General features: G+C 44.6%; 1 protein-coding gene and 1 pseudogene across 4 annotated transcripts; both read right to left on the bottom strand.

Moving 5' to 3' along the window:
• Positions 1-47824: 47824 nt before the first annotated feature.
• ETV6 (ETS variant transcription factor 6) lies at positions 47825-219179 on the bottom strand. 4 transcript variants are annotated; one of them, XM_044998536.1, is made up of 9 exons: positions 202108-202206; positions 198568-198621; positions 162450-162579; positions 88952-89116; positions 85146-85280; positions 76685-77230; positions 55732-55874; positions 53640-53740; positions 47825-51906 (listed from the first exon to the last, which is right to left on the bottom strand). In XM_044998536.1, the coding sequence occupies exons 1-9, from the start codon at positions 202168-202170 to the stop codon at positions 51801-51803; spliced, it is 1443 nt and encodes a 480-aa protein (XP_044854471.1). In that variant the 5' UTR covers positions 202171-202206; the 3' UTR covers positions 47825-51800. The 4 variants fall into 4 exon arrangements, with proteins under 4 accessions (XP_044854471.1, XP_044854490.1, XP_044854498.1 ...); XM_044998555.1 differs by lacking the exons at positions 198568-198621; positions 202108-202206 and adding an exon at positions 218741-219179; XM_044998563.1 differs by lacking the exons at positions 198568-198621; positions 202108-202206 and adding an exon at positions 218741-219179 and having other exon boundaries at positions 162450-162576.
• A 45077-nt stretch (positions 219180-264256) lies between these two features.
• On the bottom strand, positions 264257-268851 carry LOC123357167 (annotated as a pseudogene).
• Positions 268852-270909: the final 2058 nt, after the last annotated feature.

The following is a 270909-nucleotide window of genomic DNA, read 5'->3' as shown; positions in this document are numbered from 1 at the left end:
GCGCCAAGGAAACAACTCTACGCGCTCGTGCTCCATACCGTTCACTTCCTCACCCTCGTGTCCCGCCCCGACACCAAGTGGCAGGACCTCTTGCCATCTGTGGAGGGTGAGGAGCCCCGGTGGGCCAGCCTGTACTCCACCCTGGTCCCGAGGCCCGTCGGGGATATCAGCTGGCGGCTCCTTCACGGGGCCGTGAGCACGGGCGTGTACTTGGCGCGGTTCACCCCTGTCCCGGACACCTGCCCCTTCTGCGGCGTGAGGGAGACCCTGGCGCATGTTTACCTGGAGTGCGCCAGGTTGCAGCCCCTATACCGGCTCCTCACCGACATTCTGTTACGTTTCTGGCTGCACTTTTCCCCTCACCTCCTTATCCATGCACTCCCTATCCGTGGCCCCACAAAGTCGCGGGACCTCCTGGTCAACCTCCTCCTCGCCCTGGCTAAAAAGGCCATCCACGCGACCAGGGAGAGGAGGTTGGCCGACGGAGACTCCTGCGACTGTGGGGCTTGTTTCCGGTCCCTCGTCCACTCATGTCTCTGGGCGGAGTTCCTCTGGGCGGCGTCCGCTGGCTCCCTTGACGCCTTCGAGGAGCAGTGGGCGCTGTCCGGGGTTCTCTGCTCGGTGTCCCCATCAGGCTCCCTCCTTATGACCCTTTGACCTCACTCCTGTCCCTGTTCTTTTATTAGTTGTCCCCCGCACTTAGTGGGTTTCCGTGGCCCTGTGGATCCTCCCCTTAGGCTGGGGGGGGATCCGTTAGCATGGGGCGGGCTTCCGCCCGCCCCCTCTCCCGGATAACCCAATAGTACCCCCCACCCCCCCCCCCCCAAAAATCTCCTGGTTTTAAGTCAAATGTATGATTTGGGGGGAGGAGGAGCTGACTCATGACTTTTGATGCTTGGGGTTTGCAATACAGCCAAAAGTTTAACTCTCAGAGTACTAAAGGCAACTGTGCTCTTCTGAGGTGTTTTGTAATGAAGAATGGTGTGCTTGTTCAACTTAGCAGGAGACCCATGTCTCTCCCAGAGACTGCATTTTCCCGGGAGAATAAACTATCGAACTCCCACTTTGCCAGCCCTTCCATAACACCTCAAGCAGGCTAGCTACTTCATGGTCCACTCACCCACTTTGTCTCCAGACACTCCACCCTGCTGTGACACACTGATACCACCTCCGCATCCTGGGCCCCAGCGGTATACCTCCATCTTGCTGGGTCCCATGCTGGTGGTGACAGGAATTGGGTAACAGGAGGAAAGAGAGGTGGGTTGAGTCAGGAGTACGATTCAGGTTTCCTGACTCCCATTCATTCTTGCACTAACTGCTAGGTGACACTAGAGAACCTGGCTGCGTTACAAGTTCTACCAGTCAGCCAGATGGAAGGTTGTTTTCGTCTCCAGAGAGGTTGTACCATGTCAGTCTTTTACCCGTCTGTCCCCTGTCTGACCGGGAAGCAGCTCCTTAGTGTGCAATTTTAAAAAAGGAAAGCGAGTCCAGGGCAGCGAATGAAGAGCTATTTCTGAGGGGTTCCACTATTTTGATCAATGGGAGAGGTGAGCCAGAGTGTGTTCCTGTGACCTCCTGCCGTATAAAAGCTTGGGCTGGGTGACAGAACTTCTGGCTGCTGAGTGGCTCTGAGTCACAGCCTTTACTGCTCAGATTTGATGTGGATTTTTACATCAGATGCTGGGGAAGCAAGGTGGCCTCTCAAATATTTGCATTGCTTGGCAAGCCTGGGCAGACGGGGGTGGATTCAGGAAGTTCTGGCAAGGGCAAGCACAGCTGGCATGAACGGCTTTGCTGGGCTCCTTTGTGGAGGGGAAAGTAGGGAGGCCTCTTGATTTTTCCAAGCAGGATTCCTGGGAAAGGATGAGTGTCTTGGAGGTTTGCTGTGTGAGTTTTGCAGTTAGGGGGCTCACTGGCTTTTTGAGGGAATCCTTTTGGATCCATCCTTTTTTTCCCCACCACCTGCTCTCGAAGGCAGAGCAGTTCTTCATGCTGAGCAGAACTGGAGGGATCTGCCTTTGGAGCCTGTCAGTGATGCTGCGGGCGCTACTGGAGAGCAACAAGAGATGTGCTGCCTGTGTGCCACTGCCTGTTCTTATTTGCCTAGGAAGTTTTGGATCTTAATTCCAGTGGTCTCACTGTGTGTGTGATAGGGAGGTAGGGGCTGGAGGAAGCTGGCACTGCAGGTCAAGTTGTGCATCACACTTACATCTGCAAAGGCAGGCAGTGTTTCATGTCACATCAGAGGTGCACAAGCCCTTTGGCAGACACTGTGTTTTTGTTCTGTGTTGGTACAGCACCGAGCACACTGGGATCTGGCTTCGTGATGGGGCTCCTGGGCACTACAACAATATAAAATAATAATGATAATTGTCAGAGATGGGGAGGTTGTCTGTCGGCTGGGCATGAAAGGGGCACTTCATTTAAAGTCTGAGACTAAGACTATTTACTTGTATTGCAGTAGTGCCTAGAGGTGACCGTCAGGGATCAGGGCCCCATTGTGCTAGGCAAAGACTGGCCCGGCCCCAAAACATTTACATTCTAAGCATGAGCTGTATTGTCAGAGCTCTGACTCAGATCCTCCCACTGAAATCGATGGGAGTTAGGCGCCTAAATGCTTTTGAAAATCTGGGTCTTTTTGTATAGGGTGCTGAAGGGGATGCAGAGAGCTGAAGGCTGAGGAGGCGGGAGTTATTGCAATTCAAAGCTGTGTCTGGGGCAGCGTGGACATCAACTCCCTGCACAATGTAGCTGGCTATGGTCAATATTATTGGATCCTCACTGTCCTGGGTATTTAAATATACCAACAAAGCTTAAAAGCAACTGTTATCTCTGTACTCTAGTCACAACTATTTGGCCATTGTTTTCAGATCTTGAAGCATGTCTACTGGAATAATAGCACATTTTATGTTCTGAGTGCTATACAAATATTATGTAATTAGGAAAACAACTCTCTCTAGCTGGGCAGGCAGTTGCACAAACAATTACAGCCAAATACAAATGTGTAACGCATTCTTTGAAAATGTAGCCCTGGTTGGCTCTTCTTTATCTGCGCATAACTCTGCTGTCCCCCAAATGATTTTTGATCACAGGAAACCCCTCTCACTTCCTTCCCCACAAAAGTGACAATGACAATAACAATAATAATAAACCTGATACCGCCTGGAGAGATGAATTGCTCTGGCTCCTCAGTGGAAAATAAATCAGAAGTAAAGGCTGATAGGGAATATAAGCCCGGTTTCTGGATTCCAGTGTCACTCTGTTTTCTAAAGATCAGAGCTTTTAATGCAGGGAAACAGATACAAAAGAAACAGCCCTGACTCCCACGGTCTGATTTCCAAGTGTCGATAAAGCAGAGGGCTAACAAATAACCTATATAGTTATTTATTATACTACCCCACTTCCCTCCCTGCATTGTAACAAAAAGGGACCAGGGGAGGAATTATCCTTGCGGCTTCCTGTACAAGGTGTGAGCATTTGGCACAAATCCTGTGACTCACTTCCCTATCCAAATCCAGACTTTACATTTTATTTATTTTAGTTTGCAAAGGTTAAATGGTTCCCACAGGGTGCAAGAAAGGGTTATTGAAAGCAGCAGGTCCTCTTTTGAGTACTGCACTTCTGGTAAATCTCTGATCCAGCATCCAGTGGTTAACCACTGATACAGGAAATGACATTTAACATTTTATCTCTAAGCCAGAAGTGGAAGAACAAGGCGAGTCGCTATGTAGAGGGGATGGATCATTGCCTACCTTCCTCTTAAAGGTATATCTCTCCATTTTAAACAAATTTTTCTCTCCTTGTGTACTTTTCTGCTTAAAACTTAAGTCATGAAAAACTCATGCCCTTTTTTCTCCATGGTTTTGCCTATTGCAATGGGGCAAACTGCACTTTTAGTGATTTAAAGGCTTTGTTAAAAAGGCAAACACTCTTTCTTCATCTTTCGGTGTCCTTTGGAAGTGTAACTCCTATCCCTGACGGAACTGGTCCTGGAAAATCAGGGTGTCAGTAGGTGTCACTCTTCACTCTGAATCACTGCTAAACTAGTGCCCTGGCATGAACCATTGAGCTGCTGGAGGTTCCTTCTTTTGCATCAGAGTCAAAGTTGAAAGATAACCACAGAATTCCCCAGAATCCACGGAGAGAGATTATACATTAAATGTGGGGGAAAAAAGAACAAATTAAAATTGGCATCAAAATACAGGGCCAGCTCATTGGCTGGTGTAAATTGGCCTGGCTTATTGATTTACGTCAACTGAGCATCTGGCCCACAGAAATTACACACTAACCACAACAAAAATACTAGGTTTGATCCACTAAAAACTCTTATGCTGATAACAAAGAACTTACTCAAAGAGAAGGCAAGTGAGACCCAAAATCAAATTATATCTCAACATCCAGGTAAATCTGCAAAGACCACCAGATCAGCCTATCTAAATCCTAACAATTTCAGATGTTTTCAGCATATGTACTGAAAAATATGAGACCAAAGGGACAGGGCAGTTTTCTTTTGCTAACAGGCTACATAGGCAAATGGATTTCTTTTTTTTTAAACTGTTTTCAGGCAAACGACGCAGTACAAGGCATGTTTCCAAAGAGTTTTGAAGGCATCCAAAATTTTAAGAAGAATGAGGGTATAATAAGTAGGGGGGCGATATATGGTCTGAATTGGAGGTGAAGGTGGGGAGACAAAACTGACCTTTAGTTAAAAGGGACTTTAGACTTGTGCTTAGATTGCAGGGTGATTTGGACCTTAGAGAGTTGGGGTGAACTGGAAGTTGGATAGCCAGGGTCCTGTGATAATATAAAGTTAGGCACTAAGAGAGGGGCATAAAGAAAATGAGTGTTACAATTTAGGGAGTTCCGCTCGCCAGCTCAGGCATGAAGCTAGTACAATTGTTGGTTCTTTTGCCTGCTACCAATTTTCCTTTTTGGCTTTGGAGATTTGTTTGAATGTAGATGGCAAAAAGAAAGAAAGAAAGAAAGAAAGAAAGAAAGAAAGAAAGCCCATTAGAAGCTGCTTGCGTGGTGCAAGTGAGAGCACCGCTGGAAAGAGAAGCACGTACGTTAATGCACGAAGCGGCAGGGATGAGTGTGCATTTGTGGACCAAAAACTTTTGGCTCTAACTTATTATTTTGATAACCTGATGACATAATGTTCATGTGCAAATGTCCACCTAGGTAAGGCACACAGATGGACATATACAATCCTGGATATTCAGTCTCCCTGAGCACTTAGGGCCGGGGAGTTAGGTGCCTAAACACTTTTTAAAAATCTGGACCTTTCCCAGCAGTCCTGCAAGCTGCTCTGCACAGGCAGACCCCTGTATGTGTGTGGGACCCCACTGATTTAACCAGGGCCTCACACCCTGTCTCAGGTTTTGCCTGTGGAGAGTAGCTGGCATGATCAGAGTATTAGACTTCACATAGGGAAACAATACTATGTACCCATGCACTTGATTGCACCCAATCACACACTTGAAACGTATTCTTTGAAAATGTAGCTCAAACCAGATCTTCTTTCTTTCATTGTGACTCTGCCACCAGCTGTCCTCCAAACTGTTTTTAATCAGAATAGCTTCCCCCATCCCTGCCAACAAACCCCACAATCACAATTATAATAAAATAAAGGGAGCCTACATAAGTGGATTCTGAATCAGCAGCAAAGGGAGTATCAGTCCTGCACTGTTAGCTCACTCGCTGTCTTACATTATCCATAGCCTTGGTATCCTGGTTACTGAGTTTGTGCCTGGTCCCTTCACTTTGTCGCATTGAGTGTCTGTGCCTCCTGTCACAGGTAAAGTGGCAGATGGGCACAAGTATCTCAGCACAGCATGTTGCTTTGATACAGCTCTTTGTGGATGTGATGTGAGTACGAATTATCATGCCTATGTGCCCTCATCCGTCACTGCTAGGTTCATTAATTCAGGGAACTGTAGATTAAAAGAAATTTCATCCAAACTAGCTGGGGGCGCGGACCGTGGTGTTAGGCTAGTTCTCAGCATTTTCAGGTGGGAGGCTCTGGTGTGATTATTTGCCTATAGGCATGTCTTCCTGTGCTGTGATCCTGTCTGAAGCTAAGCGATGTTGGGGTGGATGAATGCTTGGACTGGAGTCATGCAAGGAAAATCTGCAAAAGACGCTACAGTTAGTGGGCTTGTTGATCTGTTTGGTGGCACTTTTCACTGAGCCAATGAACGGTTTTGGGGACACTGCTGTTGTTTTCAGGCTTGTCTACACTGGATGTTACTGTGCGGCAAGCCAGGATGTGAATCTACAGTGCACCAGTGTAGTAAGTCAAAGTGCACAACTGAACTTTAAGTGCACTGTAGCAGCGTTCACATGGAAAATTACTGGTGTGCTGTAGTTACACACCTTGGCTTCCTGCACAGTAACATCCCACGTGGACAAGTCCTTTGTCATTTGGGTAAGACCTATTATCAAGGTTCATCTGACCATATGTGGTAATTAAAGATTTCATGGGAAGTTTAATAAAAATAAAGGTGTGTCCTGGGTTAATGTCCTGGCCAAATTCCAGGATGGGTAATTACATTCTGCTTACTTAAGCTACCTCCTGCCCTTTCCAATGGAGGACATGTTCCTCTTCTCATTTGGTCCTAAACTGATAGATAGTGTGGCTGTTAGACTGTAGTTATGCTTCACCCCAGAACTGGGTGCATTTCAGTGGCGCTGTATATGCATCATTCTAAAAGATTTGGGAGGAAAGGTACAGTGTATGTCAAATATTGAGTATCATTGTTATAGGGTAAAATCTTAACCCTGATGTGAAGTCATCAGTGTTTGCTAGGATTTCACCCCGAGTCTCTAGCTTCTTGGAATGACAGTGTCTGTAAATAGCACACTCAACTCCTGAGGAGAAAATGACCCAAGTGAGTCAAACCAAATCTCCTTGCGCCCCATTGATGAGAAGATCAGGGGGAAATCTCATCCTGGGCTCCCTGGCTGGAAGGACAGTGGTGCTGATGAAGGCAAGTGAATGGAGAGGGTATAAAGCAGGATGAGTATGGAAGGATATGGAGAGCTTGGGCAATCCCAAGGGAAGCAGTGGAAGGAGACAGTTGGCTCCTATTTTGCTCAGCCCCACGTTCTGAAATTTCACATGCTCAGAATCCCCTTCTCGGTCTGGATGTGATTTGTGAAATCAATCTGAAAGTGATGTTATTTCTGAATTTTCTGCTTGCTGAGAAAAGCTGCTACCCTGGCAGTAAGAAAGCATAACGTGAGATTCTAAATCCCAGCCAGCCTCCTCCAGGCTCTAATATCTGTGCAGATCAGGTCCATTTTGTTTGGATTGTCATTTTTTATTTAAATGCTGGCCCAGAGGTGTGGAACACCCTCCCCCCCAAAAAATCCATAAAGGCAATACTTTGAGACCCCTCCTTCAGACTAATTTCTAAGGTGATGCTTACAGAACCCTACCAGCTGATCAAGTCAAGCTGAGAGTAATGCTACTGATTGGTTTGCATGTCTCCATTAAACAAGCAAGCAAAACCACCTCAGTTCCTACAAATTAGGGACAACAGCTCGTCTATGAAAATATGTGCACCTATTACTATTAATGTCTTTCTTCCTTTACTTCCCACCCAGTCTGTACTATGTATGTGTATGGTGTGTTGAGGAATGGGCCCCTAGTCTGGTTGTGTTCTCTTGGTCCATACGGTAGGTAGCACAAGTAATAATAAGCATTGAAAGTTCTGCAGAATTCAGGCAAGATGGAAATTGATTTGCAGTTAGTCACAAAGAGTTTCTATGTAGTTGGAATTCTGCTTTGGCATGATTGCTGCTGTAGCTAATAGGTCACAAAATACTAATTTAAATTACAATTGGGTAAGGATGAGTTCGCTTATTTGTAACAGAATCAATGCAAACATTTTCCACAGCTAAGGGCTGGTCTACACTAAGGGGAAAAATCGATATAAGATACGCAACTTCAGCTACGTGAATAACGTAGCTGAAGTCGAAGTATCTTATATCGATAACTTACCCGTCCTCACGGCACGGGATCGATCTCCGGGGCTCTCCATATCGACGCCGCCACCGCCGTTCGCGGTGGTGGAGTTCCGGAATCGATATAAGCGCGTTCGGGGATCGATATATCGCGTCTAGATGAGACGCGATATATCGATCCCTGAAAAATCGATCGCTACCCGCCGATACGGCGGGTAGTGTAGACGTAGCCTAACTCTACCCGATTTGAGCATCAGGTTGCTTTTTGGTGCTTACAGGAAATGAGCTGAGCCCTCACCTTGCAAGCAGCTCTGAACGTGTGGCTATATCCACCTATGCAAAACCCTGCTGAAGTCACTGAGGGTTCTGGGCAGGTGCAGGGATCCACTTTCAGGATCTGGGCTTTGTTGGTGTCAGTCCAGTTCCTAGTGGACAGGTGTCAATATCCCAACAACCACCTGCAGAATTAAAACCTTTACTGGTGATTTCAGCAGCGAGGCCAAGGACAGAACGGGGGACACAAAACCAGAACTACTGCAAATAACTGGATTCTGGTTATGTAGTCAGCCCTTGGGAACATCACATTTGATTGCTACTGAAATCATTTTGATGTTGAAAGGAGTAATTCAAACCAGCTTAGATAAGAACGCTCACATGTGGACCGAAATTGCCTGAATGACAATAGACCAGGAGTGATGATAAATGGCAATATATTGCTGGGGGGGGGCCTAGAGAGGTACCAAAAATTTTCAATAATAGATTTAGTCTGATTTAACTTTCTTCGGGCTTCTCTATACGCAGTTTTTGTGTGAAATTTTGTGGTGTAAATAAGCTACATTGATATAAGCCCTTTTAGTCAATATTGCTGAGTCGGCACTAGGAGGTGGCAATGATTTAACTATCCAGGTTTCTAAGCAGATCTATGTAAATTGTTACAAAAACTGTTTGTTTTTGTCACGCTGGCTGGAGTGGCTCATGACCGACACCCAAACTGGGGGTGTGTTCTGTAATTAGATTTCACCAAATGTGACCTCCTGAGTCACTATAACAGCCTTACCATGCAGTCACAGGCAGTTCTCTTAGATTAGACTCTCCAGTCCATGCTGCCACCCAGACAAACTGGACTTCATGAAAAATGGTCACTTACACCAAAAAGATCACACCCCGTTCAGGTTGCTTCCAGAGCCCAGTCCCTTACCCCAGATCAATTGATACCCTAGATCTTACACCAAAGACAATGCCCATAGCCAACCCTATAATAAACTATCTAAAGGTTTATTAACTAGGAAAAAGAAATCAGAGAGAGATTTACAGGTTAAAGCAAGCGAACATATACACACAAATGAGTTACCATCTAAATCCTAAGTGACAGAGTTGCAGTGATCTGTCAATTCAAAATGTCTGTCAGGGCAGCCCCTAGGGATCTCTGGCTTCAGTTCAGAGTCTCTGGCCCTGTCAGAGTTCAAACAGCCAAAAAGAAGGAACATTTTTCTGTGGCTTTGTTTTATTTCCTTCATTCAGATTCCAAATTCACAGGACGAGCTTCCTTTGCACGGAGCATTTACCAGGTGTGACAAAGCCATTAACCAATCCTTTCTATTGCAATGTTCCTTGATGGCCCATCTCATTTTGATAGTTCTTCTGGATGGGGGAAGGGACAATTCCCATGCCCAAGCTCACAAGTTCAGAGCAAACATATTCAAAGTTATGAAGTAATATTTACATAGTTTCAGACATTACAAGTGAGATTAATGCATGGAGCAATTTACAACCATTTCATCGAATCTGTGCATTCTTCTAAGATTAATTCCTATTTTGAGCAAAACTAACATACAGCTGAACTGGTTTGGTCACCAGCTATAAGTTTGTCAGTTTTTAGCTATTGCCTGCAGCCTGGGCAAGACTGGCACCTGGCTAGCCAGCATCACGGTTTTCACAATGTTCTGCTCCTAAACAATCAGTCTTTAAAGACTTGGAAAACAGAGTAAACAGCATATTAGCGAAATGCATGGATGATACGTCTATGTATGCAAATTGAGTAGTATCCCTTTAAATAGTTTGACAGAGCAGTAGTGTGTCTATGTCACTAAGCCTTGCATGCTATGTATATTTCGTAAACACAGTTATTTGGACCCCACTGTGCTCATGTGGTTTCTACATATTATTTTGTTGTGTAAAGAACAAAAAGCAGAATATTACATTAGGAGGAGTTGTGAACACCCGTGAGGACTGGAAAGTGATACAAAGGGCTTAAAGAGAGGTGAAAAAGTGGGAGGAAGAAAACAACATGAATTTCAACTTGGAAAAATGCAGAAAAATAAATAATCCAAAACACAAATATATAATGTGGGAATAAGTGATGTTGAAAGAAGTGTATGGGTGATTGTGGACCGCAAAATAGAAATGAGTGTTCAATAGGATATAACCGGGAAAATGGCCAGGGCAGATTCAGACTACAAGTGTAAAGGCACACCACCACGAATGGGATTCTAGTGCCAGATCACCTGGCATATTGCATTCAGTGCTGGGCACTGCATTACTAGGAAGGAGTTCAGAAGAGAACAACCGAAGTGAAGAGGGGATTGATTTATGAATTGAGATTAAGAGCTATAGTCTCCATAATGTGGCTAAATGATGGGAATGTGATAGCAGCTTCTAACATCTTCAGGGTGCAAATATTGGACAGAATAACTTGGACTGGGGCAAGGAGGTATAATTAGGAGGAATGGGATTTCTCTGAGAAAGGTAACATTTAACTGACTCTCAGGAAATGCTTCCCAATGGTGAGATGTGAAATGGCATCACAAGGGAAGTGGTGGCAGCTCTATCACTTGGCACATTTAAACCTGTCTGCACAAAACCCCAGAAAGTGTAGTATAGGGAACTACCCTTCCTAGAACGAGAGATGGGATGGAGGCTGACCTAACCAATCTTTTACATCCCTAATTTGTCTGATACTAAGGAGAAAACGAGATGTTTGAGACTTTCACATATAGTATATAGAAGTCTTAGGCAGGGTGGGTTAATTTAAATCACCAAGTGGAAAGTCTTGCTTTAAATAATTGATTTCAATCAACTTTTCCATATGTACTTCAGTTATTTTCTAAAGAAAGATGCATTCTCATTGGTTGACATAATCATTGCTTCCATGGTGAGTGAGTCATAAATATTCATAATTTGAGAACTGGGCCAATCAGAGTTCAGGTAGGGAGAAACTATAAAATAGTAATATGAGACCACCCAGGTGGCTCAGTGGATGATGAGATACATGATGGTGTCTCCTGATGTCAGAGGCTGCGTCTCAGCACCTGGGATAATTTTGCCAGTCTATTGCACACAGTAGCACAGCTCCTGGGTCACTGACAGGTTCAGGCCCTTAATACAGTGTGTGATGCTGTACATAAATGACTAATTACACTAACATGGTAACCACTGATACGAAGTTGCAATAAATCTTGTACAAAGTACAGTATCAATGGAAGGTATCAATGGAAAAGTCACAATCTGTCAAGTATGATTATCCTGGTTAAATCCATGTATCATCACTGTATCTGAAGTTATGAATATTGGCTATGTATCTGTATCTCAAACATGTGTTGTGTGCCTGGGTGACACCCCCCTGATAGATTTACATCAGGGCTAGTGGCCCATTAAGTACACTCAGCTCTCACAATGGGCCATTGAAGAATCTCATCCTGCCCCATATAGAATCATAGAATCAGAATTGTAGGACCTCAGTCCCCGGCCCTCATGGCAGGACTAAGACCACCTCTGACAGGTGTTTGTCTAACCTGCTCTTAAAAAGCTCCAATGATAGAAATTCCACACCTTCCCTAGCCAATTTATTCCAGTGCTTAATCACTCTGACAGTTAGGAAGTTTTTCCTAATGTCCAACCTAAATCTCCCTTGCTGCAATTTAAGCCCATTGCTTCTTGTCCTATCCTCAGAGGTTTAGGAGAACAATTTTTATCCCTCCTCCTTCTAACAGACTTTTCTGTACTTGAAAACTGTTATCATGTCTCCTCTCAGTCTTCTCTTCTCTTCTCCAGACTAAAAAACCCCATTTTTTTTCAATCTTCCCTCATAGGCCATGTTGTGTAGACCTTTATCATTTTTGTTGCTCTTCACCAGATTTTCTCCAATTCACCCACATCTTTCCTGAAATGTGGTGCCCAGAACTGGACACAATACTCCAGTTGAAGCCTAATCAGAGTGGAGTAGAGCAGAAGAATTACTTCTCATGTCTTGTTTACAAAACTCCTGCTAATACATCCCAGAATGATGTTTGCTTTTCTTGCAACAGTGTTACACTGTTGACTCATGTTTAGCTTGTGATCCTCTATAACTCCCAGATCCCTTTCCGCAGTTCTCCTTCCTAGGCAGTCATTTCCCATGTTGTATGTGTACAACTGATTGTTCCTTCCTAAGTGGAGTACTTTTCATTTGTCCTTATTGAATTTCATCCTATTCACACCATTTCTCCAGTTTGTTCAGATCATTTTGAATTTTAATCCTATCCTCCAAAGCACTTGCAACCCCTCCCAACTTGGTATCATCCACAAACTTTATAAGTGTACTCTCTCTGCCATTATCTAAATCAGTGACAAAGATATTGAATAGAAGCAGACTCAGAACTGAGTCAGTGGCTTCCTCAGGCAGCAAAAAGCCAATGGCCACCCCCTGTGATGCAGCAAAACATATAGGGGCATGTGATATGCTCATGTGATCCTGGACTCCATCTTGGGCCAGTAACATTCCATACACAGGGGCTGTGGGCTTTGTTTGGGACAGTAACTTTCCATGATCATGGCAGAGGATATAAAAGGCACCTGAGACAATTCCATTTTGCCTCTTTCCTGCTCCAAATTATCTGGATTTACAGCTAAAAGGAGTCTACCTACCTTGAGCTATGGGCTGAGGCCCTTACAATCTTTTGGAAGTTACCAGAGAGACTTTTGCAAGCCAGCAGTCTATTCCATGACTGCTGCAAACCTGATAAAAGGACTTTGCAATCATTTGTATGTACATGGTCTATTAACCATTTTAACTCTTTTCTTTTCTTAATAAATCTTTAATTGGTTTACGACGGATTGGCTGACAATGTGAGATTTGGGTAAGATCTGACATACATATTGACCTGGAGGTAAGTGTCTGATCCTTTGGGATTAGTAAGAACTTCACATGTGGTGAATTGGGTTTTCAGTGACCTCTCACTGTATTAAACCTGTTTATCTTGATGGGAGCCAAGGGCTGGAATGCCTAACGGGGACTGTTTGACTTCTGTTTACCCAGGGCGGTATTGCAGAAACTCTTTTTGTTAGTGGCTTGGTGAATCTAACAGGGCTGCCCATAGGATTCAGGGGGCCTGGGGCAAAGCAATTTCGGGGGCCCCTTCCATAAAAAAAAGTTGCAATATTACAGAATACTATATTCTCGTGGGGGCCCCTGCGGGGCCTGGGGCAAATTGCCCCATTTGCACCCCCCTCTCCCGGGCGGCCCTGGAATCTAATTCTAAAATGAATCAACAGTTTTTGGGGATTGTCTGCCCTGTCTTCCCTGAGTGTGGCCTTCTCAGAGTGGTCCATCCCAGGCACCCTGTCACACAGTACATGACTATTGTTCCATATTTATCAAGCTTGACCTCAAAAGCTAGATATTTTCCCCCAGATTCTTTCTTTATATAGAAAAGCAACTTTGAATTCAAAGTTTTTGAGAGAAGCTCCTGGATTCAGCATATTTATTTTTTATTTACATGTTTGAAGAGATTATGATGAGTTTTGGCCTTAATGTATTTTGTGTTAAATTCAGATTTCATTTTAAACAGGCTTATTCTTAAAAAGAAAAACGTATTATAATTTAAATAATACAATAAAAACAGATTTATTAATTTCTTTTTTTTAAAAATAATTGATTTTTTTCCACCCTGGCCTGAGGTCATCTTTCACATGTGGTGGTGATAGAATGAGTTGTTTCCAGCTTGATTTTTATCTCATACTAACAAATGTGCCTTGCCTAACATGAGCTTCAAAACTGCGACTCATAGAGCATCAGGAATGGAACATTATGTCTGTTACCAATCTTATCAATCAGGATTTTGGTAAAACTTCCAGCTTTCTGGATAGAAAATGTGAAAACTTCAGACCATGTGAAAAAATAATCATGGGAAAGCAGAACCGAATGGTTTCCTCTTGCATTTATTGGGACTGCAGCTAGCCTATCAATGAGACAATCCATTTCTATGGATCTGCAGTCCTGTGAGGGCCCAGGCATGCCTTCTCAGAACATTAGAGGTACTTGGCTTTGTGGTTCTCACGTGGTTTATGCCAGTTGCCCATATTCACAATTCTAGTTGGCTACCAAAATGACCACAGTGATTTAAATGCTGCCAGTGTGCTCGGTTCTTTGTAAGACCCAAACAAGAAGACAGTCCCAGTGTCAAAGGGTTTACAACCAGAATGTTTTAAATGCATGCCTCTCTGGTCTGACAGTGGATCAACCCCCCCGGCAGTGGTTTCCCCAGGAATTGAAATTAGGGGGGGTGTTTGAATTTACGGGGGGGGGGGGAGGTCAGGGCTGATGAGGGGTGAGACTGTGAGAGTGAAGGTGGGCTGTATGGCACCATAGTAAAAATTGAAAAATGTTTCATGACCATTTTATTAACTTTGACTCATGTTTTAAAATCATCACACAAATTAAAGTTGGCTACTCAAGCCTTCTATGAAGCACTACGTCTACATCCTTCTTGGTTTCTTGTTATAATTTTGCACAACTCTGTTAATGAACTTCTTGAATGTAATGCGTTCATCTTTGGTGGCTTTTCATGTGTCCAGTACTTCCATTCCTTCAATTGATATGCTCATTAGTTGATTCACATGATTAGGCAGAAGGCGACTTCTTTCAGAACACAAAATTCTATTCAATGATGAAAAAGAATGCTCAACTGTAGCTGTTGTGACTGGGAATAGCAAGAGATGAATTCCTACTTCTTTCATCCCAGGAAACAAAGCACAAAGATTGGGTCAAGCCACGAGTGATGATAAAAAAGAAGTTGAAATCAAATCTTCATTCATTCGTCATATGATATTCCACTCTGTGTTCGAATTCTCTATTCTGTCCTGATCACATGGCAGCCCCATTGCTGGTAGTGCCTCACTCCACTCAACTATTGGTGTTTTATAGGACAGGCATCTGTAAAAGCTACGTAGAGGTTGAGTAGAATCTAGAAATTGCTGCTGTAGATTTTTAAGAATCAATTCTGTGTACTTTTTCAGTTGTCTTAACAAACACTTCTTGTCTTCTTCACTTAAGGGTTCAATATAAATGCCTTCGTTAGTCAACTTCTGGACTGAAGTCTTTGCTTCTTCCAATACTTTTTCAATGGATAGCTCGCAGATTGATCCAAATGTAGCTTCTATTGCTGGACAAAGATCCATTACTGTTGTAGCAGATGCCTGGATGGCATTGTTTAATGACCCAAGTGGTTTCAACAGTAGACTTACGAGAGAGAGAATGGCAATAGTCTTCTCTGAATGTAGTAGCAAAGTAATCCACCAGCCTCACTACTTAGATCCATCCCATCTTGGTAGATACTTTCCAAAGCCAGTAATAACAGCTGGAGTAATTTTAAGACAACAGCCAAGGATCGCTCATGAGAAAGCCAAAAGGTTTTCCCAGGTTGGACTAATTTGAACTTCAGTCCCAGGGTATCTTCTATATTTTTTCCAAAATATTTAGTCATTTTGAACTCTTGTTGAAAAAAGAATATAATGAAGACATTAAATGTATAGCTTTTTAAATATCTTTTGAAGATTCTGCAACTCGTACTAGTGCTAGTTGGAGTAGATGGCCTTTGCAGTGTGTATAGGAGAGATTAGGGTTTACACTTTTTTCTGAACAAAGCTTGTACTCCACCATGTCTTCCAGAGAAGTTTGCAGCTCCATCAAATGCACAAGCAGCCATCTGTTTGGGGTCCAATTGACAAGAATTTAACTCTTCTAAGATGTGGATTGTCACAGATGCAGCCGATGTGTCTTCTATAACTTGAACATCTAGAAATGCATCTACTGGCCTACCCCTGACATCAGGATAACATATACAATGACTTAATATTTGATGCCCATTTGCATCGGTGCATTCATCAGCCATGTATGCAATTTTTTTGAATGTGGTGAGAGAGTTCTTCACTTTTTCAACTGTTGAGTCTTTCACTGTTGCACCGCATGCTTCTAGCCAAGGGGTTCTCAAACTGGGGAGTGGGACCCCTCAGGGGGTTGCAAGGCTATTACCTGGGGGGTCGTGAGCTGTCAATTTCCACCCCAAACCCCACTTTGCCTCCAGCATTTATAATGGTGTTAAATATATAAAAAAGTGTTGTTTTTAATTTATAAGGGGAGGGGGTCGCACTCAGAGACTTGCCATGTGAAAGGGGTCACCATTTTAAAAAGTTTGAGGGCCACTTTTCTAGCCAGTCAATTGAGTTTCTTGCAGTAAGATAGTGAGCATTTGCTGGTCTTGTTCGGAACCAGTGTTCAACTTCAGGATGAACAAGTGACAAAGCACTTAACATTGGCCTCCAGTTTGTAGTGTGTGGTATCTCTTGCTTAAATAGAAAGTAGGATGCCACAGCCATGTTTGTTCGCATGAACTGTGTTGTGTCTCCAGCATTCTTAACAGCCTCATTAAGTACTTCTAAAACTGGCTTTGAAAGTGGGCTTATAAGGCTTTCCGCATGTTGATGCACTCCAGAGGCCTGGTGTTTTGCAGCCTTTTCACATAGTTTGTCAGCATTGGCTTTTCTGATCGATTTGACAAACCAAGCTCCTCCACTTTTACCAATTATAGCATTGGGAAGCTTTCCTTCTTCGTAAGCTTTTTTGCAAGATGTGCACCAGTAGCCATCTTTTGTAACTTCAGTAAATGGGAACACTTTGTTTGACAAACATCGGGAACTGCCTTTAGGTTTTGGAGACACTGTTTCTTCAGTAGGTAGCTGTATTTGTGCTGCCAGCTGGTTGGATGTAGATATACCACTTGAATCTTCACATGACATGTTGATATATTCTTGGTTCTTGATGTGTTCTTCACGTTGGTTAGTTTTTGAGGCCTTTGAGTGGAAAAATTGTTGTATTGTATTGTTTTTTGTCTTTTCATTTTCATTTTGACCTGTAACATACAAAAGAGATATGAATAAAGTAAATGTTTTGTTAGGATAATGCAAATTTAACATAAGGATAATGCAAGTGACACCAAAACACATAACAGATTTCTAGATTTAAAAAAATATATATATATATTTTTTAAAAGTATTTAATTTAAATTGACTTTTGAAAAGTAAGCCATCATGGGATAAGAGGGAAGTCCTCTCATGGATCAGTGTCATGGGTCTACCCTCACTTGAAACTGGGGGGTTTCAAAGTGAGGACCCGCATGCCACCATGTCAAAGGTCTCACCCCCACTTGGAACTGTTGGGCTCCAATGTGGGGACCTGACTTGGTTTCCCTCTAAACTACCATGTCCTGGTCTGCACCCTCACTTGAAACTGGGGGGTTTCAAAGTGAGGACCAGCATGTATTCCCCCCACCCTAAAATCCTAGGGTAGGTCTCCTTTGCTGCCACCACCGCGGTCAATACGTGGGCCGGGACACCCCTGTTTCCCCCCTGTCTCCCTTCAAAGACACTCCCTGGGAACACAGATCATTCACAGAGGAGGAACCTTCCCCCTCCCCTCTCTCCCTCTCTCCAGCCTGCTCCAGAGAGAGAGATACCTTGATTCAAACTCCTTGAATCAAACCCAAGAGGAACTGTCTCTTCCCCCCTCACCTTCCCTGAATTTCCACAGAAGAAGGAATTAACCAAGTCCAAAGAAAAGAAAAGAATTTATTAAGAGAACAAAAAGACAATACAGAATCTCTATGAGCCCAAGCTGGACACTCATAGGGGATAACTATCAATCTCTGGAGAGAATTCCCCCTCCCCCTTTCTCAGTAAAAGCAATATCAGCAAACAGGAATAAAGCATTTCCTTTAGCAAACACACAATTGCAAATATAGAAATCAAATCATAAGACTAATTTGCCTTTCTAATTAATACTCACTATTAATTAGTAGAAACTACTATCAGTAACTGGTTAAAAGATGGGAAACAAAGGGTAGGAATAAATTATCAGTTTTCAGAATGGAGAGAGATAAATAGTGGTATCCCTGAGAGGTCAGTACTGGGACCAGTACTGTTCAACATATTCATAAATGATCTGGAAAAATGGATAAACAGTGAGGTGGCAAAATTTGCAGATGATACAAAACTATTCAAGATAGTTAAGTCCCAGACAGACTGCGAAGAGTTACAAAGGGATTTCACAAAACTGGGTGACTGGGCAACAAAATGGCAGATGAAATTCAATGTTAATAAATGTAAAGTAATGCACATTGGAAAACAATCTCAACTATACATACAAAATGATGGAGTCTGAAATAGCTGTTAACACTCAAGAAAGAGATCTTGGAGTCATTGTGGATAGTTCTCTGAAAACAACCACTCGATATGCAGCGGCAGTCAAAAAAGCAAACAATGTTGGGAATCATTAAGAAAGGGATAGATAATAAGACAGAAAATATCATATTGCCTTTATATAAATCCATGGTATGTGCACACCTTGAATACTGTGTGCAGATCTGGTCACCCCATCCCAAAAAAGATATATTGGAATTGGAAAAGGTAAAGAGATGGGCAACTAAAATGATGAGGGGTATGAAACAGGAGGAGAGATTAAAATGACTGGGAATTTTCAGCTTAGAAAAGAGATGACTAAGGGGGATATGATAGAGGTCTATAAAATCTTGACTGGTGTGAAGAAAATGAATAAGGAAATGTTATTTAGGTTAATCTTTCACATAACACAAGAACTAGCAGTCACCCAATAAAATTAATAGGGAGCAGGCTTTAAAAAAAAACCCCAAAAGGAAGTACTTCTTCACACAATATAAAGTCAACGCAGGGAACTCTTTGCCAGGGGATGCTGTGAAGACCAAAACTATAACAGGACTAAAAAAACAACTAGATAAATTCTTGGAGAATAGGTCCATCAGTGGCTATTAGCCAGGATGGGGAGGGATGCAACACCATGCTCTGAGTGTCCCTAGTCTGTTTGCCAGAAGCTGGGACTGGGCAACAGGGGATGGATTATTTGATGATTTCCTGTTCTGTTCATTCTCTCTGAAGCACCTTGCCTTGGCCACTGTTGGAAGACAGGATACTGGGCTATATGGACCATTGGTCTGACCCAGTATGACCGTTCTTATGTAAAAATTAATAATAATCATAAAATGTTTAGTACAGAAACTCCCCAACATAATGACCTCTCAAGATAGCAACGATGTGAGATAACAACCTTGGCAAATAATGCATTTTAAAAATCTTGGCCTACTAGGAAACATATTTATATAAGTTTCCATTCCCAGTCACAAATCTAGTATTCTGGAGCAAAGTCACTAAAATATAGTCCAACAAACAAATGTTTATTTCAAGTGCCCCTCACTTTTCCCTCCACCACACCCCCCTCACCGATGTTGTCCTTGGTCAGTGGAGACTCAGAGTTCAGAGGTGCTTTCACGTGAGTACACCTCCCAGGTGGGGGGCAAGAAGGCACCTTGCTTGTTCTCCAGCTGCTCACTGTTCGCTCTGGCCACTGCTGTTTGTTGTGCCACCGTTCACTCCACCACTCTGCTGCCAATGGCCCTGCACAGTGACCTTCTGCTGCCACCTGCCACTGTGACCTCTGTGAGTTGGTCTCTTGAGGTTCCATCTAGCTCTCAGTGATTTCAGCTGAACTCTCAGTGGGGGAACCCCGCTGCTAGTGCTGTCTGGGCTGTCTCTTCCACAGAAACACTGTCCCCACAGCAGGACTAAGCACTTAGACCTGATTATCAGTGATTTCAGCTGCAGTGGTCACTTAACAGAACAAAAAACTATCTATGGATCCTAATCAGCTGTGTCTTTAAACAGTGGAGAGGGACAGGTCCTCACCCTCTCTCTTGATGCCTTCAAATCATCACAGGCTAAGTACAGTTCTACTGCCCTTTACTCATACAATAAGAACAACATTTCATCCCCCCTTCCCCCACATTCAAGTGGTTTGTAACCCAACCCCAGCCAAAATCTATCACTTGGACAACACAGCTCTGTTTGCTGGATACCTAGGTAGATTAGGTGTGACTGTAAATACAATCTGGTCCTGAAGCCTTTCCCCCCAGCCCCAGCTCATCACTAGCTGTCAGGGAGAGCTCATTTAAACTTTGCTTACAAATCATCATTTGAAATTATTAGGTTGGCCAACATCACCGAAATGAATGCACTGACACTGTCATAAAAAAACAACAGCTGTATAAGGAAGCTAGTCTATGTTCATACTTTTTCAAATCTATTATACTTTTCCAGATACACGTATTTTATCATACACTGTAAATGCTTTTAAAGTGTGTATTAATGTTTCAATTTCAATTCAAATCTCCAAACAGTCACTAAATTGGTAAGTAACTAGTTCACAAAACTGGGGTGTGCATGTGTGTAGGGAAATCACTGCCCCCGGCCTCTCCTCTGCATGAGTGTGGTAGACTGTTCAGTCCATTGAGCAATGCAGTGAGCACCACATTCCAGGTGGCTTTAAATATTCTTATTGTTGTCTAGATATTCAGAGATCAGGTGGTCAAGGTGTAATTTCAGAGCAACAGGAACTAACCAGTGGCAGTGGAGAGGGAGAAGGAAAACAATATGTGTAGACATCGGCTGTGTGTGTACTGAATGCTTCACCTCATTGCAGAACATTTCCTTGAGGTGCGTCCCATTGCTGCATCATTGGTTTAACCCCACACTCTTTAGCCTTGACATTCTCTCTTGACAGTGTGCCCTCTGTATACTCTAAGGCTGTTCTTGGAAGATAAGGGCTTTGTGTACTGGTTATAAACAAAGAATCGGTGGTAGAAATTCACAAGGAGCACAGTTAGCAAGAAGCATCTGTTATATTGAGAGAGCCTTATAATGAGTGAGATCTCTATTTATTTAAAGCCACTTGTTTCCTCCAAATTCCTACAGGGTGATAATGCCTTTACGTCTCCCCTCTGCAGTCTTTGTGCTGAAAGCCTGTGTCATCTTATTCTAAAGCAATATAAAAATAATTCAAGCGCTATTCTCTGCTCCCCCACCCCTCCCAACCAACACTGAATACTTTTGGCTAAGACTTTCAAAAGTGACTAGTGATTCTGGAGGCATCAGTTTTCTGGGTGCTCAATTTAAGACTCCTTAAAATGTCCTGTTTTAGCAAGGACAAGTGCTCAGCATTTTCTTAAATGCTCTAAGGCCCTTTTAAGGTGTTCCACCATTGCTTATAACCACCTAATGCATCCTAAAATCTTGGGAACACCAAATTTCAGGGAGGGGGGATATGTTTTTTTTTTTCATTTTAAAAAAAGAAAGAAAGAAAAGAAAAACAATTATTATGGGGTTATGCCCAAAATAGCTGAAATTAAAAAGCTTGCAATGGAAATAGTTCTAGTTACTATGGTCAATTGGGAAAGGATTGGTTCATATTTAACAAAATTAGGATTATTTGGAAACTGCATGTTAAGGATGCACTTCATGAGGAATAGACTGTATGTATGCACAGCTTGAAAGCATGTGCCTTTCTAAACAAGCTGAGAGTCAGCAATCTTTGTCTGACCTTTCTAAACTCCTGTCCAGCCCTCCAATCTTCACTACTTCCCATATTTTTCAGCATGTGATTGTTAAACCACACATTCAATTCAAATTTCCCAGGCTCTCAGGTTTTGCATCTTGCACTGGGGCTTCTCAAGTCAGAACATTTGAAAAGGATGATTTGGGACTGGGTTTCCACTTGGTGCCCTGTTTGGAGAGAATGCCCTGTGTGACTTGGAAGTAGAGGCAGTGTCTCACTTCATTCAGCAATAATCTCAAGGGATACGTAATGGAGTATTCCAATCAGTGAACCAAATGTTCTGTCATTGCAAGTGGCCAGACTTTCATGAGCTGCTCTGATGTGGGTCTTGCACAGGAGTTATGATGGGGAAATAATGGAGAGATATTTAGGGCTACAGCAAGGATGTGGGGGACCCTTCGGTGAAGGAGTTAAAATAGAAACTAATCTTTGATTAAGCATGGTTTCTAGACCAGGACAGCTAGGCTGTGTCAAAATCTTGCAGCTTCTCCCTAAGGTCTCATTCAGGCCCTCATCATCTCATCTCTTACTCATTGCAGCTTCTTGTTCTCTAGCCCTGATGCTGACAACTTTACCCCTTCAAGTCCTCTCAAAATGTTGCTGCTAAGGCTGCATTCCTGCTTCATTGCTTTGACCCACCTCTTTGCTTCCCTGTACCGGTTTCCTCTTGCCAACTGCATCAAGCCCAAACTTCTTGTTGTTACCTTTTAGGTCCTTTATGAGTTAGTCCCACCCTACCTTTCTGAATCAAAGATTCCAAGGCCAGAATGGAATATTACGATCAACTAGTCTGACCTCCTGCGTAACACAGGCCATAGAACTTCCACAAGCTAACGCCCAGAGCAGATCTTTAGAAAAATATCCAATCTTGACTACAAATTGTCCTTGAAGGAGACTCCACCACGACCCTTGGTAACAAGCTCTAACATTGATCTCTGCCTTTGCTCTGCCAAAGTTCCTAGCCATCACTGTCTGCTAGCTCGCACGTGTGCAGATACCACACTTTCTCCCAATTCTCCCCTCATGAATGGGAATGGTTTCCTGCAACGATCTACAAAACTGCTACCATGGAGTCATGTCTGATATGATACCTACAAACCACAGTCACCTGACAATGGTTAGGCAGGAGAGGAGCTGAGACCTCCTGATTATTGCAAAGAGACTTGCTTGCTTTATTTTTACCTTGTCTTTCCCCCTTTCCCTCTCCCCTCCATCTTTCTTTGTCTCCTCCATGTTGCTATCTTGTCACAATTTAAACTGAGCTTTTTGGAGTAGGAAACTGCACATCTGTACAGTGTTTAACACAATGGGGCTTTGATCCTTAGTTGGTGCTCCTAGTCTTTATTGCAATCAAACTAATTAATTTATAATAAAGGAATGGTGCTGTGTTTGTAGGGACAAAGAGGCTTCCTTTTAAGGGATGGGGGGGGCTTGTGGGACTTCTGAGAGGGTAGAGTAGAAGTTCGTGCTATCTTAGATGGTTCTTTTGCTGCAGGTCTAGAAGGGCACCTGACACCCGCACCAGCAGGGCCTGAAAAAAGTGAGCCTTTAATGCTTTAAGATCCATAAAGACCTCCAGCTCTTCTCTGCAAGGCAGAGTGTGCAATAAAGAGAGAGGCCAGCAGGGGGTGTGAAGAGAAGAGAGTATGAGAGACTGTCAGGAGGTGTGAAGGAGGAAACTGAAGAGGATGCAGGTGGGGAACAGGAAACAGGGGGATGAGAGACCATGGTGGGAAGGCTGGAGTTCCTGAGGTAGAAACGAACTGAAAATATGGGGGAACAAAGCTCTAAATACAGAAGGACAAGGAGGTGGTGGGGAAAAGAGGGAATATGGGAAGAAGGGGGAAAGAGATTTAATGGAAAGAGGAGAGATTAAGAATGGGCAGAGAGGTGAAGGGATAAAAATATATCTGAAATAATACCAAATAGGAGAAAGGGAGAGACCGAGCATGAAAAATACCAGAAGGAAATAAAAGAAGCTTGAGAGAGAGGCAGGATCCAAAAAGAGTGACAAATACGGGAAAGAAAGGAGACAGGGTTGAGTGAAAAACATTATTGACATTTTGCAAATGATTAAAGTTCAGAGGAAAATTTTGCCTGGGCCTAACAACAAAAATTTTCAGAAGAAAAAAATGCACCAAGAAACCTGTGTGCAGTCAAAAGGGTGGGAAAATGAATGTAGCAAAGAGAGAGACAGAAGAGCAGAAGCAACCAGCGAGCTAGGGCCCAGTCCTCATCCCTCTGAAATAAGTGGAAGAATATTCAATGACTTCAACAGGAGCAGGTTTGGCCCAGAGTTTTTAATATCATGATTACACAGGATATTAGCCCAGACTAGTGTCCATAATGTTCATGTGCAATTATACTGTATATTTTTAAAACCATTCTAGAAATCTGCATATACAGCTCCACATAAGATTCTAATGCCTCCAGACCTGTATTGTAAAATCTATCTGTTACTGCTCTCATTAGGCCTGCCTCGGTTTCTTGCTGACTGATCCCGTAAACACTTAGTACCTGTGGCAGTGCTGACTACTGCGAATAGCTCCATTGACTTAACAGCACTGCATGCCTCAACTCCCACTGAAATCTATTGGAGCTGAGGGCAGCATCTCACAGGATTGAGTATATAGAGCTCCTTGTATGTTTTACACAGAGTATCCAAGAAGTAGCAGTTTCCAGGAGGAAGGGCATAGTGCTTTTGCATTAATGAGTTTTGAATGTTATTTCCTGCCAAACTGTTAACATCCTTTCTCTTCTCTCTTTTTTTCTTCCCCCTCCCCTAGGATGACCAGATGTCCCGATTTTATAGGGACAGTCCCGATTTTTGGGTCTTTTTCTTATATAGGCTCCTATTACCCCCCATCCCCTGTCCTGATTTTTCACATTTGCTGTCTGGCCCCCTATTGACCTCCCCTCTTCTCCATCTAAATAGCCCTGCTTCTTCCTAAAGAATGGGTGGGGTGCCTCTGAAAGCAAACAAAGCATAGGACAGGTTTGGCAGGACCTTGCAAAAGAAAAATATTCTCTCTCCATCGGAGCAGTTCTGAATAACGATCTCTGTGGCACACTTGGTTCAGACTTCAGTCTTTGTACTGGAGGTTGTTTCAAAGGTGATTTGAAACACAGAGTGACACAAGTGAAGGGGCTAGTAGGAAACTAAATACTGGCTCTGAACAGATTGCCTGTGGTACCTAAAGCTGTCCCGGGTTGCACTGCTTTTTAAAAATTATTAGAGAGATTTCTCTCCTTATCCTGCAGAATTAAAAACAACACCGCTGATAGGATGTGGGAGGAGTGGGAGATGAATGCTTCCCTCAGCACTGTGCTGCAGATCCACTGCAAGAATGGACCCATCCCCCACAGACACACAGACCGCATCCTTCCCAATGGAACACTACCTTGGCCAGCGGCACCTTCTGTTACTCCAGGCTTGGGCCCACAAACAACCCAGCTGGTGCACTTCAGTACTGACTCTGCCATTCCAGCTCCCAGGCCTGAGCAGAGAGACTGCCTGTTATGCCAGGGGTCCCCAACGCGGTGCCCGCAGGTGCCATGGCACCCGTGGGGGCATCTAAATGTGCCCGTGTCCTGCCTGGTGGTGGCGCATCCACCGAAATGCCGCCGAATTTCTGCGGCATTTTGGCGGCGATGCCTCTCGATGACGTCGCTTGTCAGCGGCAAGTGGAGTCATCAAGAGGCATCACCGCTGAAACGTCACAGAAATTTGGCAGCAACGCCTCTCGATGACGCCACTTGCCGCTGACAAGCGACGTCATCGAGAGGCGTTGCCACCGAAACGCTGCAGAAATTCAGCGGCAATTCGGCAGATGCCCCACCGCTGCCACGGTCCTTCATCTGGCGCCCGCCAGACGAAAAGGTTGGGGACCACTGTGTTATGCTGTGTTTGGGTGATGTGGAGAAGAGTGTAAAGCAAACTAGATGGAAACCACCAAACTCATTTCTCCACTTCCCACCTAAGCCAAAATCACTCCTGAGGCATCCAAGGAGAGGGGCTGTTGTGGTTACATCTAGCAAGATGGGACCCAAACCATAGTCTTTTACCCAATACGTTTCTCTTGGTTTTCTTCTTGCTTTCTCCGTTGCTTTCAGATGCACAAAATTCCACCCGTGCCCAGCCCCTGTGTTTGCAATAAGTTGCTAGGGAAACCCCTTGGCCTGTATGGCTTGGCTGCTGATCAGCCTTGTATGTGGCCTAGAGCCTTGGGAGGTGGCTTGCATTATCCCCACCTATCTTACTCCATGAAGGAGCTTAATTAGCCTATGTCTACACGGCAGACCTGACAGCCGCACAGCTGTACCACTGCAGCTGTGCCACTGTAAGGTCTCTGTGCCGGCGGGATAGAGCTCTCCCATTGGCAGAATTAAACTATCACCAGTAAATGGTGGTAGCAGCTCTGTCAGCAGGAAAGCATCTCCAACCACCATAGCCCTGTCCACACCAGCGCTTTCCTCTGTGAAACTGATGTTGGTCAGGGGTGTGGTTTTTTTCCCCCACATCTCTGACCAATAAAAGTCTTAGACAAAAGTGCTACTGTAGACCTAGCCTTACTTCTGCCCTTAGCCTGAATGAAGGGTGGCTAGCAGATCCATCAGCGTAAATGAGGTCTGTGATTGCCTTCAGAGCAAGGACACACTTGATGGCAGCTGTTAACACCTTCCAGAATAACAACACCCCCGCCCCACCCCACCCCGCCTCAGCTCTGCCCATTGTCTCTATGGAGTTTAAAATGGTGACATTCTGAAAGAGAACCCATCCCATCAGCATAGGTAGTGTCTAAAGAGGGCAAAATGTTCAGTCACCTTCCGGTTACTCCATTAATCAAATCATTGGGAACACATGGAGGCTGAATTTGCACAGCCAGAGAGTAGGACTATTAGAGGGGTCCAGCACAGGGCTGCAAGAATTAGGGATGCCTTGAGGGAGCAATTTGAGGCTGAAAACCAGCAGTAATGTCTGGTGCCCTGCACGGGAGTGAAGTGCAGTGGTTCCAATGTTAGTAGGAATCTGTGTTTGCTAAGCTGATTTGCAGTGCATGTTTCTTTCCTGGGCTAAGGTATCTTTACTTTATGCAATAATAAAGAATGTTTTCAAAGCCAAAAAATCCATTTATTGAAAAGAAACACAACTGCTTGGGAATCAGAAAGGGCACGGGGTTGGGGGTGGGGAATGGTACAATCACAGATTTGCGTATGTCCTGTCTGGAGTGCTGTGTAGTGAGTGCTGCACTTCAGGATGGCTATACTGCATGGTGATGGGGGTTGAGTGCAGTGGGTAGGGGTCATAGTTTTCAGGGCTGGGTGGTGAAGATACAGGTGTTAGAGGCAGCTGGTGGTGATAAGAACCCATATGTTGGGGAAAGTGGGTTGGAGGTGACATGGGGGCACAAGGGAAAGAGTTTTGGGACAAGGGCTGCAGGGGTGTAGGGGGGTGGGGGTGCGGTAGTGCTCTGCCTGCATGGCTACATGTACCTGGATAGAGTCCGCTTGGTGCTCCATGATGCTTATCAGCTGATCTGTGCTTTGCTGCTGGTGCTCCATGCTTTGCCGCCGGTGCGCTGTGTTTTCCTGGGAGATCTTGCTTTTGCTCTCCCTCCATTCCTGTGCTTTTTGATTCTCCTTAAGAGATTGTTGCATCCCTTCTTGCAGCATGTCATCTTTGCTTTTTCGTGGTCTCTTCCAGAGTCTTTACAGTCTCTCAGTTGGTGATAACATGAACGACTGAGATCTCAAGGTTGCATCTGTAAAGGCAAAACGCAACACTTAACAGAGGCAGCATTGTTTATACCAGACAGAGTAATGATTCCCCCGCACTTAAGGAGGGCACACACAGTCTACACAATAGCATAATTTTCCCGTCCCAAAGAGAGTGCACATAACCCACGGGAGCTCCAAAATGGTGAGTAAGGGGGACTGATTGTTTCATGGCTGTACTGTCCTCTGGGTTTCTGTGCCTTGGGGAGAGCCAACAGCTGCAGGGGGCACCTACACTGAACACTGTCCCAACATTTTCCACAGGAGTTCGTCCTGGAAGATATCTCGCTGCTGAGGGTGACCTGGGAAGCAAGGGAGGGTCTTCTACTGCAATGCGGCTTTCACCCTGGCCCATATGCAGCTTCTCTGTGTACAGCAATGGTCCGCCTGCCCCTCGCGACACAGTGGCGCGGACACGTTAGCCTGACTGGGACAAGGACCACTGTGGCTCTTCCAAGAAACCTGCGCAAGCGCATTGCCCACGTTCTGGATGAGACTTTCAAAGAGATTACCGAGGCCGATTACTGTGATGTGATAGACCACATCAATGCGCTATTCCGCATGTAGGCATGCATGCAGCCCTAACCCTCCTCTCCCAAAGAGCCTACACCGAAAAAATTGCTTCCCAAAAAAAAAGCCGCTCACCGGAAACCTGCTCTTCTGTTTTGTCCTCCACCAAGTACCGGCCACTGCGACTGGCTACCTTCCTCCTGGCTTGAGAACAGCTACTGGCTGCATGCATCTAGGGATTCTGGGGTGTCTTCCTCCCTCCCCCCGCCCCAGCACCCTCACTCCCACTTTCCTACTCCTCCTCCCACTCTGAAGTGTCCATGGTAGTGCTCGGAGTGGAGGTGGGGTCACCCCCAAGTATCGCGTCCAGCTCTCTGTAGAATCGGCAGGTTGCGGGGGGAGCACCCGAGCAGTCATTTGCCTCGCGGGCTTTGCAGTAGGCACTCCACAGCTCCTTCACTTTAATCCTGCACTGCAGTGCGTCCTGGTCATGGCCTCTTTCCATCCTGTCCCTTGATATCTGCCCGAAGGTATTGTAATTCCTACGGCTGGTGTGCAGCTGGGACGGGACAGCTTCCTCTCCCCAAACACTGATGAGGGGGGAGGGATAGCTCAGTGGTTTGCACATTGGCCTGCTAAACTCAGGGTTGTGAGCTCAATCCTTGAGGGGGCCACTTAGGGATCTGGGGCAAAAATCTGTCTGGGATTTGGTCCTGCTTTGAGCGAGGGGGTTGGACTAGATGACCTCCTGAGGTCCCTTCCAACCCTGATATTCTATGAACTTGTTCATTCTGACAGGTGGATCTGTCCAGCTCAGGACTGAGGCATATTGATGGGTCAGTGGCTTACATCTTAACTGTCTTCTGGACAAACAAAAAAATGTCAGCATCCCCCCTGTGTGTTAGCCCAGCACCTTCAACAGTACTAAATTCTCTGTTGGGAAACAGTGGCTGAGTTCATCACCTCCTTGTTGCAATGAAGCTGGATTCCCTCTTCTGGGGATGTGGGGTTTTCTCTCTTGAAACCTATCTGTCCCCACACAGCTTTCCCACGCTCATGTGGATGGCTCATTCCCTTCACTAAGCAAGTTAGGTGCTCAGATTGGATGCCATGGTGAGGCGCATGAGATTAAATACCTAGAGAAAAGTGAAAGGAATTTGAAAGCAGCCACCCAGGAACTTTGGCACAGGTAGACGGAATTCAGACCATGCTGGACAAATTAAAAGTCCATTATGTTTCTTTTTCCAAATGCTGTGAAATGTATTTTATTCAGATACCCATTTAAAAAGCCCTGAGACTGAAGCTGGAACTATACTGAGGAACAGCACACTTGAATAAAGCAGCACAGGTGAACTTTCCAAATGACCAGTTCAGGACACTCTGGAATCCAAGCTTGCAGATTTATCCAAGATAAGCAAGAACAGTTGAATTGTCCTTTATTTTCCCAACAGCTAGTGACACCTCATCTACCCTTACCTCTGTTTGTATTGGCAATTTAACTGAGTGATGTCAAGCATACAAAGATTGAGAACACCTTGATCCTGCTGTTCCAACAACGTGCCAGTTTGGCTGGAGCCCTGGTGAGCGGTGACAGAAAACACACAAGGGCCACCCATAGATGGGGCTGTTGACAACCACGAAGTTACAATATTTACCAAATCCTACCCATGGAAAATACAGGCCTCTTCAACTTCTTTACATTTCTGCTCCACAGCAAAGCCTCACAATGTCTGCTCTAAGATGATATTTAAAAAATCTATGGCTCGCCTCATGAGTCAAACAAACAGCCTATTGATTCTGGAGGTGCAAGTTTAACTATGCTTTGACCATTGCTGAAAGGAACAAGGGTCCATAGATAACATGGGTTTATTGTAGGAAGTGCTTCTGCTGTGTTTTCAGACTCTGCGTGAACTTCACGGAGTCAGTGTGATACAGAGTAACAAGCAAGAAACAAAGGATCAGAGGCTGCTCCCAGTGAAGTTTGAAGGGCATTTTGCTGTCGACTTCAATAGGAGTTGGATTGGATCCTGTCACGAATGTCTGAGCTCTAACTTTCAGTCTGCTACAGGCCTCGAGTCATGCTAGAGTGCCCCAGAACACCGTTCTGTCACTTTTCTGTAGAGCTGTAACAGCATTCCGGCATTTACAGGAAGTACCAGAAGCACATTCTGGAGGCACTTCTTCTTCTTCTTCTTCTTTTGATGGCGTGCATGCCAGCACTATGTTTTTTAGGACTGGAGCACAGTTCTGCCACTAACTTGCTGTGTAGCCCGCACCCTTTTTTTTTTTAAATGGACTCGGTTTGTGTGCCTCAATTTTTGGCTGCCCACCTGTAAACACCTCAAAATTGATTTTCAGAGGTACTTAGCCCCAGCTATGTTTTGACTTCAGCAAGAGTTTTGGGTGTGCAGCACTCCTGCCAATCAGCCTGCAGGTATCTAATGCTGAGCATCCAAAATGACAGACCTGATGAAAACCTAGTACTGAACATCTCGGCACTGAGGTTTTGCCTGTCTATAATATTGGGATAATGATATGTTCCCCACAAGGACATGGGGAAGATTAATTAGTAGAGTAATTAATTAGCAAGATGCTAAAAAAAATTCTAAATGCTATTTGACATTGTAGCAAGAGTGTGTGTGTGTCAGGAGACCCAAATTCTATTCCTGGCTCTGCTGGCTAGGTGTGTGCCCAAAGGCAAGTCACCTCTCTGCCCATTTGTGAAATGGGGAAGATAACAATAACCCTCCTCTTTTGCAGCGGTGTGGTGAACGTCAGTTAGTATTTGTAAAGCCCCTCAGCTGGAAGGTGCTACACACATGCAATAATCATCATTCAATTGTAAACCGAACAGCAGCTTGGATGCAAGTAGCTGGGTTGCCTAATTGTTTATTATTAGTTATTATTGCAGCAGTCTCTAGAGGTCCCCCATCAGGGATCAGGGCCCCATTGTACACCAAGTAAAACCAAGGCAGTCTCAGTTGCAGAGAGAATGTACTACAGCCTCCAGGGTGATTATTACTGAAACCAGAGGTAATGAAAAGGCAGTGAATGGTGGGGTCATGAGGATGATCTGAAGAAGGTGTGGGGTACAGGTCAAGTGGACAGGAAAGATTTGCTTAAAAGGTACAAAGAGATCATGTGCGTAATTCAAAGCCATTAGCGTATTTGGGAGCCTCTTCATTGGGTTCCGTGGGCTTCGGATCAGACACTTGATGTGCTGGCCCAGCAGTTAGAATGGTCGGCAGGGTAAGAGACCAGAATTTGATGCTAAATGTGAGACTAACTCTTCACAAAAGAGGACAAGAAAAACTGCAAAGGTGCCATGCTCAACAGCCCGTGTGGGGACAGGAAATGCTTTCCTAGTGAGGAGTCCCCCCCGTTCTGTCACTGGAGTGGAACTAAAGGATCGCTGTACAGTTCCTTGGCTAGAAGTCTGGGGCTGGTGATTTAAAGGCCCAGGAGCTGGACCAGGCCTACTTAACTTTCAGCTTCTGGACATGAGACTTCTGGACATAAGACCCTGAGGGTTAACAAAATCTGCATTGTCTAGGGCTGGGTAGGAAATGGAATTTCTGTCCTTGGGGAACTTTGCAATTCCCCCCAGAAAAGTAGTGCCAGATTGGAATGAAAAGTTTTAAAATGTGAAATTTCCCACCGAAAAGAAATGGTTGAAAAATTCTGTTTTACAAAACCCCAGACGGAATTTTTGAACATTTCAAGCTGGCCAGGAAGCCAGGCAGCTGCACAGCTCAGGGAGCCAGACAGCCACAGAACTGGGTAGGCCCAGTTGCCCAAGCTAGCCAACCATTGAGCCAAGCTTTCCAAGTAGCTCAGGGAGCTGGGGAGCTGATTGCTTGGGAATCCAACCAGCCCACCCCCCCTCACCACCCGCACCTACCCGCACGGTGGACAGCTCAGGGAGCCAGACAGATTTCCATTGGGAACCAGTCTGGTTTTGTCTAAAGTTTCAGCCAAATTGACATATTCCTGCAGAATATTTTGATTTGGATGGATCAGCATTTTCTGTTGGGAAAATGTTCTGTCAGAACATAAGAACGGCCATACTGGGTCAGACCAAAGGTCCATCTAGCCCAGTATCCTGTCTTCCAACAGTGGCCAGTGCCAGGTGCCTCAAACGGAATGAACAGAACAGGTACTCATCAATCCCCAATCATCCCCTATCACCCATTCCCAGCTTCTGGCAACAGAGGCTAGGGATAACATCCCTGCCCATCCTGGCTAATAGCTATTGATGGACCTATCCTCCATGAACTTATCTAGTTTTTTGGGGTTTTTTTTTTAACCCTGTTATAGTCTTGGCCTTCACAACATCCTCTGTCAAGGAGTTCCACAGGTTGACTGTGCATGGTGTGAAAAAATACTTGCTTTTGTTTGTTTTAAACCTGCTGCCTATTAAGAACCTTTCCATTCAGCTCCAGTGGTGCCCATGGGTGCTGTGTACGTGCACACACCACTGCCCCAGTTTCAGCAACTGTGAAAGTGACATTCAGTGGAAGAGAGAAGTAACAGAGAGCTGGTGTCTACCCCGGCAGGGCTCAGTGGGTATGTCCACACTGCAGCTGGGACTGTGCCTCCCAGCCCAGGTAGACAGAAGCGCTAGTTCTGCTCAAGCTAATATGCTAAAAATAGCAATGGACGTGGTGGCATGGGCACACTGCCTGTATACAAACACACATGACACTCTTGGTCTATACGCAGGCAGCGAGCCCATGCCAACACCCATGCTGCAATGTCCACATAGCTATTTTTAGTGTGCTAGCTTGAGCAGCCCTAGCTCATGTCTCTCTGCTTAGGCTGAGAGGCACGCTCCCACCGGCAGTGAAGGCAAACCCTAAGAAGACAATGCTTGAGAGTGCTTCAGCTTCACTGCTGTTCTTGTTCACCAAGGATGAGCTTCCTTCTTGTACAGAGGGCCAGCACTTAGATCCTCAGAACATGGCTTAAATGGGACCTCTGTGTTGCATAGGCCTGATGTTAATCCTCTGCACAGGCATGAATTCCGCTCTTTAAATAGGCCCCGATTCAGCAAAGCGTAAAGTTAAAAGTTAAGCAAGGGCTTCAGTGCTTTGCTGAATCAGAGCCTATTTTAAGAGTGGAATTCATGCCTGTGCAGAGGGTGAATTCAAAAACCTGGTGAAGAGGGTGGAGGGAAGCAGAAGGGATCAGAGCAGAGAAAAATCTCAGGCATTTAATTTCCCATGGATCACCATGGAGGGTATAAAGTTGTGTATGTGTGTGTGGGATCCTCAGTGAGCAGGGGCGGCTCTAGGAATTCCGCCGCCCCAAGCAGGGCGGCACGCCGCAGGGGGTGCGCTGCCGGTCGCTGTTCCCGCGGCTCCGGGGGACCTCTTGCAGACGTGCCTGCGGAGGGCGCGCTGGTCCCGCGGCTCCGGTGGAGCATCCGTAGTCATGCCTGCGGGAGGTCCACCCGAGCCGCGGGACCAGCGCACCCTCCGCAGTCATGCCTGCGGGAGGTCCGCTGGTCCCACGGCTCCGATGGACCTCCTGCAGGCATGACTGCGGGAGGTCCGCTGGTCCCACGGCTCCGATGGACCTCCCGCAAGCATGACTGCGGAAGGTCTGCCGGAGCCGCCTGCCACCCTACCAGCAAAATGCCACCCCAAGCGTGTGCTTGGCGTGCTGGGGTCTGGAGCCGGCCCTGTCAGTGAGAAAGAATCCCCCTAGGGAAGAAGAATAACTAAATGCAGCTTACACAAATGGGTAAGATTGCTGCTAGCAATCACTTTTTTAGCCTGGAATCACTAACCTGGACAATGAGGAAACTCAGGCCCAGGAGGCTGCCTGTTTGCCTCCAGGCACTGTGTGAAAAAGAAAGTGCATAGTTAATTGCTGTGATGACATCACATCCAGATGTTTTGAATACTTATGCAGATTCCTCCTTGTCTGTGATGTGGTTAGGTGTGCTGGCAGAGAGGTACAGAATGCTTTCCCATGTATCGGAATAGAAAGAGCAATAAGCCAATGGTCTGCCATGGCCAGAGTGACCTCTGTGGCTGACAGGAACGTTGGGTTGGGTAGGGTTGGAAGGGTGTGAAAATAGAGCATAGTATGGCAGAGGGGTTCTAAGTCTAGCTTCTTCTCTCCATTAGGCTGCTGGCAGCATGATGTGGGGTGTTAGAAACTTTCCTGGTGCACTCACTTCCCTCCATCAGGCTGGTGCAGATGCAAATGGAAATGCAGTGCTGGGGACTGTGGGATGACTCTGCTGTCTACACCCATCAGGCTAGTGCAAATTCAGGAGGAAGCACAGTGTTGGGGATTGAGGAACACCTCCTATGGGCTCCCCCAGGGATCTCACAAATATTAAATTTCAGGCAGAAACTGACCTAGATTCAGAACACTAGCTCTGAATCTCCTCAAACTTTGGGCAAGTTTGGCTCCAGCTGTGGGTCTGATCTGTGCACCTCAGGCCTATCTCCAAATCCACTCAATATTCAGGGCACAAAGCAATCATTGTGCTTTGGGCCCATCAGAGCATGTCCTGTTAAGTGCACTGAGTTTGACTTCAACGGAGCTATACCAGCTTACACCAGCTGAGGCTCTTGCCTGTTTTATTTGCAAGGTGCTTTGGGGAACAAGAAGATGCCTAGTCAAGGAATCACAGGCTGTTCTAGAACTACACTGTCTCATTCAGAATCCCCTTCTCAGGTGAGCGCATGCACCGGTAGCTTCTATAAAGTGCTTCTTCCTTGCGTCTTCAGCTCCTGCATTTTATAGCTGGCTTCTGAACACCCTTTTCCACCTCCACCAAGGCTGGGAGAACAGCATGCATCAGTGACGCTAGCTATCCCATTGTTGTTAGGGCCCCTTGCCTGCAGAGCATAGCCAGTTCTGTTGCTGCCCTGAAAGCCAATTCAAAGGTCACATCTGACTCTCTTTTGTTTCTGAAAACGAAGCACTTGGTTGCTGCATTTTTATAGATACATGCCTTGTTGTTTAGGTTACTTCTCTAGGGTCCTGAACTCTATTAAAATTGCTCCTGACATAGTGGCTTTGGCGGAGAGACAAAATATGCAGGTTGGATAAGAGAGAGAAATATGTGGGAGGGGAGAACGCCAGCCACCTATTGCAATAAACGTCTTGCCTAGCAAATTGTTTTCGTAAGGGAAGAAGGAGAATCTAAGGAAGGGACTTTGTTTTTGACACATGCCTGTGTTTTTTTGTGGGGCTCACTGAGCAGGAAACTGAAGCTTCTGAAGGTTTATGCAAGCAAAGATCTGTATGTATAGACCGTGGTGCAAAAATATAAGCAGAAAACAATATTAGAAGAATGAATGCACATGGTATGTTTAAATGAGGGAATACGGTAGCTGGAGTATGGGACTGGGAGCCCTTGCTTGCATTCTTGGCTGAGTCACTGAGTCAGAGTGTAATCTCAAGTAAGTCAGATGTACGGCAATTTTCAAAGATCGTGCATAACAGAGAATTGGAGTATTCAGTGTGGAATTTTCAGAATGGTGGGTGGACTGGCCAGAAGTTCTTAAAATTTGGTCCCTACTCTGAATGCCCCAGCTGCATGGGTGCTCTGAAATGGAGCCTTAGACATTTCAAAATGCAGCTATTTCATTAGTTTATGGTACCAAATGTTGTGCTTACCCGTTGCCAAAATGTCCCTGCGCTGCTCTTGGATCCCAATACTGATCAAGAGGCCAAGCAAGATTTATGTGGTGACTGCTAGGAAGAATACGCATAGACACAGGAAACGAAAGTCATCAGAAATGTGTCTACCACTTGAATGACTATGGACAGCTTATCACATCATTCACACTATGCCTGTGAAAGGGGACTGTTGGCCCCTTACTAAAACTCAGTGGTTTTTTTTCGGTTGGTTAGCTCCCAGTACCAAAAGAATGGGGAAGGGTCAATGGGAAACCAGGACCCTGAGACTGACAGTCCCCAGGAACAATGGGGAGAGGCCATGTGAGCTGGAATTGTCTGGGTCAGACAGAGTGGGGCCGAGCTAAGGAGAGAGCAGGGGCCCAAGCTGAGCTGGAAGCAGAGTCACAGAAGCAGCCCAGAGAGCAGACCTGTGCTGGGAGGAGAGTTGTAGCAACCAGAGCCAGAGGGGCCAGAGAAGCAGCCCAGGGAGCTGGAAGCAGAGCAGCAGCAGCAGCAAAGCTGAGGCAGAGTGGAGCTGGAGCTGGGGCTGGAGCAGTCTGGAGCCAGGTGCAGTGAGCAGCTGGGGAGAGCTAGGGGGACCCCAGGCAGCAGGCCCTGCGCAGGGAGATGCCCCCAGCCAAGAGGCCCTGCAGGCCAGACTTGGAGGGGGATCATAACCCCGATGGGGTGAGGGCAACGCTGGGGAAAGGGTCCTGCCACCTAGAGCCTGAGAGTGTGTGGCCACTGCCAGAGCAAGTGTCCAACCCGCAGCCTCCCTGCAGCACAGCCAGGCGTTGAGGAGGAGGCCTGGGACTTGTGAGGAACAGCCTGAACTTCCCTTACATTCCAGAGACGTTGGTTGTGATGTCCCCGGGCCACAGAGCGGGGTGACGTGTTTCCCTTTAACCTTGCCCATTTCTTCCTTATTTTATTAAATTTGTTTTGAATCAGTGGGTCAAGGAAGCATCCAGTGCAGAGTGAGCACCCCGGAGTGGGGACACCCTAGCCCCTGCCCAGCCTTGTTGGGGTTACGAGTAGGGTGACCAGACAGCAAGTGTGAAAAATCGGGACAGGGGGTGGGGGGGTAATAGGAGCCTATAGAAGAAAAAGCCCCAAATATCGGGACTGTCCCTATAAAATTGGGACATCTGGTCACCCTAGTTACGAGGACTCTGCCACACAGGAGAGTGGAAGGGGAGTCCTCAAGGTCAGGCAGACCTCTGGTAAAGGAAGTGGGAGCGAGGACTCAGATCCTTTCGCTAGCCCACTTCACTGGGGTAATGTATAAGCCAGGAAAGTTCCCCACAATAGCGGGACCTTTCCCCCGCTTACACCTGCTCAGACTTGATGTGCTGCCCCAGCCTAAATAGTAGAGAAGGCTGGCAGCCGCAATAGGAGCTTTTAGATACAGTGAGTGAAAGCAGCCTGGTCTGATTGTGACAAAAGGATTGATCCCTGTGGCCAGGTTCTCATCCAGGAAGAAAGAGCAGAGTTTCTGAGTGATCTGAAAGAGAAAGACAAAGTCCTCAGGAAAGCAAAGTGGAGTCTAGCACGTGTTTGGAGAAATCAGACAGACCCTGTATTGTAATGAACGGTCTTCTCCAAAGACTTTATCCTGTAATGGAAGTCTCTGAGGCTGGGTTTGGGGCTGGCCTATCTCAGGAGAACAATAGTAGAGCACACCCCATTGCTTATTTGAGAAGAAATCTCTTTCTCTAGGGAAAAGGTGTCTGTGATAGAAAAGAAGCAGCTAGTTGTAAATGGGCAATACAGTCCCTGTGCTATTCGTCACTTTCTCAGAACTCCCATTAGTCATGTCCCTCTTGCATGGTTGCAGGCCATGAAAGATACCAACTCCAGTATCATGAGTGACTTCACTAAAGTAGAGACAGGGCTACTAGGTGTTGGCTACTAACCTGTTTGCTAAGCATGATTGTCATCCCCTCAAAGGGAAGTAACTAACCATCAGAGAGAAAATAATGGTTAAGTCTGCAGTCAAAAGCCATGGAGTGTTTTGCAAAAATGATTGTTCAGAATGGAGTTCTTTTGAAGGACATCAGCCAGCTGTCCACATCCATTTAGATGGCAGGGCAGCTGTTTAGTTTATTATTCTGTGATTTGAAAGCAGTGTTCCAAGGCCTTGGAATTCAGTTATCCAGGCAGGCTTGCTCTGAGATGAGGTGCCTTGAACTGGAATTACAATGTGAGCAGGCATCACACAGTTAGAACAGATCCATTCAAGGAAAGTTGGGGGGGGGGGGGAGTTGGCAGCATAAGGGGGAGGTAACCCACCAGAACTGCACGAGAGCACGAAATTCACAATGCACTAGAGGAACTAGGGCAGCGTTTTAGGATTACCATAATGACACGACGCTAAAGGCATTGGAAAGATGCTACTAGCAGTCAGTCAAGATAAGACTGAGGTTAGTTGAGGGAATTAGTCACAGGACTTGGCAGAGATGGAAAACCAGCTGCCTCCAGCTACCTACTGTTTTTAATCCGGTTTGCAACTTTGGGTCCCTGTTGGATCTGCAGCTGCTCCTGGCGGTAGCAGCTGTGGCCAAAATGGCATTTAACAACTGCTTAGCCAACAGGCTGCATCATCTTCTTTCAGGTGCCGACCTGGCCACAATGACCAATTTCTTGGTCACCTCAGGACGGAATTACTGTAACATGCTGTATATGGGGCTGTGCCTTAACACCTCCTTGTAACTTCTGCTGGTGCAAAAGATTTATAGGGAGTACGTCAGTGCTCCATGACTTCTACTGGCTACCATTTTGTTTCTGTGGCAATTTAAGATTTAACTTGTAATGACTCAAAGTAGTTTGGTTAACCCACAGATCACCTCTCTCCCCAGGTCCTATCATGGCAGTGGAGACCAGACAAGAAGCTTGAGTTAACACCCTCTTGTTAGAATTGTAATGGAGGTGAGGGGCAGATGTTTCCCACTGCAGGATTCTCAGCTAGCTCCCTGCCTCCGTTTGCCAGAGCCCAAATCCACTGACCTTCAGGTCACACTGCAAGGCCTATGTATTCTGCTGTGCGTCATTATTATTTTATGGCTTCAGTGGTAATTATTTATTGGATATTTGCAAATGTGGCCAGGACAGAGGATGGTCACACACCTTAAAAGAAAACAAACTGATCAGAATTGAAATAAATACATAACAGTGAAGTAGAAAGAGCAGATTATCTCAAAACTTCTTAAATCAAAACCACAGGAGTGGCTCTTTAAGAAATGAACCAATAGCCATTCCCTACCCAGGACTATCAGTCTTCGGCTCTAACCAGCTCCCCACACTTAAGGTACGTCTACACTTACCTGCTGGTTCGACGCGGAGAGTTCGACTTTTTGGAGTTTGAACTATCGCGTCTGATCTAGACGCGATAGTTCGAACTCCGGAAGCGCCGCGGTCGACTCCGGTACTCCACCTCGGCAGAAGGAGTTGGCGGAGTCGACGGGGGAGCCGCGGAGTTCGACCCCGCTGCGTGTGGACGGGTGAGTTGTTCGAATTAGGGTACTTCAAATTCAGCTACGCTATTCACGTAGCTGAATTTGCATACCCTAATTCGAACCCCCTTCTTAGTGTAGACCAGGCCTTAGTGATGTGTAGGTCCCTACAGGCTCAGAGGTTCAAGAGATTTTGCTGTCCTTTCCAATCTTCCCCCAGAACAGGCTGGTCGAACATTTTTCTTTTCAACTTTCTTTTCTTTTTTTCTCTTTCTGAAAAATAGCTTTTTGACCAAAATGAAAATGTTGGGTTTGGGTGACTTTTTTGTGTGGAGAAAAAAATGACTGTTATTTTTGTTTTTTCAGTTTTTGAAAACCAAAACCTGAAAATATTTTGTTTAATTGAAAAACTGAAAAATTTAGTGAAAATTTTTGAACGACGTGAAATTTTTTTTGTTTCGTTACCACCTTCACCTCCAGATTTCTCCATCCTTCCAATGACATCAGAGGTCCATGGTTCAGCCCCATGCCTAATGCCTATGGTGTTCTGCTCTGGGTGAGGGCCTCCCTCCTGACTCTTTGCTGATCAGCTGATGACCTGGAGCATGATATTTGGGCTAATTCCAGACTGGTTCACCATTTCCTATTCCTAATGTCACCTTAAAATGTCTGCATCACATAGCATCTGTCATGAGGATAAAAAAGTAGTGTTTGCATTGATTGTTGCTTTGCCTTTAGCCATCTGAGCATCTCAAACCCAGCAAAGACATTTAGGAACCAAAGGAAAATCTCTTTATATTATCAGCATTCTCCCTGCTTGAAACAGCTGCTGTACCATAGTATTGGCTGGAGCACTTTCTTGTGTGTGTGCTTCAACTGTAATAAAGATTTCAATTATTCATCAGTACAGAAGCTGTTAGACAAATGCCCAGTTATTATTCATCTATAGCTAATTAGCCTCCTGGTTCCGTTTTAGGTATTACAAGCCTCTTTGTGTGCCAGAGAACCTGTGCATGGTACAGATCAAAGCAAGATTTGGTGTCCTGCACTTACTATTAAAAAGTTTGCAGCATTTTTTCTGGAAATTGTGCTTCTAGACTGAGAGAACAGAATGGTTTCCCCACACAGGAACAGCCCTATTGCTAGAGAATACCAGAGGGTAATTATACGATAGCTGTGCAGAGATGGAAAAGCTTATACATCCATAAGTGGCTTTTTCCTGTTTCCTTTCCGGCAGTTCTTCATGTCCTTAGATGGAATATCGGGGACAACTTGTGACAGGCAAAGGATCCCCCCACTCCTCGCTCAATCCCAAACAGACTCCAGTAATGGCCTCTTCTCCATAGTCACCCATAAAGTTACAGTGGAAGAATACAGCAGGAATAAATAGTTGCGGCTGATTTCCATATGGTCAGCCAGGCGCCACCCTGTGTTCACTTCCTAAAACCAAGCCACTCCAACCTCAAAATTTCCTTGATACTCCTAGAACACAGACAAGGAAATTACCAATCCCAAACATTCAGGATTTAGTCTTTTTCCCTAGACTAACGAGCCTTTAGTAACCAGTGAAGGTACTTAGTCACTGTAATCAAGTCACCTCTCAACCTTCTTTTTGATAAGCTAAATGGATTGAGCTCTGTAAGTCTCTCACTGTAAGACATTTTCTCCAGCTCTCAAGTCATTTGTGTGACTTTTTTTCTGCAACTTCTCCAATATTTCAACATCCTTTTTAAAAGGAGGGAATTGAGTCTCCATTACTGTAACAACAATGCTCAGTGTGTCATGAGTCTTCTGAAGACACCCAATATGACAAACTTTGCATTACAAGGATGAACATGGGGGTGCTGGGTGTTCCCCCGAGGTACAGAATGTCACACTATGATATCCAGGAGGCCTAGACTAGAGGATTTAATAGTCCCGTCTGGTCTTAAATTCTGTGAATCTATTAAATGATCCTGTAATGAGGTGTTCCTGGCCCTTCTTGGCTCCCTACTGGAGGCCCTGTGGTCCTACTACACCCTGCCCTAGTAAGGAGCAGGAGAGGTGGGTCTTCCAATTCTGCCTAGAGAGATTGCATGGAAACAGCCAATCAGAGCCAGCAGACTCAGATAAAAGGAGCTGCGGGGGCTTTGCTTGGGTGGGATTAGAGGGGCAAGGAAGGGGACTCTGCTCTGTCCAAAGGAGTGTAATGGGCTGTGTTTACTGGACCTGGGAGTGAGAGAGGACCTAAGAACTGTAGCCCTAAGGTAAGGAAGGGGTAGAGGCAAAGACAATGCAGCAGTGATGAATTAAAGGCAATACATGGAGGCTGTTTGTAGTAGTGAGTGGGCCTGGGCCCTCACTAATGAAGTGGTTTTGCTACCCTGGAAGGTTTTTGTTGTTGTTGTTTTTTTGCCTGTGTGACTTGGCTGGAGGGCTGAGCCACAGAAGACCTGTCTATTAAGGTCAGCAACCTACAGGGGGTGCCAGGAGAAAGGAAAAAAAATTGCAGCACCACACCTAGCTAATAGGAGGCTCTCTGGAGGTGAGTGTCCCCTGTCATAGAGCCTCTCTGTAACTCCCCCAATTCCTTTGTACCAACTTAGCTTCTTTGTCTCACTTTAGACTTAGGGCATGTGAATCCCCTGTTCCTCTGAAATCACAATGAACAATACCTGCCTTGTTAGAGCTGCCTTCCTTTCAGTTACCTGCCTTTGCCATGATGAACGTTGAGAAGGGATAATCTGAAAACATTACCCATTGAGCAGAGTTTGGCTTCAAATCAATGACCTCAGGCTAATACTGTTCATCAGTCAGTGTTAGATCAATTATAATTCCTGAACTTTTATCATTCTTCCTGTTTCAGCCATTCTTCCAACACTTCTAGATGCTGGAAAACTTTACACACAGATGTCTGCAGGGGGCAGAAAGACTGATTTGTTCCTGCAGGTTTTGTAACTGATCATATCAAGCATAATGACCTCTATTGTCTTACACGAGGCACTGTGCTTTGTTCTCTTTCAAATGTCGCTTGTAGCTCTTCAGCACTAGAACAGCTGAGTGAGATGAGAACTATGCCTGGTCAGTAAGTGTCTTTATATTCAATACGTCTTGGGTCGGCTCTCACCTGGTGTAAATTGGCTTTGCTCCATTGCAATTGATGATGCTTTGCTGATTCACCCGTGCTGAGGATCAGGGCCAATGTTTTTAAAATAAATATGTCAAACTGAAATTTAGGTGGAGATTAAATAAATGTGGAGATGCCCAAAATTTGACCTAACATTGTTTGCACAGTTCTTTCATTCGTTATATATATTTGACAATTAAATTAATGCCTAGCAGAGCAGCCCCATGATAACAAGCCACTGTGTGTAACCCAGTGCTCATGAATAACCTCTCGATAAGAATGAGCTGTGTGTGTGTGGAGGGAGAACCAGTCTGTAAATAAACAGACTGTAGATCCAGCTTCCAATGGCTTATCAATTGTGGAAAGCTATTTTTAAAATCTATTGACAGTGTTCATTTAAAGTAAACAAGGGATGTTGCAGCAAGGACAAAAAACATTGTGGCAACAAGGAAAAAAAAATACTTTCCTCTTAAGTTCACTGATTACTTTCACTCAGCTAGATCCGGGCTTGTGGCAAGCTAAAGAAATTGGCAGGTTCCCCAACTCACTCAGCATTAGCACGTGCATGGTTATGCATACTTGCACACAAACATTTCAGTGGGCATTTGGCAGCTTGTCATTTAGTATCCAGATGTCTCTTTTTTGGGGGATGTGGAGAGGGGGAATAACCAACATGTCCTGCACATAGACGATGGAAGGAAGAAAGTAACGATTTGGAGAAGTTCTATGCTGGGGTAGGCAACCTATGGCGCGCGTGCCGAAGTCGGCACACAACCTCTTTTTCAGCGGCACTCACACTGCCCAGGTCCTGGCCACCGGTCCGGGGAACTCTGCATTTTAATTTAATTTTAAATTAAGCTTCTTAAACATTTAAAAACCTTATTTACTTTACATACAACAATAGTTTAGTTATATATTATAGACTTGTAGAAAGAGACCTTCTAAAGCATTAAAATGTATTACTAGCATGCGAAACCTGAAATTAGAGTGAATAAATGAAGACTCGGCACAGTGTGTGAGTTGTGAGTTCAATCCTTGAGGGGGCCACTTAGGGATCTGGGGCAAAAATTGGTCCTGCTAGTGAAGGCAGGGGGCTGGACTCGATGACCTTTCAAGGTCCCTTCCAGTTCTAGGAGATTGGTATATCTCCAATTATTATTATATTATAGCACTTCTGAAAGGTTGCTGACCCCTGTTCTATGCTCTGTGTTCTACAGGAGGTCACACTAGATCAGTGGTTCCCAAACTGGGGTTCGTGAACCCCTGGGGGTTTTCAAAATGTTACAGGGTGTTCGTGGGAAAAAAATTCCCTAATGGTGGACAGAGCTGTCCCTAGGGACCCCGGGCACCACAGGGCCAGCAGCCCGGAGCCCCTGGACTTCCAAGAGCTAAGCAGATCAAAGCAAGCATATCTATCACACTGAGGAGATTTAAACTTCAACACTTCTTATAAGAAATGGAAAGGGAGGTGGATACTTTTTGCTGTTTTTAAAATTAAATAGGCAGCTAGTATTGTTTTTAAAATTATTATGAAGAACAAGTTTAAGCTTTGTTGTTATGTGTGTTGTTTGCCTGGACTGCTCAAGACCTGAATGCTTGTGCAGGAGGAACTCTTTGAGTTGGCTTCTTAAATATCTTCATGCTGTTTCACATCTGATACTCCTTGATGAAACATGGGAGCCTTGTCTTATAACAGGCTTGTTCAAAATGATACAAGCTACAAAAGTGAGATCTTGGAAGAGCATTGCCGTTTTCATCATGTAATAAAAATATTGTAATAATAATTAATAATATTAATAGTGTGTAATAAGCATGTCATAAAAACAATTTTTATATTTTCAAGGTCACTGCTTTTATAATTTATACTCCGGTAAAGGAGCAAATCCCTGGAAATATTCATTTTTAGGAGGGGGTTCACGAGACTTGACATTTTAGTGAATGGGGTTCACAGGTTGTTAACGTTTGGGAACCACTGCACTAGATGATCACAATGGTCCCTTCTGGCTTTAGAACTGATTAATGTTTGTGCCTTCTCAGCTTTTGTTTCAATGTAAGAACTTGACTAAAGCTGTAGAAAGACAGGAAATCTGGAAAGAACATAATGTGTTCTCCTCACTGAATATTGTTTCTTGCCCTGGGCTCAGATGTTTCAAGTTGGATCCTCAGCTGTGTTGGTCCAGTATTCAGTGCCTCTGGGCATAGGCAATGCTGGCTCCCTGGAATGCTTCTGTCTCCTTCCTCCCTGGTGATGCTCCAGGGCCTCCGGTGCTGCTCTAAACTCCTCCTGACTTCAGCAGTCCGTAAGAAGCCAGTCCACAGCTGGGGATAGCTGGAGCACAGTGTGATCAGGCCTCTTCCCTCCCCCCCTCTCTCTGCTCCCTGACACGCTCCTTATGCTGGGCCTAGGGCTGATAGTTGAACACATTCCACTATGTCTTTTGGAGGTAGGCGTTCATGGAATATGCTTAACTTTTTGACCAGCTGTAATTCTGCATTGTTCTGTGTATTGCTGCACCACGGTAATGTAATAAATCAATATGAAAAGGTGCATATTAGATATCCAAATAAAACCTTAGTTAGGCTCAGTGCTGGGAATGCTGCTCTTGTCCTTATGCCCCAGTACCTGCTTTCTATTTAACTTTCAACAACGAAAGACATTTGTTTGGGCTAGAACTTGACACATCGTGGTAATGCAGGGATGATCTGCATTTAAACAACTCTTAGATCTAAAGTGAAAATGGCTGTGTTGGTTCAGCCCCACCATTAGTGAATGTTTGTTTATCTGATGAACTTTAACCACCAAATTTGGTATGATTTCCAATTTGTGCACAAGTGGACTACATTGGGGGGGGGGGGTTGTTACTGCTGACTAGGATAGAAGCAGGCTGGCAGAGCTGTGAGGGTAGTTATGAAGCTGAAATAGCACACAGTGTGGTACATTAGGATTTAGGCATACAGGTAGATGAGTGGGAATACAGGACTGGGATACTAAATGGTGCTACAGCATAGGAATGGGATAGCTTTACCAAGGTCTGGAGCATTTTAGTACTGGACTGTTTATACACCTCACTGGAGAACAGTCATTCACTGGAGTGAGTAACACTGTCTCGTTCTGTGGCTTCCAGCACCTGGGAAAATGTGAGTTCTCTTCTGATTCAATCACACACTTCCTAGGTGGTTTCTTTTTGGGGTCGCTGAGAAGAGCTTTGGGTTTAAAGCTGAAATAAACATGACCTGAATCTATATAAATCTCCAAGGAAATAGTTTGCTTGGAAGCTGCTGGCTTGGCTTGTATGCCAAGTCCCCGTTTTAAAGCATGTTGGAAAAAATCCCAGTAAGAAATACTTGTGTCCACATCATAAAAAGCACCCTTATAATTGACAATCTTTCTGGCAGGCTGAATGGAGACACCACAGTTTGGTGGGCATGGAGCCTGACCACCCTTCTCGAGCCTACATGTGTTACCTGCAGTCAGACCTGGGCAAATGGGGGTAGGAGAGCTTAGTGGTTTGAGCATTGGCCTGCTAAACCCAGGGTTGTGAGTTCAATCCCTGAGAGAGTCACCAAGGGATCTGGGGTAAAAATCAGTGCTGGGTCCTACTAGTGGAGGCAGGGGGCTGGACTCAATGACCTTTCAAGGTTCCTTCCAGTTCTAGGAGATAGGATATCTCCATTAATTTAAATTCTTAAATTTTTTTTTTAAATGTTGGGGGAGGGAGGGTGGAGCTTCCACAGCAGCTGACCGTGTGATTTGTGTTCTGTGAATAAGCAGATGACTTCATAGCCCCAACTCTCAGGCTGGTACCTTCCAGTAGCAGTTTATAAAAGCAAAATAAAGATGCTGAGTGTGTACTCCTTCCCTGGGCTGGGATGCTCAACGGGAGGTGCACTGAGACCTAGATCCTCAGCGGTAGATAGGTGCCTAGTTCCCATTGAAATCAGTGGGAACTGGGCACCTAATTCTCTGAGAGGCTCTGGGCCTGAGCTCCCTGAGTAAGTGAGAGGGTTTGGTTCTTAAACTATTCCTGACCCCAAATCATTGACTCGCCTTCCCATTCCAAAACTTAATCATAATCCCCAAATTGCTGCTCCTGCCACTGTTCCAAATGCCTTCAAACAACAGCCCAAAGGCTGTGTAAATGTGTCGATTAAATTGGCTTCTTGGCTAAAAAGCAAGAAAACACCTCTGAGGCCAGAAGCATGGCACAGCCTAGGGAATCTCCTTTTAGCAGGGGCCCTAGCTACACAGGTGCATTTCCCTCCCGCCCCCCTCAAACTTTTTATAACCATGTATGAACAGTCTATGTACATCGTTTATATGTTGGCGGTCACGCCACACCAGATTATAATTGTTGTATGTGGGTAACTCTCAGTCTTGAGCTACTTCACAACACAAATTAATCTTAACATCTGCCAGCCACCCCAGAAAGCACCACGCACAGCTGGCCGAATGAACCTGCTGTGATATCAAAGGTAGCAGCTAGCCAGAGGAGCGCTTTAAGGACATTCATGAATTACCCATCAACAGGCATGCCAGCACTCCGAGCCCCATTTTACAGATGGTAATTTGCGCTTAGGTCACATGGGCAGTTTGGGGTTGTATCAGAAGGCTACCCCTTCAAGGCATCAGATGCCTAGCCTGTGACTGGCACCACTGAAGGGAATCTAGAGACCTTTTGTTTTGGGACTTTTAAGTTTTATCTGAACTCTGAGCTAAGGGCCTTGAAGTCCTTGTACAAGTGCCCCTTTCAGACAGCTTTACCGAAGGGCGGTAGCTGACTAAAGAGTAGTGTTTGGCTTCTCTTTTACTGGGCTAAGTGACCTCATTGTTACTCCATTAAGGAAGAGAATCTGAGGCAGGCTACAGCAGAGTCTCACTGATCTGCAAGGGGATGCTTGTGAGGAAACAGTGCCCAGAACCCACATCTCCTGACTCCCAGTGAGCAGAGTGGCAGCACAGTGAGAGGAGGGTGACCACCTGCCCTATAGGGCTGAACTTTGCCTTCATAGTACCCCAGCCCTGACGGAGCCAGGGACCAAGAGACTGGATTTGGGAATGGGCTTGCCATGTGGTAAAAGTGTAGAATATTAGCTGCTATGGTCCTAGGTCAGCTGGCTGCTGTTTTTTGTGGACATCAACAATCTATAAGAGAAATCCTAGTCCCCAGACTGCTTCATTTTCTGTATGACTGTTGAGATGTTTGACAGAAAAAAGCTGCAACGCTGGTTCCTCATGTTACTTCAGCCTTTTCCTTCTCTAGCCCTTCTCCAAAGCAGCTTGTACTGCAGCAAAGGGAAACTGGGGTATATACTTTGTTTGATCTGTGAACAAGTGGGGTGGGATCCATTAGTAAGTAAGAGAACAGAGAGAATGCTCTGAGGGATTGGATTCAAATTACAAACCAAAGGAAGCATGAAAGATCAGACTCTGCCCACGTAGGTTTGGCAATGGCAATGGCAAGCCTGCTGGTTTCTTTTTGTGACTGAAAACTGCTGCTGCATTCTGTGTGTATTCCCTTGGTGGAAAAGCAGTTGCAACACACCGGAACCGTAATAGCTTAAAATTGCATCTTGCAATGATCAGATCAACAGAAACGTGGCATTCCCATTTTTATATTAAACATTTTTTTTATTGAGATGATGTAATTACAGACACTTTTAAAAATTATTTGCAACTCACTGGCCCTGAGAATAGGCTTTTTTTTTTTTTTACATTCATTTGATTCAGTCCCTTAACCCCACACCTTATTTTTTTTTTTTAAAAAGCCATCAATAAAAACAGACTAGAATTCATTTAAAAAAATGCATTCTGGATTTGCACATGGTTGCAGTCATATAAAGAGAAATCATGAAGAATGCATGCTCAGTATTTATCGGAGATCGCGAGTGGTTGCGGTTACTTAGTGTTTATGCAGGTGACCCTAATAGTGTTTTCTCAATGGGTAGTCCTCACAAGGTTTGAGACTTTAACTGCAAAAAGGCTTCCTTATTGGCTTACAGATCTGCCATCTGTCCTGCCCAAGCAGCATTGTCCCCCTTGTGTTTGCAGAAGGATCTGGCTTGTACAGATTTGTAGCAAGTTGATGGCAGGGGAGGGCCCTGTCTAGCCACACTATTTCAAGAAAAGGCCCATCACCCAGTGGTTAAGGGGTTCCTTAAAACCTTTCTCCCTTTTCCAGTTTCCTCTGAGGGAGTGGGCAGAAAGTAGGGCTACGTGGCAGTTGGCAAATCCTACACTGGGTATTCAGGGGCAAAATTCTCCTTGATAACCACACTTCCAAAAATGGAGGCCCTATGGAGTGTAGGTAAAACATGACTGAACTATCAGTATAGGTGAGAAATGGATCTCTCTGCAAGACAGGAGGGAATCCATTTCCTACAGTTTCTGTGGAAGTCTTTTTCTAACAAACTGGCCCCCAGGATACTAAGGACACCTCAAATTCAGATATTGCAAGTCCCTTCAGCCTGGCTGGCTGCTCGGTCATACACTCCAGCTCTTGGCACTTGCTCTACCACTCCATAAGCCATTTAGATCTTGACAGAAAGATGGCAACCTCACTTATCTGTAAAATTCACTATGCTAAGGGCCTGCTGTGCATCCAAAGACTATGTTCATTCTTACTGGTGCATCTGTATGGGTCTTCCTTGGCAAAGCTCGTCTTCATTAAGGATGTGATGGAGGAAGTGGACTCTAAAAGGGGATGGGGGTCACATGCCATAGTTCTGTGGTGAAAGAAAATTCCCAACATTCATAACACCAGAAAGGAAACATAGCTCAAATATTTTGCAATCTGGATTATTTCTTGGTTTCTGCAGGTGTCAGTTACCAATTATTGTCAAAGGCAAAAACTTCTCTGTGAAATTTCACCCTGGGGCAAATAGGTGTGAGTTCAGGATTCCTTACCTTCCACCCCTTTACCATCCCCATGATGACGTTTCACCATGTTTGCCACCACAAATGGCAAGGGTGTGTAGACCAAATTGGCAAACTCCTCAGCACACAAATACCAACACAGCAAAAAAACATAGCTTAGAGCCCTTAAATACAAGAGTTCTCCTCCTCCTTCCAACCATGTAGTTGGAGCAGAGGAAATGAATGATGATCACCTATTGGTCCTGGCCAGAGTACCAAGGGATACAAATGGCAAACTCTTGTTTTCTTTCTATTTTCAGATGGTAGAAAGGAAGTGAAGAGTAAGGAACTTCCTTTAAATCTGATGCCTTTTTGATGTTTCCCTCTCCATTTCTCAGTTGAAGTCTCCCCGTTTTTTTTTTTGGCTTGAGTTTTCTTGGTTAGATGTTTGCCAGCTCTGTGTGCTATGGCTAAAGCCAGAGGGTATTTTCCCTCATCATCTAAGCCTCCGCTCCTGAGAAGGGACTGCCACTTGTCTCCTTGAACAAGGTCACTTTCTTTAGCTAAAACCAAACAAAAACAGCTTCCTCTCCCTTCAGTTTCAGGTCCATGGCCACAGAGCCAGAATTCCTCAGCACCTCTCCCACTGACCCTTTTTGTACTCAAGGGTTTCAGAGCCACCTCAAGGACTGATGGGGGGTGGTGATCTTCTCTTTTGCTGATATTTGCTGCTGCTGTTCTTTGATGCAGGAAAAAGTCAAATACACAGTGTGTTGCAATCTGTAAGCACATCCACTCAGAGCATGGAAAAAAAACAGTTCGTTATGTGGCTGGATAAAGCTTGAAGGAAGATGTATTCCCAGTCTTTCTTCATGTGAGGCCAACTGGGAAGGGTTTGTTCTCATTCCAGGGTGTGGCACTCTATGCCCATTAAAAACCCCTTCCCTCTGCCATATGTGACTCAGTGCACCTTGCAGTGAAATTAGACTACAGTTACTTAAATATACAGGGTACCATGCCTAACCAAATGGAAAGTTTTCTGGATAGCAACATTCCTGTTCAATATTTGGTTAAGATCAGGTTTTGTATCTGGGCTTTTTGGTAAGATAGATTTAATGATCTCTTGACGTCTTCCATTTCATACTCCTATGATCTACAAAAGAGATTTTATTAATGAACAGACACAGGCTTCCTTTCCTTTGGACATCCCATGATGCCTGTGCAGAGAAACTCCAATCTCCTTGTTGAAAAATTACATGATCTCCTCCTTTCCCAAATGCATATTTTGCAGCTAGATTTTTCCTTGACTAACAAGAGATGGCTGATGGGTTCATCACTTGTCCTGAAACCACCAATTCTCATCTCTACGGGGACCAACCAAAGTACAATTACAAAAGGAAATAGTTTTCCCAGTCTCTGACATAAAAGTCCATATGGATGAAAGGACCATTGCTCCTGCTGACAGCAATCTAGGCAAGGTTCTTTCTTCCACCAGTAGCAGGCAGCAGCCAAAGCTGCTCTTGCCCTAAAGGCTGCACACCAAACTGGGGCTGCCAAAACAAGAATATCTTAAAAGGACAAGAATGCAATGGGGTGGATTTTTTTTAAAATAAACAGTGCTAAAAATGGGTAAGCTGAGAAGTGATCTCTGGCTGGTAGAGTTGCCTTTGGGAGGGGTGGGGCAGGAAGTGGGAGGCATCAAATAACCAGTTTCGGGATACCAGTATAGCTATTTGGTCTCTGGTTGTCTACCACATCTTCATGCTTCTGATTTCACTTTCTCTCCAGCAGTGCCGGCTGATCCTGGGGAGGCTTCTGAGTATTATAAGCAATTGTATCTTCCTCCTTTTTCCTTCCCCTTAAGTTGTAAAAGCAGCCCTTCACCTCTACCTCAAAAACTGCTAGCTGCTGTGGAAATTGCAACTACTTGTAATCACAAATACTTCAGCCCTTGCTTTTTGATAGAAGACTTGAACCAGAAAGTCCACCTTGTTTGTCACTTCTATTCAAAATCTTCTTTGCTAGAGAAAGGGCAAAAGCCAGCATCAGTCTATTGTGTTCTGTCTGAGGTTTTTCTTGTTTTCCCGCCCCCCGGCTCCTCAGAGCACTTAGATGATTTGGTCCATGTGCCAGCAGTTAACAGGAGCCCATTGCCAGCCCAACATACGCTGGGTCCCAAGCTTGTAGCAAAATATATTCTCCCCCTCCCCCTTTCAATTAGTAGGTGGGTGTGTGGATAAATTTTCTTGGTAGCTTGAGACTTTCCTTGTGCCAGCATGAGCAAATGTGATCTGAGTAAATGGAACCAGCAGGGTGACCCCTTCTGTGCCACGGTCACCATACTTATGTTGTGAGACTTGCACAGAAAATAATAGCGCTCCATTTATTTCCATAGGAAAGGCTTCTGAAAAAGCAAAACCTGGCGTCTCATCCTACATGAATTAAGAAAAGTCAAACTGCATATTTATTAGGAAAGAATGAAAAAAACCAACAAAAGGAAAATAAAAACAAGTCAAGGGAGACTTGGCAGGGACAATGAAGTAGTGCATGAGTCCAGGCTCTCTCTCCTCCACCTTGCTGCCGCCACCACCACCTCTGCTAGTTTTTATTTTTACTAAGGTGCTTTGGGTCCTGCATGGTCTTCTAGGTAAGTGTTGACCCCATATTCTGCTCCTGTGTTCTTGTTCCCCTTCCCAAACTCCTCCAGATGCCCAGGCAGACATTTCTCCCATGGACCCACTGAGGTGGTGCATGTTGGTTCCTTCAGCACTCATCCTCTTGATATATTTGTTCATCCAGTTCCTGGGACTCAAGGTGCTCAAGGCGGTCTGTTCGGCCACTCATAATCTCATCTGGGGTCTTCATGAACCTTCAAAACAAAGTCACAAGTCAATCAATGCCTTCCCCCCTTAATCCCTACTATGAGCCTGAGTTTCCTGGGCTCCTGAGTATCCCTAATACCCTGCCACAACATCTCCCTAGTTACTCTGACCCAGATGCTCAAAAGTATATAGGTGCCTAACTTCCATTGAAATCAATGGGCATTATCCTCAAAGGTATGTAAGAGTCTCTGTGCTTCCTTCCTAGTTTTTTTTTTTGCCCCCAGCACCCGAGTGTTTTCTGCCTGCCCTGCCCCTAGCAACCCCCAGATACTGATGGGCTTCCTTAGAACACAACCAGAAAAACATTTAATTACCTGTTGGTTTAAGTACACTATTTGGATATGAAGGCAGGCCCACATGAAAGGGAGAGGAGAAGCCAACTGTACTGAGTGGGGCCTCCAGCTTCATAGTAAGTAAATGCTGGTGAATTAAGCAAGGCCAAGTATCAGCACTGACCTCTCGTGCTACAGAAAACACGCAGCCTCTCTACTATAGATCTCTCACTACCTCCATCTTGCTCTGTTAGCAACTCTGCATGGTGGTTTTAAGACAATAGTCTGCATGTTGTTCACAAAGTCACATTCCGCATTATTCTACACTGATGTGAGGGGAAAAAAATGAATGGGGTGACTTTCTACAGCTGCACTGTCTCTCTTTCAATATTATTAGGGCCAGCTAAAAAACATCAATTGTTCATTGGAAAGTATGAAATTTAAAAAAAATTTCTCATCAAAAATTGAAATAATTGATTTTTCCCTCCCCATTTACTCCCTTTTTTCCTTTGTCCTTCTTTATATAAACTTTTTTTTTTACCAAAACACAAAGTTTCCATGAACCTTCTCTTTTCCATCAAAAATGTTTTCAATGTAAATTATTTTGACTGGCTCTAGTTATTTCTTTTTCCATACTATGCTAAGAAGCCCCAAACAAAACCCTGCCTTCCAGTTAAAATGAGTGTTCCAAAATCCATGGATGTCAAAGGAGAGACTCCGAATGGCGTCAGGGTGCTTTGCATCAGACTCTAAAGTGGGATCAGTTTCCAGTGATCCTGCCTCACTAGATGCAGAGCTCCTCCTAGATCCTGACAAATTACAGACATATACACCCACTACATCTCTGTTTCCCACTGTCTAGAACAGTGGTTCCCAAACATTGGGATGTATTACCAATACTGGTACTTCAGGTTTCGTGAATGGCTCCCCTAGCTTTCCCCTTTCCTCTGTTCATTATAAACCTCTATGTTGGGTTCCATTCCACGGCCGCTGCACACCTCCCATTCCGCAGTACATGTTATAAACCCTGCTGGTGTTCAGGGGAACTCCAAATCCCAGTTGAGTGATCACAAGATGGAGGTTTGAAGTAGCTCAAGCTCCAATGTGGTGAGATCAAGAGACTTGGGTTTAAATCAAGCACTGCTGTGACTTAAACTGTGAAACCAAATGGGAGGCGCACAACTGCGGTCTTAAAGCCTGATCCAGTGTCCGCTGGAGTCAATGGAATGATTCCAGTGAGCAGTAGATCAGGCTCTTTGTCTGGTACATTGGTACAGCCCCCCTGAAAGTGTGGAAGCACCAGTGTGGAAAGCTCTTTCAGCTTTATGCCCATTGACAATGGTGCTACATGGCTGGTAGTGGAGCAACTTGCCCCAAACTACTTCCTGCTATCATCAAAAAGAAATCACCCCAAGCAGAGAAGGGGGAAGAAAAAGAGGAACAATTACCTGAACAAAAGCCTTTGTCCTGGCTCCTTCCGGATGATATTTAGTTTGTAGTAGTGGCGTAGGGCTCTGGACATTTTCTCATAGGTCATATTTGTTCTGTTCTGTTTGTTCCAAAAGAAAAGCAGTGAGACACAGTTCAGTACACCCTTCCTAAAGCTTTGGAAGCAGCTATAGAAATACCATAGCGAGGCGAAAAGACCATGCTAGTTAAAGAAGCTACTTGCTCTGATCCTCTGCTGTTTGTAGGCCCATCCTGCTTCTCCAGCATTTTATGGTTTTCTTTTCACACAGTGTGATTTGAATGAGGGTGGCTTCCAAAAATGGGGAGCGATTTTTAAATAGGTCACATTGGACTGTGCTCAACAAAGGCCTTCATCACGAGAAGAGATTTAGTTATGAAAGAGAGTATCACCCCATGTAGGATTTACTTTCAATGATGGCCTTTTGTAAAAGCTTGTGAACAGCTAAACTTTATTTGACAGCACTCCTTCCTGTTAAAGGTGGTGCTCCTCTGGGCTTCCTCTCCATTAATTAGTTAATGTTTACACAGCACTTTGAAATCTAGAGCCTGTTTCTCCTCTCACTTTTTTCTGGTGTAAATCAGGAATAATTCCACTAATATGTACATCTGTTTACATTTCAAACCCCCCCCCACACACACACTTTGGCACACTGGGAATCTCTTCTCAGGAGAATCTCTGCTCTGGAACAGTAGGAGGTGCATTGGCAGAGCTGTGCTGGGGCGCAGCTCTATAATAGCAGAGTGTCAGAGGTCTGAAATAAGATACGCTGGCACAGCTGTGTGTGGGAAGCTTGTGCAATGCTTGCCCATTCTATGCCTGACATGAGCGACTGCCATCAGTTGCTTACTTAACTGAGCCCAGATCCCTCAACTCTGGTTTTGTTTTCCCCTCCCATTGAGAGCCATGGCTGGCTCCGTGATGCTTTAGGGAAGGCTCCAGTGGCAAATGAGAGCGTGAGAATGGAGAAGCTGGGTTTTGTTCACCCAAGCCCTTCTGCTGCCAGCAGGCTCATTCTCCAGCAGAAGTGCCTATTCTCCAAAGCCTCCCTGTGCTGTAAGGCCAAGATTTTCAAAAGTGGCCTGTCAGACAGTGGGTGCTCAACGCTTTCTGAAAATTAGGTCCCTTTAAGGTATCTCAAAGTTGGGCACCTAAAACTGAGGCACCCAAATCTCCATTCACTTCTCTCTGATCACAGCCTGGGAGGAGGGACGGGGGCACGTAGCTCTGCCCCTCTCTGCAGGCACCGACCTCAAAGCTCCCATTGGCCATAGTTCCCCATTCCCGGCCAATGGGAGCTGCGGGGATGATGATTGCAGGCCGGAGCAGGGTGCAGAGACCCCGGGGCAGGCAGGGAGCCTGTCTTAGCGGCAGCCCCGCTGCACCACCGGAGAGCACGATTGATTGGGAGAGTCCCCAGGATTGACCAGTCGATCACAATCGACAGGCTGGTGACAACTGCTTTAATGCAAGCAAATCAGAATCATTTTCAGACAAGGAAGATCTAATGCTATTGTATTTGGTGTTTCTTACAACATAATATTTTCTCCTCTCAGGCAATAGCTGTTTTATCAATGTGGCAAGGAATGCGAAGCAGCTCAGCCTTTGGAAAGAGAAAACAGGCAATGTCTCAAATCTCAGATGAGTCCCCAAGTAGAGATTTCTATTAAATTGTTAACCTGTGGTTTTCCTAAGAAAGCTCCATACCAGAGACATTATGGCCCCTTCCAGACATCATTCTAGCTAGCCTGAGCACCCAGTAGGGGGTCAGACCTAAGGAGGAGGGAGATACCTTCAGAAAGCAGAACTATTACAACCTGAGTCCATATCATTTTCTAGCTAAATGTCTTCACCCACAAACTACCAGGCTCTTTATATAATGCCTGGCTTTCTGTGGTCCCTGCTGATGAAGGTTGGATGCTTTAGATATGTAAACTGACACAAACAGAATGAAAGATTAAATCTTTCCATCATTATTTTACTTTCTCTTTCTCTCTTTAATGTTTCTGGATGAACTCCAGAATATTACAAATGGCAACATTCCCTGGGAGGAAAACCCCACCACTCTTTACCTTGTGGTTTCCCCACAGCCGAGCCAACCCGTTGGGATCCACTATCCGAAATATTTTGGATTCCTTGTCCTCCCATCGGATGAAGTTTTCGTACCGGCTGTCAGAAAGCAGCTGATAGACATAATCCCAAAGCAGCCTGCAGTCTGTGAAGAGAAGGGCAAGACAACATCATTCAGATACTTCTAACAGGGATGAATTTGGGGAGCTCGCGGATCAGCTTGTGGTGAAAAGACAGTGACCCCATTTATGGCATCATTTCTCAGCCTTCCATGCCCTTGGGATGAAACAAGCCAATAGCAACCTGAAGTAAAGGCCTGGGATAGAAGCTTTTGCCACTGGTCGGACTATCTCTCAGATCAATAATGACTGAAAGTCATTACCAGCTCACAGGCTCTCTGAAATGAGAGGCTGGGCTCAGTCTTATTTCACATAGAGAAGTACCCGTACACCAATAACCACTGACACAATTAGCCTTAACTGACCCCTTTGTTGGCTGTCTCTTCAGAGAAGCCAAGGAACCTGCAACCATGGAGACTAAACTACTGGCTCCCTGCTCCAGGTGGTCGCTCTAGGTCAGTGCTAAGGCATGCTGGGAGAAGAGTGCATGTTATACCTTTCCTATAGAACAGAAGGCTTCAGTGTTCTACATTATAAAGCTGACACCTTTCACCAGTTCTAAATGTGCTTTTTAAAGAAACCAAAGTACTATAATTATGTGAGAGCAAGAGGTTAAATACCTTCTATTTGGACAAGTGAATTAAAATTCCCTCCTGGCAAACACTCCTTAGGTCACTAACCGATACTTAGATTTTAGCTCAGGGGTCGGCAACCTTTCAGAAGTGGGGTGCCGAGTCTTCATTTATTCACTCTAATTTAAGGTTTCGCGTGCCAGTAACACATTTTAACATTTTTAGAAGGTCCCCTTCTCTAAGTCTATAATATATAACTAAACTATTGTTGTATGTAAAGTAAATAAGGTTTAAATGTTTAAGCAGCTTCATTTAAAATTAAATTAAAATGCAGAGCCCCCCTGCTCCCGCAAGTGGTGGTCAGGATCTGGGCAGTGTGAGTGCCACTGAAAATCAGCTCATGTGCTGCCTTCGGCATGCGTGCCATAGGTTCCCTACCCCTGTTTTAGCTTGATGTTTTGAGGCACTCTCTTATGGCAGAAGAAGCCAAGAGGCTGAGCTGCTCCCCCCTTTTTCCTTGAGATGTGTATGTGGCACACACATACAGCTTCATAACAAGCAACTGTGAATTATAGATTCACAATTCCTTGGATAGTCTTGAATAAACCACAAGAGTGCAGGCAGAACCCTAAATGGCCTCATAGTTGCCTTTTATCAGGAAGGCAAAAGAAAAGCCCTTTTTCACCAACAAACTAACGAGAGACAACATGGTTAAATGGTTAAAACACAGCCTGAGACATCAAGAGATCTGGGTTCTCAGACCCAGCACTTCAGCATGTCATTCTACTCCTCTTTGCCTGGGTTTCATTATCTGTTAAAATGGGGATAATAATATGCAGAGTGGGAGAACTTAAAATGGGAGTATTACTAATACATGTGAGTTATGTTAAAATGTCTAGAGGTATTTTTAGTAGTGTTGCCCATTTTAGAAATGTAGGATCTCTGAAAACCTGTACTAGCTCTAAAACCAGAATTAACGTTGCTGGTGCACCCTCTGTAACCTGCCTCATAAGGGATGCTCTGAGGAACAAAGCCATGCACTCAGAACTAGCTACGTTTCACACAAATGGCAGCAGCTACTTAGCAAAACTAGTCCCCACAAGCACAGCACCTTGGTGCGCCTCTCTCTTCACTAAATATAGTGTTGGCCCTGCCTGAGAGGTTGACTCTCTCTCTGTGATCATGCCTTCCAGAACTGGTACATACCACGAGAACAATGCAACCTAGCATGTTGACTGATACGACGAGGCTTGTGAATGTGGGGCAAAGCTGGTTGAAAATTTTGCAATCAAAGGTTGGGGTTTTTTGGGGGGGAGGGGTATTTTGGGAGAAATTGTTTTTAAAAAAATGATTAGTTTTTATTAGCAGAAAATTCTTCATTCCATTTGAAATTTTCTCGTGATTAAAAACAATAATTCAGTTTTTCATTAAAAACTGGAGTATTTTTGCAGAAAATTTCAGAGGGAAAAAAAACCTAAAGCGTTTTTCCTAATTTCCCACAACACAGCAACTGGCATGGTCTGTTTTGCATTACATGGACCTCTGAAACTCACTCTCACTGGAGATAAGAGCAAGCTGCAGGCCTCCTGGCAATCACAACTATGATACTTAAATGGGATCCATCACTGTAGTATCTGACCACCTCATAATCTGTAACATATTTACCCTCGCATTCCCCCTGTGAGGCAGGGCAGTGCTATTATTCCTATTTTTACAAATGGACAACCGAGGCACAGACGGACTAAGGCCTCTATCCACAAAGATACTTATTGTCTCCTCCTCTGACTGTTTTGTGTGGCATGAGGCAGGTGCCTAACTCATTATGGCAAGAAACACCGTAGGTGCCTGGAATCAGGTAGCTGGTTCCCATTTGTGGATTGCCAAGCAGAAATAGACACCTTTCTGCAGCCTGTACTTACATGCCTAAATCCAAGAGAGATCCAGGGCTTAAGTCACACCTGTCTAGTTGGCATCTCCCACTGGCTGGCTTAGGCAGGTCCCTGCCTACTATATTGGCTTTGTGGAGTGCATTCTAAGGCACTCATCTCCCCCCATTCATTGTCTAGGGAGCATAGGTGGATCAGTGTTGTTCCTGTGATTTTTCTAGGCATCATGATGCTCAATGTTGCAATGCTTCATTCCCTTTGTGGATCCCATCTTAAATGACTTCCGGGAGGTCATACAGGATGTCTGTGGCAGAACAGAGAATTGAATCTTAGCCTCTCAAATCCTGGGCTAGCACCATAACTACTTCACGGTCCTCCCGCTCATGAATGTTCGTCAAGTCCCCTTTTTGTCAATAACGCTTCACATGCCAGCCTCACCCTCTTACATTTACAATTTTTTAAAAAAATGTCAATAAATTAAACTGCCTATTCCAGTTTTCTCCTGCAGGCAATGAAGGAAGGAAATTTCTGGTTTTGAATTTGTTTGGTTTTGGTAATTATTTGGGAGGTGCTTGTTTTATAAAAGAGTGGAGACCCATATAAGTACCTAAAGAGACAGATAATTCATTACTATTTATGAAAAACGTTGAACTCTTTCAGTGGAAGACACTATGGCAAAACAAATGTTAATACAGGAATCTTAATTTTAAAAAAATCTCCCTCCCCCACCCTGTTTGTTTCTTCCACTCCCCTCCTGGCTCTGATCTTCCAGAGCATTGTTTTTACCCTTGTTTGATCATTCATGGATATAATGTTCCACCCTGTGAACTACCAGTTTTTTTTCCTATATGGGCTGTGGTATGATTAGCAATACAACCTGCATATTCTAGTCCCTTTTACGCTAACTGAAATGTATGCACATGTATTGCAGGGTGAAAATACACCTGTGCCTAACAGGAAGTTTTCAAAAATTGAGTAGCTAGTGAAGAATGCTGAGGGTAGACTCAGCATTGGCCTAACTCTGCTCTCACTGAAGTCAATGGAAGCTGACTTCAATGGAAGTGAACTTAGATCACAGTCAGCACTTCTGAAAATTCTACCCTGAAGCTGTACAGAGAAGTACTCTTTTTTTAGTTATATACTAGAGTGGAATAATCTATACTGTTGCAAGAATTACTAAGGGTACGTCCATACTACCCGCCGGGTCGGCGGGTAGCAATTGACTTCTCGGAGTTCGATATATCATGTCTCATCTAGACGCGATATATCGAACTCCGAACACGCTCCCGTCGACTCCGGAACTCCACCCCCGCGAACGGCGGTGGCGGAGTCGACGGAGGAGCCACAGACTTCGATCCCGCGCCGTGAGGATGGGTAAGTAGTTCGAACTAAGGTAGTTCGACTTCAGCTACGCTATTCGCGTAGCTGAAGTTGCGTACCTTAGTTCGACCCCCCCACCTAGTGTAGACCAGGCCTAAGAGGCAAAACCTTTATCTCTGAAGGTACACTGTATCCCTAATACACTGGGATTATTTCAGTCTGTTGTATCCTTTACAAGCAGACTGGGACAGGGCACATGCACCGGAATGAGTGTGCAGTACATTACCACATCTCTGCTTTGACAAACTCTGGTTACATACTTTGATTAACATTTATAGGACTCCAACATTTGGCTGACCCAAAATTTTACATATAACCTTGATTTACATTTTTGTGTCCTTTAGAATCTCTGATACTGGGCACTTCTCTTTTCTGAATCATTTTGAGTGGGTGCAGGCTTCAGGTATCTTGAACAGCATTGATTATATACATCTTTCATTTATGGGATGTATGATAGTAGGTTAACAAGAGGTATGTTGGCACAGTTTTGCTTTCCAATTTCTTCTATTTTATGAATAAACATAAATGGCCAATACTTGCTTCCATTGAAGTTAAGGGGGGAAACTCCCATTGTCTTAAATACAAAGGATTTGGCCTCAAAGAAGGTTTTTAACTCTCCTGTCCATCTGTACTACAGGGCAAGGTAATTAAGAAATCAGGTAGTTACCAGGGTAATTAAGACAAACTAGCTTTACAGATGGAGTTATATGACCATGGTTTATTTTTTTTAAATCTATAAAATTTCTCCAAAAGTGCTTTTCTGTACAAGTGGCATTAAAAATGATGTTACAGTTGTGAGAAAGTTCCTTCTCTACCTTGGTGGGTCCTGCGCTTAGTGGCAGATTTGCTCGCCTCAGTGATCTTCCCCTCTGGTGGAACCCACAGTCCGGGTCAACTCCTCCTGTGTCTGATCAGGAGTTGGGAGGTTTGGGGGGAACCCAGGCCCGCCCTCTACTCCAGGTTCCAGCCCAGGGCCCTGTGGATTGCAGCTGTCTATAGTGCCTCCTGTAACAGCTGCATGACAGCTACAACTCCCTGGGCTACTTCCCCATGGCCTCCTCCAAACACCTTCTTTATCCTCACCACAGGACCTTCCTCCTGGTGTCTGATAATGCTTGTACTCCTCAGTCCTCCAACAGCACTCGCACTCCCACTCCCTCTCAGCTCCTCACACATGCCACAAACTGAAGTGAGGTCCTTTTTAAACTCAGGTGCCCTGATTAGCCAGCCTGTCCTAACTGATTCTAGCAGTTTCTTAATTGGCTCCAGGTGTCTTAATTATCCTGCCTGTCTTAATTGGTTCTAGCAGGTTCCTGATTACTCTAGTGCAGCCCCTGCTCTGGTCACTCAGGGAACAGAAAACTACTCATCCAGTGACCAGTATATTTGCCCTCTACCAGACTCCTGTAACCTCACTCCCGATCCTGGTTTTTTCCTTAGTTGTCCCCCGTAATTAGTTAGTATCCCAGACCTGTGGATCCTCCCCTTAGGCTGGGGGGAGGTCCTTTAGCAGTGGGCGGGCTTCGCCCACCCACTTCCTGGATACCAACAGGACCAGACTCCTGTACCCCACTGGTCTGGGTCTGTCACACAGTATAAAGTTTTTAACTGGGCTTAGAATGATTTACATAGCTCACCCCTGGCTCTGCCACACAGGCTTATTGTAGCAATCCCAGTAAAAGCTTTGTACCACATACATTCTCTTGATCTGAGTTCTGTTCGTAGTTCTGTCAAACTTCCATTGTGACCCTCAGCAAGTCAACTATCCTATCTGTTGCCTCATTATCCACATCTGCAATATGGGGATGATAATATTTCCCTGCCTTGTAAGTTTAATTAATTAATGTTTGTAGCTCCTCAAATGGAAGCCATTATTGAAGTACAGAAGTAGATTATAGTTATCTGTACATTATTAATATTATCTAGCTATATCTCTGCCTGTATGTATTTCTGGATATATGCGTGAATGAGCTGTGAGATGTAAACCGTTCCTAAAATCTATTAAGAGCTGATAGCAATGCCAGCTAGTCTCCCTTAGATTTGCAATAAGGTTTCATATTGTACCTAAAACTTGAGTGTCATGACAGTTTGTGCACTCTGAATGTATGGTCAGCCTTGACCAGAGAATACTGGGGGCTGAAGGTTGTAACTTATGATATTGGAAAGGGACTTTTGTGTGACTTCCTCAAATGGTAGCATATCTGACCAGTGACCTTGATGTCAGGGCCGCCCAGAGGGGGGGGCAAAGGGGGCAATTTGCCCCGGGCCCCGGGCTCCGCAGGGGCCCCCAAGAGAACAGCTGAGGCTCCCGCCTCCGCCCCTCTCCTGGAGCCTTAGCACATCAAGCGGCGTCTCAGACAGCGCCGCAGCGTGTCTCCGGCGGGGCCCCTGAGCCCAGCCCCGCTCCGAGCCTCGTGGTCAGGGGGCGGGGCTGGGAGCTCCGGGCTGAGCTCAGCTCCCTCCGCTCGGCGCGAGCTCCCAGCCCCGCCCCCTCACCACGCGGCTCTGAGCGGGACGGAGCTCAGGCCCCGGCGGAGACACATTGCAGCTGTCGGGCGAGGCGCTGAGGCTCTGGGTGAGGAGGGAGCCGGGGGTAAGAGGCTGGGGCCAGGGGTAGGGAGTCCTGGGGACAGTCAGGGCACAGGGAGGGGGCGGAGGTTGGGGGAGCGGTCAGGGGGCAGGGAATGGGGGGTTTGGATTGTGGGTGTTCTGGGGGGGGTGGATAGGGTCAGGGCCGCCCAGAGGGGGCGGGGCAAGAGGGCGCAGGAGCTTCTTCCGCTCCCGGTCTTCCCCAGCGGGGGGTCCTTCCGCTCCGGGGTGGAAGGACCCCCCACTGGCGAATTACTGCCGAAGCGGGTCCCGCCGCCGACGTGCAGCCCAGTCTTCGGCGGCGGGGGGCCCTTCCGTTCCGGGACCCACCGCCGAAGTGCCCCGAAGACCCACGGTGGGGACCCACCCCACCCCCGCCGCCGAATTACCACCGAAGACCGGGCTGCACTTCGGCGGCGGGTCCCGCTTCGGCGGTAATTCGGCAGCGGGTCCAGGAACAGAAGGGCCCCCCGCCGCCGAAGACCCCGGGCCCCTGGAATCCTCTGGGTGGCCCTGCTTGATGTCATAATAACTAGGTCACTCTTAAACATACCCACTCTTGGAACAGGTAACACTGCTAGTAACCAGGCTAAGATTCTTGGGTGCACAGAATATAGATTTTCACTAGGTTATATGATATTTCACTAGAGATAAGTAAGGGAGTCACTCTGATGATACTGTAGGTCCCATGGCCAAGAAACCGAGCTCTCTCTCTCTTACGCACTGGGTATCCACTGCTGAAATCCTCTTCCTTTGGTTAAAGAGAAATATTTCTATTTCCACCAATATCTCACACTGCAGACCATTATATAAATTTGTTTAGTATAGATCAATCACTCACATGGAAGTCAATATGGCTTTATAGAAAAATAGATCATGCCAAAGAAACTTAGTCAAGGAGTCAATGGAGCTATGACAATATATACCAGCTAAGGTCTGCTCCTTGCTGTATAGATTAGTCCAAAGTTTCTCTGGCATAATCTATTTTTTTACTTAAATGGAACTACAATCATTTATACCAGCTCAGGATCTCCCCCAGATTTCTACCAGTTCTCTAACAAAATGATAGCTTGTGGGCAAGCACAATTGTTTACAGTTTACATCCACACATAAACCTCTATCCACAGCCAAGGCTAATGCATGGTTATTGGTCAACCCAGTTACAGAAACTTTTAGAAGAAAAAGGGAAATTCTACTGTGGGATTTACTGCTACATTAAGACAAATACTGAGACTGGATTTTCAAAAGGGCTGTCTAATTTTGTGACCATTAAAAACCATCTGTTGCTATGTCAGCTAAGATAATAAAAGTAATCTAATCTCATGCTTCAGGGTATAAAATAATTATTGGTGGGAGGAGGGAAGTCAACAAGGAATCAAGAAACCCTTCTCACCCTCTGTACAGAAGAGAGAGAGTGTATGTGTGTGTGTGAGAGAGAAAGAGTGTACACAGGCTTGACAGACAACTATTTATGCAGTTCAGTAAAATCAAAACTGAGGAGAAGGTTGCCAGATTTTACAATACAACTGGCCTTACATAGCTTTTGTCTTGCACCCAGATACAAAGGTGACATACTCAGGAGAGAGATTAGAATCTGGAACTGTGCTGTGCACAGTCATGAGGGTGGGGCTGGGGAAGGAACAGAGAAGAGGAAGTCTGGGTTCATCCGACTGGGAATGGGAACGTGGGGGTGGGAGGCTCAAAGGCGTTTGGCCTTTGTATTGTGTTTGTGGAAAGATGGCAGGGAGCTCAAAATCAGGGCTGTGTAAGAAGCGTGCCAGGAACTGGGAAACGGGATAACTGAAACTCACACCCATGAGGCATCGAAGATGGAACAAACAGCAGAAATGCAACTGCTGCTCTGGTCTCTGTTGTTTGTCTTGCTGCAACAAAGGAATTCACATCCTAACAAGCACACTGAAGGCAAAGCACTTCGTACAAGGCATAGTGCTCCATACCAAACAGGTATTTCCAGTATAGATGTCAGGTGTTGTTTCCTCCCCCGCTAAAACACTCATTTTAACTTAGTCCCTAAAGAAATCTCCCTCAGATCTCTCATGGCTTTTTGTCACCTGTTCTCATGGGAAAAGAGGGCAGGGACTAAGAAAGAGTGGGATTCAATCCAAACCTGATGGAATATTCCTGGGCAAAATGAAAGTTCTCCCCCAAATGCTCAGTGTGGCCCAATCTTATTCAACATCAGGAAAACCTGAAAGTGGCTCAATAGCCAAATGTAGTACAGGAAAGGATTAAAGGACAAAGACTCTTCAAGATTAAAAGTATCTCAGACGAGTGAGAAAGCGAGGGCAACCTCACTGTAAAAGAGAACCCTCCCAACAATGGTCGTGCTTTTGACTGTACAGTGCAAAAAGCTCCAGTGTTTTACACTAAGGGCCCTATTTACCTCTGGGTTCTCTCCGATAGTAACCTGACCTGCAGATTCACAACCATGGAAAATTCCGCTGGAGGGATCACAACAGCACAAGGCACTCACAGTCCCGCTCCACCAGAGAGCCTGGAGCTCTCTACAGGGTGAGCATAGCTAGCACTCTGCTGATACACCTCATCTCCTGGAAGTCCCTCCTGGAAGAGAGGATGCAGCGCAGATGCACTAAATTACATATACCCTCCCCTGGCAGAACCCCTGCGGAGAATGACAGTAGAAATACTCCCTGACTCTCAGCAGGGGTTAATCCTGTCATAGGACACAGCTGACACCCCCAACACAGAAGGGTACAACATGAAGGCTTTGAGGCTTTGGCCATATGCAGCTTAACTACAGGTGTGAATTGAAACCAATTTAATTCAACTGGTGCAAACATTTTTATTCTAGTTTAAACCAAGTTTATTTCAGTTTAGTTTAAGTTTATTAAACCTAAGGCCATGTCTCCTGTGTAGCTGCTCTCTACCAGTGGCAGAGAGCTCTCTCCTGCTGGCATAACTCAACCACCCACAAGGAGCAGCAGGTGTTAACTATTGACAAGGCCTGAGGTACTGAAGTGAATCTAGCCCAGGAGTGTACAGTGTCCAGTCTATGGGGCTAGACCACTGTGAGGTACTGAACGCCTCCTGTGAAGGATTTGGCACTCAGTTGACTTCAATGGGGATTGGAGACACTTAGCATCTACTTATCCCATCTGTCTAGTTATGGTATTTATGGAACGCCAGTCACCATAACACCTAGGCACTGAAGCACAGTAGGATCAGAGATGCTGAAGACGCAAAAATAAATACTATTGTTGCTTCTGGCTTCCGATCTCACCAAAACAGGACCATAACGTAATCTGTGGCCCCTGTAACTACAGGGTTAGGACAAAGGCTGACCAGCTGCGGGATGCTACTGCAGGTGAAATCAAACAACAAGTAATTCTAATTCATTTATCAAGTGACAAAAACTGAACTGAAAAAAGACACTCTTATACTGAAATAAGAGCATCGACACGGGGATTATACTGATATAACTGTATCAGTTTAAATTCACACCCTAGGCTATACTGAAAAAAATTTCCCATGAAGACCTTGCCTTACGGTCTCATTCACATCACTCTGGCTGTGCAAAGGGGCCTTAGGGTATGTCTATACTTAAACTGTTACAGCAACATAGCTGCAGCTATGCCTCTGTAGTCCTTTAGTGTAGATGCTACCTATGCCGACGGGAGAGGTTCTCCATCAGTGTAAGTAATCCACCTCCCTGAGAGGTGTTAGCTAGGTCAATGGAACAATTCGTCCATCAACCTCTTGCTGTATACACCAGGGAATACGTCTGCATAGCTTTGTCTTTCTGGGGTTTGGATTTTTCACATCCCTGACAGATGTAGCTATGCAGATGTGAGTTCTCAATGTAGATCAGCCCTTACAGTGTGTGTAAATTCCAGTGTAAAGGGACCACCGTGTAAATGAGGCCAGGTCTACATGACACACTTACTTCGGTATAACTGTCACTCAAAGGTATGAAAAATCCACACCCCTAAGTAACGTAGTTAATCTAACCGTAAACCCCTGTGTAGACAGTGCTAAGCCCGGAGAGCTTCTTCCATTGACATAGCTACCTTCTCTCATGGAGGTAGCGTCATTAAGGTGACAGGAGTTCTCCCATCAGCTTAGAGCATCTTCACCAGAAGTGCTACAGTGGCGCAGCTGCATCGGTGCAAGTTTGTAGTGTAGACCTGCCCTCAGAATTAGGCTCTTAAATCCATAATTCAATGGCAAGTATTTAAACAAGGCCAATGATCTTTTCGTTGGATGGCACAGTAGAGGGGAAAGAATCACAGGCCACGTCTTTGATAAAAGTGATTCTGCTGCAGTGGTGTTAGCAACATTAGGAATCTGGTAGGCATTGTTTTCACTGCTAAAAGGGGGGTATTTTTTACTTGAGGGTAACTAACACATCTGAGGTATCTTGAGGTTAAAAACAAAGTGAAGATAAGGCACTTCAGTTTTAGGTGAGGTAATTTTAACGAGATTAACCGTGGATAGGACATAAGGCTGTTAACCTCACAATTTACCTTACAGTAAAACTGCAGTGTCTGGTCTTCACTATGTTTTTACTCAGGATAGCTCAGGAAAGTTAATTACCCCCCTGAGGTAAAAACAATACACCTCTTTTGGCAGTGAAGACAAGGTCTTATATTTTAGTGTAAACACTAGCTGCTGACACCACTCTCAGTACTGGACCGTCTAACCCTGCTGGGAGGAAATCTAATCAACACAGTGCTGAAAATTGAGTTGGCAGCCAAAGCCCTGCATGCAGTCAGGCTCCCACACTGCTACACTGGTACAACTGTGAGTAGTTTTTCAAAAATGTCCCTCATGGAGATAAGGGTACGGATTGTAGAGTCAAATCTGAATAGCTTGAACTGTCAACATGTCTCTCTTGCAAAGAGGGGAAAATCACTAGTTGCAGCTTGCAAGACAGTTCACTGTCTAGCATCTCAGTTTGCACAATGAAGTTAACACTTTCACTTGCTCAGCGGCAAGGTGAGCTGGAGCGGGGAGGAGCAGCAATCATATCTGACAGCTAAGTACATAATTGAATGGAGAGCCTGAGGGCTTGTCTTCACAGGTAAAACTGACTAGAATAGCTATTCCAGCATAATTATTCTGCCATATCTCCCTGCATGGACACTCTGTTGCAAAATAACAGTGACTATCTACTTCATGCAGAAAGCAAGAGTAATTATTCCAGAATAAAATCACTTTCATTCCAGAACAGTGTCCACACAAGGGAGTTATTCTGGAATAGTTAACATAAGAACATAAGAATGGCCAACCTGGATCAGATCAAAGGTCCATCCAGCCCAATATCCTGTCTACCGACAGTGACCAATGCCAGGTGCTCCAGAGGGAGTGAACATAACAGGTAATGATCAAGTGATCTCTCTCCTGCCATCCATCTCCATCCTCTGACAAACAGAGGTTAGGGACACCATTCCTTACCCATCCTGGCTAATAGCCATTAATGGACTTAACCTCCATGAATTTATCCAGTTCTCTTTTAAACCCTGTTATAGTCCTAGCCTTCACAACCTCCTCAGGTAAGGAGGTCCACAGATTGATTGTGTGCTGTGTGAAGAAGAACTTCCTTTCATTTGTTTTTAACCTGCTGCCCATTAATTTCCTTTGGTCGCCCCTAGTTCTTATATATGGGAACAAGTAAATAACTTTTCCTTATTCACTTTCTCCACACCACTCATGATTTTATATACCTCTATCATATCCCCTCTTAGTCTCCTCTTTTCCAAGCTGAAGAGTCCTAGCCTCTTTAATCTCTCCTCATATGGGACCCGTTCCAAACCCCTAATCATTTTAGTTGCCCTTCTCTGAACCTTTTCTAATGCCAGTATATCTTTTTTGAGATGAGGAGACCACATCTGTACGCAGTATTCAAGATGTGGGCGTACCATGGATTTATATAAGGGCAATAAGATATTCTCCGTCTTATTCTCTATCCCTTTTTGAATGATTCCTAACATCCTGTTTGCTTTTTTGACTGCCGCTGCACACTGTGTGGGATGTCTTCAGAGAACTATCCACAATGACTCCAAGATCTCTTTCCTGATTAGCTGTAGCTAAATTAGCCCCCCATCATATTGTATGTATAGTTGGGGTTATTTTTTCCAATGTGCATTACTTTACATTTATCCACATTAAATTTCATTTGCCATTTTGTTGCCCAATCACTTAGTTTTGTGAGATCTTTTTGAAGTTCTTCACAGTCTGCTTTGGTCTTAACTATCTTAAGCAGTTTAGTATCATCTGCAAACTTTGCCACCTCATCGTTTACCCCTTTCTCCAGATCATTTATGAATAAGTTGAATAGGATTGGTCCTAGGACTGACCCTTGGGGAACACCACTAATTACCCCTCTCCATTCTGAAAATCTACCATTTATTCCTACCCTTTGCTCCCTGTCTTTTAACCAGTTCTCAATCCATGAAAGGATCTTCCCTCTTATCCCATGACAACTTAATTTACGTAAGAGCCTTTCATGAGGGACCTTATAAAAGGCTTTCTGGAAATCTAAGTACATTGTGTCCACTGGATTCCCCTTGTCCACATGTTTGTTGACCCTTTCAAAGAACTCTAACAGATTAGTAAGACATGATTTCCCCTTACAGAAACCATGTTGACTTTTGCCCAACAAGTTATGTTCTTCTATGTATTCTTTATTATTGTTTCAACTAATTTGCCCGGTACTGACTTTAGACTTACCGGTCTGTAATTGCCGGGATCACCTCTAGAGCCCTTTTTAAATATTGGTGTTACATTAGTTATGTCAGTCAGTCTGCCCCATGTAGACAAGTCATTACTAAAAGAGGAACTGAAAGGCTTTTCATCTGCTGTGACCTGAGCCCATGATTCTGAGTTTTTGCTGCGACAGTGGATGGCAACATAATCACCGAAAGTTCTGTTATAGGGCACTGGTGTCCTTGGTCATCTTGACATTTTACTTCCAGGTTCTTCAGTTTCTCCAGTTTGTAAATTGATGATAATAATGAAAGGGTATTGTGAGGCTTGGTTCATTATCTGTAAAATGCTTAGAGTCCTTGGATGCAAGGCACTACAGAAACACTGACTTCAAATTAGGCTTCATTTGCATTTAAAAATATGTGTGTTTGGGGATCTGGTCACAGACACAGAGGGGGTTAAAACATGCTTTCATTTTGTGGTATGGTGTAGCTGGACCTTCTATTCTCCACTCTACCACTGACCTGCTGTGTGACTCTGGGAAAGTCACTACACCCGTCTGTGTTTCTATTGCCCCGCTTGCCGTTGGCTGACTATTTAGTCTGTGAGCCTTTGAAGTAGGGATTGTCTCTCATGTGTTTACACAGTAGCTAATACAATGGGGCCCTGATCCTATGTGGTGCCTACAGGCACTAGTATAATGCAAATACTGAAAGCAGAGCAGGAAGGTGCATTCCTTACATAGGTCTAAGAGCTAATGATATCAATTACTTTAAGGGCTTGTCCGCACACAAAAGTTGTACTGTTAAAACTTGACCAATATAATTAAATCAGTACAATCCTGGTAGTGTGGAAGCAGTTACACCTGTATAAAGCTACTAATACAAGGGGCAGGTCTACATTACAGATGGGAACGACGCTCTGAGATCTGTTTCAGAGTGGTAGCTGTGTTAGTCTGTATCAGCAAAAACAATGAGGAGTCCTTGTGGTACTTTAGAGACTAACAAATGTATTTGGGCATAAGCTTTCATGGGCTAAAACCCACGCTCTGAGATCGATCCACTGGAGGTCGATTACCGGGTCTAGTAAAGACTCACCAAATCGATTGCAGATCGCTCTCCAGTCGACCCTTGTACTCTACCGTCAACGAGAAGAGTAAGGTTAAGTCGATGGGGGAGAGTTTGTCCCGTCGACCCCCCACGGTGTAGAGCCCAGTAACTCAACCTAAGGTACGTCGACTCCAGTAGCTGGAGTTGTGTAGCGTAGGTTGACTTACCGCCGTAGTATAGACATAGCCTCATGGAGCTTATTCCTGTACAGAAAGGGGAATGAGCTCTACTGGTATAATGCGCTTTTATACCAGTATGACTGTGTCCACGCTAGGGGAGTTGTACCAGTATAACTAATTAAGTGAAAAAATCAGCCCCTAATTGAGATATTTAGACTGGTACAAAATATGTGTGTAAATGAGACCTAAGAGAGAGAAAAAGGAGACTCCCTGAACTCAAGTCTTGGCAGGTAAGTTAAAGAAGAACTGATTACTAGCTCTTTTCTTTTTGAAATGTGTTGATCTGCAATGTTTAAACCTACACATCTACTGTCACTGATCTGGGATCTTAATCAGTTTATTTCCTTTTTCTTATTTTTTAAAAATAAGCTTTTCAGTTCATCATAAAAGTTAAAAAAATCAACATTCATGGGTTTACAGCTCAAACTTTCTTAAAAGATATACTGTCAATTGTTTGTTTATTTTTTAAAATTACTGTTTATAAACCCCCTTAGAGGAATATAAAGGGTAGGAAATCCAGAAATCAGGTCCTTACTGAACTTCCAGGTGAAATTCATCCTTTTGCAGAGGACTAGCACATGGCTTATGCACATTTTAAGTTCTATTTTGTAGTCTTAAGTGGAATATGAATCGCGCATAGCCCATGCACTGGCCTTCTGCACTGAACTAAACTTCCCCCTCAGCAAGCACACAGGTTGGTTAGTGAAGGTGCCTTCCACCAACCCTGTGAGATAAGCATTATCCTCAGTTTACAGATGGGGAAACTGAGGCAGAGATTGCAAATCAGAGCTGGGAGTAGAACCCACTCTCATGGCTTTAGCAGAGTACAGAACCTGGCAGCTATTATAAAAGAATTACTACACTATTCAGTTGCAGTGATCTAACACACTGATGTTGTGGAAGTCGTGCCTCACAGCAGCTTACATATAACACTGCTTGTCCTCAAGACTCCTGGAAATGGAGAAACACACCAGTCAGTCCACGAAGCTAAACAGAGACCAGTTGCTATGGTAACCTGGCTGATAAGCACTGCATGCCAATAGTGTATGTCTACATAGCATTTTGGACCAAACAGGGTCTCCTTGCCTGAGCAGGGCTCACACTTGTGCTCTAAAAATAACTGTGCAGACAATGCTTTGAAGTTGTGGCTCGGACTCTGAAGCCCACCTACTCAGAGCTTGAATATCAATACACAGCATGGTTTGGAGCTTCCAAACTATCTGCACAAATTGATGTACCTCTTTTGCTGTATACCGTCAGGCAGCCTTCCACAGTCCAGAGTTTACCATAAAGTTCCTGTGGTGGCCAAAGCCACAGGAAGTTGTTGGGTCCATGACGATGGTCCAGCACAACCTAATTCTAGGTTATCAGACTGCTTCCTGCCACCCTCCATCACACCCCCTCTCACAGAAACTATACTTCCTAATTCTCAGTTATACTACAGAGGAGCCATGGAAAAAGTATGGTAAAGGGATGTCATCACTTTCCAAAATCTCAAGCTCAGAGGTAAGGGTGAACATCATGTCGTGGGGTTTGTGCTGTGGATTAATGAACTCACTTTTCTTCCCTGGAGAGCTGCTATAGCAAAACACAGCCACTCCCCAAAATAACACTGGGAGCTCATTGACTGCTCCAAGGTGCGCTACAGTGACTTGAGGCGCCTCAAAGAGGTTTGGGAGCAGCAATGGACATTTATACGAGGAATAAGAACATCCACATGAACCACGAGGGATGTTTCAAGGCATAAGCCAACCTCTAATTGACAAAAGAAATTTCCCCTGCGGGCAGATTATTACACAATTTATATTGCCAGGTTTCTTGCATCTTCCTCTTAAGTATCTGATTCTAGCCACACATAGACCACTGGTCTAGTCCAGTATGGCCATTCTTATGTCCACCTGCATCAGCCAGTTGAGCAGGCCCTGTGCATATGCAGAGAGGGCATGCTGTGCACTAATTTAGTAGGTACTGGGGGTAAAATCTTGGTGTTGATGTTGATGTTAATAACACAAGTCCCATTGACTTCAAGAGTGCCAGGATTTTATCCTGCAGTGGCCCATGCTCCCATCATAGGTATTGTGTCCCCCATAGGCACAATGCTTGCAGGAGCTCCCACCAAGACACTGCCCCTTGACCATGCCCATGCCATGTGGAAGTGCCTTTAAAGCACAATCTAGCCGTAGATAGTTAGATCATACCTTCCCAGTATATTTGAATAAGTATTAACTCCAGAGCTTCTAAAGCCCTGTTTTTTATTATACACTCACAGGATTAATTTTACACAGTCTATTGAATATTGAAGTGTCTCACTGAAACATGTAAAAAAAAATAAAACTACAGATACAGCTGTAGGGCTTGATTCTGATCTCACACTATTTATACACTTATGTGGCTCTATTGACTTCAATGGAGTTATTCCTGATTTACACCAGTGACAGTGAGAAATATGCCCATGTTTTGCATAAATAGAAGATAGATGGACCTGATTTTCATGCAAATTAAGGCCTCCTTACCCTCTTGGTAGCATAATGGGGCCTTAAATGGAGTGTAAGTGTAGCATATATGCCCACTTTAAGAACCCTTTACCCTTTCAGAGCAGCACATGGGAATTGGGCCCTACAATTTTAAAACGTTTGTTGAAAGGAGAAAGTGTTTTATCATCAGTCAAATTACTATTTTGAGAAATGATGTTACACAAATTTGTAAAACAGATTAATCATCCAGCAGGTGGAGGTCATTATTTTGTCTGACAGAGCATCCAGCGTTCTATTGATTAGGTTTCTGAAAACAGGATGTTTGTGGATAATGGCAAAGGAAAATATTTTCTTTTCAGCAACAACTAACTGTGTATAGGTTTTTCTTTTTTTGGGGGGGAGCGGGTGTTAAATTTTAAATGAAGAGGGTTTAGGGCCAAATTCTGCTCTGATTCCCACCTTTTGTAACCTCACGGTAGTGGGAGGTGGGAGTCACAGTAGTAAACCAGGGTGGAATTTGGCCTCTGATATATTAAAATTTAAGTATGTTTTTATTTTGGGGATGACATTTTTTTAGAGCGGTCTCTATTTTAACAGACTCATTTGCAGACTCCCAGCCTCTACCTGTGGGCACAGAGCATGCTCACAGTTGCACAGACATTTTTTCTGCACTAGCACCTACACGCAGGGGTAATGGATTCTTCCTGCGCATTCAGGGACACAATGATCACCTGCAAAATCCATTTCTCCATGCAAAAATGCCATGTTTGCCTAGATAGTCACCATGGGTCAACTCTACCCCTTCTGAAGCTGTTTGCCCTTTTTTCATGTTATGCACTCCCTTATCTATTTGTGAATAGTTGAGAAGACCCTCCTTTGTTCACTAACCTACTCACAACACTAAGGATTTAGAATGGTTTTCTGGAGTATTTTTAGTTCCTCGGTGTTGCTTTGGGGAGTATATACTGGGAAGGCATTGTGGCCTAGTGGATAGGGCACTGCACTGGGACTCAGGGTTCTATTCCCAGCTCTGCCACTAAGCCTGCTTGGTGGCCTTGGGTAAGTCACTTCACCTATCTTTGCCTCAGTTTCGCCATCTGTAGAAAGGTGCTCAGATACTATGGTGATGAGCATAGTAAAAAAACCTATATAGAATCGAATAGCTATCGACCTCTTCTGTAAAGTGCTTTGCAATCTAGTGAAGAAAAGTGCCATATAAAAGTTAGATGATATTATTATTATTATTTTATTATTATTATAATTCTCAAGGTTCTTTTGTTAAGTCAAAGCAGCATATCTCTCAACATACAAAGCACCTAACCTGACACTAGTGGTATTATGAAGAGAGGGAAACTCAAACTGATAAGGGGTTAATCTTGACATAGAAACAGATTGTGTTCAAAATTAAATGACTTTATGCCAAGTACTCCAGACAGGTAGAAGGATCACATTATTACCAGAACATTTTCCTATTGGGCCCAGTGATGCTCTCATTGAAGTTAATAGTGAAATTTACTTCCTTTGACTTCCATAGGTATAACCTTAGGCCATTTGTGCTTTTGCACTGAGTAGTATCTGGCTGTAGTGAACAGGAATTCAGATGTATCCACTGTAAAGAGTTTGTGAGCCTATAGTGGCCCTCCCTGTGTTTCAGAAACTATCCAAACTCTGCCAGAGCATCACAGTATATAAATAGCTAGGGTCTTGCATGTTGTATATAATCATAAACATGGTTATTTCGACCCCATTGTACACAGGTAGTTCCTTTACATTATGTTAGTTGGGTAAAGAGCAAAGTACACAACACTAGTTCTGACGCTTACTGCAATGCCCAGCATGCTTTCTTTTGGGGATATCACACCCATCACAGAACCTATATGAGACCAGAGCTGGCTGACTGTAGTACGGGGAATTTTGTTTTATTTTAAAACATTACAGAGTTTTCCAAAGTTTTACTATATCTTATCTTAGAACTTAAAAACTATTTTAGAGAATGCACACTATTCCAACAAACAAACCTAACCCAAACCTTAAGATTTCCCTCACCCCCATTGCACAGCCTGAAGTCTCCAGGATGGTAGAGTCCTAAGATAATATCACCAGCAGAGTGCCCGCTCTGACATTACACCATGCATACCTGTCAACCTGCTACAGGCCAAATGTGAGACACAATGTCTGATGACACCCAAAAGAAGAGAGATAAGAAAGTCATTCCGGCAGGAAACTTAAAATACGGTGGGATTCATTCTTGTAATGTAAATGATTCTGCAACTTCTCTTTCAACAAGGTGAGGTCTATGGTCTACATTATGTACTAGGTTAGATGATCATAATGATACTTTTTGACCTTAAAATTCATTAATCAATGATTCCTTGTTTCTGATGTAAATAATTATTAACTATAAAAGTGAAGAGGCCCCCAAATCTGTTGCAAGGAATTTTGGGACTGAGTGAGGCCTTAAAATGAGGGACAACTGGGATTGATACCAAATACAAGCCTGTGCCCCTCACTGGGCCTAGACATTGCAAACCTTACATTTATTTTCTGAAGTTTTATGTTAGCATAAATGTGTGGAATGTCCTCTTCACTTGGTTATTTGGGGCATTCAGCATATATTTCTAAAGCGGTTGGATTTCCCCCCACCTTGATCTATTTACAGTTCTCTTTTACGCACAAAAAACATTTTCTGTAACCTCAGTTTCCTGATTCAGCAGATGTGATGTCAGTTATTTACGATAACAAAAGCGAGACAATGCCTGAGGTTTGTGTGGGATGGAGGTAAATTTGAATCTGTAAAGAGGGACAGTGCTAGTAATGAGGTACAGCAGAGAGGCCTACAAAGTAGCTCTCTCTGAGGAGAGCCAGAATGGCCACCTCTTAAGATTGGGTCTGATCCTACAACATGCTCAGCACTCCCTAGATAATGCAGAGTGCCTCCAATTCCCATTCAAGTCACCTTCCAGCAGTTCCTCAGTATTTTACAGGCTCAAACCCCATTGTGAGTGGGACATCTCTTCTATGTCCCTCAAGCAATATTCCTTAAAATTTTTGCCCAGGAAAGTGGTGGCCTTCCCAAGAGGCTCCAAGGAAAGAGCTGGATGTCTAATGGAGTACTCTCTTGGAGGGGAATGATAGGAGGTGGTTCTGTTTATATTAGCTTAATCTATTGCATTGCATTAATTATTGTTTTTATTGCCAGGTAAGTAAATCTGGGTTAAGTGTCACACACATTGCCAACTGTTCCTTTTGGTCAGATAATAGAGCAGTGCCAATTGTAGAATTTGAAGATGAACGTTCCTCCCTTACCCACCTCCCCCATAGTGAAGGCATTACGTCAGTAATTATGAGCCATTTTGAAGTTTTTACTGGTCAGTAAAAGTCTGGCAAAAGGATTTAAGGGTCTGAGACAAAGCCAAAGGCTTTTAAAGTGCTGTCCAGTCATTAATTGACTTGTGGAAACTGCAGAACGGGTCATTAACATTATCATAAAACCTTTTATTTCAGACATTCTAACTTTGCTGCACTGTTGATGGGACTTTCCCCTCCCTGGGCCAATTTAGAACATTTGTTTCTCAACATTCAGAGGCCCATTAACTACTCCATTAGGGCAAGCTCTATTTCAAAGAGTTTAATCTTAAAACTAATTGGGAGTGGGCAGAGCTGGGGACTGGGAGGCAGGACTCCAGCATTCTAATCCTAGTTCTTCCACTGATTACATGTTATGTAATCTTGAGCAAGTAACTCTGCCCCTCTGCTTACCTACCTGTATAATGGTTTCAGTAATACTTACCAGCCTGTGCAATGGAAGTTGTGAGGCTTACAAGATGCCTGTACCCTTCTGTAAGATTATTAAAACCCAAAGGAAGCTCAAAAGGTTCTTCCTCCTGATATTACATGGTTCATTAGATTAGTGCATGGCAGATTCTGAATGAAGACCATAGGCTAGAGAATATTACTTACCTGCTATCCTTCCAATTGGCATTGCATGCTCCTCAGGAGGGGAGACGGACACCATGATGTGGTTCATGTATGCTAACTCTTCCCGGTGGGACAAATTGATAGGCTTTACCTCCCTGTGTAGCCCATCCTCAGACAACCGTGATGGTTTGAATTCTACAGAGTGCCTGGGGTTCAGTATCAAAGGGTGCATGATGGGGCTGGGCATCAGCTGGATGACCCTGGTGTTCTCTTGGCGGGGGCTGGAAGGCTTCTGTAGTACTTCAGGAGGAGGCGGGCAGTGGTTGTTTTCTATAGGAGACACTGAGAGAGGGTAGGGCTCTTGATGGTTGTTCTCCTGGTGATGCCTTGTCCCTGGGACCCTATCAGCTGGGGAGAGGCGGCGGATAGTGTTGTCCAATGGGGACTTCAGCGACCGCTGCTCGGGGTCTGGTGACGGCCGATGATTGGTGGTGATAGGCGATCTAGAACGATGCAACAGTTCAATGGTTGGGGGGTTGTGATGGACTGTTTCTGCGGATGGTCTTGAAGGTCTCTGGACAAAGTTGTCTGGGGAGAAAAGGTGAAAACCATAGATCATGATGAGTGTGACAGAACCACAGGACCTAATTCAAGATTCAGTGTCTTTCTGGAAAATATGCTCTAGCACAAGTTATTGGGCTCCCCTTGAGTGAAATTTAATGTCCTGTGATATACAAGAGGTCATACTAGATGTAGTGTGTTCTGGACTACACCTCTGTGAATCTACAAACTCATTGACACATTTTAACATAGTCTTCATTATACCTGAGAGGGAGGGAGTGTTGTCTTTGAGAGTAGGAAACTAGTGGTTAGGACATCTCCATTCTATTACCAACTCTCCAAAGAGTTTCCTGTGTGACCTTGGACAAGTGGTCTGTACTCCCAGAACCTCAGTCCTCTCACCTTTCAAAAGAATTACAGTTATTGTTTGCAAAGCATTTTAAGATCCCTTGATGAAAGGTGTTATATAAATACAAGTGACAAAAAGTCCTGTGGCACCTTGTAGACTAACAGACGTATTGGAGCGTGAGCTTTCGTGGGTGAATATGTCTGACGAAGTGGGTATTCACCCACGAAAGCTCATGCTCCAAGACGTCTGTTAGTCTATAAGGTGCCACAGGACTCTTTGTCACTTTTTACAGAGCCAGACTAACACAGCTACCCCTCTGATGTAAGTACAAGTTATTATTATTCATTTCCCTTTGTGCTACCTTCAAAACTGAACATAAATTTGTCCTAAGCCAACATAACCTGGCTTTCCTACAGTAATTTAATAGTGTGAGCATCAAAGCCACGTAGGTGGGAAGCACTTCGTTAATAGTAGGAAATCAGAGAGGGTGACAAGAGAAACGTCATACATGGCAGCTTAATGGGAGACGTGTCTTTGTTAGGCCTAACAGCTTTGTTTCTGTGCATATGTTACAACGACCTGGATGCATGTTTTGTCTTTCATGTTACTCTGCCTGCAGACCCTGTAACTTAAAATTGAAGATCAGAGCCAGTAGCAGAGTGGCTCAAGACATGGGACGAGTACTGGATACATTAGTCATAAAGTTGTAGAAATCAGAGATTGGGGGGGGGGGAGGGAGGGAAACAAAAAAACCCTGTTAGATCACCTTGTGAATATCACAGCCTAACACTTCACTGGCAGGAAGTTTTGACTGATACTCAGCCTAATTTTCACCCGATCACCACCTATAAACCCTCTAGAAGTGTCTCCACCAAGATTTTTCTCTTGCTGGATCATTTCAGATGAAAACCTTTTAGAGTGTCTGATGCTGGAAAAAACAGTATGTGGGTGGACTTTTTGACACTAGCAGTGTCCCTTAAAATTAAAAATCCATGCATCTGATGAATTGGGTTCTAGCCCACGAAAACTTATGCCAAATAAATTTGTTAGTCTCTAAGGTGCCACAAGGACTCCTCGTTGTTTTTCCTTAAAATTAAGGAGAGCTCAGAAAGCATGGATTTAGAATACCATCTGAAAGGGTCGTTAACATCCACAAACCAAAACATTTGCTTCAATTAACATAAAAGAAACTGATTTAGGCTGATTTAGGCTGTAGTTTTCTGAGAAGAAAGCTACCAACAGAGAGCAAACAAGGTGGGTGAAGTAATATCTTTTACTGGACCAGCTTCTGTCGGTGAGCTTTCAAGCTTACTCAGAGCTTGTCTCTCTCACCCACAGAAGTTGGTCCAATAAAAGATATTACCTCACCCACCTTGTCTCTCTAATATCCTGGGACCAACACGGCTACAACAGCCCTGCATACAACAGAGAGCAAAGGCTAACAGGTTTTTATCTAGAAAAACAAAGCTCAAATTTCAGCCCTGTTTGCCAATAGCCTCAGGTGATAAGAGCAGGAAACTGTTAGGCACATGTCAACAACCAAAACAGGTAAATGTGACTGTCTTATTTGTTCACTCATTCACTCTGCTCCTTTAAGAAGGCTTGTTCTCCTTGCTCTCTCCTGTCAAGGGAGCACTGCCCTTTGAAGCCCCTATTCAGGCAGAAAGGAATCTATGGGCTCCTTGCCTACTCTGGAATCCACACAAGCTGCAGTAAAGGGATCAGCACCGACCCATGCAAAAACCTAAACATACAATGCTCTATTGCTGGGAAGATGCAATTCCAGTCAGCACTGGCTCAGTGACCTTAAACTGACTTCTCTGCCCTCCCCCACCACACCAAAATGGGCACCTATATGATTTGCCAGCAGCCACCAGTTTCCTTGTGAATGCCTATGAGGAAGCTATGCCTGCCTGGAGTTTATTTATGATTCACACACCTGAGGTCATAAACAAGAAAAATGTATTTGTGTAGCTAGTTAGGTTAGGAACAATGAAATGGCAGGAGGAAATGAAACTTACAGATCTAGGCTATGCTCTGACTGCACTGGATGAAAAACAGTTTAATAATGGGGCTTCAAAATAGGTTTAAAGTACACTGTGGCCAAAGATGGCTTTGAGTTTGAACAATTGATTTGGAAAGGCCCACATTGCTCAAACATTGGTCAAAAACCACAGCCTGGTTTAAGATCCTGCCTAGTGACTGCAGTTTAAATTGTGCTTAGGGAAGAATGTTCAGTGAGCACAGATGGGACCTAACATTCATTAACCACAACCCAAGGAAAACCCATTTAGTTAGAACTGCTTCCCCCAGACCTGGCCCACGTCATACACAGTGCCCTGTTTTCTACGGGCTACCCAATTAAACCGCCACATATTCATTCAAATGCATTATGCCCATTCTTGGGCTATATGAGCAAAGATGCTTGAGAAATGAGAGAGCAACCAGGGACATTGCATTGAGTTCCTCATAGACTTGTGGAAGCAGGAAATAATTAACAAGGATTTGAAGGGATCTTAATGCATGTCAGTTAGTTAGCATGAGTTAGGCTAGCTGTAACCCTAATGATGTGAGATTTGTAGAAGCAAGATAATGTGAGACAGACGAACAAACTGTGTAAAAGGTTATTACGACCTTGCAATGATAACCAAATATGCAGGCTTGCTTTTTCTAGTAGTGAGACAAATAAGATAGCAGAAAGGCTTATGTATAAACAAATGCAATTGTTTCTCTTTTACTGTCTCCATTATTGCTAGCTATTGTCTGTAACAAAGGTATAAATGCTTGTTGTAATTGTTTACCAATTGAGAGAGACCTGTCCGGGACAAGTGGCAACCCTGTTTCCTAGGACACTCCCTCCCTCTATTGTAATTACTAGAGAAAGAATAAAGTATTTGATTTTGCTGTACCCAAACAATACCCACTGCGTCCTGAAGCAGAGGATGGAATAGCTCCAGTCATAGAGTCTTTATTACAACAGGGTATTATTGTTCCCACGATTAGTTCTTGTAATACTCCTATCTTTCCTGTAAAGAAGCCAGGTAGGAACACCTATCGGTTTGTTCAAGACCTCCGCGCGATTAATGCTGTTGTTTTGCCTTCTTTTCCTGTGGTTCCAAATCCAGCTACAATTCTTTCTTGTATTCCACCGTCAGCCACTTATTTTACTGTTGTGGATTTGTGTTCAGCTTTTTTTTTCTATTCCCATTCACCCAGATAGTCAGTATTTGTTTGCCTTTACTTATAAAGGATGTCAGTATACCTGGACCAGGTTACCCCAAGGGTATACTGAGTCTCCATCCCTGTTTTCCCAGATCCTAAAGAAGGATCTGGATGATGTGGTTTTCCCCGGTAAGTCAGTGCTTATACAGTATGTGGATGACCTTTTGCTGGCATCTTTCTCTTTTGAATCTTGTAAAACTGATACTTTGACACTTTTATCTGCTTTAGCTGCCAAAGGTCACAAAGCATCCCAGGAGAAACTCCAACTGTGTCAACCCAAGGTTCATTATCTTGGTCATGATATTTCTCATGGCACGCGTCATTTATCAAACTCTCGTATTTCAGCTATTTTAAATATGCCTAGGCCTAGTACTATTTCTCAAATGCGTACTTTTCTGGGCGTGACTGGATACTGCAGACAGTGGATTTTAGGTTATGCTACAGTGATTAAACCCTTACAAGATCTGACTAAGTCAGGTACCCCTGAGCCACCTCCTGCTGTCTAGTAGCAGTGCCGTGCTTCTGAGTCTGTGTACTGAGCTGGAGCGAGACTGAACTCAGCCCATGAGCAGGAAGGAATGCCTTACGCTGCTCTCTACTGAAACCTCTGGTGGAAACATTGTGCAACATTGACAGGCTCCAGAGAGGGGCACCTTCATCCCCCTCCTTCACCAGGAAATGGGATGTTGCAATAAGGATCCTTTAGTGAAGGGCAATGGATCTCAGAGGACTCCCTCTCAACTCCTCTATCAAACCTAATAGTACCAGAAAAGGGCTCACTTTGACATTAAATTCCCTTCATCATCCTCTTAATTTGGAAACTGATGCAGTTAAAACACACTGATGGTCAGATCCAGCTGCCCTTACTGAATAAAGCACTTTACTCTGGTGAGCACTTCCACTGTAATGAATGAAATCAAATGGGGTAAGGTGCTTCTCACTGCGTGTAAGGGAATCAGAATCCGGCCCTAATAAATTAAACATTCCTGTGCATGCACTGCACCACCTTGTGCCAGAATGAATTCGTTAATGCATCTGCCTGTGTTGGAATGCACCCTCAGACCATCCGTTCCATATAGCTTTTTAAACGTAAACTGAATGCTGTGGAAAGTTGCTGGCCTATCTGCTCCCTGTAGGGATGGGTGGGTGGAAAAGGGGTGGAAAGTTGCTGGACTGACAGTGCTAGTGACTGAAGCCATCTGATTAGCTTCAGAACAAGTGCAGGCAACAACAGTGCAAGCTTCCTCCACAGCATCCCAAGTCACTCAATGCTGATTCTGAGGGACCACTAGAGATAAGGGGCTAATTCAGTCTCCGTGGCTCATTTGGCCCATAGTATCTCCACAAACCAACGCCAGTTGTGGTGGCGTTTTTGTCAGAGATGTGAACGCCTGCACACTGGGAACGGAGCAAACTGGGAACTGACCGTTAAACTCACTTTGCAGAGGCTGTGAAGAGCCATGAGGCCGTAGCAACTCTTGGCCACTACTGATTTTGGATGGATTGGTTTCATAACAGACGTTAAAATGATGATGATCCTTGGGAGCAACTCCAGACTCAGGTAGAGAGTTAAACAGGGAGAGGGAGATTACAGAGGGAAAGAGAATGAGAGAGACCTCCTCAGGGAGGGATACAAAAATCAATTTGATATCTGTGAAACTAGCCTTAAAGAAAATCAAGCTTGAGGAAGGTCACATGCCAAGGAATCTACTGGCCCCTCTCCATCGGTCATTGTGAGTTAAGCTGGGGTGAATACCCAGTAGAGAACACAGCACAGTAAAAAAAGAGAATACATGCAGGAAGGCAGCAAACATTTAGCTGGGCAAGTTCCTCACGCAGCAACATGAGACAACGAAGGGGGCACAGCAAGAGAGTCAAAGTATGCAAGATGCACTCATTAGCTGCTTGTGAATGCTTGGCATAAAGAGCTTCTCTCGCTGCCCAGAGTATGTGGCTGGGAGTCCATAATTAAAACATTTGTATCATTTCATAGGTATCAACATAAAAATAATAAAATGAAGCTAATTGTAGTGGTTGGGAATGAGTATGAAGAAGGAACCAGCATCACAGCACTGAGTGCTCTAAGGGCCAAGTAAAATAGGGCTACAAATCGCCTTAAGAGAGGGGTCTTAAAGGAAGCAATCAGCTTTGGTTTAGCCAGTGATGCAAGCGAACGCCTAGTCAAACAACACCGTGAAATCTTCTGTAGCTCAGGATTGAAACCAGGTGCTCACTAGCTCAGGATCGCCATTCTGATCTACCATTCCCTTCTTTTGCTAGTCTGGGATGTTTAGGCCGCTGTAAGGGGCGATTAGTGTTTCCATTAGAACCTGGCTGATGCTGGGCATATAAAGATGGTTAGGTTTCTTGTAGACGCTGAGGCACTTTGGGTCTTATTCCTGCTTTCATAGAAATCAGTGGGAGTTGGCCCTTATTGTTAATGGGAATTATGTACAGTGATAAGTGGAAAAGTGATCCCATTGAGGACAGAGTTGTGTGCAGTAAAGGACACTTGGTGTGGGAACCATTCTACTAGATCGTTAAATCTATAGCCTTTAAACCACCGGATAGGCTTAAAATCATAACTATACTCTTCTTACACCTGTGATTTAGCTACCCCAGCCTAAGAGATTTTGCCCAAAGGAACTGAGTACTAAAGTACAAAATGTTCAAACCCTGGAATTTTCCCAGTATGTTCTTCGTCACACACATTTCACAAAGGGTTCACCTGGCCCATTCCCAGTTTTCCATTAAAAAAACAACAAACCTTTGTGTGTGATTACAGGACTCATGAAAGTGAGAAATTAATAACAGCCTCTGCCTAAAGCCAGGTATACTGGGCAGGAACTCGAAATTTCCTTCACTCAGCTCTGCCAGTGCAACCTACTCCTGACTTGCATCACCTTCTTGTTATTCTAGTCCTGACATTCTCATACAGCTTTGCCAGTGCCCTTCAGCCCTACCCTACAGCACCTCCTGTTATGCCAGTCCTAGGCTCCCCACAGAGCTCTGCCAATGCCCCATAATCCTGTCCTGCATCATACCTCATCTGAATTTTGCAAAATTGTGCACTTCTAGGATGAGCGGGGACTAGGGTGAAATCCGACTGTTTTTTATTTGTGATTAAAGATGGGAGATACAGAGAATGGCGAGTTGAAAATTTTCTGTCAAAACGTTTTTGGGATGGAAAATTGGGTTTTCAACTAAACACAAATTTTCCTGGAAAGTGTTTTCTTCCAAAAAATAATTTATGCCAGAAAAACAAAACCCCCAAATCTGAAAAATATCATAAAAAGTCCAAACATTTTCTGACCAGCTCTAATAAAGAGTAAAAATGCCCAATATCTGCCATGCCATAAAAGCAAATCCATTCAAAAAAGCACCACTTGTTATGCATCGTGGGAAGATATCTGAAAACAGACTGGTGAATTTGTCCATATTGCCTCCAGATTTTATCACAATAGTAAAACAAACTAAATTTAAGCAACAGTTCTACAAATGTTTCTTTCACCTACCCAGCTATGTATGTGTCTATCTTATCTATCTAGTGTTGATCACAGTGACAATGTGTTGAAATTTCAATTCAACCTCAGAATTTTGGATTTTCCAATAAAAGACAATAGTGCTTATGATAGGCCTCTTTGGGCTTGCCACTGCCTAAGATCTAATGGTCAGGATAGTTATTCATTTGTTAATTTATAAAATGTGCTTAATTACAAAAACACATGGCGCAGGTGCAATATTTGAAAGAGAAACACACACACACACACACACACACACACATAAAGAAGAACAGCCTTTCCCTGAAAACAAAATAATTACCAATCTTACAATTAAGGCAAAAGTTGACCCAAAAAAATGGGCCTGGCACCATGCCATACATGTCAAAAGTCTCTAGATCCACCAGAGGAAATGAATTCTAAAGTCAAAGTTTCCAGTCCCCAGTTTACAGCCAGCCAATCACAAGTGCAATGAGAGTACATAAGGTGGGAAAGGAGTTTTCTTTCCCAGAAAACTAGGGAAAGGAAAGTTCTGTGCAACAGAGTGGGTTTTATATGTAAGCTCCAGAAAAGTTATCCCCACCTAGTATATTTTTAAACAGGCTTTGAAGCAAGACAAAATAGCGGAAAATAAATGGAGATTGACACAAGCAAAAGACTGAAATATTATAAAGCACTAAGAATTTGCAACCAAATGGCTTGGTGGATCAGCTGAACATTCTAACAACTAAAGGACTATTCCACTTCTGAAGGGAGAGAGATTGTTTTAAAATGAAATTTTTATTGGTTTAGAGTAAGAAAAGACCTCCTGACGGCCTCATCCAAACTGCTGACATAATGACACCTCCGGTAATAAAAGAGACGTTATTACCTTCATCGTGGTTCTGGTGTAATATGACCTCTGGCTGAGCATGGATAGAGTTCCCAGGGTGGAAGAAAGGTGAAAATAGCATGCGAGCTTTCCTTTGCTTCAGGATATGCTGAAGGAGTTCATACAGCACGTCACCTGAAAGACAAATAGGCGGCTAAAGGAAATGAAAAGTTACAGACTCTTGGAGAAGACTCATTTGGCCATTGGATGCATGGATTCTAAGCTTCTGGGTGCCATTTTCAGATCCAAAAGTGCCTGCAAGATGAACCTGCATCTTTCTCACTCCTGAGTAAGACTCCTTCTTGGCAGTCCAAAAGTTGTGCATGTCATGTAGAGACAACAGTAGTGAAAAGTTGGGGGAGCAATATAAACCTCTGTCCAGTTGCACTTAATAGTCTGGTGGATAGATTTTGTACTTCCACATCACCTCCCATCTGAGGATCTCAAAGCACTTTACAAACATTAGTTAATTAAGTCTCACACCTTCTCTTATTATTGTCCCAGTTTTGCAGATGGGCAAACAAGGGCATAGAATGTTTAAGTCACCCAGGCAAAGCTTATACAGCAGGTCCATGGTAGAACAACGATAAGCATCCAGATCTCCTGGCTCTGAGCCGTCTGCTTTGACCATTATTCAACACTTCCTCCCTTAAGTTTTACTGTATAATGAGGTTTTATGCTGCAGAAGATATACATTCCATTGAAAAAACATCACTGATGCTCCTCCACACTAGTATGTGTGCTGTAGCAGTGATGTTCCTTTGCTGTTATGACATTCTATGGAAATCTAATGGAATGTTGATCAATTCTCCCCACGGTAAATTTAGCAGGTCAGTCAGGCCCAGATCCGTGAAGGTAGCAAGGCCCCTAACTCCCATTGTCTTGTGGCTGTCAGCATGGCATGGGAATAACTCCCAGCACTGCTAGAGTTTGCAGGTAACAATATGGTGGCCTTAAAGGAACGCATATTACAGTTGCCAGAAGACTGATTGTTTATGTGGTGATTAATTTACTGTGAGAATATTTCACCTTTCAATGACACCCCACCCTGCCCCTGCCTCCAACTGGACCTAGGTACATCTGGGCAACAATGGAGGTGCTTTTTGCCTTTTATGCTTCAAAAATGAAGCAGTTAAGTAGAAAGAGTTAACCAAAGCACAAAATGCAGGTGACTCTAAGTGCCCCGGGGTGTGTGTGATTAATCTTAATAATACCACATGCAGCCCTTTGCCTATCTCCTGCCCCCACACGCAGGAGTGAACAATATTCAACAATGGTACTTTGTCTGAAATATTAACTAATTTTCATAGGCCCTTTAACTGTCTTAATTAAAGTGGCATTTAGGAGACCTTGGATTTTCTATTATTGTTATTTTTCTTATTTTTATAACACCTGTAAATCCATTTCATATTCAGCACTTGCCACTGTAAACCTCCAAGGTTCTACCTGTCGGTCAAAGATACAAAACCTTTTTTGTTTATTTCCCAGCTATTTCAGCTTAAGTCATCCTCATTTCCATAGTCTGACTTTTTGCTCTATTTCTCTGTCTTGGCTGCCTTTACTATGTCAGGGGTGACTTTGGGGCACTTTTAAAGGAGTCTGTAATGCCTGAAAAATTAATTAAAAATGAAGCTTCAAGAATCCTGTCACCTTATCCATATTTAATACATAATGAGAGACCAGAGAGGGATTTTACCACATAATTTGTATTTTACAGAGCAAGATAGAGACACACACATAAATTGTGCCAGATCACTCCAGGAGAATACGGTGGTCATCCTTAAAAACTTCCCACCTTTGCCTTAGGCCTAGTCTACTCACAGCTTTTAGACCAATATAGGGATTTCATGAGGGATTTGATTTCCTACAAAACAGTACAAGCCCTTGTGTGGATATATTGGTTATATTGGTATAATGGTGTTTATCCTGGTATAGCTATTCCCATTAGGGAAGGGGAATAAGTTATACTGGTATAAGCACATTTATACTGCTATAACTGTATCTACACAATGGGTTATAATGGTATAAATGTTTTGGTTTAAAACAAAAAAAATCACACCCCTCACTGAAATGCCCCTGCCAGTGGTTCAACTTTTGAGTGTATGGAAGCCCTTAGCTAACTAAATAACATTAGAGCAGAAATGGCATTATTCATTTCCCTATAGTTCAAATACAGGAATATCTGGGAAATACTTCAAATATGAGATGATGTTATTTAGTGATCTATAGTCATCTAAAAGTTTTAAGGGCGACCTCTGTGCCTGTTATTGCTGTATGTGGCATAGATTTAGCAGGCCTGAATGGAATGTTTTCTCAAAAGTTTGTCAACAGCTACCATAGAAAAATTAGAATAAAATTTTTAATTGAGTTCACAGATCAGTAGTCAGTAAAATCATGCCTCACATTCAGCAAAGTATGAGCTTCATTCACAGTGAGGAAATGAATTTTAGAGCCAAGGATTCTCCTCCGTGAATGCTCAGTCCCCAGCCCACAGATGCTTAAATCCAGTTGACGTCAAGTGCAGTAACAGTATATGCAGGGACAAGAGAGGTGTCTCTCCTAGACAGCTGGTGCTGGGGATAAGGGAAGGCCAGTTACATGCAGCATAGTGGGTGCTACATACAAAACACCAGAAAAGTCGTCCTGGCCCAGGTTATTTATTTATTTCTTAAGCAGTCAATGGGACTTAAGCACATGTTCAAGTGCTTTGCTGAATCGGGGCCTATATGAAAAAAAGGATGGGCCAGATCTTGTATGAGGATGCTAGTAGAGGGAGGTGCCTTCGGGGAGTCACAAGGTTAGTGTCTTTCAGAACTACGCCACGTTTCGATTGGTTAGTGTGATACCATCTGTATTCCTGTGTCTTTACATTGGAAGTCTGATAGCAGCTATTTTCCAGGCACTCAGTTCAAGCTATATGATCATCTCTGGTAGCTGATTGAATTACAAGCCTTTTTATTTAGCAGGGGTACCCTGTACGGTCATAAAAAGAAAGCTAACAACTTTTATTTAGAACCATTCATTCAAATTTAGTTAAACAACCCTGACACAGGAGGGGAAGGAGGTTCAGTGTGATTGTAATGCTGGAGGCGACAGACTGCAGGGAATATAAATACAGGCAGGTGACACACACATGTTTCTGAATCTTCTGTGTGAGTACATGACTAAATTATTTGGCAACAGGCGGATTGATTCACACACCTGCCTGTGCTTTGCCTGGGGCTGGACTCCAGCATGTGAGAGAATATGGGCAGAGTAATGGGAAGCCCACAGGAGCTGTAAAAGAGAGAAAAGGTCCCCAGGGATGAGTTTTGCTGAAGCTTTTAGCAGCACAATCAGCAGAGTCAACCGTGAGGCAGAATGCTAATGCAGGCTTCTTAAGAGGCTGGAGCAGTTGATTAACTCCCTACTGTAGTTGGGTCTGTGAAATGATAAGCCTTTAAAGGACAGGGCTGGATGTTCTAAACTGCTGCCAGGCAGTCTCTCTCTGGGTTTTAACTAGAGATGGGCCAGGCACTCTCAGTTTGGATTGGGATCTAAACTCTCTCAAAGTTCAAGGGTGTTTGGATCTTATTTCACTGGACGTTACAGTTTCACTCTTCCCCTGGCCTAGTCTGCATAGCTGTCCTTGTCTTTCCCTTCCCACCCCAACAACTATGGCTGTCTTTTCTTGTCTCTGCAACCCACCTTTCGGCTCTCTTCCTCCCTCCCTCCCTCCCTTCCTTCCTTCCCAGAGTCTGTCTCTGCTTCCCTCTCTTTCCTGCACCCCGTGTGGCTCCATCCTTCCTGGTGTAGATAAACCTCACCTGAATGAGGAGACCTGTATCGAAAGTCCTCTTTGGTCAGGAGCAGGAGTGCTTTGCCATTCATCTCAAAAGTGTTGCTGTCAATCGGCCTCAGAGAAAACTCCTTCTCTGCCCACTTGAGCCACTGGGCCACATCATCCCTGCTCCAGTAAACTGGCTGCAAGCCTGTGGGAGATAGAAACACTGTGGTCATGTTAAGAAACTGGAACAAAGGGCAAGCGATTCTGGGAAAGGACTAGTGAGGGGGTCGACAACCTTTCAGACGTGGTGTGCCGAGTCTTCATTTATTCACTCTAATTTAAGGTTTTGCGTGCCAGTAATACATTTTAACGTTTTTAGAAGGTCTCTTTCTATAAGTCTATAATATATAACTAAACTATTGTTGTATGTAAAGTAAATAAGTTTTTAAAAATGTTTAAGAAGCTTCATTTGAAATTAAATTAAAATGCAGAGCCCCCCGGACCCAGGCCGTGTGAGTGCCACTGAAAATCAGCTCGCGTGCCGAACGTTGGCTACCTCTAGACTAGTGAATCAGTAACTGCATTTGGATGCAAAGCCTGAGATTGGTCTGGGGCAGCAATACAAAGTTACATCCATGCCCCAACGCCTTACTGTGAACTGCTTTGCTAATCAGCATGTGTCTGCCTCTAAACAAGACACAAGACCACAGCTTTCAACTGGCTGGATAGAGATTGTGCTCGTCTACATACAGTTATGTTGGTTTGTGTGTGTGTGATTTTTAAGAATATAATTATACTGGAACAACCCCTAGTTTAGATACACTATAGTTTAGTCCCCTTCCTACATAGAAATAACCTACACTGAAGAGCTCAAAAACTTGTCTCTCTCACCAACAGAAGTTGGTCCAATAAACAATATTACCTCACCCACCTTGTCTCTCTAATATCCTGGGACCAACATGTCTACAAAAACACTGCATACTATACTACTACAAGCACATTTGTACTGATATAACTGTTCCCTTACAAGCAGGGTTATGGTCACTTTAACTATACTGATATGGATAAAATGATACAACTTTTGTGTATAGACCAGGCTTAAGTTTGGTCTCGGTGCCTGATCTTACTACCAGTGAAGTCAAAGGGAGTTTGGCCATTGATTTTATTAGACACAGAATGAGACCTGGGATGGGTGAGATTAAAATATCAGTTTTACATTCAATTTTAAAATGGCTTCCTTCCCATGGAGAAAAAGCAGCTTAATTTTCAGGCAGCTGCTTATACCTAGATAGATAGGCAAGCAGATTATCTCTTATCCACTGGGAGATAAAAGCTTACATTCCTTTTCCCCTTATGAGATGACTCATTGTTTGACTTGTTACAATGCGTTATGTAGAAAGGAAAGCTTCACACTGTGCATAGAAACATAAAATTTGCCATATCTGATCAGATCTTTGGTACATAGCCCCTGGCCGTGCTTAAAATCTTATCCTTCAGAGCAAGATGAACCACCCTTCCTTATATTGCACCTGGCTGATTGTATGCTGCTGCATATGGGAAGACGTTTCCTTCCTGACACACTAGTCTATGAGACTGATTACCCCAATCTTTGCAAGCATAACTACAAATCTCCTAGTTGGTTATTTTTTTAAAAATGATATGCAGCCCTTTTGCCAGGGTTAAAAAAAAAGTCATGGGTAATGAATTCTGTTCTGCTGGTATGAAAGATTCAGATTCCCAAAGCAGCTAATCGGAAAGCCCCGGCATCAAGTTGCATACAGAACTGAATCTGAGTCAGGAGGGGAATTGAGAGCAAGCTTCTGGAACTTCAGATGAGCGCGTACTTGACTCCTGAAAGGAACGAGATACCGCTGATCTGAACAGCAGTATACTCAGCAGAAAGAAACCATATCAAATCTGTCTTCATTTGTAACGTACCCCATAGCACTGCATTATGAGCCACTTACAAAACAAAGAATCACATCTAATTGTCTCTGCAAGAGGACCTAAACTCTCTACCCCTCCCGCAATTTAGTTATTGGTTAGAGTGGGATCACTGAGGTGGGTGTTTTCTGTAGCTCCATCCTTAGGAGAAGGTCTATGCAAAGAGATGTGCACCATGGTCTAAAAAAATGTTGAGACTCAGGCTCATCTTCCTCTCTTCCACAGCCTAAGGTCCTCCCAGTGGAAACAATCTGTTTCCAGACCCCAAGAGTTTAATCCTGAGGACTGCCAACTGCAGCACTCGTGTCAATTGTATCTCTTGTGGTTGGATACAGAGGATGAGGTGGAGTCTAATACAGCATAAATCTAGGACATTAAGGACGTTAAAAAAGAGGAGAAGGACCTTGAAACACCCACAAGTGACTTTCCCTGCCTTCCACACAAATACAGAGGGTAACAAACACACCAAAGAATATTCCCCCGAAGTTTAAAAACTATGTAATGTTTCTTTGCATTTCCTGTCGGCCTCTCCCAGGGCAACCATTTCCTCATTTATTAAACACCTGTTTCTTTTTCCAACCAACATCCCTCCCCTCCCCTCCCTTTTTCATTCATAGATTAGCAGATTCTAAGACCAGAAGGGACCCCAGTGACCATCTAATCTGACCTCCTGCACTTGCATCTCATCTTTGATTCACTGAGACAACGTTGCTTGGATTGAATGACTCTTGTACTTGGACATGGTGCGTTCTCAAAAATGCTTTCTACATAACACTGCCATGTCATTAGGGAATGCTGCATTCCAAAACATTTCCTAGTTTAATCCTCAAAGTTCCAGTCTTTAAATCCTCGTTTCCCCAAGAAAGGTTAAACTTGTATCTTCCTGCAGGAGGAAACCTATTAGGTATGTGTCATAGAGGAACTAGACTGTACTCTCTAGAACAGTGTTTTTCAATCTATTGTCCACAAACCCCTGGGGGTCTACAGACTGTGTCTAAGGGGTCCATGAAAGGTTGCCATTACCATAGGACTATGATTTTCCACCTGTGGTCCATGGACCCCTAAGGGTCTGCAGACTACGTCTAAGATTCCAAAAGGGTCCGCACTTCCATTTGAAAATTTTTAGGGGTCTGCAAATGAAAAAAGGTTGAAAACCACTGCTCTAGAGCATAGAATCTGGGTTTTATTGTAAGGGAAACACCAAGTGTGTCTATGGAGCTATATAGTAAATTCTAATGATAAATAAACTCTGCTCCCCAACAATCTTGCTTTTTCAACAAAAATTAATTCAGGCTCGTGGAAGTAAGGGAGAGTCAGCAAGGCTAAGGCCAAGAACAGTAATGGCACAGGCTGTAGGTGCTTCCTATATGCAATTCTGTCAGTGCATCTCTCTTGAACTGCAACCCTGCTATTCTAGTCTTTGTGCCTCGACCACCACCTCAAACCTGGGCAATAACACTTCTTTCACTGCCAGTGCTGCCTTCTCCCAGTTCCCTACTGCAAAGCTCCTCAGGCCTGACAGGGAACACTCCCTGCTGTTTACTTCTGGACCTTCACTCAGCTCTGTCAATGCACCTCATTCCTGACCTGGAAGAGTTCTAAGCTTCTTCTGAACAGAGGCTTCCAGTGGTGCCAGTTAGTGTGGTGATTTTGGCGTGTGGAAAATGAGAATATGAAGCTCATTTTAATTTGTGTCTTATTCTGTCGTTTGAACCAGTCTCTCCAGTGGTGATAGGCTAGTGGAGTAACCTTCTACATGTCTAAAGCCTACTTCAGTGATTGTCTCTGGGTAGTTAATTGGTGCAATTTAATTACAAACAGGTAGAAGCAGATATCTGCATTTTGATCTTTACTCATCATTGGCATTTTGGTAACATGGAAATGCAACTAGAGTTTTGATTAGAAATCCAAAAGATGAAACAAGACACCAAACTTCTCAACTGCATTTCATCTTCTGCTAAAAGGTTTGTGGCTTTCATAAAAAACTACAAGATCCTCTCCATTTTGTGGCACACCAGTATGATCTCATGTGATCAGCACATTTTATAATTTACAGTGCATTCCTTTACAGAGTATATCACAAACAATAAAAATAATTATTTTTCCAGGCCCCAGATCCCAAAAACTGGTATGTGAGTGTTTTCTGTTTGACCTGGTCAGGGGCGGCTCCAGGCACCAGCACGCCAAGCGCGTGCCTGGGGCGGCAAGCCACGGGGGACGCTCTGCTGGTCGCCGCGAGGGCGGCAGGCAGGTTGCCTTCAGCGGCATGCCTGCGGAGGATCCGCTGGTCCCGCGGCTTTGGCAGACCTCCCGCAGGCGTGCTGCCGAATCCGTGGGACCGGGGACCTCCCGCAGGCAAGCCGCTGAAGGCAGCCTGCCTGCCATGCTTGGTGCAGTAAAATACCTAGAGCCACCCCTGGACCTGGTCTATACTATTAAGTATTACCATGTCTGAACACACTTGTGTTAGGTGAGTCAGTGATGAACACAGTTCACTGCTCTGGATAGACCAGAACAAACCATGTTCAGCATCATCTAGGCAACTGTTGTTCGGACACAGTAACATTTCATAACGTATGCCTCTGTTCAGTCTACTCCTAGATCTGACACTGAATCACTTTGACTTCCTAATTCAACTTCCCCATTGGTGAAATGAGGTAATACTATTTACCTCCTACTGATGGGGGTGTTATGAGAATTAGTGTCTCTCTGAAGTGTTTTGAGCACATAAAGTGCTATCAAAGACAACAAAACAGGTTAACTACTTCTCCTCCTTGATCTTCTCCTCTCTTCTCATCCCTCCCTCACTTTCCTGTGGAACGATTTGCTTCAAAGCACTCTGTTCACTGCATGACAGTTCCTTTGCAGTGCTGAATCAATTCACTCCAGAGAGGCTTTTTGTGGAGGCGCAGATACTGCAATGTGAGTAAGTGTGAGGCAGGCTAACGTCACTGAAAGAGCTGCTGACACCTCATGGAAAGCTCCATTCAGAAACAATGCTGCCCTGTGGAGTATCACATATTTTCTTTTCTTCTTTTTTTTTCTTATTAAAACAGATCGTTTCATGAAAAGAAAGGTATCAAAGGGAGGGCTGTGCAGCTCAAGGGGGTTTTAAGGCAGAGAGGAAACCTAACTATACAGACCTGCTGATACTTCATGAAAACATTTGTCATATATTCTCCGTAAAAGAAAATGAACTCCGCTTATGTTTTTGGATGCCGTGTTCTATATTTTTGCCATTTCTTTTCCCATTGATCTTTATTACCAGGGACACTATGCAAGAAAACAGACTCTTTCTATATTCCCCTTATCCTCTATTCTCAGTAAAGGGTGCTAACTGCATCATATTAAAGTAACAAAAAGCATTTACCAAACCAAACAAAACAGTGAGGATGATCAGACCTGTGCTACAAAACGAGGGCTAAATTCTGCCTAACCCAATGACCACTGAAATCAGTTAATCATTGACCTTACTGGGCATTGGCCCAAGCCTGTTGGGCAGCATCTTTCTCCTTAAAAATTCCCAATTAAACTAGGGAGGTGGCAGTGGTGACTGGGGCACTAGCTTGGGACTCTGGAGACCTGGGTTCTAGTCCCAACTCTGCTCTGTGAGTTAGGGCTAGTCACTTCACTACTTCGTACCTCAGTTTCTCCATCTGTAAAATAATAATAGGGCTAATGATGCTGCCCTCTTTTGTAACAAGCTTTGGGATCCATGGATAAAGCGCTCTACAAGAGCTAGATGTTATTATTACTCTATGTGAATAAAGATGGCAGAATCTGGCTCTGAGAGACTCACGTTCTCTAGCTAGCCTGTCTTTTGTCAGCTCCTGAGCATTAGCTTCAATAGAATAAAATTATTTATAGTGCTTCTTACAGTCTTGAAGCAGCATATGCATTAAACAGGGAGAAAAACATGCACTCGCCTTTCTGATGCTGCAGGCTGGATCTTGGTATCTTAATAGATTATCTACTCCTGTTACTTATTCTTCACCTGAAGTCCTGCTTCTGACATTTGTTACATTAGCTGGGATAAAAATGATGAGGTTGATCCACTCTCATGCTCCAGGGCACAAACTGATAACTACCCGGAGTTAGGAAGAAACCCACTCCCAGCTCCTAGATATGGTAGCATTACAAAAATAGGTGTAACAAAAAGGAACTGCTTGGGTGGTTTACACCTGCCTTTGAAGTAGCTGGCATAAACAGTAGGGAAAAAAATCACACACACATACATACTTCAGAATTAACTGGTTTTAAATGCCATGCTTTCCAAGTTTTCTGTGAGGCAACTGCAGGTCCCTAAAGAAGTGTTTGCTCCGGGCATTAAAAGAACTCTGAGCTGCATAGGTGCTCCACAATAACCCATATATTCATAGATTTTAAGGCCTAAAAGGACCATTATGATCATCTACTCTTCCCTCCTGCATTATACAAGCCAAAGAATTTCATCCAGTAATTCCTGCATAAGATCATAACTTCTGAGTGAATGAGGGCACATTTTTATGAAAGATATCCAACCCCGACAGTGGCAACACTAACGTTCAATATCTCCCGTTTCCCGTAAGAGGAAAGGACATGTGTGTTTCATATATATACTGTATGCAGTAAATCACGTATTTTAGATGTACGTTACGTATGAGTAGGATGTGTAGTATACAGTATGAAAGAGGCCTTTTTCATATTAGTTTCAATATGAGTTAATAGATGAGGTCAGAAGTTCAATATATAAATCATATGCTACTTACACAGCACTCACAAGTACATTACATATATTTTTGTTCCGGTTAGGCTGGGAGATTCCATCCTAATGCTTGACTGCCTTATAGGCAAAAAGAAGGGAGAGAGAGAAGGGGAAAAATAGAAAAGACTCCCCCTGTTCATTCATCCTTTCCAGAGAGCAGATGGAATTGTTTTCACTCCCACACTGCAAAGTACTTATCACAGCTGGGCAAACAGCAAAGGGACCAGCACATGCAAATCAGCAGCTTGGTTTTGTACACCCAGGGACCCAAGCATCATCTCTCTGGCAGCGTCAGGCAGGGAAGCCCTGACTACAGAACAATACACAATTCACCAGTGGGAAAACGGCACTAGAAATGTTCACAAAAAGCAAACGTATGCTAGCAACCGGCGCGTTCTGAACTGAAGTAGAGGCTGGCTTTGGGCTGTTAATAATCTGCAACGTGCTGTATTACTCACATCCCATAGCACACTGCCCGTGGCAGAGAGAGGAGGGTTTGATGCAGGTTTGGGGCAAGAGAGTGGGTTTCTTTGCCCACCACTGTGGTCTGGAGGGGGGGGGACATAGCTCAGGCTCCGCCACTGATTCAATGTGGGGTCATGGGAAGTCACTTCACCTTTCTGTCTCAGTTTCCTTATGCGAAGGGCTCTGATGAGGATTTATTAGTGCTCTGAATACAGAGTCATAAAGTATAAGACCAGAAGGGGACTACCAGATCATTTAGTCTGACCTTCTGTACGTCACAGACCACCCGCACACTAAACCCAACAACCAACATCAGACCAAACTATTCCCACCCGCAGGAGACTAGACTGTTCTGTGCCACAGGCAGAGACTAGGAAGGACCGAGGTGTGCCGATGCCAGAGGCCCCTGCAATGAATGGCAGGGAAATGACTAAATGAGATATACTCAGTGACCAACACCCACATGCTGCAGAGGAAGGCATAAAACCAGGTCACTGCCAACCTGACCTGGGGGACGATTCCTTCCCAGTCCATGTATGGTTAGACCCAGAGGCGAATTAGGGTTTTGTGGGGCCCTGGGTCAGAGCAAGTGGGGCCCCCTCCCTACCCCTTCTGCCTGCAGTCCCCTCCTGCCCCACCTCGGGGGCTCCTGCCAGGGAAATGGGGTCAGAGCACCAAGGCTTGCCCCCTCGCCCTTCCTGCCGGACAGCGGAGTCTTCCCCCATTCCCCAGCAGGAGTGCCGGGCGGGCAATGCGGGGCAAGCCCCTGTGCCCTGACCCTGCTCCCTGGCAGGAGTACTGGGCAGACAGGCACAGCGGGTCAGGGCGTGGAGGGTGCCCATTTTTCTGGGGGCCCCCAATTGGCTGGGGCCCCTGGGCACAGGCCCCTTGGCTCAGTGGCTAATCCGCCACTGCTTAGACCCTGACCATGTGAGCAAGAACAAGCCAACCAAGCACCTGAGAGAGAGAATGCTCGGTGCCACCTCAGAGCCCTGGCCCACCCTGCCCAGTATCCCATCTCCAGCCATGGTCATCCTGGAGGCTTCAGAGGACGGAGATCAAAAAATAAAATAAAATGCTATAAAAATGTTAAGTATGACTATTGCTACCATTCCCTTACTACTACCCCTCTTTCTCTCCAGCTTACCAGTGCTCAGAGGAACGATGCAGGCCCAGGGCTTGGCTCTTGAACTAAGAGAGCACAAACCACGCAGAGCGGTTCCATGGAGATGGCTGGGGAAATGTGTGCTAAGTAGCATCAAGCTAATTGTGTTGAAGGGGTTTTAAGTTGAATCACAAATTGAGCGCCATTGCGAGGAATTACTCCCTCCTGAGACTGGAACTGAGCCCTCTCCATTCAAAACAACAGCTCCGCCATTCTTATTACGGATGCTTTCCCAGTAGATGTTAGCACTGGCAGTCAGCAGGAGGAGGCCAGCAGGCATTTAAGACAGGGTGTTCCAGGGATGATAAAAGCAGGATGGTTAAGGATTCCTATCTTCACAGGGAATTTCTCCTACTCCCAGTACTTGGGGGTGAAGAAGGGTCTGGTGACAGACACAGACAGATGGCTCTGTGGCATGCTCACCTACCTGGAAACAAGCATGCAGCACTGCAAGTGAGCTGGGACAGCTGGTGTGACGCCGACTGGGAGAGTGTGTGTGATGCAGCCCTGTAATGGGGACTTGCCTCCTTCCTGTTGGCCCACGTACTGTGGTAAGTGTCCCGAGGGGACTAGAGGGCTCCTAAACTTGCCTGACTCCTAAACTTGCCTGTTCTTGACAAGTGTCACCTGGATTGTAACCATAACAGGACCAGAGCTACTGCAGCTGGCAGGGATTGTCCCCTCCCTTAACGGAAAGCTGGTCCTGAAAGTGGGGGCCCAGAAACACCAGCTATTAGGCAGGAATAGCATGTCAATGAGTACCTCAGAAAAAGCCTCAGGCCAAAGTGTGCATAGGCCACCTTCAGCTCAGGCTGACTACGCCCCAAAGAGGATTAATTGGGGGGTGAGCATGGATTGGCGGAGGGGAAATTGACTGAGAGGTGTGTCTTGTGGGGGAGAGCAAATAGGATGGGGGAGGAACTTTACTGGGAAAGAGGGATGGGATGGGGAGTGGAGGAATTCTAGGGTGGGGAGTGAGGGGACTAGCATGCGTTACCCAAACAAGCCTTGCACATCATAAAAAAATGTTGTAAAACTGGCTTTAATTATAATCTCAAGATGTAGAAGTTCCCCACAGTCCTGGCAGAAATCTAGCAGCTGTAGAATAACAGCAAAGGCCAACTGCCTGAAATTCAAGAAGAGGCTCACAGACCTTTTGCAATGGGAGATGGGACTAAAGGAAAGCGCGGAGGGCAACTGAATTCCTTTCACCACTGAACACAAGTACAGGGTGTGCTTTGTGCACACAGTCTACTTTTGAGCCCCGTGTGCACCATGCATGATGCATTTTTCTGTACAAGTGCTAGAGAAATTAATGAGAGGTAGAATTCTGCAGATCACACAGGTAATACCAGCTTTAATATCTGCCCAAGGGCTTACTCTGCTCCCTATGACAAGCTCTTAATTTCTCACTAAGAGTATTGACTGTGTGAAGACCCTGCAAACTGGTCTATAGGGCTACCCTATCATATAATAAAATAATAATAAATAGATCAAATTGTTTTTCTAATGCAGCCTATGGAGACTCTGTGAGAAACGTATTGATTGGAAAATGCTCGAGTAGAACGATGAGACTCTAAGCTCTGGTACAGGGAAATAAATCTTTCCAGCTCCCCACACCCAGTGCCAAATGCAGCTTCCTGGAAGCAGCTATGGCCCTTTCTGGAACTGAAGTGAAAATCCCATGTTCCATCACCTCTACTGACCTGCTGACATTACACATGGTTTGCATTTGCTGATCAAATGCACAAGCAGGACTCTAAATTAGCTTGCCAGCCTGAGATAGCTTACTGATTAATGAGAGCGGATGAAGTCACTAATAAAAAAAAAACAACCTTGAAATGTGATGGGGAAGAAGAAGCGAGGAGAGAGCGAGACAGAGGCAGGGGCTGGGGCAGGCAGGCCAAACGCTCCAAATTTATACAAGGGAAAAGCTCCTTCTCCTTCCAGAGCTGAACTTTTCTTCACAGATGTAGATTAGCAGCTGAGGAAACCCACTTACAAAATTACTACAGAACTGCTTACCACTCTTCCAAATAAAATACCAGAGTAATCGCCCCAAAATAATGCAAGCCAAATCCTGAAGTCCTTACTCAGGGCTGGATTCTGATATCACTTATGACGGTGAGTGTAAAGCTGGAGTAACTTACCGTAGTCAATGGCGTTACACCATTATAACCGACATCAGTATTTGACCCACAGTTTTTATTCCTTCTACTAACTTCATTGGGAGTTTGCCTACGTCAGGACTGAGTAAAACCAGTGTAAAAAGTGCATCTGAGGACTTAGCCCTGCAGTAGCAATACTACTATTGTAAGCTGCAGCATTTTGGATCATTCTTGAAGAATACTATAGCACTCTGAGAAAGCATGGAAATTAATGAATTACAGCAATGATTTTATCTTCCGTTAGCTTTATTTAACACTCACTATGTGTTTGTGAAGATAGTCAGACCCACCCACAGCACTATTTGTCATGTATGGATTTCTCTCTCTATTGTCTCTAAACTGCATGTGTCTATAAGTTTTACCTTAGCACAATGCTGTCATCATCACCAGCATCGTCATTCACAGTGACATACCAATGTCTTATGTACTAAAGTGGCCATGACAGATGTTCAGGATTCTGCCTGGGGCAATTACCAATAGGAGGAGTTAGCAGTCACAGCAGTAAGTGAAAGGACCTACTAATGTTCTAGGAACTCATTAAAGAAGCCTCATCAAACACTTTTTAAAAGTCCTTTTTATCCCCTCCAGCTCCCTTTTCTTCCCTGTGCACTGTTTGCAAAGCCCTCTTAGGCCATGTCTACACTACCACTTATGTTGGCAAAACTTAGGTTGCACAAGGGTGTGGAAAAAAACACCCCCCCCCCCCCCCCTGAGCAACATAAATTTTGCCAGCATAAGTGGGGCTGTGCACAGCGCTATGTCGGCAGGAGAGCTTCTCCCGTCAGCACAGAACAGCTACATGAGAGATCTTACCGTGGCACAGCTGCATCGGTACAGCTGTGCCGCTGTAAGGTCTCTAGTGTAGACATGCCTTAGAAGCCCGAAAATACCATTTCTTCCGGGGAGGATTAAGGCAGGATCCTTGCATGTGGACACCACATTCAGTGAAGGCCCTAATGCAGCAGTGGCCAGTGAGCTGAGGAAAACACAGCACAGCCAATTCCTGCCAGTCACCCTCTCCCTCCCCGCTGTGGGGGCAATACCCAGGGAAGGAGGAAATTTGCTTGGGTCCATGTGACCTATCAGTCATTCACGTTGTGTCACAATGTGACTGTAAATAAGGACGGCAGGGGGTCATGTGACTTTTACTTGGGCAGTATGTGCAGCTGTCTAGGGGATGGGTATGGGTGAAAGTTTGGTTGGATCTGGTCCCAGTTACAGTCTTAATCCACGGCTGACTCCTTCCCAACTGATTCTGGCTGCTTTCCATGGAGCACACTTTGCTTTCCCCCATTCCCCCTTCCAAAGAGCCAAAATAAATGTCTTCTGTGGCTTGTTTCCTTGCTTGTGCACCAATATATCCTAAATAACGTTAGGAGAGCTCTGGGAATAATGTTCATTAACTAATTGCTTAGACCCAGCAAGCAATAGCAGCACACACTTTTGCAGGTAGGGGAGGTTGTCCTACAGGAAGTTTGTACTTTTAAACTTCTCAGCAATTTTATTTTTAAGTCACGCAATTTTTTAAGCTAGGTCAAATGTTAGGCTTAAACTACATTGTGTTACTGTTTCCCTTTGAGGCCTGGTCTACACTACAGAGTTCGGTCAATGTAAGGCAGCTTATGACGTTCGGTTGACGCAGTGCAGACACTGTATTGCTTACATCTCCTGTTGCTGTCTTTGACAGCCAGAGCCCCACCATGCAGGGCTGACAGCTGGAGCCCTGCCACCCCAGAACTTGCTCATTTCTCTAACTCCTCTTCCTCCTTTCTCCTTTCCCCCACCTGTTTGTTTCATCCATCTGGTGTATGTTATTGTAAAGCAAGGACTGTACATTTGTTGGGGGCAGGGACTGTCTCTCACATATGTACTTGCTTAGCACAGTGGGCCCCGATCTCAGATTGGGGCCTCTAAGAGCTATTAAAATACAAATAATAACGAATAAATAAATAAATAAACTGATCAGCATAGTCCAAACTCATGCCCTGTCCCCGTCCCAGTCCCCTGCCTACCCTCCAATCATTTAACAGAACTCCTTCCCATTGTAAAGATCTTATTCCAGCTCAGAGGAGGTAGAATGGTGGTGGAATCAGAAGTACTGGCTTCATGTTGCCATTCAAACAACACATCAGAGGGATCTAAAAGTCAAGGAAAATGTCACCTTTATAATGAATCAGATTGCTGGAATTAAGATGACACTTTCGGCAATTTATCCCTAGACCTGTCATCCTTTTGGTCACGGTGATCTTTCCAGCGGCTGCAAACACAAAGGAGATCTCAGTGCTTAGAAAGAGGCACCAGGAAGTGATTTTCATAATTCTGAATTGGGAGGAAGTTTTCAAGCCTTACACTTTCATAATCTGGCAAAGTGCCAGCTGTGGCCTATTGGGATGTTGCAAACCCCCTGTGCTAAGGAGCTGCCGTCTTTTCCCAAGGATATTTCTTTCTCAAAAGCCCAGATCATGGTGAAAAGTTCCTTGGGTCCCTTTGTTTCAAGGAATTTTGGCTAGATTTTCTGTTCTTAACTCAGCTGTGACTGTGAAAAAAAAAATACATCACCATATTTTCCAGGCTGTTTCCATGGAACATGAAACTGATTTTGTCACAGAAGAGTCCACTGTGAGACAACAAGAAGTTTGCTCACTTCCTCAGCATCTGGGGTCCTATAATTCTGAGTCATGGCCACATTCGCTCTGCTACTGTAAAAGCAGAACTTGGCAAGGCAGCCAAGTTCATGGCTCAGTTTGCCTGGAAATATTAACTAATGCAGTGCACAGAAGGTTTCACTTATGGTCAGGGTGAAGACATGGAGCACACTTGACCCAAAGGGTTTTTTCATTGCAGGACTTGTTTCTATGTTCCAGCCCTTTTCTGCTGGATTACTGATCCAGGGGGCTGTAAAAGCCTGCCACACTGGATCAATATATGAGTTCCTCTCTCTCCTTTATGCAAAGGCCAGCCCTCAGCTGACATTAAGCGTTAACCCCTTGGGTACCATTCTGCAAACGGTGTGAATTGTGAGTCCAGGGATTCCACTATGGCTCAGCTTTCTAACAGTACACATATCCTGAGATACAAAGGGGAAAGAGCCAGGGCCGCCCAGAGGGGGGGGGCAAAGGGGGCAATTTGCCCCGGGTCCCGGGCTCCGCAGGGGCCCCCAAGAGAACAGCGGAGGCTCCCGCCTCCGCCCCTCTCCTGGAGCCTCAGTGCATCAAGCGCCGAGTCTCCGCCGGGGCCCCTGAGCCCCGCCCCGCTCAGAGCCGCGTGGTCAGGGGGCGGGGCTGGGAGCTCCAGGCTGAGCTCAGCTCCCTCCGCTCGGCGTGGAGCTCCCAGCCCCGCCCCCTCCCCACGTGGCTCTGAGCGGGACGGAGCTCAGGCCCCGCCGGCCGCACGCTGCGGCTGTTCCGGCGAGGCGCTGAGACTCCGGGTGAGGAGGGAGCCGGGGGTAAGAGGCTGGGGCCGGGGCGGGGGGGAAGCGGGACCCGCCGCTGAAGCGCAGCCCGGTCTTCGGCGGCGGGGGGCCCTTCTGTTCCGGGACCCGCCGCCGAAGTGCCCCGAAGACCCGCGGCGGGGACCCCCCCCCGCCGAATTACCGCCGAAGACCGGGCTGCACTTCGGCGGTGGGTCCCGCTTTGGCGGTAATTCGGCGGTGAGGGGGCCCCTGCCGCGGGTCTTGGAGCACTTCGGCGGCGGGTCCCGGAACAGAAGGGCCCCCCGCTGCCGAAGACCCCGGGCCCCTGGAATCCTCTGGGCGGCCCTGGAAAGAGCCATTGCTAACATGATGCAAAACATTCTTCACTCCAACATGCCTCAAGCCCAGCTGCCAAGTGGGTAAAAGGTCTAGTCTCCGCCTAGTTTCTCAGGGGCTCCTGACTGAACCAAATTCCCATTGCTTTGATTAGCCAGCAATTGCTACTCCAAGGAGGCACTGCCTAAGGGCGTGGTCAGGGGCTCAAAATAACCTCTGACTGCACTAGACAAGGCCTTTCCTCACGTGGCATTACAATGGGACTGCTGAGAGACGCATTCCATACTGCCTCCTAACCCGATATACTCAGTGAAGAAGTAATTCAGTCACATTTCTATTGGGCGGGGACACTTGTCCCAAGCCTCTAAGTGGGACGACAGGAAGGATTAAACTAAAAGCCAAACTCCAACCACTCTCATTGTGTTATTTCAGCACCACCAGTAGTTTGATCTTGCTGCTGTCACTGAGAGGCAGACCCAAGAGACTCGCTCCCAGGACCAAAAAGATTAGTATGAATTTTCCCCCCAAGACAACGACATAATATCCATATCAGCAAATAATTCACAAAATACATTTTCAGCCTAGGATCAAGCTATGAACCAAAAGCAAAAAACAGAAGACCTAGCTAATCCACAAAAAACACAAAAGCTTTTCAGACTAGTTATAAGGTTACCGGGTTGTGAGTGAGGTTGCAAATTATTAAGATTTTATTACTTGTATTTATTATTTATATTACAGTACCGCCTAAGGACTTTAACTGAGATTAGGGCCCCATTGTGCCAGGCACTGTAAAATTGAGTGTAAGAGACAATCTATGCCCTGATGAGATTACAATCAAAACTAGCAAGGCAGACAAATGGTCAGGGGGAAAGGATCTCACATACAAGCAGAGTGAAAAATATGATGGTCTGCAAAGCACACTAAGGCCCATTTACTAGCATCCTGTGTTGTCAGATGTGATTGCAACTAAACTACTATAGGTGGCCAAAAATGGAGAAAAAAAATTGTGAAAATGTACTTGAAATTTTTTCCCCATGTTTTTTATCATCAAATTTTTGATGAAAATGTTAATAAAAATTAGCTTGGCTCATTTTGGCAAATTTCAACCAGCTCTATAAACTATACTTGTCAAAATAAACAAGGCACATTGCGTGATGCAGGAACCCAGATTTATAAGCATATTTGCTCACCCACCAGCTTTTTCACAAAACTCAGTAATCCACATCAGGCTGCACTCATGAATGCAAATGAGTGAGTTTCAAGTTTTATTATTAAGTCATATTTCTCACATTCTTCAAATCATCCAAACCTGCTTGCTCCACATTCACTCAAAATTGCTCCCAAATTACCTATATCTGAATCTAAAAACAAGTTGTACAAAAGGAAACGTCTGAAAAAAAAACACCATTTGGGTCCGCTCGTCCCACATTGTAGCACTTGCCTGGATTTGGATATCCCTGCTCCAGTGTCATTTGCTCTTGCAGCCAGTATAGCTCCATCAACAAAGAATGCTACGTCACAAGTTAAGCAGCCCTGGAAGCTACTTTTGCCAACAGTTGCTGACAGCAAGAGCAACTTTTGAAAATGCAGAGTGGAGTATGGAAAAAAGAAGAGACACAAGGTCAAATTCAGACTTGCATGGAGTTGCCTCACTCTCTCACACACTTCTCCACTCCTATCCTGTGGGCCAAAGTGTGTGTGTGTGTGTGTGTGTGTGAGAGAGAGAGAGAGAGAGAGGGAGGGGAGGGGGAAATCAGAGACATATAAATGGGGAGGGAGGAAATGATAGTCATTTACACACAGTGGGGAGGGAGGGGACAAGAGAGAGGAGGAGGAACTAGATTTTGAGGAGAGGATACCTTCTGACCCTGCTTCTCAGGGTGCTCTGACTGTGCTGTTCCTCATCAGTTTCAGGTTCTATATGTTGGAAGCTAAGCTAATGTATTATACAGGGCACAGAATCAATGCAAAGCTACTTGAAATTGAAGTCCTTTCCCTTTTTGCTAAGAACTTGCAAACGGGAGGCCATCACCATGGAAAATGTTTTTTGGTTATGTAAATTTTTTCAAGTGATAGGGACCTTCTAGCTTTGCATGGACAACATGCACAAAGCTGCAGTTATGGACGATGCTGTGAATCTGAAAGCAGAGGTTTCATCAACAATTTCACACAAAATGACATTTTGAGGTGTGGAGAGGGTGCAAAGTGGCAAAAAAAAATTTCCCCAGGAAATGCTGCAAATCGCAAGTTATAAATCAGATCCAGCTCTGGTAGGTAATAAACCTGAAGCACACAGACTTCCCCTAGGTCAGATTGGCAGTGACCGTGGCAGGTTTTCATCTCCCTCTGCAGCACACGGGTGCAGCTCACTTGCCAGGATTATCTGGGCATATCTCACTTAATCACTTCCCTGTCATTCCTGTGGCCTCCGCACCGATGCACCTCGGTCCCTCCTATTCTCTGCCTGTAGCACATAAGTAGTCTAGTATCCTGGGGGGTGTGGTGCTTTGGTCTAATTTTAGTTGTTGGGTTGAGTGCGCTGGGAGGTGTTGGTGATCCGGTGGTCTTTTCTGGCCTTAAATTCTATGACTCTGTAATTTAAATACCATATATACATTATATACATGCAGACATAACCCCTCATTTGTGACACCACAGGTAGTTTCTGAAGAAATGAGTGCAACATCAGAAAAAATAGAAACCCTCATGCGCACAAGCCGAAAGCTCCTGCACTCTAACTAATGGAGGTTAAGAAGAAAGTTTTGTTGTGGCAGGTTATTCTATAATTGTCTACAGGAGCGTTTCTTATACTTTCTTCTAAAACAGCTGGTATTGGCCACTGGCTTGATCAAATATATCAATTGTTCTGTTCCTAAACAGAGCTTTATTTGACAGAGTAGCAGTAGTGCAGGGGACTGGACTAGATGACCTCTCGAGGTCCCTTCCAGTCCTATGACTCTAATTAACACTCCAAAGGGCCACTGTGACAATCTTTAAACAGCAGATTGTTTTGTTACTGCCTCATTTGGAACTTCTTCTGAATTTCTTTCCTCCTCCCCAACGGTCACTGAGGTCTGTGTGTGTAAAGAGGAGATTTCTCTTGTCTGATCAGCCTCACCCTTATTCATTTAGTGCTGTCACAGTCATGCTTTTGCAACTCTGCTGACGGAATCAGGTAGGAGGTGGAGGAGGAGGACGTTGGTTTGGTAAGAGGAATCTTTTGTCTGTACGCAAAAACCTTGATGGAATTGTCTATGACGTAGAAAGAGAACAAGGAGAGAGCAGGGGGTGTTTCATAACTAAATAGTACAACTTTGTCTCCCCCTAGATTGCGGCTGTGGTTTGTAAGAAATGAAGATGCTGTTTCCATAGCAATGAGGGGGTGTGAGGAGAGGAGAGAAATCCAGAAAAGAAGTGATACAGAAGCAAAAGTAACTCAAAGGGTCAGATTCAGTGCTGGCTAAACCCCAATGTCTTGCCCACCGAAGTTAATAGTGTTGCATCACTGAGGGCAAATCAGCACAGAATTTAGTTCAATGTTTACTGCGATGCACCAGCTTTTCTTGAGTCGTGGTTTGTAAAAATACACATATATCTTACCAGGTTCACAGGTTTTTTTGCTTGACAAGGCAGCTGGGTGCAGAGTTGACCCTAACTGGGATTGAGAAGACATGGCTCCTCTAAGTCAAACTTTCTAGTTCTCCCTTTGGCTAAGCACTGAAATGCTGGCTGGCTGCGGGGGTGGGGAAGGGATGAGCCTGCATCTTTGCATAACCTGTATCTGAGGGTATGGCTACACTCGAAACTCCAAAGCGCTCCCGCAGCAGCGCTTTGAAGTGCGAGTGTGGTCACGGCGCCAGCGCTGGGAGAGAGCTCTCCCAGCGCTGCAGGTACTCCGCCTCCCCGTGGGGATTAGCTTACAGGGCTGGGAGCCGCGCTCCCAGTGCTGGGGCACTGTTTACACTGGCGCTTTGCAGCGCTGTAACTTGCTGCGCTCGGGGTGGGGGTGTTTTTTCACACCCCTGAGCGAGAAAGTTGCAGCGCCGTAAAGCGCCAGTGTAGCCACGGCCTCAGTGAGGTAGAGGAAGCTCCTTTAAGGCTCACAGAATTTGTTAGCAAGAAAAGGGCACCTCCTCCTCTGATCCATGACCACCTGTATATGCTGCCTACTCTCCTTTGAGTTGTGTCACGATACACACCCCAAACACAGTCAGGTGCTGTGCCACCACCTCCTCCTAGGGCTGACCCTGAGCTACCTACCACACCCATCCCCAAACCCTAATATGTGAGCCTTAGCCCTTTTCTACCTCTTCCTCATTGACTCTCCTAGCCCCTACCCAAATCCTGACCCTCCACCTCCTTCCCTGGGCTAATCTCTCTCTTTCTGTCTGTGGGCATGTCTATATTGCCCCAGCGTTTGGTCAATGGGGGTGTGAACAGCAGTGCTCACCAACATGCTGCACAGTAACTGCCCTGTGTGGACACTGCGGGTGCAAACTAAAAGCTTGCGAGTTCATTTGAATGGAATCCTGTTGGAAGATGACTATGTTAATCTGAACTAGGCACCTTTTAGTTTGTGACAGCAGCATACGCACAGGGGAGTTAAAGTGCAGTGCTTGGATGTGCACTGCTTTTCACACCCCTGGAGTCCGACCTGTGGGGCAACGTAGACAAGCCTTAAGTCTCTCTCCCTGTCTCTCCATTGTGAGCAGCTGGGGGTCCTTCCTCTGTCCATTTTCAGGGTGCACAGCAGTGAATGAGAGCTCCAGCTTGACCATCTTGTGCCTCCTGGCTTACGCATGCCTCTGATACAACCACCCCTGGAACAGACTCTGAGCATACCTGGGACCTTCTGGGAATATTACTTAGGTACCCATCCCCCAGTTGTGCCCCCATCAACATACAGACAACTTGGGCATGACCAAATACTAGCTATGAAAATCCTCTGAGCACTCAGCTCTGGCCTGAGCCCATAGATGGGCTCGCCGGAGACAATTTATGCCAGCCCAAGCTTTTGAAAATTTTGGCATTAGGGCCTTATCCTGAGAGGTGCTGAGCATCTGGATCTCCCACTGAAGTTAATGGGGACTGTGGGTGCTCAGCAGCACCTCTCAGAACCAGGTCCTGTGTTGCAAAGAAGAGCAACAAGATTTATCTGGGGAGAGGGAGGATTTTCTGATGAGGACCCTAGAACTGCTCATATTTATGGTAAAGCTGTTGATCTTCCACAGTCTTTCAGATGTACAGATATCATAACACTTTATAAACTGGACAGTGCTGTATAAATTATGCTTTAAAATCCTTCGTTTGGCATATCCTTCATGTAATATCGTTACATTTGGCAGTATGGGGGAAGACACCACAGAGGGGATCTAATCAAAAGTAGGTAAATATCTAGAGGAGAGGGATCAGAAGACAGACTAGGCTTACAAGCCTTTCAAGGGAACCTGGGCCTGCTTATCATTCTGAGACAAACAGAAAGTCTTATGCTGAATTTTGCTTTTGTTTTTGTTCAAATCTGAAACATAAAACTGAGGCCATGTCTATGTAACCCACACACCTTCTGGGTGTGGTGTTCTGTCCCATCTAGTGGCAGCGAGACCAAATGAGTCTGCTCTACAGCCTTAGCTAACAGCCAGTTGGCTTTTAGCTCATTTGGTAAAGGCTCATGCACTAAACTCCAGAGGCCCCAAATTTAATCCCGCCCGCTGATGACTGGGTCTGTCAGCATTACAAGTGGGGGCTTGTCTGGGATTTCAATTGGGAAGTCTCTGAAGCTCAGGATGCGCTTCCTCAGCTAGGGGAAGTATGTAACCCTCACACCTTCTGGGTGTGATGTTCTGTCCCATCTAGTGGCACCAAGACCACTTAGTGAGAGAGATAAAATGAGTCTGCTCTACAGCCTAAGCTAAGAGCTAGTTGGCTTTTAGCTCATGCACTAAGCTCCAGAGGTCCCAGGTTCGATCCCGCCTGCCAAAAGCACAACAAAGAAGAGAGGATATAGACCAGCTGGTAATCCCCTATACTCATCAGGATAGAGTGCTAGAAGGCATCCACGATGAAATGGGTCATCTTGGGACTGAGAGAACTTTGGAATTAGCTAGAGACCAGTTTTATTGGCCTAGGATGACCAAAGCAGTAGAAAGAAAATGGTAAGATTGTGAGTGCTGTATTCAAAGAAAAGCTCGAGTGGAAAAAGCTGCTGAGCTTGTGAACATTAAAGTATATGCTCCTATGGAACTGGTTTGTATAGACTCTTTAACCTTAGAGCCAGATGCTTCCGGCACTAAGAATATTCTTGTGGTGACTGATCATTTCACTAAGTATGCTCAGGCTTATCCAACCAAGGATCAGACATCCAGAACTGTAGCAAATGTGCTCTGGGAGAATTTTATCTTCACTGTGGTTTTCCTCGACGCATCCACCGTGATCAGGGTGCCAGCTTTGAATCGGAATTGATTATTGAGTTAAGTAAGATCACTGGAGTAAAATCACGCACAACTCCTTATCACACCAGAGGAAATCCACTGGAGAGGTTTAATCGTATTCTACTAAATATGTTAGGCACTCTTGAAGAGCATAAGAAAACCAACGGGAGGAAGTATATTAAGCCATTAGTTCATGCATATAACTGTACCAGAAATGATACTACAGGACACTCCCCATATTTTTTGATGTTTGGGAGGCAACCTATATTACCTATTGATTTGTGTTTTGGGATTAAAGCCAGAGGACAACAAGAAGTGACTCATCAGGAATATGTAAGAGATTTACGATGCAGGCTTCGTTACGCATATAACATAGCTGGTAAAGAAAGTGAAAGGAGGCAATTAACCAACAAATTAAGATGGGATGCCAAAATAATTCTGTCAACAATAGAACCAGGAGATAGCGTTCTAGTACGCAACCTGAGTCTTACAGGAAAGCAGAAGCTTTCAGATAGATGGGAGCCAGTAGGACATATGGTCCCTGAGCAACTAGAAGAAGATATCCCTGTCTATAAGGTTCAGGCAGAATCAGGAGATGGCCTTATCCGAATTCTTCATAGGGACATGCTAAGACTGTGTGGATATAGTCTGTTCATAAATCAATGGCGGATAATTAGTTAAAGACTCTGTAAGTGATAGACCTAGACAGAAAACCACTAAAGTGGTAATTCAGATGGAGGATGAAAATGAATCTGTACTTGATTCGACTCTGGAGTCTGATCTTAACCCACTGGCAAGAGAGTTTGATCCAAACCAAAGTGTTCATTTTGAGGAAACTGAATTGGAAGAGAGACAAGATGTGGGAAATTCACAAAATGGCCTCCCCACGGAAAATGGTGTGAATTCTTCTGTTTCTCCGGCCACACCAGAAATGCTGGTAGAATTAGAATTCGTACAGTTAAATATAAGGATTACGTTCTTGACTTCCTCACTATTCTAAAAACTACAGATTTGCAGTCGATACACACCTATTGTACATACCTATCCTTGTTACTTGACTGTGAAGAACAATGAAGGCAAGATATCGTGGATTGTGTCTCAGGTGCACCGCTGGGACATCAGTGATTTAAGCAGGGGAGAACGTAACCCATGTGCCTAATAGGGAGATATCCCTTTAAGAGACCCATTGGGGGATTTAGGAGTCAGTTGTGTCTGGGTCATTGTTGCTAGGCAGGTTAAACACTCCACATTCAGACGCTTCTGGAATTAGGTGTGGTAGTTTTGGGTATGCTCCAAAAGGTTCCCTGTTGCTGGGGTCAGACTCCATGAAGGCAAGCAGTCAGGGCAGTTGCTTTGCAGAAGGCCATATGTAGGGTGACCAGACAGCAAATGTGAAAAATTGGGATGGGTGTGGCATAGGCGCCGACTCCGTGGGTGCTCTGGGACTGGAACACCCATGAGGAAAAATTGGTGGGTGCTTAGCACCCACCGGCAGCTCCCCGCCCTGCCCCCCCCCGAGTTCACCTCTGCCTCCATTCTGCCTCTGCCTACTCCCCTGGGTGCACCGTGTGCCTGCTTTTTCCTCCTGGCTCCCAGCGCTTGTGCCGCAAAACAGCTGATTTGCACTGCAAGCACTGGGAGGGAGTGGGGAGGAGGGGGAATGCTGCATGCTTGGGGAAGAGGCGGGGCCGGGGTGGGGATTTGGGGAAGGGGTCCAATAAGGGCAGGGAGGGGTGGAGTTGGGGCGGGGACTTTGGGGAAGGGGTGGTGAAAAGGTGGAGTCAGGGCAGGGCCCGGGACAGGGGGAGGGGGGGCGCAAGCATGTGCCAGGGAAAGTTGGCGCCTATAGGGGGTGGGGGGTTATAAGAGCCTATAAAAGACCCAAAAATTGGGACTGTCCCTATAAAATCAGGACATCTGGTCACCCTAGCCATATGCCCTGTGTGAGTTGGGAGAAGCTGCCCAGGAGCAGAAAGCAGGCAGCAGGCTGTTGTCCCTAACTCTGAAGCATTTTGCAGCAGGGTTTTCTTTACATATATACACTTAACTGAGTGGTTGGTTAATCAGTTAGCTGACTGGCTAGCAGTGCATGGATTCCAAATGAAGATTCCTACAAGCAAGTGGAGGGAAGATGTTTAAGACTCAGCAGACTTTATAGATTTGGTGATCAAAGCCTCTAACTGAGACTTAGGTGAACAAAACCTATGCTTTTGGGAACCAGGGACGCCCAGAAGGGGGAGCAATTTGCCGCAGGCCCCTCACGAGCCCTGGCCTGGCAGTAGTCCGGGTCTTTGGTGGCATTTCGATGTCGGGGGGCCCTTCAGTGCTGCCGAAGATATGGAGTGACTGAAGGGCCCCCCGCCACCAAAATGCCTCTGAAGACCCGAACTGCCGCTGGGTGAGTACAAGCGCCGCAGCTCCCCTGCTTTGCCCCAGGCCCCCTGAATCCTCTGAGCGGCCCTGTTGGGAACTCTCACTTTCTTCTCACTGTATTTTCTTTATTTATGTTTATGTATAACTGTGAAGGTTATGTCTGTGGATTATAAAATAGCCATGGTCATGCTGTAAAAATTAGATTATTATTTGTTTCTTTATCATAAGATTTTATAAAGTTATTTAATTAAATTCATTTCTTTAGTTCCTTTTGGGACTTGAATGTAGGGAGGTTCACCCTGTGCAATTCTTGCTGAAAAGCCTTAGAGACTGAACTCTGGGTCTCCCAGCTACTTTCTATGGGAGGTTTTTCTTGTTTGTTTGTTTGTTTTTGTTAAAGGCACTGGAGATGGAAAATGAAGTGAACTCTAGCCCACCCAAAGGTTACATCTACACTACGGCTGCTTCAGTGGCACAGCTGCAGCGCCGTAATGTAGATGCTTCTTACATAGACAGAAGAGGTTTTTCCGTCACTGTAGGTAATCCACTTCCCCAAGTGGTGGTAGCTAGATTGACAGAAGACTTCATTTGTCTGTCCAGCCACATCTTCACTGGAGGTTAGGTCAGTTTAACTACAGCTTAGGGGTGTGAATATTTCACACTTCTGAGCAATGATAGCTAGGTCAATCTAAATTTTAGGTCTAAGAAGGGAGAAATTAACCAAGGAGCAGTGAAACCTAAAACTTTTTTGTGCAAATACCTCTTAATTAAAACCACTGATGTTCTCCCAGCTCTGATTAGCTAAGCCTTACACTGTAATATACCAGAAGCATCTTGCGGGTGTTCGCCTAGTTCAGGGCTCATTTAACATCCCAGCCAACCTTTTAATAGGGCATAAAGAAGGAGAGGATTTTTTTAATCTGCTTTCATGGTGTGGTTGCCAACATCGCAGGCTAAAGCTACATCTGTACCAAGACAATGAGCCCAAGAAGACGGAGCTGAGTATATCCACAGCTGCTATTTCTTAATTGGCAGACACAATGTAGAAGCCTTTCGTTACATTGATAAGGTCATTTGCATAACTCTACCCATGTGGCTTTGGATATATTTTTCCCCCATTAGATTCTTTTTTCTTCTCTCTCTTTGCAGTTCATCACATTCCATATATTTAACCAGGTGTCAGACAAGTGACGTCATCGAGAGGCGTCGCCGCCAAAATGCCACAGAAATTCGGCGGCATTTCGGTGGGTGCTCCACCGCCGCCACAGTCCTTCGTCTGGCGCCTGCCAGATGAAAAGGTTGGGGACCACTGCTACAACTAATCCCAACATTCACTCACTCACAATTATATGTTTATTGATTTTTTTTAAAAGCCAATAATCTAGGTATTCCTAATTGTTCAATGCTAATAAACTGGAGTCCTCTGAATGGAAAAAAAACCAACGTTGCTTGGGTTTAAGTGATTTTATGAAAATCAGCTATTAGTAAAAATGTTTTCAGGGGGGGTTGTTTTAAATTCAGTCAAAATAGTCTTATTGTGTGAACACCAGAAAATGAAAGTGACTCTAAACAAAAGTGAAAGGGATACACATATTTTCATTGTCAAATTGAGAGAAATGCAAAATGCAAGACAAACCACATTGATAGTAAAAAGGAAAGAGAATTTTTAAATTGATCCGTTTCAGTAATTATGATCTTACAGGCTAGATGATGCAACCCTTATGCTAGTTTAGTGAGCATTTACTCAGACAAATAGTCCCATTGATTTTAATGGACTCCTTGCTTGGGTAAAGCCAGTGTTAGAAGGCTTTCCCTTCACCCTCCCACTTTCCTGGTTCTTGTCACGCAGCCAGCAGGCAGCAAATGACCAGAAGTCCGAAGTGCAGACAATGCGATGTTTATTGGGGTTGGTTTCTGATGCCGCAGAGTGTTTACCCCGTGTCCCCCTTCCCAGCCCTGACGCCGCAGAGCCTTGCCTGTGTCCCTGTTCCCCGTTCCCTATTCCCGTTCCCCTGCCTTAGCAAAGCATGATTCCAATTTCCCTTCCCCCCACTTCCTGTTTGACCCCAATTTATATAGTAATATTCTAAGTTATACCTTAACCAATCACTTTACTGAAATTTAACTAACCAATCCTAACATATTGTAACATAATTCTCTAACCAATTATATCCCATTACCGTAATTAACTTACACCTAGCAATATTAATTATACAGCAGACAGAAACAGTTAGAGAACCAGACAGATTAACAATAGAAAAGTGGGGGCCATAAAGATAAAACAATAGAGAAATGAGGGTTTCGCAGCCACAACCATTGATAAATGATTTCTTGCCAGATAGGATGCTATCAAACTAAGTTTTCTTTAACCATCTTAAAATCTGTTTCTTTATCTGGTGGTGGTGGGCACTATCAGGACAGGATCGTCTTCCTAACAGCCCAGTACCACCTTATTTCAATGTGACTGGTTTGGGATGTGAGGATGTGACTTATGAGGAGAGGCTTGATTTATGAGGAGAGGCTGAGGGAACTGGGATTGTTTAGTCTGCAGGAAGAATGAGGGGGGATTTGATAGCTGCTTTCCATTACCTGAAAGGGGGTTCCAAAGAGGATGGATCTAGACTGTTCTCAGTGGTACCAGATGTCAGAACAAGGAGTAGTGGTCTCAAGTTGCAGGTGGGGAGGTTTAGGTTGGATATTAGGAAAAACTTTTTCACTAGGAGGATGGTGAAGCACTGGAATGGGTTTCCTAGGGTGGTGGTAGAATCTCCTTCCTTAGAGGTTTTTAAGGTCAGGCTTGACAAAGCCCTGGCTGGGATGATTTAGTTGGGAATTGGTCCTGCTTTGAGCAGGGGGTTGGACTAGATGACCTCCTGAGGTCCCTTCCAACCCTGATATTCTATGATTCTATGTGACCGTACGCTTCCCAGCCTGAATATCTATATTCTAACAACCAGTATGTGTAAGCATTAAACAATCTATCCTTCTGTTACTAAGGATTTTTTAATATATGATTTTTTTAAGTGATAGTGTCTTTAAGTCTAGCTGTACTGTTCTGGAAATGATTGTGCTAAGATTTTCACACATTCAAAACTTCTCAATAAAAATACAAACCTCTTCCCCCCATTAATTATAGCAGCTTAAAAATGCAAAATGCCTATAAATAAATGAGAGTATTGGCTTGTTTTTAGAAATGAACAGAACACAGATATTTTCTTGGGTATAGCCCCTAGCACAATGGGGCCCTGATCCATGATAGGGCCCTCTAGGTGCTACCACAATACAATAAAAAAGAAATCAAAATAAAATACAATAATCATCAGCATCATCTACCACGGTACTCGTATGGCTCTACATATCACAACTTTGGAGGAATCCATTTATTGTTCTTTTCCAGAACTCCTGACTTGTGAAAGCTGGAGTTCCAGAAATGACAAACTGGTTCTGAACTAATTGATTTGGTATCTTAATATACCTTATTTAGGAGAAGCGAGATCTTGTTCTAGGGTGAAGTGTGGTGAATAAGAGGGCAGGCGACTCAGAAGAGAGAAGAGCCTGCCAAACAGAACTGACTGAAATATACCAAACCAATTTCACAAAAAATATCAGCATTTCAAAGTTGTTTTCATTTTGACATCTTCAAAATGAGACCATGTTTCATTCTCTCAAAAAAAAATTCACCATTTTGATTTCAAATTTTTTATTGAAAATGTTATTGAAATGGTTACCAAAATTTTTTGTTTGTCAAAAGCCAGGTTTTGGGGGGAATAAATATTTTCAATAACAATTATAAGAATGTTTTCAATGACATTTTTGAAAGCAAACATTTTTTTTAAAGTATGACTTTTTGAAAAAAATTGAAATTTCAAGAGTCAACAACTGGCTGCTTGTTGATTTAAGAAATCTTTTCATTTGAAAAATTTCAACAAGTTTTACTGCCAAACAAGTTTTCTTTAGGACTTCAGTGCTCAACTTGAACATTTTTATTTGCAGTTTAATAATAATTCTGTATGATGATTCTCACAGCTCCTTTCTGGGCAGTTCAATCTTGCTTTTCTAAAACGACTTAATAGCAGATGCTGTAGTGAACTCCCATTTTACCATGGTTTCATTATATTTACAAAATACACTACAGAACACTTACTAGTAGATTATAAGTATTATCATAAATTAAAATCAAATTACACTTTTCAAAATAAACGATAACATCTGTTATGCAGTATCCTGGATTTTTCTTTAGCATATTTGTATGATGTGCCCAAATATATCTTGAGTGTTATTATTATTGTAGTTTATTATTTCTATAGCATCATATGCACTTGACAATATAGCATTAATAATAATAATTGGCATGATTTTTCCTTGAAATCTCACAACCTAACGAGGCCCCAACCCCAACCCAAGGCCCATTGGACTCTATGGAAAAGCTGCCATTGACTTGAGTGTCCTTGACTTGTTTTGGAACAATAAACAGTTGAAAACTTTGGAATACATGGGACTCAGGACTTCCCCTCTCACATAAATTTACAATTTGTTGGTATATGCATCTATAAGCCTTGCCTATCTGCCTCTCTCATTTATAAAGACAAAGGTGGGTGAGGTAATATCTTTTACTGGGCCAACTTCTGTTGCTTCAGGACTCCTCCAGACTGGAATAAAAGCTCTGTGTAAGGTCAAATTTTTTTCTTTTTAATCAACAGAAGTCGGTCTAATAAAAGGTATTACCTCACCTGCCTTGTCTCCCTGATATCCTGGGACCAACACAGCTACAACAAGACTGTCTCTCATGTATGGTTTAGTTCATCAGTTTTCAAGCTCAAGCCTGCAAAGCACTTTCTGGTGGTCTGCAGAGAGGTGGCTCTTGGAAGTGCTGTCTCTTCTTGTTTCCATCTGCTAAATTACATTGAAGACTGCTAAAATACATTCAATACTTTCCTGATATTACTTTCCCATGTAAACAAGTGCCTTATTTGTCACAAGACTTTTGAAAGTATGAGTGGGAGTCCAAGAAATTGTGAAGGGATGGATCGTCTAGTAGATAGGGCACTACACTGGGGCACAGTAGAGACCTCAGTTCAATTTCTGTTTCTGCCACAGGCTTCCTATGTAACCTGGTGTAAATCAGTTTTGGTGTATAAAGCCCACATGTAATGAATACAACCAGGAAGAGACTGCCACACAAAATCAAAAGATATTCATTAAAGTTAGAAGTAGGGTAGCACAAGCAGTAGGACTGCCATGGTAGGGAGGGAGTGTGGACCAGGGTTAGAGTTGGGGAACAGATAACAGGAAGTCTGGGGGGGTCAACTCTAGATCCTGCTACTGATATGCTCTGTGACCTGGGGAAAGTCACTTATCCTCTCTGTGATTCAATATTCCTACCTGTAAAATGAGTTTAATAGAATGTCTCTCTTTCCCAACACCAATAAAGGTTTGTTAAAGGCTTTATAATCATCTATGAACTGTACTATATAAAGATATTAATGTTATTTTATCTTATATTCTTCACACAGGTCAAAATAATAGCATTGTTGTCTCACCAGGGGGCCAATCCTGCTCTCATGAAAGTGCTTGGAAAGACTCCCATAGATTTCAGTGGGAGCTGGATCAGTCTCACTGTTTCAATCTTCACATCAAATGTTATTGCAATGTGTGAGGAGGTAAAGGTGCTGGTATTGTTGTTCTCCGTGTCCTTTAAAGGCAGGGTAAGATATTAGGGAAAATGTTCTAACTATAAGGGTAGTTAAGTTCTGGACTAGGTTTCCAGGGGAGGCGATGGAATCCCCAACGCTGAAGGTTGCAAAGTCAAGCACTCAAAAGCTAGTAAAAATCAGAATTGGGATTGTCTGGGCAACCTTACTTTTGGCTCCCTTGTGTGTAAGCATAAGCTTCTCTATTGTGCTCATCACTATAATATCAGAATGCTTCACAAACAATACATTTTCACAACCCCTCTATGAGATGGAGCAGGAGCATTCCACTTTCAGAAGAGGAATTAAGCAACCAAGAGATTAAGTTCAAAACTATCCACCGGTTTTGGCTATCCGTTTTGTGGTCTAGGTACTGATTGTTCAGGGAACGTAGCATTAGATAACACTTAATATAATGCTAAGCTCCCATTGACTTCAGTTGCAGCTGTGAATTTTCAGCACTTCTGCAAATCAGGCGTCATTGTTTCAAGTCAGGCAGTCAGAAAATGAGGAATACACAGTTAGTGACCACCTGTGAAACACTTGTTTTAAGGGACTTGTCCAGCATCACATAGGAACTCTATGGCAGAGACAGGGATAGAATCTCTAGTTCCCCATGTCAGTATTCAACTGTCTTAACCATGAACCCGTCCTTTCTCTTATTGCAATTCCCTGCCTCATTCACTAGGTACCTTCCAACTTCTGCAACAAATGAGGCATGGATCTTACAGCAAACAGTCTCCTTCACTACAAAACCCTGATTCATTCCCAGAACAGGTCCATCCTGGGCACTGAATGAGGCAGAGGTCTTATGGAAAAAATCGCATGCAAACATGTGATTAAAGACTGTATCATGATGCACATCACAGGGGGAGGGGAGGTGAATTAAAGTTGCACAGGCAACCTTAATTCTGGCATTTCCTGACTTTTGAGTGTTTGACTTTACAACCTGAATAACTTTCAATGTAGGGGTTTTGTGTGTGTGGTTAATTTCCTATGTTATTAAAAAAAATCCCTGAAAAAACAGAAATTCTGTCATATGGCATATTGACACCCATGAGTCATCAGCAGGGTGGGTTCACTACACAGACCTCTGCCACTTAAGCTAACAGAGAAACTGATGGCAGTAGTAGGTTGTCATCCTCTATGTGGATCAGCACTAGAAGGGGGACACTCTGCCAGTGGGTTTCACAGATATTTGCTGACAACAGAGGAATGGTGTGACTCAGGAATCTTGGGTTCCATTCCAAGCACTGGAAGGGAGGGTGCTCTAGTGAGCTCAGACTCTTCTGCCCTTTCTCCCCAAGTAGGACTCCTTCTGCCCCATCCCCTCCAACCTGTCACAGCCCTGTCTCTTCCCCACTCCTAGTTCCTCGTCCCAGTCCCATTTTCCTCACCTACCCAGTCCCAGTCTCCACTCCTTAAACTTCTCATCCCAGTTCCAATTTCATTCCCCAGCTATTCCGCCGAGTTCCCCTCTTCCTCCAGCTTCTCATCTGCTCTGTCTGCCCCCTCTGCCCTGGCCTCCAGTCCCTCCCAACCCTCATCCTCTGTCTACATTCCCACTAGCTCCCAGCCCCAATCTCCCTCCCTGGGTTCCTTGTCTAATCTCCCTCCCTGGGCTGTCTCCTGGCCCAGACAGTGTCAGTTTTACCCTCACTTAAATTTTCAGTCCCAGTTTCCCTCTCTTCCCCCTACCCCTGCAAGCCTCCAGTTTCCCCTCCCCAACACCGCAGATCCCTCTCCCAATCTACCACCCCCACAGGTCTGGCTGTTGCATTCAAATCAGGCATGTGCCTCCTTCGCACTGCCTGAGGCCCTCAGAGGCATCATTGAGGGCCCATCAGACACAGGCTCCCTGTTATCAGATCATGGAACAGGTCCTCAAGGAATCAATCCTGAACCACTTAAAGGAGGGGAAAGTGATCAGGAACAGTCAGCATGGATTCACCAAGGGCAAGTCATGCCTGACTAACCTAATTGCCTTCTATGACGAGATAACCGGCTCTGTGGATGAGGGGAAAGCAGTGGATGTACTATTTCTGGATTTTAGCAAAGCTTTTGATACAGTCTCCCACAGTATTCTTGCCAGCAAGTTAAAGAAGTCTGGGCTGGATGAATGGACGGTAAGGTGGATAGAAAACTGGCTAGATGGTCGGGCTCAACGGGTAGTGATCAATGGTTCCATGTCTAGATGGCAGCCGGTATCAAGTGGAGTGCCCCAAGGGTCGGTGCTGGGGCCGGTTTTGTTCAATATCTTCATTAACGATCTGGAGGATGGTGTGGACTGCACCCTTAGCAAGTTTGCAGATGACACTAAACTAAATGCCCAGACCTGGACTTGGCAGAGCCCACAGAAACCCAGAGGTACAATGGCAGAGCTCTGGGCTGCAGCATGCTTATTGAGGACGGAATCTTCAGGGAATTTAGCTGCTACAATCTAAGAAGTCTTTACTGAGCATGTGCAAATTACAAGTTTTTAAAGACCTACAATTTGGCCGAATTCAGGCAGATTTTCATGGGGATGCTAAAAGGCACGTCTCTGATACAAAGACCACAACCCTGCGAAATTCTGAATCCCTGTTCCAAAGCATGCAGGTGCTAAATCTTTTCAGAGAAAATAATGTCTCAATATGGATAAAATCGTGTATTTTTCCCTAACTTTGTTCTCAGAAACACCCTTCTCAGATACACCTGAAATATACTGACTCAAAATTTTGAAAGAAAATTTCAGTCTTAGCATGGAAAATTTCAGCCTAAATGGTTAATATCTGGCAAAGTTATAAGCAAATGAAAACAACGTAATGTAATGGAAAATGTCAGGCAACTTTAATAATAGGCCGTGCTACCAGCCTCGCTAATAAGATACACCAACATATGTAGTAGGAGACAGTCCCTGCTATCAAGTGCTTTCAGTCTAGACAGACAAGACATATGATGGTGGGGGGGGGGGTATTCTAGCATCCTCATTTTACAGGTAGGGACTTGAGGGGCACAGAAAAACTGAAAGTATGTCTACATGGCTCATACTCCAGCCCAAGCCCCTGTTTTGTCCACACAGAAATTAGTCTGACTCAGGCCAATAATCCCTTTTGACTTGGGCTTGTGGACTTGCCCAAGGTCATATTCAGAGCCAAGAATTTAATCCAGATCTCCTGATCACCACAGAACCAACCTTCCTCACTCACTCTTTCCTCTCCAGATGAGAGGTGCTTCCCAATAAGTTAGAGGGGGTTTCTATAGGGGCTCCTAGAGCTCCCAGAAACAGCTTCTCATCGCTGACTTAAGGATGACACGACAGCAGCAGCCTGATTTTTAGCACAAATATAAGGCTACATGCAAAGTTCTAATAGTGCGTGGTTCTTCCTGGAGCTGAAAGAGAGACTGTGTGATGCGGAGTAAGAGGAGAGATGAGAGAGCTTAGTCTTCCCGCACTCATTCTGAGCCCTAGAACCTTGCTTGGTTCTTAGCCTGTGGTATCCAAAGCAGCTATCTATCTTGCCCCAGGAATTGAGACACATTGACTGTGGTGACCCCCTCCCAGAAGTCCCCTGCAAGTCAAGTGATTCTACACTTTACAGGGAATTTGCATTATACAGGCAGGAAGTTTAATTACACACAATGATTGGTCTTTATGCAAATTTCACCAGCCAAAGCTGCAGTCACTGGTTTCAAGTGAACACTTCCACTCTCCGGACAGTTAGAGCTCACAGCTCTTCCTGCGTTCCATCCTACTCTTAAAGAAAGCGGTATGCGACAACGCCTCCTCAGCTGCTGCGGTTTGGGGGTTGGAGTGTCTCCGTTATCTGTCCCCTGCAGCACCTCATCTGACAGGAAGTTTCCCCAGAGTTTTCCACCACAGGAAATTTCCTGTGGGGAAGCACTTATCAAGCAAACAAAGAGTCTTGGTACAGCAAAAACTGCAAGAGAAAAGCTGAAGCAGCATGGGCAGACTTTGGGAGTAGGTACACACAATACTTTGGTCCACAGGAGCAAGAACTGCATCAGAAGAACCTCTGGGTTTGAGAGTTGGGGGTGCTGGATGGCTCAGAAAGCTGGTAACTGAATTCAGAGCCTTTACCTCTAGATCAGTGCCTTGAATCCATCCCAGAATGATAATGGTCAAGTATTATTAGTCTGATGCTTACTGAGTTAATAGCTTCTTTCCAGTTTCTAATACATCAATAGATGCAGTGCCAAAAAATCCATATTTGCCCTTAGGGGCAGTTTCCCCAGAGAGGCCAATGACTAGATGAGCATGAAGAATGTACTATCACGGGGCAGGCAAACTTTTTGGCCTAAAGGCCACATTGGGTTCCAGAAATTGTATGGGGGGCCGGTTAGAGGAGGATGTGCCTCCCCAAACAGCCAGGCATGGCCCGGCCCCGTCTCCTATCCGACCCGCCCTGCTTCTCTCCCTAATGGCACCCCCCGGACTCCTGCCCTATCCAACCCCCCTGTCTCCTGACAGCCCCCAGAACCCCTGCCCCTGATTGCCCCCCGCTGCCCCATCCAACCCCTCCTCTCCTTCCTGACTGCCCCCCCGGGACCCCTGCCCCCATTCAACCTGTTCCCCGCCCTCTGGCCGCCCCGACCCCTATCCACACCCCTGACCACCACCCTGAACTCCCCTGCCCTCTATCCAGCAAACCTCCCCCCGTTCCCTGCCCCCTTAGGGTGCTGCCTGGAGCACCAGTGGCAAGCGGTGCTACAGCTGCTCCGCCCGACTGGAGCCAGCCATTGCCACCGTGCAGCACAGAGCACCGGGTCAGGCCGGGCTATGCAGCTGCACTGCCCCAGGAGCTCACAGCCCCACCACCCAGTGCATTGCGCCAGCAGCTCAGTGAGCTGAGGCTGCGGGGGAGGGGAACAGCAGGGGAGGGGCCGGGGGTGAGCCTCCCAGGCCAGGAGCTCAGGGGCTGGGCAGGAAGGTCCCGCGGGCCGTAGTTTACCCACCTCTGTACTATCATCTTCCCCCTAGATATGGGGCCAGGGATGAGACACATTGGCATGGTGCTGTGTGGGAAGGCCCTGCATTGTTGTGTCCTACATTATACTTGTTCCATGGATAAAAATGATGGGATTTGATCACCTTAGGCTCCTTTGAAAATCTCATCCCAAGTGTATTATGGGATACATTCTCAAAGTCACCAATGACAGGTAGGCACCTAACTCCCATGGACTTTCAATGGGAGTTAGACACGCAGCTGCTGTTGGTGTCTTTGAAAACCTCCTCCTACGTGTCTACATGCTTTTGTTTGTGTAATTTAGGATGTGATCCTGCCCTGCACATACTGTTAAGAAAAATAAATAAATAAACCCTTCTTGGGTTTTCTCTTCTTATAAATGACCATACTTTTGTCATCTCTCCTTTCCCCTCACTCTCTCCTCTCCTTGATCCTTCTCTGATGTTCCTTCCATCTACCTCCCTTCATTCCCATCAGCCTGTCACACCAGCACTTTCTCTTCTACACTTTATCTCAGTCTCTTATTCCTCCTCAGCTTTTTGTCATTCCTCAACTCTCCCAAACCAGTCTCCCTGTACCCTGCAATCCAGTCTAGGACACTCATCAGCCAATGTTAGAAACACAGAACTACCTACAGACTTTCCACTTGTAGCACTGGCCATGTCTACACTAGCATTTTTGTAGGTATAACTTATGCCGCTCAGGGCTGTGAACCCCCTCTCTCTGAGCGACATAAGTTACACTGACAGAAGCCTTGGTGTGGACAGCACTATGTCAGGGGGGAATACTTTCCTACCGACATAGCTACTGCTGCTCGTTGGGGGAGATCGAATTATGTTGATGGCATAGAGCAGCTGCATGGGAGATCTTACAGCGGCACAGCTGAATCGGTGCAGCTGTGCCACTGTAAGCTCTCTAGTGTAGACATGAGTCTCTGACACTAGGTGAATTTGAGTGTACATGTGCGATATGGCTAACTCAAGATCTCTTGTGAAGCTGGCCGGGAGATTCACTGGGAAGCCACATGCACAAAGAAGAGATGGTATCAACATGTGACAGGCCTGATGGAAGGCAGGTACTCTCACCCAACCTGCTGGTAGCATTCTCACCCAGAGCCACAGTCATTGGGAACCAGATCTTTCAGAGTCAGAAGTAAACCAGAAAAATAGGGGTTTGGCATGGAGTTTCAGGGGAGAGTAAGGGAAGCCCTCAGTTACTTTACATGGCAGAGAAAGCAAGGCTTTTTTTCTAGTTTCCAGCTGTAACTATGGACCATTTTTATTTGCTCAATTCCTGTGCATGAGCGTATTCATCTGCAAACCCACAACTTTGATTTAATGTTTGCTCATGCAGTAGACTTTTTTTTTGCAGTTCAGACTCCTCTCTCTCAAGTTATATGACTGCAAAAGGCTGATGCTGACTATTTTCCATCCTTTTCTGGTTAATTGCAGCTGTGGTAAAGGGACTTCTGCCAACAGTCCCATAATGCACTCCTCCACAGGAAGTTCCCAAGATCTCTTCCTGCACAGGAAATTTCCTGTGGTCCAACAGACATTCCACTTGGCTTTTATCACTCACATACATTTGTTTTGGCAAATATCTGTTCTTAAGTAAGAACAACAAGAAACAGACAGAGCAAAAGCAAACAGCCTCAGAAAAAGCAGTTATGGTCAGGGCAACAAGCATGACTAAAGTAGCCTCTGTCTCGAAGGAAAACAAATACTAGTGGAGCTGAATTTGAGGTCTATTATCTTAAACATTATTCAGACATAAAAAACATATGATATGTACAGAACATACTTTTTACAAGATCTCACTCAATATATTTCTTACATCTCTTCTCTGAATTCTTATACCTCTTTGCAAAGCCCATGTAATTATTTTTGGGCCTGATCCTGATCTTATACCAGTTTAAACTTGATTAGTAACTTAAATAGAATTACATCTGATTTATACTGGTATGAGAGCAGCATGGTGCCCTATACACAAATTTGACTCAAGAAGAAATGTTTCAATGAGTTTTTGCTATAACAACACCAGCCACACACTGCTATCATCAAAATGCTACAATAATAAATCCATGTTCATGAACACAATTAAGCTAACAAAATTTCAGTAGGGGAATAGATTGCTGCTTCAAGCTTCCAGGGGGTTAAAGATATGAACAATCAAGTAGACATTCAGTTCAATTTTCAAAGGTATTTAAGAGCCTAAAGACACCATAGAAGCCAGTGGGATTTTCAACAGTGCTAATGTAGATTAGGCACCAACCTGCATAGACACCTTTGAAAATTCCACTAGGTATCTATCTGCATCTTTAGGCACCTCCATACCTCTCTGAATCGTGCCCATTGTCCTTGAAAACTGTTATCAGAAGTCCCTTTTTCTTTAAAAAACAAACAACCCCCCCCCCACAGAGTTTTTCTTAAATGGCAATAGGACAGTTAGAGCTCACTGGCTGCATCTTAGAAAGAGTGTCTTTTGAAAGAACTGAACTGAATTAGGAGAACAAAAGGAGCAGATAATATTCCATAAACCAGGCTTTGAAATATTTCAGCGAATGCAGCGAATTCCATGACTGTTACGAAATTCAGTTCCAAAACTAAAATCCAATTCAGTCCGCAGCACTTGTCACCATCTAGATTCTTTAATTGCTTTTATTCACACAGCAGAACAAGGATAGCCATCAAATAGCATGGGGTGCAGAGAGGTTCTTTATTATAAACTTTTCTCAAGGTCCAACCTTTGGCATGCACATGTCTGAGAGACTAAGAACTAACAATAGGTGTCCGTGTACTACCAACAAAAATGTTATACCCTAATATCAAACTTTATATCAGGTCAGTCATGATCAAAAGAGTTCAACCAGGCAAGTTTTACAGCTAGAGGATTTTCTTTAGCCTGTAAAGTAAATGGATCACTTAGAACAAAGAATAACACATTTTTATCTTTTTGATATGTAATTTTCTCCATAGAATTTTCTCCAGGCCAGATATTTGCAAATCACTGAGGCCATAAAGGGATTTACTGTATGTTGCAAGAGTTAACTTAGCTGCAAGGAGTAAAACTCAGCCCTGGTGTAACTCAACTTAAGTCAATAGAGTTGCCCCAGACATTCATATGGCCCAAGCGGTTTTGTTGCATTTCGGTGTTTACTTATTGTTCTGGACCTCTAGTAATGTAATTGAAAGCTTTATTAGGCTCTTTATTAAGTCTTTGAATATGCCGTTGCTAGGTTGCTCCATTTCCTGGAATATTTTGATCTCTGGACCAGACCACTTGGTATGTCGAAAGCACCAGTACTACACCCCATCCAGTAAAGTCATTACCCTCATTCACTCTGAACAATCTGCCTTGGGTACTGCATGATCTATACAGGATTTGGAGCTGGGTACACAGATCATTTGTACATATGGAAGTACCTGAGGTGAGTTTCCATGCTTTGTTCCAAAATTCTCAGGGCTGTTTAGATTTCCAATAGGATTTTGTTTTCCCCATTGCGTCTCTCTAAAAATGTGCCTGGCTTCTCACTATTTCCACTCTTCTAACTTTCAGACACTATTTCCTCACTGGCAGCTCTCTATCTTCCTCTCCCATTCTCAGACAGTGAGGCATATATATTCACCCAACTTAAGTACATACTCAAACAGATCCAGCCACAAATAAATACTGAGAAAGAGAGAGAGAGAGAGAGAGACTATCCATGTAGTGGCAATTTTTGAAGTGGGCATGCCATTATATTACATACGGTATGTACGATATGTGGTGGGTGATGACCTACGATTGATCACAGTCTATCTTTTGGGAACTACTGTGGGCAGTAATAACTTTCGGATGCTGGTCACAAATAATTGAGAGCACCAATGCACGCATGCAGACCAAGGTACCATTGACACATTAAAAAAAAACCCTCACCAGCAAGTCTCAGAACCTGGGTCAACTGAATTGGGCTCGTGCTGCAGGGGTAAAAATAGCATTGTACATGTTCCCAGTTAGGCTGAAGCCTGGGCTCTGAGACCCTCCCACTTCACTGGGTTTCAGGGCCCAGGCTCCAGCCTGAGCGTCTACACAGCTGTATTTAGCCCCACAAGCCCAAGTCAGTTAGCCTGGGCTCTGAGACTCACTGTTGTGATTATTATTTTTTTTTTTTGCTGTGTAGACGTATCCCAAATGACCTAAAAGAACTCAACAACCAAATAGTCCAGCTGTGAACTGAGAACAAAGCCCTTCGCTGTGTCAAACATTGCTAGCTGCCTCTCAGGCCTTCTGTGACATTCATCACTATATAACCCTCTCAAGTAGTTGCCAGTAGCAGAGAAACCAGCCAAAAGACAACCAATACATAAGGAGCTTATTGGTAGGGAGATAGGGTCCCGTGCCTAGTTGGAGAGCGCACATGGCAGCCAGCAGTCCTCAGAGTTGAAAGGGACAAGCACTGGCAGTAAAAGATTTTCATTATAAGCAGCCTCCTGAATCCAGAGCTGGAACGAAAGATGAGATGTGTTTAATAGGTGCTGTGGATCTGACCAGGAATTGTATGGTGGGAGCAACCTCAGAGTCAGCTGCAGTAATCCAGGAGAGTAGGGACGACTCCCATCATTGCATTCCCTCCTGCTAGGGTGACCAGATTTTAAAGGGACAGTCCATTTTTTTGGGACTTTTTCTTATGTAGGTGCTTATTACATCCCATCCCCATCCCGTTTTTTCACAGTTGCTATCTGGTCACCCTACCTCCTGCAGAAAACCAACAGCAAGCGACTGGCAGTTCAGGAGTGATACGAGGGGTTCCCCTCGCAGCCTGTCTCCAAAGCATTCTGCCAGAGGGCATGGAAAAGGGGTGGAATGTGGGTTTGTCCTGTCTCCGCCCCCAGATGCAGAATGGGCAGAGTTCTGTCCTCCCAATCCACATCCCCTGAGTTTTGAAGGGATCCACAAAAGGCCACTTTCATCTTCACAGAGGCCTGGTGTCTCTGTATTAACTCTGGAGCCCCCTGCTCTGTGGCACTCCTCAGCCCTAATACCAGCATGAAGGGAGGATTCTACAGTGAGGAGGGACTGTGCTGAGGAGTTAATACAGTCTCAGGGGAGAATGATGAACATCCTCCTGGCCTTTTCCTTCCCATTCTTGGCACAGCCCTCCCTATGCACCAGCTGTAGAGCAGAGTAAGGACTATGCCACCAAGAGCCCATCCTAAGGAACCTATGAGGAGATGAGTTCCCCTATGTAATTTAAACCTTATTTCTCACCCCAAACAGTATGGGCAGCAGCCTAAAAGTTAACATATTCTTGCTCTCCAAACACAGAGAATGGACAAACCCTCCACTAAACCCTGCCCCACGACACACAAATAATACAACCTCCCACACCGTACACATGCATGAGTCATCAGCTGGAGCTAAAGGAGTTACTCCTTTGGCTTCGGTAGCAAAGACCCATGCTTTTGGTGGGAATTATTACAAAATGGTGACCTATATGGGCATCTGCACTCCCACCTGTGGGCTTCAGATTCTTACGAAGAGCTTCTCCTGACGAGGGGAGTATGCTAGCTAAGTGAGCTGGGTCCTCCTCTAGTGGCTGGGCCACAAAGAGGTAAGTGCCTAATATCATTAGCAGCTAACTGAGTTCTGCTTTAGCTCAAGAGGTAGAGGTCTGTGCCTTCAGAGCTGAAGGACCCAGCTCACAATCCCTGCCGATGGCGACAGCCCATAGTGGAGGATGGTTAAATGGGCATGCACAGAACCCACCTACATAAATCACAAATCCCCATTTATATAAGCACCACACAAGTGTATGCATACACATTTGCTCAGTATACTGTAAGTAAGGACGTCATCTGAATAAAGCACCCTAGCATTTTTTCTACACTATACAAATAAGAATACACATGCCCAGATACATGGTATGGCAGATTGGTGGTGTGAAGTTTATTTCTACTTGACGGCTGTTGATCCCTGAACACGCTTCTAAAAAAGTGAAATTGTCTCATTTTCCTGAGTTGCCCACTTTATTATTCTTTTTATGAGATTTTATACAGTATTAGTATTCCTTCGCATTTGGTTTCCTTTTTTGTGCGCCCAAGAACAGAAAGAATTAAAACCCAAGGTCCATAGAGATGAAAAAGAGAGCACAGTCTAGTTTACCTGTATGCAGGAGTCTGTTATCTAGACTGGAGATCAAGATCAAGTTTTGAGAAACTCTAATATGCACATGTCCCCTTACCCCACACAGCCTTCCAAAATTGGAAACTAGGCTTGGCAACCTCTGTAAAAGGAAATACATTTGATGGCATGCTGAGTCCCTGCCCTCTCGCTTTTTCTCCCCATGATTCCTCCATCTGTGAGGAAGAGGCTTTATGTCCATTAATCAACCATTGAGAGAAGAGAGATCACTTTGAAATATAGTCTATCTGCTAATTTCTTGGGATGTGTGTTGGAATAGGGTTCTGTCCTACAAAGTTGTAGGGGGTGTCCTCACCACTTGTTATGAAGACTCTTCAGTTTTCCTGGGTCCAGCACTGTCACTGACTTGCTGTGTGAGCTTAGGTAAGTCACTTAACCGCTCCATGCCTCAGTTTCTCCCTCTACAAAATGAGTAGCAGTAATACTAGCACTACCTACTTAACAGTTGTTGGGAGGTAGGGTTGTTTGGGTTTTCTTTTTTTATAATATACTGATGTGTGTACAGAGTTTTGGGCTCTTTACAGGAAAGTCACCATATCAATACAATGCTCTTACTAGCGCCCTACCAAATTCACAGTCCATTTTGGTAAATTTCATAGTCATAGGATTTTAAAAATTGTAAATTTCATGATTTCAGATATTTAAATCTGAAATTTCATGGTGTTGTAACTGTGGGGGTTCCTGACCCAACTCCGAAGGCAGCAGCACAGAAGTAAGAGTGGCATGGTATGGTATTGCCAACCTTTCTTATGCGCTGCTCCTGGTGGGGGCACTGCCTTCAGAGCTGGGTGCCCGGCCAACAGCCACCACTCTCCAGCCACCCAGCTCTGAAGGCAGAGCAGAAGTAAGGGTGGCAATACCATGACCCCCCCTCCCAGGCCCTCTTTTGGGTCGGGACCCCCAGTTTGACAAACGCTGGACTCTCCCCCATGAAATCTGTATAATATAGGGTAAAAGTACACAAAAGACCAGATTTCACGGGGGGAGACCAGATCTCATGGTCTGTGATGTGTTTTTCCTGGCTGTGAATTTGGTAGGGCCCTAGCTATTACGATCAGTCAATCCAAAGACTGAGTTAGAAAATGATCACAACTGCTATTTTGTCAGCAACTCAGAGCAGTAGCAATGCGTTATTATCATCGATGTGCCAGGTACAGACAATTAACATGTTGTAAGGTCCTTAATCCTGTGAAAATAATGTCAGACAAACTGCCTTAGGTACACCAAACAATTTATTCATAGGAGAGGGTTATTCTCGTAAAGGTTACTTGTTGAAGAGACTTTTGCTTTGCTGGAGAGAATTGTATGATAGAAGATGGTTGGACTCACTGTAAATGTTTTCTTATAATCATTTTACCAACAATTAAAGTCTTCATGGAGGGGAGGATGGGGGGAGGTGGAACACTGAGTGTGTGTGTAACAATTTAATTGGTTATGCAGAGAGGTGGGTTCTTCTCAGCTTTCTGTCATCTTCCCCAGCCCTATCCCTGCAGCATAGTTTTCTCCATCATTTCTCTTTACATTTTCATATTGGTAAAAAAATTAGAGCTGCGGGAAGGCATAGAATGACAGACCTGGAGAACACTATGATTGGCCTATGCCTCAAAAAGGCACAGCAGGGGCAACAGCAGAGCCAGTTTACCCAGCCCTGTCCTGGCAATGAGCTTCACCTCCGACCTGGAGGAGCCACTTCTAGGGATAAGAAGCTATTTCGTTCTCCATGGGCATTCCATCTTTCTGCTGGGATGTCAATTAATGATAATGGTGATGGTGGGTTTGCAATGTGGACACCTATTCACAAAATACTGGACTGAGACAGTCAGTTCCCTTGAGAGAAACCACCGAAGCACCATCCGATATTAGCTACTTATGGTTACTGCTAGCATGAGCTGGACTCCAAATAAAATCCCATTAACAAACCCTTGAGCCAACCTGTCCCAACAAGGTTCATGCACATGTGTGGGATGAAAAATGATATTTATATGAAGTTTGTATTCTATCTGCTAGACCATTTATGTGGGGTTTGGGGAAACTGCTAGGGTGAGGTACTCAGAGAAAAGAGTCTACACTAATGGAAGAACAAAAACAGAAAAGGAGGGAACTGATTCACAGGACTAAGTTATAAGGATTCCAGTCTCTAAAACTGGTTTAAATCTCATGAAAAAAATGTGATGAGTCAGATGAAGCTGTCAAGAGGCCACTTCAGCTTGTGCAACTGTGGCTCATTCAGCCAAAGTTCATTACTGTCATAGACAATGGCTGCATTAGAAAATCACCATTGAAGGACATGGATCAACTCTTTGGAACAATTCCTCCAATGCAATGGGTATTTTTCCATCTATTTTCCTTATTTATTCTGTAAAGAAATTCCACACTTACAGTACACCTAGGAGGTGACGAAGAACAGGATCTTCTAAAACCCCTCTACTGCACCAACACTAGCAACGTCTGGACTCAATGGAATAGTTAATCAGGAGTAGCTGTTCTGGAATAACTCCCCTGGAGCTCTTGGGAACACTGAAGCATGAAAGACATTAACTGTCTTCCACTTATTGTGATCAACTATCATTGTATGTAACATGGACACTCATGTACTAAGAACTGCACTGAGTCCTCCAAATTCCTCCTCCTTAGACCACCAAACAGCCATCAAGTGGGAACAACTTTCAGTCACCACTAGCCCAGGCTTGGTTTAAACTAGCAACCTAGAGGTGAAAAAATCTCCAATAGTTTTCAAGAGAAGCAGCCTTCATTTAATAGCCACACCTTTACACAGGGGAAAGCAATTAATAGAAGCCTCCCAGGTTTTGAAACTGGTCTCAATTTAAAGCCATGAGAGGAAATAATTAAATATAATAGATGCCAGGACTTGTAAAAGAAAACAGATGGTATATATGCATACTGTACAAATAGTGGACTAAAATATATGGACCTAATCCTCCATTCCCTTACACTAATTTTACACTGGTTCATCTACATTGATTTACTCCCAGTTTACTCCCAATTTATATCAGTGTGAAATCAGACTCATGCATTGTGTTTTATATCAGATATAGACAGTCAATGTCTTTTAGGATGAATTAAAAATTATTACATTTAATTTTTAAAAAATGCTCTGGAAAATGTGCAATCTGGAATTATTTTCAAGTGTTTGAACAGAAACCTACAGCAAAATCCCACACAGGAAACAGATTCAGAGCACCTCCCTCTCAAGTTCCCAGCACCCTCTCCTTGTCGTCATTGCCACCACCACTACCCAAAAAAAAAGTCTTAAATGTACAGTAATTGAGTCCAAACATTTCCAAAAAGCAGCCATCACCCTATCAGTTTAAACAGCTTCTAATGACTATTCGGCGGCAGGGGTGTTGAAAAGAATTAAACATGCAACCATAATGTAGCTACAAGAACATGAAAATGAAAATCAAAACCCTGATTCCAGCAAAAGAGAAAAGCAAAGGGGGAGAAGGGATCTTAATTTTTGTCCACTCATTGTGCTTCACTGAGTTATCAGTACATTCCTATGAGCTTTGTTTACCTACATGTCCAGCTGCACGTCTGGTGGTTTCAGCTCCACGAGTTTCACACTAAAGGCTGGCCATTTGTAGAAAATAAGACTTTTGGTTGTTGATGCTATTTGACTCATATTCCCTGTTCTCTTTTCCTCCCTAGATAGAATTGAGGTTAATACTTTGGATTTAGTGGTCTACTTTAGTGGAACTTTTCCTCAGAGGATTTTGAAGTATGCTACAACCATTAATATATTTACCCTCACAACAACCCAATGGAGCAAGGAAATGCCATTCCCCCTTTTTATAGATAAGGAAGGTAAGTCACACACACTAGTGGAAGTGGCACAGCCAGTTACCAAACCCAGGAGCCCTGGCCACTGCTCTACAACCTCTGGATCAGTGTTTCTCAACAATCGGTCTGTGGACCAGTGCTAGTCCCTGAGATCTCCCTGACACAGCTTAGGAAGGCAGCAAGCCAGTCCCTGGTATCAAAAAGGTTGAGAAACACTGCTCTAGACCAGGCTAGATTGTTAAACAAGGCACAACAGTGCAAGTCTAGAGAAAACTCCCACAACCTGGAGACTCACACTTAAACACTCAGAGTCAGATAAAGAAACCATAACCGCTCACTCTGCTGATAATTCTGATCAGTTGATTATCAGCAGATAAAAATTAATGGGTAAATGGACTCATTTGCACTCATTTCCTGAGACTTCAGAAAAACTCTTCCTTCTCCTGCAGAAGTTATAACTGATGTTTGTGGCTCATGTTCCAGCATTGCATGATGCAGAGTACAGGCTACTTCATGCTGATGATCTTTGGAAATAACTCTTCCTCTCTGGGGAATCAGCAAAGAATCCTGTGGCACCTTATAGACTAACAGACGTTTTGCAGCATGAGCTTTTGTGGGTGAATACCCACTTCTTCTCTGGGGAATGATACCATCTCTCCCTTTACCACAGACCAGACCGGGGACAATTTGTGGGTTCCTTGACCTTCTCCCGTTCCACAGAAAACATCTATCAGCTAGTTCTCTAATTCCACACACAACTCTTTTCCCTCTTCAGCTACCTCTCATTTCATTTCCTAGGTCTCACATTCCCCTCGCCGCCAAACGCACACAATTTGCATAGTACAGGTGTTTGCAGTATGTGACGGCAGAAGGTAACACAATAAAACTTGGCTTTTACCGATGTAGGCTTGACTCAAACAACTTTGCAGAAACCTTGCCCCAGATGTGGGTGAACCAGCCTTGCAGTCATACACAAAACATTAATTGTCCTGTGTTATTCATGCACAGGTAGAGGTTATTTATTTGTCTTAATTACTGGCCTTTCCACAGCATAGGATGTGACTGCTTTGCAATAATTAAAGATACAATATTGAAAGGATGAATGGGGCCTTCAGTCCACACCAATGAGCTAAGTGAATGTACGTAGAGGTTAACATGCAAGATTGTGGCTCATACCATTATTGGGGAGGAGAGGGGGTTCCAATTAGTGGATGGGCTGCAAGTTTGCAGGTGAGACTATAGAGCTATTTGGGATAATGGAGGTCTGGGCCTGTAGCTAAACACAGGATGGGAGATGGTGATCAGGGAAGGATAAGTGTCTGAGTTGCAACAAAAATGGAGGGCCATGAGATGAAGCTGGAATTACTGTTACATACGGAGTTAGCTGTAAGTATAGACAGACCAATTAGAAAAGTATGGAGTCCTTTTATGAGTGCTTCAGACTCATTGTGCAGGGTTAGCACTTACTCCAGCAGCACAAATATCTATCCTTCATTCTACTCCTCTGGTTCTGTGGTAGGCCTTGCGCACTACTCCACAGAACAACCTCAGATGGCTTGAGAATGCACACCCACTACTGCAGGGAGTGCAGACTCTATTCAGGCCCACTTGGATGCAAAGTCAGTGAGTGGGGAGGAGGAAAGGTATATTTATTCCATCCACTCCTACAACTGCACCAAGTACACAGCCCTTCCACACAATCCAGCTAAGGGTTCAGCTCTTGCAATTTGTTTAACAGCTCAGATTCTCTCTCTGGATTGTGCAATTCAGCCCATGGAAACTTCCTTGTTTGCATAATTGTGTTCTGTTGATATTGTTGGGGTCAAAAAAAATTGCATGATGATGATTCTAAGATTGAAAAATAAGACTGGCTTCTGTAGAAGTAGAGGGTGTGGGGGTGTGTTTTTTAGTTAACTTCCAGTAAGGCACTGAGGTCATTTCAGGTTGAACTAAATGTTAAACATAATCCCTTCTCTTAGACATAAAAGTCAGGGTAGCATTTAAAAGTGCCTCGGTCAACCCATTCCCAGATGTTTCTGGACACTGCATTAATGCATGCTAGGAAATGTTGCAGTAGTAGGTAGGTAGCACTTTGAACCACCAAGGATTTCCAATCTAGACATAAAGATACAGGTTTAATCCAAGATCAGAAATGGTCGAATTTCTTAGTGTTGCCATCCTCAATAGTCAAGGACCATCCTGGTTTTTACGGGAAATCTAGCTGGGTATGTCTACACTGCAAAGAAAAATTTGTGGCAATGAGTCTCAGAGCCTGGGTCAATTGATTAGGGCTCAGGCTGCGGGACTAAATATTGCTGCCCGGGCTCTGAAACCCAGCGAGGGGGGAGGGTCTCAGAACCCAGGTGCCAGCCAAGCGGGAACATCTACACTGCTATTTTTAGCCCTGTAGCCCAAGGTCAATAGACCTGGGCTCTAAGGTCTGGTCTACACTGGGGGTGGGGGTGGGGGGATCGATCTAAGTTATGCAACTTCAGCTGAAGTCGACATACTTAGATCGACTTACCGTGGTTTCTTCACCGCGGTGAGTCAACTGCTGCTGCTCCCCCATCGACTCTGCCTGCACCTCTCGCAGTGCTGGAGTACAGGAGTCAACGGGAGAGAGCTTGGGGATCGATTTATCATGTCTAGACTAGATATGATAAATCGATCCCTGCTGCATCGATCGCTGCCCACCGATTCGGCTGGTAGTGTAGACGTACCCTAAGACTTGGTGCTGCAGGTTTTTCTTTGCAATGTAGATATATCCATTAATACAAATAATCCTGTTCAGAAAGGTTTGAAGATAAAACTAGGAAATATCCACGGTCTGTACCTTTAAGGCACTCCTGCCTGTTGGAATGAGTTTATGGAAAGGAGGTGCCTTTAGCAGGCAATTTTTCATTAGTCAGTGATATGTCAACAGCTGCCTTTTCCCAGGAAATATGCAATCAGGACACTCCCTTTACTCACACTGGATTTAAACAAGAACTTTTTATTTATTTGTTGGGTATGACTAACTTCCTCAGAAAGGAAATTTCCCTCCGAAACAAAGTATCATTCTGTCCCTTTAACAGGCCAGCTCAGGAACAGGCTGCCAATGTCAGAGTACAGAAAGAGAGACCATTCCCACCCAGTTCCTCTGGAAATATCTGGAGGACCTCACCAAAAGCAATTAAAACAGACAACTCTAGGTATTTCTGCCTGGGACTATCATCTTGTCAGACCCCCTAACTAAGTAGAGCTGAATCTTTGCTGTACTTAGAAGGAACAAGGAAAACCATGATGATATGGGTGCAGTAGGTGCAATTCCAGTTCTGGATCCCTACTCAGCTTTGGCAATAATCTTCAGTCCTGCCCCGCAGAACCCTCTGCTATTACTGTACTAGTCTTCTCCTGGTCTCAAATCATGTAGAAGCTCTGGGAGGACAAATGTTTCTTCTAGAGACAGCACTAGGAAGACAGCTACCCAACTCATTTCATTGGTGCCCTAATATACATTTGCATCCAGGTTGTCATAGAAAAAAAGACTAGGGCATTAATTTACTGTGTCGTCTAGGCTTTAGTGATTGGTAATTATGTGTGGCATGAGTGCCACCTTTATTCAACCTTTCTCTGCGCCTGCATCCTTAATGGAACATTCATTCAAATTCATTCATATTCCCTGGATGTACTTGTTACTTCCAGCAGCATACATGGCAATAAGCATTTTATATCTATAGCTAGCTTGAGAACTTGAAATCCCATGATGCGGGTTGTGCAAGCAAGGAAACACATGTCCATATTTTTCACGTTCAGGCTCTGGACCTGCTTGCGTAGAGCGGTCACTGGCACCATGTTGAAATGTTGTCATTGCAATAGCTCTGGCACCATACAAACCTGCACTGATTCAGGCACAGTATTATTGCACTCTGGATCCCCAAGAGATCAGCCAAACTCAAAGCTGGGTTCTTCCAGGAGTCACCAGAAAGTTTTTATTTTTTAATTGAATAAACTCCTCTAGTACAAGCATATAGATATAAAAAGGAAGTCAAACACAGAGGGTATTTACTTCTATGTCTTTCCTGTTCACGTTCCTATGGCAATGTATCTGTGATTGTAAGTTCCCAGTGAGGTGAAACAGGAAGCATTTCAAATGATGAGGGTCATATTCAACTAGATAAAATACCGGTTGCTCTCAGCCCAGTCGGAAGTCAGGGCTGTAGAACAATCCTAATAATGGCTACTTGAGAATGTCCTTCTCCCTCCCCAAAAGACACGCCCTCATCCCTCCACAAACACACACGTCCTGGACTGTTTTAATTCTGAATCTGCTGTACTCTTAAAAACATGGCTTCTGCACTGCAGGAAAATGTATACCACCAGTATAGGGGGGGGAAGGGGGTGAAAGAAGATGCCTGCAAATATTTGATATGTGTTAACACCAAGAAGGCAGAGATTGTTTGGAGTGAGATTGAACTGAGCAAGGGAAAATTAAGGCTGAATCAGACAAACCTTCCTCCTGGGGTGGGATCTATGTAGAGTAATCTCCCAGGAGTCATAGAAACTCCATCAAATGGGACAAAGCACTGGAGCGTGCACTGGCACAGGATGGGGTCAGATGGCCTAATGGGTCCTTCCCACCACCAAATTCTGTCCTCCTTTCAAATGGGGTTGCATCATATGCAGTATAGGGCAGAATTTGGAGCTAAGGCTTTAAAACCACAAATATGACTGGGAGATGTGGGTGGCTGGTGCATTGTTCCTCATCCCTCCTGAAATCTCCTGTTTTTCCTCCCACAGCTACTATCCTTTTGATAAGAAGGCTTGCCAAGAGTCTTTGCAGAATCCATTGCTGCTACTCCTGAATCAGAGGGGTCAGGAGTGAGCAACTGAAACACTACTGCCACGAGTGGGGTACAAAAGTCCCAGCTCCTGCCAGCCCAAGAAGAAAGAGAGACCATGGGCAAGCGGGTATCACAGGCTGGGGAAGGCTGTGTCTTCCCAAACAGCCTGGCGTGGCCCCGCCCATGCTCTGCCCCCGGACTCCTCCTGCTTTCCACTCTGACCCGCTCTTCCCAGTTCCCCTGTGCAGTGGCCCCAGCTTGGGCTGGCTCCCTGACCCGGCAGTCCACGCACCGCCCATGAGAGAGACCACTAGGACTCATAACTGGATTTTCTTTGGGGAAGTAGGAACAAAACTAATAGACTATCAGGCCAGACCTGTGGCTGTGATTTTAATGTCCTTTTTCTACCTCATTTCCTTCCAGTACTGCTTTGATTTCATGCCAAGAACTACCAGTCTGTATCCTTAAAGCAACGGGGGGGAGGAGGGGAAGCACAAATTAAGTCTCTCCTCTTGCATTTTGCTGGAAATTGCTATGGTTAAACTGAACAGTGAGCCTGGAGTGGCACCTGATTAGCAATGTAAACCTTTCTTATGAAAGGCTTAGTGGAACTGTGCTGTTCTACATACAGCTTAACAATTGTGTTCCCACTCAGCTTTCCTCCCATGGTGGTGGCTGCTGCTACTTCTGGATATTACCTGGTTTTGAGGTCTGAGTGGATTAAAAGTAATTCTGTTTGGTTCTTATTCAAAAATCTTAGAGAAACCAGGTCTGTATTCTTTTTTTGTGCGAAGAGGAGATTAAGGGATTTTAACAAGGGAAAAAAGAGGGGTGATAAATCAGAGAGCTGTTTGAGCCTGTGTCAAGTTTAAGAAGAAAAGAACAAATTCCCCCAAACAAAGGGGCTGACGCTAAAGGAATCTGGATGAAATTTCTTGACGTGGAGATTAGTTGAACAAAATAATCATTTGTGTGTTTATTTTAATAATGAATTTAATGCTATAAAAAGGTGGTGACAGAAGAAAAGGCATAAGCCCTCTGTTTATTCACTCTTTGTATTTGCATTGTGAAGCATCAAGCACACATTTGGGTGCTGCAAAGCATAATAATAATAAGCAAGTACAGCATGGGTAGCAGCAGTGCAAGCTTCCACGAAAGGCCCCACCAGTATGCTTCAACCCTGTCCAGAGGGACCACTTTCAAAGAATACTATTAATTTAGTCTCTAAGCCTTTTTAAATAGCACAGACCCACACTTACGGTATGGGTGCCATTTTGGAGAGCCCTACTTCCACATATGACATCAGAGCATCCAAAATGCCACAGGACTTACAATATGGATTAAAAAAAAACCGAAAAAAACGAGCACTTCTATAATGCCCCTCATTGTTGAGTGCTCCATGATCTCTTGGCCCCAGCCACCTTCTTCCTAAACTGGCACCTCTGTGGCACCAGGTAGAGCTATACCCAATTTTGCCGTGTGGACCACTACACAGAATTGTCATCAATACAGGCAGGAAAAAGGGTATTTGAATGCAAGCCCAAGCTCTAGTGAGGACTTTTCTGTTGTGAACCTTTTGTTTTTCTTTTCTCACCGAGCTAGTGATACTTAAAAGCAGGGAATGAATGAGAGGCCTAAGCACTGTTGCAAATGTCTGTTTTTCCTACTAACCACCTGTGCATTTCCCACCATGGGCCCTACTCTGCTTTGAGGAACAGTAATATTCACTCTCTGCTGTGAACCATTTCTGATCATGCCTTACTATCAGATGTGCCTCCATGGTGTTGCTTTATGCATGATAAATAGTTACGCTAATCACACTAAGCAATGTACTAGTTATAGTACTTTCCTCTTCACCCCTCACATTGCCGAGATAAACAAATATGCACTGTTGTTGCTGAAACATCTCTCTCCACAAACTGATATCAAAGTCCTGACTCTAAACTATCACCTGCCGAACTGCCAATCTCAAGTGCTGGAAAAACACAAATCAGGCCCCCAACAAATTATAAGATTGGTTTAAAAATCTTGAGGGGGTTTTAAATTATACATTTGGGGTCCTTTTTATTTGCATTTTGATTTCTGAGCCCCTCCGCATCAGGTTTTTAGGTTTTTTTCTGCAACCGTGAGGACTAAAATGAACATGAAGGAATTGGGGCTTTAAGGAAAAATAAAAGCAGCACAAGATCTGCAACAGAACTGTGAGAGTTGGCAATGTTGCACCAGTGATTTGGATGTTAGAAACTCCAACAGAATCTCATAGCAATGGAAAAGGGCGAGGAGTCTTCCACAGAGTAAAAGCACTAAATACCGTGCTTGACAACCTGGCCAAATAAGGTATGCACACTTTGTGGGGCTGTCACAGAATGTTAGAGTAACTCTAATTATCAATCAAAGGGGGAGGCTGGAAAGAAAGACGGGAAGGCTGGCCAAAGGATATAACATTACTGAGTACTTATGTAGAGCTTGTCATCTGTAGCCTGCAAAGCACTTTACAAAAATAGGTACTATTATCATCCCCATTCTACAGATGGGAAAGCTGAGGCACAGAAAGGTGAAGCAAAATGCCTCTAAATATTTCCCCCCAACTGGAAGGCATGTCTCCAGTCACTCTGTGTGGGTGTATGTACGTGTGCATGTAAGAGGAAGAGCAGGGAGGATGGTTTCTGGTAGTCTTCATGGAATAGGGCTCTGACCCAGTTCAGACAGTCCAGCAAACTTGCAGCCACAGTGGTCCTGCAGGTCATGGAGAACCATCAGTGCCAGTGTGGTGCTTACGGCTCACACTTTAGTGCAATATGGGGCAGGAACACATGTTGCTTTGTGCTTGCTGAAAACTCCATGCTGCTAACCTGGGCCCTCTGGGGAATTAGGATGCTTCCCCTCCCCATTGTGCCATGGTTGGGGTGTACTGAAGGTTCTCCTCCCTCTTATTTAACAGGATATATATACCTGCAATCCCCATAACTATCTTCATGATCACATAAACATGCCTGTCAACAATCCATGGGACCGATTCCCCACCCACCCCACCTCCACACACCTCCCCCACGTAGCTGCCACGGCACAAGAGTTTTGTGCTGGTCGCAGTCAGGATTTTTGAGCCTTGCAGTTGAGACACCAAGCAAATGCTTTCAGAAGGGGCCCTGAAATTGCTTAAACTGCCCCATGGGCCTTAAAGTGACGTATGCTGCCTGCTTTGTGGGGAAGGGGTGCAGCAGCAGATATTCGACATAGCAGCTTGAGCCATACACCCACTTACCTGCTGTTTGGAGGGGGCTGTACAAGATAGCTGAGATGGCAGCTAATAACGGGGGTGGCAGAAAGTGAGACCAGTGGGGAGGGGGGCAGGAGGGAAGGATATTCTCCGGGATAGAGAATCCTGTCAGGATGCAATTTATTTTCATTCTGCGCAGGAGTATAATGGTGCACTGCCTGAGCACTCTCAATAGCTGTTTTGAAGTGAACCAGGCTGGTATGTCTTTAATTTGTCATTTCATTATGAAACGGTTTCCCTTCCAAGAAGCCTTCAAGTCAGGAAGCTCTGTCTGCCCACACAGGAAATTCCTTTGCAGCAACTTCCCCAAAAAGGAAATTTCCCTCAGAAGTGAGCCCAGCTCATGCCTTTGAGCAGAGACATTTGAAGAGACTTTGGCATGCAAGCACTGAAAACACCCCTGGATTGCTGCTGCAGCCGGCATTCTGGGATCAAGAGCTCTGCTTTCACATGAGCGTGTAGAGACTCCACGGCATTTGGTTTTACTCCCACTCCCCCTCGTGCCCACTGCGCACACATCAGACACCCAGGAGTATTCAGAGGAGATTAGTTTCTGAGTCTGTTCTAAAGGAGAGAGATACACAGGACACACACACAGTTGGGATTGCTGAGAAGTGACAGGGGATGAGGGGGCGAACTGCAGTCGTCCCCCCCCAAGCCTACCCCCCCAATTCCCTACTTGGAAATCAGAGACAAATTCTTCATCTAATCTTAGATCTCATCTGATGGGACTTCGGAAACAGTTTACTGTTCCTTATAACTACCCATTGCTCTTGGTCTGTGGTGGTTTTATTTAAAATAAACTTTCACAGAGAGGATTTTTAAGTAAAGTAGGGAGGTGGAGGAGCCAGGCTTATAAAAATGATTCTCACAGACATCTTGTGAATCACTAATTGGCCGAGAGCCAAGAGCAACCAAGCTCAAGTGAATAATAACATACTGTATTTCATGAAGCACCTTAGCAAAGGAATCATGGATCAGAAGCTTCCAGTAAGTTTTTAATTTCCCATTGCAAATCACAAGTAACAGTTAACAGTAATTGAAAAAATGACTGAGACAAGGAAACCGAAATGCCTGCAGATTGGGGTCTGAGCAATAGGGGAAGTGGAGCTGAACTTGAAATTACGTATTGGATGGAGGAGATAGGGCTACATACAGGGCACTAGGATTAAACTGGATCTCGTCCCCACTCAGATTGCCGAGAATGGCTGGGTAATAGGAACCAATTTAATTACACTATTTCATATTCCAAGACACTGAGGGGAAAAGATTAGATACCAAGGAACAAAGAAAGATATAAGGGGAACTTATGATCCACTGGAGGCCTGTGCATATTAACTCTGAGACTCCTTACCTCCTCCTCCTTTTCTAAGGCTTAAGTCAGTTTGCCCCAGAGATCTGCTTCTTGAACCCCAAATTCCAGCAGCTGGCTGGCTGCATTCTCTCCAGTTCCTTCCTCCTCCGAATAACCTGCCCTGTTGCCTCTTCAATTGATTTATATTTTTGTCAGAACTGCTGGAAGGCAAATTCCCTCCTTCTCTTTTATCCATGGTCTCTAGTTTCCGAGTTAATTATCACCTAAAACAGCCTTTCAGGTTCTCTCTCTCTCTCACACACACACACAAACACAAAATATATAGGCTCACGTGATGTCTACACTGGACAGCTACTGTAAGCAGGTTCCCCAGCACAAACACCATAGTCACCTGTCATAGTTAAAATATAGCTCATGTCGGGCAAGGTGGGAGCCTGGGGGAACTCATACTACTGCCCTAGCACCCAAGGAACAATTGGAGAACCACAGTGTAATCCAGGGGTCGGCAACCTTTCAGAAGTGGGGTGCTGAGTCTTCATTTATTCACTCTAAGGGCTAGTCTACACTTACCTGCCGGGTCGACGCGGTGAGTTCGACTTCTCGGAGTTCGAACTATCGTGTCTAATCTAGACGCGATAGTTCGAACTCCCCGCGCGCTCCGATCGATTCCGGTACTCCACCACTGCAAATGGCGGTGGCGGAGTCGACCTTGGAGTGATTTAGGACTTCGATCCCGCGGCGTCTGGACGGGTAAGTAGTTCGAACTAGGGTACTTCGAGTTCAGCTACGCTATTCACGTAGCTGAACTTGCGTACCCTAGTTCGACCCCCGCCCTTAGTGTAGACCTGCCCTAATTTAAGGTTTCGCGTGCCAGTAACACATTTTAATGTTTTTAGAAGGGCTCTTTCTATAAGTCTATAATCTATAACTAAACTATTGTTGTATGTAAAGTAAATAAGGTTTTTAAAATGTTTAAGTAGCTTCATTTAAAATTAAATTAAAATGCAGAGCCTCCCGGACCGGTGGCCAGGACCTAGGCAGTCTGAATGCCACTGAAAAATCAGCTCACGTGCCGCCTTCGTCACGCATGCCATAGTTTGCCTACCCCTGCTGTAGTCACTGGGTTCCCAACAAAATAGAAATGACAGTGCAGATGAAACCACTAGTGTATACAATAGTGACTACTGGAATGTTCACTAATTCCTGTAAGTTCTCTAGCTCTCTGTAGGACCCCAGGGTTAAGGCAGCATGAAATCTGGCCATATTGCATTTTCTTTGGTATCAATTTGGGCATGCTCCATTTGCACTGCCAAGTGTCACACCGAGGACTGGGTTTGAGTGAACTCGATATCTCAAAAAAGTCTCGCTCAAAACCACTGTGTTTCACCTGGTCTGTGTGTCAAAACTGTCTATTTCTGACAACTTTGGTGCAAAAGCATAAAATCAGCCCAGGTTTGCTTGAAAGGTTTGAGCACTTCAGCTAACTTTTGACCAACAGAATCCTTTGATTAATGTGGGTTAAACATGAAGCCAGGGGAGGTTCACTATGTAACGTAAAACCATGTGAATATTTCATGGAGTTTCCCACACTGAGTATTTATTTATCTTCCTGATGGACCACCCCCAGCTTTCCTTCTGGATATGAGATTTTCCTGTGTAGCGGTCCCCACGACTGTATCAGTGAGTGCTCTGCCATCAGAGAACATGGGCCTCTGCCCCCACACAAACAAGACAATAACATTAAAGTATAAGAGAGTTACTTTTATCCCAGTGCTAGGTGGCATCTGGATCCAGAGCTGTTAATTAAACAGGGAGTTATTATTTCAAATAGTAAGGATATGTTAGATGCTGTATAGACACAAAGGAAGACATGGATCCTGCTTCTCCAGGTGACAAAATCCACAAAGTACAGCTAGCTGTTCCTGTGCCCCAGACAGGATAATGCACATGTGCACTTTAGGGCTGGTCTAACCACAGGTTTTGTGCCACTTTAGCTATAGTGATTTAGGAAACAATAGAGTTACAACAGTACAACCCCCTACAGTGGACGCAGTTATTCTGGGATAATACGACAAGGACCTTTATACTGGTATTACTGTGTCCACACTACAAGGGTTATATCAATTTAAGTATGTCAGTTCGTAAGATGTTGTATTTAAAGTAGTTCAAAAATGGTGTGTAAATCAGGCCTTACATTAAAAGGCTTCAAAGCAACAGAGGGCCTTCAGTAAAAGGCCCAGAAAAATATCAGGCACTTTCTAACGCATCCTCAACTAATGAGCACACACGAAGTGCAGTGACGGCAAGTTGCACTGCCTCACCTACAGTTTCAACCTAGAGCCTCCACTGTACAGCATACACTATAATGCCCAATTTGAAGACGATCTCTGGTGAAATCCTGGCTGAAATCTAAACACTATTTCACAAACACAGTAACTTTTCACTCCCCAGTGCATATTTTACATATGCAAAATAATAATAATAGTAATTTTAGCTATGATGGCACTCTGAATCTTTCTGGGAGAGTTAATATGTGATATGTCCATGCAGTATCCACCATTTTTTTGGAAAGAACAGTGTTTCTGAGCAAGTGCAGTAATCTGTCAAATATGTACAAGATAAATGGTTATATCACGCAGTAGGTGCTAATTAGAGCTGAAGAGAAAGAAGTGTAATAAATAGTGCATGCATGCATAACACCTGTCTTTCTAGGCATTTATACCAGGCTTATCGCTGAGGGGTTTGAACACCTACAATATGTCTGCACTGCAAAGAAAAGCCTGCTGCACCAAGTCTCAGAGCCCAGGTCAATTGACTTGGTCACGGGGCTTGGGCTGCAGAGCTAAAAATAGCAGTGTAAATGTTACCGCTCTGGCTAGGGCCCAGCTCTGAAACCTGGCAGGTGGAGCGGGTCTTGGAACCCGGGGTCCAGCCCAAATGGGAATGTCTACACCGCTACTTTTAGCACCACAGCTTGGCCCTGCAAGCCTGAGTCTATTGACCCCGGCTCTGATACTCGGTGCAGTGGGTTTTTCTTTGTAGTGTAGAGATATCCCTACATATATACACATAGTGATGGACGGGTGATCCAGTTTAGATAAAATTAGAAACTTCTACAAAAACTCAAACCCAGACTTTGACTTTCCAAAAACTTCAGTTTTTGTGCACTTCTGCTGCATCTCTAAGTTCTGTCCCAAAGTATCAACAGGCTGTGTGAGGGTCTGTGTTCTTGTGGTAACCCAGGCCCAACTGGATGCTATCAGAACTCTCATGAGAAGACTTGTAAACAAGAGATTTCTACCCTCATTTTGCATATCCAACAGGTCTGGGAAGGCAACCACCTAGTTCAGTCTAGCCTAGGATTTGGGAGACCTGGGTTCAATTCCTTGCTTTACCACAGACTTCTTGTGTGTCCTTGAGAGAGTCACATAGCCGCTCTGTGTCTCGGATGGCAATGCTAACACTTCCCTACCTCACAGGGGTATTGTGAGGATAACTATATTAAAAGATTGTGAAGGACTTTGAGATCTACTGATGAAAAGAGCTAGGTAGTATTATTATTATTACTTTTGGGTGTTCAGCAGAACTAAACCAGACTGAAAACTTTTTGTGATTGGTCCAGCACTAATGCCTGTGCTGCTAACAGGTAGGCATGAGGCCAGCAGGCACTACTGACATCATTAATGTCTCATTTACTTGGGCGTGTCAATTGTGAACATATCCAGTCTACCTAACCATACCTTCCTGTAGGTGTTCCCTTAATTGTCTTTCTCCAGCCCCTCTGCTTATTTTTCATACTAGCTTGCATCTTGTCTTAATGTAAGCTCCAATTCTGCAAACACACAGATGATCGGTCCTACCGATTTGTATGCGATTACTCATGGGCTTAAAGTTAAGCATGGGTATGAGGGTTTGCAGGATCAGGGGCCATCGCGTTTAAACTCTGCCAGGCAGAAATTGTTCTTTACTACGCTTGCACAGCATCAGCAAACTGACTGGGGCCTCTAACTTCCACTGCAACGCGTCCCTATTTGCCATTTTTGCTATGAGTGTTGTCAGTGCAAAGTGGGTGTAAAATGTGACCATGCCGATCCAGTAGTGTTTTATGCTTACTTTGTAATGATGCAAACACCACCACAAGGTGCAGGGCAATAGTGAATTGGGTCTTATAGGTTCAGTAATGATGATACATATTATCTCTGAGTATCAATAGTTATTTGTTTAGCTTTAAACAGTAGTAAAAAAATACCCCCATAAAAAAGATCAAGATGCCCCAAAGATTAATTAGACTTACAACAACACAGTAGTGACTACCCAGAATAATGCACCTAATGGCCCAGAGGCAATACGGTCACTCAGGAAGTTTCCAAGGAAGTTGGATACAAACTCAGAAGCGTGACACACAAAAATAGGGGAACAAGAAGTATCTGCACACAGAGGGTGGTTTTTGACAAGCTGCCTTCCCCAAGGCCCATTGAGGAAGTGAAAGCCAGTGAGGGGTTAAACACTGATGGAGACACATTGTTTGGAAGAAATCAGAATGAAAGAGAGAGCAGGAAGGAGGAACCTTCATACATCAAGGGAGATTTCCACCATCAGGAAATCCTTTAGGCCACACTAAGTGGCAGAACTGAAATGAGTAATTGGTTTGTGGACCTGCCTGAACCAGGGCTACTTCCTTCTGCAATATGGAAGAGAGAAATTCTTCTGAATATTGTGCAAGACCCACGGGACCTTTCTTCCCACAGTCATTGTCTAAAGCAGCAGTTATGCAGGGAAGTGAAGAATTCTGGGTAACATCCTGGCCGCACTGAATGGCAAAACTCCCATTGATTTCAATGGGCCAGGATTTCACCCTCTATTTTCATTCAGCAGGTATCTATTTCCACTACACTAGGGCTGCAGCACCACCCCCTACTCCCATTCCCAGTCCAGCATAAATGTTTTCAGCACCGGCTAACATCCTCCACTGTGTTTTTGCAAAACACCCCTTCTCCCCCCCCCTTTTTTTTTTGTTCCCAGGGTAGCAGGACTCTGAACTCTGGAGTCTGAAAGGAGGGAAGGTTTAAATATCACAGGATCTTTCTGCTGGCTTGAGCTGATGGAAATATTCTTTAAAGCTCAGCATCAAAGCATTCACTTTATGAACTGGAAGCCTTGGTTCTCGTGCCAGCAGCAGCTTCTCCCCATAATTAATTAATACCGTATTAATTGTGCATGTTCCATGGGCCGGTTGAGGAGGCACGATATGGCCTGTACATGCAGATCAGCCTACTCTGTGCAGCCCCAAAGCACAGGAGCCAGAAGGTAAAAAGCTTCAGGTATTTTTTTTTTAAATAGACTATATTCTCAACAGGTTACATGAGGAACTTGTCTAAAGGGACAAGTGCTCAGCCCTTGGATGGCATTTCAGTGAATAAAGAAGGCTGAGGTCAAGGAGGGAGCTACCAGCAGCTGCACCCTTGTGCAATCTGTTGGGCTCCGGGCCAGCCCAGAGCAGGACCAACAGGCCAAAAGGAGGGGCTCTGACAGCAGCTGAATGCCTTTTTGGGTAGGAGTTGGCCACAAGTCATGATATCCTGTGAAGTAGCTGAGGGGGAGGAGAAGGGAAATTATTTGATCTAGTCGCTGTTGGATGAACCTGTTGGAACTGCTCATTTAACCCTCAGTCACAGAGCCTAGGAAGTCTTACCAATGGCTTTGCCACTACTGTATAATGCAGCAAGTGTACTGTGTATTGCAAAAGGGGTAGAAAAGCACCCAGTCAATGCTGAGTCCATCAAAGCCAGTACTTATGTTTTACCTCCTGAAATAAACAAGGGAAAGGAAAGAGTCACTCACCTCTCTTTAGTCCGGTCTATGAAGAACTAGACCAGACAAAGCACTCCAAGATATGCTTCAGGATTTTGCCACTGATACTTGGCCAACACCCCTCACTACCCCTCCCCTCCATCGCTATCTGCGGGCTGCAGGGAAAGGAGAAATTAGAATGGTGCTGACCAGTGCAGGTGAGGTCTTAGTCTGGTGAATCGGTATGTGGCTGTAGGGAACAACCCTGCCTTACTAGTGGGATGAGCAGGATGATCCCATAGGTCTGACCCCTTCCATTCCTTAACTGTGCTTCCCTTTAAGTCCCTTCCTGCATGCACCCCTTGACCAGATTATTTTCCCAACAACACGAGCAGTTGTGGATGTTTGATGTAGTAGCTGGTTGTGTTGGGAGATGGTATTTTGGTACAGGGTTGTGAGCAGAAGGGCAGTACCAGGGGGTGATGTAAGGTTGGTATCCCCAGTTGGGCAGAGTTAAGGTTGCACTGCATGGTCTGCGGTGTAGAGTAGTCGTGCGTATGGTAAATTATTCGCGGGTGGAGTAAGTGGAAGGTATGTGCTGTTAAAGTGGCTTAACCTTTCACTTCATTTCTGTTGGTTTGTGTCTGGTATGTTGTGTGCAGCAGCTTTAACTGCTTCACGGGAAAGTTTTTTCTGTATTAATTTCCTAGGTTTTCTTAATGCTTAAAGGGGAGGTGGGAGGGCTGTAGAAGTGCAGCTGCTGACAGATTATATTTTATCCATCCACAGCCGCACCTGAGCCCTCCTGTGCCAGCAGCACAACGTGAACCCTTCTCTGGTGTAGGATAAAATCTGACAGTGACGTGTAGCTCCTGATGGAGATGGTTTCATGTGGGCCCAACCGCCATAAAACAATAAAGTTTGTGTGCACAGTCCAGACATTTTCAGTCATAACATGAACAATATGTAAAAGTGACCCTAAATCCAACTTTAAAAAAGATTTTGTTTTTTTTTTAAAGTTACCTATTGCATCAGATTTACTCAGGGTCCTCTCTCTATCAAGTTTTGTGTAGACAGACAATGTTTGATAAGATATATTGGTCAACAATAAAAGTAGTATTGCTGTGGACAAATTTCACCCAGAGCCCAAGTTCACAGACTTCCTATTAAAAATTATGAAGAGAAACCAAACAAAAACTAGACGAGAAATTCAAAAGGCCTAAAAATTAACTCTGCAAAATTCCACACCAATCGGAAACCAACTTTTAGAACAAAACCAGGGCCGTCCAGAGGATTCAGGGGGCCTGGGGCAAAGCCAGGGAGCTGCAGCGCTTGTACTCACCCGGCGGCGGTCCGGGTCTTCGGCGGTATTTCGGCAGTGGGGGGGCCCTTCAGTCGCTCCGAGTCTTCAGCAGCACTGAAGGGCCCCCTGCCACCGAAATGCCGCCGAAGACCTGGACCGCTGCTGGGCCAGGGCTGGCGGGGTCCCTGCAGGGCCAAGGGCCTGGGGCAAATTGCCCCACTTCCCCCCTCCGCCCCCCGGGCAGCCCTGAACAAAACAGGAATGAACGCCCAATTTTAAGCCTATTTAAGCCAGAACTATGGAGCCACTATGTGGCACCACCATAATACATAAAAAGAATGGACATTTATATAGTGTCATTCATTCTGAAAGACCATGAAGCATATACATACAGGTGCACCAAAATAGCCACCTCTGGAGCTTAACCCAGCACACAGCAAAGGCAGGATGAGTTTTCCTCAAAACACTGGACAAATGTCTGCTTGTGTGAAAAGTGCCCTGGGGTCTTCAATGTCCCCCATGCAACGGTGATTGAACATTGGTTTATAAGATCTTGTGCAAAAGATGGAAGCACACACCTTCTAAACTTCACATCACTCAATTTATCTGCCTTGTAAAGATAAAAGACTCAGTCAATGCAATTAGAATCTGAAGTTGTAGATCTATGGAGCCCAAAGGTGACAAACCTGAAACTCTGATCCTAAGCCAACTCCTCTTTCAGCAAACAGAAAGAAAGGGTAAACAAAGCTCTCGAAGTATTTTAAAATAAAAAGGTAGTTATTTTTAGCTGCATTTATTGAAACTGCTTCCTTATCAGGAAGCATGTAGCTGGGAATTACTGTCTGCCTACATCGGAAATTCTTTCAGAGGCACAAAAACCCAAAAAGGAAATTTCCCTTCAAAAATATACTGTGTATTTTTGTTGCTGGTGGGTTTAAAATAAAAAGAGTCAGTGCTTCTGACCAGGTCACAGCCCCACTGGGAGGTCTGCACTGCAAGCTAGAAGCCTTTAAGACACCTGAGGGAAACATAAAATCCTTCCAAAGCACTGAAAGAGAAAAGTGCTGAGACCTCATTAATAAGTTTTAAAAAAAAACCCGTCTTTCTCTAGTACATGCAGCACCATTCCTTAACCACACAGCATCTCCTTCCCAACTATTCATGCACTTAGGGCATATCTTCACTAGAAAATGTCATCACAATTAATCACTATGGTAGGGAGCTGAGTTAACACACACAGTTAACGACTGACCAGTTAGTGCAGATCAAGACAAATTGGGTACAGTTTTGTATCAGCTAATTGTGTTTAAAAATGTGTCCCCTATTCCTTGCTTCTACCTCCCCCACAACCCCCCACCCCATCCAACAGGCAGTGGAACCAGTGCCATTCCACTGAGCAGCCTGCACAGGGGGTCCACACCGTCAGTATGCTACAGGGCTGGGATAGAGTGAGGGCCAGCTAGGGGATTGTCTGCTCTTAGGAGAAAGGTCCATGTCTTCTTAGGTGCGTACATAGTGCCTCACACATTATTGTGAAACACAAATAATAAATAAGACCTGCCCAGTGGAGCTGCAGCTACAAGGATCCACTGGCCAAACCCCCGTATGGCAAGGGCTTAGCTGCCTCTGAGTCAAAAACAGCAGTAGTGGTTGGGAGCAATTTACTACAGCCTCAGGGAAGAAGGATTCCATCAGGCCCTCCTTCTACTGCTGCAAAACCTCCTGGACAAAGCCGGCGTGCTTCAAATTCAAGCAGGAAAGAGTTTGTTGCTTTGGGTTCAGCTGCTCACCAGAATGGACACATTTAATGCAACTGGTCTTAATTCAGAATTTCCATTTTCTATTCTATTTAAGTGTTGGACACCTGCTTGACCCTGCTGTAAATGCGAGGCAGGCCTAGTTTTCAGTGGATGAGTGTACAGAGATTGAACCCTGTCAGGCATATGCACTAAACAAATGTAACCAACCTGTCAGGTCAGTGCTAGCCCTGTCTTAAATTTTTTTAAAAGATTCACAAGCAAAGAAGTGGTGCCAAGTGACTATCCCTGGCGCTCCGACTCTGGAAAGCCCAGCCATTAGTGGCTATTTATTAACCTGCAACACCATAAACTACAGCCCAGTTCTATAGGATGAATGACTCATACGTTCAGATTTTTTTTTAAACATGAATTGCAGGCGTTTTACAGGCACCGCTGGGTCTGCATAAAGCAAAACCTACATTCAAAGCGGTTAATGTCAGCCTCAAGCACCATAGGAGAAATTCTCCCCTCACAGACATGTGTAGAAGCCCACTAACTTGAATGGGAATTGTGTGCAGGCAGCTGAGGATAGAACTGGGAACTTTGTGTGCATTTTCTAAACTTTCATTTAATTGCTTCACTGCTGGCTAATGTACCAAGCAGGAGTGGAAGGGCCAGGCACCAACTGTACCCTCCACTGCTGCCCCCACATTGCGGGCACCACCCAATTGAAAAGCCGCAGCTACGTAAAAGGACGATGCTGTGTGTTCAGCTGTTGCGCGCAAGCTCTTGCCTAGCGTACATTTTTGGAAAGGGACTGGGGAAGAATAGTCTCGGGGTAAAGGCAGTGGACTGGAACTCAGGAGATATGGGTTCCGCTCAACTATAGAGTTCCCATGTGACCTTGGGTAAGTCACTGAATGCTTCTGCTCTTCAGTTCCCCATCTGTAAAATGGGGATAATAATGCCTCTCAGCCTCATAGTTCTGTGTTACATACATTAATACTTGTGAGGCGCTCCGATGCTATGGAGATGGGGGTTGTATAGGTATACGGCAGAAATAAACCCAACCATTAAAAAGGACACGTAAGATATTCGGCATAACTTTTAAAAGCTCAATTATGAATATTAACCCTTGAAACCTTGATACTGGAGTTTGGTTCATCCTCATGGATTGTCCTGTCTGCATATATCATGCGTGCATTAGTTTGTTATTATACAGCTGCTTGTGAGTGCTGGGCAGTGCATGCTCATTTGACCTTGTAAGGCCGCTCATAACACAAGTAATTTGTTATTGACGGGTGGTCATAGCATGTGTGCTTTATTGTTATTGAAGGGTTCCTTACCACACGCTGGTTTGTTGTTGAAGGATCCCTTAGTCATGGCTTACACACAGTTTCTTGTTTCTTTTTTTATTATAAGGTTATTTGGGAGTGTTGAGCTGCTGACACTGAATTTTTCTTCGGAAAAAATGAGGCCTGAAGCATTTGTTTTATAAAACACAAATGTAAAAAATATACAGAGACATATGAGGGTGGAAGGGGAAGAACAAGTTAATTTTAGGTTTCACTGAACTTGACATCATCGCTTTAAGACAAGGCTAAAAATGCTTTAAGCCCAGTAATACCATAAATGTCCTGCTGCTTTTGCTTCTGATTTTTCCTCACACTTTCTAGGGGAATTCCACAAGCGAACTGCTTGAATCCCAAATTAAAGTGACAACACCCTCTTTCCTCTATGAAGAGAGATTTGTGTGTGCATGTGTGCTTTTAAAAGACTAAAAACTCAGTGGTGAGATCGTCCACGTGTGCAATAGACTGGCATGGCACCACTGGTCCTGAGCAGCCAGTTGTCTGTGCTCTGAAACACAGGGCTCCTATTCCCTCCCAACTTTGCCCTGTGAGCTCCCAGTGGGCCAAGAGGGGAGAGAAGATGGCATGTGTCTTTCTATGCATTTCAATTTGGATAACCACAGCATTAACTGGGTTTGTGTCACAAGCACGCGAGACAACAACAATGTGTATTTGCACACTACTTGCTTGGACAGCAGAAGCCTGCTCACAACGCCTTCCAACCCCAATTTTTTAAATTTTAATTGTGTTGCATCTGCCCTGATGGCCAATACTAGAAGGGATGGAACCAATTTGGGGTTCACTTCTGCGCCCATTTAAGTCAATGGTGACACACATAAATGGGCACTGGATCAGGCCCTTGGTGGCGTCCCCAGTGGCAAGGTGGTTCAACTCACTACCCATGTCCACATGTTACTCCAGAGGAAACTCAAATGAAGATCTTCCTGGTCCATAGGTCACAGCTTTCCCAACTGGGCCAATAATGAAGTCTTGCTCAACCCTAACAAAGAGCTGCCCTGCTAAGCTTGTTGCAAATTAAATGTCTCTCTTTGCATCTCTTCATATTGATTTAGCGCTGCAAATTAAATGTCTCTCTTTGCATCTCATCATATTGATTTAGCGCTGCCATTCCTATAGGAGAGCTATAAAGCACTGCATTTTTCTCTTTATTTTTCAGAGCTTTATTCCTCCTATGTCTGAGAGTAGTTGTGTGGCTTAATTCATTTATATCTGTCCAGTATTTTGAAACTGGCAGAGAGAAGTGCAAAATAGTAGCATAGCTGCCTAAACAATATTCTGTTATTTTTTGTAAATGTTAAATGTATCGTTTTTATTACATAAACAAGTACTGTATGACAAAGCCCTACGATACTACTACTCTTCAGTCTACAGTGCCTTTTACAAAGCACTTGACAAATATTAATCAAGTCTCACCTCAGACCTGGGGGAGATTTTCAAACTCAGTTGGGCGTCTAACTGCCATTTGGGCCTTTGAAAATCTATCCCTGTGTGAGCTACAGTACAATCCTTGTTTTACAAATGGGGAAAATGAAGCACGGAGCCTTCTTGGTTAAATCACTTAATTTCCGGGGGGATGTCTATGCTAAATTACACATTGAGCCAGGCTCTGAATCAGGCTTGAGCCCAAGCCCCACTTCCATCCACACACAAATCAGTCTGGCTCCGGTCAGCAAGCACTCAGTACCTGTGACCTAGGACCCTGCTAGAGGGTGGGTGGGTTACTTACAGCCTGAGTCCTTCTGTGACTCTGGCTCAAGCCCTGTCATTTTACAGTGTGGTCACAGGACAAGCTGAAGACCTGAGCCAAAAGGTCTGTGTAGCACAGTATGGATTCATTAGCATGGCTGTAAGATCCAGGTCCTGCAATTGTAAACCCAGGTTTACGATGCACTGTGGACACTCAAGCATAGGCTTGGAAACGAGTCCCCACCAGGCCCGGGCCCCACAGAACTGGGTTTACACTGCAGTGTAGATATAGCCTGGGGGGCTCAACAGCAGCACCAGAAATAGAGCCCAGGAGCCCCTGACTCCTAATCCCATGAGCTAATCACTAAAACATATTCCTTCTCCAATAAATTATTCATCATGTTTAGTACAGCAGTGCTTAGGGGCCAGCCAAACTTGTGGCCCCATTCTGCGAGGCACTGTATAACCACTGAATAGTACAAAGTCCCTGCCCCAGAGAATTTACAATCTAACTAGCCAAGACAGGCACTGGGTGGGGGCAGGGGTCTAACACAACGAACAATGCAATGGCATCAAAAGTCATGGTAATGCCAGGAATTTTTTCTTTGGCGTGGGTTGAAGTTTAGTTAGAAGTGGGTTAGCTAAACAGACAGAGAAATGATGGGAAAGGGGCCATGGAAGGAAAGGGTATAAGGAAGACAGGGCAGAGGAGTGTAGGCGTGTACGAGGAGCAGATGTGGAGCCAGGCTGAGATTAAGTGGCTATGAGGGAATGGGCAAACCAGCCAATCAGCACATGGCAGAGAAAGATTACACAAAGGGTCACATCTAAGTCCGGTTGAAATCAATGGGAGTTTAATCACTAATTTCAGTGAGACCAGGCTTAGTTCCAGAGTCATTAATTTAACATTCTGGGCATCTCTCAAAACCCCTTTGTCTTGTATGTAGCTTTTATTTTATTTCACTGGGAATGTGCGTCAACCAGTTTTGTTCCACAAGGATCCTTTCAAAGCAAATATTTTTATTGCTCTAAATATGGCTTAGGGTGAAGGGTTTTCTTTTTCTTTTTTTCTTCCTTTCTTTCTATATACTTACAGTGCAATGCACTGAAGATTCTAGTCACTAAATAACCATATGTCTAACACTTGGAATTGGCTTTTCCAACCGCTAGCCAAAATTGTAGAATAATTAACAGGTGCCAACAGATTAATAAATAGATAAACATAATTAATAGACATTACATAGAAAAATGGATCCCATGAAACTGTGACAGTGTGACTGTCTCTCACCCATCTCCTAATTGTTTCCTGCTTTCCTTAAAAAAAATTAAAATTAAAACTGAATCAGTTGTTCTTAAAAACAAATGATGCATATGAGTGGTCAGTAGTAGGACACTCACAATAAATGGATCTGAGATCTGGTAAATGCCTCAGCTTTGCTTCAGTATATACCTGACCCAGCAGCCCTTTAAATGTATTACTCATCACCACACATTATGGCTTAGTTAATAAACAGATCATGCAAAGCCTCTTTTCACAGAGTGGTGACATCATATGGGCAATTTGGGTGAGACGATAAGGAGTTCATAACTATGCAAAAGCAAATGGTTTGGTCTCATCTGAATCAAGAATTCAACTACTCATGCAAAGAGAGATGAATTGGGTGCATACAATGCACTTCCTGATATTTAAATACTTCTCATTAATATTTTCATTGTAGAGAATTAAAGTTAGTGACCCCTCTCTCCTATCCACAGGGGCAATGGAACAGTCTATTATTACTGCTACAGCAAGGGACCACCGGCATGTTTAAAGAAGCAAGCAACCTCACTGGCTGAAGATGGACATGTTTCAATGCTGTACAATACTACTACTGTTAAAAAGCGCTGAAGCTCATCAGAGCCAATCGGACCCTAAAAAACACCAAAGGCTGGAAACTGAAGAGCGCAGAGTACCTGCAACTGCTTTTGAAGTATGTTGGAACTGCAGGTACTGGGCAGCTCTGATGAATAGACCCCAACTATTCTAAAAGCCTCTCTTCTCCCACCACCCAAAAAAGAGAATGCTTTGCATTATGGAGCATGGATGTCAGAGTTCCTCTCTACCTGGTTTTGGTATGACAGCACCTCGAATATTGTGTTCAGTTCTGAGCATCGCAATACCAGACAAGTTGTTGGGAGTTCTGAGAAGAGTGACAACAACAAACAGGGGGCATGAATGATTGATTCATGACTTTCAAAAGAGATAAATATGTACAATTTGCCTCACTAAGATGGGAGACATATCATCTCCAAACATATGAAAGACATAAACATGAAGAACAGAGCAGAACTGTGTAGGGTGGGTCTAACTATGAAGTGTCAGGAGGAACCTCTTGACAGTGTGACCTATTAGATCAGGGGTCGGCAACCTCTGGCACCCTGGCGGGCTGGGCCAGTTTGTTTATCTGCCGCGTCGGCAGGTTCGGCCAATCGTGGTTCCCACTGGCCGCGGTTCGCCATCCCAGGCCAATGGGGGAGGCGGGAAGCCGCGGCCAGCACATCCCTCGGCCCGTGGAGCTTCCCGCTGCCCCCATTGGCCTGGGACGGCGAACCATGGCCAGTGGGAGCCACAATCGGCTGAACCTGCCGACGCAGCAGATAAACAAACTGGCCCGGCCCACCAGGGTGCTTACCCTGGCGAGCCGCGTGCCAGAGGTTGCCGACCCATGTTAGATTGTAACTTATTAGCCTCTGAAATAGCCTCTTAAGGGAAGGAGGGAAAACCCTTTGAAGATTAAAACTAGACTGCAGAAAGTAGTAGAGCAGGTACAACAGGGAACAAGGGGATGGGCTAGAAGATGTTAACAGTTCCTTTCCTTCTATAGCTTCAATATTTCTATGCTTCGTGCTGTAGAAACTCTATATCCAAAGGGGTACAAAGAGAATGATGGCAGGTTTAGAACATTCCACCACAGCAGTCATTGCTGACGATGTGGAGAAGAAAGCAAAATAGCCATTTTATTCTTGCATGGTAAAAAAAAAATGAAAAGCTCCTTTATAAGATGTTTGCCTGTGTTTCAGTGCATAATGATATACATAAGGGAAAGGTTTTCTGACCCATCTCTTCTCTTAAGTACTCTGTTTTACACTTTGTCCAGTTCTAAGAACCACTCACCAAAGTGCAGGAAGACAGCACTAAATGGCATTGTACCAGACAGGAAGGGGAGCCCTTTTAAACACAGAATGCAGAGAAACTGGATTTTTGTGACATCCCTCAGGGCAGAAAAGGGATTTGCAAGTACCTCCAGGATATCTATTTATCTAAGTACTTATTAGGCCCCCATTACCACAATATCTGAGTGCTTCAAAGTATTTAATGTATTTATCCTCATAACACCCTGTGAGGTAGGGAAGTGCTATTGGCCACATTTTACTGATGGGGAACTGAAGTACATAGAGACTACGCAATTTGCCCAACATCACACAAGGAGTCTGTGACAGAGAAGGAAATTGAATCTAGGTCTTCCACAGCCCAAAAGCACTCACTAACAACTGGACCACCCTTTCTCTCCATCAGCTCTGCAGACTGATAGAGAAAACACAAACTGCAGCGTTGACTGTCATATTTCAGGGTAACTGCACCTGTATTCTCCCTCCATGGTCCAGCAAGGACACCCACTCTAGGCTTCCAGCTCTTCAGCGGTCACCTCTGTTGGGTGGAGACACACGTCTGTCTTACTCCTGGCCAGGGAATTTCCAGGCTGCACAGTTCCCTGCCTATACTGTGAATTCCCCAGCAAAGTCAGACTGCCTAAGCAGGCCTGCTTTGCTTTTCTCCTCAGAGATGGTAAACAGGTGGGTTACCACAGGGATCTTTCTAAGCCAGCACTTTTATTCTTAAGGTGAAAGCGTTACTGAGAAAACATTTGAAAAACAATAAAAGAACCAACATGTGTGCTAATAAACTTACCAGGGATCACCCCCTCACTCCAACAAGGGCTCTCGGTGGTTATCATCACCAAAGGGTTTTTCAGTAAGTTCATTATAGCTATTAGTTCACAACAAGCACCCTCAGCCTTATGGGACCTCGGTAGGCCAAATCCTTCCAACCCTTCCCTAAGGATTGGGGCCCTGTTGGACAGAAGGCCCTGTCCATTTGCAGGATCAGAAAGAAGGCCCCACGTCAGTTTTATTTCAGGCTATTTAACCAAAATTCCTTTCTTTGTTTGTTGGTCATTGGAGAATCCAGTATGAACCAGTATATCTGAGCCTCTCTCCAGGTGCAGGTAGCTCTCTGGAGGTGTTACAACCTGAGTGAATCTGACCAACCACCCACCACTGTTCTTAGTTCCTGGAGGGCTCTGGTCCCTCCTCCCCCAAGGGATTACATACAATCCCTGGCCAACAATGATACATCAACTTTTTCAATAAGGTTTGTCCAGAATAGTGTCACATCTGTCACAGTGGCATGTTCGATCTGCCAAAAGATGGTGAGGACACAGGGGAAACTGGCAAATACACCATTCTCTGGGTCTACCAGCAGCTTGAGCCCTGGCATGACATTAATTCTAGTGGTGGGGGACACCCGGTCTTCTACCCTCCTTGCTGATGGGTGGCCGGCAATGCCATAATAGCAGCTGGCAACAGAAAGGCAGAAGTTAGGGAGACTATTATGAGTATTAGATGGCAGGGATATGTTTGGATGCCTAGAACAAAAGTCTTGTAGGGAAGAATGTATTTTTTGGAGAAAGGATTTCGGACCCTCACAGTACAAAATTAAGTTTTATTACATAGTGCTTCCATATTATTGGGATGAGGGTAGATGGTCAGAGAGGGAGAGCAAATCAGGGTTTACAGTAGATTGAAATGATAGGGGGAGCTCTCCACACCAGCCAGGGCAGAGGGGGCTCTCCCTAGATTTTCAACAGCACCAAACGCAGAGGCAAGGGAGCTCTCCCTATACTTGTAGCGGAGAGGAAGTTGCACTCTACTCCTTCCCCTTCTCCACTCTTACTCCTCTCACTTCAGTTCCTGGAGCAAATCCTCTCCCTGTCGCCTGTCTGAAGCCCATTTGCTCACCAAACACTTGGGACTGATTTACAACGTTGGAGGAAATTACTGCCTTAATTGTCCTGGTGCTATTGGCTGTTACTGCCTTAAGAGTACTCTTAACAATTAAAATAGAGGCATTATTATAGAAAGGCATAAAATACTCTGTCTAAATCCAGGGAGTCCATTTCATAATAATCAAGGACATTCCTTTTCCAGTTCTAGCTTCTCCCTTCAATTGCAGAATATATTTGAGCCTATTCCAGTGCAGCAAGAAGGCAAACCCAATCCCTAGGGCAAATTTTGCTCACAGTAATACCCATGCTACACTATTGAACCCCACTGGTTTGCTAGGAGTGTAAATGAAAGCAGAAAATAGCCCTATTAATTTGTCTGTTACGGCTAGAACAGGGCTCTAACTGCGTTTTGCTAAGAGTCATTAGACTATGCTATGGGAATAGTTCTGTTCAGTGGCTGTGACGTGAGAACTGTACCAGATCTCCCTGTTGCCTTCAGAAATAACTGTATGAAGGGGGAGTGGGTTTGGGGAAGATCATCAGCTATTGAATCTCAGCCAGGCACTAAAGATTAAAAGCAAAGATAGACCCAAACCATGATCTGGATCTGAATGTCACAACTAGCCCTTATTTCTATTATGGACTGAATTAAATGCCCAATTCAAACTACCCTACCTAAGTTTTGAGGAAAGTCCAGCTTTGGATCTAAGATACAATATTTGGATCTATCTTTAGTTAATAGAAGAGGAGCCAGCAGGAATTATTAACCCTTAGTCTCTGTAGTGGGGCAGCTGCCCCACTCCCACAGAACAGGGGTTGAAAGCAGCCCTACAGAGGGCTGCGGCTGGGAAAAGGAGTGAAAGCAGCTGAAGGAGTAGCTGACCACAGGTGTGGCCAGCTTAATTAGGGCCCAGCTGTCCCTGATAAGAGGGCTGGGGGCTAGGAGCTAAAGGAGTCTCACTCTAGCCCTGGAGTGGAAAGGGCTAGCTGCCTGGGAGCAAGGTAGCTGGGGTGTTCCTGCCTGGTAAACCCCCAGGCTGCAGACCTTGTTGAAGGCCTATCAAAGGTACTGGGGCTACAGGGGTGCAGCCTGGGAATAGGCAGAGGCAGCTGATCCAACCTCCTTGCCAATGATGAGGGCCATGACAGACTGCAGTTTGTCCCAGTGAGCAGGGGGGCTAGATGATGACTGGCAGTAGCCACTGAGGCAAGGTGGGCTTAGAAGGTTGGGGGTTCCCCTGGGAAGAAAGACCCAGAGAGTGGGGGTACTGCTGGGGCAGAGCCCTGAGGTAAAGAGGCACTGGGATCTGGGAGGGACACGGGGCCAGCAGCAGGCGAGACACCGGCCTGAAGAGGGTGCTCTGTATGCTGGAAAAAAGCTAATTCCCAAGAGGACCAGCAGGAGGCGCCACACTGGTGAGTCTAGACCTCGCTACAGTCCCACATCCCATTTAAATCCTATTACCCAAGGTCCAGAAAGATTAGTTCTCTCTGTATACAGCACTGTCAAGACCATTATTGGAATACCATGTCCAGTTCTGTTGTTCCCACTTTAAAAAGGATGTTAAACTGGAAAGGTTTCAGAAAAGAGGTACAAGAATAATCTGAAGTCTGGAAACCATGCATTCTAGTGACAGAGTTCAAAAGCTCAATTTATACATATATAGTTTAACCAAGAAAGTTACCCCTTAACCTTTATCATGGGTCTAAAAAGTTCCTACATGGGGAAGAGACTTTTGATAATGTCTAGCAGGAAAATGGTATAATGAGATTCAATAGTTGGAAGTAGAAGCTATACAAATTCAGACTAGAAATAGGGCACACATTTTTAACAGTGAGAGTAATTAGTCACTGGAACAATTTACCTAGGAATATAGTGGATTCTCCAACACTTAAAGTCTTTAAATCAAAACTGGATGTCTTTCTAAAAGATGTGCTATAGCTCAAATAAAAAGTATGGGCTAGCTGCAGAAATCATGAAGTGACATTCTGTGGTCTGAGTTATGCTGGAGGTTAGTTAAGATGTTCATAACGGTCCCTTGTGGTCTTCATATCTCTGAATTCATCACCAAAAATCAAGGAATTTCAGCAATATAGTACATAAGTCAATAATAACTATTTGTTGAGAGTCAAAACTCTGGTCTCCAATGTGGTGAACAAGGAAGACTATGTGTTCCCTAAATCCATGGAGTTTACAATCTATATGACAGACTGATATGGTAGAAGAATCTTCCAAATAAATGTATTGAATAATCTGTAATGATTTTTCACCACAACAAATCAGACCGGTATAGAAATGTGAGGTAGTAATGGTAGGGATGCCCTGTGGATTCCAAACACACTTCCCTATCAAAGTTGGATCAAAAGTTTCCTAGCAGAAGAAAATCTTCATGCCAGCTGGTCGAATGGGAGTGAATTTGAGTGACAGTTCACACATTCTTTTCAGCAAGCTAATCACACCGTATCCCTGGGTTGAATGGCAGCACAGGAAGAAGCAACAGGCAAAAACTCGTGGCTATTGTAGATGCAATAGGAATAGGTGATGTGAATGAAGGGCAAGTTTAGGACATACCTGGTGTGAACATGGGACAAAGAGGGAGGAAGACCAGGACCCTAGAAGCACTGAAAGACTGGGTTCTGTCCCTGGGATGAGGAAAGGAATGCGCCTGAACGATAATTTAGGGCAGGCATTTAAGATAATGGGGACATTTTTTAAGAAAAAGAACTGTCTCATGGACTACCTCCCCTCCAAAAATCTCAATTCCATTTGTCATTCCCACACCACATCAATCCAGTGGCAACTATAGTACAGTGTTACTATCTGTCTTGCCGAAGCACCTGGGGATGTGGTGTTTAACAAATTAATAATTGTATGTAAACAAGAAAAATTCCACTGGCTCCTTTTTCACTCTGTTTCACCTCTCACTACCCTGCCCTGCAACCAGCAAGTGACCTCAATGAGATGAGGCTCTGGCCCCACCATCAACTCCAATTTTGGTCCCAGTGTTAGCAGCATCCTGGTGAGCACCGTGGTAGCCTCACTCCTCCAGCTTTACAGCTGCAGGTGTTCATACTCTGCAGTGAAGAGCCTGACTGTGATCAGTAAACACTCTGAGGACCATCATTAGTGCAAAAACACTCACCGGCCAGAAGTATTGACATGGAGCCAAAGTACATCACCAAGTGATCCAACCCTGAGAGATTCATCCCACCCAAGGTGATCTTGCTGAGTCAAATTTATCCCTGGTGTAACTCTACTGAAGTGAAAGTCATGGTTGAATTCAGTCCTCTGCATTTTTCCTGCCACATGAAATGAACATATACTGTGGTGAAAAGCACGTTTTCGCTGTGTTTCTGAGCGATTTCCTTCGTTCAAAAAAAAAGTGTTTTTAAAAGATAAACAGCTAGTGCTTTCTCAAAGTCTAACCACGGAGTTCCCCCATCCCATTCTACAGAATAACCACTTCCTCCTCCCTCCTCAATCCAAGAGGTGAGCCACCACTCAAACACTCACGCAGGTGTGCCGGCAGTCTGATCGCGTCTTCCTCCATCCTGATCGCTCGAGGCACTGGGACATGTAGTGGTGATGAGGAAGGGTAATTCACTACTGGGCTCGCTGGAGGTGTGTAGGAAATTCTTTCCTGCTATTAAAAATAAGAAGGCGAGAGAAAGAGAGAGAGGACAATGTGAACTTTGGAACAGAGGTGTGAAACTAAAACAGGGGACTGGAGGGGGAAGTGGGTGGAAGGAAGGAAGTGTGTATGAGTAGTGGGGGCGAATAGCATTTATTATGCACCCGACTGGCTAGGGAACCACACAGTGCAGTTTGTCCACTTGCTCTATAGCTCTGCAGGCGTGACATTCAAATCCCTGGAAGTTCCAAGCTTGCAAATTGCAGCCAGGGACTAGAGAGAGTTTTCAAGGTGATGGTTTTCATCTTGTTAAGACCCAATAAGTTTCTCTGGGTTTTCTCAGAAATTTTCTGAAGGAGGAAGGGGGAAATGACATAGAGGTGGAGAGATGGGGAGGATTTTCAAGTCAATGTAAATCTGATAGCGGGGTGTATGTATGTGTGCGTGTATATATATGTGTGTGCTGTTCTACAGTAAATGCTCAAAGCACTACATCTCACAACAGCATATTGCAGTGCTCTGGGCATAATTATTAAATATTTAGCACTTTAAATCTTCAGAACATTTTACCAAAATTGAGTAATTAGTTGATATGTTGTAGTATTTACATTGCTATAGAGAACCATATTATATTGCTGTTCACTTCTGTATTTATCAGAGGACTGTAGTCATTTTTCTAAACAAAAAAGAAATCAGCATAATAAAAGGAGCCATTTCCACTTTCTTAAACGTACAGTAACTTTTATCTAAGTATTGCACAAAACTCACAGTTAAACAAGATGTTTCCTATTATTACTACTCCTCATTATGGTATCAGTATTATGGTAGTGCCTAAAGGTCCTGCTAAGATCAAGGGCCCATTGCACTAGGCACTCTACATACATACACACATGCACAGAGTAAGATATGGCCCTGTGCTGAACAGCATGTCCTGCATTGCGATTCATGCAGGTAGACCGTAGTGCCTGCACAGAGCCCCATTAAAATCCATGCAGACAGAGCAGTCTGCCCATGTGGATTACACAGCAAGATCAGGTCTAAAAATAGAGAAGATAGACACAGAGCAGAAGAAAGGGATATAACATACAAGCAGAGTTATCAGAGGGATGATTTGCAAAAGTCATGTAAGTTCCACAATCTTTTGTTCGTTCGGTTTTATTCCCTAACAAGTTTGTGCAGAAACCTAAGATCAAAACTTGATCTGATCTGGTGGGAAAATTCCTCCATATTCTAAACATGTACTGTAATCACAACTCAAATTATACCCTTTGTAAATAAACTAAGCCACAATATTTGCAGGAGCACAGAAATCATTGCTGAACACTCCCCTGCTGGTTCAAAGTGCTATTTCCCAGCGCTGTGCTGAGTGCTGACAAGTTTGATGATGGTAGTACAACTAGCACGGATGTGAACAAAAGGAGCTATGCGCGCTCATTTCATAATTTCAGTAGGGATGCAGTAAAAGCTATCACCACCAAGCTCCTCCCTTACCCCAGTGTCTGTCTAATGGAAAAGGACAAACTTACCGGCAAGAAAAATAAAGTTATTTCCTTTACAAACAATAGCATGCTATGGAACCAGAATGACAGTCTTACACTCATCTGTGGCACGTTCGGAACGCTGGCACTATAACTAATCTAAATGGAACGTGAGAGTCCTTCTTATTCCTGACAACATGATTCAAATAGAAATTAAAGCTATGAAAGGAGAAAATTCCAAGGGGCACTACACAACAAAGGGAATTGAGAGTAGGGCCTTTCACCTTGTAGCCATGGCTTCAAACCAAGTCCAGGGCAATCTGACCTAGATCGGTTAGCTGCTCAGTGGTCCACATGAAATGCATTGTTAGTCTCAGTCCAGATTCCCCATAAACAAAAATCAACATTCTAAAAACCACCATTACAATTAACATTCTTTAGCATCTTTGCTGGTGGACTCAGCAGAAAGGCCAAGGACCAAGTGTACACAGAGAATGAATGACCCCTACAGGCAATGTAATTTCTCTTTTGGATTTAGGCATATTGGCAGAGCAATGTTGAGAAGGTTCTACTGAAAAAAACCCAGGCTTATCTCTGTTCTGTGGAGAAGTACTGTCTCCAGGGCTTTCATTACAGCACCTTTTACCAACATTAAATTCACACCAGGTTTTTAGTTAAAAACCTGGGACATTCTTCCCTGGGAATATCTGACATGGTAAAAAAGCTGGTGGACAAAGCTGGACATGGAGTTTGACTGTTCAGCTTTGGTATTCATGCCGCAACCAAAGATGGCTGATTCAGTGCTTCACATTCCAGTGAGGTCCCCGCCATAGTACTCCAGAGCAGTTCTGCACTTTCACTGGCACTTTGCTCCCTCTCAAAGTTGGCACATGCATAACAAATGGACAGTTGGTAGAAAATGAGACCAACCACTTCCTAGCATTCCCTGCCATGATCCACGGTTCTGAACTGCATTACAGGTTGCCATTTCGCTCATGCAAAAAGATATTTATAAAAAAGAGGAACCCTGCTGAAATAGGGCCAAAATGATGCCTATCCCTGCACAGATGCATTAGAGCTGTGGTTTTCAACCTGTGGTCTGAGGAACCTTGGGGTCCATGTACTATGTCTAAGATTTCCAAAGGGGCCTGCACCTCCATTTGAAATGTTTTAGGAGTCTGCAAATGAAAAAAGGTTGAAACCCACTGCTCTAGAACAGTGGTTCACAAAGTGGGGTCCTCAGACACCTGGGGGCCCGCCATGGGTTATGAGGAGGGTCTGTCACTTGAGGCAGGGCCGGAATATGCCAGAACAGCATTCCGGAACTTTTGCCACATGGAGGACACATCTTGCTTTCAAAATTAGTGCCCTCTGCACAGCATGATCTCACATGCACCATGTGTGAGGTCATGCTGGCGGGGATGTTCCTAGACTGGTGGGGGTGTTCTGGTAGTACCAGAAATGAAAGGGATCTGGCACCCTTAGTAAGAAGTCAAAGGAATTCTTGGGGGGAAAAGTCTGGAAACCACTGCTCTAGAGGGAAGAGAGGCACCCTCAGCACCCAGGAGGTACTCACTGCATTTCCCTCAGCACCCAGGAGGTACTGTTCTATATGAAGCCATAACGCCTCAAACCGCCACTCCCTTCCTCTCCGGACAGCTCCACCTCTTAGAGGTATAATTTAGCCTATGGTGCTTTAAACAATATTTATACCAAAAAGGGCAGTTTCATAGAGCTTGCTAAGTAAATGCATCTGATCCGAAGTTTTCTGGCATCCAATATTCAGGACAGGTAGAAAAGACATCAAAATTGTTATGAAAAAAATGTAGGCTTGATCATTTTGTCACAGTCAATATTTCCATTACAGCTCAGACTACAATAGCAGATTGTGAAACAGCCATAATTGCAGGGGAGATTTTCAAATGCTCAGATGGGAGGTAGGCTCCCAGATCTCATTTGTGGCTTTGAAAATCTCCTCCCATAGCAATACTATGCTCTGCTATAGCACCCTTAAGCTAAAGATCAAAGAGACTTTGAAGATTCTAGGTAAACCCATTTTACAGATGGGTATCCTGAGTTACAGAAAGACTAAGGCCTAAATTAGCTAAGCAATTTCAGAGCTAAGATGCCTTAAAAAAAAAGAACAGCAAGTGCATCCTAAAGTGGAACAGACTTAACAAAGGCATCCTGAAAATACAGCTCTCCCTAAACACTGCATAGTTACTACTGGACAGATTTCCAAAGGGGCCGAGCAAGTCAGCAGCAGGTAGAGTTGCTCAGCTCCTTTGAAAGTGAGGCTATAAGCGACTTGGCCAGGTTCACACAGCGATTCAGCAACAGAGTGGGAAAGGAACAAGTATCGTTCTAGTTCTGTGACCTACCCTAATCCTGTGCTTCAGCCGGTCATATTTGATTGCTGAATTGGTTTTAGAGCCACACTTTCAGGATGTGTTTGTTAAACCCATCCCATTTTAGGATGCATTTAAAATCTTCACATCTCCAAAATTACTTAACTTTCCTCTATGGGATCTATAAAATAAAACAAACTATGGAAATTTAGTAGGTATCATCATTTTAAGGTTATGCAGCCACATCCTCAGCTGGTATAAATTGGTGTAGCTCCTCAAGTCACTGGAGTTACAACGATTTACACCAACTGAAGAGCTGGTCTGTAAGGGTTTAAAAGGGGCAGATGCTATAGTTAGGGGGAAATAAATAGTTTTGTCATCAATTAATTTCGTATTTCCCTTTGCAGTAAAGCCTATAGCAGGTGGGGCTGTGGGGTAGTGGTTAGAGGACTGGATTGGGAATCAGAATGCATGGTTCTGTTACCCAGTTATGCCACTGACTTGCTGCATGAACTTGGGCAAATTCCATCGATTCTATGCAGCTCCGTTAATTAATGTTTGTAAGGGAAGATTGCTAGTGAAGAGTGCTATAAAAGACCAAAGTGCTATTACATTTCAGATTCACAAGCTGCTGTGATAGACTGGGAATACCGAATCCCACAAGTGACAAAATGATCAGCCTCAAATAATTGCAATCTACAAACAATTTTGAAATCACAGTTCCATAATATTTTGCCTGCAGCCATAAACTCATGAGGAGGATGCACAGGTTGGCACAATTCCTGCTGTCTTGGCTTTTGGAAGGCTTCCCTTCAGCTCACAGTGAGCTAGGAAAGTTTCCAGGGAAACCTCACACCGATTAAAATAAATTAATTCTTTAATTAAGACCCTTCAGGGATACCCCATCTCTGGGGTTTATTCCACTGTCCCCCAGTCTGTTAGGAGAGGGAACCCAGCAGTATTTGGACATCCAACCAAATATCAGGCTTGCTAACTATTTTAGGGATACATCTCTATTCAGGACAGCCCTTAAGCAGATGGTGAATTCAGGCCCACTAGATTTAAACTTGTGCACATGTTTAAGTGCTCTACTAGGTAGGGATGGATTTAAGCATGTGCTTAAGAGATTCCCTGAATCAGAACCTAGGACAGAATCCGGGCAACACTGGGTGACCAGTTACTGGAACCTCCTTAAATCAAAGCACCAAGTGAGGTAACTATAAGCTTTATTGATCACATCTGTGCTGCACAAGCATTCACACACCACTGACTAAACTCCCAAAGTCATGTCACAGCACGCACTGAGTTCAGCCTGAAAATCTTGGAAAATCCTCTGTGGACGGAATCTACTGTGGGTTGTTTGAAAGTTTTAGTCAGGAACATGGAGGGGAAGACCACAGGCTAAGTCATAGGAGCTGTGGGGAGGAGGGGAGCAAAATTCAAGTACACTTTGTACACTTAAAAAAAAAATCTGAAATTTGGTGGAATTGCAAATAACAGTTTTTCGCAAGGTTCAAAACTACTTACATTAGGCCCCCGTAGCCTCAGAAGTCACAGCCCTAGCCTGTAATGCTCTCCAACTTCCAGTTCCCACAAGGAAATGTAAAAGTCTAACAGTCCTATTTTTGTCCCTACACACCAAGTCCACCACGAGCTGCACGCACAAAAGTAGATATGTATTTTTGCAGAAGCGAAACACGCACTGAAGAAAATCTAGTACGCAAATGCAAAAGTAGCCCCAATCATAGGACAGTCTGAAGAAGATGGAAATATGGCATTTTGCAACGGAATATTTTTAAATTGCTGAGACAAAGCAACACATGATCTGCCCAGTAGCTTTCAGGATAGCAAGATGGCTGACTTGGCTCAGCAGCCCTAGAAGGATATTTTAAAGGCTTGTATCCAAATCTCAGTCATTGCATAAAAGGCCACTACTCTTCTACATGTAACAATATCACACAGTGCCAGGGCTTAGCTCCCAGCAGTGGAAGTATAATTCCAGTTATCCTAATTCCCTTTACCTGAAAATTTTAATTATCCAAATCTACAGTGTGTCCCTCATGTAGCCATATGTCACTTAATCATCTACCTATAACTCCTCAGTTGGCCTCTTACCACCTGTTAGTGCTAATCAATGGCTTGGCATTCGGATAGCAGTAAATCAAGTAATTAATAATTCAGAAAAATTATTTTCACAGTGGTTTCAACACAATTTTGGTGTTTTAATAAATTTAAAGTTGTTTATTTTTATCCTTTAGCAAAGTACAAAGTATCAAAACTTCACCTCAAATAGAACTTCCATTTTACTGAATACCTGCTACTCTGAAAATTTTGGATGTCCCCCAGGCCATTCGAATAAGTGGGAGTGTACTGTGTCTGCTTGCCATCCAGTTTGCTGATCTCTGTGTCACCCTCCGTGCCTGCCTCCCTGCTCTTCCTGTTAGACCAGTGGTTCTCAACCTATTTACCATTGTGGGATGCAGATGCAGCTCTCTGTGGTATGTGGGCAGCATCCACACAGTTTATAGACTATCTGTATGGCCCTGAGGATGTCACACGGGCTGCAGCTGTGTGCTGATTGGGACACAAGTGGCCCGCAGGCTGGGGATTGAGAACCACTGATCTAGACTTTCAAAGGGATAAAATCTTACTTCTACTTTCCTGATGAGCTTATTTCACCAGTAGGTGGAGACACAGTAATTTGGACTTAGATAGCTATCACACAGAGGCCAATAAGCAGGGGCGGCTCTAGGATTTGCGCCGCCCCAAGCAGGGCAGCACGCCGCGGGGGGCGCTCTGGCGGTCGCCGGTCCCGCGGCTCGGTGGACCTCCTGCAGACGTGCCTGCAGAGGGTCCGCTGGTCCCGCGGCTCCGGTGGACCTCCCGCAGGCGTGCCTGCGGATGCTCCACCGAAGCCACGGGACCAGCGGACCCTCCACAGGCACGTCTGCAGGAGGTCCACAGGAGCCGCCTGCTGCCCTCCCGCGGGACGCCACCCCAAGCGCGCGCTTGGTGCGCTAGGGTCTGGAGCCGGCCCCAGGGCTGCCCAGAGGGGGGGGCAAAGGGGGCAATTTGCCCCGGGCCCTGGGCTCCGCAGGGGCCCCCAAGAGAAGAGCGGAGGCTCCCGCCTCCGCCCCTCTCCTGGAGCCTCAGCGCATCAAGCGCCGAGTCTCCGGCCGAGCTCCTGAGCCCCGCCCCGATCCGAGCCGCGTGGTGAGGGGGCGGGGCTGGGAGCTCCAACGGGGCCTGAGCCCCGCCCCGCTCAGAGCGGCGTGGGGAGGGGGCGGGGCAGCTGCCTCCGCTCGGTGTGGAGCTCACAGCCCCGCCCACTCACCACGCGGCTCTGAGCGGGACGGAGCTCAGGCCCCGCCGGAGACGCGCTCGGGTAAGAGGCTGAGGCTGAGGCCGGGGCCGGGGCCGAAGCGGGACCCGCCGCCGCCGCGCAGCCCGGCCTTCGGCGGCGGGGGGCCCCTTCTGTTCCGGGACCCGCCGCCAAAGTGCCCCGAAGGCCCGCGGCGGGGACCCCCCCCCACCGCCGAATTACCGCCGAAGACCGGGCTGCGCTTCAGCGGCGGGTCCCGCTTCGGCGGTAATTCGGCGGTGGGGGGCTCCCGCCGCAGGTCTTCGGGGCACTTTGGCGGCGGCTCCCGGAACGGAAGGGCCCCCCGCCGCCGAAGACCCCGGGCCCCCGGAATCCTCTGGGCGGCCCTGGCCGGCCCTGCCAATAAGGAGAAACGGAAGGTGTGAACTACCTACAAGGGACATTTGCTGTCACTGCCCTGTGAAGAACAGGACTTCAGACTCCTGGACTCTCACTCTGTCACCACTGACCTCACTCCATGGGCATGGAATGCAGTGCCGTCCTGGAGTGAGGCTGCACAGGTGTTCCAGCTCTGCTCTTAGGTTGTGAGGAAGGAAAGTACCTCTGTCCTGGAACTGAGAAATCCCCTCAATCGGGGCGAGCAGGAATCTTTCCCAGGTAGGGTTGCCAACATTCTACTCGCATGAAACCGAACACCCTTGCCTCACCACCTGCCCCCGCTTCTCTGAGGCCCCGCCCCTGCTCACTCCATCTCCCCACCCTCACTCACTTGCTCATTTTCATCAGGCTGGCTAAGGGGCTTGGGGTGCCAGCTCTGGGGTGGGGCCAGGGATGAGGAGTTCAGGGTGCAGGAGGGGGCTCTGGGCTGGGGCAAGGGGTTGGGGTGCAGGAGTGGGGGGGATTAAGAGCTCTGGCTGGGGGTGCAGGCTCTGGGGTGGGACTGAGGATGAAGGGTTTGGGGTTCAGGAGGGTGCTCCAGGCTGGGATTGAGGGGTTTGGAGGGTATGAGGGGAATCAGGGCTGGGGCAGGGGTTTGGGGTGCGGAAGGGGATCTGGATGCAGGCTCCAGGCAGCGCTTACCTCAAGCAGCTCCCGGAGGCAGCAGCGTGTCCCCCGTCCAGCTCCTATGTGGAGGCGTGGCCAGGCGGCTCTGTGCACTGTCCTGTCCACAGGCGGTTCCCAGCCAATGGGAGCTGCAGAGCCAGGGCTTGGGGCAGGGGCAGCGTGCAGAGCCTCCTGGCTGCTCCTACACGTAGGAGCCAGAGAAGGCACATGCTGCTGTTTCTGGGAGCTGCGTGGAGCCATAGCTGGCAGAGAACCTGCCTCAGCCCCGCTGTGCCACTGACTGGACCTTTAACGGCAGTGCTGACCGGAGTCATCAAGGTCCCTTTTAGACCAGGTGTTCCAGTCGAAAACCGGACATCTAGCAACCCTATTCCCAGGTGAAGGCCATCAGCTTCTGCAGAATCCAAGCTTTCATTTAAAAAAGAAAAATACATGGCAGCAAAAGTAAATGTTCCAAGTACAAACTGACTGGAACCAACGTAGTGATATCTGCCTGAGTCTGCAGAGACAACCGGTGCTGCCACCTCTGTCAGCAGCCAACGCTTAGGGGTAAGGTGGAGAGTTCTCTTGGGGGTGGGAATGGCAGTTGTTGCTTGGGTGGCTGCTCGGAGGAGTATGTGCACTGGGCAGGGGGAGGCCATCACACTCATCCCATAGAACAGGAGGCACTGAGTGAGGGGAGATGCTTCCACCTGGGAAGGAAGTGCGGGGAGCAACCAACCCCAGCAGAGGATGCTGCATGCGGGGAGGCCTCACCTATGCTACACTGGCAACCCGGCCGAGGATTAGCAAAGGGAACAGTATAAATAGGTTATTTGTTGACGGTGGAGCATACCCCGCATTCATTGACCTCTTTTGTGTGTGGTGCAGCACGACCTGATAGATTTCTGCGCAGGGACTGGCATTAATTGGAGACAGAGTTCAGCCAGCAAGAGACCAGGGACACTGGGCCCAAGCAGCAGAGATTACCTGAGTAGGGGCAGACTGGGCAGGAGCAGGCATAGCTCTAGGGGACCAGTGGATTTTAGCCTGGTGAGCAAGAGTAGGATTGGGTAAATTTTCCAAGCCCTGCCCCTGCACATAGGGTTTGATTCCATGTCCACTGAAGTCAACAGAAGAACATCCATTGACTTCAATGGGCTTTGAATCAGGCCCATAGACCATGTTCTCTGACTACATGCAGGGAGGAAGATTAGGCCCTGCAACAGGGAAGCAGGAACTCCGCAGCACTGGAGGGCGAATTAAATCTCCCCCACCTCCCAATTTCTATCTCCTTGTTAATTTCCATGGTGGACTCATGCACATTTTTGATCCCATTACTATAGCAATTCACAAGAAATCTACAGCAGCATAATCAGCACACTGCCAGTAATTAGAGAAATTAAAATAAACACAGCTCTCTGGAATGGACCTTATGCAAAGCAGCCCTGGGAAAAGATTAGCATCTCATTTCCTGAACACAGAGAGCAGAGATTGTTTTAGTGACCTTAGTGATTTCATGGAGTTCAGTTCCTCCCTGCCTCCTCCCTTTGGACTGAATCTGAATCTCCAAGCAGTAGGGCAAGAGAGCCCTGCCCTCACCTCTCATTCCCTGCTACAGCGATTTCCCAGGCAAATGAAAAGCACAGAGGTGCTGCAGTTCAACACAGGAGGGGGTGAATGCTTTTCCCCAGATGATTACAGCCACTGTTCTAATTAAATTAAAATGCTACAGACAGCAATATTAATGCATTCAAGTGTTGTGAAAATGCAGCCAACGGAGGTCAATGATGATGTCAAAAATGCCATGATACGGTTACATTATTGTCTGAGCACTGCAAAAATGGCTCAAATTAGCAAATACGAACTAAGACACTAACTAGCTAAACCACACACACACACAAATGTTGCTTCCCTCTGAGACTATTGCCAATACGTGGGAGAGAAGGACAGAGAAATACTGTGAGGGGATAATATAAGGTAAAACTACAAGATATTATTGAGGCAAAGAGCTTAGTATAATTCAAAAAAGGATTAGTCATTTATATGAATAGTATGACTATTATCTATAGATATGCTAACTATCCAGTGCAAAATTTCTAAGGGAGATAGGTCCAGAAAACTGTAGCACTGCACCTTGTGCAAAGGGATGTACAAGACCACAGAATCAGAATGGTAGTATTTTACACCCATTTTGCACTGATGACTACACAAGGCGCAAGGTAGTTGTGAACCCTAATGTATCAAGGCAGAAGGTAACAGGATTCATCTGCCTGATGTTAAAAAGAAAGGTATGTAGTATAGCGGTTGCCATGTCAGTCCCAGGATATGAGAGAGACAAGGTGGGTGAGGTAATATCTTTTATTGACCCAACTTCTGCTGGTGACAGAGACAAGCTTAAAAAGAAACTCTCTCTTCTCCCTAGCTTCCTTCGATAGGCATGTGACTGCAAAATGTGTCCATTATTGGGCGGGGCAGGGGGGACAGAGGTTCTTGCACCATCCTCTGAACCATTTGTTACTGGGTGCTGTCAGACAGGATGCTGAGGTAGGTGGGCCACTGGTCTGATGCAGCATGGTAATTCCTATGTTCCTAAATACCCAATTCCTATAGTGTCCATAACACAACGTATCAAAAAAGGCTTCAGAGACAGATGCCTTGTTTACAATACAAATGCTTTGCCAGTACAGCTATGCTGGCAGAGCCCCCTACTGTAGGCAGAGCTTATGCTGACAGAAGGCGTGTCGGCATAGCACACTGCCTCTCCAAACAACAGCAGATAAGCCGACAGGACAGGAGCACTCTTCTGTCAGCACAGTTGCGTCAACACTGGGGGTTTTGCCGGCACAGCTATGTGTGGTTTTTTCACACTCCTGACTGTCATAGCTATGCCAGCAAACCCCTGCAGGGTGGACGTGACCACAGATCATTAACTGTAATCTAGTGGGGGGGGAAGGAAGGTTTTAAGGTGTAATCTACAGAGGGGGAAATGGCTCAGATGGTGGCAGAGAGAGAGGGCTGCACATAGAGAGGGCAGTACAGTAAAAGAACAGGCGTGGACGGCTGCAGGATGGAGAGAGATTTCTTAGTATTTTTTTCCTATCCTTGCTCTCTGCAAAGTGGAGGAACTACTGCCATAAGGTGATTATGCAATCTCGCCTGCATGCACGGGAATCACACCCTGAATGCCCATTAATGTTAATTGCAGTCATGTATACATGGTTTCACTGTAAAATTTCTGGAAGCCGTGAAACCGAGCTGCGAAGACAGAGAGAAGGATTGGCATCACAGTGTCCGAGGAGCTACACAAATCTCAAGCTAATGTGGGGCTGCACCCAATGACTCTTTCTCCACCGTGTCACAAATGAGACAGCAGCACACAGTGGTTTCACTCTGGCTACATTTCAGTCTTCACTCCAGTACAAACATGCAATGTTACTGCATGCCCAAAGCATCCACAGGACTAACATCATAATTAGATTTCAGCAAGTGTTGGAGGGGCATTCTTTACTGTTACTGGAGGGAGGAATAACTTCTTTGAAAAAAGTTAAGTTACAGTGCTGATTACTCCAGAGCAGGGGTCCACAAACGTTTTCATAGTGTGGCCCACATCTTAGACATTGTCACATGGATACATCCCATCTTATTCGCAATCACATAATATCTGTGTGGCAGCTACAGCTATATCTTACATGGAAGAGTAATCTTAGGAAAGTATTTCATATGTTTTTAGCGTCTTTTGATACTAACTAGCTGCTGGAAACCAAATGGAGAGCCAGAACAGGCTGAAATGCACCCCCTGAATTGCAACTAACCTAAGAAATTCTGAAATGTGGGACCCTTCTCAGTAGTGTTGAATGGCCACATTCTGATCTCAGTTATATCTGTGTGGATCTGGAGTAACTCCACTAAAGGCAATGGAATTCCTCCAGATTAACACCAGTGGAAGTGAAATCTGAACTTGGCCCACAGTCTTTGTTTCCTAGCAGAATCACCCAAATTGGCTCTTCACCCCATCTCCCCAAAATCTCTTAAGTTGGTTCTCAGGGTGATGAGCACGTATATGCATATTTATTTGAAAACAACTTGCACCATGAAATAAAGCAATTATCTTTTGCAAAGTCTGACACACCCAAAATTCAAAGTAAATGCTATAAGGAATTAAAGTAAAGCTGTTTATGGTCAGTCACACACAAATCCATCCCAGACCAGACAACACGAGAAAAATAGTTGAACGGGCTCTTATGCCCTCCACAAAGAACAGCTAACACTCGCAACAGGCAATAAGAACACTGATAAGTAAGGGGGTTGAGGGTGGATATTTAGATGAACTTTTAAAACCAGGGAATTGAGCTGTGAGTGCCATTGCGGCATTTTCTTAAATAAAACAGGCCATAAATAGTGTGGTTGCCAAGTCTATGGATCCAGGTTTTACCCCATATAGGGATGCCATCTTTAAAAGTTTACCCTCCAGGAAAAAATGGCATTGACTTGCTGCTGTTACCTTGGCCATGACAATATTTTATGACTCTTTGGGCTCCAGCCATAGTTTGCAGGATGAAGGACAGCCAACCAAAATTGAGACAGTCTTGGGAAAATCATGATGAATGCTAGACCTATGCCTCGGGCCTAATCTCATACCCCCTGAGCTGCAAACACTGTGACGGTAACACACTCCATCACAAAGTGTGCTATGCGTTCTTCAACAGCAACCCCTCTGATCAATTTTTTAAAGTATCATAGAGACTTTCCAGAGGGAGTTGAATCTTGTCCTCCCCAGCTTGAAAGAGAATGGCTACGAGGCAAGGCATGAGAATGGATAGATCCATTTGGGTGTCCATGAGAGCTGAATAGACTAAGTAAAGATAGACACACACATGCGTGTCCCATATCCACAAAGGTGTATCTCAAAATGCAATTATCCAAAACTTTCTTGATAAGCTAGTCCAGAAATGACATAGAAAATTGTTTGCCATCAGAAAACATCAGAAGGATTAGTAAGGTTACTTGCCCATCAGAAATCCCAGCAGAAGAAACCCCAAGGGAAGACTGTCCTAGCACTGACCTCCTCTACCATACAGAATCTGTATGGAACACCAGTTATGGCCTCCCCTTCATGGTTAGCACTAATTAGCCATCTATCTCAACAAGAACAACATGAGGGCAATGAGGCCAGAAACAATTGTGAAGATAAGAGGAAATGAAGACAATTGGTGAGGTTTCTCTTGGAATACTGCAGATGGTATGATGGGCTCTTCATTCTGAGAAGGATAAAAAATAAAAGAGAAAATACAAAGAAAAGGACAAGCATCATAAAAGTCAGAAGGTCCTGTCTTGCAAGTAAAGATTAAGGGAACAACTAAAAAAAGAGAAATATGACAGATCTATAGACATTGCCAAAAGCAAATAATAATAAAGGAGGGGAAAGACACATTGGAAGTTGATCTAGAATGTATTTGAAGAATGGCAAGTTTACATAAGAAAACAGGAAAAGTGCCCTAGTAGTCAGATACCGGAATAACAGAGGCCGGAATAAAAGTGCCCTAGTAGTCAGATACCGGAAGAGCCACTGAGAGAGGTTGAGGGACATCAAGGGAAGTGGCTAAAATACGATACACAGGAGGAACTGGCATGGGGTGATTTGTACTAGACGTAGGGAAAACTGGCCTTGCTGATGTTCACAGGGTCCCTCCAGGCCTAACCTTTATTATTCTGTATCATATAAATAATCAGTTAGTAATCTACTGCAATGAGAAAGCAATCGAGAAGTAAATTAATCCTTTCCAGATCAATGTATCAATAATTTGTAACTGTTTACTTTTTCTAAGTAACGTTAACAACTTGGACAAGAGCCTGAGACAAAGTAAAATCTTTATTTCCCATAACAGGTGGTTCCCTCCAGCTCAGGACTGTGGATCTTGGCAGGACATTAAGGATCTTCAAATATGTATGTTGTATGTTTACACAGGCGGTCGGGTCTGGCACAGAACTCCTGTTTTACAAGGAAAAAAGATTTTCTTTCTTCTGTCTTTGAAAAGAGGCTGATGCTTCCTTTCCATACAACCTTTCTAGCAGGTATATGTGACAAAAGGAGAGCAGGAACTGAATTCAACAACCCGGTCTGTGCTTCAGGGATGTAAACATGGTCAAGAGATGACTCTTTATCCGATGCTTTCTCCTCCATTAATGCTGCATGTGCTAATGACTTGACCATTACTAGTAACAAATCTGCAGTGTTCCTGCCTGAAGCTAATAAGTAATGAACCGAGCAGGTTGAATATTTTGTTTTGTAAGGAGGAGCACTATTAGTGATTGTTTCCCAACTGCTCTGAAAATGAGAGATGCCTTCCAGGTATTACATGTCCATGTGACATGGTACATCCCACACAGCCCTTATTCACTTTGGGAGTTCCCAGCCCTTGGAAGTGGGAGAGGGAGAAAGTGGATCATCTTCTGTAATGTTGCAGAGCAGGTCTGAGCCAGGCAGCAGAGCAGACGCTGCTATACAGAAAAGCAAATGAAAGAGTAGCGCTGCAGCAAGGGAGTAAGTAGGAACAGGGAGAGGACAAAAGGAAAAGGATCGTGTTAGAGCCAAAGGACTGAAGTCGGCATCAGGACATATGGTTCTATTTTTGTCTCTGCCACTTACTCACAGGGACACCTTGGTCAACTCACTTCACCATTCTGTGCCTCAATTCCCTCATCTGTAAAATGAGGATAATAAGTAATGTGCCCAAGGAAGGCTGCAAAAGAGCTTAGAGTGATTTGAGATAATTGCATGAACAAGTACAAAGTATCCATTTAACTATTCTCCTTCTCTCCTACTTTTTCCTGTACACTCGGATTTCATTGCCTTGATTTTTTTATTACTTCTTTTCCCTTTCTGTTTTTTAATTCCCCAAGTTATTGGTATTTTGTTCTGTAGATGTGCTGTGACTCTGCCCCTGGCAAAAAAGAAGCTCTGAAGTTTCACTCTGCTTGTCCTGTGCTCATTTTGACAAGTGGGCACTCCAGAATCACAATGAATCCGAAACCATGGAAAGAGCCCACCATTTTGGACAATAAGACCTCCTGCTGGATGGAAGTTTTGCCTCAAAAATGCAGTTATCCTTCACAAGCTTGGGAGCCAGGAATTGAAACCAAATTGCCTGAATCCCACTCCAGTGCTTTACCACAAGGCCGTCTTTCCTCCCTATCCAACTGACCACAAATTAAAGCTGGGTGGCTGTTGTTGTTCTGGAAACCAAAGGATGAAATAGGAGGGAAAAGGTGAATTTAACAAATAAAATTAATCAAGATGGATGACAAGTACATGCAATCTAAAGCTCTTAGTGGGTGGCATGTCATTTTGCATTTTTAATACCTATTTTAAATTATTGTTCTTATGATGTACATACAACACCCCAGAACGCTATGGCGAGTAGGCACATTAGAAATAAAGAGTATTATGTAATTGACTCAAATCATTGGAGAGACAACCGGGTAGAAGGATTTGCCTGCAGACTACAGGTATGTCTACTCTGCAATGAAACACCCACGACTGGCGCATGTCAGCTGACTCAGGCTCACAGGGGTTTCAGAGACCATGCTCCCACCCAAGCCCAGCATCTACACATCAATTTTACAGCCCTGCAGCCCGAGCTCTGTGAGCCTGAGTCAGCTGACACAGGCCAGGCAAGGGTGTTTTATTAACGTGTAAGCATACCCTCAACACTGTGTAAAGAGTGGTATGGTCAAGTTACAGAATCCTCTCTCTTCCCAGCTGTAGGTGCCAGGATGGACATACTACAATGCTCCCCAGAGTGATGCGATTGCAGAGATCTAGTTATGAAGGCGGTTTTCTTTACATGACTAAACTGTGGTAGCAAAACTGCTTTAAAAACCAGCATAGCGTTCTGCTAGTGTAGACAGAGGGGGCATCAATCAAAGCAACCAAATCAAGCAGGGGCTGTTTAATACATAAACTGAGCTGAGTTGTTAGACTTTCACAGGAGGTAAAAAAGAAAACCTTACAAAATATCCCCTTTTCCCCCCACAACCAACAGTTACTGGGACAAGTGAAAACGGGAACATTACCAATTTTCAGAGACACATAGTAGGTCTAGCAGGCATCAGATTATCTCTTGCAACCCCATGGTCTGCCATGTGGCACTGCTTACACTTAGTGGTCTGAGGTTCTCACTATGTGCATATTAGTTGGATTTTTTTTTTTGAAGCTGACAACAAAGGCACATGAGTTCTCCTAGCATGAGTCCTGTTTGTACAGGACTCGCCAAACTGGTTGTGTGATTTTATGCTGCTTTCTTTCCACAGAGCCCTTCAAAATGCCAGAATAATAGCAAGTAAATAAGAAATAAAGTTTAGTGGTAGAGTTCCAAAGATCAGCGATGGGAATACACTACCAAAAACAACCAGAACCTCCCCAACATTTTATTGCAAATATCCAAGGACAAGAAATCATTTAATATAATTATTTGCTTTAATTTATATTAATTATTTGCATCATGGGAGCACCTAGAGGCCCCAGCAAAGGCCAGGGTTGCACTGTGCAAACACACAGCGAATGACATTCCCTGTCTCAAACTGCTTACAATCTAAATAGATACGGCAGGCAAAGGACAGGAGTGGAAACAGAGGCACAGAGAGAAAGTGACTTGCCCAAGGTCATACAGGTCAGTGGCAGAGCCATAAAACAGAATGTAGGTCTCCTGACCCTCAGGATGTGTCTACACTACGAGCTAAGGGTGTGACGCTGTAGCATAGCCACAGTAGCACAGGCAGTGTCAGGAGACACAGGCTAGCTGCCTTGAGTACTTACCCACAGGGCTGAGGCAGGTTTGTACTTGAGGCAGCTAACCATGCCTTTGCTGCCCCTGCTCATGGCTACACTGCTATTTTTAGTGCATTAGCTCAGATAAGGACTTGCATGAGTATGTTTCCATGAGCAGGGAATCACATCCCTAGCTTGTAGTGTAAACCTAGTTCTAGTTCCCTCTGCACTAGGCCACGCTGCCTTCCCTAAGCACACAGACATGACATAACACATGACCAAGACCATGCTACTATATCTGGATATGTTTGCATTGCTTCCAGTGCCAAAATAATACCTAAACAGTTACATAGCTCTGCATATTTTCAAAGCAGTGCACAAACAATCACTGATCAATCACAACTGCCCACCCACAAACCTATTATTAGGACTCTGCGAAAAGTAGAGCTGGTCAAAACTTTTGCAACTGCATGCTTTTCCATTGGAAACAGGGGCGGCTCCAGGCCCCAGCACGCCTGTGGGAGGTCCACCGGAGCCGCGGGACCGGCGACCGGCAGAGCGCCCCCCACGGCGTGCCGCCGTGCTTGAGGCAGCGAAATGGCTAGAGCCGCCCCTGATTGGAAAATGCTGTTTTGTCAGAATGGAAACTTTCGGGGGGGGGGGTGTTCAAAACAAAGCATTTCGATAATATCATTCCATTCTGTTTCAACATGTTTGGAATAGAACAGGATGATTTTTTATTTTTGAAATAATGTTTGGTTTTGAAATTTATTTTATATTATTTTTAAAAATCAAAAATTGTAAGGGTGAAAATGAGGCAAAATGTTTCAACTGAGCCGAAACAACATTTTTGAAAACATTTCATCTTGTGGGAAATTTCAGCTTTTTTTCTGAGGCAGACTGATTTTTTCCCCCCTCCAAGATGATGGAATTTCTAATGGAATGGAAATTCCAATTCCCAATCATCTCTAGTGAAAAAGTTTAAGGAAATGAACACAATTAAATGTATCAAACTATCCACCCTACCCATAGGGCAGTGGGTACCCACAATTTACTCAGGTGCTGTTATCTATGCTGGCATCAATAGCACACCTTCCCCTCGAATACTCAGGCCCATCAATCAGTTCTCTAGCTGGTAGGACAGGGGTTGGCAACCTTTCAGAAGTGGTGTGCCAAGTCTTCATTTATTCCCTGTAATTTAAGGTTTCGTGTGCCAGTAATACATTTTACATTTAAAGGGGCCAGCGGATGGAACCCTAGACTGGCAGCAGGCTGAGTGGGGCCGGTGGCCAGGACCCCAGGCCGGCAGCAGGCTGAGCCACTCAGCCCACTGCCGGTGTGGGGTTCCGTCCGCCGGCCCCTGCCAGCCGGGATCCCCGCCGCCAGCCCCACTCAGCCCGCTGCTGGCACCGGGGTTCCATCCATCCAGGCAGGCCAGGCTGAGCAGGGCCGGCGGACGGAACCCCACGCCAGCAGCAGAGTGCCACTGAAAATCAGCCCATGTGCCGCCTTTGGCACACGTGCCATAGGTTGCTGACCCCTGTGGTAGGAGCACCCAAAATACTCAGAGGCTATCACAGAGATGGCTCAGCGTTTCAGGGAGTAGCCTACATATTAGGCTATGCAGGAACTGCCACAGTAAATGTTCATTTTCATCGGGTTGTATAACCAAGGATCAGATAAAACCCTCAGTAAATGGGCAAAGTACAAGCTTATAGCTGCTCCTCGTGGGCCACTTTGAACTGACACACCTGCGTCTTTGGCAATAGTTTTCTTTCCCAAAGATTTGGACTTTACCTACCTCAGCAGGGCGGGGTAATAATGTTTATATAGAGTCTGTCAGCTGGAAAGACCCCAAGGTGCTTTACAGGCTATGCTCCAGTCCTTACACACAATTGCACGATGGCAACCATGGACATGTGGTGAATATTGGGACCGCTCACAGTCATATAAACACAAGGATAAGTATTTGCTGGACCGGAGCCTTGGATATGCCAAACTGTGAACCCTGTACTCACTCTGGTGAACAGTTATTCACTCAAGTAATCCCATTTGTGTCAATAGTACTCACTTAAGTAAGTGCTCACCAGTGAGAATAAAGTAGGGCTGCTAACATCATATTTCAAAAATTAGGGACTGTTTTCTTAACACCCCCGCCCCACCCTTCCTCCAGATATTATCATTTATTAATAAATAATATAAAGCAGCAGCACCTACATTCACCAGGGGTATTTTTGATGCACTCAGCAACTCACAATCTTGTTGTACAGAGATGAACAAGTAAGGGATGTCCCTTGTAATAAGGGACTGTTGGCAACCCTAGAATAAAGGGTTCACAATCTTGGCCTCTGAGTAATGGTTGGGCTTTAAGAGCATAATTCTCCTAACCAACTTACACAAACCTCTCCTCCCCATTCTGGATATTTAGAGCCTCTTCTGCACTAGTTTAATATGCAGACATTCCACTGATGGGAGTGGAGGTGCCTAGGAGAATATGCAATAAAAATTTGCAGTGTGGATCAGAGAGAATTACTTATACACACACACACTCACTTAGAGATGGTGATATCTGTGATCGGTTGCACTCATCATATCATGCACCAATGACCACGGCTCCTCATCTGCCTGCTGCCTACTAATCCATCTCCACAATGAAACAGACTGCCTAGGGAGGTCATGGAAGCTCCTTCAATGGAGGTTTTCAAAAGGAGGCTGGATAGCCATTCGTCTTGGATGGTTTAGACCCAACAAATCCTGCATCTTGGCAGGGGATTAAACTAGATGACCCTTGCGGTCCCTTCTAACCCTGTGCTTCTATGATTTTAACACTACAAACCTCTGAGTGGCTTCCAAGTAGCTATCATTTTTTGAAAGGTTTCCTTTTAGCCCCACCAAAATTTAGAACTTCCCTCCATAAAATTACACTGTTCTAAGGCCCAGGATGGGATAAGTCCTTTTCCAGTGACAGGTCTAAGATCAGATATAGTAGAACCTCAGTTATGAACACCTCGGGAATGGAGGTTGTTCGTAACTCTGAAATGTTCATAACTCAACAAAATGTTATGGTTGTTCTTTCAAAAGTTTACAACTAAACATTGACTTAATTCAGCTTTGAAACTTTACTATGCAGAAGAAAAATGCTGCTTTTAACCATCTTAATTTAAATGAAACAAGCACAGAAACTGCTTACCTTGTCAACTCTTTTTTTAAACTTTTCCTTTATTTTTGGTGGTTTACGTTTACAACAATACTGTACAGTATTACTTTTCTATATTTTGGTCTTTTCTATCTCTGCCGCTGCCTGATTGTGTACTTCTGGTTCCAAATGAGCTGCGTGGTTGACCAGTCAGTTCATAAATCTGGTGTTCGTAACTCTGAGGTTCCACTGTATCTCACAATCTAATCTATCTATATGCGCGTGCACACACAGAGATATTATATACACAGCTATATACAAAACAAATACATTGATAATTTTCATTAAAAGGACTGCCTGAAGCATGGCGATCAGGAAGCCATGCTGAAAGGTATGTGAAAACCCCTCTTATTAGTTGCGTTTTCTCAGGGTATGTCTTCACTACCAGCCGGATCAGGGCTCCCGTAAATGTAGCTAACACTCTTTGGGGAGGCTGTGGTCCTACACTGACAGAAAAACTCCTTCTGTCAGCACAGGCTGTGTCTACACTACAGGCTATGCCGACATAGCTATGCTGGTATAGTTTCCATAGCGCAGGCATACTGCTAGGATGCTGGGGGCAAGTAATGGGGAGGGGGAAATGGGCACACAGAGCCCCAGGCATAGCCAGATAATGGAGGATCCTGACAGCAGTGGGAAGGGAGGGCAGAGAGAGCCCCTAGCATGAGGGAGGTGGTGGGAGGCACTGCAGGGAGTTCCTGGCAGGATGGGAGGGTGGCACACAGGGAGTTTAGGAAGCCAAGCAGGGGAAGGAGGGAGAATGGAAAGATGCAAGGAGCCCCTGTTGTATGCAATACACTTAGCCTCCACATGCAACAAAGTGAGCAACCATCTCATTTTAACTTTAAAAAGCCTGTAAAACAACAGCCTTATAATTTATTTGCATTTGGTTCTCATCGTGGGATCACAAAGCCTTAAGCACAGCAGGAGGGCTTAAAAATGAACGAGGGTAAACTACAAATGTTTGTGTCCTGGAGTAAACATATGTGCAGTGTCTACACTAGCACAAACAGTCATGTTAGTTAAGTGGCAATCAATTAATTCAAGTTACTACAGGTCAGCTGCAACTCCAAATATCCCATTGGATTCTACCAAATAAAGCCCACATTTTTCTGTTCATTGTTCTGGACATGTGGGACACTACAAAATATGAGGAGGAATATGGTCTTTTAAAGGATTTGATTCTATTTTTTCCAGCAAAATTAGTCACTCAAATGAAGGCAATCATAAGTCCAGGGTCCGGAGACTCTCTTTTCAGCCAGTGGTTCCATTAATGCCAGTTTCTTCTGAACCCGTATGTAAACAAAGATTCCCCCAGTCCTTCAATCTATTGCCCAACCATTGTCATCCTTCTAACTGGTCCAAGGCACATATTCTGACACCCTTGCTAATCAGGAGTAGCCCTATTGAAACCAATCACCATGAGTAAGGTTGGCAAAATTCTTCCCTGTTTGTGTGATGCATGAGGCCTTTGTTAAAGGATTTCTACCCTTCCATCAAACTGGGAGGAGGAAATCTGACAATCTCATATTTACTTTAGGGTTTGACTGGACTAGAGTTTGTGGTCCTGTAATAAACGTAATTAACTGATTGCCAATTAACTCAAATTAACTAACACGACTGTTCATGCTAGTGTAGCTACGCCACACAAACATTGTGTTCCAGGACACAAACATTTGTAATTTACCCTAGGGGATACTCTAGTGGATGGGGCTTCAGCCATAAAATAAACCACAAGTGTGTGCGTCTAAACCAAATGTTGGGGAATGTCTGGAGTAGCATTTATAACCGTGTTAGTTAACTGACTATCAAGTTACTCTGGTTAAAACGGGATCTCAAGCCCTTATGAGACACTTAAGGTAAATCTAAATTAGGACAAAAAAGCGCTTTAAAAATATGATAGTTAATACAGTTTAGCTAACACGTTTTAAAACCCTGGCCTCGACAGGGCAAAGAGTACTTTAACATATGCTAGCTGATCATGGTGAACACATTTTAAAATAAAAACCTGTTTTCCTACTCTAGATATATACCCTCAAAGGGTATGTCTACACTGCAGTTGGGAGCGTGCTCCCCAGCCTAGACGGACAGACACACACTAGCTCTATGCGAGCTAGCGCACTGAAAATAGCAGTGTGGATGTAGCAGCCCCGGCGGCAGCATGGGTTAGCCACCTGAGTATGGGACCCAAGGGGTTGGGGAAGTTTGTACTTGAGTGGCTAGCCTGTGCCACAACATGCACACTGCTATTTTTAGTGCACTAGCTCATGCAAAGCTAACGTGTCAGTCCACGCGGGCTGGGAGGTTCATTCCCAGCTGCGCTCAAGACATACCTAGTGTTCTTGAAGAACCTGACAGCTCACTTGTGTATCTAGTTAGCTCATTAATGCCAATCAGATAATTAAAGAGGCAAGTACTCAGATTCCCACCCACCATTCAAGTCACAGCCACAGATGTACAGGGACAGCATGAAAACAAGATCTTTGTTTACTTAGGGCAGTGGTGCAAAACCAATGGCTGCATTGGCAACTTACAAGGGGCCAGAATGCCAGGCCTAATTTGCATATCTTTACATAAATTTACATGTGTGACTTTACCAGGGACACACACACACATTACTTTTATTTGCACTATTGGTGTATACAGTGCTTTGCAAAAAGCCACAGAAAGGCAACATAAGCCCTGAAGGCTGAGAACACGCATTAGTGCTGATACGGGCACTGCTTTTCTGATGTAACTTCTTGTTCTCCAGGTTTAAGTCTGAGATGGTCACCTCTCTGCTCTAGAGATGGGTCCCAACCAAAATGAGAGCTGAAGCTCTGGAAAAGTTCAGCTCCAGATACAAAGTTTGTGTTTGGCTCAGCCCTAGGTTGTTCAACTACACAAATGAGTACCTCTAAAGACACTTGTATAAAAAGCAGTCCCCTTATGTCCCTGAGTAGCTCCCACTCACCAAGCACATAGGATCTGATCCAAAACCCATTGAAGTCAGTGGAAAACCTTACAGAAATTAATTCTTAGGTTCACTTTCATTGTTAGCAATTCAGTTCATTTCCCTCACCCTTGTAGACCCCTCAGTTCTAGCTGAACTTTAGCCTGTTTCTTCAGGTTCGACTGAAAATAGATCTGCGAACAACCTGAACATGGTTTGTCCCTTTGAAAGTGCTCGAACCATAGACCAAGCGAGCCTTGAATACTCTTAATCTCGTCACCGTAGGGACAATTACTCAGGACTTCTCTTCATAGAGAGCTGCTGTTGAAATGTTCGTGCTGTTCTGTGCAGTGGGTTAAGATTTCAGGTGGAGTGGAAGCAGTGGAAGCAGATGGACTCTTAAGACACAGAAATCCTGTTTGCATGCAAACACCTCCCATCATTAAAAAACGAGGGAAGAGAAGTCTAGAAAACATTATGCCTATGCACAATTTTCTCTATTAAAAATGCTTCCCATGGTTTCCCAGGAAGAACTAGCAGGTCTTTGGAAGAAATATTGCTAAGTATTTCTTTTAAAGCAATGACAGCTGCTTCAGTGTCACCGCACAAACATCTGGGTCATAGAGCCCTTAATGAATTTTCAGAGAGACGGCAGTTACAGACCAGGGCAAAACTGTGGCACAAGAGAAGGACTCAGGGCAGGCCTATTGTTAGAAGATGAGTTGTAGCTAGCTCTCTTCAGAGTGAGTTGGGAGAAAGGGAGAGGGAGAGAGAGAGAATGAGCCTGTCTCCAGTGTGGTTATTCCACAAACGCCCATGCTCATTAGTCAATCCTATCTCGATTCCTGTGCAATGTCTTTCCTAGTGAAACATGAAATCAGCAGGAAACAGAGGTGGTTTATGGACTGCTCGTTGCTGAAAGCAGCCTGCTCATTCTAAACGGCAGTTAAATTCAGTATAAAATAAAGGAGCTGAAGCAAGAAGCAACTTGCACTCTCAGAACGACACATCCTTTGCTCCCAGTTCTCTCTCCCCTTTTGCACAGCAGAATTACTTTCCTACTAGTGGGATGAAAATTTAGCTGAACAGATGTTGCAGGGTTCAGGATAGAGGGTGAATTAACATTAGCAGTCAGAGCACATGTGTAATAGCTGCAGAGATGGGGGAGCCTGGTTTTGAATGGAGGACCTCCTGGCCTCAAAGCAGTAACTTTGCTCAATTGAGCTAAGAAAACAATTGCCACAGGTCAGCTTGAGCGATGCTGGGATCAGAAAATACATCAAGGCAAAGAATTATCTGCTGATTAAAGTTGCCCTGGGATAATTTCAATTACCTCCAGGTCTAGAAACCCAGTCTGCTTTTACAGAATCAGGTGCTTTCAACTCTGTAAACCAGGAGTCTGTACTCCTGTAAACGACGTGCAGAACTTGGGGGCCTTGCTGATGCAATGAGTTAGCACACTGGCCTCCCAATTCTGGAGACCCGGGCCCGGACCGCAAGAAAAATGTTTCCTCCTAATCCTCACTTATCCACACACAAAAGACACTGTGCAGTTTGGCACAATGCAGCATAACCGGCAGTCTCTGTCCTAGAGAAGCCAAACGACTGGAAGAACAGGATGTGCTGCAGGTCAGGATGCAGTGTATTGTGCTGCACTGGTAAAGCTACCTGGCAGCTGCAGGTCATTACAGAGCTGTGAAGGGGGAAGCTTGGGCCACAGTTGCTCTCATTACGCCTGAGGTGTTTTTAGCCAGTACTACCAGCCTCCCACTTTCATTTTCTCACAAAGATAATTGAAATGAGAGCTTAGTGCAAAACATCCCTTTTACCCCAGTTAAGTTTATGGCACTTTTGGACAGATTTTAAGCACAAATGCAACCAGTCACAAAATATCTCCCTCTTATACAGCACATTTAATCCACAGATCGCAAAGCATTTTGCAACCGGTGAGTATCATTATCCTCATTTTAAAAATGGAGAAACCGGGGCACAGAGTAGTAAAGTGACTTGCCCAAAGTCACCCAGCAGGCCAGTGGCAGAGCTGGGGGGAAAAACATGTCCCAGACCAGTGCTCTGTGAACTAAGTCACGCTGTTCTGAAATAAAAACAGGGTATGTTGTGCTCATTTAAAATGACACACCTAAGTAGTCAATATATTTGTTTGGATCCTGATACTTCAGCTGCTATCAATGGACACAGCAAGCTGAACTTCCTGCAAGATTTCAGAAAAAAATTAGGCAGAGGCAAACCATAAAAAGTCTTCAATGTTTGAAAAATAAGGCAGGACAGGCAGGCTACAAAAATGGGATCCCCAGTTCATCACCAGCACAGCTCTGCAGGTAGAAGCTATTGTGTCAACATGGCTCAGGTGTTTGTTTGTTTTTTGGTTCCATTGTCATTTAACTTTATGCGGAGGATTTCGGGTTGAGGCCACGGCAAAACTAGCTCTGTGGAAGTCCCAGTTCCCCAAAGTTTGGGATTGCTGGGATCCAGATAGTGGTCTGGGCCTCTCCATGCTGGTAAAAGCAAATCATATTACAGATGGGGCCAGGATCTTTAAGGCCTCATCTACACTGGCAAAAATGGGACCTGCAATTTACTGAGGTAGCAGGTTCACTGAAGGTACCAAAGGTAGAAGGTGTGGTGTAGACGCAGCTCAGGCATTTCTATCACCACGTCATCTAACCCTGCTCAGAGTGGTTTTGGTTCAGGCTTTGATAGAGCTGTGTTAGAATGTGGCTTACTTGGCAAGTGAGTTTGACCCGCTCACATTTAAACACTATTTTGAAACCTGTGTCTATGGGGCCTAATTTAAAAGCGTATGAGCATTCAGGCAAGGGATCACTGGGTGGAATTATAAATTAAAGGCACCACCACCATTTAGTTCTTTTGGGCCGAATTCTTAACAAGACAATAGGAATGAACAGGAAGTTTTCAAGATGGTGGAAGGTTAACAATAGGGTTTCCCAAGGAACCATACTGGACCCAGTGTCATTTAATATATTTAATCTGAAAATGAGGGTGAACAATGAGGGGGCAAAATCTTCAGAGGACACAAAATATTTAAGGTTAGTCAGGAATAAAGAATGTAGAGAACTCCAGATGGACCTAGCCAGATTAATGGCACTTGAACGAGAAGCATGATGGCACATGAACTACAAGGTTGACAAAAGCTAGGCACTGCACTTTGGAAGGAGTAACCTGAACTAATGTTACACAGTGCTGGACTTTAAATTAGCTATAAGCCCTCTGGAAAATGACCTGAACATCATTGTAGACAACCCAATGAAAACCGACAAGACTGTGTTTAGTTCTGGTCACCCTAGCTCCAAAAAAGAAATAGCAGATCTAGTAGGGGCCAGAGATGGGTGAAGGAAACAGAGACTTCTGTATGAGTAGAGGTAGGAAAAAAATGGGACTGTCTAGTTCTGAAGAAAAGAACAGGAGATGTGATAGAGGTATAGAAAATAATAAATGGTTTACAAATGGTAAATCTGTCCCTCCTATTTACCTACTTGTATAATGCAGGCTCCCCTGAATGCAGCAGAAACAGTGAAAGTTACAAGTAAAAAATGTAATGAAAATGATTACAAAGCTTCAGGGTGGGATAGTCAAAGGAGCCTAAGGGAATTAGGTGCATGACTCCTATTGGATTTCAGGGAAGTCTGAAAATCACAGCCTCAGGGTTCACTCAAAGCCTGTTCATAGGACATAGAACATAAGAACGGCCATATTGGGTCACACCAAAGGTCCATCTAGCCGAGTATCCTGTCTTCTGACAGTGGCCAATGTCAGATGCCCCAGAGGGAATGAACACGTAATCATCAAGTGAACCTTTCCCTGTCTCTCATTCCTGGCTTCTGACAAACAGAGTCTAGGGACACCATCCCTTTCCATCCTGGCTAATAGCCATTGATGGACATATCCTCCATGAATGTATCTATTTCTTATTTGAACCCTGTTATAATCTTGGCCTTCATAACATCTTCTGGCAAAGAGTTCCACAGGTTGGCTGTGCGTTGTGTGAAGAAATACTTCCTTTTGTTTGTTTTAACCCTGCTGCCTATTAATTTCATTTGATGGCCCCTAGTTCTTGTGTTACGAGAAGGAGTAAAAAACACGTCCTTATTTACTTTCTCTACACCAGTCATTATTTTATAGACCTCTATCATATCCCCCCTTGGTCATCTCTTTTCCAAGCTGAAAAGTCCTAGTCTTATTAATCTCTCCTCATCCAGCAGCTGTTACATACCCCTAATCATTTTTGTTGCCCTATGAACATGCAAAATGTCATGACGATTAGACCTAATTTACTGTGTTTTGCTGCTTCTGTGATAGTGTGAGGAGGAGATGGTGCTAAACAAAGCTTTTCCTGTAGCCGCCTTATAAATGTCTCCATAAATAGGGCAGCTATTAAAATGTGAGAGTGGGAAGGTCTGCCCAAGGATCACAGAAATATTTCCAGTGCTTAGAATTGGCTGGGCAGTATCCCAAAATCCCCATCAAGTTCATCCCTGAAAAGAGAGCAGTCTTTGCACTCTTGCTCACATGGAGCCCTATTCCTGCAATCAGATCCATGGGAGTGGATCCCCGAACACTTGCAGTCCCACTGAAGTCAGCAAGGCACAGTGGTCCACCTACACAGATCTGATTGGAGGATCAGGGTGTTGGCTTGAGTCCATACTATGGGCTTATCTACACTGGAGTTTTTAGTGCTATGGGTAGCTATGATGGTGAAGCTGCACTGCGGTAAAACCCTAGAGCAGCCAAGCTGCACTGGTGTAAAAAGTGACTTGAATAGTGCCATTTACCCTGGTTTGAAAAAGGAGACATATGACTCTCAATATAGGCAATATGAAACAGATTCCAGTGCCCATTAAGATCAGTGGAAGTCTTCCCATTGACTTCATTGGGCTTTGGTTCAGGCCTATGTAGAGTATGTTACTTAAATCACATGTATATTTTTTTATACTCCTTTTTATAGACAATCACTTGAGTACACACATGAGTAATCCCCTTGAACTCAGTGGAACTATTCTTGTACACGTGTGTTTGCAGGGCTGGGTCATTGGTGTGTCTAACTTTGCAGGAGCAGAAAGGGTAATGTATTTCCTCTTAGCTTTCCTTTGGGGGTGAACCCCATAGTTAAGGTTGCAAAGCATGTTCAATCACATTGCATTCCCTGTTTTCCTAGTTTTTTTGGTAACATGAACCTTGTGACGGACACTGAGGAGAGCTGGGTGATTTAAGATTCAATCACAACTTTCCCAGCAAATTCATCTTTCAATGCTTGGTCTTTTTTGTTGTAAGCAAAACACCCTTAATAATTTTTATTTACATAAAGATGGGGAGGGAAGAGAAAGCCAACTTTTTCCATTTAAAAGTTCTAAGCAGATCTGGATATCAAAGCTCCAAGTCTGGGAGCATTCAGATCAAGGACTTTTGTTTAGGCCCATCTCTGGTCAAAAGTACATATAACCAGAGCTTTTGCATTATTTCAACCCAAAACCGTAAGAGACTCAAGCCATGGTAGGTCAAAGCTTAGCACAAGTTTGACAGCAGGTGCACAAAACTCAGCAGAACTTTAGATGGACCAAGCAAAACCTGACACCAAGTGTGCTGTGCAAGATCCTGATCATCTGGTTATGAAAGTTCATTGGAGCTTTGATACAAACCATGTGTACTGCAATTTTCTGGGCACGATGGAGTGAACTAAAGACAAAGTATCAGTCTCAAACTTGAATCACTTTGTTTCCCCTCAACTTGCATCACAAATGTCTTGTTACTTTAGGAATCATAGAATCATAGGACAGGGAGGGACCTTGAGAGGTTAACTAGTCCAGTCCCCTGCACTCATGGCAGGACTAAGTATTATCAAGACCATTCCTACATGCATTTCTTTTCCCTTCTTCAGCAATGCCCTGTTATGTGGTGAACTAGACCTCTTGATGCACTGCAAGGGTGAGCAATCCTTTCTGGACTCTACATTTCCATCAGCCCACCCCCAAAATCAAAGTAGTTCCCTCAGAACATGGGAAATTCCCATATTCCTTTATTTTAATTATTCTGGGTATCTGCTAAAGACTACAAGGAAGGCGGGGAGCTTATTATTTTACTTGCTAATTATTAAACATTTTTTGTTCATCAAGTTAAAAAGGAGGCTCAATGATAGCTTGATGCTTCCCAATTTGATGGCATCTCCACAAACCCTGATGGCTGTGGGTAGGTTCTGGTCTCTTTCTCTGATCTTTCAACCATCTACCTCCTTTCTCTTCACTTTTCTTTTCTCACATGCCTCTTCACCTCTTTCTAAACTTCCCCCACCCCCGAAACTAAATGATCCTGTTTAACAAATAAATACAAAATAATTTCATATTATTGCTAATACGCTGCACTTACAGTACATGGAACATTACATCTGAGGATTGCTAAATACTTTACAGATATAAATTAATTAAAGCCTCCCAGCATTCCCTTGGGTATATGAGTACTTTATCCCCTCTGTGATACAAGAGGAAACAGAGGCACAGAAAGTGCAACCACCTCACCAGATAAAAAGTCTGGGGCACAGTTGGTCATGTCATTCTATCTCACAGACCCCTGCTACAACTATTACTCCCAAATGTTAGAAAAGAAATATTTTTTTAAATAAACCTTAAATCCATACACAAGAGCAAATCACTGTTTTTTTCCTTAAGGGACCAATCCTGCTCCTACTGAAACCAGTAGCAAAATTCCCACTGATTACAATGCGAGCAGGATTGAGTCCTAATTTTGAGAATGAATTTGCTGCTCACAAAATCCTGAGTCTATCCAGTAGGGAAAGAAAAGAAAATCCTCTAGGGATCTGAGCCTGAAATTCATTCTCTCACAAGTAGTCCCATCTGACTAAGTCCCCATGCAAGCGTACACTTTGGACCTGTTCCTATTAAAGTCAATGGCAAACTTCCCATTAACTTTTATGATGCAGGATTGGGACCATTGTATGGATCCTAAAAATCTGGTGGTGGTGGTGGAGGAAAGGGAAGGAATCTTCTAGTGGCTTGCAGCATAAATGATATGAACTCAAGTAAAAAAATGGAGTTGTAACTCTCTTCCCTCTCTATCCTAATCCCACAAACAGCCCATGACTTGAAATCTCTGGAGGGGATCATTTTGTTGGCACAGCCTATTGGTACTAGTACAAAAGCTAGTCTGGCTGACAAACCTTTGGATTCATTAAAGCAGCTTCCCTCTGCTGACCTAAGCCTGCCTCTTAGTATAATCGTGAAAAATGTTATACCAGAGCAATTGCAAATATTGAGGCTCTCTTCTGAAGAGAGGCAGGAAAATGTATTGAAATAATCATCAGTTTAAAAAAAAAATGAAGGTGCTTTAAATATTCCTGGCATGATTCATGGGGTCTTTTTGTGTAGCTGTGGTAGAGTTTTTAGTCGGTGAGTGTCCGTTAGTGTCTCTCTTTTTGTCTCTTTCAACATCTACTCAGAGCTCCAGGATTTAAATTTCAACACAGCTCAACATAGAATCTGACAGTCCTGTCAATTTAGGGGGGTGGTGGTGTTTGTTTTCCTCCCCTCCATCTCATGTATCATTAACAGTAATACAGGTTCTGTCGGCCAAATTTTTTTTTTCCAGTTCCTTCCTCAGTGACACCACCCTGTGTAATCCTACTATAGGTTTGCCCAGGTGTAGTTGGCCTGGTGATCAGAATTTAGCAAACATTTCTGGCGATGCTGCTCAGCAAGGAATAAGGATGTCAGTGGGGCTACTCACCTACTTAAGTGCTTTGCTCTGAGAGACCAGGGCTGCTAATGACTAGAACTTTGTCTTGGATCTGGCCTTGTCGGGGGATCTGGGCCCAGTTACTGCCAGTAGGCAGCTTCCCTCAATGCAGCAGCTGTATGGCTCATCAGCTTCGCTTCCTATCCTCCCCTCGCAGCTGGGCAGCCCAAGCAGCAGTCAGGGCATCTCCCAGATAATTACTAGGAGGAGAAAACAGCTGCTATTTGGGCCCAGTGAATGGATTGGATTATCTAATCTCCCTTTGACCTTGCCATGTGGGGGGATAGTTGAAGGGAGTATTTCTTTTCCACCCATGGGGGGAGCAACAGGGGAGAAAAAAGGAGGGATTGGCTATTAGGCTGTGTCAAGCCCCATAATCTTTCAAGACATAAACTGATTGCTATCAGTGACTGGGGGGGAATTCCCTGCCCCACATACACCATTTCACAACTGACCAGGTGTTTTATGGCAGGGAATTTCACCTTCCTCTGAAGTATCTGATATGGCACAGAGCTGGAGGTAAGATCCAAGAGCTGATGGAGCCCCGATCTGATCTGGCATGGCAAACCCTACATGCCACACATTTTCATTGGGATAGTTCCTGGCTGGCCCTCCCAGGGGAGCAGTGCCCCATGAATGACACACAATAGGAGGCATTTGAAGGGAGCCATCCCCACACCTTTCTGAATTCACCATACAGATATTATCTTAGTCTCTCTCCTCTGCACTTCCACACTTTCAGGAAGCTCTCCTACCCTCATTGTCTAATGGCAAAATGTTCAAAGGGAGCTCCTGGGCCAGTTCAGTCTTCCCCTCCTTACCCCTCCCTGCCCCTCAACTCTATAAAGCCTCAGAGAAGCTTCAAACTTGCATCTAGATTCATGTGGAATTCATGGAGTGGTAGGGAAGAGAAAGAGGAAATTGACCCTAAGGCCTGATGTACAATCCCCTCCCCCCCCCCATGGTGCTGATTCCCCCTGCCTTCCCCTTTTCTAATGTAATGGATCTATGTACAGATCCCCCAATAAAATGACTTGAACTAATCTAAATCAAAGATGAGTCCAATAATATATAATATCCTAGGAGGATAAGCAAATCCAGCAGTGCCAGTGACAGGTAGCAGCTCCAACTCCATCACTCCACGGCTCAGCTGGCCTTTGGTAGATCCTGATTTTGCATCAAAAGCTGCCACCACTTAGAAAGCATCCCTAAATTCCACACCAATGAGTCAAGATCGACTGTCTCAACCTAGAAAACAGGGAGCAGAGAATGGGGGCACAAGACTGAATTTGGATTGGATGCTAAAGTTCAGAGCTGCTGTACATTGCCAGAGCTGAGTGACGCTCCTGTACGGATACAGCAAAAGCTGCTATAGAACATATTTGAGGGGCACTGGCAGAGCTGTGTGGGGCCCCCGGGCCAAGTTAAGGTGGGTACTGGAATCCTAATGGAAGATTTTCACACTTTGATATGTGTTTTTCTTACTAAAAATCAATTCTCCCTTTCAGATGTTTGGATAACTACAAAGTTCTAAAAGTGGTTGTTTTAAAATGCATATTTATGAAATTAACTCTAAGTCACATTTTTAGTCTAGATGTTTCTTTTTATATTAAAACAAAAACAAAACAAATCTGCAGGGGTGTCTCCATTTCTTGCTAAGACTAATGTAAAGTACACTACAGCCTCGGATAACCAAAACTCGCATACCGAAATCCACTCTCAGGTACAACAACTGGAGCCCATTCTCCACTGTGTTAAACCTTGGGTATTTATTCACACCTGGGCAAAATGGGTGTAAAATGAAACCATTCTGATCTCGCTATTTTACATCCACTTTATATAAGCATTAATGACCGCACAAGGTATAAGGCAGTAGAGAATCAGGTCTCTGGTCTGTGACCAAAGAAAAAGGTACAAGAGAATTGTAAACAAATAGGAAAAATATGTTTAAGATCAAACTTAGCTGTTTACTCAATGATGTCCCATGCTGTTTGAAGGTATGTCTAGCTGGGGGTGTAGTTCCCAGCTAGAGGAGACATACCCATGCTAGCCACAGTCCCAAATATTGCCCACAGTGACCTGGGTAGCCAAATATTTCTGCTGAAATGCTGACACTTAAATTATCATCATTAAGATTCAGAGTCAACACACTATGGAATCAGTTCACATCTCTCCGAGCTATTGCTTTAGTGGCTGACTCAAGAAGACATAAGTTCATGTATGGAAGGGTATTTTCACAACTACAAAGACTATGAACTTAATTTTCATTTTAATGGAAGCTTAAAATCTGTAGAATGTCTGACTTGCTCAATGTGACCCTCAAGGCTAATGTGTGCGTGTTGTACTTTTAGTTTAATAATTCCTCCCAGCTGATAGGACAGCATGTCAGGCTATCATCATTGCTCCCTGGCTGAAATATGAGAAATTATTTTTATTCTTTTTATTCTTAAGTTACTTCTCTCTGAAGTTAAAATTGAAAGTAACTTCTGCATGCAAGGAAGGAAGGGAGCCATTTTCAAGACTCAGTCATTGAGCAAAGATGATCAGATAATGGTGTTTTTTGGGACTGATCCAAAGCCCATTGTAGCCAATGGAAAGGCTCCCATTGACTTCAGCATGCCTTGGCTGAAGCTTTTTGTTTGGCAGGTGATAACTAAGTAATGGAAAGTAACTATTGCCCAGGGTTAGTGCCTGTCTGTAGAGCTCGTTGGGAAGGAGAATTTTTGCCCCATGGGAAATTTTGACATTTCAAAATGAATTTCTGATCCCAGAGTTGAAATATCCAAAATGTCATGGACTGAAAAACTCCAAAAAGTTCTGAAACTGAAATGTCAAGAACAAAAAAGTGTGGACACTTTTAATCAAAATTAAATGATTCAACTTTTTGAAATGGCATTTTCGATTTTCTCAATTGGGGAAAGCCAAAAAATGAAATTGAAATGAATATTTCCCCACAGAAAATAGTGATTTTGACAAAACCACATTTGTTACAAGAAAATTTTGTCCACAAAAAATGCTGACTAGCCCTCCCCATATCAAATAAGATAAGAAAAGGTAAAGTTTCATAGGTGAAGCAGTGATTAATAAGGAGTGACAGTAGACTCCTCTCATGACTTCTGATAGTCTCTTCTGGCCTTTCCATCTATTTAGCTATTAAATGACCTTGGCAGACAGATGAGAAATGCCTCTGGGTTCTCAGTTCTTGACCCTCACCCTAGTTAACTGCCCTTGTTTCATGTCCAGCAGTAATGCAAGTGATAGATTGTTATGTTGAGTCTGTTCTCCCTGGTACTGTGTGCAACGTTGATGGGAGACATTCTGCCGATTTTAAGCTTTCATTAAAATGAAAATGAAAATTAAATTCATAGTCTTTATAGTTGTGAATATACCCTTCCTTACATGAACTAACATGATAATCAAGTATCAGAGGGGTAGCCGTGTTAGTCTGGATCTGTAAAAGCAGCAAAGAATCCTGTGGCACCTTATAGACTAACAGACGTTTTGCAGCATGAGCTTTCGTGGGTGAATACCCACTTGCATCCGAAGAAGTGGGTATTCACCCACGAAAGCTCATGCTGCAAAACGTCTGTTAGTCTATAAGGTGCCACAGGATTCTTTGCTGCTTCTAACATGATAATGTCTTCTTGAGTCAGCCACTGAAACAATAGCTGGGAGAGGTGTGAAGTGTTTCCATAATGTGTTGACTCTGAATCCTAATAATGATAATTTAAGTGTCAGCTTTTCAGCAGAAATATATGGCTACTCAGGATTGTGGTCAATTTATTGGGATTTGTGGGTACAATTTAGTTAGAGTGTTACATCCTATTCCTCACCTCGCCAACACATCTGACCCCTCTTTGGACCTTGTGTTTAATAGCCATGAGGAGGCGCCCCAGCGGTGAGTGTACCCCGTGACAAATATTCTTCTATAATTAGCTATAAAGGGCACAATCAAGGGGTACTTTTAGAACGAGAAAGCAAACCTAAGCACATCAGTTTATCAGCTCACCCTGGTACAGCTTCAGCCTGACATACAAGGAGTCAAACTTACACATTTTCCACACAACAAGAAAATAATACTATCCATATCCTTCAGCTTAACGAACTAACCTGAGCTCTCACTTGCACCTCTGAGAAGCTTGGCAATTATTAGCCCAAAGAGAAGAAGGGAGAAATGGTTTCCTTGCAAATACCGACCCAGCCAGCTCCCTCTCCTTCACAGCAGCAACTGCGAATGATCAGTGATTGCTTTTCCTGTGGCATTAGAACTCCTACCCTGCCTAAGCTCAAGGAGCACTCCTTGTAGGGAAAAGGGAGAGAATCTTCAAAAGCAGGATTGGATCTGATTTCAGGGACTGTAAATCAGCCCAAAGTCTAATTCTAAGTGTGATAACTTTGCACTTTCGAGAACCCCAAACTACTTTAGCGGCAGTAATTCCTACCTGTTAAGTAGGAAATAAGAATACACCGTGTTACAGAGGTAAGCTGAGGCAGAGAGTGGTGAAGAGACATTAGGGTAAGGTCACACCACAAGTGAGCCCAGGAGACACCAGTAGGACCCTAGAGTCTTGATTTCCAGGTCCCCTGCTCAAATCACAATACCATGCCCCCTGCTTACTATGAATTAGTCCTTGAGCAGCATTCTCCTGACTTCTCTCACACACAGACCTTCACCACTGCTACTGGGGCTCTGGCAGAATAAACAGTGCTGCAATAAAGAAGGACCCCACTTGTGAGCCCCTGCAAACTATCTTTGGCCCAGCTGCACCACAGTGAGTCACTTTCTACTTCTGTTTTGCTTCCACAAATAACAGGGAGAGAGTCTAGTAATAGACCTGGTGCAAGCCAGGAATAACAGGGCTTTTTGCTCTCAAAAGAGAGGGAAGGAAATGGGAGAAGAGTTACAGCCAACAGGCAAATGGAAAGCAAGGCACTTAATTAACCAAGAGAGAAACGGAGCGGCCTTAGTACAAAAAGACTTCCATCTGGAAAAGTACATGGACTTCAAGGTCCCTAATGATCCCCAAACTTGTATAATTGGCAAACAATGCACAACAGTAGGACTCAAGCTCAAGAAATGGAGGGAAGGAAGTTAATGACCCAGCCATGCAAGTAGTCTACTACTTACTGCGTACTGGGATCTGTGCATTGTCTCTTCCCCTGGGGCAGCTGCTATACAAACCTGCCAGCAATGGGAAATCAAAAAGGCTGAGATTATCCTTTCAGCTGACACCCACATGCCTATTAAAAATAAGTATTTTCCATGAATGGTCCAAAACACTGCCAACTTACAATCACATTTATATAGAACACTGTCACTTCCAAATCTCTCTTCTACTTGAAAAAAAAAAATGACACAAAATAAAGCAGTTTTGTTGTGTGGGGGAGATTGGTTTTTAAACCAGGACTTGAGTTGAGCTCCTACTTTGTGACTCAGATAACAGGAGGACTTTGCATCCTATTGGGATTCAGTATGCTCACCACCACTTTTCAGGTTGTGGCACCACTGATTGTAGCACCTTCCAAAAGCCTGAGTGTCAGATCAAAAGCCTAAAATTAGACAGGTGTTTATGCTACAGGCTAGCATATTAGAGGCTAGGGGAATGAACGACATTCTGCAGTACCTGAGAGACAATCTGTGATCATGTAGCTGCAGAGTATGGTGTTATGCATACACAAGGGGTCAGAGATCAATTTCTGCATGAAAACTTATGTCCTGTCTGCTGAATGCTTTACTTTACACACTCTGTTTCTACGGAATATTAAAGCTAATTTACTTTAATGCCGAGAAACATCATGCCCCTGAGTCGTATGCATCGCTCAAGAATTCTCTTGGATTTTTGTAACCATGTTTTGATAGTGGATGTAGTGTCTCAGTTTTCTAACTCGGACTTTGGAACAGCCAAAGAAGAGTCTGTCCTCTTAGGATCTATCCAGTTTTAAAACTGAACCTAGTGACCGCTGGGGCAGGATGGAGGTGTAACTCCCAGCTCAAGTAGGTGTACACCTGGTAGCTGTGATTGAGTTAGCGTGCTAAAAATAGCAGCGTGGCTGCAGCAGTGGGATGGACTAGCTGCCTGAGTACATACTTAGAACGTCTGACACCTCCACTTGCAGCATAGATGTCCCCTCAGACAAGACCGTAATGCAAAAGTGGTGATTGCTGCTAGTTGTGTGCATAGCTTTTGTGGACATATGTCCATAAAGAGCGAAACTGGGAAAACTCACTTATGTAGGACAAACAGAAATCGGATGCCAATAATTTGTGGCCTCTACCATTAACCTAGGCCAGTGGTTCTCAAACTTTTGTACTGATGACTCCTTTCACATAGCAAGCCTCTGAGTGCAACCCCCCCTTATACATTAAAAACACTTTAAAATATATTTAACACCATTATAAATGCTGGAGGCAAAGCAGGATTTGGGGTGGAGGCTGACAGCTCATGACCCCCCATGTAATAACCTCGTGACCCCCTGAGGGGTCCCGACCCCCAGTTTGAGAACCCCTGACCTAGGCTATATCTGGGTTAAATTAAAAAAAAAAAAAAGACACCACACCATATCAGACCCTTAAAGTTTCTGGGAGGGAAGGAGAGGGATTGTGTGTGTGTAGAGCTTGTTTTCCATTTCAGCAAGCAGCAGTGTTGCTTGGATGATTTGGGTCCTCTCCTGCACGGTGTGCATTGCCTCCCGAAAAGTGCTCAGTTTCCACTGAAACCAACAGGTAGTAGAAGATACTTGACCTCTTGTAGGATATGGCTCTTGTGTACTACTTGAGCAACCCAGCTACTAACTTGGCAGAACCAAATGCTGCCCATTTGCAGCGCAGTGTTAAGCCATATGGTTCAAGCTGATAGGCTTGACTTGGCACATTCTATTGCTCACACCATTGATAGGTGTGTATCGTCCTCTTACTAGAAGACAATCACTCACCACAAGTCTGAGTTTCCACGTTATTGAATTGCTACACTGCTGCATTAGATGTATTTAACAGTTTGGCAAAGGGTGTGTGTACACATACATACACACACTCTCTCTTGCGGCTTTATTTGCTCTTTTGGCAGTTCACCTTTCAGTTTCAGTTGCCTGCCATCTGCATTTAAATAAAGCAAGCGTGAGCAGATAGATGCTTCACTTGCATAGAAACAAAGCTTTATATACACTGGGTTCTATGAACGCTTACTGGTAAAGTGTGTTTGAGAGAAAACTCTTGGTGGTTTCAGCCTGGCTACCTCCTTCACTGGTCTACATGGAAAAATAAATCTCACCAACCCAACAAACATTATTCCTTCTTTCATAGCCCTGACTACTGGCAATCTGTGCAGTGAAGCCAAGGATTGCATGGGCATAGAGTTGGAACCATCAAATCTAGTCGGGGGCCCTCCAGGGCAGAGTCAAGACACACTGATGGGGTAATATGGGAAAGCCTGAACTGACACCTTCACTGTAGTACCTGCTCATTGCAGTTATTCAGCAGTGCTAAAATCAAGTACCATGCCAGAACACAGCAATGCTCCATCTAGCCCATTAGCATCTCGCTGATAGAGGCCAGGTTTCCCCAAGGAGGTGTTTAGAATATAAAATAAATGCAGGATGTGTGTCTGTGTAATACTACACTGGGGGACATTCCATCCTGAAGCCTGCCAGTCTCTTATGGTTTGCACCGTGGTTGAGCATAGCAGCCCCGATCCCTATTGTAGTAGGCACTGAACGCACATAACTAAAGAGAGGCCCTGCCCCGAAGAGCTTACATTCTAAGGACCTGAAGCATGAAAGCTCTTGTAATTTTTTTTATCCAGAAGTGTGAAATGCCAAGGAGATTTCTCAGTAACACAGAAGATCACAAAATCCTGGGCATAGCACAGCTCCGTGGCTCAATGGGCTTTTTGCAGGTGATTCAGGCCAAGAATCCACGGCAGCAAATTTATTGCCATGGTTCAATAATGGTAAATTCACACATTGTTGCATGGGGCTGTACTGACAGGTCTCTTAAGAGCTAACAGGGAGTATGTGGCTGAAAACGGCATGTGGCACTTGAATTCTTTAAGGATCTGATTATTTTTCATGCTCTTCACCAGCCAGATCTGGAGAAACTCTGAAGAGAGACTAAGGTAATTAGAAACAGAACAGATCAAAGCATTTTACACCAAAGGAGGTCAGGGTCAAGAAGCAGAGTCAGGAACAGGAAAGCCCCTATACACTTTCTGAACGGTTGGGATAAGGGTCATCATAAAGGCCCAAACATTTCTAAAAAAATCATTTCTCCTCAAATTTACAGTGTCAGGTTTCTACTGCTGAGGAAAACAACAACAAATGAGAGCAAGAAATAGATCAAAAGGCCTGGCCCATATTGGTCAGCTTCTAAATGACCATTTCTTACAGAATATTTCTCTCTTTTTCAATGATATTTCTAGGGAGCCCATCACTTTAGTATCTGAGCACTATATAAACTCATTAAGCTTTGCATAGAGGTATCCACAGTGGACTCAACAGCTTGCATTTGCCTTCCTAGCTAACTACTCTTCCCTTCCTTATATATCACTCTCCCTCTGCCATACCCATTAATTTCTTCATTCCATTGACTCTCAGTCCTTTGGGCACCTCCCCCTGGCTCCTTTTGTCCTCCTTCCTACCCTTCCCACATAACCTGCCACAATCCCATTCTCACCTGTGGCTCAGGACAGGTAAAAAGAAGTACAGACACCAGATCCCTATTTGGATCAGTAGCCATCTATGTATGGATCTGAGCAGTCTACAGGCTCAGCACTTCATAGAATCATAGAATCATAGAATTCAAGATCAGAAGGGACCATTATGATCATCTAGTCTGACCTCCTACAAGATGCAGGCCACATAAGCCGATCCACCCACTCCTGAACTAATTCTCTCCCTTGACTCTGCTGTTGAATGCTCCAAATCATGATTTAAAGACTTCAAGTAGCAGATAATCCACCAGCAAGCGACCCCTGCCCCATGCTTCGGAGGAAGGCGAAAAACCTCCAGGGCCACTGCCAATCTACCCTGGAGGAAAATTCCTTCCTGACCCCAAATATGGCGATCAGCTGAACCCCGAGCATGTGGGCAAGACTCTCCAGCTAGACCCTCTGGAAAAGGCTAACAATATCCCAACATTGGCCCTTTGTACTAATTACCAGTGTGGCACGTTATTGACCTATTGACTAAACCCGTTATCCTATCATACCATCCCCTCCATAAACTTATCCAGCTTAATCTTAAAGTCATGGAGGTCCTTCGCCCCCACTGTTTCCCTCGGTAGGCTGTTCCAAAATTGCACTCCTCTGATGGTTAGAAACCTTCGTCTAATTTCAAGCCTAAATTTCCTGACTGACAATTTATATCCGTTTGTCCTCGTGTCCACATTAGCACTGAGCTGAAATAATTCCTCTCCTTCCCTGGTATTTATCCCTCTGATATATTTAAAGAGTGCAATCATATCTCCTCTTATCCTTCTTTTGGTTAAGGAAAACAAACCGAGCTCCTCAAGTCTCCTTTCATACGACAGGCTTTCCATTCCTCGGATCATTCTAGTGGCCCTTCTTTGTACCCGTTCCAGTAACAGTACCAGGAGTTTCAGACTAAATATGGATTTGACTGCATGTGGGGAAGGATGGGTTGTATGGGGGTGCTGACTGGGAGGTTGTATGGAGGTAAGGGGGGCAACATTATGGAGTTACTTGACAAGGTTGTCTGCCATACCAGGGGCTTGGACTCAGTGATCCTGGAAGAACCTTCCAGCCTTATATCCTGTGTTCTTATTACATGACATGCATGGTGTTCACCCAACCCCCTATCAATTTCAACAGCTCATCTGGTGACCAATTGCCACTTCTTCAGGTGACCAATCTGTTGGGGCTTGCAAAAACCAGGACAGGACACTTCTGACAGGGGTAAGCTCTGAAAACAAGAACTTCCCCAGTTTTCAGGGACACATGATTACCTAATCTAGTTCAAAAGAATGGAGGATGAATCAATTAATTTTTGAGAAGGGTGGGGCAAGAGTCAGTAATATTGGGGGTTTGGTGACAATGTTTTACTGACCTGTCAAAAATGCTAGGGCTGGTCCTGTTCTGGCTTGTAGATTTTACATGCACAGCAACCAAAATGGAGCTTTTTTTCCCCTGGTTTCTAGCAGCCTCCCTTCCGAATGTCCCCACAATCTTTTTTAAATAGATGAATAAAAATTGTGTTTCCATGCTCAGCTTTAAACATGCATTGGAAGCCAGGCCCTGCCCTGAGCAACCCATTGACTTCAGTCTACGGGTATGCCTACACTCCAGTACAACACCTGTGGCACAGTCACGGCTGGCCTGGGTCAGCTGACTTGGTCTTGGGATCTAAAAATTTCAGTGTAGATGTTCAGGCTTGGGGTGGAGCCATGCTCTGAGACCCCACGGGGAGGATGGGTTTCAGAGCCTGGGCTCCAACCCGATCCTGAACATCTACACTGAAATTTTTAGCCCCATGGCCTGAGCCCGAGTCACCTGACGTGGGCTCTGAGACTCGGTGTTATCAAGGGGTTTTATTGCAGTGCAAACATACCCAATGTGTAAGTCAGGGCAGGATCCGACTCTGGGTGAAGAAGGTTTTCTCTCTTTGCACAATATGGACAACATCCCAACAGAGAGATTGTCTGGTTGATGTTCTCATTCATTATGTCATGGACCCACCTCTCCTCCCATTCACTACTGAATAAGCCTTGTGTCAGCTACAACAATTGCTTACATGGTAAATTAAAATTAGGAAAAGCTTCTTTAAACTAGCAATGGGAGACAAATAGGAGAGCCTGCACCACATGACCAATCGAGCATCTACAGACAAACACACACTCTGTAGATCATTGTTGTACCCTACACTACAGTTTGGGAACCTCTGGTCTAGAAACTAAGGAAACAATCTTCCTGCTGTTTGAATATTTTCACCTCATTATATTATTCAAACTAAAAAAAATGGTGGTGGACTCTAAGGTATCTAGGGGGATCATTAACAATACATCCCCTACTTCACAGGGGTGTAGTGACAATAAATACATTAAAAGAATGTTAGGTGCCTTTGATACTGTGGTAATGGGGGCTTTAGTATTTCAGAGTTGTCTCCACAGTGGGACATCTACTTGAGGTCTACTCTGCAAAGCAGGTGGTGGTGGGTGAGTACCAGGGGAGGAAACCCAAGTAAGCCCAGACAAGATGAGAGAGCTATTCAGTAGTTTGTTCTCTGCTGCAGCTGGCACCATCAATAATATACCTAATGGCGTAGTTGGCAAAGCACAGATGATCTCTGACCCAGTGAAAATCAGCAGGTCTGGAGTCTGCTGAATAAAGTGGTGGGCCAATGAACTAATGCCTTATCTCTCTGTTACCACCACTTCCCCCAGACTATCATAAATAGCACAGGCCGCACCTTTCTCCCTCTGGTGTCTAAGGGAGAACTCCAATGCCTATTTCAGGGAGACAATTCATTTAGCATGTGCCTCTTCAGCTCTGGTAGATTTTATCTATTATCTGGGATGCATCATAGGATGAAGACCATCCCATAAGTGGTCAAGGTCTACTGAACAGTCCTAGCTCCCATAGTGAAAATAAGACTACACTCTTCTATTCTAGGTTATCCCCCCAGCCATGGTCAGTATTAGTTTATTATACATCTTAGAATTAATAATTTTTCTACCAACCGTAAGTATTCTGAAGAAAGGGCACTACTGGAGAAGCCCTCCTTTCTACGCCATGCTAGCCATTTTATGGGGACTGTTCAGGTGGCAGTTAAAAGATAGCCTGGCCCTTTTTCAAAATATTAGGGGTAACTTTTGAACAGTATTCTCTCTCCCAATAAGACAGGTTCTCAGACCCAAGATAGTATCTGAGCTATGGCTGAACATGGACATTTGCTGTTTTGCCTACGGTCACTTCAGCACTGGTATTGGAGTTGCTGCACATTAAAAGGATGTAGCTAAGTAGAAAGGGAGGAGGATGGTCCAGTGATTAGGGCAGCACACCATCTTAGGATTTGGAAGACCTGGATTAAAGTCTCTGCGTGACCTCAGGCAAATCACTCAGGGGTATGTTTACACAGCACCTAGACACCTATGGCTGGCCCATGCCAGCCGACCCAGCTCCAGCTGTGGAGCTGTTTCACTGGTAGGTAGGCTTCCAGGACCCTCCCACCTCACAGGGTCCTAGAGCCTGGATTCCAACACAAGTCCAGAAGTCTACACAGCAATGAAACAGCCCCGCAGCCTGAGCCCAAGGCAGCTGGCACAGGCAGCTGTCTAGCTGCTGTGTAGACATACCCTCAGTCAATCTGTTCCTCATCTGTGAAAAGGGGTTAATAGCACTTCCCTACCCACCAGGGTGTTGTGATAATAAGTATATGAAAGATGGTGAGGTGCACTGTTACCATGGTAATGGCAGCCATATAAGTACCTCATACAGGAAGCAGGTTAACACTCTGTATTAAAGGTGCCTAGGTAAAATCACAGTCTATTCTTTTCTATCCATTAGAACTATATTAACTCATCTTGAACAAGGAGGCTTGTGCTAGGTTTCGGATAGTGCCCTAGACTGCATATCCGGATACTGCGGGTGCTGAATCAGCAAAATGCCCCTTCCGTCAAGTGACCGTGTAACATCTATGATGCTGACGTTCTCTCTCCTGCCTCAGCCCAGCAGGGCTGAGGCACAAGATTCCCATGGCTGGGATTCAAAATGGGAATTGAGTATAAAAGGATAAAATAAAAGGATAAAATGAAGGGGGACAAAAGCGCTCTTGTTAACTTTTCACCACGGAAGCTCTGCCCAAAGGTCTCAGCAAATGGAGCAAATGGAGCAGTTGCTACGGAAAAGGTAGCTCAATTACCTCTTGCCACTCATGGCCAGACAGTGAAAGCAGCAACTTCAGTGCCCTGCTCTGAAAACACACGTCAGGGCACAACTGTATACTCCAGCTGAGAAGCTGCAAGACAGCTGGTGGATGATCATGGGGCTAATATTACAGGGAGCATAGCTGTGCATCAGTTCACTGCACACAGACTTTGGGGGGAGGGGAGTGCGGGGGAAAAGTAGCTAAAGGAAAAAGAGCTACAACAAATACAATCTCCTTCATTTCTCAGACAGGTCATTTTCCACTCCAGCTTTTGTCTTCCCATTTATCATGTACATAAGAGGGCTAGCGCTGAAGAGTTCAGGAACACATTTCAAATTAATAGCAATGGGAACTCAAAGGCCTTTGGAAAGGCATACTTCAACCCAAATATGGCTCCTGGAAGTGAACAATGCCTCTTCCTCAATACCAGACAACTTCTGCTTTTTCAAAGGCTAAACTGGAATTCCCCTTCCATGTAATCCCTGAAGGGTTTATTTTCACTCCCTTTCTTGAACCTGAAGAAGTACACCATAAAAATTAGCCTGCTTCTAGTCCACTGCCTAATAGACTAGACTTCTTAAAATAGTCACATTCTCACTCAGAGCTCTTGCTAGTTACAAACAATGAGAGACCAAGTGTGCAGGCAGATGCTTGCTTGGGACCAAGATGGAGAGTTAAGTGTTGAGTAACAGTTTTAGTGAGATTACTCCTATGAGACTTCTGGACAAGTTTTTTAGTGTGTGGAATTTTCTCTTTTCTTCCCCCAAAAGCTCATTCAGGACTGCATGAACCATTATCTGAAATTTGGCTCCAGGTTGCAAGACGAATTCTTAACTGGTGGTTAAAGTAGACCAAACAGGAGAGGAAGTTCTCCTTGTTCCCACCAAGGAGGAGGGTGAGCTGTGGGGGAGCTCTGCTCTGCCAAGCCAGTGACAGAAAGGGCAGCTTGCTATCCGCTGTAGCAGAGAAGGGGGAACTGTGCACCTCCTTCCCGTAGCCTCCGGAGCCTCCAAAGGGACAATTCCCTTCTAGGTGCTTCTGGAATCCTCTGCACACTTCCCTGTTTCTCCCATGCGTACCTGAAGGACGCATCTCAAGTTAGATTCCCCTGCATCTCAGAGGATAATAGTATCAGCGTGCACATATGCTTGCACTAGCTCTTCACTGAATGCACTGCAAGACTTGGACGGTGAAAGTCCTTTCAGCTCCCAGACTTTTCAAATCAGGCCTGGATCAAGGAGTCAAATTACCCATGCATTTGAGAAGGTGAACCCTGACAGAGGTAATACAATGCAACATACAGCATGTAATTCAGGCCATGTGCCATTAAACATTTGAAAATGTCTCTCCTGTCAGGCCTCTCCCATGCTTCTCCCTGGATCCTCTCCCAAAGTCTCCATTTGCTGAAGTCAGCTGATGTTGACACAACAACCTGTGTAGTCAAATGAGAAAAATATTGCCATACCTTTGGCCAGTCATTCCTGGGTTCGTAAGCACCCATCCCTGGGAGTTAGTACTCCAGTTGTCATCCCAGGACTGTTAGCAGGAATGGGAAACTCCCCTTCCCTAGAGAAAACAACTAGGGTCAAGCCCCTGCATGCCCTTCTCACCTCCAGTAAAATAGCTAGCAGTCTCCCGTGGGGTCTTAGGCCTGGTCTACACTGGGCAGGGGGGCGGAATAGATCTAAGATACTCAACTTCAGCGCCTCCCTCACCCCACACAGCACCTCCTGCTTCCCAATCCCCATCACCCACTCACCCATCCCCAATCCCTTGACAGCTGCCAAAGCCCTGGCTTCCTCACACAGAACAAGGCATTGGCAGCCATGTAAGTGAAGTAAAATTCAGCATTCAGTCATATGTGGGTTTAATCCCATATAATGAAACTGGCTGGAGAGAACATGCTGTAGCATTTTCCTATCCTAATCAGACAGAAAAAAAGGATCACTTTCTTTGAGGGGAGGATTCCTGGCACACATCTCTAATAAAATTCCTAAAAAGCAGGAAGGGTTTCTCCATAATACCTCTCTGATACTGTGCAATTTCTACTGGAGGCTCTCAAAGCGATTTACATATTTTAATGAAATGAGGCTCACAACACTCATGTGAGTAATCTAGGCCTCCCTTACATTGTCATCTTTTTACAGTAAGAAAAAGGCATGTGGTTTACAGATAATGGGCTAAAAGCATCCCAGAGTATAACCCTGCTGATTGGAGAATTTGTCATAGTTCCAGTGTTGCCAATTCATAGATTTTATCATGAATCTCTCAATATCTAGTGCTTTTCCTAGAGCCCCAGATCCTGGAGTCATGTGATTAGAGAAGAATTTCAGATTACCCTTTTTTAATGGAAGTTTCTAGCACTCAGTTGCCAAAAACAGCTTCAAATTGTGACCCTGGTGCACTCAAAGATCTCAGAAACCAGAAAGCAAATAAAAATAACCGACTTTTACTATTTTTTTTAATCACAATTTTTAAGCCAATCTTGTTATTTTTGAAGCCTGACTTACGACTTTTGAATGCTTGGGGTTGGTTTTATTGTAGTTCTGTAACATGGTTTTGTATCCTGTCCACACATAATACCTATCTATTTTACAGTCCTGTCAGTACACTGCAGTATTTTAACATGGAAATCCAAAACAGTAAGATGATAGGCGTTAGGCTCCATTTAGCCAACCAATGCAGATTGGGTCAAATCAAATTTCAGCTGAGTTTGGAAACTGTCCTTATTGAAAATCCTCTATAATTTAATACAGATAAAATCATTTGTGTTCCATAGGAAGTATTCTTAAAACCTACAGTATTTAGTAGACAATGAGATTCTTTATATATCCATCTATAGCAGTAATATTTTTATTACATTTTAAAAGAATGGTCCAAACAGCTACATATGGAAAATGGTACCTTCTGAAGAAATCCTATAGAAAAGTTATGTTCTAGCCTTGGTGCCATCCTAGGCTAGAATTTTATTTAATTTTTGAAGTACTCTGGGCCAGATTTTCAAGAAAGCCCATCTCCAATTTAGGCACCTCAGTGGCCTGATTTCCAAAAGGGCTGAGCACATCAGGTGTCGATGCCTTTTGAAAATCTGGCACTAGGTATCACAGCGAAAGCTGCGGACGGTTTTTGAAAATACAGCCACTTATTTAGGTGCCTACAGGGTAGCTGAACAATTCTGAAAAATCTCACCCCAACTATTGGCACTGAGCACTAGGAAATCTGGCCCTGAGCTCTGATGAAAATCTGGCCCAGTGTGGCTTCATGTTAATTAGCCAGCTGAATTGGTTTCGAAATTTGAGCTGGACACACCTCCGCTTAGCGTATGCTACAACTTTCTCTCTTTACTCTTACTTCCTCCTTCCTTTACCCTGGTTCTTAATCTCACCCGACTGCTGCTTCTTGTCGTAGCCTAGACTGTGAGCAATTTGGGGTAAGGATTGTCTTCTCACTGTCTGTCTGCACAGCACCTAGCAAAATGCATCCTGATCCTTGACTGGTGCCCGTGGGCTTTATTGCAATACAAATAAGCAGTGTTTCCGACCTCTGCTTCTGGCCCAGGATAGGTGCAGCCTAAAGCAAGCAATATCTTAAAGGACACCAGGAAAAAAAATGGAGAAAGAAAACCAAATAATTTAGCTGAGGGAAAGGTGAATTAGAACTCTGGAAAACCCTAGAGAAAAACTACACTCACTAAATCCAACTACAAGATCCACTAAATAAACACCACAAGTCAACTGTGTGACAATCAGGAAGTATTTAAGCAGGGCCATTCTAATGCCTACTAGGTACAGAATAACTCTCTAAGGCACACACTGTGCCACTCGTCACAGCATTCCATGTGGCTTTATTCAATTTAAAGGGCCACCTACCCGCTTTTCATGTATAAATCTTCCATGTGATACCACTGTGAGCATCTCTGTTTCTCTCTCTTGCCCCTGATTTGACCTCTTAGAAAACACACATTTTCTTTACCATGGTAATACTTTCAAAACACTGTGACAACTGAGAAGCAAAGGAACAAAGCAGCAAAGGGGTGTGACAAGGAATAATCTTTAGAAAACCATGTTTATGAAGAAACACCTATAGCTGCAGTACCCCAGCCAAAATGCCCCTTGGAGTTAAGTACCATTATATTAGAAATATGCAATGTAGTTGTAGCCGTGCTGGTCCCAGGATATTAGAGAGATAAGGTGAGTGAGGTAATGTCTTTTATTGGACCAACTTCGAGCTACATTAGCTCGAAAGCACATCTGTCTCACCAACAGAAGTTGATCCAATAAAAGATATTACTTCACCTTGTCTATTATATTAGAAAAGCAGTAATAGCTATAGGTTGAAATGCAAAATCCATTATAAGCCCCTGTCCTATGATTGATCATAACTTTCTCAAACAGATTCCATTAAGTCTGAAGTTTTCCACGGTGGGTCTCCACCCAGGGGTGACATTTCTGGAAAAAATTCAGTAAAATCTATTCAACCTTATTGAGTTCTGCATGTGATTGCAGGAGGGTGGGAGGAAAGGGAATTTAATTTTTTGCAAACATCACAATCATTTTAAGAGGTCTAGGACATTGTAAAATCAAGTGAAGAAGAGACACTTCCCTAGAGGCCACATGATGGAGAGGAATGGGCGCAAATCAGAGAGCTTCTATGCCACTGGCTGTCTCAATAAATGATCTGCTCATACATGATGTATTGCAAATGGTATTTAGTTAAGCCTCAAAACACCCCCATGGAGGTGGGTATTATCCCCATTTCACGGATGGAGAAATGAAGGCACAGAGAAGTCAAGGTCAATACTTCCAGAAGTGATCACTAATTTTGAATGGCTTAAATTTTGGGTGCCCAACTTGAGACATAAATCTCAAATACCCAGAAACTGAGGCACCCAAAATCAGTGGCTACTTTTGTTTTTACTTGGGCACTAGTGGCACCTCAATCTCTTCTGTTCTCTGCCTGTGGCACACAACAGTTTTGTTTTCTGAGGCCGGAAATGCTTTAGTTTAACCCAAGTTTTGCGCTCAATACTGGGGTAATTAACGTGCTGTGTTATACAGGAGGTCAGACTAGATGATCTACTGGTCCCTTCTGGCCTTAAACTACGAACAAAATGGATTTTTAACCTCCTAGGAACCAGATTCTTGGCTAGGCAGAGTTGGCTCAGCTCTTCCTCGAGATAGGCAGAGTGCCATGAAGTTTAGGTGAGTTTTTCATAGAAGACCTTAAAAACTGAAGTTCTCTTCAATATAGGCATTAAAGAACCCCTACTGCATTTTGTAAGAGATGGAGTTTACCGCAGTGTAACAGTCGATTTCATCTCTACTTATAATCATTCTAATTACCTATGCATTGTTTGGCTGTCTCCCTCTCTCCCCCACCCCCCCGGGCAATGTAGCTATGTAACTTATTTGAGACACAAGGTGCTATATAAATGCAAATTACCATTACAGTGACTTCCATGTAATTGGGCCATGCTAGATTGGGATGGCTATTTGATTGTGTTGCCTCCTAGGAAACTGACTTAACCTATAAGGATATATAGTGAATAGTAATGACCAATGTGTAATTGGGATAGTATTAGCAAAATTTTGATTCATGAGGATTAATTTTGCTAGTGCTAATTAGTTAAGTGATTAATTGGGTGTTAAAAACCTTTGCATTTCTAAAGTCTGGTCTCTTGTGGTTTGATCCTGCATCCACTGATCTGAATGGGAGTTTTCTGATTGGCATCAAGGTGAGACGAATCAGCACATTAATAGAGAAGTTTCCCAGTACAAATTAAGGGGTGTATCTTCCCCAAGTAAAGAGTCAGCCTTGGTTAAGGGTGGCAGGATTCTGCCGGCATCAACCTGAATAGTACGAGGTTATGAAATGTACAAGGTTCATCATCAAACTGGAGAGAAAAAAATGGAAGTTCCTTCCCAAAAAAAAAATTTAAAAAAATAGCACTGATGAAATAGAAGTAAAGCACTGAAAAAGATATCTGAGAAAGCAAAACTCAGGTAGACAGCTCAGCCTTTACGCTGGTCCCTTGTATTTAAAATTTAAAACACAGTCTCTCCTCTTATCATTATAGATTAGCTCCAGACTTAAAACAAGCACCTCTCAGGTGAAGCTCCACACCTTTGAGGATCTGTATTGGCATAAATGGGGCTTTATTCAGGCATGAGAGCCATGTACAGTTCATTCCAGGATCAGGACCTATATCAATCAACACAGTATACAACAACATCCAAGATTAATATCTGTGTGAAATGTTACTTGTGGAAAGCTGCAGTAGTGTGTGGCCTTTGGAACTAGCTTGCGTTTTAAGCATCAATGAGATATACACCACAAGTCATGTTTGAACAAACTCCAATCTGCAAGCTTAACAGGCTGAACCTTGAAAAACAGCAAAGAGAAACTTTCATTTGGATTTTTAAGATAATTCAAACCAAGAGCAGTTTGGCCCGCAAAATCCTGGGAAGCATTTTATCTGTGAAGGAGTCACACTTAGGGTTGCCAGGCGTGTGGTTTTCAACCAGAACACCCAGTCGAAAAGGGACCCTGGTGGCTCTGGTCAGCACCACCGAACGGGCCGTTTTAAAAGTCTGGTTGGCAGTGCTGTGGGTCTAAGGCAGACTAGTCCCTGCCCGTCCCGGCACCACGCTGCACCCCAGGGCAGGTCTACACTACGGGGGAAAATTGATATAAGATACGCAACTTCAGCTATGTGAATAACGTAGCTGAAGTTGAAGTATCTTATATCGAATTACCTACTGTCCTCACGGCGTGGGATCGATGTCCGCGGCTCCCCATGTCGACTCCGCTACCGCCGTTCGGGTTGGTGGAGTTACGGAGTCGACAGGAGCGCGTTCGGGGATCGATTGCTACCCGCCGATACGGCGGGTAGTGAAGACGTACCCCCAGAAGTGGCCAGCAGGTCCGGCTCCTAGGCGGTGGGGGGGAGGGCACAGGGGTCCATGTGCTGACCCTGCCCCAAGCACTGGCTCCATACTCCCATTGGGCGGGAACCACCGCCAATGGGAGCTGGTGGGGGCAGTGCCCGTGTGCGAGAGCAGTACAGAGCCTCCTGGCCTCCCCATCCCCCCCTGCCTAGGAACCAGACCTGTTGGCCACTTCCAGGGCGCAGTGTGGTGCCAGGACAGACAGGTAGCCTGCCTTAGACCTGCAGCACTACTGACCAGGAGCTGCCTGAGGTAAGCCCATGCCCCAACACCCTACCCCAGCCCTGAGCCCCCCAAACCCAGAGCCCCCTCTTACACCCCAAATCCCTCAACCCTGGGCCCACCCCAGAGCCTACACGCCCAGCCAGAGCCTGACCACCCCTGGACCCCAACCCCCTGCCTCAGTCCTGATCCCGCTCCCGCCCTCCAAACCTCTTGACCCCAGCCCAGAGCACCCTCCTGCAACCCAAACTCCCCATCTCCAGCCCCACCCCAGAACCCACACCCTCAGCCCAGAGCCCGTATGCCCTCATGCACCCCAACTCCCTGCCCCAGCCCAGATCTCCTTCCCACACCCTGAACCCCTCATTTCTGGCCCCACCCTGGAGCCCGCACCCCCCAGTTAGAGCCCTCACCCCCTCCCACACTCCAACCTCCTGCCCCAGCCCTGTGAAAGTGAGTGAGGGTGGGGGAGAGTGAGCCACCGGGGGCGGCGGGGAGAACGTAGTGAGCAGGGGATGGGGCCTCGGGGTAGGGACAGGGCTAAGGTGTTCAGTTTTGTGCTTAGAAAGTTGGCAACCCTAGCCCTCTCCCACACTCCAAACCCCTCATCCCTGCACCCCCAGCCAGAGCCCTCACCCCTCCTGCACCCCAGCCCCCTACCCCAGCCTGGTGAAAGTGAGTGAGGGTGGGGGACAGAGAGCGACAGATGAAGAAGGGGCAGGGCAGGGGCGGGGCCTCAGGGCAGAGGTGTTTGGTTTTATGCAATTAGAACGTTGGCAACCCCAGTTACACTTGTAGGTACCAGATACTTCTGAGACCAAAGTCGTGTTAAAAAGGGATGAAAAACAGTTTTGTGGATAAAACTGACAGAATCTCCAACCCAAGTGTTCAAAAATTGAATCGGACTCCCAAAAATCATTAGATTGGCTTAAAAGTCAGGAGAGTTTATTTTTTTAATAAAAACATTAAAATAAATAATACATTCTGGGTTCTTCTGCTTTTTGATTCTTTCTGGTGTGCTTAGGTCATGGTTTTAGGCTCTTATCCACAAACAGGAAAGCCTGATTCTTACAGAATCAAATAATTCCAGGAGCTCGGAATTTAAGTAAAACACCAAATATCACTAGATTCACAGTACAATTGCAAGAACTGGCAACACTACGAAAGAGGCTGCTCAGACATTTGATTTCCATTCTTGGCTCTGCAACAGATTTGCGGTGTGGCCTTGCACAAGATACTTCTCATTTCAATACACCTCAGTTTCCCTATCTGCAGTAATACCTACCTACTTTGGGGGCCAGGGATTGCAAGGGTTAATTTATTAATATACGTAGAGAGCTTCAAACTCTGTATATAGAAAACATAAAGGCAAAGTATTGTTACTAAAAACGTGTTAGCTCAGAACACCAGGGAGTTAAGGTTGTCTCAGTTAAAGACAAGTATGTTTGTAAGGAAGAAATTCTGTATTTTTAAATTAATGAATGTATAAGTTCAGCAAGTTGAATCTTTCTCATTTGTCTTTTTAGATTGATTCACAGTGAGTGACTTAGCACACTGGGCCATCTCAAGAGTTCATAGAGAAGCTGAGCTCATCTCAAACTTGAGACCATCACAAATTTTAGGCCACTCAATGTTAAACATTCATAACTTTAAAGGCCACTCAATCTTTAAAAAAATAATCAAGACAAGTCTGAATACTATGTGTTCTGTACTGTATCTTAATTATACTTTGCTCAAAGCACCTTACAAAGAAAAATATCATTATCCTCATTTTACAGATGGGGAAACTGAGGCACAGGGCAGTGGAGTGACTTTCCCAAGGTTACAGAAGTGGAGTCAGGTGAAGAAACACAGATCTCCTGATTCCCAGTCTTGATGTATAAATTGCAAATTTAAAATGATACAGAGAGGCCAGATTTTTAAAGCATAAACACAGTAAACATGAAGGGTTTGACCTTAACTGTGTGTTTCCTGAAATCTTACTTTCTCAATGACATTGCTGACTTAGGCCCAGATCCTGCAAACTCTTATGTACATGCTCACCTTGATTGCCTTCCTACTCGATCAATGTTAATTGAATTACTCAATGTAGCATATTAAGCAAGTGCATCAGTGTTTGCAGGATCAGGGCCATAGCATTCATTTTTCCCCCCCAGAGAATGAATTTTTATAAATACACACACACACACTTGCAGCAAACCAAAAATGTATCAATATATAAGTATATGCGCATGTCCCCAAACAGCCATTCGAGAGATTACTGTGAATTTGTATTGATTGAGAGCAGACAAGCAAACACTGTAATACCAGAACTTCATCCCCAGAAGTCCTTCCTAAATCTTCTTATAATGCTTTTCTGGTGAGGTAAGAAGTCTCAGCTACAAACAAAGCACTTTCCTTCACTCCCTTCTTTCCGACTGTCCATAGTTCACCACACTAGTTGCTGTGGAATTTATTGCACGCTGACTTGCTCCTTGTTGGGGGAGGGAAAAGCCCTAACAAAATACTTATAGCTATAAACAACACTGCTTCCAGTTCATAGGTTCCTAATGAAATGCCTTTGCCAGGCAGACAATTCAACATTGAAACATTTGCTGTTTACAGCAGCAAGGTACAAGACAGTGTCGCAGAAGACTTGTAATACAATATAATGCTTGCTTATATGCTGTTGAGTAAACACTCCACACTGCAACCTGGCATGGGGCTATAGTGAAATAATGGATCACACTGGAATGGTTACACCATCATTTAGAGATGTTCTTTTGATTCCAGTTACTGACCTACAATTAACTTTGAATCTATTCTGAATGAAACAAATGTCCAAAGACAGTGACCGTAAACAATCAAATGAAGAGAAAAAGTGTCCAGAATGGTTTGACTTTTAAAGGAATATCATCTATTTGAAATTCACATTTCTGTCTGAAAAGTTCCTCTTCAGTACTTAAGAGGAATAACTAAAAATGATTATAAACAGAGAAGTCAGCCAAAAAAACTCTCTTTTTTTTTTCATGTTGTTTATTGTGTGCATGTGACAGCACTCTGTGTATAGCTGGACTTAGGGCTTCCCCTGTATAGTAACCAGTTTCTCTCTTGCTAATGAGATCCTTGTCAGTGTCAATGTGAGAGCAGAAAAACACTCATAAAAATGTTAAGGGTCTTTTTAAAAATTCAGGCCATGGTATTTAAAGAGGGCTTTTTAAAATGAGTCAGTTTAAAAAAAATCAATTTGATGACATCCCTTTAAGATAATGAAACACTTCCATATTTTCACTATTAGCATGATGGAGTAAGAAATACACAAGTAATATGTGGGGGACCAAGCACGCTGTATCGTAAATCAATTAGACTTTTGTCACTGACTTATGTGGAAGCATGAGCAAGCCTCCTTTATTTGGAAGATGCCCCATTTCTAACACAAAGTAATGAGCTACTTTGCAGCACTATTGTTTTTGGTATAGTAGTTTGTGATCTCATCTCCAGTAAGCATATATAATGTTTTTATGGGATTTGTTAGAAAAATCAATGTTAGTAGTACTTGGTAGGCTTAGTTCATAGTACAGATTTTCCCTGCATCAAAATGTTTTGCCATACTATTAAAACACACAAAACCCTATTATCTAGTTTACCTATCCATGTTATGAAAAGTCAAATAAACTACATTATTTATGCCACAGGACTTCACAGGACACTGCGATGAAATTAGTTCACCCAGAAAGAGAACTTAGCCCAGAAGTTTTCAAATTCTAGTTGTATTGCACAGAATCCAGGACTATCATCATAAATGTGCAAACATACAGGACAAAAAGGGTTCCATTGTTTTCAGTGGGATAAATAACTTTTTATTGCTGGCTGTTCCACCTTTCAAATGGTTTGGCAATCACCATTTCTTTCTACCCATAGACTATCATAAAATGTTTCTCAACACATTCCTATCCGGCTTGTGAGTGAAACAAAATGACTCCTTAAGAAGAAAAAAACTTATTAAAACATAAACTGGAGGAGAGGTAATTAAACAGAAATCATTATCTATATGGATTTGCTGGCTAGGAAAGTTCTGGACAAGAGAGGAAACTTTATTTTTTCCACTCTCAGCTTTATACCGCCTCCAACTTAATATGGGAAACTTCACCATGTAGCATGTTCAATAGGCCAAGTCACAAAGAAACCCACTGCTCAGCCCCCCGCCCCCCCAAGGCAAAGTGTGCTGCACTCTGCGCTCACAACACTGCCCTTACATGTTCATAGATGAGAGCCACAAATCAGTTGATTAAAGACCAGCACCAACCCACTGCTTGTGGAAATACAAATACTGCATCCCTTCCACCACAGCAAACTTCCTACAAACTTTAGAGCAGCAGCAGCATCAACAGCAAAACCCAGGATCTCCAAACTGTAAGGGGCCAGGTACCAGGTATTAATTTAAACCATCCACCAGCAACGAAAATCACGCCTCCAACTCTGAACTACTTCTACACTGGGTGTCCCCCCCCCCGGTATCTACAAATACAGAAAGGCATTCCCGACTGCCAAACTGCAGTGCTAGTTACCCCCTTTGTGCAGTGGAAATCAAGATAGTTTGACTTGTTTATAGTTGTCAAGATGCCGTGCACGCCTGGCGAAATAAATAAACCCTCACCGATCAGCTTTGAAAATTTAAAATAAAAACCGGCAGATACATTTTGCACACTGTGAAGATACCATATGTAGGGCGTTTGCATATCAAACACTAATACAAGCGCAACGTGTTCAAATTTGCGGTAAGTTACTATAGTCTAAGAAAACAGGTCTTTCCTGATCATGCTAAACTATCATTTTCATAAAGCAAATGTTTCTATTTACATTTCTGCAAGAGACCTTTCTTTTTCCCCTCTCTCTCTCCCTCCCTCCTAAAAGCACAAAAAGTTCACATTCACTCTTCGTGTTCACGGACAAACAGACACCAGGTTTAACCAGTAATCACTGAGTATTTACTGCCAAAACTCAACCAGCAAACAAACAAGACAAGCTTGGCTTCGCGGCTCGCTTATGCCAAGGACTGAATTGTCTATTTAAAGAAGAAGCAAAGGAAATAGATAGCAAGGTTAAACTAAAAGGTACCGCACAACAGCAAAAACAGGCTGCATCTTTCCCCCCAAACCCGGTTCACACGCCCCTCCCCAAAGAGAGATCAGTTAGAAATATAATCACTGCAATCTTCCACGCTGCAAACATTGTCTGGATCTAGGCAGGTTTCAAAATGGGAAAATGGGTTTTTACCTTGATGCAACACTGAGCAGGAGCCTCAGACATGTCTCACAGAAAGGGGGGGGGAAAGGAGAGAGAGATCAGGAAGTTCTCAGTTTTTTTCCACTTTCCTTTCCTCTCCCCAACCCAGAAATCCTTCACAGACAGACGTAATCATTTAAGGAGAAGTTACTCCAACCATCTTTCCAAATAACCCCAAAGATCCTGCAGATCTGCCCCTGGGAGAGGCAGCCCGCATAGTTTTGTTGTGATGTTTGGTTGCTGGCTTTTTTTCCCTTTGAAGGAAGGGGTGAATATGTTTGATTTAATTTGCCGGTGTTATGTTTTGAGATCTGAAGGGTGAGGCTGGTTTTCTCGCTCTCTCCCCCTCTCCGTGAATGTTTTCCTTCCTGGAAGAGAGAAACTGAAAGACAGAACTGAGAGAAAGCTCTTTGCTCATTGATCTTGAGAGTTTCAGGGCTGAAACTGACGTGAATTCCCAGCACTGAGCTCTGCCTCTTAAAGGAGCCCTGCCACCAGGAAATAAAAGCTCATGTTACCGTCAGGCAACAGGGAAATAAATGCAGGGCATGGTAGGGGGAGAAAGAAAGGGGGGAATCTGCTGACACAAAAGGGTGTCCAAATTGATGGTGAAACTAGAGAAGGGAGGGGGAGTTTAATAGTTATGTTCTCAAACCTGGTGCAGACAGAACAAACAGACCAGGAAACAAGAAAATGGGATAATAGAAAAAGGAAATAAACAGATTGTTTTTATTGATAGTTCATTGCCCGAAGATCTGTTAAAATTTAAACGCAGAAACATCTGCGTGGAGGGGAGAGTCAGGCTTGGAAATGTTACATCGATCTTTGCTCCAATAACTGCAGAATTGTGACTAGTCCTCCCCAGCCCCCTCAAAAATTACACACCGTTAGCAACGGTAAAGTGTGTGTAGGGGCAGCGGGGGCTAAAGAAGAAAATGGATCACAACGTGAGGATCAAAAAGATTTGAGGAAATAAAACAATAGGCTTTGTTCTGCTTGCCGAACGTTGCCTCTTTAAGAAAATCTACCAGGAAATGGGAGCTCGGGTTACAAACTGCACACAGGGAAATCTGGGCAGAGAGGTACACACAGGAGACAAAAGCATGAAGGGGCAGTGAAGAGACAGAGGGGATAAGACAAGAAAAGAATCCTTTAGCCAAAGAGACAGAGGGGGAAAGAAGAGGGGAAATTATGCAGTAAATCAGAGGTAGAAAAGTTCCTTACCAGAAAATATATATTTAGCATAAAAAAAAGAATGGATAGTAACACTTCCCCTTCCCAAAGGAGAGAACTAAACTGCCTTTGGCATGGGTTAGGTTTCAGGGCTGTTCATTTTAAAGAATCAGCTGCTGGCTTGCAAGTGAGTCTTTAAATGAAGCATAATGGCAATACAAGATGTTAAAATAAATGTTTTCCATTTGATTGCAAAATCAAAGAGACTAAGAGAAGAGAGAGGCGGGAAAGAGTTTAGTTATGTCCTCAACTCACCAGGCTAGTCTGATATTCAAAGCCCTATTCCCAGCCCATTGAAAAATGGGGTCTGGTATCTCAGGCAGATTTTTTTTTCCCCTAGAAGGGAGAGGGAAGTTGTCCTTTACTTTTTATTGTTTTTTAATCTGCATTGGCAGGAAAATGTATTAGATTAGTGACTGGGTCTCTTCCATCCTATATGTTAACTGTTCATATATCTATAAAAGTAAGTTATATAGTATTGTATCTGACTTATTGAGCTATAACTCTATCTATATCATGTTCTATGTACATACTGTCTGTCTGTCTAGCTATTTATCTAGTGCAGTATTGCCAACTCCTGATATTGCAGTGGTTTTCTTAAAGCCCCAGATCCTGGAGTCATGTAATCGCATAAGAATCTCAGCTTTCATCTTTAAGTTTCTAGCCCTCATGCTTTTCAAGAAAAGACTGACCCTTAAAGGCTCACAAAACATATAAGGCAAGTAAAGAGACCCCAACATTTTTAATCACATAATTTTTAAGCGAATGCCAAAATTTGGGGTTCCTGATTCCTTATTTTTTAATGTTTGGTGTTGGACATGGGGCTTCCACCATGTCCCTTTGGAGACTATTTCATGGTCTAACAGGTCACACGGAGAGGAAGATATTTGGGCTACCTTTTCATTTGTCTAGTTTCACCCAATTACTCCTAGTTCTACCGATGTATTATATTGATTGTACCAAACCATTTCTCTCCCTCCTGGATATTGGCACCTTTCAAGTACTTGTGCCCAAATATCACAACCTTTCTTAGGGCTTGTCTATGCTTAAAATTCTACATGCTGTTGGAGCGCTTCAGTGAATCCTTGAGGGGGCCATTTAGGGATTTGGGGATTGGTCCTGCTTTGAGCAGGGAGTTGGACTAGATGATCTCCTGAGGTCCCTTCCAACCCTAATATTCTATGATTCTATGATTCTATGAAGACACTGCCTATGCTGACTGCTGGGGTCCTCCCATCAGTGTAGGTAATCCTCCACCCCACGAGGCGGTAGCTATGCTGATGAGAGAATTCCCCCATTGACCTAGCACTGTCTCTACCAGAGGTTAGGTCGGTTTAACTGCGTTGCTCAGGGGTGTGGATTTTTCACAATCCTGAGTGACGTAGTTATATTGACCTAATTTCCTAGTGGAGACCAGGCCATAGTCACTGGATTTTAGTTCTTTTCCTCTTTCATTCTTTCCCGCGGGGTAGTAAACTGCAGGACTTCCCTGAGAAACTAATACTAGGGTATCATCAGATATTTAGAACCAAGCCATATATCCCCCTCCCCTAAGGTGCTATAAGTGCCAATGATATAGGCAAATGTTTGGAAAGGGAAAATGAGATGCAGTAAATGTGGGGTGAGTATTCCTATGAAAGTTGTGTAAAAGGGGTGGAGGTCAAGTGTAGTAACTGTGGTGGGAATCTGTCTAGCACACAGGCTGTATTGTGACAAAAGAGACAAGCTAAAGAGATACAAAAGACAAAAATTGTTATCAAAATCTTGTGAGGAAGCTGTAACTAGGAAAAAGAATAGAAAATCAGCACAGGAAAAGGGGAACTGCCGATGCAGCCTCATTCTATAAAAAAATATTATAAACCCTGCAGAAGGAACTGGTGCTAAAATATTAATAGAGAAAAAAGAAAGGTTTATTGCATGTATGATAGAAGTGATAAATTGCACGTCACATATAGGGGGAAAAATCAGAAAAAATTAAAATTATAGCCAGGGTCATGGAAAATACTTGTGTGTTGGTAATCTGTCAATGGATCATTTTCATGCAATCTTGAATGAGGGCAATAGTGAAATATGACTAGTGTGGGGATCACAATCTTTTGCTGGAATGTGCACAGTTTGATAGCACATGGTCAAGAACAAAAAGAAAATATACTAAACCAGATCTCGTATGTATCCAGAAAACATGGTTGGTTGAAAAGTTTGCTTTGAAAATTCCAGGCTTTTAGACAAGACCAAAAACTAAGCAGAGATGGAAGTGTTTGTACTTTCATAAGGGAACGATTAAATTACACAGAAATAGAGAATGAAGAAATAAGTCTCAAATATTTGGGATCTGTTGAGATCCCAGTGGAGAGGAGAAATATTTCTTTAGAGATTTATAATATCTATAATCCATATGGGGCATTAGAAAGCTCAGAATTACAAGAAATAATGAAGAATGCTAAAAGACCATATATATTATATATGTGACCTAAACCGTCATAAATAAACTATGGGGAAGTAGGACAACTGGTAGTAATGGCGCATATCTAGAAAGACTCATTGATGAAAACAATCTAGTGGTTTAAAATGATGGCACCCCCACTAGACTGAATGCAGCAGATGGTCGGTTTTCTTGCTTAGACCTGATATTGCAAGCAAATGCAACTGGGAAATATATAAGGCAGGAGGAATGGGGAGTGATCATTTCCCTATACTTATTACTTTTCAAGGACAAGGTAAGGTTGAAAGTAGTAGAAAATGACCTACCTTAAATCTTAAGAAAACTAACTAACAATATGAAAAATACATTCATAGTGAAGATCTAATGAAATATAAAAGAACTAAGGCCATAGCACAAAGAATTAAAAAAAAAAGAATTGGAGAAAGTATTGTGGGAGGTCAAATAAAGATACCAAAATATACAGGCAAATTAGAAGAATGAGTGGAATTCAGACTGAGAGTAATCACATCCCAGCTCCTATTGGAACTGACAAAAAAATAGTTAGAAGTTCTGATAATGAGAATGAGGGAACAGATGTTTTTAGCAGAAATTTTCTGAGGGATGAGTAATGATGAAAATCAAAGTGTAGTTTTGTGCCACATTAAAAGACAATTAATTGAAGAGAGGTATAAACCTATATGCAGTGGGGAAAGCATGAAGATACTACACTGAATGAAAAGTTTTGTATGCAGGAACTTGAGAAAGCTATTGATATAAACAAAAATATGTCCCCAGGCAAAGATAATGTCTGCAATATAGTGTTCAGATATCTTCCTGAAAGCAGATTGAGGATACTTTTGGAATTCTATAATATTATATGGGAACAATGAGTGATATTTGTAGGGTGGAAAGATGCAGTAATAATTCCAATACGAAAACCAGGCAAAATATCCACAAAAGAGGATGCCTATAGACCAATTGCCCTTACGTCCTGTCTGGGTAAAATTATAGAGAGAATGGTGAATGATAGATTGGTTGTCTATTTGGAAACCAGTGGCATTATATTTAAGGTGCAGAGTGGTTTTAGGAGAGGAAGATGCACCATTGACCATATTGTTAAATTGGAAACTGAAAAACAAAAAAATATGCTGAAACAGTGAAGGACACAAGGAACAAGAGCCCAGCAGGAGCGGAGGATGGTACTCCATCCAGGGCAATTAGTCTAAGGGCCCAGTGCTCTATACTAGAGGCAGAACGACTCCCAGGAAAGGACTGGGAACAGGGCCCAGAAGGTGTGCAGAAGAGAAGTGCAGAAAAACGTTTTTAAGAGCGTTTTTAGTTGGGGGTCCACAGCTAGTGATTCTGCACACCAGCTTAGATTGGCTGTCATCCACAGCCCCTCTGTATAAAGACAGTTCTCCAAATGTCTATTTTCCTGCTTCTTTTCAACAGCTGTGTAAGTAGGGGTACCATGGTCAAAAGTTCGTAAGTGCCTTATGCACCAAAGTGCCTAAGTCACTTTTGAAAAGACAACTCCTTAAGTGCTGTTGAAAACTTTATTCAAGACCTTAATTGCCATTTAAGCTGTCCCCACCTCTTTTCTGAGTTTGTTCTTGTTACAGCAAAGTAGCACAGTCACTCAGCCATTTCTGAATAATTGATTTCACATCTTTTATTAACGAGCCCAAATTCTTGCTAGTATTTCTTTTTTCCCTCTTATCTATTTAGAAAAAGCTCTTGTGTTCCCCAACACCCCATTGTTATCATTAACTTGTTCTACTCTTTTGCTGGCCTTATCTTTTCCCTGCCTTTATCTTTACCCTGCAGGACTTAACCAACTCACTTATTTTGTTAGCTTTTCCTATCTCCATTAGTGGTTATTTTTTACCTTCAAAACGTTGAGCGCACTTGCTGTTTCTTGCTCCGTTATGTTTTTCTGGGAAACTGTACTTTGTTGTGCCTTAGTTATTCATTCTGTTTGGAAACTTCAGTCTGCTTCCACACTCATAGATTTTAATACTTTCTTCTATTGCACTTTACTCAAAAGGATCCTCGGTCCTGCAACTGAGTGCACTGAAGTCCGTGGGGGTCTGCAAGGGTCCACTCACAGAGATTCAATGACAGGATCAGGGTCTTAATGAACAACATGCAATAGGAAAGTATTACAATAATTGAATGTGGAAAAAATTGAAGCATACCTGCAATTAAGGCATAACAGACAACTTCTCCACAGGAAAAGTCAGGTAAGTCAATAAGGCTTTGCATTGGTGCAAGACTCTTCCTGGGCAGATCCAACAGCAGAATTAGCATTTAGAGCCTTCATTCTCCCTCAACCTGCTTTCTTGAAACCTACTAACCTGTAAGTCAGTATTCTAGGAGCCCAGCATGCTGTAGTCAAGTTGCTCATAGTCATAAGTGCTAAAGTTGCCTTCATATCCTCAGTCAATTTCTCCCTATTGGTAAAGAGTTCATCTACTCTTGTGGTAGGAGTCTCTGGTGCCTGGATCATGATGTTGTTCTCTATGAACCCTAAGAATTTCTTTGAAGATCAGCTGTTGGTCTTCCACAAGATATCTGAGTAGATAGATAGGTATGCGGTATCCTGGAGCTTGGAACTCTCAGACTTGAAGCTTTTCATTCTTCCTCTCATATGAGTCTAAGTCTTATTGAAAGTCAGTGGGTCGTAGGCTTCTATGGCTCAGATCGTAAAAGGTATTTAGGTGGCTAACTCCCACTGAGATCAATGGGATTTAGGTGCCTGAATATCTCTGAGGATCGGGGCCTCAGTCACTCACCTCTGTTCAGCCATCATGAGCACCACCTCCCACTCAGATACAATCACTCTTCACTGGGACTCTGGGTTTTCTTTCTCATGCTGTTGCCACCTCACATGAGACCTCTGAGCACACTGCATTATATTTACAGTGGGTGTAAATATACAAGAGCTGGTGGCTAAAGAGCAGGGAGCCCTGTCATGACTTGCTCTGGATAAAGTCAAGCAGATGTTATCTGATGCCCCAATGACAATTTTTTTAAAAAAGAAACAAACCAAAAGACTTAAATAGCTCTGGGTGCAATTTAAACAGAAGAGGGAAATGAAATAGGACTCAGCAAGATGCACTCATGAGTAAATAAGAACAAGCGTGGCTGGGATATGGACCATATTTCAAAGTGTCTGAGTTGGATTTGTTTTTGCTAGAGGTGAAGCCCGAAGTAGCACCAAGAGTTCAGGTCACTGAAGCATTTCCAGTCCACAGAACCTTTTCAAGTCCCAGCTGCATCAGAAGGAGCAGAAGACACCGGGAATGGATGATCTACCAAGGAGGGGCAGCAGCTGTGGAAGGAGCAGCTGGAAGAGGAGAGGTCGGGTACAGGCTGAATCCTGACTCTGGCCCTAGTAGTAGGGGCAGTAGCCACAGGAAGTGGGGAGCAGGAGAATTGCAGAGAGGAGCTGATGGAAACCTCCCTCAAAGGGGCAGCAGTGGAGAGGTGGCGAAGGATTTGGAAAAGTAGGGGAACCAATCAGGGTAAAATCTCCTCATTTGACCTACTTTAACCATGGTTTGCTTGCAGGTGTAAGTAGTTGGAGTGGAATTCTTTGTGTCTTTTCAGATACACAGTCAAAGTCTGATGGTATGAGTGGAATAAAGCTGTGCTACAGATGATAGCTCAGTCCCTGAATGAGGCAAAGCCCAGCTAGGGTGCACAAAATTGTACAAGAAATGAGCCAACAGTCTTCAGGATACATAGGGTGCAATTACATTTGCAAGCTCTTCTCCATAGCTATGAGGGCTAGACTATTACTACTTAAAAAAAAGGAAAGCTCAGTCATACATAATCACATGACTCCAGGACCTGGACCTTTAAGGAAAACACCAGATATGATGAGACTTGCAGTAAAGCTGTGATAGGCAGCAATACTATATTCCATTAACATGTCACATTCTAAACAAAAAAATTAAAACCAAAATTAAAAGCTCCTTGTCAATAAAAAACAGCATGATCAAGTGTCTTAAATTATTTTGGCGGGTGCATGTTTCTCTGACATACTTAATATCGTCCAAAAGAACTTTATAGAGTTGATGCCAAGTTATCAGCCTGTAGATATTCTGTAATGTTCTCACCTGCTGGTGCTTTATTGTGTTGTATCGCTCCAGGATTGGTGACAGGATTACAATCATCATGCAAGTTATAAACTGTAATGTACACGCTCTCATGCATGTCATTGTAACCCTCTGTCTTGCTGGCTGTAAACTGGTGACATAAATTGTTTTGCAGCCAGATTAACATTATCTAGTAGATTTAATACACACAGTCCAATCTGAGCAACAATTTTGTACCCATAGTATCTGACCACATACCTGCCGGGTGTGCCCGATATCCAGGGGTGGCTCTAGACATTTCGCCGCCCCATGCATGGCGGCATGCCGCGGGGGGTGCTCTGCTGGTCACCGGTCCCGTGGCTCCGGTGGACCTCCCGCAGGCAGCCACGGGACCAGTGAACCCTCCGCAGGCATGCCGCCCCAAGCATGACCGGCACATGCTTGGCATGCTGGGGCCTGGAGCCGCCCCTGCCGATATCCCTCTGTGAAAAATCCCATGCCAGGGGTCCAACCCTGTGAGTGCTGAACACCCGCAAATCCCATTGAGCCTGTTTCTCCACTCTGTTTGATAGATTTTACGGTGGTGTATCCCCACTAACTTCAGTGGAATCACAATGGTGGAAAGGAGGAGACTCCAGCTCAACGGCTTCAATGGGAATAGAGGGCACTCCGCACAGGGCCGGTGCAACCATTTAGGTGAACTAGGCTGTCGCCTAGGGCGCTAGGATTTGGAGGACGGCATTTTCTTTGGTAGCGACCACGGCGGCTGGATCTTTGGCCGCCCCGGTCACCGCCGGCATTTAGGCGGAGGGAGCAGGGGAGCGCGGGGTGGGCCGCTTGCAGCAAGTGGGGGGGGGGCGGCACGCAGGGGAACTCCCTGCCCCAGCTCACCCCTGCTCTGCCTCCACCACAAGCACGCCATCGCTGCCGCGGGGGGGCACCTCAGGGCGGAGGGGGGGAGCTGCTGCGGGGTGGCACCTCAGGGCACGGGCTCGGCGACGGGGGAGGGCGCAAGGTGGAAGTTTCGCCTAGGGTGCAAAACATCCTTGCACCGGCCCTGACTCCGCATCTTGCCAGATAAAGCCCCAGGTGAATGACAATACCAGTGTGAGCGCAGCACCTAGGGCACAACTGATTTATCTGCTTTGCTTTTCAATCGTTCCAGTGGTGTCATGATGTAGGATTTTATAGCCTATTAAATCATACCTGGCATTTATGGATCTAGTTTAGTGTGCATGCATTAAGGATAGGCAGTAGTCTCTCCACAGTCTGGAGGCAACCAGCTAAGGTAGCAACTGGTTCCTATTTTAAAGTCATATTCTGCATACACACACTCTATACCTTTTGCTTGGAAAAACTGATTTATTCTGAAACTTGCTAGAAGACAAAGGTTTCTGCAAAGTATGGGAGGGCAGGGAATCTGTCAACTGCTTTTTGCGTTTTTGAGCTATTTGATCATTACAATACCCTGATTTGACATGGACTTTTGTCTAACATTTCTTGTTAACCTTTCTAGGTCAATAATGATTAGTTACTGCCCTGAGAGCTTTGCCATTGACTTCAGTGGGAGCAAGATCAGGCATTATATGTGAATGTGTGTTGTTCTCTTCTGGCTGCATCTTAGAAAAACAAGGATATTTCCAAGGGAGACGGTTAATATAGCCAAGAATGATGCTAATGTTATGGCCAATGGAGGCAAATGAGTGGTCTAAGCCCTGGTCTACACTACAAGTTTAGGTCGAATTTAGCAGCGTTAGGTCAATTTAACCCTGCACCCGTCCACACGACCAAGCCTGTTTTGTCGACTTAAAGGGCTCTTAAAATCGATTTCTGTACTCCTCCCCTGTGAGGGGGTTAGCACTAAAATCGACTTCACCAGGTCGAATTTGGGGTAGTGTGGACACAATTTTACGGTATTGGCCTCCAGGAGCTATCCCAGAGTGCTCCATTGTGACCACTCTGGACAGCACTCTCAACTCAGATGCACTGGCCAGATAGACAGGAAAAGCCCCGGGAACTTTTGAATTTCATTTCCTGTTTGGCCAGCGTGGCGAGTTGATCAGCACAGGTGACCATGCAGAGCTCATCAGCACAGGTGACCATGGCATCCCAGAATTGCAAAAGAGCTCCAGCATGGACTGAATGGGAGGTACTGGATCTAATCACTGTATGGGGTGGTGAATCCGTGCAGGCAGAACTCTGTTCCAAAAGGCGAAATGCCAATATATTTGCCAAAATCTCCAAGAGCATGAAGGACAGAGGCTACAACAGGGACACACAGCAGTGCCACATGAAAATTAAGGAGCTGAGGCAAGCCTACCAAAAAACAAAGGATGCAAACAGTCACTCCAGGTCAGAGCCCCAGACATGCCACTTCTGTGATGAGCTGCATGCAATTCTAGGAGAGGCCCCTACCACTACCCCACCACTGTCCGTGGACACCTGCAAGGGGTGAGTCTCACACAGCAGGGATGAGGATTTTATGGAGGAGGAAGATGAGGAGGAGGAGGAGCTTGAGGATAACGCACAGCAGGCAAGCGGAGAATCCCTTCTCCCCAGCAACCAGGAACTGTTCATCACCCAGGAGCCAATACCCTCCCAACCCTCCCAAGGTGGGCTCCTGGACCATGAAGCCAGAGAAGGCAACTCTGGTGAGTGTACCTTTGTAAATATAATACAGGTTTTAAAAACAAGTGTGTTTAATGATTAATTTGCCCTGAAGACTTGGGATGCATTCGCGGTCAGAATAGCTACTAGAAAAGTCTATTAATGTGTCTGGGGATGGAGCAGAAATCCTCCAGGGACATCTCCATGAAGCTCTCCTGGAGGTACCCTAAAAGCCTTTGCAGAATGCTTCTGGGGAGGGCAGCCTTATTCTGTCCTCCATGGTAGGGCACTTTACCACGCCAAGCCAGTAGCAAGTAGTCTGGAATCATTGCAGAACAAAACATTGCAGTGAATGGGCCCAGGCTTTGGTGGCATTCAAGCAACATCCGTTCTTTCTCTCTCTGTGTTAGCCTCAGGAGAGTGATATCATTCATGGTCACCTGTCTGAAATACGGGAAATTTGTTTAAGGGGACATTCAGAGGTGCCTGTTCCTGCTGGGCTGTTTGCCTTTGGCTGAAAAGAAATAATCCCCACTGTTAGCCACACGATGCAGGGAGGCCCGTTCATGCTGAGCTGTTCGCGTTTGGCCGACTGGGATCTTCCCTGATACTAGCCATGTGGTGCGGGGGGTGGGGGGAAGGATCATCCCTGAGAATTGGGCGGGCGGGGGGGGGGTTGGATTGTGCTGCACATTCACCCTAAAACAGCGGCCCCTCCTTTTAAATGGCCAACCCAACAGGCTTTGCTTGGTATGGGAAAGGAGGGCACTGCTGTCTGAAACCATTCCCACATGTTATGAAGGTTGAAGAAGCTGAAACCCTTTGCCTTACCATGGCTGCCTGCAAGCCAAATTCTGTTGCCCAGCCAAGCGTATGCGATGTCTCACACCAAACCGGCAGTCACTCAATATAAGAGGCAAAATGCGACCTTGTACGAAAAGCACATGTGCTATGTAATGTGAATTGCTTGATTCAGTGTGAAATAGTCTTTCCTTTGTTCTCTAAAATGATATTTTTAAATACTACTTTCCCTTTTTTTCCCTCCCGCAGCTGCAAATGTTTCTACGCTCCCCCTATCATCTCCGTCCCAGACGCTAGCGCAGATTAGAAGGTGAAAAAACCACACTCACGATGAAATGTTCTCAGAGTTAATGCAGTCCTCCAGCACTGAAAGAGCTCATCAGAATGCATGGAGGCAAACAATGGCAGAGTCCAGGAAAGCGTTAAATGAACACAATGAGAGGAGGGAGGAGCAGGAGAGGAGGCAGGATGCAATGCTGAGGCTAATGGGGGAGCAAACTGACATGCTCCGGCATCTGATGGAGCTGCAGGAAAGGCAGCAGGAGCACAGACTGCCGTTGCAGCCCCTGTGTAACCGTCCGCCCTCCTCCTCAAGTTCCATATCCTCCTCACCCAGACGCCCAAGAATGCAGAGCAGGGAGGCTCCGGGCACCCAGCCACTCTACCCCGGAGGATTGCCCAAGCAACAGAAGGCTAAGCATTCAATAAGTTTTGAACTGTAGTGTGGCCTTGTCCTTCCCTCCTCCCTTCATCCACCACCTCACCAGTGCTTCCCTCCTCACCCACCCCTTCTGGACTACCTTGCGAGTTTTCCCCCTATTTGTGTGATGAATTAATAAAGAACGCATGATTCTGAAACAATAATAACTTTATTGCCTCTGCAACCGGTGATTGAAGGGGGGAGGTCGATTGGCTTATAGGGAAGTAGAGTCAACCAAGGGGGCGGGTTTTCATCAAGAAGAAACAAAGAGAACTGTCACACCGTAGCCTGGCCTGTCATGAAACTGGTTTTCAAAGTTTCTCTGATGCACAGGACAGCCAGCTGTGCTCTTCTAATCGCCCAGGTGTCTGGCTGCGCGTAATCGGCCGCCAGACGATTTGCCTCAACCTCCCACCCCACCATAAATGTCTCCCCCTTACTCTCACAGATATTGTGGAGCACACAGCAAGCAGCAATAACAATGGGGATATTGGTTTTGCTGAGGTCTAACTGAGTCAGTAATGTGCGCCAGCGAGCTTTTAAACATCCAAATGCACGTTCTACCACTACTCTGCACTTGCTCAGCCTGTAGTTGAACAGCTCCTTACTACTGTCCAAGGTGCCTGTGTATGGCTTCATGAGCCATGGCATTAAGTGGTAGGCTGGGTCCCCAAGGATAACAACAGGCATTTCAACGTCCCCAACAGTTATTTTCTGGTCTGGGAAGTAAATCCCTTCCTGCAGCTATTCAAACAGACCAGAGTTCCTGAAGATGCAAGCGTCATGCACCTTTCCCGGCCATCCCACGTTGATGTTGGTGAAGCGTCCCTTGTGATCCACCAGTGCTTGCAGCACCATTGAAAAGTACCCCTTGTGGTTTACGTACTGGCTGCCAAGGTGGTCTGGTCCCAAGATAGGGATATGTGTTCTTTCTATTGCCCCACCACAGTTAGGGAACCCCATTGCAGCAAAGCCATCCACTATGACCTGCACATTTCCCAGAGTCACTACCCTTGATAGCAGCAGCTCAGTGATTGCGTTGGCTACTTGGATCACAGCAGCCCCCACAGTAGATTTACCCACTCCAAATTGATTCCCGACTGACCGGTAGCTGTCTGGTGTTGCAAGCTTCCAGAGGGCTATAGCCACTCGCTTCTCAACTGTGAGGGCTGCTCTGATCTTAGTATTCTGGCACTTCCGGGCAGGGGAAAGCAAGTCACAAAGTTCCATGAAAGTGCCCTTATGCATGTGAAAGTTTTGCAGCCACTGGGAATCATCCCAGATCTGCAACACTATGTGGTCCCACCAGTCTGTGCTTGTTTCCCGGGCCCAGAATTGGTGTTCCACGGCAGGAACCTGCCCCATTACCACCATGATGTCCAAATTGCCAGGGCCCGTGCTTTGAGAGAAGTCTGTGTCCATGTCCTCATCGCTATTGTGATCACGCTGTTGTCGCCTCCTCACCTGCTTTTGCAAGTCCCGCACATACTGTAGGATAATGCACGAGGTGTTTACAATGCTCACGAATGCAGCGGTGAGCTGAGTGGGCTCTATGCTTGCTGTGGTAAGGCATCTGCGGGAAAGCAGGAGAGCAGAGTTGCAGCGGAAGTGGTGGATGATGACGGATGCCACTAGAATAGATATTTATACAGAACGACGAGAGGACCTGCGAGGTGGATTCATGGCACCAGGAGAGCAGAGTTGCAGTGGATGCAGTGGATGACAGCGGTTAGCACCGCGCACATTTCCCGAGGAAGAACACACATACTCAGGAGCACATGACAGACAACATGGAGAAATTAACTATTGAGACAAGAGAGCAGAGCAGAGTTGCAGTGGAAGTGATGATGGTTAGCAGTCCCCCAGGACACAACAGCAGCGGTGTCAGTGAGCTGAACTGAGTGGGTTGCATGCTTGCCGTGGTATGGCGTCTGCACGGAAAAAAGGCGTGAAATGATTGCCATTGCTTTCACGGAGGGAGGGGCGACTGATGACATGTACCCAAAACCACCGGCGACTATGTTTTTGCCCTATCAGGCATTAGGGATCAACCCAGAATTCCAATGAGCAGAAGAGACTGCAGGAACTGTGGGATAGCTACCCACAGTGCAACGCTCCGAAAGTCGATACTAGCCATGGTACTGTGGACACACTCCACTGACTTAATCCACTTAGTGGGTACACACACAATCAACTGAATAAAATCGCTTCCTAAAAATCAACTTCTATAAATTTGACCTCATTTCATAGTGTAGACATACCCTTAGTTGAGATGGGGTAGGACCAGTAGTTCTCAACCTTAAGCTAGACGAGACAGGCCACAAGGGTGAACAGAAAAGAGTTATTAAGCAAACAAATGAAACAAACACACAGCTGAGTGCAGGGCCGGCTTTATGACCCGCGGGGCTGAATTGGAATACTCGGCAGCGGGGGGTCCTCTCTGGGTTTTCTGCGGCACCGAAGGACCCCCCCCCACTGCCAAAATGCCACCGAAGACCCCCAGAGCAGGGCCCCCTTAGGTGAAGGCATGGGGCCCTCTTCGATGCAGGGCCCAATTCCAGGGAATCGGGTGAACCGGCTTAAAGCCGGCCCTGGCAGAGTGATGGTAACAGAAGTTAAAGGTAGAACTAAAACAATGGAGCGGGAAGAAATAGATAAGAGTGGAAAATCAAGGGATGCCCTTTCTAGGACTGCAAAGCGGAGGAGTCTTGGTTCAGAGGAAGCACCATCAACAGATAGTTGGAAGGGGGCAGGAACAGTCTGACAGAAGCATAACTGTGATAGGAGGGAACCAGAGATTCCTGGATAAAATTGTGTGCTAGAGTGGCCCACAGCATGGAAGGCTGCACTGTGATAAAAGAGAGGGAGAAGGAACCTTCATGAGCAGAAAGAGGGAAGGCATCAGCAATATGGAGGACAGATTTGTCTAGGCTGTTGCCAAAGCTAGACCTAGATTTTTTTTAAATGGTCAAAAATGCCATGTGAAAAATGAAGAAATAATATTTTACTCTGAGATGGCGCCTTTACAAGCGGTAATTAAATGTTTACAACACCTCTGTGAGGTAGGTGAATAACTACTCCCATTTTAAAGCTGGGAAAACAGAGACCATGCTGTAAGCCAATGGCAGAGCTTACATTAGAATTCAGGAGCTCCTGGCTCCCAGTCAGCTCCTCAAACCACTACACATTGCAGCCTCCCTGCTGGGTGAGGAAAGAAGGCTAATTTCCCAAGCACTTTGAGAGTGGAATGGTTAGAAATAGCCTAGGGCTGTTTCTAGAAAGTATCAGTGCTGAGGGTGAATTTCTAAGAAGGGGAGTGGAAAGGCAAATTCAGAAAAGACTGGAGACAGCGGCGGCTCCAGGCAACAGTGCTCCAAGAGCATGACTGGGGCGGCAAGCCGCGGGGGGTGCCCTGCCGGTCACTGTGGGGGCGGCAGTCAGGCTGATCTTCAGCAGCATGCCTGCAGGCAGGGGCGGCTCTAGGGATTTTGCCATCCCAAGCACGGCAGGCAGGCTGCCTCCGGCGGTTGGCCTGCGGAGGATCCACTGGTCCTGCGGCTTCGGCGGACCTCCCGCAGGCATGCCTGCGGGAGGTCCGCCGAAGCCACAGGACCAGCAGACGCTCCGCAGGCAAGCCACAGAGGGCAGCCTGCCTGCCGCCCTCATGGCGCCAGCAGAGCGCCCCCCATGGCTTGCCGCCCCAAGCACGCGCTTGGCGTGCTGGGGCCTGGAGCCGTCCCTGCCTGCAGGAGGTCCACTGGTCCCGCAGATTTGGCGGCAATTTGGCAGCGGGTACGCCAAAGCCGCGGGACCGGTGGACCTCCTGCCGGTGCACCGCCAAAGGCGGCCTGACTGCCGTGCTTGGGGCGGTGTATCTATTGGGTTGGGTACCCGCTCCTGCCCTGAGGGGTTTAAAAGCGGCCTGGCAGGGCTTGAGAGCTGCTGCTGTCAAAGCTGGGCTGATTGGGGAAGTGGCCGCAGCTGGGCCACACCCCAATCAGGCCACAGCTGGCCCCTATAAAAGGCTGTGAGCCAGGCACCTAAACACTCTTCCTCTCCCTGTAGAGGGAGAAGGGCCTGGCTCCAGGGAGCTAGACAAGGTACCTAGATGGGAGCAGGGCTGGGGAAAGGCAGAGGAGCTCCTGCCTGGAAAGCCCTAGGCTGCAGCCTAGCATTAGGCCAAGAGGTACTGGGGGTTGCAGGGGGCAGCCCAGGGGTAGGCAAAGGCAGCAGGTCCAAACCCCTTTGCCTATGATGAGTGGTGGATACTGCAGTCTGCCCCAGTGAACAGGGGTGAGACGGAGACTGGGCAGTAGCCAATACTGAGGCAAAGTGGGGATAGTGCGGTGGGGGTTCCCCTGGGAGGGGGAGACCCAGTTAAAGGGGCACCGGGGCCCTGGGAGGGACACGGGGGCCAGTAGCAGACAAGTGGATCACCGGCCTGCAGAGGGCGCTCCGGACACTGGACTGAGCTAAGTCCCGAGGACGACCAGTAGGAGGCGCCGCAGGGGTGAGTCAACCCGTTACAGGTGGCAAAAAAGCTAGAGCCGCCCCTCACTGGAGATGAAGTAATTATTGGTATTTGAGGTTATGGAGGGAGCAGGGTTGAGGAAACAGAATCAAATGATAGGGAAGGAAAAGAGGCCAAAAGATCAGATAGATTTCTTAAATGGCTGTATGGCATCTGAATGGCCTGGAGTTGGGGGAAGAAGAGGAGGAGAAAGGGAGAGGAGAAAAGTGGAATGGGAAGAGAGGAAGCAGAAAATAACAATGGGAAAGAATAAGGGGAGAGGAGGTGTTCAAAAGGTGTCATCTGTTACAGATAGAAATGTACTTGGCTCTTGTAAAGTGCTGGTCGTGTGTAGATTTCAAAGTGCTTTACAAAAGAAGGAAAGTATCATTACCTCCATTTTACAGGTGGGGGAACTGAGACACAGAAAAATGAAGTGACTTGTCCAAGGTCACATAGCAGGACAGCAAATTATTCCAGCACAAATTATTACTATAAATGCTACCTGAAAGATGAGTAGGACGGAGTCATTCAGGGGACCGGAGAAGATGACCTCTTGAGGTCCCTTCCAGTCCTATGATTCTATGCAATTCTGAGTGGGATGGGACAGAAGAGAAAAAAATTGTTATAGGATGTATAATGCCAACTAAAATGACTGATGAAAGTTTGAGGGTTGGCTCCTCTGCGCTTTAAGCTACAGGCTAAAGAATACCCATATGCATGCGCACACACTAGCTCTGCCACTGATTTGCTATGTGACCTTGAGCAAGTCCTCTCATCCCATTTCCCCAGCTATAAAATTGGGATTCTACTTCACAGTGGCTTCACAAGACTAAATACAATAGTATTTCAAAAGCACATTGCCCCTTCCAGCCAAGGATCTCAAAGTATTATTACCAGCCTCCATCTCAAACGAAAAAAAAAATCATTCATGCATCTGATGGCCTCTATGCTCCCCACTGCCAGCCTCAAGACACGGCTAGGTCATTTCATATCAGAGACCACTGCGGGGCTCACAGCCACAGCACTCGTACCAGAATCAATAGAAAGTGAAAGAGGAGAAACCCAGAAAATGGGCTGCTTAGCACTATGGGTAACATTTTCAAAAGTGGCTAAGGCCCAGTTCCTCAAAGGTATTTACACACCAAACGCCCATAAATAAATTGGAGTTAAGCACCTAAAGTGGATCTGAGCCTAAATCCATTGACCTGAAATGGGATTTAGGCACTTCAATTACTTAGGTACTAAGGATTTAGGATAAAATTTTCCAATTTTCAAAAGTGCCTAAAGCCCAGATCCTCAAAGGCATTTAATTAGGTGCCTAACACCCATTGATTTCAGTGGGATTTAGGCACCTAAATGCCATTAACAATCTGGGCCTACGTGATTTATGTGCCTAAATCCCATTGATTTGTAACCCCATTAATTTGTAATCCCACTGTAATAATTTTTTTTTGTTATTTTCACTTTTTGTTGCCTTGTCAGAGAAGCATTAATGTAGAATAAGAGAAGGAGGATGATGGGGGAGGGGGAGCATGGGGAAATATTAACAAATCAGAGAGAGATATAGAATTATTACAAAAGAATAGAAGGACCATAATGAAGCATATTTTAGTAATCTTAGGGTACGTCTATACTTACCGTCCGGGTCGGCGGCTAGCGTTCGACTTCTCGGAGTTCGATATATCGCGTCTAATCTAGACGCGATATATCGAACTCTGAACGCGCTCCCGTCAACTATGGAACTCCACCACCGTGAACGGCGGTGGCGGAGTTGATGGGGGAGCCGCGGACTTCGATCTCGCGGCGTCTGGACGGGTGAGTACTTCGAACTAAAGTAGTTCGAGTTCAGCTACGCTATTCGAGTAGCTGAACTTGCGTACCTTAGTTCGACCCCCCCCCCCCCCTTAGTGTAGACTAGGCCTTAGTTTGGAGTCAGTTAAAAATCTCTATTATTTGAACTTTATCACCTTCCCTCTCTTTTTCTCTAGTTACCAATCTTCTTATCAGATCCGGAGCTTGCCAAGCCAATTTGCGGTAGCCTCATCAGAGATATACAGAGTCCTCAGACTACTATCACATCTGGTCAGAGGGCAGTTGTCAGTGATGCGTGACATGGTCTGTCTTTGGCCACAGCTGCATGGGGGAGGGGTCCTCTCATTGGCCCCAGGTGTGAAGACTGGCTGCACATTTGTTATGCTTATACAGAGCACATGAGATTTTTTTATAGGGGAGAAGGCAACATGCTGCATTTATTAAGAAGACAGCAGTTAGCATATGCTTTTTAGTTACACATACACACACCATGCATACTGTTTTGCAAGTTGATGTTATAGTTACCAGTCCGGATCAACCTAGTGGCCAGCTAGGTTGATCACTGGTACGGAGGAGCCAGGTTCTGTTGGTCATGACACAATGCTCTGGGGAAGTCTTGGCAGGACGAACCCGAAGTTTAATGGCAAGGCACCCTGTTTATATAGTGATATTTTTTTTCATTGGGTCAATGAGTTTTGCTCCGTTGTGCTGTAATTAATTGTTGTTTGATGAGTGCTTGTTTTTTTAAAAAAAAATTATTTTTTATTACAGCTATCTTGTCCCCATTGATAGGTGCCTGTTTTATTTTTAGAGTTGTTAATTTGCCCTTTTTTTTACATTTTATAAGGAGCGTGTTGCAGCTTTCTGGCACCCTTGCGTTTGTTTTTGGTGGTTTTTCTTTTTTTTTTTTTTTGTACATTTGGTTTAGCGATGGCCTCTACACTTATTTTTTAACACATACATTTCTTATTTACACACAAAACAGAATTAATTTACACAGAACATTTTGAACAGGAACATTACATTGCAATGCAAAAGAAAGATAATCATTGCATGCTTTTACTTATTCTAAAATGCTAAACCTACAACAAATTGGTGACCCTTAAAGGTCTGTCACTGCCTTGAAATCAGTCCAGACACAGCTTCTGGCTGATGTATCTTTACCAATGGCCCATTAGGCCATTCCTTTCTGTTATTTGAAAAGGGTGGCTGGCAGGATATGATCAAATCATACACCAATACATTTAATACATGCTACATTATTATTCTTTATCTTTCATTCTAAATTATATTAATACAAACATAAAATCTTACTACTACACGTTGACCTTGGCCCATTCAAAATCAATTTAGGGCCCATGAGCAGCATGGCAAATCAAAGCCTGGCACATGCATAGCCGGGTCAGTTATATGAGACTGGTTTCGGATGTCAGCTGCAGATCATTCTTCATACCACATGGATGTTGCAGAGAAATGTGGGCAAGGCAAGCAGGCTCACATGATGTGCCTCAACGGAAAGCGGGCTCTTGGGTGGTGGAAAAGGTCTGTGTATAGTGGTAGGCTCAGGTTTTCCCTGATCTTCTCAACCATTCTGGCTGTAGCAACCTTAAGGCAGAAGTGTGGAGGAGTGACATTGCATAACACGGAGACCCATGGTACTGGTGTGAGTTGGATTATACCATTTATGGTGCGCATTGTTGAGTTTAGTTGTTTGTCAATCAATTTGACGTGAGACGAATGGAGCCAGACCACAGCACAGTATTCTGCTGCAGAGTAACAGAGGGCTAAACCAGATGAATGGAGACTTTGAAATTTTGCTCCCCAGGAAGTGCCAGCCAATTTGCTTAGAAGGTTATTACACATCCTCACCTTAGCCACAGTTTTCTTCAGGTATTTAAAATGTGTGAGAGATCTATCTAGGGTTACTCCAAGGTAGACTGGGCGGGATTCATGTTTCAAGAGATGTCCATTGAGAGAGAATTTCTGTTCTTGGTCTTCTCTGGCATTGTAAAGATAGAACACACTCAAAACTGTCTTGGTCACACTTGGTTGTAAATGCCACTGACTACAGTATTCAGCCATCTTAATCAAGTCAGCATTTAGGATGTCTTCAAGTTCTGGGAATGGCCATGCTTAGATGCTTAAGCAAATGTCATTTGCATATGTGAACTAGCAGCATTGGATGAGCGTACGGTCATTTGCATACAAGTTGAAAAGCATCTGAGCCAGCACAGAGTATTGAGGTAGACTGCTGGTTTGCCTTTTCCATGCGCTAACTCTGTCGCCCATGTGCATTCCGAAATGTCTGTTGTGGAGGAGAAGGTCAACAACTTTGACTACCTATGCTGGGAGTGGTTTTGACAATTTGACTAAGCACCCCATGTGCCAGACCATGTCGTATTATGCTGTCAGGTCCAGAAATAGAGCTCCCATCTTCAGATTTTTCTAAAAAAAAAATATTTTTTTATGAATGTTATCAAAGCCAGGACTGAATCTGCTCCAACCTTTCTGAAAGTCTGCTTGCTTCATGCTGAGTATTCACTCCACTTCTGGGGAGATGCACTGAAAAATAAGACACTCTAGCATCTTGAATCGCACAGACAACTGATATATTTAGTCAATAGCTGGCAACATTATATGTCTCCTTTCTCCAGTTTCAGGAAAGCAAAGACTTTGGACATTAGCCATGTCTTCCAAAGTTACTCTTCATTGACCACTTGCAGGAAAGACTTTCATGAAAAACTCTGGGGAATACATTCTCACTACACCCTTCTCATTCCTCTTCTTTTGGGACCATTTTTCTCTAGTTGTACAGTGCTGCCACCACCTGGCTAAATTCAGTACCACATTCAGAGCTCATTTGGTGGGAGTATCTTGAACTCAAACATCTTCCTGGTATCTCCAGAATATAAGATAAATGCTGCCTTTCAGTCAGAGGCAGATTAAGATTTATTGGGGCCCCTCACATCCTCCCCCACCATGGGGCCCTGCCCCCTGCTCCTCCCCTTCCCTCAAGACTCTGCCCCCTGGCTTGGCTGGAAGCCAGGGCCCGGTAAGAGCTGCCCAGGGAGCCCGGGCCACTGTAGGGAGCCCTGGACCCTCAATCTGCCTTGGGCGGTGCACCCTGAGGGGCAGGGACTGGGTCAGGGCTGCTCTCGAACACTGCAATCCCCCACCCAGGGCAGGTGGAGGGCCATGGGGCTCCCCACAGCTGCCCAAGCTCCCTGGGTGGCTTTTACCACAACCTAGGACAGTAGTCCCCAAACTGTGGGGCACCCCCCCCCTCGGTGGGCACAGAGGAACATTCAGGGGGTGCAGTGGGGCCTGGGTCAGCCCCTACAGGGGATGGGGAGGGAGCACCACCCATCCCTGCTCTGCCCGCAGCTCTGCTCCTGGCTGCACTACAGTTGGCAAAAGGGGACTTGAGGGGGTGGGGGTGAGCAGCAGAGCTCAGGTCAGCCCTGTGCAGGGGAGGAGGGGGCTTGAGCAAGTGGCTTGGGCTGGCTCTGTGTAGGGGGTGGAAGAGGTGGCTCGGCCTGCTCTGCAAAGGGACTGGGGGGTGAAGGGAGAGGGGGCTCAGGCCTGCTCTGCACAGAGGGACTGGGGATGCGATGGGAGAGGGGACTCAGGCTGGATTCACACCACTGAATGAGCAGTGAAAAGCTCCATTGTTCATTACCAGTTCCTGGAGATATCCAGTCCTTCCTGGTGCAGGAGGCAGGCAGGGCTACACCTTGCTGTGTCCAAGCACACCTCTGCAGGGGCTGTGAGTAGCACAAACAGCCCTGGAAACAGGGATTGGATTGGACCAGTACATAGTAGTACGGCTTATGGGAACTTCTCCCAAGCTGCTGTCTTGTTCTTCAGAATCTATTCCTTAAAGTAAATCTTTATCTGTTATGATTGTGAAGAAAACCTTGAAAATGTGAGCTGAATGTAACTGATGCACTGATGTCTATGTCAGCCTGAAGAGAGGCCTCTGAAAGTGGTGAACTGACCAAGGCCTTTTAGGGTATATCTATATTACAGCCACTACAGTGGCATAGATACAGCACTGCAGCTGTACCACTGTAGTGCTGTAGTGTGGACGCTTCCTACACTGATGGAAGGTATTTTCCGGAGATCAGTTAAACTACCTCTTGAGAAGTGGTAAGTTGGTCCAAGGGAGAATTCTTCCCTTAACGTAGCCATGTCTACACTGGGTATTAGATCAACCTATATTGCACAGAGCATGAAATTTTTCACAGCCTTGGGCAAAATAAGAAGGTTGATCTAATTAAGTGTAGCCCAGGTGTCAGTGAGGGATTAACTCAGATGCTCAGGGATGACCATTTAAAGCCTGATCTACACACAGGTTTTGTACTGGTAGAACTATTCTGGTTAGAGGTATGATTCTAGATAGTTAAATCAGTACAAGTGTGGATGGAGTTATACTCTAGTATGAAGTGTTTTATACAAGAATAGCTTGTTCCCCCTTACTATACTGGCATAGTTAAAGCATTACAGGTTTTATGTAGCAACAAAGCCTGTGTCAACATTCTCATGTGAGAAAAGAGAGGGAGGATCACAGATCTGCACAATTTGTGAATGATGTCTCAATTGGTGCCACAGGAGGGTGGCATTTGGGAGATGACATCATTTCCCCCGGCCCCAGGCAAGAAGGGGTCAGCCCAAAGAGCCTATTACAGCCCATTGGCACATCCAAGCCCTACCAAGGGGAGCTGAGCTCAAGGAACTCAGCTGAGCTTAAAGCATGCCCAACACCTGCACAATTTCCTGGGAGCACAGGACAGCCAACTCTCCTGATTTTTATCAGCTCTTGGCATCATGTGGTTATGTGAGAATCTCAGTTTTCATTTTTAAAGAGAGTATCTATTGCTCCTGACTGCAGAGAAACTAGAAAATGTGACCCATAAAAGTTATAAACCAGAAGGGAAATAAAAATAATTCAAAGTTTCTTAGTTTAAAAGTCTGATTTTTTTTTAAGCTAATCATGACTTTTCAGGGTTCGACTCATGATTTTTGAATGCTCGGGGTAAGCAATACTGTGAACAGTGCCTCATTTTGGTGAGTCACGTAGATAGAGATTTCAAGAGTACCACTCTCTTTTTTCTCCAATTCACCCCCTGTTTTACAGGGACCCATCCCCATTATTGTAGAGCTCAGACAGATAAAATATGAATAGCTTCTGTGTGAGAGTTTTGAGGGAAGAGAGAATGAAAGGCTGAATACATCCTTCCCCACCTCTAGTGCATCCATAATTCAGCCCAAAGTTCATGGACAGGGAGACTCCAATGGTAGAAAAGTTTGCTACACCCTCTACTAGTAGAGCAAAGGCCACTGCTCACAGCCCTCAGACAAATGTCTATGGAGACACTGGGCCTGATTCTCCAGTGCTTTTTATAATGAACTGTAGCTTCATACATGACCATGATTGCCAGTGGGGACAAAATGTGGGACATTCAGCACCATAAGTGTAAGCGCCTATTGCTTGAGAATGCCTTTAGCTTAGTCGCAGGGGCCAGCCACGAGAGGGAGACACCTTTATATGTACTAGGTCAGTGTAGGAAGTATTTGCCCCACTAGAAAAGTTTGTTCCAAGCAGCTAAGGTCCACAAGAGGTCAGATCTCACTTGCATGCTGTCTACAATTGATGCTGTGTTTATCAGCAGGGACAAGAGCACAGTGAGAGTTAACAGTGTAGTTGCTGGAACCTGCTGAGTTAGAGACATGCTCCCATGCTGCAGGCCAACACTTCCACCTTGTGGACCCATCTGTACCTGTGACAAGTGGATGTGAAATGCTATCCAATCAGAATGATGGTGTTTCTATCCATTGGGCCAGGCTCTCATCTCCATTACACCAAAGTTAATCCAGAATAACTCCACTGACATCAGTGCAATGACTTTGGATTGATGCTGGTGTAATGGAGATCAAAAACTGGCCCACTTTGTACTAGTGTAAATTACTACACAAGGTGCAAGGCAGTGGGGAATCAGGCCCATTATGCCTTACACAGGCATCACTTATTTGTTTGTTTTTTTACAAATCCCTCCTCACAGGAGCTACTCTCATACAGATGTTTAAAATCTGCCTAACTAGGCATAGAATACAAAAAATGACTTCTTTGTCTGAATATAAACTCACAAGATATAAATTAGGCCCCTCCACACCTGACTGACAATATCCCTCAACGAAACAGACAAGCCTAGCAGTGTGTCCTCACTCACCAAAAATAAACTCTCCAGCCACCCTTCCCAATGCCACAATCTACCCCCTCACACACAGATAAGTATTTTCATTTCTTTTAAAAACGCGCCTTGTGCCCCTCATTTTGTTGGATGTCTGCATGTTACAAAATTAAAAACAAACAACTGTTGCCAGCACTCAAGCCCACAACTCCTGACACATTAGAATTCATTCCTCCTGTCCCACCTCCTCCTACTGCGATCCTGGCTACCTGCCCAAATTAAGAGAAAGCCAGAGTAAACTAAGGCATCTAGCATCACATCCTCAAATGGTCAAATCTGGGTTCGCACAGACTGCAAGAGGGAGTGAATGATAGAGCTGAGGGCCTTTCACTAAGCCTCATCTGCCATGAAGTCCTATGCTGGGGACAGGCAACAAGCAAATTTGATCGGGACACAATGTCTCTTCCCCTGTCATGGTCAATCTCTGAGACAGCTCTCTGGGCACCTAACTAAGGTTATACCTTCAAGTCAGTGGGACTGCTGTGGGTACCCGCATGGCCCCACAGTATGCCAACATTTTTATGGCTGACTTAGGACAACGCTTCCTCAGCTCTCGTCCCCTAGTGCCCCTACTCTATTTGTGCTACATTGATGACATCTTCATCATCTGGACCCATGGGAAGGAGGCCTTTGAGGAATTCCACCAGGATTTCAACAATTTACACCCCACCATCAACCTCAGCCTGGACCAGTCCACACAAGAGATCCACTTCCTAAATAGTATAGTGCAAATAAGTGATGATCACATAAACACCACCCTATACCAGAAACCTACTGACTGCTATACTTACCTGCATGCCTCCAGCTTTCATCCAAACCACATCACACAATCCATTGTCTACAGCCAAGCTCTAAGATACAACCGTATTTGCTCCAATCTCTCAGACAGAGACAAACACCTACAGGATCTCTATCAAGCATTCTTAAAACTACAATACCCACCTGGTGAAGTGAAGAAACAGATTGACAGCCAGAAGGGTACCCAGAAGTCATCTACTACAGGACAGACCCAACAAAGAAAGTAACAGAACGCCACTAGCCGTCACCTACAGCCCCCAACTAAAACCTCTCCAGTGCATCATCAAGGATCTACAACCTATCCTGAAGGATGATCCCTCACTCTCACAGACCTTGTGAGACAGGCCAGTCCTCGCTTACAGACAGCTCCCTAACCTGAAGCAAATACTCACCAGCAACTAAACATCACACAACAAAAACACTAGCCCAGGAACCAATCCCTGCAACAAACCCCGTTGCCAACTCTGTCCGCATATCTATTCAAGGGACACCATCATAGGACCTAATCACATCAGCCACACCATCAGGGGTTCGTTCACCTGCACATCTACCATTGTGATATATGCCATCATGTGCCAGCAATGCCCCTCTGCCATGTACATTGGCCAAACACAAGAGAATAAATGGACACAAATTAGACATCAAGAATTGTAATATTCAAAAACCAGTAGGAGAGCACTTCAGTCTCCCTGGACACTCAATAACAGACTTTAAAGTGGCCATTCTTCAACAAAAAAACTTCAAAAACAGACTTCAGTGAAAAACTGCAGAACTGGAATTAATTTACGAACTGGACACCATCGAATTAGGCCTGAATAAAGACTGGGAGTGGATGGGTCACTACAAAAAGTAATTTTCCCTCTGCTGATACTCACACCTTCTTATCAACTGTTGGAAATGGTCCACGTCCACCTTGATTGCATTGGCCTTGTTAGCACTACAAAAGTAATTTTCCCTCTCTTGATAGTCACGCCTTCTTGTCAACTGTTGAGAATAGTCCACCTTAATTGAATTGGCCTTGTTAGCACTGACCCCCCACTTGGTAAGGCAACTCCCATCTTTTCATGTGTTGTGTATATATATACTGCTTACTGTATTTTTCACTCCATGCATCTGATGAAGTGGGTTATAGCCCACAAAAGCTTATGCCCAAATACATTTGTTAGTCTCTAAGGTGCCACAAGGACTCCTCGTTGTTTTAACTAAAGCCTGACTCAGTTAAACACATACACCACAACCTAACCTACTACCAAGAGAGATCAAGATAATTCATTATTAACACTTCTGACAGAATCAGAAGTAAATGGGCTGTGCTCTGATTGTCCTTACTGCTGTGAGTTTGTTCTCTTTTAAAAATACATTAGAATGAACAATTAATGGAAACTATAATGCTCCACTTGTAAAACAGATACCGGAGCAGATTCTGCAGCTCTTAATACTGTAACAGCTCTCCCTAGTTTCCACTGAAGGAATTTATGCATACGGACTGAATGCGAGGGACTCGATTATTGCAGATCTGGGGTGTATCCAGTATTGCAGTGGCTCTCAACCTTTCCAGACTACAGTACCCCTTTCAAGAATCTGATTTGTCTTGTGTGCCCCCAAGTTTCACCTCACTTAAAAACTTATAAAATCAGACATAAAAATAAAAAACTGTCACAGCACAATTGCTTACTTTCTCATTTTTACCATATAATTATAAAGTAAATCAATTGGAATATAAATGGTGTACTTACATTTGTGGAAATATTTTTTATGTATTTATTTTTGTTTTAACAAATGAAAAGCTTTGTCTTTAATTCACATTGAAATGAAAAAAATTGGGGAGGATCAGTTTTAAGGGGTTACCCCTTTCCTCCCCCCCTAAGAAATGGGGAAAGAAAAAACCAAACAACAAAATCCTTTTCTGTTTGATTAAAATTGAAACAAGTTTTCATTTTAATGAAAATTTTCAAATGATATGAAAATATGCTGCAAACATTTTTATATGTTTTGAAAAGCCATTTTGTAAAAAATACATATAGCAAAATAATCTTGACCTGCTCTAGTAAAAACCAACACTTTAAACTGTTCCCAGAAGCCAAATGATGGACAATGTAAACTATGAAGTAATGATGTAATGTACTACCTATGAGAAATATATATTAATTATATATGAGGCCATTATAAATATGGATCTAGATGGGAGTTCAGATTCCAAACCCAGCTTTTCTCCATAGTTCGGTGTCTTGGATCCAGGGTTTTGGTTTGGGCCCCATCTCTGCTTATAACTGATTCATTGAACAGCAAAAGGAAGGGAAGTTCCCTCAGGATTTTTTATAAGAATGATTTATATGAATTTATGAAGACTCTTAAGGGAGGCTGTGAGAAAATTCACTGTGAACTAAGAGCAATTTATAGGAGAAATGTTATAATAATATAGAAACTCATGTAAGTGTCTACTGCAGTAAAATTGTAATAGGCCTCGGTCAGGACATTTTAAATCTATTTTACATGTGAGTGAGTCTACCATGCCATACCACCCTTTATAAAATTAATTTTAATATTCAAACATCTTAATATTGGTCTTTTCCTCTTCACCTGGTAAAAATTGTAGCATTATTGTAGTATGTATCAATGTAGAGGACAGTTTGAATTGGTGTAATCTGGAAGAAGAAATCTCATTTGCTGACCATCCTTCCAGTTTATAACACTCCAGTTACTTGGGCAGACCAGCACATTCCTGCTGCTGTATCAGGAGATTTGATGTTGTAAATGGTTCTCCAATGTGGTAGTTTTCATAGAGTAGGGTGTATCTTCCTTCATAAGCCAACAGTGGGATATTAAGCATTTTGATCAACTGGATCATATTCTGATTCTGTGGTTCTCAAACTGTGATCCATCCACCACAAATGGTCAATGAAGTTCTCCTTGATAATCCACAGAAGCAAACATTTGAAAAACTAAGGGTTTGAGGTGTTCATTTGATGCCAGGTCCATGAGAGGCTCTCTCCCTTATGAACTGGTCTAAAGACCAGAGAACCACATTACTAATTAGGTGTTTCTGTAGTAGATTGGTAGATCTAGAAGGGGTGAGGTAGGAACCACTGAATTTCAGTAGAATTTCAGTTTTGGCAGAATTTAAACTTTTTTTTTTAATTGAGAAGATTTTCTAGTTGTGAAGAACATCTTCCAAATATGAACCAATGCTACTCCCTGACTCTGAATAGTGCCACAAGTGGACTGACTGTCAGACTAACTTCATATTGTTTTTGGATGAAATTACAAGATTGGTTGATAAGAGTCATAATGTTGACGTAATATACTCAGACTTCTGAAAAGTGTTTGATTTGGTACATGACATTTTGATTAAAAAACTAGAATGATACAAAATTAATATGGCACACACTAAATGAATTAAAAACTGGCTGATAGTCTTAAGATTTAATTGTAAATGGGAAATCGTCATCAAGTGGGTAGTCGCCAGTGTATCGGTACTTGACCATACACTATTTAACATTTTTTATTAATGACCTGGAAGAAAACATAAAATAATCACTGATGAAATTTGCAGATGACAAAAAAAAATGAAGAGGAGAGGTTACTGATTCAGAGTGATTGGGATCTCTTGGTAAACTGGGCGCAAGCAAACAATATGAATTTTAATGTGGCTAAATGTGAAGAATGTAGATTATACTTACAGGACGGGGGCTCTAACCTGGGAAGCAGTGACTCTGAAAAAGGTTTTGGGATCTTGATGGATAATCAGCTGAAGAACCCAGTGTGTTGCTATGGACAAAAGAGCTAATGTGATCCTGGGATTCATAAAAGAGGGGAAGCTCAAGAAGGAGTACAGAGGTTATTTTACCTATGTGTTTGGCACTGGTATGACCATTGCTGCAATACAGTGTCCAGTTCTGGTGCCCACAATTCAAGAAAGATGTTGATAAATTGGAGAGGGTTTAGAGAAGAGGCACAAGAATGATTAAAGGATTAGAAAACCTGCCTTATAGAATCAAGGAACTTGATCTATTTGGCATAACAAAGAGAAGGTTAAGGGGTAACTTGGTTACAATCTGTAAGTATCTACATGAGGAACAAATATGTAATAATGGGCTCTTTACTCTAACAGAGACAGGTATATGATCCAAAGGCTGGAAATTGAAGCTAGACAAATTGAGATTTGAAATAAGGCATGAATTTGTAATGGCGAGAGTAATTAACCATTGGAACAATTTACTCAAGGTCATGGTGGAGTCTCCATCATCCACAATTTTTAAATCAAGATTGAATGTTCTTTCTAAAAAATATTCCAGGCTTTAGCTCTGCAGGGGCATCAGGGCTCAGGGCTTTAGCACTACGGGGGTTCCAGACTTCAGCACCATGTCTTCATCTTCAGCCCCGGGCAGGGTGCCGGGACTCAGGTCTTTAGCTCCCCAGGGAGTGCCAGGGCTCGCAGCTCTGGGCCTCGGCCCCATGGCTCCAGTTTCAGCCCCGCAGGGGCACCAGGGCTTGGCGCTGCAGCCCCGTGGTGAGTGCCAGGGCTCAGGGCTTTAGCTCCACAGGGAATACCAGGGCTCGGAGCTCTGGGTTTCAGCCCCATGACTCCGCTCTCAGTTTCAGCCCCATAGGGGCACAGAAGCTCGGGGTGCTGGGCTTCAGCCCCACTGTGCCAAGCTTTAGCCCTGCATAGGGCACCAGGGCTCTGGGCTTCAGCCCCATGGAGAGTGCCAGGGCTCAGGGCTTCAACCCTATGGAGAGGCGCCAGGGCTTGGGGCTTCAGGCCTGCAGCTCCGCTTCTGGTTTCAGCCACTCAGGGGCACTGAGGCTTGGAGCGTTAGCCCCACAGGGAGTGCCGGGGCTCAGGACTTCAGCCTCACGGCTCCACTCCCAGATTCAGCCTGGTGGGTTTGCTGGGACTTGGGGTGTCAGGCTTCAGCTGTGTAGTCCCATGGCTCCCTGAAACTGGCTCACAGCCCCCCAGGGGGCCATGGGCCCCTGGTTGAGAGGTCCTGGACTTGATAAAAAGAACAGGAGTACTTGTGGCACCTTAGAGACTAACAAATGTATTTGGGCATAAGCTTTCGTGGGCTAAACTTGATGACCTCTCAAGGTCCCCTCCAGTTCTACACTTCTACATATTCTATATACATGTGAAAAGTCAGTTCTTGCTTCTGTTTGTGCTTGTAGTTGTAAAAAGGAAGAAGGAAATAAAAACCCCAAAGGCCAAAGCACTGAGCTGGGACTCAGGAGACCTGGATTCTCTTCCTGACCTGCTTTGTGACCTTGGGCAAGTCACGTTCCCTGTTCTGTGCCTCAGTTTCCCCATCTGTAAAATGAGAGTAACGATATTGACCTCCTTTGTAAAGTGCTTTGAGTTCTGCTGAAGAAAAGTGCTAATTAAGAGGTAGGTATTATTACTACATAGGCAGAGAGGTGTGTTTTTCAATTAACTTAACTCACCTTAACACTCAGGTTGTAGACACAGTTTAGCACTTTTTAAGCTAGGTTCCCTCTAGCCTAAAATAGGACCAGCTCAAATAATTAAAAAAGGTCTTAAACTATGCATGGGCTTTTCAATGAGGTTAACCTAACTTAGTTGAAAAATACATCCTGTCCAGACGTGGGCTGAATGTTCCTTGTGAAATAATTCTAACATAGTTATAATTCCTTTCTGGATCCAGCTGTTGCAAAATATTAGAAGCCCATTTATGGTTTTTTTAGGAAAAGCTCCCCAAAAAACATCCCTGATTTTTTCCCTGGGTCCAGTTTTGTTGTACAGTGTACTTCACTCCATGTTTGCTATGCATGGTTTATAATGAGATTAGTGGAGTGAAAACTCTTTATGCCATTTAAATAAAGAGTCTCCTGAGTGTCTTGCATTACAAATATATTCTTCTGCATTTCCCTGGGGGCACTGATGTTGCATCCAGTAATTGTAAAGAATTTATCCGTGTCATATTACCAGGCATTTCACTGAATTTTTAAATTGGGCAGTTTCAACTCTTTGTTTCTACCATCATATAATTTGGTTGATTTCAATCTGTTGGGTATTTGTTTTCCACTTACCACAAAAAGTCCAAAGCATTTATTTTGACATTTATAAAGTAGTTATATGGAAAGCCAACTGACAATAGTTGGGGGACAGTTATTCAGTTGTGATGCTCTATCCTCTTTATAATACTAATCTCACCCCATTCATTTAGTGTTAATGGGTCTTAATTCCTATAATTCTGCAAAAGAAAAGTTTGGATGGCTAATCCCCAGTTGCATTTTCTAACCATTTGTTTATTCTAATTCCTAGATCTTTCATAATTTTACTGATCCATGTAAAACTGTCACTTTTAAATAATGTAGTCAGGCTCAATTCAGAATGGTAAGACTTCTCCAACTATTTGCCCTTTATATGCTGATATTTTACCAAATTTGGGTCGGTTTCTGCTCTCACACTGATTTCAATGGAGTTATTCCTGATTTACATCAGTGGATTTGAGAGATCAGAAACAGACCTTCCACTATCACTTCCTGTGTTTCTCCTATTGAGAGGGTAGGATCTTGCATTACTAACTAGATGTCATATGAGTTTATGTTCCCCCTCTCCAGAGTTTATGCTCTTAATATAATTTTTGTTACTTCTTATTACTCTTGCTAGTAGTTCCAAGGCTAAAAAAATACAAAATGGAGATACTGTTCAGAGTAGCCTGGTTAGGCACCTAAAGGGAAAATTTTCATTCAGTCTATAAGGGCCAGCAGATAAGGGCCAAATTATGCACTCAGTTACGTGATCATGAACCTGGAGTAATGCCACTGACTTCATTAATTCATGGATTTTTGAGACCAGAAGGGATCATTATGATCATCTAGTCTGACCCGCATGACACAGGCCATAGATTTCACCTTGCATCTAGCTAAACAACTTGTGGCTGAACAAAACCATGTTCTTTAGAAGGGCAGCCAGTCTTGATTTTAGACTCCAAGTGAAGGTGGATTTTCCACATCACTTGCCAAACTGTTCCAATGGCTAATTACCCTCTGTGTTAAAAAAAAATGTGCATCTGTTTTCCAATTTGAACTCTAGATTAATGCCAGTGTAAATGAGAGAAGAAAGTGGCACAGTGTATTTATAGGATTTCATAAATTTCTTTGTAAACCTAAATCACTATAAATACTGCTGCTAAGTATTTCTATCACTCTTCATATTTTTATTTATGTATTTATAGGCCAGGACAATAGAGTTTTTGGATTCACAGCATAGCCAACTCCAACCATTAAGAGGCATGAGGTAGGCCTCCAAGAATTATGCGATTGGAAAAATAATAAATTTGTGGTTTTACTTTTACCTTCTGGAGTTTGAGCCTTTAGGATTCACGTTTTCAAACTTTTCTCTACAATGAGGACTTTTTAATTAAGGAAAACTGAGATTCTCATGTAATCACATAGCACTAGGAGCTGGATTTAAGAAAAACAGGAAATATTGCAAGCACGAGAGTTAGCAACACTTGATCTATGGCCTCCTATAACTCCTGTAATGTAACTAAAAAACCCGTGTACCTTTCACATCATGCCTGAATGTTGTTTTCTTGCTTGTCTGTCTTGTTTAATTAAATTGCCAATTCTTTCATGGACTGTCTTTTTCCTGTGTCTGTATAGTGTCTACCACAATGGGCCCTCTAAGCGCTATCAGAATACAACTAATAAACAGTAACAACTAAAGGACAGATTTCTGATGCTATTTAGGAGTCTACAGATGCAGAAAGGTGCCTAGAGAAAAGACATTTTTGAAAAGCAAGAGTTATGTGCCTAGGCCTTTTGAAAATCCTACTAAGTGCGTCTCTTCATTTTTAGGCACCTTTAAAAATCAGGCCTTCAGTGACTAGCAAAAGATCACACAGGAAGTCAGCTGGGAATTAAATTTCCTTATGCCAATGCAGTGCTTTAGCCACAAGACACCCCACCATCCAGCCAGCACCACGTGCCCTGGTTGACTTTCCTTTCTTGGGGCTTGATTCTGAAAGGTATGAGTGCCTTTTGCCAAGCAGTGAACACTTTCAGCTCCCAATAAGCTTTCCTCCTCTCTAACTATGTTCTATATCTATTCTAACTGTGATCATTTTATTTTGCACATTTTTAAAAAAAAAACCAAGCCTGTATCTGCCACCATTTGAATCTGATAAGTGCAGAATTTTGGTAAGATTTTACAAAGATGTAGATTTTCATTGGATCTTTCTCAGATTCAGTTTCCATAGCTCAGATCACCCTAGAGGTTTCCTGAATTAATAATTGCTTTGTAAATAATTTCCCTCCCCTGTTATCTGAATCATAATTATGTGCCTTTCATTTGAACATAAAACAGCTTTTTTCTAAAATTTGATTGATTTAGCTTTAATTTTTCATTTTAATTTCATTAACACCTCAATTCGTTGGGGTGTCCAATAACAGAGCTAAATGTTTTTCAGACATTCAGGGGTGGGGTTTTTTGGCTGTGGCTCTTCTTATGTACCTTTCCTTGCCTCTCATAAACTCCTTAAAATATGAATCACCTGTAAACACTTTAACTAATCCTTCATTATCTCAAATTAAATATTATTCTTATCTGTAATATTTTGTTTCTCTGTAATTCTCTAACTCTTAGATAACACTACTGTATTGGTTTTGGTTTGAAACACTTTTTTTTTTTAATATAATGGTGCAGTTTTCAAAAGTGCTTTTCCCTCCATTTTTAAACTAGAGCATTATCTACATCTGAAAAATGCTAGATTGTCCTAATCTGGAACCCATGGAAATAAATTGAAAGTTTCCTATTGACTTCAGTGGGCTTTAGATCAGGTTCTATAGGAGATTCTTATTGTTAGAATAGCCATATTCGTCTTATGAAAACACATGCTTAACTTGGGAGGGGGAAAAAACTTTTAAAGTAATACTCACTTTTAAGTCATAGTTTTGCCCAGTTCCACTATTAATCTATATGCTTCACAATATAAGCTAATTGCCAATTGAGATCTGGAAGCAATTCCTCTGCCAATTTCAGAGTACTGTATAACTGGCTAGATGTAGTATGGGAGTACGGGAGGTTGGCATTCCTTCTGCTGAAGTATTAGACACTAGCCACTTCAGCAGGAAAGGACCATATACTAGAAGGATAATTGTTGTGTAATTCCTATTCTATCTTCTATATCCTGATTACCCTTATTGGTTCTAAACATGTCCTTTGTAATAATTCAAATATAAATTTGCTGAATATCCATAAAAACAGAAAATAAATCCCATACCTCAAAAAAGCTATTCATATATAGTTACCACTTCCATAAGTAATTTTTATTTGGAAGGAAAAGTGACTATCAATCAATATTTGGCAGTATCTGCATCCCAGGGGGCTTAAGCAATCAAATATTTTCATATCCCTCTGTGCCATGTGGTTGCTATTAATACAGTCACAATATCACCCCATGCAAGTTGGGGGAAATTAATCTTTAATGACTTTTGCAAACTACTAATTCCTCATGAGCAATTTCCTCAATTAATAACTAACTCAATTATCTGATAAAGTCAAACACTTATAATGTACAGAATATACCATATTCAGTAAGCCAAGACAAACAGCAGTTGGTCATTAATTGTTACATAGACTCAATTATTTTCAAAATCTATTTTGTGATATCAATAGTTCTACTTTTTATCCATTTAGTATCATTTTCAAATCCTGATTCCTCTTCGTGTCCTCCTCTTCTTCCCTTGATCTGAGCAGGTCTTTTACCTGCTTATCGTAGGATCTTTCAAATACTAGCCCCCCTGAAGGTGCCTATAGTAGTCAACAATATAAAATTATGTCTGGCGGAAAGCAGGCAGAGTTCCAGGGGGTCTTCTCAGAGGATATACAAAGTAATAACAATTCTGTAATGAGCTGGTTGGTATCCTCTACCAAATGGAAGTAGGCCTGTTAAAGTGTAAAGTCTTGCAGTTATAGCACTGGGTTGGCACTCTAGAGCTCTGTATTCAATTCCTTGCTCTGCAGCAGATGGAATGACTCACTCAAGGTCAGATGAGCAATCTAGCTTGGGCAGGTTTTCAACTGTTATAAACTGTCATAATTCTGTTGACTTCAACAGAGTGATAATGGTTTACACCAGCTGAAGCTGTGCCTCTCATTCCCAATTCCCCATATACGGCGTGAAGATGTTATTGTGTTATTATTAGTGATATTAGGGCATGTAGAGTTTTAGATAGGGCTCAATGCTTCCTTTGTTGTCTGTTCTCCATCTCTCCCCAGACCACTATCTACTATCTATTTATGAGTATAAGCTCTTCCGGGGAGGAACTGGTTTTTACTGTATATATGTACAGTGTCTATCACAATGGAGCCTTGTTTTTTGGTTGGGGCCTGTATGTTCCATTGTTATACAAACTATTATTAATGTATTCAAATGTATGTTATAGGTCTTAAAACCATTTGTGGAAATTCTCCTTTAGCTCCACTTGTAACTGAAATTTTGGGAAAGAAGGAGCTGGATTCTGTCCCTCCTGCTGCCATGGAGTTCTGAATGGTGCTAACGTGCAGCAGAGAGACAGTCAAAGCTTTGAGGTAAGTGCATTTTTTTAACACTTTTATGTACTTATCATATATTTTATCCCAGGATATTGAATTGCTTCATAAACATTTAATATATTAAGACACGCAGCACCCCCTTCAAGTAGGCTTTATTTAAACTCATTTTATTGTTGGGGAAACAGAGGCACAGATGGGTTATGTGATTTGTCCAATATCACAGGATGACTCAAAGGCAGAATCAGGAATATATCCCAGCATTCCTGACAAATTATTGGTTCTTTTTTCTAGACAAACTACTTTCTTAGAGGCAACCATGCCTTAAAGTACAATACCCAAGGTCTGATCATCCAGATCCAATGTGGTGGACTACAGGCTGTTACAGTCTTCTTTGGCCTGTAATCCTTCAGAAGCCCCCCAAATAGCTATATTCTTTCAGATTATAACAAATAAAAGACTGTCTGTCTCATGCACATTTTGGAGCTCTCTCTGTGTTCCGTAGAGTTACTGTGAACTCATCAGAAATTGATACAACGTTGTCACAGGCAAAGTATTATCAGGAATCAGTATTTTCTTCAAACTGAATTTTAACAGAGGCAATGAAAGGTGTCAAGTATCAGGGGGTAGCCATGTTAGTCTGTATCCACAAAAACAGCAAGAAGTCCGGTGACCCCTTAAAGACTTACAGATTCATTTGGGCATAAGCTTTCGTGGGTAAAAACCCTCGCTTCTTCAGCTGCATGGAGTGAAAATTACTGTGAACATTGGTTCTCCACTTGTGAGGTAACTCCCTTCTCTTCATGTGTCAGTATAACAATGCCTGCATCTGTAATTTTCACTCCATGTATCTGAAGAAGTGGGATTTTTATCCATGAAATCTTATGCCCAAATAAATCTGTTAGTCTTTAAGGTGCCACTAGACTCCTTGTTGTTTTAATGAAAGGTGTGTTGGTTCCATCTAGTGGCTGCAAACTAAACAAGCAGACATTTCTATACTCTTCTTTCAACAAAGCCAGGAGAAGTGAAGCACCTAAGATACTTTAAGGAGCTGTCTACACTGCACGCACATGGCAGCAGTATGTAGGGTATATATAAGTATAGGCTGCAGTTAAAAGCAGGCTGTGCCTCTGCTGCAGTGTGTAGCTACATGAAGCAGTGACAGGCTCTGACATGGACAAGGCAGTGGGGAAAGACTCCAGCAGGGGGAGCTGCTATAGCCTTTCCTTCTTGCCTCCCCCTGCCAGAGACTTTCCCCCTGCTGGGGCCTTTCCCTGCAGGGGGAAAGACTCCAGTAGTGGCACACTACACTGCTAAAAATAGCTGTATAGACAGGAACTTGGGCATATGGAGAGCAGTGTAAGGTACACACCCTAAGGTTCTGGTATGTGTTTACTTCACCATCTACACTGCTATATGTACCCTTGCTAGGGGTGTGTGCAGTGTATGTACTCCACACTCCACCATAAGGAGTGTTCAGTGCAGATGTACCAAAAGGCCACCCACCCACCACCAAAATGTTTATTCATATTTTAGCTTACTACTAGGCTTTGAGCTCTTCTCTCTTATTTTCCCCTTGCAATGTATTGAAAATCAGCCACTCCATTTGGTTTTGGTGTTGTTCGCATAACTGTCATATGCTAGGATGATCAGAACTTGGGGATTGTCACTCTCGTAAGCTGGAGAGGCAGTGTGGCCCAATGGTTTGGGTACTAGACTAAGAGGCAGGTGTGACGGGTTTGGTCACAGAGACCCCCCCTTGGGACTGTCACCTGATGTGCTGGAATTACCTCTGAGCCTGTTTTCCATGCCAGCTTGGGACTCCAGAACCCTGCTTTCTTGAGCCAGACATGCTCACTTGCTGCAACACAGACCCAGGTCTGGTCCACACCCCCGCAGTTGCAGACTTTAACCAAAAACTGCTCAGCAGGTCACCTATCTCCAACACCCAGACACCTAGTTCCCAATGGGATCCAAACCCCAAATAAATCCGTTATAGTCTGTATAAAGCTTACAGAGGGTAAACTCATAAATTGTCCACCTTCTGTAACACTCACAGAGTTATGCACAGCTGTTTGCTTCCCTAGGTATTAATCATTTACTCTGGTTCATTAATAAACAAAAGTAGGATTTAAGTGGTTTCAAGAAATAACAGACAGATCAAAGTAAGTCACAAAGCAAAATAAAGCAAAAACACACAAGTCTAAGCCTAATACATTAAGAAACCATTTACAGGTAAAATCTAACCCCCAGAGATGTTCCAATAAGCTTCTTTCACAGACTAGTCTCCTTCCTAGTCTGGGCCCAATCCTTTCCCCTGGTACAGTCCTTGCTAGTTCCAGCAGACATCTTAGATGGAAAGCAGGGGTGTTCTCATGACTGGCCGCCTCCTTTGTTCTGTTCCACCCCCTTTTATAGCTTTGGCACAAGGCGGGAATCTTTTGTCTTTTTGGGTCCCCACCCCTCTTTCTAAATGGAAAAGTACCAGATTTAAGATGGATTCCAGTATCAGGTGACATGATCACATGTCCTGTGAGACCCCAGCCTCCATTCTTCCTGGGCCGGCCCAACACGTACACAGGAAGGTTTGTAAGTAAACAGAGCCATTTACAACCAATTGTCCTAGTCAATGGGAGCCATCAAGATTCTAACCCACCATTAATGGCCCACACTTTGCATAATTACAATAGGACCTCAGAGATATATTTCATATTTCAGATAAAAGAATGATACATGCTGTGACAAAGTCCCTCTTCTACCTTGGTGGGTCCTGCGCTTCTTGGCGGATTTGCTCACCTCAGTGATCTTCCCCTCTGGTGGAACCCACAGTCTGGATCAACAACTCCTCCAGCAGCACACCCTCTCAGTCTCAGCTCCTTGTGCCTCTTGCTCCCAGCTCCTCACACACACTTCTCTCCTCTGGCTCCTTCCCCCTAGACTGGAGTGAGCTCCCCTTTTTATACCAGGTGCCTTGATTAGCCTGTCCTGATTGGCTGCAGGTGCTCCAATCAATATAGCTCTCTCCGGTGCCTTCTAGAAAGTTCTTAATTGGCCCCAGGTGCCTTGATTAGCCTGGAGCAACTGCCATTTTGGTTCCCATGGTACTAGGGATTTGCTTAGCCTGGAGCTAACATACCTGCTCCTCAGTACTTTCCTGTAGCCATCTGGCCTTGCTCCATCACAATGCATACAAATAGGATGAACATACTCAATAGATTATAAGCTTTGCAATTAAACTTTACAAGAGATCTTTTGCATAACGCATATTCCAGTTACATCATATTCACACTCATAAGCATATGGAGTGCAACGTCACAGCAGGATACCTAGATTCTCCTCTGTGTTCTGCCCCTGACTTTCTATGTGTACCTTCAGTAAGTCATTTTCCACGTCACTGTTTGACTGTCTTGTCTATTTAGAGTGTAAGCCAGAGGTAGGCAACCTATGACACACGTGCTGAAGGCGGCACGCGAGCTGATTTTCAGTGGCACTCATATTGCCCGGCTCCTGGCCACCAGTCCGGGAGGCTCTGCATTTTAATTTAATTTTAAATGAAGCTTCTTAAACATTTTAAAAACCTTATTTACTTTACATACAACAATAGTTTAGTTATATGTTATAGACTTATAGAAAGAGACCTTCTAAAAACGTTAAAATGTATTACTGGCATGCGAAACCTTAAATTAGAGTGAATAAATGAAGACTCGGCACACCACTTCTGAAAGGTTGCTGACCCCTGGTGTAAGCTCTTTGGGCCAGAGACTGTTTCGCCATCTGTGTTTGCACAGTGCCTAGCACAAAGGGGTCCTAATTTTAGTTGTAATATAAGTAATAATAAAACACTTGGGGCTCCCAGGCTGGAACTTTCCAGGGAAAGAGAAAGTTGTAGTCCTTCTTTCCTGCTTCTCCCTTTGCCCTGGTAATGTATATGATAGGAAATTTTAGGGGTCGTACAAGGCCCCAAAGCTAAGCGCTTTGCGAATCATTACTCAGGCCCAAGCTTGCGAGCCTGAAAGCAAAAACCAAGGCCCAAGAGCCAAACTCAGGATTAGGACAAGAGAAAAGTTTGAAATAGTTTGTGTGACACAACTGAGGACAAGGGGGGGGGGGGGGGAGAGAGAGAGAGAGAGAGACCAAAAGGGCAGTTTGCAACAAGGCCTCAGTGTACCAGCTCAGCAGTGGCAATAGCAATTGAGCAAAGCCTTATTGTACAATGTAACCGCATGTAGGAGGGCAAAAGCACAGTTAGGTAAGAGCCTATTGTACAATATTACCATAAGAAGGGGTGCATGGAACAGTCAAACCACCAGCTAGGACAATAACAGGAAAAATCCTAGATGGAAAAGGGCAGTGATCAGCTTGCTTAAAGTTAAAGGTGGATGCCAAATAAGGTGATAATAAAGTGTGATATGTGTGATGTGTGAATTACGCTTTGTGGTTTTAGCCTTTATAAGCTTGGGAAAATTAATTGTTAGGAGGGCCAGTTATCTCCTTGCGTGGGGCCATGCTGACCCTCCTTGTATGCATACTCGTACTCTAATAAAGAAGCCTCAGGCTGTCTGATCAAAATTCAACGGTGTGGTCAATTTTCCACAACATATATGAATTGGATAGGGTCAGGCAGCGAATCAAGAAACTGCTAGAATCAATTCAGGCAGGCTAATCAGGGCACCTGGGTTTAAAAAGGAGCTCACTTCAGTTTGTGGAGCATGTGTGAGGAGCTGGGAGCAAGAGGTGCAAGGAGCTGAGAGGGAGAGGGAGTGCTAGTGCTGCTGGAGGACTGAGGAGTACAAGCATTATCAGACACCAGGAGGAAGGTCCTGTGGTGAGGATAAAGAAGGTGTTTGGAGGAGGCCATGGGGAAGTAGCCCAGGGAGTTGTAGCTGTCATGCAGCTGTTAGAGGAGGCACTCTAGACAGCTGCAGTCCACAGGTCCCTGGGCTGGAACCTGGAGTAGATGGTGGGCCCGGGTTCCCCCCAAAACCTCCCAACTCCTGATCCAACACAGGAAGATCTCTGAGGCTAGCAAAATCTGCCAATAAGCACAGGACCCACCAAGGTAGAGGAGGAACTTTGTCACAATGGTTAGTAAAAATTATTAGTCAGAATGCTATTTGTGAGGTTTCTACAAATTTTGTTTACAGAGCAAAAGTCACCAACTAGTGATGAACCGGGGTCCTAATCCAGCAATAGAATGAAATGCAGTGACTGCATAGGCCTAGTGAAGAAGACGGTAAAAGGACACTGAGCCATTTGTGGGGAAAAGAAAGCTCCTTGGGGAAAATGGACTGGCTTGATAGCTCAGAGGACTGGTCCACCTCAGTCAAGAGATACGAACAGAATATAACTGAAAAGAAAAAGGTGGTGGTTTTACTAAGGCTATGTCTACACTAGTACTTATCGCAGTATAATTTATGTCACTCAGGGGTGTGAAAAAGTCACCCCACTGAGCCATGTACGTTACCCAGCCCTAAGCACTGGTGTGGACAGCACTATGTCAGTGGGAGAGTTTCCCTACACCCTCTGCAACAAGGCTCAGTATCTCAATCTCAGCCACAGAAACACTAAACCCTCCCGACTCTCCCCCCACCACACCATTTGAGGACCATCTAGCACACTCTTTCAACAACTGGAGTGCAATAACAATGGACAAGTGGGAGCTGAACCTCAGCCTCTCTAGCTATACAATAGTTTGCATCTTTATCTCTACCAACCCCCTACTCCCCACCTCTCTATGGAGACCACACTTCTCAAACAAGAGGTGAATTCCTTACTGCAGGGAGGAGCAATAGATACGTCCCTCTGCAATACCAAGGGTGGAGAGGATTTTACTCAACCTACTTCCTGATCCCCCAAAAGAAGAATGATTGGAGACCAATCCTCAGCCTCCACTATCTTAACTGCTTCATTCGCAAACTCAGATTTCACAGCGTCACATTGGCAGCGATCTTTTAGCAAAGGGCATGTGGTTCACAGTTCTTAATATGATGGACGCTTACTGTCATGTAGATGTTCATCCCTCTCACAGACGCTTTCTCAGATTCATGGTGGGCTCTGACTATTTTCAGTATTAGAGTTCTCCCCTTTGGAATAGAAATCGCCCCCAGAGTCTTTAGCGAGATATTCTCAGTTGCAGTGGCCCACGTCAGACATTGTGGTCTCATAGTCTTCTCCTGTCTCAATGACTGGCTCCTTGTTGCCACGTCCCGCCAGGAAGCCTATGCCTCAACTTCCATGATGCTACATCTCCTCTCTTCACTGGGAGTCAGTGTAAACATTGGAAAATCTGTTCTTACCCCCACACAATCTCTGGATTTCACCAGGGCAACCTTAAATTCTATCACCCCAAAAGCGTACCTGCCTATGGCCAGGTTTCAGACAATGAACAATATCATAGCTCATGTCACAAGCAACCCTCGAGTACCGGTCAAAACGTGTCTGTCTCTCTGAGATCATATGGCCTCATGCACTATGTCACTCCATTCACAAGACTCCACCTTCATTGCTTTCAAGCTTGGCTGCAGTGGGTATACTCCCCAAGCCGTCATTCCATGAACCTCATGGTGACAGTTCTGGCTAAGGCACTGTCTTCCCTACTGTGCTGGACAAATCCGTGTCAGGCATGCATTTGCATCCCCTTTCTCCCTTCCTCTCCTGACAGGACCATCATTATGGACACATCCCTATTAGGCTGTGGAGCCCACATGAACAGCCACATGGCACAAGATGCATGGACATCTCGAGAGGCCAGAATGCACATCAATATCCTGGAGTTGCAAGAAGTACAGAAACCATGCAAGTCCTTTCTTCCATTCTTCTACACTCACTCTGTCGTTATAATGTCAGACAATGTTACATCTGTCTTGGACACCAACAAGCTAGTGGGAGCGCGATCCGCCTCTGTGTGTGCAGAAGCAGCCAGCCTCTGGAACTGGTGTATCAGCAATCAAATCACCCTATCCACAGCCTATCTCCTGAGGAAGCAAAAAGTGCTCACAGATTCTCTCCAAAGATATTTCTCAGTCAACCACAAGTGGGAGCTCCATGACTCTGTACTGTGTACTCTATGGGGAACCCCACCCAGTGATCTTCTTTGCTTCTCAAGCAAACAGGAAATGCATTATGTATTGCTCCAGAAAAGCCCTAGCTCACCACTCCCAGGATGAGGTGTTGCTTCTTACTTGGTCAGACCAATTCAACTATGCCATCCCTTCACTACTGCTCCTACCATGAGTTCTACATAGAATCTGCCAGGACAGAGTAAGGGTCATCTTGATCTCCACCTTCTGGCCCAGACAGTTCTGGGTTCCCAACCTCTTATGCATGGTTTCTATGAGTCCCAGTATTCCTCCAGTAAGAGTGCTGTGGTCAGATAAAAAGGACTCTGCCTGAGTTTCCCTTGATGGTGTATTTTGGGAAGCATGTAGGGTAGGTTCATGGGGGATGAGGTTGTAGAGTTTCTCTTGGAGTTGTTTGGGGAAGGATTTGATGATATCCTTAAACTCCTGGATAAATTGTGGTATGGGATCTTCTTTGACTTCTTTATAGTTGATGGCGTTGGAGAGTTGTTGGTTGGCCTAGCTAATGTAGTCATCACAGTTGGGGACTATGAGGGCCCCACCACTTTGTCTGTTGGTTTGATCACCATCCCATGGTTGAATTTCTGTATAGCTGTCCTCTCAGCAGTGTGGAGACTGTGGTAGATGGGATGTTTGTTAAGGATTTCAGTCAATTTTTTTTCTGAAGCAATCAGTGTTATGATCAAGAGTGTGGCTTTGTCCACAGTGGGATGTCCAGTCAGATGATTCTTTTTTCTTATGACTGTCAGTGGGAACATAGTAATTGTGGGTGACGTCATTTGTTGTGAAAAAATTCTTGGCAGAGTCGTGGAAGTATTCTTCCAGTTCTCCACGTGTTATTATGGTATAAGGTTCTGTTGTGGTACAGAAGACCAGTCCCTTGGAGAGTACAGATAATTCAGCTCCAGTTAGGGGTAGTCTTGATAAAATTATAACCAAGCTTCTTAGCTCAGGACCCTTTCTCCCAGTATCCAAAAAATACTTCCTTTGTTGCTTTAGGTGCCGTCCACGTGATGGGTATGGGGAGAAAGAGGGTCCTGAACTAAGGAGCTTGGCCAGTAAGACCACTGAAAGCATGTGGTGAGAAAACTTTACTTTGAATTTAACACAATTTGAGTTAGGCACTAGTTGTGTTTCATGTAACCATTTCTAACTTTTATGCCTCATTACTTGTACTCACTTAAAATCTATCTCTTTGTAGTTAATAACCTTGCTTTATTGTTTTATCTAATCCATTGTGTTTGAATTGAAGTATCTGGGAAACACTATTTAGGGTAGCAATTTGTGTGCATATTATTTCTATTATAAGAAATAATGGACTTTATATAATTTGTATTGTCAAGAAAGAAGCTGGGCAGTACAGGACATACATTTCTGGGGGAAAATCTAAGACTGAGGGGTGTTGGGGTCACCCTGGAGTATAACCAGTGCTGGTAAGAGCCTGAGTGTAACCCAAGTTTGGGCTGGCAGGCTGAAGTTACACACAAACACTCATGTGTGGCTGGAAGGCTGTTTGTGAGGAGCCTAGGTGGGAACTCCTTCAGCAAGGCAATGCAAGGCACCCAGTGTTGCAGGGCAAGTGTGACACAGCTGCTCATAAATCTGGATTGTAACCTGATATGTCACAGCCATGTTGATTCTTCCTTAGTAAATCATGTTAATCTGTGTGTCTGATAAGTCTGTTCTTTACAATTAGCCTGGTACTGAAGTTAGGTTTACTGGCCTGTAATTGCCAGGATCATCTTTGTAGCCTTTTTTTTTTAAATTATGGTAGCTATCCTCCAGTCATCTGGTACAGAAGCTTATTTAAGTGATATGTTACATACCACAATTAATAGTTCTGCAATTTCATATTTAAGTTCTGACAGAACTCTTGGGTGAACACAGTCTAGTCCTGGTGAGTTATTACTGTTTAATTTATTGATTGTTCCAAAAATTCCTCTATTGAGACCTCAATCTGGCACAGTTCCTCAGATTTGTCACCTAAAAAGAATGATTCAGGTGTTGGAATCTTCCCTCATATCCTCTGCAGTGAAGACTACTACAAAGAATTCATTTAGCTTCTCTGCTATGGCCTTGTCTTCCTTGAGCACTCCTTTTGCACCTCGATCATTCAGTGACTCCACTGATTGTTTAGCAGATTTCCTTCGGATCTACTTAATTTTTTTTCCTGCTGTTAATTTGAGAGTCTTTTGCTAGTTGCTCTCCAAATTCTTTTTTTGGCCTGCCTGATTATACCTTTACACTTCACTTGCCAGAGTTTATGCTCTTTTCTATTTCCTCAGTAGGATTTGACTTCCAATTTTTAAAAAATGTATTTTTGCCTCTATCTGCTTCTTTTACTCTGTTCTTTAGCCATTGTGGCATAACAGATATTACCTCATTCACCTTGTCTCTTTCATGATTTTTTTAAACATTTCGGCTTGGCCAGAGGTGTCGCATGGAGGGGTATGCTCAGTAACACCCCTGAAACTGGCTGTCTTCACTCTGTATCCTTCCCCTCCCCCATCTCCCCCCCCCCACTATTGGCAGGTACAGGTCATCTCTGGGCTTGGCAATATTGCTATGGTACAATCTCCAGTGCTCTCTCTATATTGAAGCTTCTGCTTTTTTTTCAACAGTTCCCTCTTTTGTTATAATACATGAAAAAAGCTCTGTGTATGACTGGTTCATTTAAGTTCTTTCACAGCCAAACCAGGTGGCTGGGACTCCTTCAGTTTCTCAGCCTTCTCCTTGCATGGCTACACTTGCAGATGTAGAGCGTTGTGAGTTAAACCCACCTTCGGAAAGCGCAGTATGGAAAGCGCTGCAGTGTGTCCACACTCTCCGCTGCAAATGCACTTGTTTGGCCACATTTACGGCATTTGCAATGGCATTGGGAGCGGTGCATTATGGGCAGCTATCCCACAAAGCACCTCTTCCCATTCTGGTGCTGCAGCTCGTGGGAAGGGGGTGGGGGGCAGGTGCGGGACATTCTGGGTCTTGTCCCAATGCCGTGTGATGAATCGCTTCACATCCCAGCAATCCCTGTGCTTCCATCCACATTTGGTGCCATCTTTTAATGTTTTTTGTACTGTGTGCTCTGTCTTCCCTTTCGGTCTGCGGGAATGGACCTCGAAGTGCTGAGGAATATGCTGATGGGTCTCACCAGCACGTCACGAATGGCAGTTGAGTTACTCCTTAAGCTACAAACTGACAGTGAGGAGTCCGACGATGATGTCAACTCGCATAATGCATATGACATGAGATTGCTTGTGGCATTCACGGACATGCTCACCGCAGTGGAACGCCACTTTTGGGTTTTGAGAAACAAGCACTGAGTGGTGGGATCACATCGTCATGCAAGTCTGGGATGACGAGCAGTGGCTGCAGAACTTTCGGATGAGAAAAGCCACTTTCATGGGACTGTGTGATAAGCTCGCCCCCACCCTGCAGTGCAAGGACACGAGATTGAGAGCTGCCCTGATGGTGGAGAAGCAGGTGGCTATTGCTATCTGGAAGCTGGCAACTCGAGACAGCTACCGATCGGTCACTAACCAGTTTGGAGTGGGAAAGTCGACCGTTGGAATCATGTTGATGCAAGTTTGCAGGGCCATTAATCGCATCCATGCTTGACATTGTGGCTGGCTTTGCACAAATGGGTTTCCCTAACTGCGGAGGGGCGATAGATGGGAAGCATATTCCAATTCTGGCCCACCTAGCCTCCGAGTATGTTAATTGGAAGGGGTATTTCTCTATGGTTCTCCAGGCGCCTGTGGATCACTGTGGGCATTTCACTGACATTGACGCAGGCTGGTCCAGAAAGGTGCATGACGCATGCATCTTTCGGAATAGAGGCCTGTTCAGGAAACTGCAAGCTGGGACTTTTTTCCCAGACCAGAAGATCACCGTAGGGGAAGTCAAAATGCCCATTGTGATCCTTGGAGACCCCGCTTACCCGTTAATGCCGTGGCTCATGAAACCCTACACAGAGAGCCTTGACAGCAGCAAGGAGTGGTTCAACAACAGGCTGAGTTGGTGCAGAATGACTGTGGTGTGTGCTTTTGGCCATTTAAAGGGTCACTGGCGCTGTCTGTATGGGAAGCTGGACCTGGCTGATGACAACACCCCTACGGTTATATCCGAGTGCTGTACCCTCCATAACATTTGTGAAGGGAAGGGTGAAATATTGACTCAGGCATGGACCTTGGAGGTTCAACACCTGGAGGCTGAATTTGAACAGCCAGAGAGCAGGGCTATTAGAGGGGCCCAGCGCGGGGCTGCAAGAATTAGGGATGCCTTGAGGGAGCAATTTGAGGCTAAAAGCCACCAGTAATGTTTGGTGCCCTGCACGGGAGTGAAGTACAGTGGTTCCAATGTTAGTAGGAATCTGTTTTTGCTACACTGACTTGCAGTGCCTGTTGTTTTTCTGGGCTAAGGTATCTTTTACTTAATGCAATAATAAAGAATGTTTTCAAAGCCAAAAAATCCATTTATTGAAAAGAAAATTCATTTATTGAAAAGAAACACAACCGCTTGGGAAACAGAAAGGGAAAGGGGGTGGGGTGGGGAACAGTACAATCACAGATTTGTGTATGTCCTGTTATCATACTCAGCCTTCCTGTCTGGAGTGCTGTGCAATAAGTGCTGCATTTCTGGCTGGCTAAAATGCATGGTGATGGGGGTTGAGTGCAGTGGGTAGGGGTCATAGTTTGCAGGACTGGGTGGTGACGCTACAGGTGTTGGAGGCAGCTGGTGGTGATAAGAACCCGGATGTTAAGGAAAGTGGGTTGGAGGTGACATGGGGGCACAAAGGAAAGAGTCTGGGGATAAGGGCTGCAGGGGAGGGGGGCGCAGGTGTGGAAGTGCTCCACCTGCATTGCTACGAGCGCCTGCATTGAGTCCACTTGGCGCTCCATAATGCTTAGCAGCCGCTCCGTGCTTTTGTGCCGGCCATCCGCATTCTGCTGGCAGACCCTCCTTTCACTCTCCCGCCACTCCTGCGCTTTTTGATTTTCATTAAGGGACTGCTGCATTACTTCTTGCAGCATGTCTTCTTTGATTCTATCTGGCCACTTCCTGATTCTTTGGAGCTTTCGGCTGTTGATAACAAGGACAGCTGAGATCTCGAGGTTGCATCTGTAAAGCCAAAATGCAACACTTAACAGAGGCAGCATTGTTCACACCAGACAGAGCAATGATTCCCCCATACTTAAGGGCAAGCACAGTCTACACAATAGCAGAAATTGCCCATCCCAAAGCGAGTGCACATAACTCACATGAGCCCCCAAAAAGGTGAGTAAGCACAGGGGCAAGTTTCATGGCCTTACTGTCCTCTGGGGTTCTGTGTCTTGGAGAGAGCCAACAGCTTCAGGGGGCCCCTATACTGAACACTGTCCCCACATTTTCCACAGAAGTTCATCCTGGAAGATATCTCGTTGCTGAGGGTGACCTGGGAAGCAAGGGAGAGTCTTCTACTACAATGCGGCTTCTGCCCTGGCCCATATGCAGCTTGCCTGTGTGCAGCAATGGTCCCCCCGCCCCTCATGGCACAGTGGCGCAGACATGGGACAAGGCCTGACTGGGACAAGGAGCACAGTAGCTCTGTCAAGAAACCTGCGCAAGAGGATTGCCCAGCTTCTGCATGAGACCTTTGAAGAGATCACTGAGGCCGATTACCGTGATGTGAGAGAGCACATCAATGCCCTATTCCGCATCTAGGCATGCATGCAGCCCTAACCCTCCTCGCCCCAAGAGCCTGCACTGAACAACTTCCTTCCCAAAATAAAAGCCGCTTACTGGGCACCTCCTTTGTCTGCCCAAAGGTATCATAATTCCTATGGCTGGAGCGCAGCTGGGACTGGACAGCTTCCTCCCCCAAACACTGATGAGGTCCAGCACCTTGCCATTGCTCCATACTGGGGATCGCCTGGCGCGTGGAGGCGTGGTCACCTAGAAAGAGTCGCTGAGAGCACTCCACGCCTGGCTGACAAAACAGGAAGGGGATTTTCAAAATTCCCAGAGAATTTAAAGTGTGGATCTGATGGTTGGTCACCTGAAGGCAAGGCAGTAGGGTTTAAAGTGATGACCAGAGTGTCTAGAACAGGCATTGTGGGACACTTCTGGAGGCTGATCAGAGAGCATTAATAAACCAGGGTGTCCACACTGGCGCTGCAGTGCTACAGCCAGGGTGCATCAAGCATTTTGCTTCTCATTGAGGTGAATTACCAGGAGTGCTCCAGCCATAGAGTCCGGGTGCTCTACGTGCCTTGCCAGTGTAGATGCATCATGAGTTAGGGCTTGGCTACACTTGCAAGTTGCAGCGCTGGTAGAGGCTTTCCAGCGCTGCAATTAGTAACCGTCCACACCTGCAAGGCACATCCAGCGCTGCAACTCCCTGGCTGCAGCGCTGGCTGTACACCTGGCCAGGTTGGGGTGTAGCGATTGCAGCGCTGGTGATCCAGCGCTGCTCATCAAGTGTGGACACACACCAGCGCTTTTATTGGCCTCCAGGGAATAAGGAGATATCCCAGAATGCTTTTAACTAAATTACTCTCTTTGTTTTGTTATGCAGCCTCTCTTTGTTTTGTTGTGAACTCCGATCGGAGCTCCGTTGAACTGCTTATCTAAAAAACAAACACTGATCACAGCAAACAGGAGCTATCTGTACCTGGCTGTGAACAATCAAATGAGAGGCAAGCAGTTTGCTTGACAGAGAAACAGCGTTGGATGCAGGCTGTTTGCAATTAAGACTAAGGGCTCGCGAACATTTTGTGATTTTTCAATCCAGGGAAGCTAACACACAGTGTTGGCTCCAAAAATCCACTCTCTCTATCTTCCCCGCTCCCTGTCACAGTACACCACCCTCCACCCACCTCTTTTGAAAAGCACGTTGTTGCCACTTGAATGCTGGGATAGCTGCCCATAATGCAGCACTCCCAACAGCGCTGTAAATGCTGCAAATGTGGCCACACACCAGCGCTGGTAGCTGTGAGTGTGGCCACACACCAGCGCTGGCCCTGCACAGCTGCACGACCAGCGCTGTAACTCCCAGCACTGCAACTTTCAAGTGTAGCCAAGCCCTTAGGGTGCCCGGGGCTGCTTTAATGCGCTCTAACTTGCCAGTGTAGCCAAGTCCCTTGTCTGTGATGAGCACAGTGTATAGATTCTGGCTTCAGCAGATCTTGAATTTCATATTTTTGTTCTTTTTTATATTAACAGATTTTGCATCCTTCCTCCTGGCTGTGATCAGGAAGTCTTTAATTTCTTCAATTTTGTGTGGCATGGTGATGGGCAGAGCTCCAGGCACTTGCTGCTCAAGCAGCCACAGACATGATGGTGAAAAGCCTGTAAAAGGAGGAGTAGTGTGAAGACATAGGGTATGGCTACACTGACGAGTTGCAGCGCTGGTAGTTTGCAGCGCTGGTCGTCCAGCTGTGCAGGGCCAGCGCTGCAGTGTGGCCACACTGACAGCTACCAGCGCTGCAGTGTGGCCACATTGGCAGCATTTCCAGCGCTGTACTGAGAGGTGCATTGTGGGCAGCTATCCCACAGAGCACCTCATCCCGTTTTGGCGCCGTTTTGGCGCTGAGTATTGTGGGAAGGGGAAGGAAGTGTGTGGGTCATTCCGCTTCCTGTTCCAACGCCCCGTGGTGCATCGCTTCACTTCCCAGCAATCTCAGTTTCGCCGTCCACGTTTCTTGCCATTGTGAGTTCAGCACGCTGTGAAATGGAGCCTGAGCTGCTGAGGAATTTGCTGCTGACTGTCGCCAGCACATCACGTTTGGCAGTTGAGCTATTCCTCCTTCAGCTCCAAAGTGACAGTGAGGAGTCCGATGATGATATGGATTTTCCTAAAGCGGGTGACATGAAAATGCTTGTGGCGGTAACGGAAATGCTCAGCACCGTGGAACGCCGCTTTTGGGCTCGTGAGACAAGCAGTGAGTGGTGGGATCACATTGTCATGGAAGTCTGGGATGACGAGCAGTGGCTGCAGAACTTTCGTATGAGAAAAGCCACTTTCATGGGACTGTGTGCTGAGCTCGCCCCCACTCTGCGGCGCAAGGACACAAGATTGAGAGCTGCCCTGACGGTGGAAAAGCGGGTGGCTATTGCAATCTGGAAGCTGGCAACTCCAGACAGCTACCGGTCGGTCGGGAACCAGTTTGGGGTGGGAAAGTCGACCGTTGGAATCGTGTTGATGCAAGTTTGCAGGGCCATTAATCGCATCCTGCTGAGGAGAACCGTGACTGTGGGGAACGTGCAGGACATTGTGGATGGCTTTTCAGAAATGGGTTTCCCTAACTGTGGAGGGGCAATAGATGGGACGCATATTCCTATTCTGGCACCACCCCACCTAGCCTACGAGTACATTAATCGCAAGGGGTATTTCTCTATGGTTCTCCAGGCGCTTGTGGATCACCGTGGGCGTTTCATTGATATTTACACAGGCTGGCCTGGGAAAGTGCATGATGCACGCATCTTTCGGAACAGTGGCCTGTTCAGGAAGATGCAGGAAGGTACATTTTTCCCAGACCGAAAGATAACAGTAAGGGACGTTGAAATGCCCATTGTGATCCTTGGGGACCCCGCTTACCCATTAATGCCTTGGCTCATGAAACCATATACAGGGAAGCTGAACAGGAGCCAGGACCGTTTCAACTACAGGCTGAGCCGATGCCGAATGACTGTGGAGTGTGCTTTTGGCCGTTTAAAAGCTCGCTGGAGATGTCTGTATGGGAAGCTAGATTTGGGGGAAAGCAGCATCCCTGCGGTTCTATCCGCGTGCTGTACCCTCCATAATATTTGTGAAGGGAAGGGTGAAGCATTCAGCCAGGCATGGACCAACGAGGTGCAACTCCTGGAGGCTGAATTTGCACAGCCAGACAGCAGGGCTACTAGAGACGCCCACCACAGGGCAACAAGGATTAGGGATGCCTTGAGGGAGAAATTTGAGGCTGAAAGCCAACAGTAATGTTTTTTTGCCTTGACCAGGAGTGACGTGCACTGGTTACAGTGCTTTTAAGTGGCTGTGTTTTCCTTGATGTTTGTTACCTGTGTTTTCATTGGGGTTTGTTATCTTTCACTTTATGCAATAATAAAAACTGATTCATAATCAAAGAAATCATTTATTTAAAAAAAAGGAAGTACACGGGCAGGGGGGTTGGTTGTTGAACTGTACATTCATGGTTTTGCATATGTACTGCCAGGAGTGCTGTGCACCTCAGGATTGTACTGTTGCATGGTGATGGGGGTTGAGTGCAGAGGGTAAGGGTCGTAGTTCTCTGGGCTCATAGGTGAACGTACAGGTGTCGGGGGCAGCTGGTGATGGTGTAGGTAAGAA

This window comes from Mauremys mutica, chromosome 1, assembly GCF_020497125.1.
Source record: "Mauremys mutica isolate MM-2020 ecotype Southern chromosome 1, ASM2049712v1, whole genome shotgun sequence".
In the NCBI taxonomy this organism is placed as follows: Eukaryota; Metazoa; Chordata; order Testudines; family Geoemydidae; genus Mauremys; species Mauremys mutica.
This window is presented reverse-complemented; position numbering and strand designations above follow the sequence as displayed.

Coding starts and splice junctions, on each gene's coding strand:
- ETV6 (XM_044998536.1), bottom strand. CDS start 202,170: ATGGCTACTGATCCAAATAGGGATCTGGTGTCTGTACTTCTTTTTACC. Junction 89,117..162,449: donor CAGACTGCCGGCACACCTGC/GTGAGTGTTTGA, acceptor TATCTCCCACAG/GCTTGCAGCCAGTTTACTGG. Junction 85,281..88,951: donor ATACAGGTCTCCTCATTCAG/GTGAGGTTTATC, acceptor TTTGTCTTTCAG/GTGACGTGCTGTATGAACTC.